The following is a 234,549-nucleotide window of genomic DNA, read 5'->3' as shown; positions in this document are numbered from 1 at the left end:
TAAAAAAACATTATTTGCATGCGAAACTCATTAGACCTAAATGGAGAATTGCTGATTTAATATCAAGGTATTATTAATACAGTGGAACCTCGTTAACTCGGATTAATCGGGACCGCGGCCGATCCGGATTATCGGAAATTTGGGTTAGCCGGAGAAAATGGTAAAAATTAATAAAATACGGTATACTTGACAAAGATATAAATAAAATACAGATAGTTGGCGTATTCCATGACGTTTTTTCCATCTACCAGCCAACCTTGACTCGCAATGAAATTTGGTTCACAATCAGGCAACATTGTATTCAGCTTGAGTGCTGATTTTTGAATAATTGGTCCAGACAATGGTAAACCACGTTCGCGTTCCGCATAAAACCACACATACAAAGCGTCGTCGAGAGTCGAGAGTCTCATTTTTAGGTTTATTAGCTTTGCACCGATTGTCCAAACTTTGCACCGATTGTTGTTATCATTTTGAAACAAAATTCTTGGATTTTGGTTCTATTTTTCTTCCAATCCGATACTGTAGATGTACCGACACCATATGATGATGAAATAGTTTTTAAAGATTCGCCTTTATCAATTCTACCTAATGCTTCTATTTTCTTTTCCATTGTCACTACAATATTTTTACGTTTTGTTGCCATTACGTGGACAAAAAAACACGCAAACACAAAATCTGAGTATATTTACGAACGATTACAGAACGGAAGCGAACAATACCACTGTACTACACACAATACGGTCTCAATAAATCGCAACGATGTTATGTTATTTTAACAGTGAAGACTAAGAACATTGTTTAAAAAATAATTTTTTAATAGTCTTTTTTAAACAATGCTAAGACAGTTTGAAATAAATAAGGGAATACTACAGGTGTCTGTTGTTTCCGATAACACGACAATGAACGTCGTGTGCCATGAGTCATTTTTACTAGCGTATATGTAGTTCAAATTACAAAAATACCCATTATCTCTCAAATATTATATTACATACATTTTTATTGGGCAGACTATTTTCGATCTCTGTTTGCTAAAGATAACGATAACGAACCACCAACACCTGAAGTGACAACAAACGAAGAAGTAAATATTGAAGAAGGAGAGGTAACGGAAGCATTAAGGAAAATAAAAATAAAAAATCACCAGGAGAGGACAGAATATCAAATGAACTCCTAAAGTATGGAGGACAAGACCTGACCAAATAATAAAAAATAATAGAACAAAACAGAATACCACAAGAATGGAGATCAAGCATCCTAATACCTCTCTTCAAAAAGGGAGAAAAATCGGACCCGGAGAATTACAGAGAAATTAATTTATTAAACATAACACTAAAATTAACGACCAAAGTGATAACAAACAAACTGAATAAAATTATAACATTAGCAGAAGAACAACAAGGTTTTAGGTCGGGAAGATCATGCACCGACGCTATATTTATAATGAGGCAGATTCAAGAAAAATCGTTAGAATACAACAAACCGACATACTTATGTTTCGTGGACCTTAAGAAGCCATTTGACAGGGTCAAATTAAAGGACGTTATCCATTTATTGTACGCAAGAGAGGTACCTCTATGAATAATTAAAGCGATCGAAAATATCTACCAGAACAACACAACAAAAGTAAAAGTAGATGAAGAACTAACTGATCCAATTGAAGCTGGCAATGGGATAAGACAGGGAGATTCCCTGAGTCATTTGTTGTTCAACCTGATCATGGACGAAATAATAAAAAAAGTAAGAACAAATAAAGGATACCAAATGGGAGAAAAACAACAATAATCTGCTATGCAGACGACGCAATACTAATCTCTCAAGGTGAAGATGATTTACAACGTATGCTTCACGAATTTAATATAACCGCTAGAAAATTTAATATGTTAATTTCCCCCAAAAAAGACTAAATGCATGGATATAACAGCAGTTCTAATAAGGTGTAAATTAGAGCTGGAGGGTCAAATAATAGAATAAGTCATGTAGTTTAAATATCTAGGCATCACACTATGCAGCTACAGAGCAAACAGAGCCGCAGGTTGCCTGAATGAAACAATATGGAGAAATAAAAACATCGGAAAAGAAGTGAAAGGCATAATTTACAAAACAGTCATCAGACCAATAATGACATACGCGACAGAAACACGACCTGATACAGAAAGGACAAAAAGAATGCTAGAAACAGCAGAGATGAAAACATTGCGAAAAATCGATTGTAAGACGCTGTGGGATAGAGCTAGAAGTGCAGATATACGACAGAAAGGACAAAAAGAGTGCTAGAAACAGCAGAGATAAAAACATTGCGAAAAATAGATGGTAAGACGCTGTGGGATAGAGCTAGAAGTGCAGATATACGAAGGAGACGCAAGGTGGACAACATTAATAGCTGGGTGAAAAGCAGAAGAGTAGAATGGAACGACCACATAAGCCGAATGACAGCAAATAGAGTAGTAAGGACGGCGAGAGACGGTTCCCCAATAGGAAGACGATCAGTGGGAAGACCACGAAAAAGATGGAATGACAACTTACTGGAGGCGCATTGAAAAACAGACAGAGTAATGTTTATATAAAAAAAGAAGAAGAAGAAGAAGACATTTTTATTGTTGAAATGTTTGTCTGATAAAAATCGGTCCGGGTTAGCCGGACTTCCGGGTTATCGGGGGCCAACTTTTCGGGGTTCCACTGTACCTTGATATTGAATCAATTATTTTCTATACAGGTTTGCCGATTTTCGCATGCAGAGAATGTTTTTCTGTTCTTCCGTGGAAAAACTAATTTGTTGGTTACGAGCTTTTGCATCTTAAGCGACGATATGCTTCTCTTTCCTTGGATCTTTCCCTGCGTATTCGGTTAGAGCAAATTGTATCTCTCTCCACGTTGATTATGTCTGAAATACTCCAGTTTTCTCGTTATGGATTTTTCTATTTATCCTTCTGACAACATCTTTCAACAAGCTTCCATTCCATCAAACAAAATCGAGGAAACGTGGCACCTCACGAACCTAACTTAGCTCCAACATTAAATCTCATACTCAGTTTGTTGTATGATCTAGCCTTTTCTATTCTATCCTTAAACTAATAATTTATGGAGTTAATCATCGTTCGAAGATATATGAATATTTGTGTCCACTTGTTCGCTAGTGGTTCCGTTTATTAAAAGATTCTCATTATTTATTTGAGTTTCCAATATTCTTATAAATTTTGTCTTCTTGACGTTCATTGATAGAGGGCATTGTTTTCAGTAATCCGCTATTCTGCACTTTTGGTCAGCAGTCTCTGAAGATCTTCAATATTTTTGGGAAACCTGGAAGTGTCATCTTCATATCTGATTTCGTTAATGGGAACTCCATTTACCTTTATTCCAGCTGTTTCGCCTTCAAGTGCTCTTTTCATGATCTCTTAAAAATTGCTACTAATTTTTGAAATAGTTACTAAAACGAATTGGCGACAATATGCATTCCTGTCTCACCCCACTTCTTATTTCATCTGACAGCTGTTTCTTTAACACGCGCTTTTGCTGAACTCTTTGCTTACAATATAAATTCGATATGGTCCACAGGTCATTGTAGTCTATTTTCTTAGGTTTCAGGAAATTCATTAATTGTTTAGTTCTGACTTTTAGTGGTAGCTTTAGCACATGAGACTTTAAGCTAATGGAGCGGTAATCGCCCCATTCTTTTTAGTTTTTCTTTTTGAGAGGCAAATACAGATCAACATTAACCAATCTTGGCAATTTTCCTGAGCTATAAATTTTATTCAAGGATGTCACTGAGCCATCAATATGTTTCTTCTCTATAATTGTTAGTATTTCTATAGAAAGCATTCCAGGTCCAGTATGTTCCCATTGTTTTTAATGCGAGTAATATTTCTTCTTTTATAATATCATGACCTATTTTATTTTAAAGTAAGTTCTATGTATTGAGTATCTCGCCATTCATTCATTCCTGGTTTGCGAACAAATGAGTTTTAAAATAAAACACAAGACAACGGTTTATCTTTTATTTTTTAAAAACAAACAGTTTAAAAAGCCAATCTTTGCAACCCTTTTGATCAAACTTCAGTCCATACATAATTCTTAACTTAATGTAATAAAACATTTTATACAATCAGAAAAATATAAAAATCTTGAGACCAAAAACTTATTCCTATTACTTGAACCAAAAATTAATAATTGAAATGATTAATAATTGATTAATAATTGATGGTTAATAGTAGACGATTAATAATTGATGGTATTACTGTATTGTGGAAAATTTTGGAAACAATACCTTATAACATTATTTAGTTTAAAAGTGGGCTGGAAGATCTAACAAATAGTAAGTTTTCGAAGCAAAAACAGACGTAATAATTATAATTATTCTCTGGTGGACTTAAGATATAGACAGTCACCAATCTGTCCATCTTGCCATGCCCCTACTGTATATCAGTGAACAATATTAAGTAAAGCAAGTTATTATCGGGTGTCCATTGTAGCAAAGAAAAATAATAATAAGTTCTTTCAAATACAACACAAAACCTCCAAGAGCCGCGAGACCTTGTTGTGGAGAGATTTTTCATGCTCGGTCTTGGTAGCTAATGTGGCTTTGATGGCTAATGATATAGTCTGTTCGCTAAACTCAGACGCAACTGGCTACATATTTTAGTCGATAATTTTTTTGTTTTTTGCCAATTTTGCAAAAATTGGCGAAATTACTAACTATTTAGTGATTATTAACTATTTAGTAATGATTTTTTGCCAATTTGACTAAAATTGGCAAAATTACCGACTAAAATATCTAGAAAGTTGCGTCTGAGTTTAGCGAACAGACTATATGAGGTTAGCACAACACATCATAAGAAAGCCTTAACCCGAAGTATTAGATTACATCTACAATAGAATATAATACAACAGAAATACAACAGAATAGAATAGAATAGAATAGAATAGAATAGAATAGAATAGAATAGAATAGAATAGAATAGAATAGAATAGAATAGAATAGAATAGAATAGAATAGAATAGAATAGAATAGAATAGAATAGAATAAAATAGAATAGAATAGAATAGAATAAAATAGAATAGAATAGAATAGAATAGAATAGAATAGAATAGAATAGAATAGAATAGAATAGAATAGAATAGAATAGAATAGAATAGAATAGAATAGAATAGAATAGAATAGAATAGAATAGAATAGAATAGAATAGAATAGAATAGAATAAAATAGAATATAATAGAATAGAATAGAATAGAATAGAATAGAATAGAATAGAATAGAATAGAATAGAATAGAAGAGAATAGAATAGAGTAGATATTAGATTAGAATAGAATAGAATAGAATAGAATAGAGTAGATATTAGAATGGAATAGAATAGAATAGAATAGAATAGAATAGAATAGAATAGAATAGAATAGAATAGAATAGAATAGAATAGAATAGAATAGAATAGAATAGAATAGAATAGAATAGAATAAAATAGAATAGAATAGAATAGAATAGAATAGAATAGAATAGAATAGAATAGAATAGAAAAGAATAGAATAGAATAGAATAGAATAGAATAGAATAGAATAGAATAGGATAGAATAGAATAGAAAAGAATAGAATAGAATGGAATATAATAGAGTAGAATAGAGTAGAATAGAATATAATAGAATAGAATAGAATAGAATAGAATAGAATAGAATAGAATAGAATATAATAGAATATAATAGAATATAATAGAATATAATAGAATATAATAGAATAGAATAGAATAGAATAGAATAGAATAGAATAGAATAGAATAGAATAGAATAGAATAGAATAGAATAGAATAGAATAGAATAGAATAGAATAGAATAGAATAGAATAGAATAGAATAGAATAGAATAGAATAGAATAGAATAGAATCGAATCGAATAGAATAGAATAGAATAGAATAGAATAGAATAGAATAGAATAGAATAGAATAGAATAGAATAGAATAGAATAGAATAGAATAGAATAGAATAGAATAGAATAGAATAGAATCTGATACAGAATAAAACAAAACATAATAGGTATTACATACAGAAATAGAAATTAATAGAACAGAAGAGAATGAATCTAAGAGAATAGAACACAATACATCAGAATGGACCAGAATAGAATAGAATATTGAATAGAACTTAGTAGTATTTTATTTGCGAATAAAATCACAATTTACATTATAACAAACGTTAATAAATTAAACAATTTTTTTTGTTGCGTGGTAAAAAATTCTTTCAATTTAATTTTATCTGACTCATTCACATTAGCAATTCAGACATATATTTTATTTATTTTAAAGTAGATGGCTTTAAAATGATATTGCGAAGATTTATGAGCTGGGTTCCTGGGACGACTTTATTGGAAGATAGTTCATTCAGAATATTAAGCTTCATAAACAAGAATATAAATAGCTTCAGAACAATATTAAACAGAATAAAATAGAATAGAATAAAATATAAAATCATAGAACAAAATAGAACAGAATAGAACAGAACAACTCAGAATAAAAAAATTATTATAACAGCATAATAGGTTAAAATGTTAACAGAAAAGAATAGAAGATAGAATGTAGTTTAAACAGAATTGTATATATTTGATTAAAAAAATCGTACCGATAAACCAAATAGAATGTGTTGAATTTTCTAATAAAAAAAATCTACCTACTTGCGTAACTCGTAAGTTCTTTTGCCAAAAATGGACTTACTATGAATAAATTTATTTCGATCGCTTTATAAGTTGAATGAGTAATACTAACAACACGATTAAATTTTACAACTTGCTCGTAGCAAGATTTTTACGCAAAAAACAGTAAAAGTATGAGGTTCGGGGTAATTTGCATGCAAAATTGTTTGTTGTTACGCGACCAGTTTTTATGTAAAAATTGCAGCAATTCGATATTTCTAGATTTCAACATGTAAGAAAGTTTACTTCTATATGGACTAAAAGAATTCATATAAAAGATTGAAACGCTGGCAATTTGCTGTTAAACGATGTTGAAAAAATAATAACACAGGGAAACAACAACAATAATAACAGCAATTTCGTTGTGTTAAATCTGTGACTTGATTTAACTAACGTTTGGCCTCTGAACCAAAAACCAAAAATCAAAAATAACCGCAGATTTTGTCCATTTTCGCTTATAGCTTTTTCTGGAGTATTGAGTCTGATGACATTCTTGCTTGATGCTGAAATAATAGTCAGCAATCATATATGTACATCTCATCTAGCTTGATACTATGCCCCCATGATCTTCAAATTTTTTATGGAATCGTTCACCCAATTCATCACTGACTGTATCAGACAAGGCGAAAATGGCGGGTTCGTTGGAAAAATATTCGCATAAGATTTTTTTGCATAATAACATTCGTGAGACATCCCAGAATAAGGTTCAAGAAGTAGCCCACGTGAAAAGTGGGCCACATTTTTTTTAACAATTTTTTTTTAATCAAATTGCAAAAAATCAATATTTTTGGCCCGGACAATTTTTTTGTTAGGTTTTTTGGATTATTCTGGGTAAAAAAGGTCTCTTAGAATTTTTCTCTAAAGTTGATAGTTTTCGAGTTATAAGCAATTTAAAATTGAAAAAAACGAAAAATGGCGATTTTCAAGGCTTAATAACTCGGTTAAAAGTTATTATTATGAAAGTCAGGAAGTGACTAAATCAAAGTTTAATGCCCCCTCTACAAGATCCCGAAGAAATGTTTGTCATTATTTTATTACTAAGCTGTTATTTTTAAGTAATAATATTGAGCGCCATGCACGTGGTAGCCGGCTGTAAATGCTGAGTGCGAGAGAGATGCCACTCCGGCAGTCCAATTTACGGCCGCCTACCACGTGCATGGCGCTCAATATTATTACTTAAAAATAACAATATTTATTCGAGATCTTGAAGGGGGGGGGGGGGGTGGGGGGCAATAAACTGTGATTTAGTCACTTTCTGAATTTCATAATAATAACTTTTAACCGAGTTATTAAGCCTTGAAAATCGGCATTTTTCGTTTCTTTCAATTTTAAATTGCTTATAACTCGAAAACGATCAACTTTAGAGAAAAATTATAAGAGACCTTTTTTATCCAGAATGGTCCAAAAAATCTATAAAGAATTGTGCGGGCCAAAAATACTGATTTTTGCAATTTGATTAAAAAATTGTTAAAAAAATTGGCCCACTTTCTACGTGGGCGACTTCTTGAATTTTATTCTGGGATATCTCACGAATGTAATTATGCAAAAAAATCTCATGGGAATATTTTTCCCAACGAACCCGCCGTTTTCGCCTTTTCTATATCAAGATTTTTCGGGAAATCAGTAAAGTCGCTATGTAAATAAATGCAGTTTGAAGTTTATGTTGTAACCTATAGCAATTTGAAATACTAGAATTGCTGGACAATTTTAGCGTAGTAATTTTTTGTTCGTATGATTTCAAGAAAATCTGTAATAATGTTTTTGCAAGCCAACAAAGTATTCTTTCCTATTTCTTCCATTGTCCAGGACGATCAAAAACACGGGCATTTACTTTTTAGAACGACAGGGTAGGAGTAGGAAGTTGAAATCCAAAATTAAATACTTGAAATAGTCTCTGTCAATTGGCAAAATTTAAACGAATTGTTTTGTCCGACCCATCTTTATATGTAGTGGTCTACGGAAGAAGCCGATCAAGTCGACACAAACGATCTATTTGTGCATGTGACATTACAACAAATCAATAATTCTCTTTATGTCTTCATATTTTGTTACTCAAATGAACTGAATGGCTTATCGGAATAGAACCAAATAAATTTGCATTATGAAGGAGAACACACTTTAAGCTCCACTTTGAGGTATCCATAATTAGTTGCCATTCAGTTGCATTACAGGCTGAAATTCTCAACTTTTCCAGTAAACCACGTCATATCCATTAACGTACATATCCATAATCACTTCAAAATTATTGTAGAATATAACATTTTCTTGATCGAAAATAAGTTACCTTAGCTTCCTTTTAAAGAAAGCTTCCCTCGCTCAGTTTTGATGCTAAGACTTCTTAATCTTTTTAGCTAGCCTCATATTTCGTAATAAATTATTCAAATTTTGCTGATCAAATCCTATCTATTTAAGTAGGTTGGTGCCAACCTATAGGGGGGCAATAGTGTTCCTATGAACCATGCTAGGTTTTAGGGACAGAGAAAGAACCTGACTTGATAGAGAAAAACCAATTAGAGTTTTGAAATGAGCATATCCGACCCGATTACCTATAAAACAACTCAAAATTGAAACCCAACAGAATTTTTTTCACAGTGTTCTCCAGTGAACCAATGCTAAATTACTCGACAATATTTTACTAGAATCTACTACAGTATTTTTGTTAACACTCTTTAAAAATTTCTTATCTAAGGTCTTTAATGCAGAGATTTGTTTCATTTTTACAAATTCATTTCTAGATATCTCTATTCTTTCTATTGTTTGATAATTATTCAGCTACTTTCTTCAACTATCAAAAAAGTATATTATTATCCATACTGTTATTAGCTTATGGGATGTACCAAATTTGCCTTTTGTACTTATTTATATGAACTTAAAAACAGGTAATATATAATAAGTTAAGGGCACACCAGAAGATTTTAACATTATTTTATAGTCTAAAATCACATTTTTTGAACGATAAGAAATATTTTAGTTCCGAATTGAATTTTAGAAAGAATATAATTTTACTTCAATCCCACCTCAAAATAAACTAGTAGTTGCAAAATTCCATTCCAATATAGAATTCGACCAACCCAATATTGCGATTCGCACCATTGTGATCTTATATTCAAGGTTTTTGAATGCTGGCGCCCACTAGTTAATTTCAAAATTACTTATGAAGTAAATTCAAATTCAATTATTACACCTAACAGTATTTAGGTCATGTTGGTTTTTAAATGTTATAAATTATGTTTTGCTGAGTTTTTGGTCTCAAGATAACTAGATTAGTTTTATTTACTTTTTATTTACAATGTTGTAAATAAAACACAGTTTTTACTCCTATTTTATTTTCAATTTTTTATTGCTTGTTAATATTAGGTTGGTATGGTTTATTTGTTAATAATAGTGAAAGGTAAGCTACAGGGTACATTTTTCAGTACAACTATTTCCAATAGAGAATCGCAATTGATGAAACTTACTTATTAACAATAATATTGAACAAAAAATGCAAGTATGGGACAAAAATCGTGACAAGTATATATTAAGGACTACGACTACAGTCACAAGATAAAAGAGAAATACCAGATGATGAAAAATGCGGACGAAGAGTGCGACAAGGCTGCGTCTTATCAGCGCTATTATTTAATCTGTATTCGGAGTCTATATTCAGAGCAGCATTAGGCAATGTGCAAGGTAAATCAAGTTTAACGGAACTAGCATAAACAGCATCAGGTATATTGGTGGTACCGTCCTAATAGCAAGCAAAGCAAAACAACTGCAAAGTATAATAAATTCGGTAATTCGGTAATTCGTCATAGCGAATTGTTTGGCTTAAATCCATATTTTGTTTCCAAAGCCATAATTCTAATATTTTCAAACCAATAGATATACATTTGTATGCCAATAGATAAAACAGAAACAGAACAAATAACTTTAATAAAAAATTTGGGAGTAAATATTAACAACACATGTACCAAAAAAAAAAGAAATTCTATCAAAAATCGGACAAGCGAGGACACTCATAAATATAAAAACATTTTTTTTTAAATCAGACCGAAGTTTGGAGTCCAGAATGTGTTAATCAGATATTTTGTTTCCTCTGTGTTATTCTATGGCTGTGAAAGTTAGATAATTGACTCCAAAACAGAAAAAAGAATAGATGCCTTTGAAATGAACATAATATTTAGTTGGATGCTGATAAGTTCATGGATACAAAATGCTACTAACGATGTGATAGTTGGGCGCCTAAGTAAACAATAAAAACTGCTAAGCATTATTAAAGAGATGAATATATAATTATAAGACACCAATATTTATGGCCATGGCTAAAGAATATGAGGAGATGATGATTTCACCGTCTATCCACAGGAATCATTCGGGGTCAATTTAGAAAAAAAAAATTGCCATTTTGATCGCCAGTCATCCAAAAATGATGCGCAATAAGAACAAAAAGATATCCGTGTATTAAAAAACAAAAAGTTAATAATCATTACAATTTACGACTTTAGACTAAAGCAGTAAAAAGTTATGGGAAACAATAAAAATTACCTTTTTTTAAAATTTATTTAAAAGATCGTAAAATACACTTTTTATTTATAGTTTTATTTTGAATTGTAATGCCATAAAAAATAAAAGTTTTCTTTTGTAGTTTACGTAAAAAACAAATTTTCATGTAATGTAAATTTCTAACAAGGTACCGTATTTCTAACATGATTATACGTATTCTAAGATCATTAATAAACATTGTCCTAGGTAAAATCTCCCACTCTGAGTTAGATTTTTTTATTGAACAATGAAGAAGTTAGTAAGACATACAATTAGTGTTGCCCAAATGCAAGACCAAGACGAGACTTAGAGAGTCTTGGTCTGGGTCTTGCACCAATACACCTGGTTTTGTTCTTGGTCTTGGTATTGCACTCCCGCTGTTGGTCTTCAGCAAGAGTCTTGCAAGTCTCGCAGTTACCCACTAGCAAATTGCTATTTATTAAACGTTACTTTAGATCTTCGAACAACGTAACAGTATAGGTACATTTTCAGCTTGACTTAACATACAAGGTGAGGCAGAAAACCTTCCTATTAGAAATATCTCGAGAACTAAAGACAACAGAATGATGAAGATTGGAATGAAGGGATTTTTAAGAGTGGTCTATTTAATTAAAATATTTTTATATATTTCCTACTTCAAGTTATACCGGAAGTTGCTTATAACTTCGTTTTTTAAAATGGGACACCCTGTATATTTTTACATTTCTGAATTCTCTTTCATATCTTCTTTCTAAAAGTATGTTTTGTAATGTTATATAGGGTAGTTTAAAGGATAATTATGTTTTCTTATTAATTTCGTAGCAACTTTCACACCCTGTAGAATTGTATCTATTTGACATCAAAAACTTTATTTATTTATGTTCAAATTATTTTTAATATAGTCTACTATTGTTAAAAATTATTAGTATGTATATCTAAATGTTGCATTTCATATACAGGGTTGGTCAAAACTCGGAATAAGTATTTTCTGAGTTTTCTTTAATGGAACACCCTGTATTTTAGTATTGTATTGAAATGATATTTTATGGTACTTTTTTATTTCCTAAGCATTCCCTATACCTAACTGCTTTAATTCACGCATCAATTCAGATATTAACATATGGGGCACAATTTGATGCAAGCATTATTCCGATATTAACATATGGGGTACAAACATGGACAATCACAAAAAAGAATATGAACATACTCAGAGTCACTCAACACGCGATGGAAAGAGCAATGCTTGGCATATCACTTAAGGACAGATAAACAAACACACGGATAAGACAGAAAACCAAAGTCACCGATGTGGTACAAAAATCATTAAAATTGAAATGGGAATACGCTGGACATGTAGCTAGGAGCGATCTAAACAAATGGCACAGAACAATTCTAACCTGGAAACAATACCACAGAATTATGTGACCATACCAACACAAAAGACCCAGAGGCAGATCTCCTAGGAGATGGACAGATGATCTGAAACGAACTGCCGGGAAAAAGTGGCTACAAGTAGCGTACAACAAAAAACAATGGAAAGAAAGACTTGAAGAGGCTTATGTTCAGATGTGGATGTGAATGGCTAGATGAAGAAGAAGAAGAAAGGACTGCTATAATTTGTGATTAATTGTTAATCGCGCCAAAAATGTTAACTACGTAGGAATTTTGATAGCTTAACCATTATTGGCAATTTTTAGGATCAGTCTAGATTAATATGTATCTATTTTCGAAAAATTATTTGCGATTGAATGTTCACGACCAACCTAATAAAATTTCACTTATGTTTTGTTTCATTTAATATTTGGCTTGAATCACCAATAACCCACAAACTAAAGTAGTTAGGTAAAGGGAATGCTTAAGAAATAAAAAGTACCATAATATATCATTTCATTACAATACTAAAATACAGGGTGTTCCATTTAAGAAAACTCATTCCGAATACTCATTCCGAATTTCAACCAACCCTTTATTCTAGAATTAAAAGTTTAGCTATACTAACAATTTTTAACAATAGTAGACTATATTAAAAATCATATGAACGTAAATAGAGTTTTTGATGTCAAACTACTACAATTCTACAGGGTGTGAATATTGCTATGAAATTAAGAAAAAAAATGTAATTCTCTTTTAAACTACCCTATATAACATTACAAAACCTTATATTTTAACAACAAAAACATCGAGGAGAATTTAAAAATGTAAAAATATACAGGGTGACCCATTCAAAAAACGAAGTTATAAGCAACATCCGGTTTAATCGGAAGTAGGAAAGAGATGAAAATACTTTCATTAAATAGATCACTTCGTGATCCCTTCGTTTCCATTTTTATGATTTTGTTACCTTTAGTGTTCGAGATATTTCTAACAGGACATTTATCTGCCGCACCCTGTAGACATAGTAAAAACCAACCAAATTAATAAATGTAACAACTCACATCGGGTGGGTTTTGAACCGACGATCTAAACCATCCCTGCCTGTACTCTCACTAACTGAGCTATCTACCATATCCCATGGGAGTCAGTCTGTTTCTTTAAACATTTTCATTTAATAACCTTATATTACATATGTGATAAAACATGGTCAAACACAAAAAAACCAAATAAATGACATAAACTTGACTGTATTAAAGAACATTCTCTGTCTGGAAAAGAAATTTGTTTGACCCGTTGATATAAAATTGCACACTCTGCAGAAAGTTTAAAAGTACGATGTTTAATCTTTATACGATGTGATATTTAGAATCCTACTACCTGATAAGGAAAAACAATTGAGTGTGTTGTATTATATTTTTTATCAACTTAGGCGACATATTATCTTTAAAAAGTTTCAATAGGATATTACTGTCGGCGTCACAACCACATCACAGATTGTTTTATGAAAGGACAGCTATTCTCAAAATCTAGACAATTAACATATTATAATTAATTTCAGAGTGAAGGCATCCGTCGCCGTCGTCTGCTAGGAAAGAATGTATTACAAAATATTTTATTTTTACATTGTAATAAGTTATTATGGCCTCTGAGTACGTGTCAAATAAATATGTCAAGTGTTCTTTTAATGAATAGTTTAATTCGCTATGTATGTTTATTGCATTGTTCACAATCCGCTTTTTTCTCATAGTCTCTAAGCATATACCCGAACTACTATATTCCCTAAAATGACACTCAATCCTAACTGCAAGACGCAAGAGTCTCGCAGGCTTAGTCTTGTACTTGCTCATGTCTTGCACGGTCAGTATTGGTCTTGGTCTTGCTAAAATAAAGCGGTCTTGGTCTTGGTTTTGGGCAACACTACATACAATGGTGGATGAAATAAAAGAGAATCGCGTCGAGCCTAGTAGGCCTACGGCTTGATTGACTATTCTGCTCCATCGGTTCTTGTTCATTGGTTTCATCCTACAACTTGTGACTTTGAGTCTTTTTAGATCGTCGTCTACATCCATTTCCCACCTTGTTCCGATACAATACTAATATAATCAAAGAAATTATAGAACGGAAACTGGAAGCAATAAGCGCAGAATATCCCAAAGAAATTGGTGCCGAGGACTAGAAACAGGATCAAGGGATTAAGGCGTACAAAATTCCTCAAATATTGAGAATGTCGGTGTTACAGTTTCTAGAAAGGTTTCTAGGATTTTTACTTGTTTTCTAGGTGTTCTAGGGTGTCTTGTTTCTGATATAAAACTTAAATTAGATGTATAGCCTTCATCACTAGCTCTATACATCTGTTAGGCCCCGGCATTTGTTCTCATTCGGTATTAGTTAGTATTCGGGTAGTGACAAAGTTCAAGGTTCCTTTTGAAGAATTTTCGCTCAAAACATCTGAGTTTTGTTTTCATTGCTTTTATGATCGTTTACGTCTCACACACAGACATAAGCTTGTGTCTAATTACTGTTTTATATAATACTGATTTTTGATCCATAGGATAAATACAGCTACACATACCCCCAACGTAAAATAAGTTTTATTTCATAGATTTATACGTATCACACCATCTCATTCATTCACTCACCTATAATTCATTAACAAAAGAAAATTCTGAAATGAACCGTTTTCTCCTATCTTCTCCTCTGAACTTTGAACACGACTTCCTCCACATGACATCATCCACCGCCACCTAACACCATCGGTGACATATCCTGAAACCAGTACCGCTGCACAAAACAAGTACAACGTCTTTAAGACACCTAACACAGGACTCGAACACAAATTACCGAAGAAGACACCCAACCCAACAACTATAATGATACATTGAGGATGTACTTTATCTTTGTCAATTGTAATGTAACTGCATATTCTTGCAGTATATCTGTCTATTCTCGTACTGTAACAGTATATTCTTACAATTTAATGTAATCTAATTTTATTTGTGTGAGTGAACTACGCTGTTTAGACTCGTAAATCTAAATAAAAAAATCCGGTTAAAAAAATACAACATGATACCACAAATGGCTTTAGACTGAAGTAAGTTTTAGTGCCTCTTAAAATTAAATAGGAGTAAATTTATGTTTCGAATAAAGACTAATATATCATTAAAATAAATCAACGTATTTAACGGTATGAATCAATCCAATCTATCTCATCCTATTAATATCAGCCTTAGTTGCATTTTTAGCCACTACTGATAAGAGAGGTAGATCCTGAATATCTTACTCTAAATTATACCAAAATCACATTCATTCTATGCCGACTTTGATTCTTCGTAATATATGTACAACGTTCTGACATCAGAACCAACATTATCTTTATCCTAAAACTAAGCTTAAACTAACTAACTTAAGGCTATTAGAGGTTCCTCTAGTTCTTTAGTTTTCAGTTTTTTCAGACTCTTTTGCATATGCTTCTTCTCTGGTTGAAGCAAAGCCAGTTTCCTTTTTGATTTTGACAGTTTTCTTTCGAGAACCGTTTCAGTAGTGGGATGCTCTAAATCGATAAGTGTCAAACTCTCGATAATATTTCTAGGTACGGGTCTTGTAACTACCTTTTCTTCTTTAGTATTATCTTCTTTATTGGTATCATTCTTTTTTGGAGCGTAGACAACAACATACTGTGAGTAGGATCTATCATTTGGTGTGTTAATATCTGCGAAATCTCTAAAGTTAGCAAATTGCTCTTGCTGATATGGTTTAGGATTTGACTGAGCTGCGTAATAATAAGCCGGTCTACCGTGGCCATTTTGGAAGAAGGAATCATAGTTGTTATAGTTGGAATTTTCGTCGTTGTCATTGTAAAAGGTTCCTCCGGGAATTACTCCAAAATTTCCGGATCCCAAAACAGAGGCGTATTCGTTCTTTGGTGCATTATAGTTGTAGTCATCCTTATAACCACTGAACCTGCCAAAAGAAAATGTATATTTAGTGTAATTAAAAAAATAGTTTACTATTTAATAAGATAATAAAAACATATTCGCCATAGCTTAAATATTGAGAATGTTTTAAGACTCTGACGGGAGTACTTTGGGAAAATTCTGGTGTATTCGTATGAATTAATTATTTTTTTGTAACAATTTTACAACAGGAAAATCTGAAGAAAAATTGATTTATCAAATACTCATTTTATATTTTATCTGAAGTGATCCCTTAGTATAACAGATCTGTTTGAGGATAATAGACAAGAACCGGAAGAAATCGATAGCGAAACGGGACCAGAGATCATAATGGAGGAAATCGAACAAGCAATACGAAACGCCAAAAACGGAAAAACTGTAGGTCTAGACGAAATACCTGCAGAATTACTGAAATGTCTAGACGATGAAACTCTACCTGTACTACTGGATCTGTTTAATGAAGTATATAAAACCGGAAAAATACCTCAGGAATGGTTGGTGTCCACCTTTGTAACAATACCTAAAACAATATATGGCAAAGATTGTTCAGACTATAGGACAATATCACTAATAAGCCATACCCTCAAAATATTTCTAAAGGTAATTCATGGAAGATTATACAGAAAGCTAGAAAATGATATGGATGATACCCAATTTGGGTTCCGCAAAGGACTTGGAACAAGAGAGGCATTGTTTGCATTTAATGTCCTCTCTCAAAGATGCTTAGATATGAACCTGGATATTTATTCCTGTTTCATCGACTTCGAAAAAGCGTTCGACAGAGTCCGACATACTAATAGAAAACTAATAGAATTATTCAAAAACAGAGATATAGACAGACGAGACTTACGAATTATCATCAATCTGTATTGGAATCAAAAGGCCAATATAAAGATAGACGAACAAGAGTCCCAGAATATTGATATAAAGAGAGGGGTAATACAGGGTTGTGTACCGTCGCCGCTACTGTTTAACGTGTACAGTGAAGCCATATTTCAGGAAGCGATAGCGGAACTAAGTGATAGAATCTCTATAAACGGAAGAACAGTAAATAACATAAGATTCGCTGATGACACCGTTATAATGGCAGACACCCTTGAGTCGCTACAAGAATTGTTAAATAGAATTAACGATTATTGCATTCGATATGGACTCAAAATAAACAAGAAAAAAACTAAATTTATGATTGTCTCAAAAACACAACATGGAAATGAAAGGTTAATACTAGAGCAAACCCAAATAGAAAAAGTAAAGACATACAAATATCTGGGAACCTGGGTTGATGACAAAAATGACCAAAGCAAAGAAATTAATGTCCGAATTGAAACTGCAAGGCAAGCATTTATAAAAATGAAGACACTGCTTACAAACAAAGACCTTCAGTTGCCTTTCAGATTGAGGGCTCTAAGATGCTACATATTTTCTATATTGGCAACATTCAACATTCTATATTGAAAAGGCAACATATAAGAAAAATAGTAGCGTTCGAAATGTGGTGTTGCAGAAGAATGTTGAAAATTCAATGGGTTCAAAGGATTACCAATGTTGAAGTGCTACGACGTTTAAATAAGGAGTTAGAAATTATGAGCAGTATAAAAACAAGAAAACTAGAATATTTGTGTCACATTACCAGAGGAGAGAAATATGAGCTGCTGAGAGTTATTATGCAAGGAAGGATCCAAGGAAAAAGAAGCATAGGAAGAAGACGCATCTCCTGGCTGAGGAACCTTAGAGAATGGTTTAACTGTAGTTCATTACAACTGTTCAGAGCAGCAGCCAACAAAGTGACCATAGCCATTATGATATCCAACCTCCGCTAGGAGATGGAACTTTAAGAAAGATCCCTTAGTAGATCCCTTTTTGTCTCCTTAGCAGATATTAGCTAAGGCAGTTAATATCTGCCTTAGCTAATATCAAAAACACCGCAACTGGGCTTGATGATATAACTTAAGTATTCCTAAAGCATTATTCTAACTATGGTCTCAATAAACTTATAAAATTATGCAATCTAAGCTGAAAATCACATAAATTTTCATTTTAATGGAGCAAGCCAATTCTTATTCTAATACTCAAGCCAAATCTGCCAACTATTTTACTACAAAATCAAAGTCCAACCTCTTTCACTAGAACTAATGTGTAAAATAATGAATAAAATGAATACTAAACGTGTTTTATGATATTTCGAAAAACACAAGATAACACAAAACAAAGAAACAATCTAGCTGTCAGAAACAGCGATCCACAAGAAATAATATTTTATTGCTTTAAACTCTTACCTCTAACGCAATTAATAGCAAGCAGAATGTAGTAGGTAAGTAGCATTTGATATAGAAGGCGCATTTATTGATACTTGATACCATCTCTAGAAACGCAATTCTTGACAAAATTCCGAAGTGAAAATCGGAACATGAATTAAATTTATTTTAAATTAAAATTGTGACTTATTCCCAATAAAAATTGTAAATAATACAAACGCGTTTATAAAAAACTTTTTAAAATCTAGAAATTTCTTGGTTTCTATCCACCTGGCAAATTTTCTGAAATAAAATTACTTCAGGGGTGCATGAAATTAAACCCTTAATCAACTTATTCACCTGTCCTAGTTTTTTCCGGAAAAAATGGCAATGATACGTAGATTGCGTATAGAACATATCCTTCCCTTTCTATACATGGCCATCTCATGACATAATTTTCAAATCAAAATGTCGGCATTGTAACACGACTATTCGAATCAGATATACTACCTTACTTATCGAATGTCCTAAACAAATCGATCAAGTCCTTCGAAAATAAGTCAACTGTAAAACTTCTTCTTCTTCTTTCTCGGAACTCCTTATGCCCCTCAAGGGTCCTTTGCTAAACTCTTTCATTTGTTGATGTGTTTTTCCTTTTTCCTGTCCAATTACCATAATCTGATCGATCTATCTTTTCCTATCTATCCTTTCTTTCTTATCTTTTTGATTCCATCACCTGCTTTGGTAGTCTTCCCTGGTCCCTTCTGTTAATGTGTCCATACCATTTTAATTTTGTTTTTTTGGATCTTGGTTATTATCGATTCTTGTTTCAGTTTTTGTCTAATATTTTCATTTCTTATTCTGTCCATTTTCGTTTTTCCTGCTATTTTTCTCAGCTGCTTCATCTCCGCTGCGTTTATTGTACTGTATATTTTTGCATTGTTTACACATGTCTCACTTGCATATATTAAAGTTGGTACAGAGATTGCGTTGTATACCTTCAGTTTTATTTCTTTATCTATTTCTTCCTTTCCAGATATTGTTTTATTTAGTGCATAGTAGAACTTATTTGCTTTTTTCGCTCTGTATGAGATTTGTTGATCTATCTTTCCGTCCTCTGATATTATTACTCCAAGGTATTCAAACGTCGAGACTGTTTCTATTATTTTGTTTTTGCACCTAAATATCGTTTGGTTTATTTCTTTCCTTTTCTTTTGGGTTACTATCATGGTCTTCGTTTTCTTTACATTTACGTCCATTTTCAAATTTTATATTTTTTCCAACCAGATATCGATTAATTTTTGCATTTTCTCTTTATCGTCTGCTATTATTACTAGGTCATCTGCATATAGTAATCCCTTCATTCTCACTGGTACTAAATTCCTATACCCTATTGTTGACTGTAATTGCCTTGACCTTCTTTTGCGCACTTCAATACTCTATCCATTATTAATATAAATAAAACTGGGCTGAGACTGTCCCCTTGTTTTATTCTTCATCTTAGGTTTATTATTGGCGATCTGTTTCCGTTTATTTGTACTTTAGCGAGTACGTTTCTATATGTACTTTTTACCACGCTTACTATCTTTTGAGTGAGGGATTTGCTGGTCTTCCATTACTGACCATATTACTTCTCTATTTATATAATCAAAAGCAGCTTTAATATCTATAACCGTAATATATAAGTCTTCTCCCATTTCGTTTTTCCTTTCAATTATAATTCTTAGTATGAATATATTATCTGTTGTTCCTCTTTCCTTCTTAAAAGCCGCTTGCTCTTCTTCTAGTTTTCCTTCCAGTTCTTTCCTGAGCTTCCGTTCTATTATCCCGGTATAGACTTTATATGCCACTGATGATAAGCATATAGTTATTACATTCCGCTTCATCTCCTTTCTTGTGTATTGATATCAATAAATTTTCTTTCTTCCCAGTCTTTCGGTATCGTTTCTGTTCTCCATGCTTTCCTCATTATTTCCAGTAGCCAAAGTTTGCCTCGTTCTCTTACGTACTTTATTACCTCCGGATCTATGTTATCGGCACCTCCCGCTTTTCCAATCTTTATTCTTGTCAATCCTTCTTCAATAACTTTGATATGAATTTCGTCTACTCAATTGTCCCTATCCTCTTCTCTTTCCTGCTGTACTCTCTCTTCATTTTGTGGGTTGCTTGAGTCGAATTTTTCTTTATAGTGCTTATTCCATATGATTAGTACGTCTTGTATGTTTGTTTTCAATTCATATCGCTCATTTCTAATTCCACTTATTTGTTTCTTTTTTGTTCGTTTCATGCTTCTTATTTTATTCCAAAATGGTTTATTATTCCCAAAATCATCGTTCAATTTTTCACCCAATTTTCTTCTTCAGCTTTCAGCTCTTCTTCTTCGCACCTTTTACTAGTTCTTTCACTATATTTCTCTGTCTTCTGTATTCGTCTCTGTCTTGCTCTTCATTTGTGTTTATGTATCGCTTCCACATTTCTTTTTTCTTTTTTACTGCTTGCTTTATTTACTTATTCCACCATCCAGTTCTTTTATTATTGTTCCCATTATTTCTTATTCCACATACTTGTTTTGCAGTGTTCCATAACGTGTCTCTAAATTTTTTCCATCTATCTTCCATATTCCATATTTCCTCATTGTTTTCACGCTGTTCCAGTATTTTATCTGTCTCTCTTTGGTATAACTTCCTCATTTCCATATTATTCACCTTATGTATTGCTATTCTTGTATATTGAGGACACTCTAATATTTCCATTAGTTTCATGTTTATCTCTGCTGTCACTAGTCTGTGTTGGGTACCGAGTACCGAGTTCGGCTTCGTTCTCTGTTTGTATATTTTGTATCGTCAGTTCAGCGTCACGTGGATATACTACGTAGTCAATTATGCTTTTCGCATTTCTTTCTTCTGCTACGTATGTATATTTTACAACTGTTAAACAAACATAAATATTGTATAACTGTAAACAAAATATAAATATTGTAAAATATTTTTTTAAACTTTGCTATGGTAAATTACTATGTACTCTGTAAACTGTATATTTAATGTAACTCATGCCAACAATTACATATGCCAGATAATCACTTTTAGAACTTGAAAGAATATGATTAAATACAATGGAGTATTGCAAATCTTATATTTAATATGTTTTTTTGCATCCCCAAAAGAAATGATTAAAGATTATAACGACACCCCCATCGAACAAGGTTGTAACTCAAGTTACATCTTTTTTTAGATTTCAACAGGCGAATTCAGCAAAAAATTGCGCACACGTCAATATAAACGACATAGTTTAATTCTCAATAGTTTGGCTAATAAGAAGTTGTATTTTAAGTTACGTATGCCATTTTACTCCATTTTAGCTTGAAGAAGGCAGTAACACTGGATACTCCCTATGTAAAATATTTACTTTCTTTATAATTGACGATCAACAAGGTTTTTAAATGAGTTACAACTTTGTTGCACGTATGTTTAATTTATAACGTATTCAAACATATGGTGCATCTCATAAGTCAAATTATCGAAATAAAAGTAAAAACGGATTTACGGAGTTTTTTTTTTCTTTTTGGTAGTTGCGGTGGACAAAATAAGTATCGAATATAAAGTTTAATATTAACATTACACATGTATTTTTAGAAATCGCACATTCACAAAACGAGGGTGATTCAATTCATGCCCTTATAGAAAAATAGAAAAAACATTGAGTCGTATATGCTCCACACCAATGGTTAACCATGATACGATATGCCAAAGCATCAGGCAAGCCTAAATCCGTAAATGAAATAAATCAGAAGCAAATTCTAAATTTTGACCCATTTAAGGGCACACATGTTAATTTTGAAGTAGATATTAATAGTAAAAGAGTAAAGTAATAAACTAAAATGGTTTAAAATTGAATATTTACAGATACGCAATAAAAATTCGAAAAATTTGAGATATTTTATACCATGATTTTTTCATAGTGATAGAAGTTGTGTTGAATATTATTGTTATTGTAAAATTTATAATTTCCAATTAAAATTGTGTAAACTGTGAGTTGATATTTTGTTCAAATATACCATAAAAACCAATTTTCTCCTAGCTATATTGCAAATAACTCAAAACATACAACCTTTTACTAGTTAAACGGTAAAAATAATTAACACGGAGAGTGTAAACTAGTTGTTAGGCATGTTACAACCTTTTCTACGAATACTCATGTTTAATCTCAAGGTTGTATCTCAATCAAACTCAAGATTCTCAATAGCTAATAAAATTACAAAGCATACATCGCACAGTAATCCCTTATTATTTATTATGTTACAAATATCATATACCATTAGTGTAAAAGGGTCTACTCATTTCGCTACAAATTTTTAAAAATTCTTGTTTTCGTTTTTTGCCTCTCCTGTAAAATCGCTAAAAATGAGTTACAACCTTAATCACTTTTAGAACTTGAAAGAATATGATTAAATACAATGGAGTATTGCAAATCTTAAATTTAATATGTTTTTTTGCATCCCCAAAAGAAACGATTATAGATTATAAAGTACGTCTGTAAATAATATGGTCAAATTCTAGTAAACCTAAATTTTGTTAAACAATTTTTTTTTAAATAAATTATAACAATCAGTTTTTTGGGCTCGGACAGTCTAATAGTAATTATTAAGAGCTATAATATAGCTGATATTATCACTGATGACGAAGTATATACTATAGGGAAACTATTATACATACAATGACAATAAACTAGAATATGAGTAATAGTTAATTGTGTATTAAAGTTTTGACATCTTGGTGTATGAATCTTTTCAAGCATATGAGCATGGGTAAGTTTTGCTATGGCCTATGCATAAACAGGCCAATGTCACCGGATTTCTCCTCAAGATCGGAAGAATATAAGTTTCAGGTTGCCGATTAATATTTTTGTTTGATTTAAAAGACCGGCTGTTTTACGTTTTTTATAGTTTGTAAGTTCTATTATTATTATTATTATTTAGCTTATGGTTATAAAGGATATATCGATATAAAACTTTCAGGAAGCTTTGAGGTATATAATATGTACTTAAAGGATGTCCCCGAAAATAGTGCGTTCCTTTAAGGTGTGGATATATTACACTATTTAGAACAAAAAAATCCTATAACATTTTTTTCTAAAGTTAACTGTTTCCAAGAAAAAAATTACATTGTTCTCCTTATAAGTGAACTTTTATTTCCATGAATTTAAATGACATGACAACGTGGCGTAGAAGGACTTGTTGTGACTGTTGAAAATTTAACCTAATGGAACCCCTTGTTTATTTACTACTTGAGGTGTGATTTTTGGGGTTGTTGACATCGGTAGTTACCTAACTGCCAAATAATTATTTCTTGCTTTAACAATGTGGCATTTCTGCTATTATCTGAATTAATTAAGGTTTTATAATTAGGGCTCGAAATTTTACATAAATTATAACTTTTACTTAAGTAACTATGGTTTAATTCCTAAAATGTAAATTCACCTAGGAAAAATTGTTTGTACATAACTACGTAATGATTTTCTGAAATCTATTGAAATATGGAATAATTTTAAACGTGGTATCCAGAAGATTTTTCACAGCTCTGGGGCTCCGTCGTGACGAAACAACATTTCACGTCGTGTTTGCAAAGGTATTTCAGGAAGTACCGGCAAAACATTTCACAAGAAATTTATAGGCCTCTCTTTTTAGTGTTTTGGGTAATTCATAAAATATTTCACACTTTACCCATTTTGTATTCTTTACAAAGTAATGGATATAAAATTTGTTTAATACCCAAAATACCTACTTGTTAAGAAACAAGAAATACCCGTTCTTTTGGTACAGAATAAAACTAGATGACCAATTATGCCAAATATTCAATGTCAATAACATCAAACAAACCAAATTCTTGGTTTGTTTAATGTGAGGGGACGACCACGGACAGGGTGAAAAAATGTAAACAGTAGACCCCTGCAGAAGGTTTGGTTGATATTTACATTATATTACCCACCAGATAAAACTACTGACCTACAAACTTACTATTGTGACTGTCTTTGAATTACACGTTGTTGCCAGACTTCAGTTTGCATATCAAAATGTATTTTCGTTTTTTTTGGTCAAACGACTGAATTTAGAAAAAAATGTTATAAGAGTTTTTTGCTCTACATTGTGCTTTCTACCTATACCTTTAAGGAACACAATATTTTCGAGGACACAATGTATACTGGTAAATACATTGTGGAAGAAAAGAAACGTTTCTCGTGTGTTAATTTTGATAATAGGGATAATTAGGGATAATAAGGTACAAGGGTAAGTAGACATTGAAATCATGTTGTATAATCTTGGGTTTTGCCAACATTTTTGTTTTTCATAGTTGAAAGACTGATCAGCTATGTTCAGTCAGTTATCTCTCCTAGGCCAAAATAGTTGGGTGATACACCCACACCATGAAAAAGGTTTTTTTTATGTGTTGGGAACGTTTACGTGGCCGTTATTCTGTTTGGGGGTTATACGGAGGACAAAACAAGTCAATAGAATACATGATTATACACTGTAATACAGATTAATATTGTCAAGATGCTCACGCATATGCCTCAACTAGTGTTTTTTTTCTAATTGACCATTAGCTCCGATGATGACGGTTTTGTCGAAAGCGCTTAGCTAAAGAAATAAATTACTTCTTACATACTTTGATATACGTACACTTTGATTACAATAGCCTTAGTGTCAAGCAAAATTATTCCTATAACCGGGAAACGATCATTGGAAGCTAGCAGAAACGCTTCGGAACCTCAAATTTCTATTCCTTAAGGCGGAATATTCTTTTCCGGGTATTCCAATAGCCGGGATCGACTGTACTATTTTTTTACTTCCTTTCTTTTTGTTTTTCGAATTGGCCTCATATCTTTAAAAACAAAGAAAATATACGGTTTTATTTTTTCATATGTGTTTTAACTGAAACAGTACTAAATTGACAATAAAAATTACAAGAAACAAAACTTTAAAAACAGAAAGACAAATAGCGTAAACAGTTTTGATCGACGATTATAAGAGTTATTTTTCGAGAATAGGTGAGCAGTACGCAAAGCGCAACATAAGAGAGACGAGCTTGTTTAATGGAGGCTCTGTGATGTTTTGGGGTGGAATTTCCTTGGCAGCAAGAACAGATTTGGTGTCTACGTGGAGGCTCTTTAAATAGCGAAAGGTACATTACAGAAATTTTATTTATTTGAACAATTTGTTCCTTTCGCGCCTTTTAAGAAAAAGTGGGAGAATGGAGCGCAGCGGGTAATGCGTTGTATTTCAAATTCCGTGGATGATTTTAAGAACTCAACAAGTCCTACACCTTTTGGATGATCTTGTGAACGGTTGACGTCATTATCTTCAGTCAAACGTTGCACGTGGACTTAGTGAGATCCGATTATTGAAAATCGCAAGAATTCTTTTAGTTTTTCTGCTCCAAAAATTACGACACTAAGTTCGTAAGTTTTATTAAGTGGCTTTGAGCTTACTATTGATTTAAATAATGTTGTTTTCCGTACATTTTGGTGCATCTGTTGGTTTATATGGTTTAGTAGTTTTTTTTTGTTTGTGACGACGTTTGTTATTTAAGACGTAAAGTGGGTAATAGTGCGCAAGAGTGCGCATGATCCTTCCACAAACAATGAAGTGGTAAATAATTAAGTTACCAATTTCCTTTCCAGAGGCCACAAAACTACACTGGAAAATCTATGATTCTTACATATACTAACGAAGATTTATTGAATCCTCTGTATCCAATCAGAAATGACGGCAAAAAAATAAGGGAAACGATAAGAGCTTACGACATTCAAGATCGACTTCAAGAAAAAGACGAACGGATTTAAGTACCTAAAGGAGATACAAATGTAGGCTGTTTGTTGATGGTGGAAGAACTATCATGGCCGTTTATTGCATGAGTGCTGGAGAAAATTATATTCCACTCATGTTGATCTATCACGAGTTAAACCAGAAATTAAAAGAAAATTTCGAACAATCGAAAAATCTTACAAGCTCACCATTGAAGATAAAATTGGAGAACGCCAAGGGAAAAAGATGATTAAGGGACGTGAATGTCAAGAGAAAGGAGGAACAGAAAGCAGCAAAAACGGCAACTGTTCAAAAATGATTTGTTTAAAAATCGCCAGATATCTCGCCGCAGACAGAAAAAAACTTGAAGGCATACAGAACAAGAAGAGAGTGCAAAAGGAGCTAGCACCTGAGTAGTCTGACGTAACAGACACTAATTTGTCAGAGATTATCGATGAAGACAAATTAAATGATATAAAATTAAGTTTCATTTCACCACCAGAAAACCAGCTGCATCTAGGGATATGTTCTATTTGCAGGAAAAAAGAAAAGAACAATATTTTAAAATTTTATAAAAACATTATTCAGTGCGCACCATTTACCAATCGGTGCGCATGATTACCCTTATGGATAAGGAATCGTGCGCAAAGGCACTTTTTTCGTTTTTTACTATTTTGCTTTAATACTTTTTATTTCTCTAAAACCTAGTTTAAATATTAAAAGTAGAATAATTAGAGCTTACGTAACATACTAGCCGTTATGACAGGTTTAAAGAAATTACAAAAGAATCGATTTCTGCTTAAGTGCGCACCATTCCCCCACTTTCCCTTATAGGAAATAATTACATCTTAATATATATAATAAGGCATGGCCTCCTCACGTTTCGCGTGTTGATACACAATATTTAAATGAGGTAAACATGTATTCAAATATTGTATTGGCCCCTCACAGTCCCGACATGAATCCTATTGATCACTTATGAGTGATTTGATGATTTCTGTGGTTTTCCACTCTGCGTTGAATAATTTTGGTTTTCAGAAAAAGTTTAGATCGTTTCTAAGTTATCTCTTTTTGTTTCGCGTCCATTAAATTTGCATGAGTTGGGACTAAATGCTCTCAGAGCTATAATTCCCCAAAGTTCGGGATATCAAGGGTATCGTTTAGAGTTTAGACAACACTTTTTCTCCTATGCCATGCAGCTCATAGACACCTTGGAATGTTCTAGTGATTCGCTGATTGATTATGCTATAAGTGTGGCACAATCATGCTCATAGAGCCTCGACACACCCAAATGTTAAGAAGTCGCAACCTATGTGATCTGCTATTTTAGTCTATTGGCCTATTTTAATATTGCATGTTTTAATTGTAAAAAATAATTTAATTGTAAAATTATATCATGACAGGAATTTTTTACAGAACAAAGTCAAAGTCATAACAATAATACTAACTTTGATTATTGGTATAATTATATTTAAAGACAAATAAATTGGGTTAGTCCAGAAAGCCACTGCGCATCCGCCAGGAAAAATATTCTGATTCGGATTTTTTGCACAGTCTTACTCGAAAGGGAATCCTTTTAACAAGTTTGCATGTTGCCGGGTCCAAAAGTAAGTTAAAAATTTTTGAAACGTTTTTTTTTTGTTTTTTTTTTCTAAAAGTACTTTTTTTACATCGAACAAAGTTTTTTTTTTAGGTTTTTTGGATCAAAAATTTAAAAATTGCGAAATCGGCCATTTTTAACCCTCATAAACTATGTGAAAAACTGAAAATTTAGATGTTGAAAAGGTATGCAGATATTCTTTAAACATCGAAGAAATCCCGAAGAGTTTTTTGCAATACAATATCGAAAACCCCTTTGTTTTTTAATTGCTAATCAAGAGGGCGCGACACTATTTTCAACCGTTGCGTTGCATGTATACGTAATATGCGTAAATACAGCGAAAAGATTGGACATAAATTATACCACACATTCTAGGGTCAAAAATAGTTCGATTGAACCTAACTTACCTTAGTACAAATGTGCTCATAAAAAAAGTTACAGCCCTTTGAAGTTACAAAATGAAAATCGATTGTTTTCAATATATCGAAAACTCTTAGAGATTTTTTATTGAAAATGGACATGTATCATTCTTATGGCAGGAACATCTTAAAACAAAATTATAGTGAAATTTGTTCACCCCATAAAAAATTTATGGGGATTTTGTTCCCTTAAACCCCCCCAAACTTTTGGGTACGTTCCAATTAATTCATTATTGTGGTACCATTAGTTAAACACAACGTTTTTAAAACTTTTTTGCTTCCTAGTATTTTTTCGATAAGCCAGTGTTTATCGAGATGCGGCTTCTTTTTCAATATATTTACGTAAAAATTTTATGGAGGTTTTGTTCCTTTAAACCCTCCAAATGTTTGTGTACGTTCCAATTAAACTATTATTGTGGTACCATTAGTTAAACACAGTGTTTTTAAGACTTTTGCCTCTTAGACTTTTTTTTATAAGTCACCTATTATCGAGATGTAGCTTCTTTTTCAAAATATACCTAAAAATGTAAATTATAAATAAATTTTCAGATTATTAACAGGTCTCTATAACCGTACTTAACCATATACAAATATGTAGTGGATTCGACAAATATTCAAAATATCTCGATAAACACTGACTTATCGAAAAAGTACTAAGAGGCAAAAAAGTTTTAGAAACATTGTGTTTAACTAATGGTGAAACAATAATAATTCAGTTGGAACGTACACAAAAGTTTGGGGGGGGGGTTTAAGGGAACAAAACCCCATAAAATTTTTATGGGGTGCACAAATTTCACTTTAATTCTTTTTTAGGATGTTGCTGCCATAAAAATGCCACATGTCCATTTTCAATAAAAAATCTCTGAGAGTTTTCGATATATGAAAAAAACTCGATTTTTATTTTGTAACTTCAAAGGGCTGTAACTTTTTTTGTGTGCACTATTGTATATAGGTAAGTGAGGTTCAATCAATCTATTTTTGACCCCAGAATCTGTGGTATAATTTATGACCAATCTTTTCGGGACACCCTGTATATGCGCGGAAAAATATTCTGATTCATTTTTGTTTCACCATCTTGCTTGAAAGGTTCCCTGTTAACAAATTTACAGGTTGCCAGAGTCAAAAATGGGTCAAAAAATCTTTAAAACAATTTTTTTTAAACTTCAAATTAATGTTTTCCCATTACATTTATTTATGTACATGCAATGGTTGAAAATAGTGTCGCACCCGCTTGATGAGCAATTAAAAAATAAAGGGGTTTTCGATATATTGCAAAAAGCTCTTCGGGATTTCATCAATCGATGCTTACAGAATATCTACGTACCTTAGTAACATTAAAATTTTCGGTTTTTCACATATTTTTTGAGGGTTAAAAATGGCCGATTTTGAAATTTTTACATTTTCAATCGCTTATATCTCGAAAACTATCACATTTAGGGAAAAGTCACTTGAGATCTTTTCTATTTGGAATGATCCAGAAAACCTAAAAAAAATTGTGCAGAGCAAAAAATTAGTTTTAGGAAAAAACAAAAAAAAGGCTAAAAAAAATTTTTGACTGCCTTTTGATCCTGGCAACAAAAAATTTGTTAAAAGGAAACCTTTTCAAGGAAGATGGTGAAACAAAATTAAATCAGAATATTTTTCCGCACATATATTTTCGTATATTACATATACATGCAACGGTTGAAAATAGTGTCGCGCCCGCTTGATTAGCAATTAAAAAACAAAGGGGTTTTCGATACTGTATTGCAAAAAACTCTTCGAAAATTCATCAACCGATGTTCAAAGAATATCTACGTACCTTAATAACATTGAAATTTTCAGTTTTTCATATAGTTTATGAGGGTTAAAAATGGCCGATTTAGCAATTTTTAAATTTTTAATCGCTTATATGTCAAAAACTATCAACTTTAGAGAAAAGTCACTAAAGACCTTTTCTGCTTGGAATGATCCAAAAAACCTAAAAAACTTTGTTCGATGTAAAAAAATAATTTTAGAAAAAAACAAAAAAAAAATTTTGATCCTGTTTTGGATCTGGCAACATGCAAATTTGTTATAAGGGGTCCATTTTGAGTAAGATTGTGCAAAAATTCCGAATCAGAATATTTTCCTAGCAGATGCGCAGTGGCTTTCTGGACCAGGTATTAAAAAAGGATTATAACAAGCAACCAATTACAAATTACCTTGCCGAATTATCGAAAGTATTTTGGTATGGTGTCCTCTGACTATAAGCTGCTTCCTGTTGATTATAATAGAATGGCCTGGAATGTCCTAGTGGTTGATTTTGGAATGGAGAAAATGACGGATAAAAGGAATTTTGACTCTCTGCTTTATTATCAGTGTCGTCGGAAAAGGCCTTATCACGACCATTTGATGTATCATGTAGATTTTTTATGTCAATATCGGGACTACCTGAAATAAAAATTAAATATTTATATAAACAACTTCCAATATAATTTATATCCTAGTTCTACTAATTTTTATATAGGGTGTCCCAAAATTAGCGGAACGGTCGAATAATTCACGAAATGAACGTCAGATAGAAAAAATGAAAAATACGTTTTTAATAATTTTCAAAAATCTAAGGAAGGACACCAATCACGACCCCCCACTCCACCCCCTAGAGGTGAGGTGGGGGTAGCTTTAAAATTTTAAATGGAAACCCCAACTTTTATTGCAGATTTTTATCCCTTATGTAAAAGTAAACAACTTTAATTCGAAACATTTTTTCGAATTTTTGATAGATGGCGCTATAATCGGAAAAAACTATTTATCGTGATAGCATAGGTAAATTGTAGAAACGGTCTAATATCTCGACAAATACATTTCGAAATGAAAAACCATAAAACACGTGTTTAATATTTTTCAATAACCTATCGAACGACACCAAACACGACCCCCCACTTTACACCCTGGATGTGGGGTGGGGATAACTCTAAAATCTTAAATAGGAACTCCCGTTTTTTATTGCAGTTTTGGATTCCTCATGAACGAGTAAGTAACATTTATTCGAAACATTTTTTAGAATTGTTGATAGATGGCGCTTATAAATTGTATTTTGCCGATTACAGCGCCATCTATCAATAATTCTAAAAAATGTTTCCAACGAATATTGCTTGTTTTTTTATAAGGAATCCAAATCTGCAATAAAAAATGGGGGTTCCTATTTAATATTTTAAAGTTACCCACCACTCCACCTATACGGGATGGGGTGGAGAGTCATGTTTGGTGTTGTTCGATAGGTTTTTGAAAAATATTAAACAAGTATTTTTTGATTTCTCATTTGGATGTGTATTTCTCGAGATATTATACCGTTTCTATAATTTATCTGTGGTATTACTATAAATCGTTTTTTCCGATTATAGCGCCATCTATCCACAATACGAAAAATGTCTTGAATCAAACTTCCATACTTTTCCGTAAGGAATCCAAATCTGCAATAAAAACTAGGAGTTTCCATTTAAGATTTTAAAGTGTTTGATGTCATTCGATAGATTTTTTAAAATTATTGAACACGTATTTTTCAGTTTTTCGATCGGATGTTCAGTTCGCGAAATATTCGACCGTTCCGCTACTTTTTGGACACTCTGTATATTGACGAGTTTTAGAGAAAAAATTAGTATGTATAAGCAAGAAATATTTTGTGATTGTATAAATTGCGTATTATATTTAATTTAAAGTTGATGTGATGAGCGCGGTAATAACCGGCTAAATATGGCAAACGATGGAAAACCTAATACATTGTGAAGTGAAAACAGATGAAACTAATACAGGTGAAAATTATCAGTAGTAATTGCACAAGAGCTCTAAAATTATTGAATTTTTCCCGAGTGTCACTTTGGCAGTTTTAATTTCACGAGCCGAAGGCGAGTGAAATTATGTCAAAGTGTCACGAGGGCAAAAATTCTATATTAATTTTAGAGTTCGAGTGCAATTTGTTGCGATTATTTCATGAATAAAACTGTTCAAAACCAAAATTTTATTGTAATTTATATATGTAAGTACCAATTAGTGAAATTAAACACACAGTTTTTATAAATATGTATTTGACAGTTGAAAGTCATCACTTTTATAATTTTTAAAACATTTGTCATTAATGTCACTGAATGTATTTTTTCGTAGCAACGAAGGGCATCTGACGTAATATGCTTAACGACGGGAGATTATCAAAAATTATCACCTTAATTTGCATGTCTGTAGCTTTCTATTGGTCAGAATCTCCTATGAATGAAATAATCGATATAAACGTAAAAATTAACGTTACGTTACATAGTTTCCCACCTTTAGACGTATCGGAGTACTATGACAACTGTCACTATGGCAGAAAAATTTTATAAAATACTCCTGTCACAGACGTCTTAATGTGGGAAACTATGTAATGTAATGTTAATTTATACGTTAATATGGACAATTTCCACCTCTATTTTATCTCTTTTTATTTTCACAATGTTTTCCATCCGGTAGACACCAATACTTTCTATTCTCTCTAGTTCCATTCCGTCTTATGGAGTATTGGGCGCTTTTGCGTTTTTTTACCGAAAGTATAAGATTGCTGACTATCCAGGTCAGCGGAAATAGGTACTTTCTATATTTTATTCTTCCGCAGTAGTCCGTGTATCTGCCGAGTGGCTGAACTTTCTTGACAATTCTGGAACTCAAACCTGCATTAAGCGGATGGGTACGTATTTTCGGCTGCAATGCTATTCAAATGGGGATTCATTTTTTTTGGAATCATGAGAAAACTAATAAGTATTTTTGAAAAATTTAAAAGCAGAATGAAAGATTACGTTATTGCCGAGGGCCAAAAGTCCCTGAAAACGTCTATAATGTTTATTTTAATAAGTTGTAGGGGTGAAAAACTAAGGGAAAATGTAATGTGATTTTAATTTTAAATATCTCATTCAAAGGAAACTTTTTATTTATTCTAAGGGACTTTCGGCCCTCGATAATAATTTAGTCTTTCATTATGCGGTTAAATTTTTTGAAGTTATATTTCTGTAGGCGCGATGGGGGTGAATTTTAATATGAAAATCCTTAGTGCCGGACGCAGGCGCGTTATACCTTTGCTCTGATTGGGTGTCAAATGAGATGTCAAAAATTATCCAATATGGCGGATGTAGCGCAGCTATTGTGGTTTGTTGTGGTTAAGTATGGCTGTTGTGTTTTAAATTTTGTGAGAAGGGAAACAACAGACAAAAGTTAGTTAATAGTTATACTGCCTTTTTAAATAGTTTTCGTATAAATTTTTGGACTTATTAACATAGTAAAGATGCCCGTTACATGCCAGGTGAGGAGTGTGGAAGCCCATCAAACAGAGAAGTGGAATTTTATTCTGTGACTGCGGTTTTCAATCATAAAATTACTGATAAAAAACAATTATCTCGGAGACGTAGAGATCTGTGGATAACATCAATTAAGCGGGACGATCTCATACAAAACTACAGAATCAAAGAGTCCAGTATATTTTATTGCTGGTAAGTGTTTTAAAAATATCTTATCAAATTTTGTTATGACATTTAAACATAACCCTCATATAGTCACATAATAATATTTTATATAAATCTACAGTCGGAAAAATGAAAGAATACCCATGAACGAACACATCAATCGCTTTACTAAAACAGCTTTAGTATTTTAATTCCACAAGAATCAAACTTATTTGATTAAACTAACAGAATAAGCAACTGTCAAAAAAATTTTAGAACGATTAGTTGCTATGTATATCTTTCCACTTTATTCAAATGTCTCGGTAGTTAAATTCTGCGTGGGGTGAGTTCAAAATAATCTAAACCTGATAGGCGCAGGTTCAATTCCCAATGCAAATTTTTATTGTTTTTTATTTTTTTTATACATTTTATGATTGTAAGTATATTTATTATATTTTTTTTTTCAGAAAATACGTATTTAGTTAAAATTTTCCCAACAATTGTTCGGAAATAATTTCTTTGGTTTCATTTTTCAATGTGTTTTATTCTTTTATTTTTTTAATTTTTCGTATTGTTTTAATAAAAATTTTTGGAAAGTAGTAAGTATTAAAATTAGTTTTAAATAAAATATAAATAAACTGTTATATTGATCTCGTTGAAATCATATAATAGAAGTATAACTTCTTACGTGCGTACAAATTACACACATTCTTTTTTAAAAACATTTATTAGTTTTTTCAGGATTTGAAAAAAATGCGACACCATGTCCGAGGTGATATTTTCCAAATCGAACATTCGCTATCTTTGTCATACAACGCACTGAATCAAATAGGATATGGATATGATGACAAGACAGTGACAGTTTTAAATATTTTAAATATTTGATATGGCATTGGGAATATTTTGAGTTGTTGATTAAATAATATTGATAATGTATTTGATAAATAATTGATTTAAGACGTGAACTTAATAAAAATTATTTATTGTTTATTAGGTATTTATGGAAGATCCAAGCAAAGAATATATCAGAATTATATTCTGTGATCCAAGTATTTTGTTGTTAAAGATGTTCAAAATAATTGTAAGCGTTCCATAGTAACAATATATTATTAAAAAATCACTTTAACACTTTTCCTCTTTTCTCGATGGAGCATTAGTTTTTGTTGTACATATAAATTATTACAATCACTGAATACATAGTTAGCGAAAATATTATCACATTTATTAACTGAATTAATATTTTGCAATTATACAAATAACAGTTATCCAAGAAAATTCAAAAGCCATCTCTTTAAAGTTAATGAGGACATTGTCAAGTAGAATGCCATTCTATAGTATAGTATAGTTGATCCAAAAGATGGCATAACCCAGACATCCAAAGTGAAAGTTATCCTTCAACACCAAATTGTTCTATATGGTCCACACAATGTCCAGAAAAAAGTCGCACCATTTTGAGCGTCGGGTTTGGGGGGGAGAGGGGGTAGAAATCGGCAAATTCGTAGTTTTTTAAGTTTTTCGCCAATATTTCTAAAACTATGCGGTTTAGCATGAACAGCCTTGTATACAAAATTGTTCTACATTAAATTTGAAATAAAAAAGGCCCTATGCATAATCTTTCTAAAATGAATGGTTCCAAAGTTACGGAGGTAGTATAGTATAACTGGTCCAAAAAAAAGGCCTAACCCAAACATCCAAAGTAAAAGTTTTCCTCCAACACCAAAATGTTCTATATAGTCCACATATTGTTCAGTAAAAAGTACCACCATTTTGAGCGTCCGGTTTGGGAGGGAGAGCTGGGAAGCCGGTAAATTAGTAGTTTTTTTACGTTTTTCGACAATATTTCTAAAATTGTGCTTTAGCGTAAACAATGTTATATACAAAAATGTTCTACATAAAATTTTAAACAAAAAATGTTCTATGCATAATTGTTATAAAAGCAACGGTTCCAAAGTTACGGAGGGTGAAAAGTCGAGGTTATCGATACTTTTTATATTTTTTGGGCAATATTTATGATAAAACTATAACAAAAACCCAGACATGCAAAGTGAAAGTTATCCTCCAACACCAAATTGTTCTATATGGTCCACATAATGTTCAGAAAAAAGTCACACCATTTTGAGCGCCGGGTTTGCGGGGGGAGAGGGGGAGAAATCGGTAAATATAAAAAGTATCGAAAACCTCCACTTTTCACCCTCCGTAACTCTGGAACCGTTGATTTTATAACAATTATGTATAGAACCTTTTTTGTTTTAAATTTTATGTAGAACATTTTTCTATAGACCATTCCTTACGCTAAAGCATAGTTTTAGAAATATTGACAAAAAACTTAAAAAAACTACTAATTTACCGACTTCTCCCCATCTCCCCCCCAAACCGGACGCTCAAAATGGTGTAACTTTTTACTGAACAATATGTGGACCATGTGGAACAATTTGGTGTTGAAGGAAAACTTTTACTTTGGATGTCTGTGTTAGGCCTTTTTTTGGACCAATTATACTATACTACCTCCGTAACTTTGACACCGTTCATTTTAGAAGGGTTATGCATAGGGCCTTTTTTATTTCAAATTTAGTGTAGAACAATTTTGTGTAGAGGCCTGTTCATGCTAAACCGCTTAGTTTTAGAAATATTGACGAAAAACGTAAGAAACTACGAATTTGCAGATTTCTCCCCCTTCTCCCCCCCCAAACCCGACGCTCAAAATGGTGTGACTTTTTTCTGAACATTATGTGGACCATATAGAACAATTTGGTGTTGGAGGATAACTTTCACGTTGGATGTCTGGGTTTGGGTCTAACTATACCATACTACTAGTAATGTTTACATATTCATACCAGTGTGAATTTTACTACACGTAATTTGCCGTGTAAAGACAGAAAAAGTAGGGATAGGCGTAAAATATTTGCGAATTATGTACCGATGGCCTTAGAAAGCCTTAAAATTAGTTTTTCCACCAATAGAGAGAACAACCCAGTACTTTTTGTCTGATTAAATATACAGGCAAGATGTCAGCAAAAATAGCCAAATACATAAAATGGAAAAGAATAACAACAGATTTTAGAACAAACAACAACTTAGAAAATATTAAGAACAACAAGAGTCAAAAGATAAAGCACATACTCAGTGGTTTATTCAAACTTACTTGTGGTGACTGCCTAAAGTTTTACACAGGTCCAATTGATGGAACCTTAAGCAAACGCATATCAGAACACAAAAGAGCTTTCAATAATATAAAAATAGACATTACGTATTCAATTCACCTTCTAGTTACTCTTTTAATGACCAATATCAAGTTCTCCATACTTTTAAGTGTATCCAGATATATTTACAGTTGTTATTAATAACGAACAACTGAATCATCCACCCTGAAAAAATTATGCTGCAGGTTTAAGGCCCACACCAGACGGGCCACTCTGCAGTGCTACTCTGTGGATCCACAAAGCAGCTTCCGATGATTTACCGTGAGTTCTTATGTGAAGTGGACTTCGCTCCCCAGACGAGCGACTGTGGCCAGCCACAGTTGCCGAGCCTCACTGCTTGTGGCGTCCACTAGTGGCAAACGCCATTCAGACGGACCACTTTTGTAGCTGCCGCAGATGTTTACGAGAATTTATAGGGTGAGCACCTAAAATGAATTTCGATTCGGAACGGTTTTTGATTGAAGTGCAAAACAGACCGGATATATGTGATACAAAAACCCGAGGGCATATTTATAGGGCATTCAAAGGAAAAGCGTGGGACGTCATCTTTAAATTATTTGTTTCTGATTTTAGCACCTCGATGCCAAAATTTCTGATTTTTTGCACAATAGACCTTTAGGTAGCCCTATCGAAAAGAATAAATCCCATAAGCAATGTTTTCTCTATTTATATTTACATTTTATTATACATTGGATGCATTTGAACTGAACAAAACAAATACGATTTTGTTTGTTTAATTATGTTAAATAGTGGGGTCCCATCCTAGGTCAGAAAAGGTTTTATTGTTTGTTGTTGAAAACAAAACGATAAGATGTCAGTTAAAAAGAAGTTGCAAGCTAACATGTTTTTCACTTTCACTCAGTTGTCAGGTTGTATCAAACTATTTTACGCCTGTAGGATACCAGATGTACTGGTTGATTTTTTATGTGCTTCTTTCTGTGATATAGCTGTTTTGTCTGGTTCTTCTTAATTCCATTTATTGAGTTTATTGGTATTTTTTCAAAAGCGTTGAAGTTTTATAAAAAATATTTAAAACTATGGACATTACAAACACTGACTTTGACGAACACACTTTTTAAAAGATTATTAGCCGGCAAGTTTTTAATGATTTGAACAAGCTTACTTTTTTTCTCACTTATTACTAAAGACCGGATTATATGTTTTTTGCATATCGATAACCATCAAAGATACAATCAAACGCTTCAGGATGTGGACGAATTATGATAATTAAAGGCGTTTGACACTAATTTAATTTTACATATTTAGAATATTTTCTGTTTTTTAACATATTTTGATGGTTTGAACATATTTTCGACCGTTTGACATATTTTTAACATATTTTGGCATATTTTTAACATATTTTGGAATATTTTGACATATTTTTGGCTGTAAACAGCTTGACACAGTTAACCATGTAACAATGGTTAGGTTTATAAATGATGCATTCATGAACTTTTTCCTTCCCGACATTGTTCCAGCTAACAAAATCTTGCTTATGGTTTCCGATGCTGCGTCATACATGGTCAAATCTGACCAACAACTAAAAGTTTTATATCCCAATTTAATTCATGTGACGTGTTTGGTGCATGGTTTAGACAGAGTGGCGGAAGAAATTCGAAATTCATTTCCTACATTTAATAGTTTAATTAGCAACGTGAAGAAAATATTTGTAAAATCGCCTTTAAGGATTCAGATATATAAAGAAAAATTACCAAATACTCCTTTGCCACCGGAGCCTATAATCACAAGTTAGGGAACATATTTAAAAGCTGCATGTTTTTATGCGGAACATTTTCTCCCTATAAAAGAACTAATTTTATGTTTTGAAGAAACAAATATTGGTGCGATTTCAAAATGCAAATCAAGTTTAGAAAACAGATCACTGCACAATGAGCTTTGTTTTATTAAATCGAATTATGAATTTGTTTATAAAACCATCCTCAATCTTGAAACTGAATAGTTTCCACTACAAGAGTCCCTTAATTTAATTCAGAAATGTAAGGAAAACGCTGAAGAAGTTTCTGGAAGAATTGGACAATCAATAAATAAAAAATGGATTGAAACTTTACAGAAAAATAGTGATTTAAAATTATTATTACAGGAAGCAAACCAAATTATTTGTGGCGATTTTGATGTCAATACCAATTTAAATGCGGAGATTGTTAATGTTTGCACCAATCACATCAGTTGATGTTGAACAAAGATTTTCAACATACAAATTACTACTAACGGATAGGCGGCATAATTTTACTATTGAAAATATTTAAAAGCATTTGATTGTGAATTGTTTTTATAAGAAGGAATAAAATGTAGAAACGTAAGTAATAGTAATAGGTACTAAATAGGTATACATTCGTATATTTAGGTTAATTTTGTCAATATATGTACTTACCATTATTTAATAAAACTTTTATACATTTTTTAATGCATATTTTCTTGTTACTTTAAAATGTTTTTCACATATTCCACATATTTGGAACATATTTTAAACTTTTAGGGAATATTTTCAACATATTTTACTCATATTTCAGACATATATATGCACTTACTTATTACAAATACTTATATTTGACTTACTTATTACATTAAACGCCGCTCCTTCCAGACGATTCACTTCGCAGCTTAGTCGCCGGCGCACAGTGTTCAAAATTGTTCAAAACGTGATCGAAACTAAATTTGTTTAAACTGTAAAAGTTATCTCGCTGAAAACTTAAAATATTTGAGGTATTATACCGTATAACGAGTATATATATACTAGTGGTCGTTTTTTTAGTTTTCATCCCTTCATTACGGGGTATTTTACTTAAAAAATATCGTTATACGGGGTGTTTCAGATGTCCAATCTTGGAGTTATAAATTCTAGACTCAAAATATTAGGATTTAACCCAAATCACTTAAATAAAATGTGGCTACTTATAGAGTTACAGGGTGTTTTATTTAAAAATTTAAAAAAAATTTTGCTCAGTGGTTTAAAACTTATCGACGTATCCATTTCATACTTGGCAAAAAGTGTAGGTGCTGTACACCCTATAAAATTATGTTAAACAAACGTTTCTGGCTATTACCAGAGGCGTAGATAGGGGACAGTGAATGGTTGACCCTTCCCAAATTCTACGCCACTGGCGGAAGTGCCATTTTAGCGCAATTTTTGGATTCTCCAATACTCTCTATGTAAATAACATACACTTTATTCGCAACGATAAACTCATTAGTTTTCGAGATATTTGAAGTTAAACATGTAACGGCAGATATTCGATTAATGTATTGTGCCGCTTAATTTTAAACTTCAAATATCTCTAAAATCAATGATTTTATCGTTAAGACTGTAGAGTATATTTTTCATTCATAATGAGAAAATCATTCGTTTTCAAGATACCTATTTGAAATTAAAAAATAAGCAGCACAATACATTAATCAAAATATCTGTGCCGTTACTTGTTTGAGTTCAAATATCTCGAAAACTAATAATTTTATCGTTAGGAGTGAGCAGTATGTTATTTACATAGAGAGTATATTCTCTATTGAGGAATAACACTACTTTATCAAAACTAAAATCTCTTTTCGTAACCCTAACAAATAACATGTGTTTGACATACTTGTAAACAATACGTACGAGTGCAATTATTAATTCAGACACATGCGCTCGGCGCTCGATGCAAACTTATGCGCATGTACTCAGTTGCGCACCTTTGCGCAGTTTGTCTTAAATATTTTTTTATTCCTTACATTGTAGTCTTTCATATAGTGAAGTATTTAATTTGGCACAAGATGGCACAATAAACGTAATAGGTTGTCAAACATTAATTTTATCAAAAATTGGATAGGTTTTTAGACAGCCGATTATATCAAAATGAAAATCAGCTTTCAGTGATGCTAACTATGCTATTTTAATCTTAAAAGTATGTACTTTTATCTCAGATAATTACTTTTATATTAGCTGTCCACATAAATGAAGTAATAATTAAAGTAAAAGGCAGCCTTTGAGGATTTAAATTTGATGTATAAAATTATATTGAATTTTGTACTTTTGATCATTAATACATCTGGCCATAACAAACATAAAAAATAAATTTTTGCTGAGAAGTTGCATCATGAGTAGTACAAACAAACCCCTTCATTTCGGGATTCTCAGATTTTTTTGTACTTACGATCACGTTTCCTTCAATTTTGAACACTGTGCGGGGTAGTAGTGCTGCACAGAGTAGTGCTGCAGAGTGGCCCGTCTGGTTTGGGCCTAAATGTGAGCCGTAATCGGAAGAAATAAAGCTGTATTCACAATAAAGGCTGATTTATGTTAGGACGAGGACGTGGAGGACACGGCCGTCTTACGAAGCACGTTGAAGAATCGTCTGATATGAAAAGCATTGGCTAGTTTATCATACAACGGAACGGGGCGACTCCGGGGACGTCCTATTACTGCCTGTATCGTGCATGCCCTGTTCTAACATAAATCAGCCTTAATGATGACGCGTTGATCGATGATAATAATTGCAAAAATTTCTATTTATATTTTACAACAATCTAATGGTAATTAATAAAAATTATTACTTAAGACTTTTTTATGTTATGCACTGGTTATTTTGATATAATCTAGCTTATTTTTAAATACCTGGTTCTTCGACTATGACGATGCATATTTTAAAGTTTAATTTCAAATAAAACGGATAATAATAAAATGTTTACCAAGTTTACTATAAATTGATCTAATTTAGGAAAAGTGAAAGTATATGAAATAAACAAAAATAGATATTACTGAATACAGTACAACATATGGGATATTATATTTAGATAAATAGATCTAGGGGCTCTTCAAAATCAGTGCGTTTTTTCATTTTTATTTGTCGATTTCATGTCAGTACACAATTGTTTTATTTTTATTTTTATTTAATTTTTACCACCTTTCTTAATCGATTTTTATTTTTCCTTCTGATGTCATTAATGCTAGTCTGGTGTTTAGTTAATATTATATTGCTTATTTCATTTCAGCTACTAAATTAGTCTTTATTTCTTTCTTATCCGTTTGATCCATAGGTCTGGATCCCGCATAAGAAAAAAAAGTTTATTAATAGCAAGCTGAAAATTTGTTAATAGCTTAATGATGTCTAGTCGGACAAACTTTGATATATGGGAAAACTGCAACAAAGGAAGTTTTGATGGTGGAACAGGTTAAAAATTTGGAACGTCAGACTACGAAAACGTTAGATGTATTTTGTCTGACAGAACTTCCAATTTATTTGTTGCCCTTTCATTAAACTCTCATGCAAAAATCAGACTGGTGTTTATCACCAACTGGGCATTTTAATGAGTGGAACACAAAGAACATGTCCAATGACAGGAATCTTGTTGGTTAGTAATAGCAGTCTGATTTTTGCATGAGAGTTTAATGAAAGGGTAACAAATCAATTGGAAGTTCTGTCCTACACAATACATCTGACGTTTTCGTAGTCTGACGTTCCAAATATTTAACCTGTTTCATAATTAAAACTTCCCCTAATCCAGTGTTCCCATATATCAAAGTTCCTGCATGTTCCAGCAAGTTCCAGCATGTTGTAGCATATATCCCTGTTTTCCCAACTATTCTTGGATTAATTCTGTCCATCATTTCAATATTTCACTTTATTGTGCCACTATATCTTCTTTTTTGTCTTTGTTCATAATTGTTTTTGGACTAAATTCATTTCTAGTCATAGATTTTTTTATATAGATTGATATTTTTTTTGGTTTAATTATTTGATATATCTACTGAAGATTTTTCTATATTTTTTTTTCTGTTTTCAATGTATTTTTTTCTTGACATTTTTTAGCATTCTACATAATATGTTTGGGAAAAAGGGCTTAAGTCATAAAATCAAAGTTTACAGGGGGAATACTTGAATGTTTCAAAAATTGTTATAAATCGCACATGTTACCTTTAACCAATTTAGTACAATAGTACCATTCAATGTACCATAATAAAATGATAATTATAGCAAGAAGACGATTTTCGTACTACTACTACTATCATTGTTTGATTTGCGTGTATAGATATAATGCTATGTGGAAATGCGATCAATGATTGTCCCCGTTTAGGATTTTGTCCTCTTCAGGGTTTGTGGTGAATGTATAATGTTGGCAGCAAAAGCAAACAGTCCGAAAAACACACTGGGGCAAGCGCCGTGTCCTGGTGTTTTTTGGATCCTGGGTTATGCCGGACGGTGGTGTCCAGAAGGCTAGAAGTCAGCAGAGAAGAAAGTTTGATGGATTATTGTTGGTTCCATAGACATTTATGTGTACTGTCCGTGCTTTGCTCTCGACCAGTCTCCCTAGAAACCATTGTACAACGACAGGCGAACCTGCGTCCCTCGTCGGCGGTCAGGAGGTGGCTTTGAGCGCGGCGTGGACAGTGTGCGTTCGAGTGGAGAAAATAGTTGCGGCTATTTTCTTGGGACGAACAGGTATAATTGTGCAATGAAGTTGGGAAACCGCAAAAAACCAACTTCTCCATGTTCGGGGTAGGGAAGAGGAGATGTTAAAGGTGGGTACGGAAGGCTAACGGGGTAGCCTCGAGGATGTTTTCGTATTCTACCGGGAGTTCGTCAATGCATGTTTGCAATAGAGCGGACGGTAAATGAATCTTTTTGTGTTTGGGCTTTCGGTAGAGTACGTGGCCGGAAGATGAACAGGAACATTTGAGAGTTTCTTGTGTGTCGGAGGGGGGATCGTTGATTACTTTGATTGTGAAGTTCCTGTTCAGAGAGTTTATTCTCTCGGTGATTTTGGGGATGTTTGAAATGTTATGGATTTCGTTTGAGGGATATCTCCAGTGCTCGTAGTTGCATACACGCAAGATTCTACGTTCCGCCCGCAACAACCTCTCTTGTTTTGCTCTTGAGCAAAGAGTGTAGAGACATGACTTGTATTCTATTACTGGTCGGATAAAGGTCTTGTAAGTGTGAATGAGAGTCTTCTTATGTGTCTTGCCAATTCGTCCAGAGAGAGGGTTGAGAAGTCTGGCCCTGTTCCTTACCCTATCTAAAGTTGCCTTTAGATCTGCGTCCCAGTTAAGAGTCCTGGTGAACAGTACTCCCAAATAGGTCGCAGTCGGGCTAACAACAAGCCTTTCTCCCAACAGTCTCAATGGATATTGGTCGTCTTCATTAATTATGATTCACAGAAGGGGCGCGAAACACAATTGTTGTTGTTTTGTTCGCGTTCAGCGTGACTCTACACTTACAACACCATTCTCCGACCCCGTCCAACAGAGCCTGGGCTCTTCTATGGATGAGTCTTGGGTTGTATCGAGAGGTTGTTGTGAGCAGAGCCGTATCGTCTGCGTACAGAAACAGCCGAGTGCCTGGGATATTTTGATTGGTGATATCGCTGTTGTAGATGATGTACAACAGCGGTGCTAGGACTGAACCCTGGGGAACTCCAGCTTGTGGAGTGAAAGGGGTGGATTTTTGATCGCTTATTTTCACTCTGACAGTTCGGTTGTGGAGGTATGAGAACGATTTTCGTAGATTTTTAATATTTTAAATGCACTTAAGACATATAGATCTTACTATTTACTGACTTAAGGCCTACTGACCGCAACTTTTCTATATCTATATTTTTGTGTATATACACATTGAAAGTGATAGTCGGAGAGATAGAAGCGGATTTTGTGCATGATAAGTAATATGGAAACACTATACGGGGATATGTTGAATTAGTTTTGTACATGAATTTCCCCAACGGGCTGAAACAAAGTGGGGCACGAGGGTAGTTATAAGGGGTCAAAGTCGCGGTTTTTATTATTTTTTTTTGTGATGCTCATGATCGAGATAGTGCACCAAAATTTGGGAATAGGTAGGTCATGACGTAACTATGTAAAATTTCCAGGGGCGGAACGCTGCGTGGCTGACAAAGGGGTGGGGGTAGGGGTGAATATAAAAATTATAAGGGGTTTTTCATGACGTTCGTGATTGAGATAGTGCGCCAAAATTTGGGAATAAGTAGACCATGACATAACTAAGTAAAATCTTCAGAGGCGGAAAACAGAGTGGGGGATGAGGGTGGTTATAAGGGGTCAAAGTCGCGGTGTTTATTATTTTTTTTGTGATGCTCATGATCGAGATCATCAAAATTTGGGAATAAGTGGGTTATGATGTAACTAAGTAAAATCTCCAGGGTCGGAAGGCTGCGTGGCCTACAAAAGGGTGGGGACAGGGGTGAATATAAAAATTATAAGGGATTGTTTGTGACGTTCGTGATCGAGACAGTGAACCAAAATTTGAGAGAGATCATGACGTAACTAAGCGAAATCTCCAGGGGCGCAAACCAGAGTAAGGGACGAGGGTAGTTATAAGGGGTCAAATTCGCGGTTTTTATTATTTTTTTTTGTGACGCTCATGATTAAGATAGTGCACAAAAATTTGGGAATAAATAGGTCATGACGCAACTAAGTAAAATCTCCAGGGGCGGAACGCTGCTTGGCCGACAAAGGGGTGGGGGTAGGAGTGAATATAAAAATTATAAGGAGTTTTTGTGACGTTCGTGATTGAGATAGTGCGCCAAAATTTGGGGGTAAGTAGATCATGGCGTAACTAAGCAAAATCTCCAGGGACGGAAACCAGAGTTGGCGATGAAGGTAGTTTTAAGGGGTCAAAGTCGCAGTTTGTATTATTTTTTTTGTGACGTATCGCCACTGGAGATTTTACTTAGTTATGTCATGGTCTACTTATTTTGCCTATACAACTAAAATAAAAAAGTGCTGTGCTAGAAAATAGACAACTATTTAATAAGTAATAAAAATATAACCAATGTCAATATTATTATTTATTAGTAGCCAAAACTTTTATTTTTCGGTGTATCCATAATATTTTTATAAAAACATTTACCTATTGATCAAAGAACCGAAAATAAACTAAGATCAGCAAGGCTTATGTCAAGACATATGCCTTCTAGATCATAGCAGTTATTCTCCAATATATGGTACAAGAGACGTAAATTGACTAAGTCTTATTGCCGTACCATTTTGGACAATCATGTTTGGGACCTTCATATCATCGTGAATAACTTTGAATTATAATGTGGTAGACTTAAACCATTGATACCAATAAAAAGAGCTGATTTTTTTGTCCAGAAGGCATCAAAAAATGTTTTTGCTCAATTCTGACTTAAGCCCTTTTTCCCAAATATCAGAGAATATATAATTGTTTTACTTTTGACCTAAACCGCGGATGTAATCGGCAGTATGCATTATTTGTTCTTTTTAGCGACTTTTTGTGTGATGCTTCAACACGTTTTCCACTCTTTCTTTATATCCTCATGGCTGTACCTGTTTTTATTCTTCTTTTTGAAGTTATACTTCTTTAGGCGCGATTGAGAGTGAATTTTTATTATCCTGGGCGCATGCGCACACAGACAGTATGTTATGAGTGGCTAAATCATTCAAGTTGTGTATGTATTTATGTATCAGCGCAAATAAGGTTTGAAAATAATATGTTAGTATTTTTAGTAAATATATTTGTTATAATTTTTGTGTCTTTGGATTTGTCTTCCTCGGGAGTAAGATAATAAGTATTAAACATTTTTATATTTTTATACTTCACTTATCTATTTGTCACCGTTGTTTGTAATTACGTCCGAGAAGTCGTGTATACAAAGCCCTGATGGGTTATTGGTAGAGCATTCGACTACAGATCGCGGAGGTCCCGGGTTTAAATCCGGACACGGACGACTCTTTTTTTCCTTTTTTTTATTTTGGTATTGTTTTAATAAAAAAATTTTGATAGTGGTAATATCAAAATTAGTTTATTAATTAAATAAAATACAAATAAACTGGTGTAAGTATATTTATTTCGTTGAAATCGTATAATAGAAGTATAACTTCTTACGTGCATATATAAAGTACACACTCATTCTTTTTTTATATTATGTTGATATTCTGCATTTGTACTGTTATCCCTTAAGAGGAAACAGTAGCGATCAACAGGTAGCGAAAACGCGTTCCAAGATTGCGGCTGTAATTTTGAATATTTTTTCGAGATATTTGGCACACGTATTCGTAATTTAATAAAGAATGGCGGTACAGAGCCCAATTTAAAAAATATATTAATATGTGGAAATTACTCTGTAATTAAATACAATATTAAAACAACGAGCCTGTACCGCTATTGAGAAGACCAAAAGAATACACTTTCTTCAAATAAACTTTTTTATCCGGTGCCTAGATTTTGTGTCATTTTGGAACTACTAAAATTTTTTATTTCATTAGTAGTTCCAAAATGACACAAAATCTAGGAATCGGATAAAAAAGTTTATTTGAAGAAAGTGTATTTTTTTGTTCTTCTTAATGGCGGTACAGGCTCGTTTTTTTAATATTGTATTTAATTACAGAGTAATTTCCACATATTAATATATTTTTCAAATTGGGCTCTGTACCGACATTCTTTATTATATTACGAATACGTGTGCCAAATATCTCGAAAAAATATTCAAAATTGGCTACCTGTTGATCGCTACTGTATCTTCTTAAATTATTTATTTGATATTTTTCCTGTTATGGTTTCTTTTAATTTTTAATATTTGAATTTCTGGTTCTAAGTTTTTATTATACTAGGTAGTAGTCCAAGTCTGCTGCTTATGTTTTATTATATGATTGGTGCCTAGAGTCAATTAAAGTTGGATCTATCGTGTTCTTGTGGTCCTCTTCTTCTACGGCACTACAGCCCAAATTGAGCCTTGGTCTCCTTTATTTTTCGCCTCCAACCTTGCCTGTCTGTGGCTGCTCTTCTCCATACACGGACTGCTTGTGGTCCTCTGCGATTTCCGTATTTATTCCGTTATGAATGGACCGAGTATTGGGACCGTGCAAGTTCGGCAAAGCGACCCCTATTTCTACGCTGTATACTAAAATTCGCACTTTTAATTATATTGGCCAATTATATTAGTCCTGGTTACTGGATAATTGTCAAGGCCATAGTCCAAAAAAATAATAAGAAGAAAAAATAAGATTCAGGTTATGTTATGAAAACGTCAACAATTGTATGTAGTAAATAAAATTAGCTATTAAAATGCAGTACTGCAAGCAAAATAAAATTGATTAAATTTACCTTTATATAATAATTGCATATCATATCAATATTGTGGAGCAATATATAATTTTTCTGCTTCATTGACAGAAGGTATGAAATATACGTCAATTTGACAATTTCAATTGACAATATGAATTATTTAAGATAGTTGCAATATTTCTCCGCGACTCGCGCAGGGTCGTTTCTCGTTTCCCCTTCCAAGTACTTGCACACCGCGAATACATTTCACTCTTTTTTAGGTGCCGTGTCCGTATTTAGACGTAGGCCATGATCGTGATCATGTTTACAATTTCCTGAAAACTTTTTCTATCGCGCGAAATAATTCTTCTACTGGGGAACTACACGACAGTCTCATATTATGCAGAGCCATGAAGATAATATCTTTTTGCCAATCCACATATTCACTTTTTCTTGTATTATCAAGCGAAACAGATGGTACTTAGGTCCTCTAATTACACATCCGAAGTGGGTATTCTGTTTTCTCCTCTTTCTGATGTTTATGAGCTTAAGTTCTGAATTCATCATTTGAAGAACATCATGATAACAAACAAATTGAATGAAACTATAACATTAGCAGAAGAACAACAAGGTTTTAGGTCGGGAAGGTCATGCACTGACACTATATTTATAATGAGGCAAGTTCAAGAAAAATCGTTGGAATACAACAAACCGGCATATTTATGTTTCGTGGACCTTAAGAAAGCATTTGACAGGGTCACATTAAAGGACGTTATCCACTTGTTATACTCGAGAGAGGTACCTCTGGGAATAATTAAAACGATAAAAAACATCTACCAGAACAACACAATAAAAGTAAAAGTGGAAGATGAACTAACTTACACAATTGAAGCGCAATTGGATAAGATAGGGGGATTCCTTGAGTACATTATTGTTCAACTTGACCATGGACGAAATAATAAAAAAAGTAAGAACTAAAAAAGGATACCAAATGGGAGAAAAACAACTTAAAATAATCTGCTATGCGGACGATGCAATACTAATCTCTCAAAGTGAAGATGATTTACAACGTATGCTGCACCAATTCAACATAATCGCCAGAAAATTTAACATTTTAATTTCCTCAAAAAAGACAAAATAAATGGTTATAGCAGCAGATCCAATAAGATGTAAATTGGAGCTGGAAAGTCAGATAGAACAAGTGATGGAGTTTAAATATCCAGGCATCACACTATCTAGCTACGGAAGGCTCGAAACAGAAGTGGAAGATCAAGTGAATAGAGCAAACAGAGCCGCAGGTTGCCTGAATGACACAATATGGAGAAATAAAAATATCGGAAAAGAAAGGAAAGGCAGAATTTACAAAACAGTCATCCGACCAATAATGACATACGCTGCAGAAACACGACCCGACACAGAGAGGACAAAAAGATGGCTCGAAACAGCGGAGATGAAAACCCTTCGAAAAATCGATGGTAAGACTCTATGGGACAGAGCTAGAAGTACAGATATACGACGGAGATGCAAGGTGACTAACATTAATAACTGAGTAAGAAACAGAATCATAGAATGAAATGATGACAACAAATAGGGTAGTCAGGACAGCGAGAGACGGTTCCCCAATAGGAAGACGATCAGTGGGAAGACCATGAAAACGATGGAACGACAACTTACTAGAGGCACATTAAAAAAACAGACAGTCATGTCTATACAAAAAGAAGAAGAAGAAGAAGACGAATATCGTAATTGGAGGTGTGCGAAAGCCACAATATTTTTAGGATCCGTGGATAGCATCACAATTGGAATGCTTCTAATTTGTTTAGAATTGTGGTTTTTAAAGTCCATATCTTACAACCATATAATAGTATCTACTACAAATAACATTTCAGGACCTTCTTGCGAATATTCTTTTACAGGTTTCTGTTACACTAAACTGGTTTTCAGGTCATAAAATTCTTACGTAGTATTTCGATCCTGATTATTATCCCTTCATCAGAGTCACAATTTACATTTAACCAGCTGCCGAGTTGTTTGAAATGGTTTACTCGTTCTATATCCTCTCCATCAAAGGCAAATAGACCTTGATGTATATTAATCATTCCATCTGCCATCCACTTTGACTCCTCAATCCATCAAGCCCATATTAAATTTTTTTAAAAATCAATCGTTTGGTCTTGAACATAGGCAAATAAAGTAATCAAAACACGGTATACGAGATTATTGTCCCGGAGTATATTTTCACCAAAATGTTTACCTTAGACTATATTACATAACTGAAGTCAAATGCCATGCAAATTAAAATGCCGATTTGGTAGATTTTTTTTGTCATATGGAAGAGAGCACTGTTACAGCAGAGTGAAAGTGAGATTGTATTTAAATATGACAAAAGTCTAATAAAGCGATCACTACCGTAATCTTTAATAACAATCTAATCAAAATATCGTACTTTCAAATGCCTCTCACAAATTTAGACCAAACGAAAGAAGATGCCAATTTTGACTAACATAGAAAAAAATATTTCCGGCGTTTCATGCTTATTACCGATTAGATTGTACTCCTATTATTAAAAGTATACGTAGGTACATTTTTGGTACGTGTATACATAAGTTATAATTGAGAGCTATTGTTAAAAGTTATGCAATGTAAAAATGTTTAATCTACTACGAGATGTTGAACAAATAGATCAAATTTAGTTGCCGGATTTGTCCGATTTCTGTTTGATTAAAAGTTGTTTTCTAAATAGATCACTAAAATTAAAATTTCTTAACAATTTGACATCAGTACATATACCAAGTGAGAATTTTCGGATATATACAAACTTTTTATTGAGTAGAAAATGTACTTGGAAAGAAATAAGGGAAGGGGAGATTTTTTGATGGGAAGTTGCAAATTATTCGAGCGAATAATACGTAAGAAGAACTTGACGAGTTTGTTTGTATATACTGCCGCAAGACATACTAAAACATTCCTTAAACCGTCCAAAATAAAAAATAATTGTGGATTACAAATCACATTTTAGACAATATCTGCTTCTTCTTCTTCCTCCTTTTTATAAACAATTCTATTTGTTCATTGGCGGCTTGATTCTTATATGGAAGGTTGTCACTACACCTTTTGCGCGGTCGTCCGATACTTCTTCTGCCGAATGGTGATTTATATCTTGATATTTTGACCATACGGTTCTCGTCCATTTTGCTTATGTAGTCTTGCATTCTTTTTTTTTCTTCGGTGTTTATTCGTTTATACACTGTACGTTACATTTTTTTCTAACGTGTTCGCTCCTCTTTCGTTCTCTCAGTGTATTTAATGTAATTCTTCTCAGTACTTTCATCTCTGCAGTTTTCTAGTCTTTGTGTTGTGGCTGTGTCGGGTCTTGTTTCTGATGCATATGTCATTATTGGTGTTACACTGGCTATATAAATGGTTCACTTCATCTCAGTGTTAATATATTTCCATATAGTGTTATCCTACTTGTCTATTTGCTGTTTGTACTTGATTTCTCACTTCTTTGTCTAGGTCTTCGTAGCTTGACAATGCAATTCCAAGGTATTTTATTTCCATTATTTGTTAAATACTGATACCATTAATTTCTATTTTACATCTGATTGGTCCTTTACTGATTACTATTGTTTTAGGCGTACCCCAACACCTTATTTCGCTTATAACTAAACTATACAAACACACTACTGGATCCGTTATAGTGCTTGGCACATTTTCAAACGAATTTCATCCAGAACTTGCTGTCAGACGGGGATGTATATAATCTCCACAAGTATTCAATATATATGGAGAGCATATCATGAGAAGAGCACTTACAGGATAGGAAAAGGGCATCTCAATAAATGGTCATAAAATAAACAACCTACGTTTCGCAGATGACACAGCCCTTCTTGCAAATAGGCAAGCAGAGCTAATTGATCTTATATGACTGGTTGAAAACGAAGTCCAATATTTGGTCTGCAATTAAACATATTAAAGGCAAAGATCATGATAGTGGATAGACTACATAACAATCATCCACACATAACTACAATTGATCGGTGTTGAGGTTGTGAGCTCATACTTATATCTGGGATCATTAATCACAAACACAGGGTCACTACAGGAAGAAATAAAACGTAGATGTGATCTAGCAAAAAGTCACCACAGCAAAAATGACCACAATATGGAAAGATTGTCAAATTTCAAGAGCGTTAAAGATGAGGTTGATCAACTTCTTAATATTCCCAATACTGACCTACGGATGTGAATCTTTGACCCTGAGGAATTTCGGAAAGAAGAAAGATAGACGTCACTGAAATGTTCTGTTGGAGACGAATGCTACGAATTCCTTGGACCGACCATAGAACAAATAATTCAATTTTAAGAGAACTAAAAGTTAGCCAACGACTCTCCACTAAAATCCATCTCCAACAATTAAAATACTTTGGACATATTATGAGAAAACATGAAAAGACTCATTATACAAGGAAAGGTGGAAGGCCGGAGATCACGAGGAAGATCCCCAACAAGATGAATCGATCAAATTACGGGAATATGCAAAAGACCTATGCATGAGTTAAAAGAAATGACCAGAGACAGAGATCTATGGAGACGGACAATACTCGACATCACGTCGACCAATACGCTCCCTCCGGGGGGTCAGGATTGAAGAGAGAGCTTGTTTTAGTTTTCTGAGGTGAAATTGTCATATTGAATCCTTTTGCTCGTATTGGACTCTTCACATTGGACTTTCAATATTGCGTCGTCTGCGTAACAGAGTATTTTTACTTCTTTGTTTCCCATTATTTATTTCCTTCCTTTGTTGACGCATTTGAAGATTTAATCCATGATAAAATCGAAGATCATTATAGGACTCAATGAGTCCACCTGTCTTATTCCGCTGCCTATTTCTATAGGTTCTGTAAGTTGTTTATCTGTTCTAACTTCCCTTCTGTTGTTTTGGTAGATATTTTCAATATTTTTTATGATATCTAGGGGGACTCCTCTGTTATACAGAACATGCATTAGATCGTTGAGTCCTAAACGCTGGGCTAATATACTCTAGTGCTAGTGGTTTCTCAGTAATTTGCTTTATGACGAATATTGTATCTGTACGCGATCCAGTACGAGAACTCTGTTATTCGTCTGCTAAACTTATCCTCCCATTCATTAGTTCTTGTGGAAGTTTAGTTGTAAGTTTTAGGGTAGTATTTAACAAGTTGATACCTCTATAGTTTTCTGGCCCTTTTTTATCTTCTTTTTTAAATAGTAGAATTAGTTCGCTCCATTCTTCCGGCATTTTATTGTATTTTATGATTTTCTTAATTAATGTTATTAATTTTTCTGTTATTGCTGCTCCACAATATTTCAGTAACTCGTTTGGTATTCCGTCTTTCCTGAAACTTTTCTGTACTTCAGATTTTCAAGACAAGTGTTTTTAGAACTTCCTGTGTACTTATATTAACATCTTCATTTGTGGTAATTTCTGGTATTTTTAGTTCTAGCTTTATTTGGTCTTCTTCTGCATAGAGATTTTTTAGATAATCAATTCATGTACCCTCTTTTGTGTTTTGGTTTTCAATAGTTCCTTAATCTTCGTTATTTATAAAGATAATAGATATATAAGGGGCTGTAGCCTCTTATAAATCGCCATATTTTGTATTTGCAGGCCATAAAAATCACGTTCCATCTTTTTCGAAAAACATTCCCAGAGAAATTGTAAGAGAAAAGAGAAATTGTAATGCAAAAATTGCTGCTTGAGTACCCAATGCATCCCTGAAGCCGAATTGTGTAGGGTAGGTATTTGTCATGTGTTCTTTATTCTTATCACATATTCTTTTATGTATAATTTAAAAAACGAAGATGGCTCACAAGTCTAATTGCTCGATAATACCTACTCACATTTTTTAGCATTATATTTTTTAAATACTGTTATTGAAATTGACCTAAACCACTGTTTTTCCCACTTTGGTATATATTGTTAAAACCGTAAGTATTTTACTGCGTCTTTTTCCATAATTTTTAAAGATTCTGCGTAGAAGTCGTCTAGCCCTGCGGCTTTTCACTCCTTAATGATATTTATAGCAGTTTCTACTTCCACTTCCATAATAGGTAATCCGGTATCATCATTTTTTTTTCGTGTTAGTGACACTCCTATTATCTTCAAATGTTGTTTAAGTTACAAATGAGATGCTTCAGATAAACATCTTTTCGTAAAGCATCATCATTTATAATTCATGAAATAATGCAATTTCAATTGTGAAATTATCAGCACCTACTCAAATATCTTCAGCATGTAATGTCTTTCATTAAAGAAATATTTTGTACGTTAGTGCATACCAAAACAAGCCTACGTTCTAGACGTGCGAACAATTCCGAGCACATAAATATTATGATGATTAAGAGAAAGTGATAATCCACAACGTCACGCTCAGTGTTGAATTCAGGTTTTAAATATTTATTGTTCATACTCACTATACTACCTCTTTTGCAAAAATTTCCATACTAATGCAGGTATCCAACATCGTGCACAAATATATTTTCATTCATTTATATTATTATAATTTAGTTTTAGAAATAAAAGGCAGATATTGAGGACTGTATATTCCTCCTTCTCAGTCGTTTCCTCATTGCTGAGTGTCGTCATTCCCTATAATACTGTAACAAAAATAAGAAAAACTTCTGTTGGAGTGAAGGTAAAAAGAAAGATATACTCCAACAGAAGTAAGGAAAAAAAAAGAAAGACTAGGTAGGTAACTAAATAGTTGTGGCTGAAAAGAAGAGAGTGGAATGGCTTCTAGGTTGAAGCCGAAGTAAGAAAAATAAAAAAATACTACTTTGCAGTAGTACTGAAGAAAGGGGGATTAGAAGGGATAGAAGTAGAAGTGGGAAGAGACAGAGGCAAACTGAATAGAGTTGGCTAGCAAGAGATGCAAGAAAACCACTTGACACTGGATGGATACGGCTCGTTTGCATGCCTGTCGAAGAACAGTAGCTCTATATAGATAGTAATGATGACTAAAAGGTGAACTAATAAAATAAGAATAATGTACTGAAGAGGAATGGAGATGAATAATTTCTAAAGACGAACAAGATAAATAAATCTAACATATCATGGGCGCCATGAAAATGATCTTCGATCATTCTCCCAGGTATCTTATACTGCTGTCAAATATTAAACATATCAAACCTGTAATAATGAACATAAAGGAATAATAAAATTAATGATATACAAAATAAATAAACATTTATTAAAATTAACTACCAGATTTTTAACAATCTCTGAGTTAAGCAAATTAAGTATAATGTGACTCTAAAATGACATAAGTTATACAAAAAGTTATATTTGAGATAACTACAATAATGTTATCTATTACAAAATTATATAAATACCTCTTACATATAGGGTGTAACTAACATGAGTCTTCTACCAAATGGTTATAGTACGCTTGCTACGTACAACTGAATTGAAACCGACGAAGATGAACATAATGCAAATAAATATATATAAATAAGCATGAGCCTCACTAAGGGAAAATACTAAATGAATTAAGCAAAGTTAAATATACAATGAATGAAATAGAAATGATGTTGAGATAAATACCGACGATGACCTAAATTATCCGAACAAATGGAATAAAGCGAATAACAATAAAATATTTGGGAAACAAGCAAGTAATATTACAAAATAAATTTACCCGAATTACATAAACCAATATCAAAGCAATAATAAAGTATTAAAAACCTAATTTTCTCTAGGCTTATTCCTGTGCACAATAAGTTACCGTAGATACAAAGTTTGGGAACCAAATACAATAATATACAAATATGTCATATTAAAAAAAAACCAGAGGTAAACTAAATCTGGAAAAAAATTAATTAATATAGTGCATTAAACCGAGAGTCTGAAATGTAAAAAAACCAATAGTTACTAAAACACACTAATTGTTCCCAAACGAATCCCAATGATTCCTAAAAAGATTGCGGTTGCATCCTAGAAAATGATGCACCAGGATGGTGCGACCCCATGACTCCTGTAGGCCCAGGTGCCAAGACGAAAACTGAGCTGGAACGCTCCCATAGCTTGCTCCCAATTAGACATACTCCCATGATGACTTGGCTGTGGCTGTCTCAGGGCTTCTCAAGATGTTATAAGGGCTATGACTTAGTATATTTCTTCCAAATGGCGAGTGATTCTGATTCCATTTGTGTTTTCCACTTATCTCCTTTCTCCAAAGCAACAATTGGTAATAATGACTTTTTACTTTAAAATTGAACAGGAGATGTTAAATATAAATAATTTAGTAGAAAATATCAACCCGCCATTTCTTTCAGACAGCCAGCAACCAAGTGACGAACGAGAGACGTTTCTCCGCCAAGGTGAACGTCAAATTCTCTCAGAACACGAAATAATTCTCGATAGGTGGAGTACGTTCCATCACCGAGGTATGATGTCACCTCAGTAGTCCTATACGAGAAATTAGAGAATTTAAATGAGAGACCGAGGGAAAATAATTATAATAATAATTAAAGAGCTAATTTTGGAACGTGACCGTTACAATACGAGCAACTATCTCTTTCCATCGGCTTCTGTCCTGAGCTTCCCTCATGGATTCAGAGAATGTTTTTCCACTGGTTTTCTGTACTTGATCCGTCCATCGAGTAGGTGAGCGACCTCTACTTCTGCGCCCTACAACATTTCCCGAAATTATAAGTCTCTCAAGATTATCATCACTTCTTCTTGCAATATAGCCGAAAAATTTTAAGACAGTGGAGAGGCAAATAGAGGAAAGTCGAGTCTGAATATTAAGCTCTTGGAGGATTGAGTGATTTGTACTGTGTTCCGTCCATGAGATCCGAAGCATTCTTCTCCAGCACCACATTTCAAAGGCATCAATCCTTTTTCTGTCGTCCGATTTCATTGTCCATGTTTCGGATCCGTAATTAAATATGGGAAAAATTAAGGCACGTACTAAACTCATTTTGGTGTTCTTCGACAAGGAGCGATCTCTCCAGATTTTCGATAATCGACTCACAGTGTTTTTGGCCATGCCTATTCTCCTACGTATTTCTGTTTCACACAAGATACTGTATTACTGATATAGGATCCTAGATAATTGAACTCGTTAACCACTTCAAACTGGTACAAGGCTCTTGTTGTCTGAAGTGAATTTGAATAACCTACTATCATAATTTTTGTTTTTTGTTTATTGATCTTGAGACCACATCTATTGCTCTCGCCTTCCACTAGCTTCAGCAGGCTGGACATTTCTTCTTCGGATGCAGTTATTAATGTTGTATCATCTGCATATCTATAAGATTTGAGATCTTCTTTCCTGCGATAGAAATACCGCCATTCCATTTGTCGAGTGCTTTTCTCGTTATATATTCCCCATAGAAATTAAAAAGACTTGGAGGTAAAATATATCCTTGTCGGCCTCCTCTACCTATTTAAAAAGGATCGGACATATGGTTTTCAGTTCATATTCTAGTTTCACTGTTCTCATATAGGCTTTTCACCAGAGCTGACAGATGATCAGCAACCCCATCTCTTTTAGAACTTTCCACAAAACTGTCCAGTTTACACAGTCAAATGCCTTCTGATAATCCAGAAAGCAGATGATCATCGGAATTTTGAATTCTCGTGCTTTCTCAATGAGTTCTCGCATATTAAGAATTTGCTCCTTGTGGCTTTACCCTTCACGAAGCCTGCCTGTTCTTGTGGTATTTGTCTACCCAGGTATGTCTGCATGTGACATTTGATGATTCTCAACAGAATTTAACTTGAGTGTGAAATTAGTGAAATGGTTCGGTAGTTACTACATCTTGTGGTCAAGCCTTTCTTATGAATGGGAGTAAATAGTGCGGTACACCAATCACTGGGCCATTTGCCGATTCTCCATACCTGATTGCACAGTCTCCACATTAATTGGAGTCCATGTTCACCCATGTTCTGTAAAAGTTCTGCCGTGATGTCATCGCAACCAGGTGATTTATTTCTTTTTAGGTGTTTTATGGCTTCATCGACTTCAGACCTTAGAATATCTGGTTCTAAGGTTGTTGTTGAGACTTGCAGTGCAGTTATATGATTAATGTTAGAGGTTTCAGTTTAATAGAGTTCTGTGCAGTATTTCTTCCAAGTCTCCAGAACCGCATCCATATCGCTTACCATATTACCTGTCTCATCCTCTATAGCGTAATTTCTAGGTTTGAATTCCCGAGCCAGTAACTTTACTTTCTGAAAGATATCTCTGGTTTGATTTCGATGTAAGTCGATTTCTACTTCCTGGCAAATGTTAGACACATATTTGTCTTTATCTTTCCGGCAATTTCTTTGGATTTCTCTTGATAAGCTTCAATAGTCGTTTAAATTAAAACTGCCAACTTTAAGTTGCCTTTTGTTCTATAATTTTCCATGTTTGGTCACTGATCCATGGTTTGCGACTGTTGTTTTTATGGGTTGGCGACTTTGCTTAGCTGTATCTAATATATATCTTTTAAAACCTCCCCGGAAAATCTCTATATCATCTATGGGGTAATACTTGTCTCAGTTATTACTGGGTTTATTCTTTCTTTGAAAGTTAAAAGTTCAGTCTCTGTAAACATGAGAGTTCTAGGAGTGGGCTTGTGTTTGTTTCTAAAACGTATTCGGAATACAGCTACAAGGAGTTGGTGGTCGCTGTCGACTGTATATTATTAAACCAGAATACAGCTCCAGGAAGACTTTTTTAAGAACGAGAGCTCCAGGAAGAAGATTTCGTCTGAGGTTTAGGAAGAAGACGAATTTGAATATACTGGCTTCATAAACTACGAAAATAGTTTATAGCTTGGGAGGTAGTGTCAAATTTGACCGGAGCATTTTAGCATGGCTGCTTTCTTTTTATTTAGTTAGGTATTCCAAAGCTTATTAACAAATAATTTGTCAGCTGGCCCAAAACCGGGGATTTTAGACAAGAAAAGGTAAAATATGAAACTTGATGGGAAAACGCTACAACTTATGTCAAATATTTATCTACGTGATTTACAATTCTTAATAGCCTTGCTGACTTCCCTCCTAGCTTTCACTCAGGCAATCCGGGTTCAAATTCTGGCGTTGAATTTTTTTTTATTTTTAAAATTGACATTTAAAAAAAATTGATTTACATTTACTCTGTGTGGAGTATGATGGGAACCATTCTCGTTGGAACTTTACCGCGTTGAGCAGATGGGACCTGAATTGTAAATTGTAGAATTCCCTCATCTTCCTTAGTCTCAGCATCCGTATGGCTTGCAAATTGTAGAAGCCTCGGAGGTATAACCAGAGAAGGTTCCCATTGTTTTCATTCCGGTGGGGTGTAGAATAGCATTATGTTGTTTTATATGCCATTAGAGTGAAAACTTAGTCTTTTTGACATTTTATTTTGAAAAATAATTATTTTTATAATAAGGGCGTTATTCAGCGGAATACTGGATTTATTGTGTTTTGATTGATTTGCACACTTTCAATAGCTATTTTCTATTGGATATATTGCGTTTGGAAGGAATTGGCTGTAACCACTGGAGATATTTCATGACACATGACAAAGCTATTTAGTAATAATTTAACTTATACCTATTATAGAGAACAGGGAAATATTTAGATTCCTATTAAAAAATGGGGATTGGTGATGGAAAAGTGAAAAATTAGGGTTGTATGTATCTTTTGGTTCTACATCATATTACATTAAGAAAAAACAGTTTGTCCAAAAAATAAAAAAATGTCGGGAGGGGGTGGGGAGGGCAACCCCCTTTTTCACTTAGATTGGTCGTACTAACTCAGGAAGCTTCAGGGGTTCATTTACAACAACTTTGCTTATTAAGGTTAATCATAATATTTATGATCAAATGCATAGTTCTATTTCATAAGTTCTATGCATAATTCTATAAAAGACATACAGATTTTTTATATTGTCTCGTATAAATAATACAAACGTGGTATTATAAAATAAATATTTTTCAAAATAAAATGTCAATTTTAAAAACAAAAAAAAGTTCAACGCCAGGATTTGCACCCGGATTGCTTGAGTGAAAGCAAGGAGAGAAGTCAGCAAGGCTATTAAGAGTTGTAAGCCACGTAGATAAACATTTGACATAAATTATAGCGTTTTTCCATCAAGTTTAGTATTTTACCTTTTTTTGTCTAAAATCCCCGGTTTTGGGCCAGCTGACACGTCATTTGTTAATAAGCTTTGGAATACCTAACTAAATAAAAAGAAAGCAGCCATGCTAAACTGCTCCGGTCAAATTTGACACTACCTCCCTGGCTATTACTACTACCGGACTGTTTAGGGCAGCAGTAAACAAAGTCAAAATAGTTAAGTTAATCAAAGTTTTAAAATTTTCAACCTAATACAAATATCAAAAATATTGAAAAATACTAAAAATATTCCTAAAAGATTTTTAATTGAAAATTTATTGGACCATTTTCTTGGTAACACCTCCATGGCTTCTAAAAATTGCAAGCCAGATGGATGCTGAAGCGAAGAAGACAAGAGGGAATTCATAAAACTTACAATTCACGACCCCATCTGTTCAGCTGGTAAATTCCAACAGAAAATGGACCTAGTTACACAAAGGAGTAAAACCAATATAAAATGAAATAAAAATGTATACCATTTTTATTCAGTTGCAATGCGAAGGCAAAACTGTCTTATTTTTCACTTAGAACATAGTATATGACAGGAAGATAGCCTATGCTGCCGTCTATTTAAAATGGGATAATCTGGAATTATAACAAGAAGAACTACATTCAACCAAACTTATATGGAATCATCTGATATTTTTCTAATCGTATATTTTTCATCCGTAACTTCCTCCTGCTTTATAGGCCTTGAACACGGCAACTCTTCTTCTTATCGTTTCAACTAAAAGATTTACACATATAGCTTCAAAAAGCTGTAGGTTTCAAATACATAGTGATTCAATATAAGTTTAGTTGAGTGTATTATTAATAGGGGTATACAAATACTAGCGTATGCAGATGACATATAATAGCAAAAAAAGACAGACCTGGTCCAATCGTTCACGGCATTGGAAGCGGCAGCAAAAAGAATAGAGCTATACGTTAATACTAGTAAAACAAAATATAAGAAGCTGACAAACAATAAGCAAGTAGCAAAATCCAAAGATCTAACGGATGGAACATATACACTCACCGGCTCAAATTTCTGCCACCCAAAATTTTTGATTAAGTTTGACAATTTATAACTGTATTATTTGTGCTCCGCTTTTGAAGATTCTTGCAGCAGTTTGTAGGTATATATGTATTGACATCGTTTGGTATTATTCCGATAACAAAAAAATTTGCTTGCATGGCATTATACAGGGGTGAATGGAAACATTGTATTTTCTCCTAATTTTAAAGAATTCTGTGGAAAATGGAAGAGCTGATTTTGTTTCATAGTCCTGTCATACTATTCCGGAGGCATCACTAAAATTTTGTTTTTTGAATTATCCGAATATCTCTTTTGTTGTAAGAGCTGCACCATTTTTTGTAAATAAAAACCCTGATTGACTCATAAAAATACACGTTGGATTGGTAAGATTAGAATGGCCTGCAAGCAGCCCAGATATCATTCCTATTGGGCATTTATGGGATGAATTAAAAAAAAGTTATTCGCCGACATCCTAATGCTTCAGAAAATTTGGTACAGTTATGGCTCTCGTAGAGGAATATCGGGCTATTCCCCAGACAAGGATAACACATCTTGATTCGATGCCAAACAGATTGCGAGCAGACGTTGCTGCAAGAGGTGGACATACCTGCTATTGAATTGTTTTGTTTTGTTGTTAATTATGTTTTGTTTTGTCAATTTTAGTGAGCTTGATAATTTTAATGAAATAAACCTTCAAAGCAAGTTTTTTTACAGGTCTTACAATAAAAGAGATATTCGGATCATTTTAAAAAATTAAACTTTAGTAATACCTCCAGGATAACACAAAAGGAGTATAAAACAAAATCATCCCTCCAATTTTTCCACAGAATTTTTGAAGTTATACTTCTTTACGCGCGATAGAGGGTGAATTTTAATAGGATTAAAACCTTTGATCCCGGCGCAGTCGCATTACAACTTTGTTCTGATTGGATGTTCAAATGACATGACAAAAATTATCCAATATGGCAAAACAAAAAAGTTTATAATTGTAGTGATTTTTAAATAGTTTTTAAAGCAACAGGTACGTAATAATTGTAAATGTATCATAGGTACCTACCAAAATACATAGTATGTAATATCATTTGAACTATCATTTGAACCTACCAAAATACATAGTATGTAATACTTTTATTTACATAATTTGATTACCATCAAAATTTCTATCAATATTCACCTAATATATTGTTTTCTTACTCTATGTTTTGTTGTATTTTTTCAATTCTAAATCATTTCAATTCAAAATCAAAATAATTTGATTTACATAATGCAAAAATGTCAAAAGTTTAATCCGTTTATTTAGTCGATCTTCGCACATAATGACACACTGTCTCCGTGGCGAAGCGTAAAATGCGAGTGAACCCCAATACAACGCCAATACCAGCCGCGCTGGTAAGTTGGTTCAAATCCCAATAGAAACTTTTATTTTTTTATTTTTTTTTATACATTTTATGATTGTAAGTATATTTATTACATAATTTTATTTTCAGAAAATACGTATTTAGTTAAAAAATTTTCCGACAATTAATGTTCAGAAATCATTTGTGGCATTTTTAATGTGTTTGTGTGTGTTTTATTCTTTTATTATTTTAATTTTTGGCACTGTTTTAATAAAAATGTTTGAGAAGTAGTAAGTATAAATTAGTTTTATATTTAAATAAAATATAAATAAAAAGTATATTAATTTCGTTTATAATTATATAATCATATAATAGAAGTATAACTTCTTACGTGCGTACAAAGTACACACACATTCTTTTTTTAAAATTAGGAGAAATTACAACGCTTCCATTAACCCCCGTATAATGCCATCTAAGCAAACATTTGTTGTTACCGGAATAATAACGAACGACACCAGTACATGTACCTACAAACTGATGTAAGAATCTTGAAAATCGGAGTACAAATAATAAAGTTATAGATTGTCAAACTTAATCAAAAATTTTGGGTGGCGAAATTTTGTGCCGGTGAGTGTACTTTGGAAAGGGTAAGAGAGTTCATATATATCTACGCTTACAAATGAATCAAGGTAATACAGTAACTGCAGAAATTATCCAACGTATCTAACAAATAGAGGTTAAGTACTATGGATGGGTCCCGGTGAATTCGTAACTATTTTAATCCCCCATCCTAATTACAGGCCAACTGGTAACTCTTGCGCGCAGGTAATTTTGCGGTAACCCATCAAGTACCGGTGAATTTTTAACTTACTTTTCTAAGTAATTACTAACGATGTTGATAATCTAATACCGGTATTCCAGGTATGTACCTGTATAAATTACCCTCTTTGAAGGTGGTGTAAAAGTTATTTATCATTTATGTATTATCTCTTGGACGAGTTACATGAGAAAGTCGAAATAAATTTTGTTAAAATGGCTGAAATACTTGTAGCAGATTTCGTAATGAGTGAACGTGGATAAAGTTAGGTGACAACTTCAATAATTATAATCGACTTATGATCCTTCTCAAATATGCTCGGAACATTAATAAAAAAATTGAAATATTAAAAATTTTTGAAAAACATCGATTTTTTTCTAATTTCATTGCTTATAACTTTAAAACGATTCATTTTGGAACAAAGTCGTAGTGAAATAAAATAAAGATAATTGAATTTTGTATGATACACGACTGGTTAAAAATGTCTTAAATTATTTGGTTGCATTTAGAACCTTCTTAATTCTATTATAAAATCCTTACAATATACTTAAATTGCCCACCAAATTTAATTAAAATGGACCTGATAGATTTTGCAGAATAATTTTGCAATCTAATTTTTTTTTAAAAAGTTCAAAATTTTTAAAATCTTTCTGAACAAAAAGTAGACCATTTAGAGGTTTGCTAATTTTTTTACATAGGGAGCGTTCAAGTATTACGTAACGCGATTTTTGAAGATTTTTGACCCCCTTCCCCCCTGCATAACGCACTGTAATGGGCGTTTAACTATTACGTAACGCAATTTTTTAAGATTTTTGACCCACCTCCCCAACCTGCGTTACGTAATACTTGAACGGTCCCGTATAAAGAGGGACTCTACCTATCCAATACACTTTACTTAATTAAAATCGGATTATCTAAGCGGCCTCAGCACTGTTTTAAAGTTATAAACAATTCTTTGGCTTATAAACAAATACAGTGAGGACGCTTGAGACGGAATATTTTTTCGAGAATGGGCAACTCTGGAGATAAATCCGAAACAGGTTGATTTTTCTTTTTTTTAATTATAAATTTTTTGGCATATATATCAAACTAATGTTGTTCTGAAGCTATTTCTGAAGCTAATAGTATTTTGTATTTTGACAACGAAACCCGATTTGGGCTTCGAAACGTTAATAAATTCATTTTTTTAGTAAAATTGTGGCTTATTTCCCATAAAAAATACGTAATTATATTAAACTAGTGACGTCATCCATCTGGGTATGATGACGTAATCCAGTGGTTCCCAACCTTTTATGTCTGGCGACCACCTTCTGATCTTTTTTCATATTCGCAACCCATCCCTCACCCATGATGATATATTGTACGCTACTCAGCTACTGTAAGAGCCACGCCGGGAACCACCTGAAATCTGCCCGCCACCCACTAGTGGGTCACGACCACAGCCCACCGGTTTGGAAACGCTGACGTAATCAATGATTTTTTAAATGAGAATAGGGGTCGTATGATAGCTCATTCGAAAGAATATGCAATTCCTATTATAAACCTAACAATTTCCTAATATAAACCTTAACATATAAATATTTATACAGGGTGCCCAAATTTTTTTAATTAAATTGAGACAAAAGAAGAATGTATGTATATAATTTATTTAATTCGAAATACATTTTACTGTTGTCCTAAAACAGAAAAAAAAAGTTTTATTTGATAAACAACTACTGTTTTTTACTTAATTCAATATTAGTTGCCACTCACCAGCTTCTTAGCAGTTTTAACATTTAATTTAAGCGAAAAGCAATGTTTATTTTTCAAATTCACATTTTTTTCTGTTTTCTGACTGCAGTAAAATGTATTTTGCATTATATAGATTACCGTCCTACATTATTTTTTTTTTGTCTTAATTAAATTGAATCAAAAAACTTATTTTTGGGCACCTTGTATAAATAATTATGTTATTGTTTATTATTATCAGTGAATACAAAATTGAATAGCCTTTCGAATGAGCTATCACACGGCCCCTATTCTCATTTAAAAAAATCATCGATTGCGTCATTACGCCCAGATGGATGACGTCACTAGTATGATATATCTATACCAAAAATTAGAATTAAAAAATAAAAATTGACCTATTTCGGGATTTATCTCCAGAGCCATTCTCCATAAAATGAATTTATTCCAACTCAAACGTCCTCACTGTATTTGCTTATAAGCCAAAAATTGTTTATAACTTTAAAACAGTGCTGAGGCCACTTAGATAATCCGATTTTAATTCTGTAAAGTGTATTAGTGTATGTAAAGAAAGTAGAAAAAAATCAATGTTTTTCGAAATATTTTAATTTTTTTAATAATGTTCCGGGCATATTTGAGAAGGAGCATAAGTAAATTATTATTATTGAAGTTGTCACCTAACTTCATCTGCAGAAATCCGAATGACACCTCGCACATCCGCAAATAGACGTTTTTTTACAGATCCGCCCTTGTCTATACATATAATATTGTTTCAATTATTTTATTAAGAGATTTAAATTTTTATTTTTTTATAGGTACTTATTAGTACCACATATTAGTAAAAACACATGTTTTTAAGCAAACCAAGAACCATTCGCTTACATAATAATGCTATATGCCCCGTGTTGGCTTAATCCGTTACTGTTCAAATTTATTTCTTACCTTTTAAATTAACTAACTGGTGTATTAGAATTAAACAATGGTTTCGAATTCACCTGTATAAGTTGTGAGTTGGGAGGGTCAGGTAGTAAAAAAGTTACGAATTGGCCGGTGTACATTTTGATTTGAAAAAGTTTGTCATTAAGAGTTACGAGTTGGCGCGTGTCCCTACGGATTAAAGAAACTTTAACATCAAACATAGTAACAAAAAGAACGAAAATATTTATATACAGAACTCTAATCAAGCACGTACTCACTGACGCGTCAGAAATGTGGAGGATGACAAAAAGTGATGAAGAATGTCTAGGCTGTTATGAACGTAAAATCCTCAAACATATTTATCAAGGCGTGCAGGAAGAAGGCTTGTGGCGTAGACGCTTTAATTTTGAGCATTTCCGCCTTTATAGTGAGGTTAGTGTTGGTAGATATATCACAATAAACAGACTGCGGTGGCTAAGCCACTTAGAGAGAATGAATGAGGTGGAGCCGCCGGAACAGATTTATAATCAAAGACCGGATGGAATGACGAGAAGAAGCAGGCCCAGAGCACGATTTGAGGACCAGGTGGAAGACGACTTACTAGTGTTAAGAGAACGAAATTGGAAAACCAAAGCGAAGGATAGGAAGAAATGTAAGCTGATTTTAGAACAGACAAAGAGTCATCCAATAACATCATTCTTTATCCTAAACTTACTACTATCTTAAACATACTAGCCTATACTTTCGTACCGAGGTACAGATCACAATTAAAGTGGCTATTTGACCAAGTACTATTAGATACACTAAATTACATGTTATTTTGTCTAAAAATATTTACTGTATAAGTCTAAAACTTGGCTTATGTTGGGCAATACGTGAACTATTATGCGCGTTATGTTTTTAGATAGAAAGAAACTCTTTGTGTAGACATGACTTTATCTGTTTTTTCAGTGTGCCTCCAGTAAGTTGTTATTGCATCGTTTTCGTAGTATGTATTTCCACTGATCGTCTTCTTATTGGGAAACCGTGGATCGCCTTCCTTACTATTTTATTTGTTATCATTCGGCTTATGTGGTTGTTCCATTCTACTCTTCTTTTTTTTTACCCATGTATTAATGTTGTCCACCTTGAATATCCCTTGCCATCTCCGTTCATGTCCACCTTGAATATCGTATATCTGCACTTCTAGCTCTAACTATAAATTTTTCGAAGGGTTTTTATCTCTGCTGTATCTAACTTAAAACTCTTTAATTTGACTTTAGAAATGGTATGGCCCAAAAGATGCATAGTTCGACTTGAATGTGCTAACTTAAAGATACATGAACATGTCATTGTATCCGGAGATTTACTTATATATTTTGTAGACTTTGAAAAGGCTTTAACATAAAAAGCTTGTAAATTTATTAAAAGACAAAAAAATTGACAGTCATGATATGAAAATTAGATCAATCTAATCTATGTTGGAATCAAAATGCCAAGGTAGGAGTTAAAAACCAGAATACCCGAGATATCAAAGCAGAGACAATTCCACCAGGATTGGGTGATATTTCCACTACTCTTCAATGTCTATAGTGAAACCGTATTTAAAGAAGCAATCTCAGGTTCAATTGGACGTACCTATATCTATTGATGAAGAAACTTTGAATATCCAATCTTACGTTTTGCAGATGATACAGTAATAATGATGGAAAGAAACAATTACACAGGTTTACAAAAAAAAACAGAAATTGTGGACTATTTGACGAAACCATATGACCAGGAGGTTTTTGGGGTCGCTGATCACGAATCCGGGGTCCATTGATCTCTATCACGCCAGGTAAAGGTCATTTTAAGGTAAAATCAAGATATATCGACAATCGCTCTGAAAAAGTATTATAGGGGGTTCCTGAGGAAGCTGACCACGAATCCGGGGTCCGCCGAACTCTCTCACGTCTAGCTCAAGGGTATTTCAAGGTCAAATCAAGATAAATCGACACAATCGCTCTGAAAAAGTATATTAGGCAGTTTTTGGGGTCGCTGATCAAGAATCCGGTGTCCGCTGTTCTCTATCACGTCAGGTAGTCACTTCAAGGTCAAATCAAGATAAATTGACAATCTCTCTGAAAAAGTATATTAGGGCTTTTTTGGGGTCGCTGATCACAAATCCGCGGTCCGCTGACCTCTCTCACGTATAGCTCAAGGTCACTTAAATGTCAAATCAAGATAAATGGACACAATCGTTCTGAAAATGTATATTAGGGTTTTTTTGAGGTCGCTGATCACAAAACTGATTTGACCTTGAAATGACTTTTATCTGAAGTGGTATAGCTCAACGGACCCTTTTTGTGATCAGCGACCCCAAAAACCCCCTAATTTAGTTTTTCAGAGCGATGGTGTCGATTTATCTTTATTTGACCTTGAAATGACCTTGAGCTAGACGTGAGAGAGGTCAGCGCACCCCGGATTCGCGATCAGCGACCTCAAACACCCCCTAATACACTTTTTCAGAGCGATTGTCTATTTATCTTGATTTGACCTTGAAATGACCTTTACCTGACGTGATAGAGATCAGCCGACCCCGGATTCTTGATCAGCGATCCCAAAAATCTCCTAGTCATATGGTTTTGTCAAATAGTCCACAATTTTTTTTTATAAACCTGTGGTATTTACAAAACGTAATGCAATACCTTAACGATTGCCGTCATGAATACGGACTGAAGATGATTTAAAAAAAAACTAAATGCATTATCATGACTAACTGATCAGATGCACATTGCACATGCACATTTCCAATTGATTATGGAAGATACTGTGAGAGTGTGGATACCTATAAACACTTATTATTAGGGGACGGATTTTATGCTAAACGCATATTGCTTGCATATTTCGCATATTTGAGAACTTTTCTAAATTTTGCATATTTTAAAGAAACATGCATATTACGTGTCTTTTTAAAAACACTTTCGTCCAAACAAAAAAATTTTAAAAGTCTTTAATTCAACACAAAATATTCTCCTGTACATGCTATCGTATCTTTTAGATAACTATCTGAAATCGGCTCATTCACTGTATTTTCTGTTTTTCTTTAGAAAACACCCGATCTTTATCTACACGGTGCGAATAGTACTGCTGTCGTAAAATGATTGTAGAATGTTAAAATGATGTTAAGGTTGGTTTACCGGGAAATCCGGATTTTATTTAATTTTATTACATTTAGTAGGTATAATTTTGGCGATTCTTTAAATGCCCTATTTTTAAGAGAATATTTACACATCTAACCATCGTTTTACGATTTTCTAACAGAAATTTAAATGTGATTTGAATCAGGTACCGTAAATTAGTAAAATTAGTCACCTTAGTCGGTCAATGCGAATGTTTAGTTTTTGTGTAAAAGTACATTCTACCCTGGTTTACTCCTGGATCAGAGCCTATCCTGAGTTTCTTTACACCAATGCAAAATTATTCTGCAAAGAATGTAGTAAAATGGTGAGTTTTAAGATTGCTTTCTTCCTCGCTTTTTCTTTTGATCTCTAGATCAGAGAAAATGTTTCCTCGTAAATAATTTGGAAAAACACATTTAATTATAATAATCGAAGATAAATATGTAGTCCTATTGTTGTTTTATTCTAAATAACTAGAGTAACTAGTAACTATTGATATCAGTTTTTGTAAAAAAAAATGAAAAAATTGCGTATATAAAAAATATTGTTTTAATAATATAATAACATTTATTAAACCCACTAGAATAGAACAGAAAATATGTGGTTTCTCGAAATGCGCATTTTTTGAATTTTTGTGCATATTTTGCGCATATTTCGTAATTTTTTACTGCATATGTATGCGCATATTTCATCAAAATTGATCGCATATAAATCCGTTCCCTACTTATTATGTAGTTCAGATCGAATGTACACCAAAATAAAGAAAATATTGAAATACCACGTGCATCATTTATTACAATTAAAAAGTTGCACACACAAAAAGTTACACACAAAATGTTGATGTGCAATAGGGGCACAACTCAAAATAAGGGTTGATTTTAAGAGGTCTGTGTTAAAATTAATTAAAGGCTACCTAACGCTCTCCTAAATGCACCAAAATTTATTTTTTTCAAAAATCCCAATCCATGGAGTACAAACAAATAAAACAATAATTATTGGCACTCAAACTTTAAACACCTGTTTTGAAAAATGTTGTTTAAACACCAGTTTTTGTGTTGTGCCATTATTGCATATCTCCGACCATAAGAGATTTCTTGTATCAGTCCATTTTTTATTTTTATAGAAAATACATGCCATGGGAGAGTTAAAATTTTGATGATTTTTTTTAATTAAACAAAATACAGAGAAAACTAAATAAAAAAACACTTTCTCTTTTAGCTGTATAATAGAGTACAATACCAACAAACGTGTTAAATTTGATCTTTATAATATATTTTTACGTTTTTGCACAATACGGAAATCATCTTAGACTAGAAATTTAACATCAGATTCCACTAGACATACATTTTGCATCTGATATTACATTAAAACACTCTTATAAAACCATAAGTAAGTGTCTATTGTGAAATGAGGAAGATTGGTTCATTACCGTAGACTGTAGACCAAGCATATGGCTCTATTGGTCAATTCGTTACATAAACAATTTTCCCTCTCTAAATAACTCAAAGGATTCGACTTATCTCAAGATTTCTGACCCCTTTAGTCATGGTCGTGGAGGTTTATCTAATAAAACAGTTAGGAAAATCAAGTATTGTATTCAAATGCAAGTACTATTGGATTAGATAATCGAATGATCGTAAATTTTGCTAACGGATGATTAGGAATCATTTGAAATTCTAATGTGTACATTGTGCTGATTCAATAAACGAACTTTCCAAATGATTGATGGTAGTATTCAATATTGATCTGCGTGCACGTTTATGGGTACATTGAACTTGAAATATTTTTTTTGTGTTGTTCGATCTTAAGATTTAATATTAGTATTAATGTGTTACAGAGTGAAACATGCCTTCTGTTTTTATATTATTTTTTATAAAAAAAAATATTTTATATACAGGGTGTTAGTAAATAAGGATGAAAAACTTTAAGGGGTAATTCTATATGAAAAAATATTGACAGTTTGCTCTATAAACTTATGTCCGCAAATGCTTCGTTTCCAAGATACGGGATGTTGAAATTTTTTTTAAACTGTGAATTTTTTTATTGCTTTAAGACCTTTTAAGCTATGAAAATTAAATTTGGTGGGTTTTAAGAAGTAGTTATTGCGCATTTTTGGCAAACAAATAACAATTTTATATTCATCATCGACGCGCCTACGGGTAATGGTCTGAATTTTTTTAAACAAAAAAAAGATAGTACGCCACTGAGATATTTAAAATTAAAAATTATTTTTGTATTCCGCGTTTAATTTATCATAAAGAACCTTTCTTCTCTTTTTTCATATGGTGCACCGTTTTTATACAAAAAAAAAATAAAAAATCTTCGCGCGTATTTTTCATTTCGTAATACATTATCAAGAACTGTCGAATATAATAATGCCACACTAGAACAATAACAGACAATATTTCCAAAAAGATTTTAACTACGTGCAAGGCTACAACAAATGTTCAAAATTACTTCCTTTAGAGGTGACAGAGTAATTTTATATTCACCATTGGCGCGCGTACGGTTAATGGCCCGAATTTTTCAAAGAAAAAAATAATATGCCACTAAGATATGTCAAATTAAAAACCATTTTTGAATTCTTCGTTCAATTTACGACAAAAAATCGTTTTCGTTTTTTTTTCATATGAGGCGCCGTTTTTATGCAAAAAAATAAAATATCTTAACGTTTACAAAGTATTTGAAGTAAGTTTCTATGCATATGGAATCTACCTCGAATAATTTGTAAGCGTTAAGATGTTTTATTTTTTATATTAAAAACTGCGCAGCATGTGAAAAAAGACAAAAATGATATTTTGTCGTAAATAAAACGAGGAATACAAAAATGATTTTTAATTTGACGTTTCTCAGTGGCATCCTATTTTGTTCTTTAAAAAATTCAAACTATTACCTGTACGAGCGCCAATGGTGAATATAAAATTATCTTGTCACCTTTAAAGGCGGTAGTTTTGAACATTTGTTGTAGCTATGCACCTAGTTAAAATCTTTTTAGTAATATTTTTTGTTATTGTTCTACTTTGGTATTTATATATTATACCTTATATTGGAGAGTTCTTGATAATGTATTAAGAAATGAAAAATACGCTGGAACATGTTTTATTTTTTTCGCAAAAAAACTGTGAACCATATGAAAAAAAAATACAAGAAAGGTTCTTTTTTGTAAATTAAACGTGGAATACAAAAATAATTTTTAATTTGAAATATCTCCGTCGCGTACCATTTTTTCTTTAAAAAAATTCAGATCATTACCCGTAGGCCCGCCAATGATAAATATAAAATTGTAATTTGTTTGCCAAAAAATGCATAATAACTACCTCTTAAAACTCACCCAATGTAATTTTCATATCTCAACCGGTCTTAGAGCAATAACAAAACTGGCAGTTTGAAATAAAAATTTCAACACCCTGTATCTCGGAAACAAAGCATTTAAGGGCATACGTTTATAGAGCAAACTGCCATTATTTTTTCATGTAAAATTATTCCTTAAAGTTTTTTATACTTATTTACTAACACCTTTTATACACCTACCTTGAATTTATTATTTCTCATCTCAACGTTAAAATTTATATTAATTTTTCTCAGTTTTCCCTTTTTAAAAAATGGCCGTTCCTTACTCTTATTCATCAAGAATTTCTGTTCATCGTGTCTTCTTCACCTAAACCTTCCTCTCTCAAGTCCTCTGCTACACAGACATCTTCTAGTCGATTTTTCTGTACCTCTCCTTCTATTCACTTCTTAAAACTCTATTCTTAGTCCCACTTAGTTTTCATTTCTACGTTTAACGTGCGATACCAAAACAATATATTTAAATTCTTTTACTAGTCCCAGTGTTTTTCCAAGCAATCCTTTGTCTCCAACCATTCAAATTCCTCCCAACCACTTATGTACTCTCTCCATATCTTTTACGAACCTTATATTCCTCTATAATTCGCGCATTTTGTTTTATCCCCTTTTTGTGGATGGGCACTATTATGTTTTCCTTCCACCTTGCTGGTATCCTTTCTTCTAACAATATTTGTGATATTAAGTGGTGGATTTGGCGATGTAGTGCGTCTCCACCATCTTTCAGAAGTTTTGCTGGTATCTCGTCCGTACCCGGCGCTTTGTGATTTTTCAGCTTATTTAACCCTTTTGAGTTTCTTCAAAAGAGGGACTTTCGACAAGCATGTCCGCTGTGATATAGATCTCCTCTTTGTGCTGTTCTTCCTGTATGATGTTTAGAAGGTCCCTGAAATACTCTTTCCATTCTTTTGTTGGTTCTTTATCGACGATTTATCATATGACCTTGATTGTCTCTCAGTGTATGGATATAATTGGTTCTATGTCCTCTTCTGGTTTGGGTCGATCTCTCTCCATAGCTTTATATTTTTGTTGTTCATAGTTTCTTTTCTTTGCGCGTATCATTTTTCTTGTTTCTTTTCGGCAGTCGTCGTATTCCTTTTTACTTTTGTCTGTTTGTACTTGTATCCATATCTTCCTTACTGTTTGTCTTTTTTTTTCAGCTGTTTCCGACATTCCTCGTCATACCATGTTTTTGCCCTCTTCTGCCTACTCCTTCCAAAGATCTTGTCGGCTGTTGTCTTGGTTATTATTTAGGCAGTCGTTTCCCACAGCTCTTATATATCATTGTAAACTGTTTCAGAGTTCAAGGTTTGTTCAAGTTGTTCTTTATGTTTCTGACGTTTCTCTGTATTCTGCATTTCGTCCATGTTCCATTGTAGGTTCATTGTTGTTTCGTTATATTTGTGGCTAGATATTCTGGATTTGAACTACGGCGCCTGTTTTTCAAATGTCAATTATATAATACACTGCGGTGCAAAAATATCGATCCACTTAAAATTTGGTAATTTTTGATGTTTCAAGTTTCCTAAACCTATTGTCCGATTTAAGTGATTTTTTACCACGTTATAGCCTTATTCATTGGCAATATCGCTGTAATAATATTGTTGCTAGACAGTCAAACTGTCATTGTATACCAGGTGTACGAATCAAACTGTGTTTTTTTCTCAAAGTTTGCATCACCCTGTGGACTATTCTGGCATGTATAAAATACTGAAACTAAAAGCCAACTATAGCCTCAGACTTTCTTAACATTTTGTCTTTCGATTCATTGGCTTATGTTGGATAATAAAAAAGTTAGGTACTTTAACAACTGACCATGTTCGTCATCAGTAGGGTGTTCTATAGTTATTTTCCTAACAAGTGCAGAAAGTCATTCTTTTCCGCACGCGACTGCAGTTTGCCGAACGACGCGAAGCGAGAGTTCGGCAAGCAGTCGAGTACGGAAAAGAGACTTTCTGCAAGAGTTAGGAACAATATTTTTTCTAAGAGTCTTTAAAAAATTACCAAATCTTAATCAATTAATTTAATCAATATGAAAATAAATACACAAATTAATTCTTTGACTAGGTTGTCAAAACCAAACTTTCAATATAATTAGTTAGCATGACGACAATCTTGGTTTCCATAACAATGATTCAAAACGACTGTTATTGTCTACCGATTTGACTTTCGAATATTATGTCAAAATAATTTTATTTCATCGAATTGTCGCGTTAATTTCATTAAAACAGGAACACAATAAGATATATTTGAAATAAATTAGTAAATAATATCTAAATATTAGTTTATTGCATGTATTATAATTACTTTAAGGCCATATTAACATATCTAAATTAACACGCGTGCGGAAAAGTAAAAACCGCATGCGGAAAAGTAACACGCGTGCGGAAAAGTAACACGCATGCGGAAAAGTGAAACTTTCTAAACTCAAATGCGTGCGCGAAAGTAGACATTTTTGCACGCTCGTAGAAAAAAATATTTTCGCAAAACTTTAAGGGATAATTGTACATGAGAAAAGGACAATTTGCTTTATAATCATATGTCCGCAAACGCTTCGTTTCCGAGATACGGGATGTTCAATTTTTTTTACAAAGGGATCATTTTAACTATTTATAATGGGAAATAAGCCACAATATTATTAAAAAATGATTTTTATTAACGTTTCGACGTAGAATTTTTATCATTTCAGAAAAATCACTTTTTAATAATATTGTGGCTTATTTCCCATTATAAATAGTTAAAATTGTAAAAATGCCACAAGAAAATAGCTTCAGAACAACTCTGATTATTTACTTATTGCTTTAAAACCAGTGGATATATGGAAATCAAATTTGATGGGTTTTAAGACGTAGTTATTGTACATTTTTTAACATACAATTAAGAATTTAATATTCACCATTGGCGCGCAAACGGGTATTATGACCAATAATATTACCCGTACGCCCGACAATGGTGAATATAAAATTCTTAATTGTATGTCAAAAAATGTGCAATAACTACGTCTTAAAACCCACCGAATTTGATTTGCATATCTCAACTGGTTTTAAAGCAATAAATAAATCGTCACTTGGTAAAAAAAATTGAACATCCCGTATTTCGGAAACGAAGCGTTTGCGGACGTATGATTATAAACCAAATTGTCATTATTTTCTCATGTAAAGTCACCCCTTAAAGTTTGTCGCACTTATTTAGAAACACCCTGTACTGATGACGAACATGGCCAGTTATTAAAGTACCTAACCTTTGTATTTTCCAATATAAGCGGGTGAATTAAAAAACAGAATGTTAAGAAAAACTATGGCTACAATTTTGTTTTAATTTCAGTGTTTTCCAAATGCTAGAATATTCCACGGGGTGTTGCGAACTTTGAGAAAAAAACACAGTTTGATTCGTACACCCGGTATACAATGACAGTTTGACTGTCTATCAACAATATTATTACATCGATATTATCAATGGATAAGGCTATAATGTGGTAAAAAATCACCTAAATCGGACAACAGGTTTAGGAAATTCAAAACATCAAACATGACCAAATATTTAGTCGATTGATTTTTTTCCACCGCAGTGTACTAAATTTGAATTATTTATATACAGGGTGAGTTTTTAGGGCGAGATTTGTCATTAAATCCGTTGTGGTAAAGAACATCCAAAAAAGATATTTAAAAAAAAATGTAGGCAGTGCTATTCTCCAGGCTCGGATAATTAGACGAATTCTAATTATCTTATTTATTAAGTTAACAGAAATCTTTTATAAATATTCGTATACGGGGTGAACTACATTACGACTTTGTCATATTTTTTAAATAGTTATAGATAATAATAATAGTCTCCCGTTTTATACCGCACGCGGCTTTGGGAGTATAGCAGGGTAGTTTGCTCTATCTAGGGCCTACGGTATACAAGGAAGGTAATGGGGCCAGTGCTACGCTTCAACCGCCTATTATTACCCCTGGTTTTACCCAAGGTACTCATTTTATTCAGGCTGAGTCGACCTGGGGCCTATAGACATTTTTAAAAATGTCTAGTTGTTCTTGCCGGCGGTAGGATTTGAACTCCTAGTGCGGCCGATATATGAAACAATTGCACATTTAATGATACAAGCATATAATTTGGACCACATATACTACACATATAAAGATTTAAATGTAGATATGAGGCCATTTCAGATTTTGCCTTTTACAAAAATGGCGGGCATTCAAAATGGCGGCTATACATATATGTTTAATAGTATCATGAGTTTTGAACGAAAAGCCCGATTTCAACCAAATTTGGTATATAGGTTCTCTTTTTGATTTATAAGATGGATGTGGTGAACCAGAAGAATCGGTTTACCAGAAGTTGTGTTTTTACTGGTTGTTTATGTAAAAATATGTTTTTTTTTTCAATTTTTTCCCTCTGTATATATTAATTTTTCAAAAAGATAATACCGCAATTGAAAAGAGCGTAAAAATATTTTGTAGAAAATTCCACACCTGTAATTTTGAACCAATCAAAATACGTTATTTTGACAGATCACCATGGCAACGGAGGTATTTTATCGGAAATTTTTTGCTCGTGGGGTACCCAACAGCGAATTATAGTGGAAATTTTTTGACGTTTACAATAACAGAAAATTTTTGACAGACTGGTTTTTATTTGTTTACATAATTTAGTTTTGATTCATTTTCTATCACTTGTAGTTACTCAAAACTTATGTAAAATTGAAGAATATACTATTTTCTATCTTGAAATGGTATTCCCATGCAACTACAATGAGTAGAAATTACGAATTTAAAAGCCTAAATAATTGCTGACAAAGCTATGGCGCGCTATTAATCTGTTCATGCAGCTTTGGATTTTCAAATGCAAATTTGGTGTGGAATTTTCTTACCGAATACCACGCGAAGTCAAATTAATATCCGGAAATTTTTTTTTGATTATGAATATTTTTAGAAAATTTCCCTCGTCTGCGACTCGGGAAATTTTCAAAATATTCATGATCTCAAAAAAATTTCCGGAAATAATTTGACCTCTAGTGGTATTACTAGTGAAAATATTTTGATCTTTTTAGTTATGTTAATTACCATTTAATAAATGCATAACGTATCTTCACATGTACCTATGTGTGGCAGATTCGTGCCAATATTATAAGAAATATTGTGCATTTAATGGTAGAAGGATATAATTTGGACCACATGTACTAAGCACATCAAGGTTCAAATTAAGATATAAGGCCATTTCAGATTCTAAATTTTACAAAAATGGCGGGCATTCAAAATGGCGACTATACATATGTGACTAATAGCACGATAACTTTTGAACGAAATTTCCGATTTTACCAAAATTTGGTATATATGTTCTTCTTTTGATGTGTAAGACCAAGGTCTTGAACCGGAAGAATCGATTTACCAGAAGTTGTTTTTTACCGATTTTTATGTAAAATCATGTTGTTTTTTACCAATTCTTTCACCCTATATATATTAATTTTTACAAAAAGTTAATACCGACGTTAAAAAGGGCGTAAAAGCATTTTTTAGGAAATATTTTGAACTCTTTAGTTATGTTAATTACCAATTAATAAATGCATAACGTATTTTCACATGTACATATTCACCCATGTGCAGCCGATTCGTGCAAATAATATAAGAATTATTGTGCATTTAATGATAAAATCATATAATTTGGACCACACACACTACACACACAAAGATTCAAATTTAGATATGAGGCCATCTCAGATTTTGTTTTTTTTTACAAAAATGGCGGGCATTCAAAATGAATCTGGCACATAGGTAATAGGTACATGTGAAGATACGTTATGCATTTATTAAATGGTAATTACCATAATTAAAAATTTCAAAATCTTTCCTAAAAAATATTTTTTTGCACGATTGATCATTTTTGACTGTTTACCTTGACAGATTTTACGTCAGTAGGTGACATTTATTAGCAACTCGACGGTAAGTAATCCAACTCGACGGTAAGTACTCCAACTGGACGGTAAGTAATTCACTTACCGTCGAGTTAAAAAATCTCTTAATTTTAATTTATTTTTTGAAAGAATAAAGAAAACTAACGAATTATTTATTAATATTGAAACTTATGGTACAATTTGTTAAATTATTAATGAAATGCCACTTGTTTGGGCTGTGGTTTCACTTCTAACAGAAACTCCTGCAGAATCGCATACATTAGTAGTATTACTAGTATTGCACAGTATTTTCTCGGCAAAATCTATTTTATTTTGAAGAGAATCTTCTACATAGCTTTCTGCCACTGTCGATGAACGCCAACCTCCATGACGCTTTAATCCGAGGACATCAACACCTTTATTAGCCAAAAGCGTTGCTGATGTCCTCCTGAACGAATGGCCAGTATAGTTCTCGGGATTAGGCAAATTTAAGAATTTGGCAATTTGAGAAGGCCAGCCCCCGATTGTCCCTTTCCCTATTACTTGAGCACAACATTTTCCTTTGGCGTATCTTAAGAACAAATGATTTGATTTTACTTGTAATGGACGAAGTTTTATATACTTTTGCAGAATTTCTAAATATGGAATTTTATCGTCTGGTTTATTAACGACTGTAAAAGTACGCTGGATGTTCGTTTTTGTATTGGGTACTTTTACAATTATTAAACCATCAGTTTGTTGGATGTCATTCATAGTAATATTATATAATTCTTCTCTTCTACAGGCACCAGATATTCCCAATATCATTGCGACCTACAAATTATGAAAAAATGTTCATTAGAGTATTTCTTTTACCTAAACAAGCTTACATTACCTTGTGAACTAGAAATTCTTCATCCGGTGCTTCCATCAAAAATTTTTCAAATTGCTCCCGTGTAAAAATGCTCGCTTTCTTAGGCCTATAGCCAACATTTTTTCTCTTCAAATACGCGATCAAAGTTGAAAACTTGGAAATATCAATGCCATCATAAAGAAAAACGGTGGATTTAATCATTGAATATTCTGCCCAGAGGCTTCCAGGAGCTTTCAACTGCATGTGTCTTTGAACGAAATATGCCAATAGAGTCTTTTCTTCGATTCTTAAATTCTTGCCTTCGCACCATTTTTTAAAACTTGGTAGGTATTTTGATAACGGATTTTGGATTTTTCGGGAATAATTGCGGAACACCCTTCTTCCCAAGCCCGTTCAATTTCTTCAAATTCACTTTCGCTCATATTTTAATTTATAATAATCAAAACTGTACTTAAAATTATTGACAACTAAATAAAAACTCAATTCTCCATTGTTGTTATGCACCCTAGTTACTACCTAACAACCAAAGTATCTATCTTGATAAAATGAATGACACTAGTCAATATGACGAAAATGTTCAATTTTATAATTTATAATGGTATCAATCGTGCAAAAAACGTTATAAGCATGTCAAACGTTAAGCGTAACCGATCTCAGACAATAATTGAAGTCGTCGCTCCGCTCCTCCTCCAAACAATTGTCTTCGATCGGTATAAAACCCTTACCGTTCTCCATACTTAATACACTATTACACTCTTTTCAATGGCGGTATTACCTTTTTGAAAAATTAATATATAAAGGGTGAAAAAATTGAAAAAAAACCAACATATTTTTACATAAGAAATAGTAAAAACACAACTTCTGGTAAGCCGATTCTTCCGGTTCAGGACTTCAATCTTATCCATAAAAAAAGAACCTGGATGCCAAATTTGGCTGAAATCGGACTTTTCGTTCAAAAGTTATCGTGCTATTAGTCACATATTGCCACCATTTTGAATGCTCGCCATTTTTGTAAAAGACAAAATCTGAGATGGTCTCATATCTAAATTTAAACTTTTGTATGTGTAGTATATGTGGTCCAAATTATATGCTTCTACTATTAAATTCACAATAATTCTTATAATATTTGCACGCATCTGCCACACATAGGTACATGTGCAGATACGTTATGCATTTATTAAATGGTAATTCACATAACTAAAAAGTTCAAAATATTTCCTAAAACATATTCTTACGCTCTTTTCAATGGTGGTATTACAATTTTGAAAAAATACTATATACAGGGTGAAAAAATTGGAAATATATTATTTACATAATATAAAATGGTTTTACATAAAAAACCAGGAAAACACAACTTCTAGTAAACCGATTCTTCCAGTTCACGACAACGATCTTGTAAATCACAAAAAGAACCTATATACCAAATTTGGTTAAAATCGGACTTTCCATTCAAAAGATATCGTGCTATTAGTCACATACGTATATTCGCCCATTTTGAATGACCGCCATTTTTGTAAAAGGCAAAATCTGAGATGGCCTCATATCTAAATTTGAACCTCTATATGTGCAGTATATTTGGACCAAATTATATGCTTGTATCATTAAATGTGCAATTCTTAATAATATTTGCACCAATCTGCCGCACTATCCGGACCACCGGCATGCGAGGCAAGCACGCTACCACCTGCGCTACGTCGGCCCTAAATAGGTATAGATACAATCCTATATTTTATTTTTTTCAAAATATAGAATTTATGATACTATTTCATTATTACGAAGCGAGGTCTATACCTAACTTTCATTGTCAGAGACATTTTTGGTTTTCTTAAATTTCAGAAATCCCTCAATTTTTTTAATTAGAAATAACTTAGTCTTGTGTATGTATTAAAATTATTCCTATTCAATAAATAACTAATATAAAACCGAAACCAAAACAGCATGCAGTATCTGTAACAATTTTTAGATTAATGTTATGTAAGTACAAAAAGTTATAAACAAAAATACTTGCAATCGCGCTCACTTCTGTCACGTAGATAGTCGCGCGTAGAGAAAAATCTCGCAATACAAATTTAAATACGAATTTAAAAAAAAATCTATTTTATAATATTTTATTTACTTGTTATATTAAAAATACCTATCTCTACAATTTTAAAGCTAATTGGTTCTCACCAAAGCCATAGATTCCACAAAAAAAAAATAAAAAAATAAAAAAAATAAAAAAAATACAAAAAATAAAAAAAATACTTACTTAAGCCGTCCTCTTGTACATTACGGTGTCGAGGTAAAAAAAAATAAAAAAAAAATATCCACGCATTACTATGATCCTCCTCGACGCACTTACGAGTGGAAAGCAATTTTGAAAAATTTTTCATCATGTTATCACGGAAAAAGATAAAATGTGAGATTTTTTCTCATGGCGCGGCTACTCTAGGGTTAAACACATTCTATTTTGCGGCTCAACAAACTTAATACTTTTTTTTATTTTTAAAGCTTTTACTTATATATTTATGCTACACTCTGTAGAAAACACATATATCCAGCTATTAGTAATCAAAATGTCAATCATTGATTGATTTAATAATTCGGTATTGATCTGAATTAATATTAAAAACAAGTTTTTGCCAAACCATTAGCACCTAAATGTTGCGGTTTTGTTCACCTTGACCATTATAAGGGGTCATTACTATTAAAACTGTTATTTTGTGAATGTTTGCCATGTGTTTCTCAAGAAATCCCATAAAACACAATAGCGTTTTTTTAATGGCATTCTGAATTAGTGGAAAAAGAAAAAATATAAATAAAGGTCAAACTCTTTTTAGTTAAAAGGATGCATCAGCACATAAATATAAATATTTTTATAAACAAGAAAGCTGTTCATAATATGATCTTTTTATACAAGAAACAAAACAACCACAAAACCTTTTGTTCAATTCTTTGTAAAAATCCAAATCTGTTTGTTTTTTTTTTATTTATAGTTGTTTTGAAATTCCACATTGGCTTATATTATAAAGATTACTTATTTTTGTATAAGGCAACAAAAAATGGTGGTTCCTCTTTAAGATTTCAAAATTGTCCCCAACCCCACCTCCAAGTGGTGGGGTTCAGACGTCGTGATTGATGTCATTCGATAGATTTTTGAAAAATATTGAACACGTGTTTTTCAGTTTTTTTTATCGGATGTAAATTTCGCGAACTATCAATTTTTGAATATTTTTATTGAACCTTTAAAAAGTAGCCTTTAGCAATTTTTTTAGGCCTCTAAGTAAATGTGAGCGTGAGATATGCCCCTCGAAAGGATCAAAAATATCCTCATTTTTACCTTTTATTTTAAGAGCCCAGTATACCCATCTTAGTGCACAAGATCTTATTATTCTTGATATAACGTCAACTTTTAATGAAGTGATTTGCAAAACCGCAAAAGATAAGTTTTATTTTATAGGTTAAGAAAAAGAAAATCAAACTTACAAAATTGTACGATTTTCAACTAATTGACAATTAGCAGCTGGCCATGTTCGTTATCAGTACAGGATGTTTCTAAATAAGTGCGACAAACTTTAAGGGTTAATTTTACATGAGAAAATAATGACAATTTGCTTTATAATCATAGGTTCGCAAACGGTTCGTTTCCGAGATACGAGATACGGGATGTTCAATGCTTTTTTTTTCAAACTGACGATTTATTTATTGCTTTAAAACCAGTATACAAATCAAATTTGGTGGATTTTAAGACGTGGTTATTGCACATTTTTTAACATACAATTAAAAATTGTATATTCACCATTGGCGTGCGTACGGGTAATATAATCGGTCATAATACCCGTTTACGCGCCAATGGTGAATAGTAAATTCTTAATTGTATGTCAAAAAATGTGCAATAACTACGTCTTAAAACCTACCAAATTTGATTTTTATATCTCAACTGGTTTTAAAGCAATAAATAAATCGTCAGTTTGAAAAAAAAAACATTGAACATCCCGTATCTCGTATCTCGGAAACGAACCGTTTGCGGACCTATGATTATAAAGCAAATTGTCATTATTTTCTCATGTAAAATTAACCCTTAAAGTTTGTCGCACTTATTTAGAAACATCCTGTACTGATAACGAACATGGCCAGCTGTTAAAGTACCCAACTTTTTTATTATCCAATATAAGCGAATGAATCGAAAGACAAAATGTTAATAAAACCTGAGGTTATAGTTAGGTTTTAATTTCAGTATTTTATAAATGGAATTTATGGAAAAACAACGGAGGAAGAACAACGTAGTAATGAATGGATTAACAATAGACACCTATGAACAAGGAGCAATAAAAGAGGCGATGCTGAATTTGTTCAAAGGACATATGGAAATTGAGGTCAAAATAAAAAATGCATACAAGTTGGGAACAAAAACCTGTCTGATTGAACTAGAAGACCAGGAAGACAAAATCAAAGTCATGAAGAATAAGTCCAAGCTAAAAAATTACAAGGAAGAAAAAATATATATCAACAATGACACCACAATGAGAGAAAGAGAAATACAAAAAACTATCCGGATGATCGCACGAGAGGAGAGAGATAAAGGTAATGAGGTAAAAATTGGTACAAATAAACTCTGGGTAAATAATGAAGAATGGAAATGGAATAATAAAGAAGATAAGATAGAAAAATCAAAAAACTAATAAAAAGCGCCAATGGACAAACGATAATAGAACAGGCAATGAACAAGGACACGAGTAGAAATAAATCAATATGCAACGATCAGGATAGAAACTTAAACTGTAAGAATGATGAGAAATGCTTACAAATACACAGAACAGCTGCAAACAACAAGATCAAAAGTATAGAAACAACTGCAACTGAAAAGACCAAATTACCCGAAGGATGGACAATAGGAACTTGGAACGTAAGAGGTCTCAACGGTAAGGAGACAGAACTTGCAGAAGAATTTGATAAGGCTCGAATAGACATACTAGGTATAACAGAGACAAAAATAAAGGGCAAGAGCACACAGTTTCTGGAAAATGGCCATTTTTTAATCCTCAGCGGAGTATCGCAATTAGAAAGAGCAAGTGAAGGGGTTGGTTGTTTAATTAATAAAAACTTGACTAGCAGCATTAAGGATTGGGAATGTATCACCGAAAGGATCCTGAAAATAAGGATGACAACCGATGAGAAGAAGCTACTGAACATATTTGTCATATACGGACCAAATGATACCGAAAGAGCGAAGACCAAGGACATTTTTTGGGAAAAGGCGACAGAGATTATAGACAGCGCAGAAGGGAACACAATAGTAATGGGAGATGTTAATGGTAGAGTAGGCATAAAAGACAACGACTCCTCGGATGTACTAGGGCAATATGGAGAACTAACAAGAAATAATAATGGAGAACGTATTATAGACTTTTGCAGAGAGAATGATCTTTTAATAATGAATTCGTTTTTTCAGCATAAAGATGTGCATAAATTCACCAGAGAAGTTAAAAGCAGTGGAGAAAGATCTATTATTGATTATGTATTGGTGAACAGATCTCTAAGACAATATATTAAAGATGTCAGAGTGCGAAGGGGAGCAGAAATATATAGCGACCATTACTTGGTAGTGTCCCGAACAAGTATAGGAAACGAACAAAAACTAACTCAAAGGAAACTGAAAAAAAGAGACAAAACCCCAAAAAATCTCACAAACGCAGCTATTAAGTCATATAAGCTAACAGATAAGAAAATAGCACAGAAATACAAAAACTATGTAAACAATAGTCTTCAAAAGCATTTAAACCAGAACTATGACTTAGAAGAAACTTGGCAAAAACTTAAAGAAGCACTCCTAGATGGAGGCAAGCAAGTCTGCAGAATGACTATAATTAATAAAAACAAGAAGTGCACAAATTGGTGGAGTAATGAAATAAAAGAAGAGGTCAAATTAAAAAAGTTAGCGTGGAAGAAATACCTAGGGAAGCAGAGCCCAGAAAGCTATCAAAAATATAAACAGCAGAGGGCAAAAGTAAAAGACATGGTTATGGAAGCGAAAAAGAAGAGCTGGGAGGACTTTGGCAATAAAATGGAGAAAGACTACCACACTAATCAAAAATTATTTTACAAAACCCTGAGAAGTCTAAGAGCAGAGAAGGTACAACAAACACCAAAACAAATTAAAAATGAAAATGGCCACATTCTCTGCGAGAACGAAAGAATCATAAACAGATGGAGAGAATATTTTGAAAACCTCTTGACCCAAGAAGACTCCAATAATAAATCAGATAACACCGAAGAAAATGCACTTGAAAACCAAAATCAAACCGAAATAACAACAGATGAAATAAAAGAAATAATATGTAAGCTTAAAAGAGGAAAGGCAGCTGGCTATGATAAGATATCCGCGGAAATGCTAAAAAATATGGGAGAAAATGGAAATGAAATGCTCAGAAAAGTTTGCAATAAAGCATGGAATGAGAGTAAGGTCCCAAAAGACTGGGAAGTGGGGATTATTTTACCCATTTTCAAAAAAGGAGACAGACGAGACTGCAGTAATTATAGAGGTATAACCCTCCTGAGTATTCCTTCCAAAGTCTACGAACGAGTACTAGAGAAAAAATTATTACAAGAAGTGGACCACAAACTGGAACAGTCACAAAGCGGATTCAGGAAGGGAAGAAGCATTCATGACCATATTTTCACACTCAAGCAGCTAATACAAAATACGCGAAATACAAGCACAGAACTACACCAAGCTTTTATAGATCTAGAAAAAGCATTTGACAGAACACCAAGGATAGAACAGGGAAGTAGACACTAAACTCAGAAAAGCTATTATGAGCCTATACAAAAACACAAGAAATAGAGTAAGAATAGATAATATGGAATCGGACGAGTTTATAGTTAATGATGGCTTAAGACAAGGAGGTGTACTAGGCCCCATCTTGTTCAATATTGTTCTAGATGATGTAATGAAGGAAACCAGAGAAGAAACATCGAAAATATATGTTGGACATAGAAATCTCGAAATGATACAGATAGCAGAATGTGCATTTGCAGATGATCTCGTTGTGTTTGGAAGAGATGAGGCCGCACTACAGAGAAACCTCCAAATATGGAGGGATAAACTTGAAAAACGTAATCTGAGGATTAACGAAAGTAAAACTAAAGTCATGATATGTGGGAAAACAGATAAACGTACAAAAATTAAAATCAATAACGACACCCTAGAACAAGTTGAAACTTTCAAATACCTGCGAGTTCAAATAGAGAGTAGGGGTGCACACGATACTGAGATAAACAACAGAATAGCAAGCGCAGCCCGCATATACCATGCAATTAAGAGCACATTTCTATCGAAAAAAGAAGTATCCCAAAAAGCCAAGATAACAATCTACAACACAGTTTTCGTACCTATCCTAACATTTGGATGTGAAAGCTGGACGCTCACCACCAGACTAAAGAAGAAACTGCAAAGCATGGAAATGAAGTATTTAAGAAGAGTACTAGGTGTGACCAGGATGGACAGGATACGGAATGAGGAAATAAGAGAACGCCTTAAAGTCCAACCAATAGAGAAGAAAATCGAAGCAGCCCAATTAAGATGGTACGGCCACATAGTTAGGATGGATAAAGGAAGGCCAGTAAAACAAGTTTGGGAAGCGAGAAGAAACCTGAAAAGACCGAGGGGCAGGCCCATGAAGACCTGGGACGATGAAATCGCTGCCATCCTAGACAAAAGAGGAGTCACTAAAGAACAAGCGAAGAAAATGGCAAGAAATAAGAAGGATTTGAGGAAGTTTGTGTACGAAGCATAAAAACAGACTATATTTTAGACTTTATGCCCAACACCTTAGGGTAGAAGGGTTATCGATTATATATATATATATATATATATATATATATATATATATATATATATATATATATATATATATATATATATATATATATATATATATATATATATATATATATATATATATATATATATACATATATATATATATATATATATATATATATATATATATATATATATATATATATATATATATATATATATATATATATAAGGAAAGATAAAAAGCATAAAAGATAAAAATGGAAAAGTATCAGAAAACGATGAAGAGTATAAAGAAATTTGGACTAACTATTTTAAAGAATTATTAACAGAACAACAAGATCAAGACCTAAATGAAAACAGAGGAGAAGAGACAATGATGTTAGGAAACCAGCTACAAATACCAACAAAAGAGGAAGTTGAGGAAATTATTAATAGCAGCCGTAATGGTAAAGCCTCAGGATCGGACTGTATCAATATGGAGCTTATAAAATATGGTGGTGAAGAATTAAAAGATAGATTATACAATTTAATAAAAGATATATGGGACGAAGAAAAAATGCCGGAAGAATGGTACAAAGGACAAATTATCACGATTCATAAAAAAGGAGATCAACAGATGTGTAAAAACTACAGAGGACTGACGCTATTAAACACAGCATATAAAATCATGTCCGCCTTAATACAACGAAGACTGACCGAAGCTACCACGAATATCATAGGACACTATCAATGCGGATTTGTTAAGGGAAAGTCTACAACAGATGCCATACATACAGTTAAACAAATTATGGAAAAAGCTCATGGATATAAAATAGAAATTGAACTGCTTTTTATAGATTTTCGACAAGCATTTGATACAATAAATAGATCAAAACTAATGGTAGCTCTGAAAGAAATGGGAATACAACATAAATTAAGAAGATTAATACAAATGACAATGAGTAGAACTGTAGTTAGTATAAAAACTCAAGTAGGCGACACAGAAGAATTTGTCATCAATAAAGGGGTGAGACAAGGAGATTCATTATCAGCAACTCTGTTTAATCTTGCCCTAGAATACGTCGTCAGGAAGATCAACAAAGGCACCCTCCGAACGAGAGAAGGACAAATAATAGCATACGCTGATGATATTGTGCTAATAACAAAAAATAGAAAAACAATGGAACGAATGTTAAACGAAATGGTAACAGAAGGAAAAGTAATGGTATTAAAAATAAACCAAGAGAAAACCAAAATAATGAGATTTGACAAAAACTTTGAAAACAGAAAGGTTAGAGTAGGAGAATACACTTTTGAAGAAGTCGAAAAATTTAAATATTTAGGAATATTAATAACAAACAATGGAGAAAGAGAAACCGAAATCAAAGAAAGGATTATTACAGCAAATAAGAGCTTCCATGCAAATAAAAAATTACTTAAAAATAAGTTATTGAGTAAGAAATCAAAAATGAAAGTATACAAAACAATAATTCGACCGACGATGATGTATGCAGCCGAAACTCTTAGCATGACAAAAAAACAAGAGGAAAACCTTAGAATACAAGAAAGAAAAATACTAAGAGCAATATTAGGACCAATAAAAATAAATGACAATGAATTTAGACAAAGAACGAACCTTGAGTTACTGGAAGAAATTGAGGAGGATATAGTATGTAAAATAAAACAGCAAAGAGCAAAATGGCTAGGACACATATGGAGATCCGGATCAACTACGACGATATACTCAATATTGGAATGGACACCAGCTGGCAAAAGAAGACGTGGAAGACCAAGATCTACATGGTTACAAGAAGTAGTAAGTGATCTCAACAATGCGGGCATACGACATTGGAAAGGGAAAACCAGAGACAGGAAAGAGTGGAGAAAAATAACAGAGAAAATTAAATAACGAACATGAGGACTGATCTACCTCAAAACATAGATCTAGAGAGCGTAAGCGGCGTAACCCCTAAAGGGGTGTTTAGCCACTATATATATATATATATATATATATATATATATATATATATATATATATATATATATATATATATATATATATATATATATATATATATATATTTTATAAATTCTAGAATAATCCACAGGGTGATGCGAACTTTGAGAAAAAAACACAGTTTGATTCGTACACCCGGTATACCATGACAGTTTGACTGTCTAGCAACAATATTATGACAGCGATATTTTCAATGAATAAGGCTATAACGTGGTAAAAAAACCTTAAATAGGACAACAGGTTTAGGAAATTCGAAACATCAAAAATGTGTTTACGTCAGCTCTTTTGTAGCTGGAATATTGTATGCGCCACTCATTTTTACGGCGTTTAGCGGTTTTTTATTCTTGTATAACATAGGTACTACTGTATTTAAATATATTTTAACTTCCTACCTCTATATTAGTATTCAAGCAGATATCTTAATATTACTGCAAAAAATACTAAAAAACAAAATTTAATTTGCATGTTTGTTAAAAAAAGCTATTTAATATTCAGTTTCATAATCCCGAACCGGCAATGTCAGAAGCAAATTATTTATTCTGAACTTGCAATCAGTCCACTATTACTTTCTTCTGTCACGAAAAGTATTATTGAAACGAACTGTTTCCAAGGTTTTATCAAGTATGAAAGTAAGATAAGGAACTTTCTTTGTTAATAAAAAAAAAATTAAGTAAAAAATAATACTGATGTTATTTATATTTCTTAAATTATAAAAATATAATCGAGACTTTAATTAATTAGCGAGATTTAATAAAAATAAAGTTAAATTGGTTCATGAATACAACAGTGGCGGCTCGTGGCTTTAGGGACAAGGTCGGCAAGGTTTTTGTCTCCTCAGATAGGTATACCATCTAATTGAAAGGCTTCAATCATCATAGAAGATTTTTGATTTTTGGTTTTTGTTTTTTTTTATTTATTTTTTTTTTGTTTTTTTTTGTTCAGACTGTCTCCAATTTGGATAGAGGCTACTTGATTGTAATATAAGTATTTCAGCAGTCTTATATCGTAGTGGTCAAGTCCTGCTGCCTGCAGGCAATCGAAAAGTGTATCATGTTGTACTCGGTCGAATGCCTTCTCGAAGACGATGAAACAAACATAAACGTTCTTTCGGAATTCACAACTTTTTTATAATAGAACGCGCATACAAAATAGTGCTTCTCTAATTCCTAGACCATTTCTAAATCCAAATTGCTTATTACCCATTCTAGTTTCGCACAGAAGGAATACACGGTTTTCTATAATACGTAAAAGTATCTTAAGTGTGTGACTCATCAAACTGATTAGTCTAAAATCGCTGTATTTGGTGGGCCTGGTTTTCTTTGGTTATGTTATAAACAGTGACTCCAACCAATCATCTGGTATTTTTCCTTCGTTGTAAATTTTGTTAAAGAAAGTAGTCAAGTAGGTAATGTTTTCCTCATCTAAAAGTTTAAGTAGCTCAACAGTGATTTGATCTGGTCCAGGTGCTTTATCGTTTTTGGATTTTTGTGTTGCTTTTATGACTTCTGACTTCAGTATACTGGGACCTCTGTCTAATTGGTTGTCACAGGTAGTATTTGGAGCATTTTCTCGAGAAGCATCGTCAAAAAGGTCACTGATGTGTCTCTCCCATTCCTTGCACTGTTGTTCGTGATCACAAATTTTCCGTCTGCGGTTTTAAGTACGTGAGCATTTTTCTGTTTTCTAATTCCGGAGGTATATTTATAGTCCAGTCGGGTTAGACGAATAACAGGCCTAACCTTGCATTAGGAGCTGCCCCAAATTTTATTTTTCTAATCTTTAGGGAGGGTCAATATTAGTCCAAATTTAAAATGTCGACTGAATTCCACCGTTGCGTTAGCCGCCAGCTTGATTTTAGACGAGAACCGTTTTTGCTCAATATCTCCGCCATTTTCAATTTTTTGACAAAAAGTGTAGAAACTAAAATTGTTGGAAATGCGATTTTCTATAATTTTATTTATTATAATTTTCTTCGTGTGGTCGATATTTTCCGAGTTATGAGGGGAAAATAGTGACAGTTGGAGCATAATTATTGTATTATTGAATTATCTCGTTTATTGTTAGTTTTACAACAGATATGTACCTATAGAAAAATGAAGAGAATTAAATTCTAAATAATTTTGATTTCTATCATTTTTTTGCTAAAATTAATATTTTTAAGGTAGTACGTATGCGTTAATGGCGCGAGCTTAAGACCGGATTGATTTTATGGCAAATGTTTTTGTTCAATATAATATAATTTCCTACAATTTCTTTTTAACAATTTTTTTCATGCGGTTGATATTTTCCGAGTTACATGGGAAAATAGTAAAAAGTGGTGGGGGGAGCATAATTATTGAATTGAATTTTGTTTGCGAGCTGCCCCAAATTTTATAATTCTATCCTTTAGGAGAGATCAATAGTAGTGTAAATTTAAAATCTCGACTGAATTCCGCGGTTGCATTAGCCGCCATATTGATTTTAAATGAGAACTGTTGTTGCTTAATATCTCCGCCATTTTCAACTTTTACACATAAATAGTGTGAAAGAAAATTGTTGGAAATGCAATTTCCTACAATTTCTTTGGCACAATTTTTTTATACGATCAATATTCTCCGAGTTAAGGGGGACAATAATGGAAGCGGAGGGGAAGCATAATTATTGAATTGTCTCATTTATTATTAACTTTGCGACATAATTGTACATAAACAAAAATAAAGAGAATTATATTTTATACAATTTTTGAAACTTCCAATGAAACATCAACCAAACTAAGTATATAAAAGGCATAAAAAGACATTATATGCATGAAGTTCACTTAATTTTATTAACTAGCGGGTTTTATTGGTTGAATTTGTCTGTCGATATTTTAAGTTTTATGTCAGCTAAATTATCGTGATGTTTCAACATTTTTTTTTTTTTTCATTTTGGACCCTGTTGAGGGGAATTTTCCTATTTCCCCCCCTTGTAGACCCGCCCCTGGTTCTCTCGAAAAATTGTAGTAAATCGTAATTGCAACAATTTCAGTTCTTACACTTTTTGTCGAAAAGTTGAAAATTGCGGAGATATTGAACAAAAACAATTGCTACAAAATCAATCAGGTCTTACGCTCGCACATTTACCACATACGTACTACCTTAAATATTGATTTTATCAAAAAAATGAACGGCACCAAAATTGTACAAAATTTAATTCGCTTCATTTTTGTATAGGTATATATTTGTTGTAAAACTAGTAATAAACTAGAAAATTTAATAATTCAATAATTATGCTACAACTGTTACTATTTTCCCCTCGTAACTCGGAAAATATCGACCGCACGAAAAAAATTATAATAAATTAAATTATAGAAAATCACATTTTCAACAATTTCAGTTTCTACACTTTTTGTCAAAAAATTGAAAATGGCGGAGATATTGAGCAAAAACGGTTCTCGTTTAAAATCAAGATAACGGCTAACGCAACGGTGGAATTCAGTCGAGATTTTAAATTTATACTAATATTGACCCTCCCTAAAGATTAGATAAATAAAATTTGGGGCAGCTCCAAATGCAAGGTCAAATGCTATCCCGACTGGGCTATTAGGTTTTTTGTGGAGGTTGAAATTGTCATGCTTTTTTTGGAGGTCTTCTATTTCTTTACATGGATTCTCGAGCCAGGATTCTTTGGCCTGTTTAATTTTTCTTTTTATTAGTTTGTTGATTTCACGGTATTTGATAATATTTCTATTTTTGTATTATCGTCGAAATTCCATCAGGTCTAGAATTTATTGGTTCATCCAGTCATTTTTTGTCAACATTGTAAGTGTTTGATTCCCTTACGTCATCTAAAATCGAGTTTTGAATATCGTACCAACATTCGTTAATAGTTCTGTTTTCGTTTGGTATATTTGATATTCTGTGCATTTTACTATTTATCTGCTGTGATATGTTTTCGCGAGTTTGGGTGTTTTTAAGGGGGTCGAGATATATCTTACTAGGCTTGGTTGGCTTTGTTAGTATATTTTATATACTTTTTAGAAATAGTTTTTGGCTTTGTTAGTATATTTTATATACTTTTTAGAAATAGTTTTTTATAATAGTCTTATTTTCGATAAAAATTTAAACCATATTTTTAAAGCAACAATTTAGTTGCCCTTCCGGCTATATTTTTTTATTTAAGATGTCTTTTTAAATAATTATATATCTAATTGTGATAGATTATCTGCCAAAAATGGAAATTTGTTATACCAGTCATAGGTCAAAATGTCAGTTTCACAGATGTATATTAAGAGTATTTTTTCATATTTTTTTTGTGTTGTAATAAATTAACCATAATCTGTCTATCCTTTTTTATACTCATTATAAAATAAGTAATTTTTTATTGATTTACGACACGTTACTGTTATTTTATATTATTATGTATAATATGCAATAAAACTTTATTACTTATGTAGATTTATAACATAAGTGAGATATCAGGTTTTCGGTAAAAAATAATTCGATTCTATTGTCTCAAACTCTATATTTCGCTAATGGTTATCGGCTTCTTCAGGAGCGCACTAAAATTTTTATTATTAACAAATTAATAATTAACAAGCTGAATATGCGAGCATTATCATAACGAAAACTTTGTTTGTTTACGTATGTAAATTCATAATATGGAAAATTGCTATTATGAAAAGTTGTTTAAAATTAAAAACTATGTTTTAATGTACAATTATTATATTCTTCTAATTTAAATATTGTGAACTATCAAGGTATTATTGAGCTAAATTCATATTTTTTGACATACCTCGAATAAAATTGATAAAATATGATATACTATGGTTGCACCGGCGCCCATATAAAAATTTTCAGGGGGGAACCAGACGTGAAAATGTTGCACATTATATTTTGTATACTTTGGATATCCATATATAGTTTAAAGCACCCGAAAAGCTAGACACGGCCCCCCTGCCTATTGGTATGGGCGCCCATGTATGGTTGCATCTTAGATATTAGACCATGCAGATATTTTTATGAAAAATAACTTTTTTTGTAAAATTCATAATAAAAATAAATGAAAATGATGTTACTTTATCTCTTACTAACTTTATCTCTCCAAACGAAGAAATAAGGAATACCATACGTAGATTAAAAAACAGAAAGGCCCCAGGACCCGATGGGATACCAAATGAGCTCCTAAAATACGAAGAAAAAAACTTAATCGAGAACATAGAGATCCTCTTTCAAGAAATAATATGTAGCCAGCCTGTACCAGACCAGTAGAGGACGAGTATAACAATACTTATACACAAGAGAGGAAACAGAAAACACCCTAGCAGCTACCTTACCATCAGCTTGCTAAGCACAACTCTTAAACTTTTAACAAAAATACTTGCTAATAAAATAAATGAAGAATACACAATTAGTTAGGATCAACAAGGTTTTCGGAAAAAAAGGTCCACAATAGACGCCATATTCATAACTAGACAAATTGCTGAGAAAGCACTGGAATTTAATAAACCTAAATTTATGTGCTTTATAGATCTAACTAAGGCCTTCGCTTGTGTAGAATTGGAAGATGTGCTAAGATTGCTAAAGGAGAAAAATCAGCCAAACAAGATGATAAGGATAATTAAAGACTTTAATACGAAGAACAAAACCAGAATAAAAGTCGAGAATTAACTAACATCGAAAGTAGAAATCAACTCGGGAATCAGACAAGAGGATAGCTTGAGCATATTGCTTTTTAATTTAGTAATGGACAAAATAACAGAAAACATTAAAGGTACTGGAAAAGGATATTCTTCTTCTTTCTCATAATCCTTAGTGCCCTTCAGGGCGTCGGATTGGAAAAGGATATAAGATGGCAGAAAAACAAATACAAATCCTCTGTTATGCTGATGACTCAATCCTAATCTCCGATAACGAGGATAACCTACAGTGAATAGCACAAACTTTCAATACAGTGGCGAAGAACTACAACATGAATATATCAACAGCTATGACAAAATCCGTGGTAGTGTCAAGGGAACCCATAAGATGCAAATTAATAATTAACAACGAACAAATTGAACAAGTCTCGAGACTCCGACATCTGGGAGTCAAAATATGTAGTTATGGAGATGTTAAAGAGAGAGTCCGAAAGCAAGCAAATAAAGCCAATTACGTGTCAGGATCTCTGAGAAATGTCATCTGGAGAAGCAAAGATATGAGGCTGGAAGGGAAAGTACGCATATACAAATTATGTGTAAGACCGATGATGACGTACGCGATTGAAACAAGAGGTGACACTGCAGAAACCAAGAAGATACTGAGAACATCAGAAATGAGAACGTTGAGGTCAATAACTGGGAAAAGACTGAGAGACAGAATACCGAACGACAGAATAAGAAATATCTGTAACATACAAGATATAGTACGGTGGGGAAGACAGAGACGACGAGAGTGGAATCAGCATGTGACGAGAATTGACAGCGAGAAAATAGCTCGTATAGCCAGGGAATCGAAGCCAACAGGCAAGAGACCAATAGGAAGGCCCTTTAAAAGGTGGCGAGATAGCTGGCAGTCAACATCACAGCTACGAACACAAGCTCAAAATCGGTTAAGAACAGGCCAAGAGGCCGAGTATAAGAAGAAGAAGAAGAAGAAGAAGAAGAAGAAGAAGAAGATGTAGAAAAAGGAGAAAAAGAAGAAGAAGAAGAAGATGAAGAAGAAGAAGAAGAAGAAGATGCATTTTAATTGCCATGATGATACCCACCATCTGAAGGCAGATAGCGCATGAAAAATTTCAGTATAATTTAATTTTAATTGACAAATTAGTTTCATATATACAGGGTGTTCAACTTCTGTGACAAAGTCCAATATATCTTACGAGGAAAACGAAAAGCCCTAGATACAAAGTTTACTACTTTTTAAACAATTAGAATAATTGAAATAAAAATATAATAAACAATATTTTAAATCCAAGACTTTTCGTTAATAAACTGCTTTCTGGCTGCATCCCATATCTCCGGATTTTACAATATATAATCACATAGAGACGACGAAATAGGAGAAAGCAAATAGAGGACACTTAGGCCACGCATTTACCTTCTCTTCGTCTAGGAAAAGGACCGAAAGACAGTTTCTAAATACTCACAAATTGAGTAAAAATGAAAAAGATAAAAAAGGGTTCAAGGCAGGTTTTGTTTATATTCGATTCAGAGTCGGACTACCATCTCCATATAGTAACTATTTCAGCATCCTTATGCATCATCAGTGAAGATTATGCAGTCACAACTCTGAAGGGAATACAAACATTCTGCCTCTTTTAAAGCAAACCATCGCGATGCGATGAACCCGCCTTTTGAGACGCAATACAGCGACATCTCTCGTATTACGAGGAAAACGAAAAGCCCTAGATACAAAGTTTACTACTTTTTAAACAATTCGAATAATTGAAATAAAAATATAATAAACAATATTTTAAATCCAAGACTTTTCGTTAATAAACTGCTTTCTGGCTGCATCCCATATCTCCGGATTTTACAATATATAATCACATAGAGACGACGAAATAGGAGAAAGCAAAAAGAGGACACTTAGGCCACGCATTTACCTTCTCTTCGTCTAGGAAAAGGACCGAAAGACAGTTTCTAAATACTCACAAATTGAGTAAAAATGAAAAAGATAAAAAAGGGTTCAAAGCAGGTTTTGTTTATATTCGATTCAGAGTCGGACTACCATCTCCATATAGTAACTATTTCAGCATCCTTATGCATCATCAGTGAAGATTATGCAGTCACAACTCTGAAGGGAATACAAACATTCTGCCTCTTTTAAAGCAAACCATCGCGATGCGATGAACCCGCCTTTTGAGACGCAATACAGCGACATCTCTCGTATTACGAGGAAAACGAAAAGCCCTAGATACAAAGTTTACTACTTTTTAAACAATTAGAATAATTGAAATAAAAATAATAAACAATATTTTAAATCCAAGACTTTTCGTTAATAAACTGCTTTCTGGCTGCATCCCATATCTCCGGATTTTACAATATATAATCACATAGAGACGACGAAATAGGAGAAAGCAAATAGAGGACACTTAGTCCACGCATTTACCTTCTCTTCGTCTAGGAAAAGGACCGAAAGACAGTTTCTAAATACTCACAAATTGAGTAAAAATGAAAAAGATAAAAAAGGGTTCAAGGCAAGTTTTGTTTATATTCGATTCAGAGCCGGAATAATCTTCACTGATGATGCATAAGGATGCTGAAATAGTTACTATATCGAGATGGTAGTCCGACTCTGAATCGAATATAAACAAAACCTGCCTTGAACCCTTTTTTATCTTTTTCATTTTTACTCAATTTGTGAGTATTTAGAAACTGTCTTTCGGTCCTTTTCCTAGACGAAGAGAAGGTAAATGCGTGGCCTAAGTGTCCTCTATTTGCTTTCTCCTATTTCGTCGTCTCTCTGTGATTATATATTGTAAAATCCGGAGATATGGGATGCAGCCAGAAAGCAGTTTATTAACGAAAAGTCTTGGATTTAAAATATTGTTTATTATATTTTTATTTCAATTATTCTAATTGTTTAAAAAGTAGTAAACTTTGTATCTAGGGCTTTTCGTTTTCCTCGTAATACGAGAGATGTCGCTGTATTGCGTCTCAAAAGGCGGGTTCATCGCATCGCGATGGTTTGCTTTAAAAGAGGCAGAATGTTTGTATTCCCTTCAGAGTTGTGACTGCATAATCTTCACTGATGATGCATAAGGATGCTGAAATAGTTACTATATGGAGATGGTAGTCCGACTCTGAATCGAATATAAACAAAACCTGCCTTGAACCCTTTTTTATCTTTTTCATTTTTACTCAATTTGTGAGTATTTAGAAACTGTCTTTCGGTCCTTTTCCTAGACGAAGAGAAGGTAAATGCGTGGCCTAAGTGTCCTCTATTTGCTTTCTCCTATTTCGTCGTCTCTATGTGATTATATATTGTAAAATCCGGAGATATGGGATGCAGCCAGAAAGCAGTTTATTAACGAAAAGTCTTGGATTTAAAATATTGTTTATTATATTTTTATTTCAATTATTCTAATTGTTTAAAAAGTAGTAAACTTTGTATCTAGGGCTTTTCGTTTTCCTCGTAATACGAGAGATGTCGCTGTATTGCGTCTCAAAAGGCGGGTTCATCGCATCGCGATGGTTTGCTTTAAAAGAGGCAGAATGTTTGTATTCCCTTCAGAGTTGTGACTGCATAATCTTCACTGATGATGCATAAGGATGCTGAAATAGTTACTATATGGAGATGGTAGTCCGACTCTGAATCGAATATAAACAAAACCTGCCTTGAACCCTTTTTTATCCAATATATCTGTTATTATACAATGTATGAAAAAAAGTGGTTAATAAAAGTTATAGACACCTTTAATGTACACATTTTAAAATTAGTGAGAAATATACAGGGTCCTCCATAGCACGGTGCCAAACCAAAGTTATGTTTTTTTTTAATTGGAACACCCTCTATTTTATTCGAAATCTGGTTTGATCGACCTGTATGTTTCTAACGGTGTAATATAAACTTATTTTTTTAATGCTTTTGACTGTCAATATTACAGTAGTTTTGCAGCAATGTACAATTATTTTATAACTAACAAATTTTATACAGGGTAAGTCAAAATGTAAATACAAGATTTTTTTCATAATTTTAAATGGAACACCCTGTATTTTATATTATTATCGAAAAGTTCTATCACTATACTTACATATCTTTTAAATATTCTCTATACCTAAAGTTATTAATTTTCGAGATATTTTAGTTTTATTGTTAATAACAACATGTATAACTTAATAATTAATAACAATACTTTAGTTTATTAAAATTTATTAAAAAAACTAAATTAAATAAAAAAAATTTTCAACGTACTTCTTATGTTATAAAAGGTGTTCAAAATGACTTCCCATAACGTCTACACAAGCCTGGAGAAAAGTTTCGGAAGACCTACTGATGTTTGTAAGCTTTTGTTGTGTGACACTTTGAAAGGAGTTTTGAATCCTTATTTTCATATCGTCAACTATTTTGGAGGTGTCCTATACACTACGTCTTTAATATAACCCGAGAAAAAGAAGTAAACTTCGTTTAATTCTGGTGATCTGGGTGGCCAGTGAACTGGCCCATCTCTTCCTATCCATCTTTCAGGAAATAGTTCATCGAGTTCACCGTTGACAAGTGCATTGTGGTGAGCAGGGGCTCCGTCGTGAAGGTACCACATATGTTGGCGGATGTTTAATGGTACATTTTCAAGTTGGATAGGTAAATGATTCAGTAGAAAATTTAAATAAACCTCATCATTTACTGATTCCTTAAAGAAAAAAGGACCTATAACGAAATTGCCTATGATTTAACCCCAAACATTTAAGGACCATCTCGTTTGACTATGTGTCTGAGCACAGTACGGATTGGTTGTGAAATAATAATGAAAATTGTGTTTGTTTACGCTACCATTTTTGTGTAATCTTGCCTCGTCTCCAAAAAGAACAAACTCAAAAAAATCTCTCTGTATAACTATTTGCTGTTGTGACCATTGACAAAATTGTACTCTTCGTTCGAAATCATCCCCAAGAAGTTCCTGATGTAGTTGTATATAATATGGGTGCATGTTGTTTTTCTTAAGTATGTTTTGGATAGATCCATAACTTATATTTTGCTCTCTTGTAATATTTTGAATAATTGTATGAGGATTTTCTGTAACAGGCAGCAAAACATTTAATTCATTTTCATCCGTACTAATGATTTTTGTTTTTTCCTTTGCTCCATAAACAGAACCAGTACGATTAAACCTGTCTAATAAGTTGTCAAATGCTCTCTTATTTGGTTTATGACGCTATGGACACCGTTCTTTATAAATTCTTGTGGCAACAAATGAGTTTTTGAAACACTCTCCTAAAATCCATATCATTTCTGTCATTTCTTCGCGACTAAAATTCATTATTAGGTGATAATTATAACAATATTGCAAACAATTATAATCAATAACAAAAATAAAAACGTACAGATAATTAAAATCTTACATGTGATAATTCTTGTGTCAATTATTTCAAAGCCACCTTAAACAAGAACTTGCAGAAATTTATAGTTCCCATTTCTTCGCGGAAAATTAATACAATTTTGTTAGTAAATATGAAATTGTTGTTATTGTATAGAATTTACCATAAACTTGGAGAAAAAATGAAATGCAGTCTAATTTTAATTATCATTAACAAACTCATTGGAGGTTTCTAATATTAAGGGTAATTAATTTACTGTAATAAACGTATCTCTATGAGTTATCAACAATAAAACTAAAATATCTCGAAAACTAATAACTTTAGGTGTAGGGAATATTTAAAAGATATGCAAGTATAATGAAGGAACTTTTCGATGGTAATATAAAATACAGGGTTTTCCATTTAAAAATTTGAAGAAAATCTTTGATTTGCATTTTGACTTACCCTGTATACAATTTGTGTAGTGATAAAAAAATTGTACGTTGTTGCAAAACTACTTTAATATTCACAGTCAACAGCAGTAAAAAAATAAGTTTATATTATACTGTTATCATCATACAGGGCGATCAAATCAGTATGTTTTTTTGATAAAAGTGCTCATAAATTTGAAACACTCAGTATAACCCTAGACAAGTGTTATATCTTTTTAATCAGAAAAACGTAGAGAAACCAGTGTGTTCCATTTAAAAAAACATAACTTTGGTTTGGCACCGTGTTATGGAGGACTCTGTATATTTCTCACTAATTTTAAAATGTGTACATTAAAGGTGTCTATAACTTTTTTTCATATATTTTATAATAACAGATATATTGGACTTGATCACAGAAGTCACAGAAGAGAAGAGAGTCACAGAAGTTGATCACCCTGTATTGGTGAATTTTAAATAGTTAAACATGTTAATTGTTTTGCCAAAAAAGTATTTTAAGTTGCGGATAATTTGTGGTGAAAACGAATGCAATAGTCGTTTTGAAATATATCCGTTTTAATCCTTGATATGTTCGTATGTCACGGATTACACGGAATAAATCAAGACGGACGCTGCATTTGCAACACCCTACATTTTATAATTGTTAGATATTTCGCTGCCTAAACACAGTAATCCGCCTTTTTATTTAGCAAGAGACAATTTTATTCCCTCGTGTCTGCTACTAACTAACCGCAAAACGCAAGAATGGTTAAAAATGCACAATGTTCACGTCGAATCAACAATTTCTTCGCTCTATTTTGAAGCAACCGCACCATAATCTAGACTAGACCGTTTTTATGTTGTTACGTCAGGTTCACTAAAATTGTAAAACTTGGTGCATATACTTCGTAACGTATAATTGAACCGTTGTTACATTGTGTGGCGAAGTGTTTCTGTGTTTACAACAGTGGCGAAGAACTACAACATGAAAATATCAGCAGCTAAGACAAACTCCGTGGTAGTGTCAAGTGAAGCCATAAGGTGCCAATTAATAATTAACAACGAACTAATTGAACAAGTCTCGAGATTCCAACATCTGGGAGTCAAAATATGTAGTTATGGAGATGTTAAAGAGAGAGTCCGAAAGCAAGCAAATAAAGCCAATTACGTGTCAGGATCTCTGAGAAATATCATCTGGAGAAGCAAAGATACGAGGCTGGAAGGGAAAGTACGCATATACAAATCATGTGTAAGACCGATGATGACGTACGCGATAGAAACAAGATGTGACACAGCAGAAACCAAGAGGATACTAAGAACGTCAGAAATGAGAACGTTGAGGTCAATAACTGGGAAAACACTGAGAGACAGAATACCGCGGAACGACAGAATAAGAAATATCTATAACATACAAGATATAGTATGGTGGGGAAGACAGAGACAACGAGAGTGGAATCAGCATGTGACGAGAATCGACGGCGAGAAAATAGCTCGTATAACCAGGGATTCGAAGCCAACAGGCAAGAGACCAATAGGAAGACCCTTTAAAAGGTGGCGACATAGCTGGCAGTTAACATGACAGCTACGAATGCAAGCTCAAAATCGGTTAAGAACAGGCCAAAAGGCCCAATATAAGAAGAAGAAGAAGAAGATGCATTTCAATTGCCATGATGATACCTATCGTCTGAAAGCAGATAGCGCATGAAAAATCTTACTATAATTTAATTTTAATTGACAAATTATTAGTTTCATATTACCTATTGCTAAGTTTGCTACAGCAAATACTAAGCGCCTCCAGACAAGAACGGTGGAGCGAGATATTAAGTAAAATGGATATGACGCACAATAGTAAGCAGGCTTGGAATATGATCAAAAAACTTAATGGTGATCCCACAGAGATGAAAGAGCTATGTGCAATAACGCCAAATCAGATAGCCCACCAACTGCTTCTGAATGGCAAAGCAAACCATCGTTGCAAAACGCCAAAGATCATAAGAACTCAAGACTAGGAAACAACTCTCTTGCGAAACCCATTTACCATCGAAGAGCTCAAAAATGGTATTGACTGTATGAAAAATGGAAAATCACCTGGGTGGACGAAATCCTAACAGAGCAGATAAAACACTTCGGGGAAAAGCGAGACAATGGGTACCCGATATATTTAACATCTGTCACTCTACCTACCAGATTCCAAAACTGTGGGGTAAATAAAAAGTAGTAGCCCTTCTGAAACCTGGGAAAGACCCTGAACTACTGGGTAGCTACCGTCCGATATCTCTGCTATGTCATTTGTATAAATTGTATGAACGCCTCATTTTGAACCGCATCCAGGAAAAATTAGATGCAAAATTAATCCCATAACAAGCAGGCTTCAGACCAGGTAAATCATGCACAGGCCAAGTGGTGAACCTAACAGAGTACATAGAGGAGGGATTTGAACAGAAAGAGATAGTGGGAGTAGCCTTGATAGACCTCACAGCAGCCTATGATACTATAAACCACAGAACCTTGCTAACTAAGATCTATAACACTGTGCTTGACTATGACCTGGTGAATATCATTAGATCACTATTGTGTAATAGACGCTTCTACGTGGTGCTAAATGGAAAGAAGAGCAGATGGAGAACCCAAAAAATGGCCTACCTCAAGGAAGCGTTCTGGCGCCGTCTCTATTTAACATCTACACCAACGACCAACCAATGCACCCGCAGACTGAAAGTTTTGTTTACGCTGACGACCTTGGTATCGCCGTAAAGGGGAAAACACTCACACAAGTGGAGTCGACAATGGAAGAGGCATTAAATATGATGTCAACTTACTACAAACAAAACTCATTAAAACCAAACCCTACACAAACCCAAGTATGTGCATTCCATCTCAACAACCATCTGGCGCATGTTAAACTGAATGTTTCTTGGGAGGGACAACGCTTGGAACATACTGATAGGCCCAAATATCTTGGAGTGATACTAGACCGGTCACTAACGTATAAATTCCACTGTCGGAGCACAAGACAAAAGGTCTCTACGAGAAACAACCTTCTCCGGAAACTTGTAGGGAGCAAGTGGGGTGCAAACCATCAGGTCTTAAAGTCAACAGCTCAGGCCTTGTGTTTCTCAACAGGGTAATATGCTTGTCCCGTTTGGGGTAGATCTAGACACGCTCAACCAGTCACCATGGCGTTAAATGAAACATCTAGAATAATGACCGGTTGCATGAAGCCTACCCCTCTACCCCTACTGTACCGGGCAGCTGGATTCGCATCACCAGACGACCGTAGATGCGCCTCACAATATGTGGAGAAGTTCAGGCAAACTTTCGATGAAAGGCACCAACTATACGGGTTTGACGAACCGCTAGGAACTAGCCGACTTAAATCAAGGAAAAGGCTTATGAGAAATGTCAGCGTCAAACGACCTAATGGAATGAACCTGGACTGGAGAACCTGGTGGACACTCAACCGCATACGCAGAGGTGCTGCCCCTGTAAAACAGAACCTCATTAAATGGGGCATCAAGACAGATAACGACGCACTTTGTGAATGTGGGGAAATACAGAACGTGGAGCACCTGAGAGTATGCACCACAGTGCACCCTCGATGATTTATGGCTCGCAAATACAAAGGGTATAGACGTGGCCGATATTGGGCAGAAAAACTGTAGTCGGATCCAGACACGAAAAAGTAAAATAAGTTTCAAATCGTTAAATATGTTAATTATTTTAAAAAAAAAAATATTTTAGGTTGCGGATAATTTGTGGTGAAAACGAATGCAATAGTCGTTTTGAGATAGATCCGTTTTAATCCTTGATATGTTCGTATGTCACGGATTACACGGAATAATTCAAGAAGGACGCTGCATTTGCAACACCCTACATTTTATAATTGTTAGATATTTCGCTACCTAAACACAGTAATCCGCCTTTTTATTTAGCAACAGACAATTTTATTCCCTCGTGTCTGCTACTAACTAACCGCAAAATGCAAGAATGGTTAAAAATGCACAATGTTCACGTCGAATCAACAATTTCTTCGCTCTATTTGAAGCAACCGCACCATAATCTAGACCGTTTTTATGTTGTTACGTCAGGTTCACTAAAATTGTAAAACTTGGTGCATATACTTCGTAACGTATAATTGAACCGTTGTTACATTCTGTTGACGTTATTTATTAACTGTGCAATAATTTAGTGCATCGCAAGGACAGATACGTATTTAGAAATTTAGCAATTTTACAATTTTCACTTGCAACTTGAATATCCGTGTACTCGTTGTGGCACAGGCATAACATTTCCTAATATCTTTCTATTTCCTACTTCTTTTTAAGGTTAAGTGCATTTCTGCGTAGGCGTCCATTGTACATTCTCTTAGCAGTTGAGATGTTACAGAGTCAGGATTAAACTATTCTGTTTTTAGCAGCATTGAGAAGTATTTCGTAGCTGTGGATTCCCATTCATTGGCAAACATTACGCAGCTATGAAATCTATTTGGGTCATTCATCATCCAGCCTCAAAAGTCCACTGCTGAACATAGGCCTCCTCCCCTCGTTTCCAACCCCATCTATCCTGCGCCGCCCTCGTCCAGTTTTTATTTACCTTTCTTAAGTCGTCAGTCCATCTTGTAGGCGGTCGACCGACGCTTCTCTTGTCTTCTCTTGGCCTCCATTCCAATAACCTCTTCGTCCATCGCCCATCTGTCATTCTGGCTACGTGTCCTGCCCATCTCCACTTCAACCTGGCTATCCTCTCGATGACGTCAGTCACCTTTGTTCTTCTCCTGATTTCTTCGTTTCTGATTTTGTCTCGCAGAGTTATTCCTAACATTGACCGCTCCATTCTTCTCTGCGTGACTCTTAGTTTGGTAGCCGAGGCTTTAGTTAAGGTAAGTGTTTCTGATCCGTACGTCAAGACTGGGAGGACGCACTGATCGAATACCTTTCTCTTTAGACATGTGGGTAACTCACTTTTAAAAGTTTCTCTCAGTTTTCCAAATGCTGCCCACCCAAGACCGATTCTTCTCTTCAGCTCATGAGTCTGGTTATCCCTGCCAATCGTAATTTCATGTCCCAGGTATTTATATCTATCTACGAGTTCTATTTCCTTCCCACCAATACTGATGTTCTGGTTGGGTACCAAATTTGTCATTATTTTTGTTTTTGAGATGTTTATATTTAAACCAACATTTTCTGTAGCTACAACGAGTTCTTGTACCATCTCTCTTGCCATACCTAGATCCTCAGCTACTATGACTATATCATCGGCGAAACGTAAGTTGTTTAGGTATTCTCCATCTATTTTTATTCCCTTTGTCATCCAATCCAAACTCTTGAAAGCATGTTCTAAGACCGTATTAAAAAGTTTAGGTGACATTGGGTCTCCTTGTCTAACCCCCCGTTCTATTTTTATGCGATTACTGTTAGTATGTAAGTTGACAGTGGTTGTTGCCTGTAAGTATATTTTGTGTAATAATTTTGTATACCTATAATCTAGCCTGCATTCTTTAAGCGCCTGTAATATTTTGCTAAGTTCAACTGTATCAAAGGCTTTATGAAAATCGATAAAAACTAGAACTAGGGGTTTATTGTATTCCACTACTTTCTCTATCAGGGTTTTTATACTTTGTAGATGGTCATTTGTTCCGTAATTTTTTCGGAATCCTGCCTGTTCTCTTGGTTGATAAGTCTCTAACTTTCTTTCCATTCTCTTAACTATTATTCGCGTAAATAACTTATATAAATGGCTGAGGAGGCTAATCGGTCTGTAATTCTCTAAATTGGCTTTGTCTCCTGCTTTGTGTAATAGAATCATAGTAGCGTTGTTCCAGTCTGTTGGAATATTGGCGTTGTGAAGGCAGATATTGAAAAGTTGTTTAATTTTTTCAAGTAGTATATTTCCTCCAATTTTTAGTGCTTCTGATACTATTCCATCTTCACCTGGGGTTCGATTATTTTTCATTTTCTTCAGAGCCTCTTTGATTTCTGATTTTGTTATATCGGGCATTAAATCCGATCCTTGATTTAATACTCCAGTTTTTACTGTAATTGGAGGTTGCGCATTGTCATCTTTTTTTCTTGATTTGTATAACTCTGTGTAGAACTCTTCGACTATTGTTAATATTTCATCTCTGTTTGTAGTTTCTTTTCCAGTTCTGTTTCTTAGTTTGTTGATTTCTATTTTTCCTTTTTGTACGCTTACGTTCTTCAAAACTTTCATGTTCTTATTTTGCTCTATTGCTTGTTTTGTTTTTTCTACATTGTAGTTTCTTATGTCTTTTCTTATTGACTTTGTGATAGTCTTATTTATTTGATTTAGCGCTTCTTTGCTGGAACTTGTATCTCCTTTCATCTGTCGTCTTAGTTCTATAAGGGTTTTAGTAGGTTGACTTAGTTTTTCATCTTTTTGGTTTGTTGGACAGTATTTAGTTTGAGCCTGTTGTATTGTGGTGATTATTTGCTTGTTCAGTATATTAATGTCTGTTGTTGTTGTATCTTTCAATGTATCATTAATATATTTTTCGAACTCCTGAATATTAGTTGGTTTTACCCATTTCTTTGGGTGTTTCTTATTTATCATTTTGAGTCTTTCCTTTTCGATCGATATCGTTATTTTAGCTCTTACTAACCTGTGATCACTGCTTGTGCTGAACTGGTTTAACACATTTACGTCTTTAAATAATTCTTTTTTATTTGTTAAGAAATAGTCGATTTCGTTCCTTGTTTTTCCATCTGGACTTTCCCAGGTCCATCTTCTGTGTTTTTTCTTTTTAAAGAAGCTGTTCATTTGATAGAGATTGTTTTCCAAAAGAAAAGTTAACAGTTGTTTGCCTCTATCATTTCTGCCTTCGCTTCCAAAACTTCCCAATATTATTTCAGAGGGGTCTTCCTTGGTACCTATTTTGGCGTTGAAATCACCGCCTATTATTAAGAAGTGGCCAGGATTTTCCTTGATTGCACAGGATATTTGGTCGTAGAATATTTGGACTTCTTCATCTGAATGGCCTGTAGTAGGTGCGTATACTTGAATGAACTTTAGGATATATCTGGTGCTCATTTTGATGTTTAAGTAGACCACCCTTGTTGATATTTGGTTTATTGACACAATTCTGTTCGCAATTCTTTTGTGAACAAAGAAGCCGACTCCTCCGACTGTCGATTCCTCTTCTCCTTTGTAGTACCACAGATGGCCTGATGGGAGTGAGATAAGATTCTCTCCTTTTTTTCTAACTTCGCTGATACCCACAATATCCCAATTCACTTTTGAAAGTTCTTCCTCCATTTCTTCGAACCTTTCTTCGGTAGAGAGCGACCGAGCATTATATGTGGCGATGTTGAGGTTTATATTTTTGACGCACTTTGAATAGGGTTGGTTTACACTGGTCGGGTTTGTGGCATTTAAACACCGTGCTTGCCTTGCATGTTGGTGAGTATTCATATTTATTCCCACGAGTAGCTGGGGATCGTTGTCGATTCCTGTAGAGCCCCGCGTACAGGAACAAGGCTAATTTTCAATGGGATTTCGCCCGGTGTCCCAAGAGCATCGTTAGCGGCCACGTGACGTGCGACCATTCAGTTTTTAGCACGATAGCTTCCACCTTAACTTACGGATTTTTTGCATCTGGTTTTCTCCATATTTTGTTGGGTAAGATGGGGAGGGAAAAAGGTGTATATGGGAAGAATCTGTGGTAGAAAGAAATATAGTGACCCGTCTGCCTTCGGAAACCTAATCGCCATTCGGGGTCGGAAAAAAACAAGAGTTAGCCAAGAGAGGCTGATAGAAAAGATTAAAGACATTTCACTCAAGACAAGTTGAAGAAGAGTAAAATGTGAAGGCCCTTATGATCCGCCAGGTGCGTTTCATAAGCGTATGAGTATTGGTACGCTTTGTGTTCCCGCTCATACTTCGGGGTGTTGACTACAGACTGTATGGCTCGTCCAGCATGCCATAGCATGGAGGATAAGGTTCACGTAATTTTTACAATGTAGACACCCTAAACTCCATGGTCTGACACATTTGGGTCATAGAGACCTTTAACTCTCTATCTTTCCTTCGAGCACCCAGTGGCTGAAAAGTATACCGGTCTCCTCGTAATATGTATGTATTCTCCTAAGTAAGCAATCTTCTTGATCTTTACGTTATAAAAAAGTTCCCTATCCTGGTAGCCCGCTATTCTGAATACTTCCTCATTAGTCCTGTCACCAGGGAGGGGGGGGGGTACAACGGCCTCCTTTATTCAGATGGACTTAACAATTTTTTTTATGTATTTTGACTCGTAGAACACGAATTTTTTGGGTAACAGTTGATCCGGATGTCGATTAGATTGTTATAAACAAAGAACTTGAGGAATTAAATAACAGCTGTTTGCAAATCAAAACATTTTTTTGTATTTTTTTAATCATTCCAAGCAAAAAATGTTCTTTCAAGTTTTTTCGTAGGATGCATAGTTTTCAAAATAAACGCGGTTGAACTTTCAAAAGATCGAAAAAGTGCAATTTTTGAACCCGAATAACTTTTGAATAAAAAATAAAATAGCAACTCTGCTTGCCGCATTTGAAAGTTCAAGTCAAATTTTATCGGTTTTGATTATTTGCATTGCTAAAAATTTATTTTTATATTGTTAAACAAAGCCATAAACAAATGATGTTTCCCGTGCCTAATACATGGGTTTTAATGCATTCTACGTAGAAATAGCCTCGCTTGCACTTGTACCTACTCTACATACTCGTTCGATTTTAAATGGGAGATCATTGAAAACATCACTCAGGCACTATGTGTTTATAACTTTGTTTAACAATAAAAAAATACATTTTTAACAATGAAAATAATCAAAACCGATATAATTTGAATTGAACTTTCAAATGCGGTAAGCAGAATTGCTATTTTATTTTTTAATCAAAAGTTATTCGGGTTCAAAAATTGCAATTTTTCGATTTTTTGAAAGTTTAACCGCATTTATCTCGAAAACTATGCATCCCACGAAAAAACTTGTAAGAACATTTTTTGCTTATAATAACCCAAAACATACAAAAAAAATGTTTTATTTTGCGAGAAATCGCTGTCATGTAATTCCTCAAGTTCTTTGTTTATAAGAATCTTATCGACGCGAGATCCGGATCAACTAAAAATGCGTGTTCTACGGGTTAAAATACTTAAAAAATCTTGGGTATGTCCATCTGAATAAAGAAGTCCGTTGTACTTCCCCCCCCCTCGCTACAGGACTACATTTTTGACTCTGTCCCTCTATGATATTCTAAGCATCCGGTGCAGGTGCCATATTTCAAACACTTTAAGTTTGTTAACGCAGCTGGCGTTTAATATCCCTACTTCCATACCATACAAGAGAACAGGCCAAGGGCAACATTTTAGCATCTTGTATCTCAGGTTGAAATCCAACATGCGATCAGTCAAAAATTTAGGAAGCTTCAAAAAAGAAATTCTGGCTATGTTTCAGTTTCGGGGTACCAACTCTCGTTTAGTAGACAACCCAAGTATTTAAACTGCCTGATTTGTTCGATATCTTCTCCAGCTATATAGATGGGAAATGCCTACCAGTTATAACCTAAAATTCGGATTTTTATTTATTAGCAATAATCAGTTTCTCAGGTTGTCTTTTTAACCTGGTCATAACCGGTTTTTTCTCTTTTAAGTAACATCCAGTGAAAGATCGGATAAGTTACCTCTAGAAAAAATAATATATTTCAAAAATCTGGGTATCTCCATCTATTTATCCATGACTTTTTTCTAGAGCTTGTCTTCACAGAGTTGATCTCTTCTAAAAGTATAAAAAAAATTGTTAAAACGTTTCGATTATGCTGCACGTCCCACCTAAAATCAATTTTCACCTAGCTCACAATTGTAAACTCAATATACCTGCTGTACGTAATTATTTTGCTGGTCTAAAAACAGTGATTAGTATATCCACATACCCTATGGATAGAGGTCTTCGAAATTCGCAAACAGTAGTAAAACCACATACCATATTCCTACAAATTTTCTGGATCCAAAAACAGTGTTTAATAAAATAAAACCTTGTACTTGTTTGCGAATTCCAGAAATCCAAAAAAAAAATTAAAGCTGAAATAATTCCATTTATGCTACAGCTACAAAAATTTTTGGAATGGTAATGCGTTGTTTATGGTAATACTATACGGGAATATGAGAGATAAAAACAATATAATTATGTATATGCTGATGACTTTTAGTACTAGACGCCCGCCGTATCACAATAAAAGGCGCAAGCAAAATACTCTTATAAGATTTGATACTTCTCATAAATACTTCAGTAACTGGAGGCTTATTACAAATACGAATACAGCGGAGGTTGTCTGTTTTCATCCGAATAACCAGCAAGCAAGTAAAGTATATTTTAAAAACAACATGCTACGTTTTAACCCATGCCCGAAATATCTGGGTATCATAATGGATAGAAGGATATTATGCAAAAAACTCGTAGAATACACTGGCGCCAAAATAAATTCCCGAAATTACATCATCCACAAATTATGCGGAACATCTTGGGAAGCAAATGCTACTACTCTCAGAACATCAACTCTAAGTCTGATCTACTCAATTGTCCAATACTACACTCCGGTGTGGCTAAACAGCAGCCATGTAACCAAGATTAACACCAAACTAAATCAAGCCATGAGGATTATCAGCACAATCTCCACTCCACTCTATAGCTCATACTCCGTTGCTCCCTGTGTTAAGTCATATTGCACCTCCAGACATCTGTAGACAAGAGAATCTCCTGATGGATTATAAAAACACAATTTCAAATTCCCAGCTTCCGATACATATAGATGGTTCAGATATCACACTGAAGCGGCTTAAATCTAGATCGCACCCGCTTTTTACAAGATAACTGCATGAGGAAGATTTCAGCTCCCACGTAATATATAAAGAATGCAGGAAAACCGTAGCCCCACCAGAGTTAGCACTAATCCCAATTAAATCCTACTAGGTGTGGAATTAACCTGCTTTGAACATTCATAGAACATACCATGGGCTGTTCCGTGAATTAGTGTTCAAACGGGACCGAGCCAGGTACAATTATGTGACAACGTCGAACCCCACCAAACCATCGAGTATATGGTAATGGAATGTCCCATGACTGCATATTCTGGTGGCATTATATTATTTGCCTTATCATTAGGCCCACTAGTGAGTCTTCCTGAATTACAAAATACAAGATATCAGTAACAAGACTGTTCTGCAGCTATAGATAATCCCATAAGTCACCAGCTCCATCAATACGAGGACTGGCTCAGATATTGGGATGTTTTAGATGAGTTACAAAATATATTAGAAAAATATAAAGTGTTTTTTTGTGTGTACCTACACAAATTTTAATAATACCCATAAAGTGTTTTAAAAATGTCTTCCCTGGCCACGACTAGACTTTAAAATTGTCTTTTTATTTGATCCTTCAAACCATCTTAAACAAAAACAACTATATACAAAGTAACTTTTAAAAAATCACCTGGACAAAATCAATTTTAACTATTAGAAGGTAAAGAAGAAAATTTGGCTACACACATAAAAAACCCTTCTATATTTTCTCAACATATTTTGTAACTCATCTAAAACTTTCCAATATCTGAGCTAGTCTGCTTATTGATGAAGCTGGTGATATATGGGACCATCTATAGCCGTAGAAGAGTATTGTTACTATTGTCTTGTAGTTTGTAATTCAGGAAGGCTATGTATTGGGACTGGTGATAAGCCAAATAATGTCAGCCTTGAAACCCCACATTTTTTAACATCAATAAAATACACACTCAAAGACTGCGAGTATTGACTTCATTTACATCCAATAGTATAATGGACTCGCACTGGCGATCTTTTCATCATATATGATTTGATGTGTAGTTGTTTTTCTATATATTTATAATTGTATATGTAATGTGTTGTTATAATAATCATTTATAGTTACATAAGCAGAGGCCCAGGCCGAAGGAGAACAACCTGGCTCCAAAATCGCCGAGAGTGGTATCAAGAGACTACCGCCAATCTGTTTAAAGCTGCCGTAAACAAAGATATTATTGCCACTATGATCGCCAACGTTCGATAATCGGACAGGGTACTGAAAGAAGAAGATAGTTATATTGTCCATGTAAGCCATACGTAAAATAAATAAATCAATTTGATCAAGAATGTAATAAGAGGGTCGGTGAGAAAAGTAGAACAATGACAATAACACCACACGATTTCAACTTACTTATAACAATAAATCAATATTTACCAATATAAATCCAAACATAAATTATATCACTCTGTAACTTTCTAAAGATTACTTCCTCCAACAATTTTGGACATCAGTAAGTTTCATCTTCTTACCGATATCGATTCTTGACAGTAAATATTACTCACGCATCAGTTAACAAACCAACTAAACTTAAATCAAATTACATAATAAGATATTTCTTTCGAGATTTTTAATAAATAATTCATGAAAGACAATTTTTACGGTAAATCATGTTGTCGTGCGTAAATTTTACTGAAAGTACAAAGCTTGTTTATGATTGCTTATGTCTGAGAAGAAGAAGCTCACCAAAAACGGTGCCAATAATAAACAAAGCTTATGTAATCTAATCGTGGCTTATAAAAGCTATAGTAGATATTTATTATAATTTATAATTTTTTTCTAGTCGTGTTAATTTTTTTTATATAAGCTTCTGGTGGTGCTATTTTAATATGATTGGTGGTGAAAACAGAAGCCGTTTAACCCTTATCCGGGCAAGGTGAGCCCGGCGGGCCCGAGACTCCAATTCTTTTATCATAAACTGATAAAAAAAATTTATTGAATTTTATGCATCACTGAATTTGTTGAGAAGTGTGTTTCCTTCAACATAGTGATGAGCTATTTAAAATATTCATTATCATTTTTGAAATTATTGCGTCGAAAGAATTTTGTCACGTAAAGGGGCAATACAGGCCTATCGGGCCCTACTTGTATTTATACCTAAAGTCTAAATCTTTGTTACAGCAGTTAATCTGGCAGTCAGGTAATATTTTTGTGGATTATGTAAAAGACTTTTATGATTTCGGAAATCTAATAATAAAGTCTAAACGTGCAACAAACAATTTAAACATCTCTTTTATGTGAACATCAAAGAGATGCTTACAATACCTATGTGTTATATCTATTCTAAATGATTTGTAAAAACTGATAATGATTGTTGGAATGTAATAGTATTTTTAGGTAGGTACCTATACATATTTTGAAATAAATAATGCATCTGCTATCAGTCGTTTGATACCGATGTTAGTGTCGACAACTACTAAGCCAGTAAAATTATATTGAATTACAGTGAAAGTCGATAGTGCGAAAAAAATATCCCGAAAACTATGATCAGCTGTAGAACTGCAAGATATTGCTAATCATTTATGGGATTCCGATGGTGAAGAATCTCCTGAAGTAGTTGGCGTTAAAAGTGACTCTGAAATTGAAGATCATCTTTCGGAAGCAAGTGAAGAGGATGATCAGCAAGTAGTATTGAGTGATAATGAAGAAGAATGTGTAGCTACCAGTTCCCAGATTTCAGAGTGTGTATTTTTTGAAACTAAGGATGGAACTAACTGGAAGAGTCAACCACAACCGACAGGACGTATGCAATCCTGCGACATAATAAAAAGCAAAATCCACAAAGTAATGTTAGCCCCTGGTCAAAGTGTGGATGATCCTGTTGATTCCTTTTGTTTGTTTGTGGACGAAAAAATTGTGAACGAAATAGTGAAGTGTACAAATAAAGAAGCCGAAAAAGTCCAGGGGATAGAGAACTGGACATATTGCGACTCCACAGAGATATATGCCTTTATTGGACTCCTACTAACTGCAGGGCACTTGAGTGTCAACAATCATAATGTAGATATACTTTGGAGTAAGTTTTATGGCACTACTATATTTTCTCTTTTATACTCTTTTCTCAGAAGGGTTTTCACACAACAATGAAAGGCAACAACACCGTAATATTTTTCCAGGGTATGCATAAATACCAATCCCTCTTTTGAAATAAAATGGCCTATTAGATTTACAAAAGATTTTATTTATTTATTAATTAAGTCTTCTTGGGCTTCAAATCTTTAATACTTGTAAATAAATATCTTTTCTACAAAAGTTTTTTTGCATTTCATTATTTTGTGAAAATCTTTCAGGTAGATCGCACCCTCGAGGTAGACCGCATAGGTACTATAGAAGCTCCTTTTTTTAATCTAGAGGATTTAAATTTAACTTTAATAAAAAATCAAAAATGAATATTAGATAAAATATATGGGTAAATATGAATAGTACATTAAAGAACAATGATGGGCCCAACGGACCTGAGTTGCAGAGTTAGGTAAGTAAAATGTGTTGCCCGGATAAGGGTTAAGCCATGGATGTTAAAACATTCATGTTTAATTTCACATTTTACTTCTATGTTCCTATGACGGATAAATTGTAAAGGGTTTTTACCCACATATTTTTTACTTTGGTGGTTAGCATGTTAGATTCACGTAAACACTGATAATGATCGGTCATCCGATCGAAAACTAGTTCTGTTCTGTGATATAGCCCTTTATAGGGATTTTAACAAATATACCTTTTATAAAGGATATTATAGAAGATATCATAGCAGATTATTTTAAGTTGTTTTTCTCCCATTTGGTATCCTTTTTTAGTTCTTACGTCCATGATCAGGTTGAATAATAAACGACTCAATGAGTCCCCCTGTCTTGTCCCTTTGCCGGCTTTAATTGGGTCAGTTAGTTCATCTTCCACTTTTACTTTTATTGTGTTGTTCTGGTAGATGTTCTCTATCGTTTTAATTATTCCCAGAGGTACCTCTCTCGAGTATAACAAGTGGATAACGCCCTTTAATGTGACCCTGTCAAATGCTTTCTTAAGGTCCACGAAACATAAATAAGCCGGTTTGTTGTATTCCAACGATTTCGCTTGAACTTGCCTCATTATAAATATAGCGTCAGTGCATGACCTTCCCGACCTAAAACCTTGTTGTTCTTCTGCTAATGTTATAATTTCATTCAATTTGTTTGTTATCACTTTTGTTGTTAATTTTAATGTTGTGTTTAATAAGTTAATCCCTCTGTAATTCTCCGGGTCTGATTTGTCTCCTTTTTGGAAGACAGGTATTAGGATGCTTGATCTCCATTCTTGTGGTATTCTGTTTTGTTCTATTATTTTTTGTATTAGTTTTAATAGTTGTTTAGTTAGATCTTGTCCTCCGTACTTTAGGAGTTCGTTCGACATTCTGTCCTCTCCTGGAGATTTTCTATTTTTTTATTTTCTTAATGCTTCCTTTACCTCTCCCTCCTCGATGTTTATTTCTTCGTTTGTCGTAACTTCAGGTGTTGGTGGTTCATTGTCGTCGCCTTTAGCAAATAGAGATCGGAAGTAGTCTGCTCATGTTTCCTTCTTAATGTGTTTCGCTTTTATTAATTCGCTCATCTCCTTTCTTTGCCCTCTGATCATTCTCCATACTTCTTTTTGTGTTCCGTAGAAGTCGTGTTCCATCTGTTTTGAGAAACTCTGCCAGTGCTCCATTTTTATTTGTCTCACTAAAGTGTTCGTTTCGTTTCTGATTCGTTTGTAGTGATTGTATGCCTGTTGTGTTTGTTTTGTTCTGTATTGTAAAAAGGCTTTCTTCTTTTCTTCGCATTTTATCTTAACTTCCTCTCTAAACCACGGGGTTTTCTTCTTTAATACGTGAGTATTCGTTACTTTTCTCTCTCCAAGTGATTCTGTTGCAGCGTCGATTATGTTATTTTTGAGTTTTTGCCAGCTTTCATCTATGTTATCGTTTTCTAATATTCCATTCTCAGCAATCTTCTCTGATATTCTTTTCCTGTATAAGTATTCCGTGCATTCCGTATGTAGTCCTTCGACTTTGATTTTTGTTTGTGTTGGTGCTGCCCTCTTAGGTGTGAAATATTTCATAATGATTCCTATTTTACATAATACTAGGCTATGGTCGCTACCTACATCTGCTGAGTTGAGGCATCTTACGTCGATTATTTTTGATGGATGTATATCTCTGTTGGTTACAACATAATCTATCATAGATATTTGTCCACGGGTGTTATTGAATGTATATTTGTGTTGGTCTTTGTGGTCAAAAAATGTGTTGTTTATTCTAAGTTCGTTATTTGTGCAGAAGTTTATCATCAGTTCTCCATTTTCGTTTTTAATATTTTCATTGTGTTTTTGCTTAATTCCGGGTATTACTTGGTTACCTATTCGAGCGTTAAAATCTCCCAGTATTATCATCTTCTCTCTAACTTGATCTACTACTTGTTGTAATTCGTCATAAAAGATGTACCTTGTTGTTTGAGGTTTGTTATTTTCTTATGACACACCTGATATCAGTAAAATAATAAGAATAGCAGAAGAAGGAACCTTACACATCATTGTCTGCACCAGAAGAAGAAGAAGAAAAAGTTTAAGACCGAAACGTTATAGCAAATGTTAATGTCAAGATGTCCCTCTTTATTACGTAGAGAAAATATGTAAAAACATGAGTTGTTACCGACAATATTTTGAATAATTTTATGTGGATATTAGTTTCACAAATACATTACTTTATTAATGAAAAGTTTGATTTAAAAAGTTTCACCTACATGATTAAACAAATGATCAATAAGGCAGTTATATAACATTTCCGTTTAATTAGTAACAAAAGCAGAGAGGAGTTTGTCATTAGATACCACAGTACAAAAAGAGAAAGTAATATTTTAAGTAAATAAGAAGATGGTCATTAAAACAAAACTGCTCACAGAACAATAAAGAATTGAGTTCGCAAATACGTTTTTTGTACAGATAATATTTTTAGTAAATTATAAGGTAATAATATTACTGAATTTTTTATATCATAAAGTGTCACACATTTGTTTAATACACAACAATATTGTGATATCACCTCTCATCTTTTTGAGCTTACGTACAGCCATCAATCTCTATCTCTCCATGCTTCTTCATATAAGATGCGGTCTTTAATATTCCTCTACGCCTTCTCTCCAGGTTCCTTTGGGTCTTTCACATTTTTGCCATCCTGACGGTATCCAATTTAACAGATCCTTGTGTTGTTCTTGACCGTACCATATAAGTTGTTTTGTCCTAATATCGTCTATAATTGTGTGATCTAATTTCATTATTTCTTTTATAAGGTCATTGATTCTCTCTGATAAGGACAGACACAAATGGAGACAAAAAGGGGATGCCTAGTGCCTACGTGCTAAACTGGATAACATGTGCTACATAGATAGATAAAGATAGATAGAAAATTATTGGTTATACGTTCTATCCTGGACTTTCCTGCGGATCTTCGCCAAAAGTCCATTTCTGTGGCTTTTAACATTTCGTGGGTATACTGGTAAAATCCACTAACATCCACTACATTAAGTGGACTTAGTTGATTCTTATTTATACAAAAGGTACATTCAGTGACAGGAAAAATCAACTAACTTCATCTTTTTCTCAGTTTTCATGAATAAAACAATGTTTTGAGTTAGTGGAGTTTCCCAGTACGCCCACGATTTGCTCTGTACTAGTTTTTATTTGTCAGGCTTCACTGGCATAAGCTATAATACTGTGGATTATGGTGTTACATATTTGTTGTTTGTTTTATTGACTTTCGAAATCACCTGATCCCAATGGACCCCGTTTAGAATCGATAATGCTCTCCTACCCTGTATGTTTCTGGACCATATTGCATTGTCCAGGGTGTGATCATTAGTAATATGTAAGCCTAGATATTCACAGTTTTCACAAGACCTGATTTGTTCTCTATTTGTTAAAATTAGGTCCTGTTTTACCCTTGGTATACTCGTAGTGTCTATTTTATTTTTCCTCTAGTCTTCTTCTAGTTCCCATTTACTCTATTCTTCTATGAGTGTCCTTGTCATGTATTTCAAATCGTGCTGGTACACATCGCTATCTGATCGTATGCGAAGCACAGTGTGTATATTAGGTTTCCTTATCGTTGAGCGGAGTGCCCATTCGTTTGAGACTGTATTTCTTATTCTTAGTCAAACCTGTATATTATTAAAGTTCTACAATTACAAAATAAAAATGTATACCATTTTTATTCAGTTGCAATGCTAAGGAAAAACAATTACACAAAACTAAAACGGCGGGATCGTTGGGAAAAATATTCCCATCAGATTTTTTTGCATAATCACATTCGTGAGACATCCCAGAATAAGGTTCAAGAAGTCGCCCACGTGAAAAGGGGTCCAATTTTTTTGAAAAATTTTTTTTAATCAAATTGCAAAAAATCAATATTTTTGGCCCAGACATTTTTTTAGGTTTTTTGGACTATTCTGGACAAAAAAGGTCTCTTATAATTTTTCTGTAAAGTTGTTAGCTTTCGAGTTATAAGCAATTTAAAATTGAAAAAAAAAACGAAAAATGGCGATTTTCAAGGCTTTTGGTTAAAAGTTATTTTTATGAATGTCAGAAAGTGACTAGATCAAAGTTTAAAGTGCCCCTACAAGATCCTGAAGAAATTTTTGTCATTATTGTATTACCGAGCTGTTATTTTTAAGTAATAATAATGAGCGCCATACAAGTGTTAGGCGGTCCTAAATGCTGAGTGCGAGAGAGATACCATTCCGCCAGTGCAGTTGTGCATCTTATTCGCACTCACATTTACAGCCGTGGCAATACGATCTAACCGCTGATTGTTATTAATTAAAAATAACAGCTTAGTAATAAATTAATTAAACCCAGGATCATGTAGGAGGGGGCTTAAGGTTTTGATTTAGTCATTTTCTGACTTTCATAATAATAATTTTTAACTGAGTTATTAAGTCTTAAAAATGGCCATTTTCGCGTTTTTCAAATTTTTAATTGCTTATAACTCGAAAACGATCAACTTTAGAAAAAAATTATGAGACCTTTTTTGTCCAGAATGGTTCAAAAAATCTAAAAAAAATTGTCCGGGCCAAATATATTGACTTTTGTAATTTGATTAAAAAAATTGTTAAAAAAAATTTGGACCACTTTTCACGTGGGCGACTTCTTGAACCTTATTCTGGGATGTCTCACGAATGTGATTATGCAAAAAAATCTGATGGGACTTTCCCATAGTGCGGCAGATTCGTGCAAATATTATAAGAATTGCACATTTAATGAAACAAGCATATAATTTGGTCCACATATACTGCACATACAAAGGTTCAAATTTATATATGAGGCCATCTCAGATTTTGCCTTTTACAAAAATGGCGGTCATTCAAAATAGGCGACTATACATATGTGACTAATAGCACGATATCTTTTGAATGAAAAGTCTAATTTTAGCCAAATTTGGCACCCAGGTTCTTTTTGTGATGAACAAGATCGAGGTCTTGAACCGGAAGAGTCGGATTACCAGAAGTTGTGTTTTTACTCAAGTATATTCAAATGGGAAATAAGCCACAATTTTACCTAAAAATGATTTTATTTTAACGTTTCGACGTTATTTTGTATTTTGACAACGACACCCGACTTGGGCGTCGAAACGTTAAAATAAAATCATTTTTAGGTAAAATTGTGGCTTATTTTCAATTTGATTATACTTGATTATAAAAATGCCACAAGAAAATAGATTCAGAACAACATTGTGTTTTTACTGTTTTTTATGTAAAAATATGTTGTTTTTTTTTATTCTTTCACCTTGTATATATTAATTTTTCAAAAAGGTAATACCGCCATTGAAAATAGTGTAAAAATATTTTTAGGAAAGATCTTGAACTTTTTAGTTATGTTAATTACCATTTAATGCATAACCTATCTTCACATGTACCTATGTGCGGCAGATTCATTTTGAATGCCCGCCATTTTTGTAAAAGACAAAATCTGAGAATTTGAATCTTTGTATGTGTAGTATGTGTGGTCCAAATTATATGCTTTTACCATTAAGTGCAAAATAATTCTTATATTATTGGCACGAATCAGCCGCACAAAGGGTTCAAAATATTCCCTAAAAACTATTTTTAAGCTCTTTTCAACGCCGGTATTTACTTTTTAAAAAAGTAATATATGCAGGGTGAAAGAATTTGTAAAAAAAACATGTTTTTACATAAAAATCAGGAAAAACATAACTTCTCGTAAATCGATTCTTCCGTTTCAAGATCTTGGTCTTACAAATCAAAGAAGAATTTATATACCAAATTTGGTTGAAATTGGGCTTTTCGTTCAAAAGTTATCGTGCTATAAGTCACATAAGTATAGTCGCCATTTTTAATGCCTGCCATTTTTGTAAAACGTAAAATCTGAGATGGCCTTATATCTAAATTTGAACCATGATGTGTGTAGTATATGTGGTCCAAATTATATGCTTCTACCATTAAATGCACAATAATACTTATAATATTTGCCCGAATCTGCCACATATACATAAGTACATGTGAAGATACGTTATGCATTTATTAAATGGTAATTAACATAACTAAAAAGTTCAAAATATTTTCTACAAAATATTTTTACACTCTTTTCAATTGCGATATTACCTTTTTGAAAAATTAATATATACAGAGGGAAAAAATTGATAAAAAAAAACATACTTTTACATAAACAACCAGGAAAAAACACAACTTCCGGTAAACCGATTCTTCTGGTTCACCACATCCATCTTGTAAAACAAAAAAAGAACCTATATACCCAATTTTGTTGAAATCGGACTTTTCGTTCAAAAGTTATCGTGCTATTAGTCATATATGTATAGTCGCCATTTTGAATGCTCGCCATTTTTGTAAAAGAAAAAATCTGAGATGGCCTCATATCTCAATTTGAACCTTTATATGTGTAGTATATGTGATCAAATTTATATGCTTGTATCAATAAATGTGCAATTGTTTCACATATCGGCCGCACTACCAACGATCCCGCCGTTTTCGTCTTGTCTAAATCTTATTTTTCACTTAGAATAGGGAGCGCACTCCAGCACTCTGAATCGACGATTTTCGACTCTTATTGGAGTCATCATCGGAGAGGCTTATTTCTCTCCATTCATCTGGCTTGCAAATTTTCGAAGCCATGAAAGTATTACCAGGGAAATGGACCAATAAGTTTTCAATTTAAAAATCTTTTAGTAATATTTTTAATATTTTTCAATATTATTAATGTTGCAGTGAGGATTGAAAATTTTACCTTTCTTCAACTACCTTTATGATGTTTATTCTGTTAACATAGCTTAATTCTAAAGCTTCCGTGAGTCGTTTAATAGACGACAGTATGCTTTTTTTAGGTCAACTCATGTTAAGTGTAGGTACTTTTTGGTTCTTAGCGGTTTTTTTCTGTTCACCCGGTGATTTTCACAGTTCTCTTTATGTTTTAAGTTTATGTATTGTTCCTGAATTCCATATTTTCTTAGCTCAAAAGGTAGGTATGTCACCAATGCCAGGAGGTTTTCCGTTCTTCTACTTCTTGCAGTTTTCCGTACATTAGTATCGTCTATGTTTTCAGCATTTATAAATATATCTCTGGTTTAATTTAGTAGATTTTTGAAGTTTTTTTCCATTTTAATGTTGTTATTGGTGACATGATGTGCCTCCCTTTTTCTTTCCGTATATTATTTATTACTTTCCAGCCATCGTTATTTATTTTGCCACTTATGTGTTTATCTTGTTGCAATTTAACAACTTTCGTTTTTAAATATTTTAGGTAGTTTTGCTTATTACTATTGATTTCAGTTTTTATTTTCTGATCCTACCAATCCTTTGTTTCCTTTGTTTTTATCTGCTTCGGATAGCTTAATATGCTGCTGTGTGTATACAATTATTTGTATCTTTTTATTGTTGTTCTTCTATTGAGTTGTTTGTCGAAGTAGTTTCTGCTATATAGTTTGCCACCTAACCTATTTTTGCACAGTCTTCTTACTCTGTTATGTTCCAAGCTGTTTAGATCCTTTCCGTGCTTTCTTTTGTTATTTTGTTTTAATTCTAGGCCATATTTTCCGTTTTTACATCTAGGCCATATTTTCCGTTACACTAGACAGTTATACTAGCAGGATACCTTGTCCTATTCTGCGTATCGTTACTTAACTTAAACCTCCCTTTCTTCATGCATACCATTTTTTTGACAAAAAATATTCATCCACGTTTTGTGACACTGGCATAAATTGCCAGATGATATCTTTTTTCTGTATATAATGCTTGTATATATTTGCATAGTAATATTTCATTGATCTCCGCTTTATTATATTTAGATTATACGTTTTAACAATACTTCGATTGTTGATTTAAGAAGAGGTTATATAAACTGTTAAATAATAGGTCTAGGATTTCTTTGAACCGAAGATAACTATAAGTGTCTCTTTAAATAAGTACACACGATTCTTCATCGCCTTCAGACATATTTGAAAAACTTTCTTTATCAATACTTATACTTATTTTTGGTGATTTCGTAATTTAGTTAGATCTGCCTATTGTAGAAAATGTTAAGTAATATTCTTATTATTTATCTAAAGGCAATAAACCAGATTAAAAATATATTAGTGTATTGAAATTTTTGACGAATTATGATGAAATAGTATTTGCTCTGACAGTAGGTCATATTATAGTTTTTTATTTGGGATTAAAACTTTAACTTTACTTTTGATGATAATTTAACAACATTGCGAAATGTAAATATATAAATGACAATCCTGTCAGTTTTCCGTGTGTATAATATAATAACATATAGTAAGTATCAACAAGACTTTCCAAAAACTAAGCAGATCCGCGGTAGAATGGTTTAAGACGGACACGACCCAATAGCTTGGTGCCCAAGCGCTCCCAGCGCTCCCCATATCCTGGTGATAGATTCCCAGATAGCTTTCTTTAAATCGCTAGTTTGCTTCTTGCTTATTTTACTAGAGATAAAAAGCTGATAGATAAGTCTCTAGAATATAACAAGCCATTTTAAGACTGATATTCGTGGACTACGAGAAAGCGTTCGATAACATAAGCCAGCAGAAAATGCTAAAAGCATTGAAAGAATGCCGAACAGACCATCGCTATACTGACCTAATAAATATAGTATAATATTTACCTAAATGCCACAGCTAGTACAAGACTATCTGAACAGGAAACAAATAAGCCTGCCTTAGAGCGAGTAGTACGAAAAGGAGACAACGTCTGTCCAAAGTTATTGACAACGGTTTTAGAACACACTTGTAACAAGGCAGATCACGTACTGCAGTCGATTGTATGGATGATGCAATTATTATAATGTTGGAAAAATTATATCACCCTTACTTGGAGTTCGGACTAAAGATTAACATGAACAAGGCACAAATAAGGACTTGTGCTAAATCGTAATATTGCTGTTTAAGGAAGGGATATTGAGCAAACTGCATCGTATAAGGTCTTAGAATACGAAATTGAGTTGGGCAAATTTTCGTGACTCAGATGGCTATGGAGCACAAGATGTTTAGAGATGGCAAAGAAATATCGATATATTAAATATACCTGGTACAAGAGGGCAAGCTGTCTGAACCATCATAAAAATATTTCAATTTTAATATTTCTTACGTAGGAACCTTCATTATTTTTCAATTCTTCATAATTCTGTGTTTGATAATAATTGTATTGTATTTACAAAACTCAAGATTACTGGTGTTGGATGTTTTTATTTAACATTTTATTATCTTAACATCTTAACAGTTATTATGACATAACTGAAATGACAGTTCCACAGGAAGTTAAAATTTTCCTGTTAGTTTTGTGAAATTTATTGTAAAGCTTGTTAAATTACGAACAATAAAAACAGTCTTTCCCACTGTGGTAAATAATCTGTTAAAATGAAAATAAACTTGATGTAATAGGTAGAATGTTTGCAATGAAAGTGATAGACAAACCACATTACACGTTCGCCCGAAAACTTGAGAAACGTTATTAAACCCTCTTGTGTGAACACCTAGGATTTAGAGAAGCAATTTTATGTTGATTTTTAGTTATCGATTTTATTCGAATGTTTGGTAGTTTTTGAGAGTTCGAATAAAATCGATAATTTAAAATCAACATAAAATTGCTTTTCTAAACCCTATGTGTTCACACAAGAGGGCTTAATAACGTTTCTCAAGTTTTCGATCTAACGTGTAATGTGGTTTGCCTATCACTTTCATTGCAAACATTCTAACTATTACATCAAGTTTATTTTCAGTAGTAATAACCCAAGGACATTGATAATTGTTCGAAAAAATTTTATAACAGATTTCGAAAGCTTGTTGCTTTGAAACAGACCGACGCCGTAGGCGGAGGTCTGTTGCATGTAAGCAACAAGCTTGAGAAAGTTGTTAAAAAATTTTTGAGCATTTATCAATGTTCGAGGGTTATTCGGATAGAAAATCTTTTGCTGGTTATGAAAAAAAATACAGAGCAGAAACAATTTATTTTAATGTGCAATTAACAAATGAAAAATTAGAAAAATTTAATGAAGATCCAGACATCTTTTGAATGGGTCAATAATAACTTTCATTTCCTTATAATACTTTTCTTGTAAAAGCTTACTTGTTAGGTTCCACATGTTTTTGACAGTAGCTTCTTTAAACTCTGTACCATCTTTTCTTCTCATGTTCACAGCCCAATCCTTTAAAATCGACGCCAATTCTTCCACCGTCCGATTTCCATCTAATTCATATTTTCTATCATTGCAAAAGTCCATAAACGCTTTCCATACAAATTTTTTACTGTAAACAGTATTCTTTGGTATATTTGATTCGATAATTTCATTAATATTCTCATCAGTATTACAACGAAATCGTGACATTTTGAAATATTGAATATTGGAAATGTCAAAATCGAAATGAAACGAAATGTAGGTATCCATAGCTACATGATTGAGTGAAAACAGCCCATGGGATCTGTTTTCAGTATAATGTTGGTTTTATTGGTTGTATTCAATCAGATGACCACAAATTAATTGATTTCATTGGATTTCTAATTGAGCAAAAATTTTCATTTTAACAGATTATTTACCACAGTGGGAGTGACTGTTTTTATTGTTCGTAATTTAACAAGTTTTACAATAAATTTCACAAAACTAACAGATAAATTTTAACTTCCTGTGGAACTGTCATTGCTGTCATGTCATCCTTCAGAATTTCCGCTATCAGAGAATCAGAGCCACTTGCTACCATAAAGTCATGATGGGAACAAGTCAGATTCGAGCTTAATGGTACCTAGAGCATGAAACATTGGATATTTTAAACATCCATGTTTAATTTCACATTTTATTTCTGATCCTATGATGGATTAATTGTAAAGGATTTTTAACCAAATATTTTTTACTTTGGTGGTTAGCATGTTAGACTCACGTGAGTATAACCTATAGCTTTTAAAATGGTAGTCAAAATTTTAAATACTTTGCAATATTTTATCAGGTTATACACATTTTAGGCAAACACTGATGATGATCGGTCAACCGATTGAAAACTAGTTCTGTTCTGTGATGTAGCACTGTATAGGGATTTTAACAAATATACCTTTTATAAAGGATTTTATGGTTTTTGTAATAAATGGTATACAGCCAACTACAGGAAAATTTTTTTCTTCGTGGATTTTTATAATATATTTGTGAATTGTCAATAAGAATAAGTCAGATAATAGTTATTTATGTACCAAGTCAGTAAAGTTACTCTTTATCGAACGCGTCTAATAAGCGATGCGAATAACAGACGAGTTCGACAAAGAGTCTTTACTGACGTGGTGCATACAAATTTTTATCGCTAACAATTTGATATTGGTTTTTAACACTTACTTACAATTTACAATTTAAGAACGTTTTTAAATTTTAGATGTAATAAAAATTGTATGACAGTAATGACAGATGACTTTTGCATGATGGCCGCTTTCGATTTTTAATCGATAGTTATCAATATTGAATAATTACTAAATCGGTAAAATTTTGATTTATTTTGTAGGAATATAATAATTACAAAATACTACGGAATTTCACTTTTTGACATAAATTTAATTAACAATGTCGTAAATTTTTTACAATATTTTTACTAATTAAAGTATATAAATTGTAAGTTAACTCAAATAAATAATCGATTACTGCCATCGACCACTTACATTCAATCTCGATTAATCACGGCAGGTAAAGTAAAACTATTCTTTCAGTACAATAAAGTGTTACTTTACTGCCGCAAATGAGGGCAAATGAGTACAATAATGAATTACTTTAGTGACAGTTGGCGATAAGATTAAATTATTAGAGATTTTTTTATTAAGTAACAAAAACAAAATGTGTTTAATTTGATAATGTTCTGTATTTTGATAACGATTTCAGTAAAAATTGAAACATTAAATTTAAGTTTTTCAAACGTAAATTATGGCTTATTCCCTACAAAAATAGTAAGTTGCATGAGATGCCACGAGAACATAGCTTCACAGCATTTATTTTTTATATTATTTAATTACACAATAATATATCGATATATTCCATATATCGTGTGAGACCTATTTCCAGCAGTAGACGAGTAGAGGTTGATGATGAGGATAAATTTTTAAATGGCAATTTTATCGATTTATTCTGTTTCTATAGTCTAGTCTCTAGTCTATTTCTTTTGTGACTTGTGCAAATATACTTTATAGTCCAAGTAATGAAGCTTAAAATAGTACAAAACCTCGCAATTTTTACAGAATGGATCGATTTGCTTGAAAATTTGAGAATAAGTAGTAGATAGTCCAAGGATCAAAATCTATGTGAGGCCGAAAGGCGCCTTTTTCCATGGGGGTGGTTGCCACCCCATCTCGGGGGTGACAATTTTTTATTATATTTAGACCGCAAAAGTTGGTAAAAACATTTCTAAGCAAAAAACGTTCTATACATTTTTTTTATAAAATCAATACTTTTCCATTTATTCGCTATTGAAAGTGTTATTTTTATATCGAAAAAATCAATGTTTTTAATTAGTTTTCTGCTAATAACTCAAAAAGTTTCCGTTTTATCAAAACAACGTTGCTTAATCAAAATGTACCTTTTGAAAAAATAAACAAATCTGGTATTTTCAATTTTTTTAAAACCAATAGTAATCGAGCTATACTTTTTTATGTTAGCTCTTCTTCGTCAAATGCTAAATATTGTAGATTCAAAGTCAAACGACGGGAAAACTATGCATTTTCGAGGATAACTCGTTAAAACTAGTTTAAAGTATTTAAAGACATCTATCTCTAGAAATTAAAAAAATGTCTCTAGCTCAAAAATTAAGTAACTTATAATAAAAAGAATGTCAGTCCCTATTATTTTCAGCAAAAAATTTATCGGAAACAACCCCCTTATCACCAGCCTGATTAACATTTGTCATTGACCCTATTTGGCCTTCTTTATTTATGTATTATTAATTGGTTCTAGAAGTTTGACCGGCTCAAAATTATTAGTTTTTAATAAAATGAATTTAAAAGCGAATAATTAAATTTTTGTAGTTTGGTAAAAAATGCTTTTTATCGGAATAGAAAGATTAGCATCAGAGGTACGAAAAAATGTTTAAATATGAAATTGTAGTCTATTCCATTTCCAAGAACAGGGTTTTCAAAAATATTTCCTACGGCAAAAATTGTCGGAGTCATTGACAATTAAATCTTGTAATACCATGCAAAAACCACCTTTACCAACCCTTTCAAAGTCACCTCTTTTTAAGACTGAGGATTTTAAAAAGATTTAATATTAATAGCCTTATAGATCTCATAAAAATATATAAGATTTTTTATCACCAAACAGTCTATGACAAAAAATTAAAAAGCTACGGTTAAAAAATCAATATTTTTGTTTGAAAAAAAAAAAGAGAAATCCAATTGGAAGTATAATGATGTAAGTTAGCAGTGTTTTTAGTCATTGTCCGTATTCATTCTTCTTTATTTACGTATTATTAATAGATTCTAGACGTCTGACTGGCTTATAATGATTAGTTTTTAAAAAACTAGAGTTAAAACGAATAACGAATTTTTTGTAGTTTGGTAAAAAATTCCATTTTCTTCAGAATAGAAAGATTAGCATCAGAGATACGAAAAAATGATTCAATATGAAATTGTAGATTATTTAATTTCCAAGAACTTGGTTTGAAAAATTTTTTTCTGCAGCACAAATTGAGTGAATTGTAAACGAATATCTATACCAAAAAACATTGATTTCTTAGATATAAAATTAACACTTTCGATAGCGAATAAATAGAAAACTATTAATTTTATCAAAAAAATGTATAAAATATTTTTTGCTTAGAATGAGTGTTTTTATCAACTTTTGCGGTCAAAATATAATAAAAAATTTCCATCCCCGAGATGGGGTGGCAACCACCCCCATGGTAAAAGCGCCTTTCGGCATCATATAGATTTTGATCCTTGTTCTATCCACTACTTATTCTCAAATTTTCAAGCAAATCGATCCATTCTGTAAAAATTGAGAGGTGAAAAGTTTCAGTTCCTAGACTATTACTAGAAATATGCTATTTACTGGATAGCGTAACATTAAAAAATAATAGTACTTTTACAATAACTATATATTTAACACTTTTAATGAAGAAACGAAGTAAGAATGTTGCAAAATTTTGGGTCATATTATCAAGGTGAAAATGACACTATTATTAAAATCTTTTATTTCCTAACACATTTCAATATGCAAAAAAATAATTAGTATTCAGACAAATTCCTTGATCACGTTTGCTACTAAAAACACCCGGCTAGATCTTAATATAAAAGGTGATTTGCTCTGATTAATATGCAAATAAATATGCAAGAGCAACCTATTGCCCACGAATATTATTTCCTAAGATTACTTAATTTTGTCTTTGTTAACTTCTTAACTAAAACAAAGGGATAACGTGAAGCATGTGAAAGTGAACTATTAGAAAGCAATAATGTTATTTGTAGATATACAATTTTCCTGCGAATGTATACAGCATGTCTTACAATATTTACGATCTTGAGATAAAAGAAAATAAATAGAGATAAAAATCATACAAGAAAATGTTATACTTCGTTTGAAAATTTATACATATTAGTACAGCTTTTATACAGTATGGTGCAAATGAAAGGAATAAATTCGTTATTTCGTAAACCAGTGAATTTAATTTTTATTTTTAAATTGTGATGTTTTGGCATATACAGTGTGTCAGTTTTAAAACTTACAATGGCTATATCTCACGAACAAAAGCTGAAAACGAAAAATGTTTGAAACCGTTTTTAGGATAGTAAGGGGGAACTAAAATGACATGAAAGAGAACTCACCCCTATCAACCCCCTAGGCCCCACCCACCACAACCAAAAAAGTTTAAATCGCAAACCCCTACTTGTAATGCATCATTGAAAAGGCTATAAAAAATGCTATCCAATGGTATAAATAATAATTATACAGGGTGAAGCAATAATTGTGAAACTTTGGCTTAAATGAAAAATTTAATGAGGTTTTGTTGAACTACAAATTTGATAAAAATGTCAATTAAGTAAATGTTCAAAGTGGGTTCCGTTGTTTTGTAAACAATAATACAGTCTATTTTCAAATTCTGCACGAAATTTGACAAATGTTTTTCTAGTAATAGGGCGACATGCTTGAGTAATTATTTCTCACAATTTCCCAAGTGACGCAAGTTAAGTTTTATAAACAACTGATTTAAGGCAAAAATGGCAAATTAAGTTTTAATAACCAAAAAAAAATACGAGCGGACACTTACCATTTAAAATAATAGTCCGGGAGATAGCATTACAAATACAAAATCATAGTAAGCCAGCTGATATTAACACCCTGTATAATTATTTTTTTACTATTGGATAGTACTTTTTATAGTAGGATAGTATATTACTTTTTTCTATGGGCTTACCCTAAATCAGTTGTTTATAAAACTCAACTTGCTTCACTTGGGGAATTGCGAGAAAGAATTACTCAAGCATGTCGCCCTATTACTAGAACATTTGTTAATTTCGTGCAGAATTTGAAAATAGGCTGTATTATTGTTTACCAAACAACGGAATTCACATTAATATTTACTTAATTGACATTTTTAATAAATTTGTAATTCAACAAAACCTTATTAAATTTTTCATTTAAGCCAAAGTTTCACAATTATTGCTTCACCCTGTATAATTATTATTTATACCACTGAATAGCATTTTTTATAGCCTTTTCAATGATGTATCACAAGTAGGGGTTTGCAATTTAAACTTTTTTGGTTGTGATGGGTGGGGCCTAGGGGGTTGATGGGGGTGAGTTCTCTTTCATGTCATTTTAGTTCCCCCTTACTATCCTAGAAACGGTTTCAGGCATTTTTCGATATCAGCTTTTGTTCGTGAGATATAGCCATTGTAAATTTTAAAATTGGCACACTGTATATATATAATATACCAGAGACGTCATCCATCTGGACGTGATGATTTAATCGACGATTTTTTAAAATGAGATTAGGGGTCGTTGGCTAGTTCATTTAAAAGGTTATTCAATTTTCTAGTCAGCAATGTAAACATTAACATTATTAACTAAAAGTAAAGATGATTCAATAATGATGATGCCTCATTTAAGTTACAATTAATATTAGTACTTATACAGGGCGGCTAGAAATTTTCTTGAAATAAATTAATTAAAAAGAAGAAGATTGCATGTGATTTATTTAATTTGAAATATATCTTACTGCTGACAGAAAACAGAAAAGAAAATTTTATTTGACAAATATACATTGGTTTTCGCTTACCTAAATTAAATGTTCAGACTTCCAAGAAGCAAAGATGGCTCTAACATTGAATTTAACGAAAATCAGTGTTTATTTCTCGAATAAAAATGTGTTTTTCCGTTTCCTCACAGTAATAAAATGTATGTTGTAATAAATAAATTACTTGGGTGTTCTAAGTTACATCCTACATTCCTCTTTTTGTGGCAATTAATTTAATTTAAAAATTTTTTGGACCCTCTGTATAAATATTTATTTAAATGTTTATATTACTGAATAGAGAATTGAAAATCCTTTCAAGTGGGCTAGCATAGAACCCAGGTCCGTAAACTTAGCCCGAAAAAGTCGGGAAAAAAATGTGATCGATGCCATTCGATTGTCAATTGATTGTCCACGTTTGTCCACCATGTTATTTCGTTAGTCCACCCATCAATTTTATTTATAAACAAATATTTTTTTTCGGGCTAACTTCAGAAAACCACAAACTTTCGAAAATTTAAAAAAACTCTTGCTACCTATATTGTTTGTCCATGTTTGTCCACCACATAATTTTTTTGTCCACGCACTTTTTTAAAATATTTTTTTTATATATAAATATATTGCTTACGGATAATAGGACAGTGCCGCCGAAAAAGTACTTCAGACATTAGAATGAATGTTTATGCGGGAGCAGAATCTCAACTACCCACTTTTCCACACCCTAGCAGCGTTTGTCCAACCCCTTAAAGTGCAAAACAACCCCCTTGAAGACTTTAATTTATTTTTTTTAATTCTCAACCCCGGCCAAATTCACGTCCGCTTAAAAACGCATTTAAACGTTATTTCAGGTTCAGAATCCCAACTACCCGTTTATCCACTCCTTCGTCGCGTTTGACCAACCTCTTAAAGTGCGAAACGACCCCCTGGAGATTGTAATTTTTTTTTTTTATTCTCAATTCGGGCTAACTTCACGTCCGCCTAAATACGTATTTAAACGTTAATTCTGAGACAGAGTCCCAACTACACGTTTGTCCACCCCTTAAAGTGCGAAACGACCCCCCCGCAAGTTGTAATTTGTTTTTATTTCTCAATTCGGGCTAACTTCACGTCCGCTTAAAAACACATTTACATGTTATTTCAGGTTCAGAATCACAACTATCCTTTTGTCCACTCCTTCGCAGCGTTTGTCCAACCCCTTAAAGTGCTTAACCACCCCTTGTTAATTGTAATTATTTTTTTTATTTCTTAATTCGGGCTAACTTCACGTCCGCTTAAATGCGTATTTAAACGTAAATTCAGGTTCAGAATCCCAACTATCCGTTTGTCCACTCCTTCGCAGCGTTTGTCCAACCCCTTAAAGTGCGAAACTACCCTCCTGCAGATTGTAATTATTTTTTTATTTCTTAATTCGGACTAACTTCACGTCCGCTTTAATGCGTATTTAAACGTTAATTCGGGTGCACAATCACAACTACCCGTTGGTCCAACCCCTTAAAGTGCAAAACCACCCCTTGTTAATTGTAATTATTTTTTGTATTTCTTAATTCGGACTAACGGCTATCTTTACGTCCGCTTGAATGCGTATTTCTACGTTAATTGTTTACTTCCAACATTTTTTATTAAGTCCAACTGTAAGGGGTTGGATAAACGCTGCGAAGGGGTGGACAAACGGGTAGTTGTGATTCTGCCACCGAATTAACGTTCAAATACGCATTTAACCGGACGTGAAGTTAGCCCAAATAAAGAAATAAAAAAATAATTACAATTTTCAGGGGGTCGTTTCGTACTTTAAGCGGTTGGACAAATGCTGTGAAGGTGTAGACAAACGTGTAGTTGGGATTCTGCCCCCGAATTAACGTTAAAATACGCATTTACGCGGACGTGAAGGTAGTACGAATTAAGAAATAAAAAAAATAATTATGTACAATTAACAAGGGGTGGTTTCACACTTTAAGGGGTTGGACAAACGCTCTGAAGGGTTGGACAAACGGCTAGTTGTGATTCTGCACGCGAATTAACGTTAAAATAGGCATTTAAGCGGACGTGAATTTAGCCCGAATTAAGAAACAAAAAAAAATAATTACTATTAACAAGGGGTAGTTTCGCACTTTAAGGGGTTGGACAAACGGGTAGTTGGGATTCTGAACGTGAAATAATGTTTAAATGGATTTTAAGCGGACATGAATTTGTCCCGGGTTGAGAATTAAAAAAAATAAATTAAATTCTTCAAGTGGGTTTTTTGCACTTTAAGGGGTTGGACAAACGCTGCGAGGGTGTTGGCAAATGGGTAGTTGAGATTCTGCTCCCGCATAAACATTCATTCTAATGTCTGAAGTACTTTTTAGGCGGTACTGTCCTATTATCCCTAAGCAATATATTATATATAACAAAAAATTATTTTAAAAATATCAGTGGGTGGACAAAAAAAAATATGTGGTGGACAAACATGGACAAACGATGGACAAACAATATAGCAAGAGTTTTTTAAATTTTCGAAAATTTGTGGATTTGTGAAATTAGCCCGAAAAAAATTTTTGTTTATAAAAAAAAATTGATGAGTGGACTAACGAAATAACATGGTGGACAAACGTGGACAATCAATGGACAATCGAATGGCATCAATCACTTTTTTTCCCGACTATTTCGGGCTAAGTTCACGGACCTATACCACCCATATTCTCATTTAATAAAATCATCGATTACTGATGACGTCACTCTTATGATATATATATGCCAAAATATAATATAAAAGTCGACCTATTTCAGTATTTTTCCTTGAAGTCGCCACTTTACGAAATAACAAATTTATTCCTCTCATTTGCACAAAAAATCCGCCATTTTTCTTTTCGTATTTGAAAGCGATATAAAAAATTCAGTCCATTCAGACAAACCTTTGCTAAAATAAAACATTTCAGCGAAAACCGCATATTTCTATCTTGAGCCGTTTAGAAGTTATAGGTAGTTAAAATGGGGGAAAATATAAGTAGACACCCGATATTGTACATAATACTGTAATTAGTATACTGTTTTACCGTTTTTGCTCCAAAGTTTTAAGAACCGCTTGGATTGACATGAAATTTGGTATACGCATAGGGAGAATAATATGTTAGGGAACATAATACATATTATGTACTTTTTTAGAGGCTACATTTTTGTTAAGAATGATTTTTTCGATAAATTACTTACTTTTGAGTTATTTGCAAAAAATCGGTTAAAAACGTGCTTTTTTGTTGTTGAAAATAAACATATTTATTCGCAAATAACTCGAAAAATATTAACTAAGTGAAAAAATGCTATAGAACAGAAGTTGCTTAGAATTAGTCAGTTTATCCATTTCCGGACATATTTTGACCGTATATTTTTTCACCCCAGGAAAGGGGTGAAACTCACCCCCAGGGAAAAAGCACACATCGGCACAATATCACTTTTCTTTTCTGATATTAGCTTTAGGAGGGAAAATTTGCCTTAGGGGAACTTCCAATGAAAAATAAAAAAAAAATTTGTAGTGCAGTAGCCATGAGCTTTCCTTGTGTCCATTTTTAGAAAAGCTAAATAAAAATATGTTAATATAACACAAATAAAGAATTTAGGAAGAAAAAACAGTGCATATGAATTATTAATATCTTCATTAATATTAAGGTTAAGAAAAAACAACAATAAATTAGTCAGATTCGTTTCCTTTAAACCCTATCTCAAATCTAAGACAAACTTAGAGCTTAAACTCTTATCACAAAAACATTCATTAATATTTATATTTATTAACTGACCACCAAACATCATTTAGCTATTTTTTTAATTATTATTGTTTTAATTATTGTCATAGATAAGTACACCTACAATTGCCACTACCGCCTAATCTCGATCAAATTTCATTGAAACAAAATAAAAAAAAAACGATTGATATCGAACCGTAAACTGGCTGTCCTTCGTTTCATTTAAGACACCAACGTATAAAGGAAATCAGTATCTAGCATTTCTTCTACATTACTAACCTGTAACCATAAATGAGATCTACACAGAATGTAGCTTACTATGAGGTTACAATTTCTGAAGTGGAACGTTCGTTAAAATTCCAAAAAAAATGAAAAAGGATCAATACTAAATATTGCAAAATATTTATATCCCTTTTAAAGGTGTTCAGATTGCTTTATATTCAACGAAAAATAGTTAGGTTTCAAAGACAGGAATATGAAAAAACTACAAGGTATTTCGAGTGTAACCTCAAAACTTTTTGCGGCTGATTCGTCATTAAATTTTAAAAGAAAAAATATGATAAATATGTGTGCCAAGTTTTCTCCTGATTTATAAATCTAGAGGGTTACGGGTTACATATAGAGAGTTATACGAGTATACAGCGTGGTTTATGTATAGAGAGAAGAAGTACCCTAACAACACAAAACATTCCAGGAATGTACTATCAAAGTTCTATTATTGTTTGAATGTCCTGTCCATAAATCTAGAGGGTTACGGGTTACATATAGAGAGTTATACGAGTATACAGCGTGGTTTATGTATAGAGAGAAGAAGTACCCTAACAACACAAAACATTCCAGGAATGTACTACCAAAGTTCTATTATTGTTTGAATGTCCTGGACATTCAAGGAACATTCGGTCAACATCTGATTAAATTATTGGTGGAATGTTACCTACCACAAGACATTCTATGAACATACTACCAATGTCCTATATTTTAAGAGAGGTCATTTACTGTTCAATTTGCGTTCATTTTCAAATTTGCGTTCATCTTCAAATTTGCCGCACGTGTATCTATGTATTAACATTAGGCAATCCAAACCACGTAACTTCTGGTTGACATACAGAAAGTTACACAGGTTATGTTTGTAATATCTATTTTTCATTGTTTATCGTCGTATTTTGTCTATTGTGGATTCATTTGGATTTTTTGCTGTATTTTGTGAACTTTTTAAACTTTACCACAATGCAAAGTGATTATTTAAGGAAATTATTATTGGAATCTGGAATGTTGGAGAAAGGTAGGGGAAACAATTTTTATTTACTTTACTGTTCGTTTTTCCCCTGATATTTATCAATATTGATGAATTTTGCAAGCAATAACATTATTTCTTTAATTGTTTTAGATATTTATTGAAGATGAAAATAATTGGGGATTTAGATCCATATACAATTCAGTCAGAATTAAATTTTACAGTAAAGTGCATTCCACCAAATTACTATTATAGTATAGATATTTATACATATCTGGTGGCATCCCAGTTACTACTCTAAGCAGCAGATGAAAGCATACAAAAGCCTTCAGGCACATAAATATTTTACAGCTGGATTTGTTTTTAAAATTGGAGTAAAGTTGGAAGTCATGAGAAACAACTTCATAAGTACCGATAAGAATATTGAGGAAATCCAGCTCCTCGATACTACTGGGCAAACTAGAAGATTGAAGAGAACAAATCCTTTTGAAGTAGTTTGAGTGATAGGTGATAGTGAAAAGCAGATCATAGTGCTTGTGTGCCTATGTAAGTATGTTAGAATAGTGCACGACCTTGTTAGATTAGATAAGAGACGCTATGAGAGATAGGAGCTATGGGGTAATCTCTTCATTTTAAGGAACAGTAGTAATTTAGGTTAATTTAAAATTGCTCATTGGTCAGTTATGACCCGATTGTAATTGTTATGTACAGTTCAATACAATTAATCATCATCGTAGTAATGATTATGAAAAAAAAAATATATGACAAGATTTATTTTGTGCAATAAAAATGTTTATATTTATCAAGGATGAATTATTTGGTATGGCCACATATATTTCTGGTATATCGTCGGTGATGTGACAATACCTCCTATCTGCTTTTTCATGAATTTTGTTGGAGACGAAAAACCATTTTTAGGGTCATCTCCCCTTTTCACATGTAAATTTTGACATGTTTTGTAGTAGATAGTTGAATTTACTACAAAACATGTCAAAAAATATCATATGAGAATATTGGAGGTGACTGTAAAAAAAGTTTTTAGTCTCCCTTACAAAACTCATGAAAAACCAAATCGGAGGTATTGTGTCACATCAGCGACTATATCCAAAGAATGTATAAAAAATATACTGTGAATGTCCAAAGAACATTCGTAGACAATCATGCAATGTTTCAACAAGACATACAAGGAATGTTTAAAATGCTGACAGAGGACTTTACTGGGACATTTAGGGGACATGCTTGTGCTTTTGGGGACATTTCCAGGAATGTTTTCAATATCCCGTGTGTACATTCTAGGAACATACATGGAATGTTTGGTGTTATTAGGGCACGATTAGGAGTTCCGTTACTTGATGTAGTATTGGTAGACCAATGGGTAGATATGCATAATTGCCTTTACACTGTATAAAATGCACCCAAAAGTGCATAAACATGTTAAAATTAGTATACGAAGGGTCAGATTTTGTTAATCGTGGGTTTTTTGGGGTCGCTGAACATGAGTACGTCATCAGAATCGACCTCTGGAGCACCTGGTTCCCAGTATCACTGCAGAGTTACGTCATCTTCTGGAGTTTCGAGGGTTTTCGGTACTAAATTGATGAAATCATACTACTCTGGGGATTTTGGGGTTGCTGAATACGAGTATGACATCAGAATCGACCCTCGGAAGATCTAGTGCCCAGGGTGACTGCTATCCTGGTCCCGGACACATGCCTTAGCAGTAACGCTGGGTACTAGCTGCTCCGGTAATCGGTTCTTGCACTCAACGAAAAAGGTACGTAATATTAATAAAAATGTTAATTCAGACATCAAAAGAAATACTTAAAATTTGTCCAATTTTGGATTTATTGGAACAACAAAGCGATGTTGATCAATTCATTATTTTCGTTACTTGATCCAATGTATTACGTTTATTGAATGGAAGAACATCCCTTTATTAATATTACGAACACTGTTCACAGAGGCAACGAACACTATTCATTGAAACAACAACGTCGTTAATTGACCGACGAAGACTATTCGTTGTGTCAATAACAGTGTTATTTCTCGTAACGTATTTCGTTTATTTCTACAATTATTTCCGTTTATTCTTACAATTAATTCCGTTCATTCCCAAAATGATTACGGTTATTCTTACAAGCTCTATTCATCCCTACAATCAGTTTCGTTCATTCCTCCTATGAACGTATTTTATATTGATAATTACTGAATGCATTAGCTTAATGTATGATATTAATTGATTAATAATAATTTTGCAAATTAATACCCCTTTTTGTCCTAAACCTAATGGACTTTACACTGTGTGATTTCTCATATGATTTCACTTATACAGTGCGCTGGAAAAAGGGTTGCCCCCTTATTAACTTATTTATTTTTATCACATAAGCAAAACGCTTGGACATTTCGACTTTTAATATAATCAAAGTATATTATAACATCAATGTTTCGAACTTTACGCGATCCCTCTTCAGGTGACAGCAACGACTTTGGTTTGTTTTTAAGGGAAGGTACATCATGTGACAGCTCATTGAAAAGCGTTTGAAATAGTGATTCCAAAAATGTATAACACTTTAATCCTTTTGGAGAGAGCAGGTGCAAAATTCCGATCGAATTCTATTTAAACACATTTTTTTTTTGGAATCCTGAGAAAACTAATAAGTATTTTTAAAAAATTTAAACGCAGAATAAAAGATTACATTATTGCCGAGGGTTGAAAGTCGCTTACAATAAACTGAAATTATAGAAAAAAGACTAAGTTTTCACTCTAATGGCATATAAAACAACGTAATGTTACTTTACACCCCACCAGACTGAAAACAATGGGAACCTTCTCTGGTTACACCTCCGAGGCTTCTACAATTTGCAAGCCATACGGATGCTGAGACTAAGGAAGATGAGGGAATTTTACAATTTATAATTCACGTCCCATCTGCTCAGCTCGATAAAGTTCCAACGAGAATAGTTCCCTTCGTACTCCAATCAGAGTAAACACGTAAATCAAAAATGAATAACCATTTTCAATTTCGTTGCAAAACGAAAATACAGCCTCATCATATTCTAGTCCAATCAGAGAGTGCAGCAAGCACCTCTACCGGCTTCAAAACTTATTAGTCTCTCATCAGGAGGCACATATGCTGCTCTCTCTGATATTTGAAATTAAAAATCATACTAAATTTTCTTTTTTCACCCTTGTGACTTATTAAAATGATCATTATAGAACTTCTCAGGGACTTCAGACCCTCGATAATACTGTAATATTTTATTCTGCGTTTAGATTTTTCAGAAATACTAATTAGTTTTCCCAGGATTCGAAAAAAATGAATACGATAATAGACACACGAAAATTTCCTTCCAGTACGGACTACACTTGGAAACGAAATGAAATTATTCGGCACTTCGGCAGCGGTAACAGCATTGTTTAACAAAGAACGATATATATTTGGATATATTTAAGGCCGCTGCTTCCTGCGTTTCTTTTAATTTTTCTCTGAAAGCGGCCTGTTAATGACCAGTAGTATTGCAAGTAATTGTGGCTACTCCACATTTTTATTTGTGAACTCTGAACAGTCACTGATTTCTGAGTCCTCTTGTAAGCCACTCCCTTTGGCCCCGTGTCCATTGTATTTCCATAAATTTGTACGAAATGCTGCCATGTACGGCAGTGCGCTCATACTGTGTCAATATTATACCACCTTGAAGTTCACCACCTTGGTCTATGAGGTTTTCTCTTAATTTCGTGATCGTATTGTATAATGTAGATTGTACCTACGTAAGATTTTTTGTTACCTTAAATATGCCTATAATCTCTTTTCCCATTCTAATTCTTGCAGAATTTTCTTTTGTTATTACTTTTTTTTACGGAAATACTACTAGTAAATATATCTAATTTACCTATAGAAAATAAGATAATTCATTCACTCCTGAAACCTGCTTTGTATTCGGCTTGTTTCTTTGATCGATATTTCTACTAAAATGACATTTCCCATAAATATCTTAGCAGATCTATTATTTAAAAGATATATTATCATAACTAAATTTTTATTGTTAAAATATTTTATTACTAATAGTATGCCTTATTTATATATTTCTAGTCGAATTTTATGGATCCGTCTGGTTTTAAGTTCAAATTAAATATTTATTGGCTATTTTTCATAAAAAAAGATTATTACAAAACCCCGCATTGTACTCCATTCACTCACTATAAAATATTGCAAAACCTCCGAATTTTAAACAACCGCTTGTATTGACATGCAGTTTGGCATACATATAGCAAACATGTAAAAGAAAAAAGTGAGTTAAAGTAAGAAAAAACATGCGTTCAAAATAAGTCCGAAATTGGATAAAGCGACTAATTCTAAGCAACTTTTGTTCTATTAAGTTTTTAAATCGCTAACTAACTTTTGTGAGTTATTTGCAAGTGAATATGTTTATTTTTCAACAAAAAAACGCGTTTTTAGACAATTTTTCGTAAATAACTCAAAAAGTATCTAAGTATTTTATCGAGAACCTAAGTATTCTTAGCAAAAATATAGCTTACAAAAAAGTGAAAAAAATAGTGTATGTGGAGTCTGGAGACCCAATAGAAGCTGAGTTGTAGCTAATGAAAACTCAGTTCTTATTCGTCAAATTCCAAATCAAATATTTTTATTTAAACTTGAAATAACCAACAAATGAAGCACTTTTCGGGGAAAGCCCATTATAACTTTTTTAAAATGTTTAGAAAAGCTTTATTTTTGTATTTTAAGTTTCTAACATTCAAATTAAGTACGTAATATTCAAATTGTAAGTTACGGTCAAAATATCTTTTATTTTTTCTTAAAAAAATCGTGAAAATTATCCCCTAATTAGCATCTCAAATGAAATCGATACCGCTTCACAAGTTTTTTAATTATGTATTGGTTACGCTTTTATAATCTGTAAGTTTCATCGGTTCAAAATGCTTATTTTTGAAAAGGCTGTATTTAAAAGGGCTTGAACGAGTCACTAATCACGATATGGTGGTACGTGGTTACTGAACTGCTCTGGTGATGGAGTCGACTATCAGGAATACACTATATTCTCATAACTTCTTTATTTGGTTAAACTAATACCGTATAAATGTATTCAGTTGATAGGTGACATTATTCTGCTCTAACGGCAGCAACCTCTCAAACCTAACTAACTAATTCGACTGACCCACTAATGACTCAAATCTGATCGTGTTCCCATATTTATCAAATACTTCGTTTTGTAAATATGTTTGTATATATTCTCGTTAGTGTGTCAAAATGAATAATCACAACCTTGTTGAGTAAGCAAAACGTGTACTTTAACTAAGGTGTTCTACTTTGCAATTATTATAACAAATATGCGTAATATTTATTGTTTTATAAATAAATATCTAACGAATACTTTAAGGTAATTTAAGGATTTCTAAAATATCTAAATAATGAGATAAATCCCATTATATCATCCCCCTTAGAAAAGAAAATTTTCTGAGCCATGTACCGTGCTTCCTTTTTCCTCCCCGAAGAGAAGAAAATTTTCTTACTATCATCATCAACTGATCAACTGACTACGTTATATGTATAGATTTGTACAAATTTTTACAAAAAAAAGTATATAAACAAAATTTACAAATATATACAATTTATTTCACTAATTATCAAACATCGTCTATTCTTAGTTATTTCTTTCCTTATGACTCGCGAAAATCTATACTCAGAAATTGTATTTTATACTTTAATTTCAGTGGTTTAAAAAAAAAATTACAACTCCTACATTTGAACTTACTTGTTAATTCTATTTCTTTATTAGACCTTTAAGACAAATCTTTTGATGTTCTCAAGTTTTACATATTTTTCTATTAGAAATTATCTCTTTTTTCTTCTTCTTTTTCTTCTTCTTGTCTGGTACTTCACAATAATTACATATTTCTTCATTTTCTTTATACTTAGTACTTTCTTCATAGTGTACTATTAAACATAAATCTTCTTCTTCATAGTTCTTCATTATATCATTTATAATTTACTTTATATTTCATATATATCTTCCTTCGTATATTTGTATTATTTTCATAATTCTTCATTTATATCTATCATTTACTTCATAAATTCGTCATTTTCTAACCCTTACCCACTCGATGGGTAGTTTTTCGCAACTTTATATCCTTGCATTTGCTTCCGGTCCTTTTGCACGTCGTTAGTCGTGAGAAGGTTAGTTCCAAAAAGACAAAATTGATAGTTGTGCGCTTAAATAAATCTTCTACATCTTGCATCCCTAACTTCCTGTCTGATCTGATATACTCAGTCTAGGTGAGATCCAGTTAGTTTCAAAACACGAAATGGGTATGCTAATATCTTCTAATTTTCATTTTGTACCATTTCCTTGACAAGAGTTGGTTTTTATTGTCTAAATTGTCTTTAATTGTATTTTATTATAAAATATTTATACTAAAATTCGACCGATATTTAAAAAATTAAAAAAAAAAGTCGGTATCAAAAAAAAATTCAGCATTCAATTATGAAAAAAAATCGAAAGAAAGTGTTAATAAAAATAGACCATATTCTGTTAAAAATATCATGAAAATCTCCTACTAATGAAAATCTCCTGAAATATCATGAAAATCTCCTATACATAAAGAAAATTTCAGCTTCCTCCAACAATTGCTGAGTAATTAATATTAAGTCTGGACGTCCATTAAAATATTTACATAAAAACTACTAATGAGAAAAACCTACAAGAGCTAAATAGTTAATCTAATTTTTTTTACTAGCTAAATAGAAGTTCAGTTTCTTCACGCGAATAGTCACTTTTACGTCACAAAAATAATCTCTATTTCTTTAATTGAAATACAGTCTTACATGACCTCATTCGAATAAAGTAAGTATATCGTCTATATTATATAAATTTAAAGTTATTTTATATATTATACTAATAATTATGTTACTTGAAGCCGTACAAAGTATTCTTCTTAAATAGTACTTTTTAGTGTAGGTACTGTAACTTTTTGTACTGTAGGTACAAAATTCTCTTCAATTCTATTTTTCCATAACTTTTGACATTAATCTTCTTCAAATTATCCTTAATACTTGTCTTTCTCTAGGGCAACTTTTTAAGTCTTAATATTTAATCTTCTTTTGTCTTTTTCCTCAAATGGGATTTTCTTTTCCTTTAATATAACTCCGTTACTTCAGTGTATTTATATAACTTGTTTTGTTTTTATTTTTCTTCTTATATCAGTTCATCATAATTTCTTAACTGACTTTCTTTTCGTCACAAATCATTGTATAAAAATAATTCACTCTCTCACGAGGAAATTCGTTTAATCAATAAAAATTCCATATGCCATTATGGTAGTAGTTGTGGTCTTTATCACGAGGACGAATTTTATTAGTCCTGTGTACGTGGAATAATAATACTCCTTGTATATAAAAAAAATTATTTCTTTTCCATAGTCATTTTTAATTTTTCCTTTTTAGGATATGTTTCTTTGTCTTGTCCTGTAAAATTCTTTGCATTTACGTGCATTTCTCAACAAAAATTTCCATTGATTGAGACATTTCCGTCTCCAATATAAGTCCTTTATGCTGGATTTTCCAATTTCTCCATCATCTTAAAATACTTTCTTTTATCTTTCCTTATTTATAAACATATTGTTCGAATACTAATTATCTTATATTTTCAGGTTAATTTTATTTATCATAATAAACTTTCTTCGTAAAAATTTGTCGATTTAGCGAATTCCTATGTAGTTCATTCGTTTCAATTTTCAATGTCAAACACGTCATATCATCATAATATTATACTCGTTTAAAAATAGTAAATACTGTTATAAACAAAATAACTTCCTTATGCAAAAAGTGCAGAAAAAGCAGAAATACATCAATCAAAATAAACTTATTTACGTACTCGTATGGTTAAAAATAATTATATTATTTCTTACCATATAAAATATAAGAATTGTTATATTTCTATTAAAATAAAACTATCGATTAAGATTATCTATATATGATATGTAATTCTCAAAAAAATCTTCTAAATTAGTGAAATAATTCTAAAACTTAATAATATACGAAAAAAAATTTACTTAATTTAATTATATTAAAGCGAAAATTAATAATTCTAGTTCTTCTAAAAGGATTATATTTATATTATATTAATAAAAAAATTCATATCTGTGAGACTGTATATGCAACTTAAAAAAATAGCTAAAAGTTACTCACGATTAGGTACACATTTGTCCACTAGGCATTGTCCATTTCTTTCCATTTGTCCTCTTGACGTTTGGGCGTGGTCCCAAGTCTCCAAACCTTCGTCCATGTCGACGTCTACCATTTGGACTCCCTTGTCGTTGGTCTCTCCAGCTCCATATAGTCTCCATTCCATCTAACGATACCAATTAGTATGGGGATTGGTACTTTACCCCAAATTTTCTTCGTTTCCTCCAGTTTTTTGCCATATTTGTTCCTGTTGTCTACTGCCTCAGAAGTCCAGTCCGTCTCTCAGGTCGCCATATGGTGGTAACTGGATATTTAATCTTCTTTATTTGGTTAAACTAATACCGTATAAATGTATTCAGTTGATAGGTGACATTATTCTGCTCTAACGGCAGCAACCTCTCAAACCTAACTAACTAATTCGACTGACCCACTAATGACTCAAATCTGATCGTGTTCCCATATTTATCAAATACTTCGTTTTGTAAATATGTTTGTATATATTCTCGTTAGTGTGTCAAAATGAATAATCACAACCTTGTTGAGTAAGCAAAACGTGGACTTTAACTAAGGTGTTCTACTTTGCAATTATTATAACAAATATGCGTAATATTTATTGTTTTATAAATAAATATCTAACGAATACTTTAAGGTAATTTAAGGATTTCTAAAATATCTAAATAATGAGATAAATCCCATTATAACGAGTGTATGCAAAGTTTAAATAGCCATACTTCAACCAATTTTGGTCCTACAGGAAAACAAAACAATCTGAAATATTCATAAAAGCAAAACGTACGTTATTTTACTCAAAAATTTTTGGTATCACTAACAGTTTTTAAATTATTTAAAAAAAAAGAATTTTTCTCAAAATTAAAAAAATAATTTACAACAAATTTTTTCAAAAATGAGCACTTTGACCCGATGAAACTTACATACAGTAGGAAAAATGAAAGAATACCCATGAACGAACATATAAAACACTCTGTATTTTCCTGTCACGGTGTCACACAAAAAATTGGCCAGCGCAAGTACATGTAATAATTATTGTTACATGTACTTACACTGGACAATTTTCTTTGTGACACGGTGACAGGAAAATACAGCGTGTTTTATATGTTCGTTCATGGGTATTCTTTCATTTTTCCGACTGTATCATGTAAAGAATGCATAAGTAAAGTAACTTGTGAAGCAGTAGGCATTAATTTTAGTTGGGGTGCTAATTATTAAGGGGTGATTTTTACTAATTTTTACCAAAAGAAAAGAGATCAACTTTATTTTGAGTATAACTTTCCCACTTATTTTTGATGCTTGAAACTTTTTTAAAAACAAAAATAAAGCTTTTTTAAACACTTTAAAAACATTCTGATGGGTTTTTCCCAAAAAGTGCAGTTTTTGGTTATGTCACGTGAAAATATTCCATTTGAAACTTGACGAATAAGAACCTAGTTTTCATTAGTTACAATTTTGCTTAACTGGATCTACAGAATTCGTATACCGTGTGTCAATTTTAAAACTTACAATGGCTATATCTCACGAACAAAAGCTGATATCGAAAAATGCTTGAAACCGTTTCTAGGATAGTAAGGGGGAACTAAAATGACATAAAAGAGAACTCACCCCCATCAACCCCCTAAGCCCCACCCATCACAACCAAAAAAGTTTAAATTGCAAACCCCAACTAGTGATACATCATTGAAATGGCTATAAAAAATGCTGTTCAATGGTATAAATAATAATTATACAGGGTGAAGCAATAATTGTGAAACTTTGGTTTAAATGAAAAATTTAATAAAGTTTTGTTAAATTACAAATTTTTAAAAATGTCAATTAAGTAAATATTTAATGTGAATTCCGTTGTTTGGTAAACAATAATACAGCCTATTTTCAAATTCTGCACGAAATTTAGCAAATGTTCTAGTAATAGGGCGACATGCTTGAGTAATTCTTTCTCGCAATTCCCCAAGTGAAGCAAGTTGAGTTTTATAAACAACTGATTTAGAGTAACCCCATAGAAAAAAGTAATATACTTTCCTACTATAAAAAGTACTATTCAATGGTATAAATAATAATTATACAGGGTGTTAATATCAGCTGGCTTACTATGACTTTTGTATTTGTAATGCTATCTCCCGGACTATTATTTTAAATGGTAAGTGTCCGCTCGTACTTTTTTTTGTTAGTTAAAACTTAATTTGCCATTTTTGCCTTAAATCAGTTTTTATAAAACTTAACTTCCGTCACTTGGGAAATTGCGAGAAATAATTACTCAAGCATGTCGCCCTATTACTAGAAAAACATTTGTCAAATTTCGTGCAGAATTTGAAAATAGACTGTATTATTGTTTACAAAACAACGGAACCCACTTTGAACATTTACTTAATTGACATTTTTATCAAATTTGTAGTTCAACAAAACCTCATTAAATTTTTCATTAAGCCAAAGTTTCACAATTATTGCTTCACCCTGTATAATTATTATTTATACCATTGGATAGCATTTTTTATAGCCTTTTTAATGATGTATCACAAGTAGGGGTTTGCAATTTAAACTTTTTTGGTTGTGGTGGGTGGGGCCTAGGGGGTTGATGGGGGTGAGTTCTCATTCATGTCATTTTAGTGCCCCTTTACTATCCTAGAAACGGTTTCAAGCATTTTTCGTTTTCAGCTTTTGTTCGTGAGATATAGCCATTGTAAGTTTTAAAATTGACACACTGTATACTCGTACATCATTGCGAAATGCACATACAATCGTTGAAAAATGAACAACTTCACTCGCAAATAACCCGAAAAATGTCGACTTAGTGAAATACTTTATAGAATAAAAGTGACTTAGAATAAGTCAGTTTATTACGGACTTATTTCGAACATATATTTTTTCACATCCGACAAGGTCTGAAATTCACCCCCAAGGCAATAGCACACATAGGTACAATATCCCTTTTTTTCTTTGACATGTTAGCTATGTGTATGCCAAATTTCATGTCAATCCTACCGGTTCGTGAAAATTTGCAGCAAAACCATGAGTAAGTGGACTATTGAATATTTTTCAGAATTTAAAATAATCATATGCAATAAACTCACCTTCACTCTTAACAAACATATCTTTATGTAACATCGCGAAGTTTACAAGAAACAGTAAAACATATCACTCTTGTAAACACAAAAAATACCTAACAAGTACTTGGTAATTATAATTGATATCTCTGGTCTGTATGCATCCATTCTAAGAGGGTCAAGGAGTTATAAGAAGTCACTGAAGCTTCTGTTAACAATGGTGATTGCACGGTAGATTAACTTCGTGTGGATGTCACTCTTTAAATAGCAGAAAATATATAAAAATTCTATGAAGATAATAAACCACAAAATGTATCTGAGAGAATATAAATATGATTGGTTTTCTGGTAAAATAAATATTTTGTATTTATATAGTTCTTTTCAGGCTTTTGACAAAGTGTGGCACGATGGATTACATATATCATAAAATGAGATGCTACTTCATCATCATCATCATCTTCATCAATGGCGCTACAACTCTTCGTGAGTCTTTGCTGCTTTTACTATTGCCTTCCATGATTGTCGGTCCTGTGCCATTAATTCCCATTGTCGCACTCCCATTTTCTCTAGATCTTCTTTGACTGCATCTTTCCACCTTTTTCTAGGCCGCCCTATAGGGCCCCTCTTCCATCTGGCCTTTCCCAGAACACATTGTTTATAAGGCGATTGTCGTTACTGCGTATCACATTCCCTGCACATCTGAGTTTATTGTCCTTTATATATCTGACTAGATTTTCTTTTCCGAATAGAGACTCTAGCTAGTTATTGTATCTGCGCCTCCATTCGTTTGTCACGCTGTCCCTGCTTATCATAGATGCTAATTCAAGAAGAGAACTAGAAATAAAATCAAATGGAGTACTTGAAAATATAAATGAATGGATGAAAAAAGTTAAACTAACTATATCAGAAAAAAAACAACATATAGCCTTATAAAAGGAAGACTTGAAAGAAATCCAAGTATACAAATAAGGGGGAAGGCAATTAAAAGAACAAAAATAGCTAGATATCTTGGTATCATAATCGATGAACCAAGACTCTTTACAAACCATATCAATAGCGTCTGTGAGAAGGCAGCGAAAGTCATGCATTGCATTGCAAGCCTAGCACAAAGGGAATATAGAATTCCGTTCCAGCATATGCGCGTATACCTGAGTACGATACTTGCCTCAATTGTAGGGTACGGTGCAAGTGTATGGGCACACAGACTAACAAATAATACAAATATTAAAAAACTTAATAAAGCACAAAGAGGTTTCCTTGTTAGAATGACAGGAGCCTTCAGTACTACAGCAACATCAGCTTTAACAGTCTTGAGTGGTGTAATGCCCATGCACTTGGAAGCACAAAAACGTGCATGTAGATATTGGCAAAGAAAAGAAAATTATGAAAAAATAATACAATTAATGGGAATAGAAATCAGAAGAAAAAGAGAATTAGAAGAAATATTAAATAGAAAATGGCAAAACGAATGGGATAATTCCCCTAAAGCAAGACGTTTCTATAATTTCATTCCAAATTTAAATAATATACCAAATTATTTTAACCAAAAAAAAAAGGATTAATACATTTTCTTAAAGGGCACAGTCCGTATCCTACATACCTACATAGATTTAACTTAAAAGAGAATGAATATTGTGAATATGGAGAAATAGGCACACCAGAACACATAGTATTTAATTGCGAAAGACAAACAAATACACAAGAACTACAAAGAATGAGAAGAGACCTTGTTGGCATAAATATAGAAAATATAATACAAAATGAAGAATTATTTAATACACTAAACAATTTAGCGGACATAATATCGAAGAAACAATTAGAATTATATAATATTAGACGAAGAAGAAATTAAGTAAATAATATCCAACCTCTATAAATTTGAATAAGAAATTATACAGAAAAAAAATTAAAATTACATATAAAAATATAAAATAAAATATTGGAATAATTAAATAAATATTTATATAATAAAAAATTAAAAATTAATATCAAATATAAAATAAAATAAATAAAAAATCAAAAAATTATTAATAAAAAAAAATTAAACTAAAAACCTGAAATTTTAAAACACAATGGTCTGAGGCTCACCGAAATACCATTAAGAATATCATAAAGTCGATTAGATCTGCACTTAAATTATTCGTGACTATTTTTAGATGAATAGTGCTGGCATTTTTCATCTGAAAATGAGAACTGGGACAACGGGAGCACTTCCATAAAAATTATATGTTCAACAAAAAAATTAATAATTTACCTTTTGTTTATTAGTTTTTGTTTATTTGTTATTATTTGTTCATTAGAAGTGTTTATTAGAATTGTTTACAATTTGTAGTTTTCATAATTAGTAGTAGATTAGGGCTATTGTTAATTAGTCAAATATAGAAAATTCTTAAAGTAATAATAATGTAAAGATAAACTACTGTAATCCCATCAGGAAACGACCTGGATTAGTCACAAGAGGCCAGGTCATTTGTATAGTACTATGAATAAATAAATCTCTGCAACGGTCATATATCATTCGAAGGATTTTACGTTCCCACAACAGCAATTTATTTACTTCTCTTTTTGTTAGCGTCCATGTTTCGCTTCCATACGTCACTGCTCGTCGTAATATGGTCTTATATATCTGGATTTTTGCACCTCGTGAAAGAAGTTTTGACTTCATTAGATGTTGCATTGCAAAGAAAGATCTGTTTCCTGTCATTATTCTCGTTTCAACTTCTTGCTTAAATTTGTTGTCTTTAATTTGTGATTTTTGCTCCTAGATATTTAAATTATTTAACCACTTCGAAGTTGTGATCGTTTATAGAAATGTTTTGCCTTATTCGCCGTCGTTCTTGTTTTGAGATGACCATGTATTTTGTTTTGTCTTCATTGATTTTAAGACCGATGTTTAATGCAGCTTCTTCAAAGCTCGAGAAAATATACTTAATTTTTAATGTTGATTGTGCTACTGCGTCTACGTCATCGGCAAAGGCGAGTATGATTTTTGCTCCTCGAGCAGTTATGTCTGGTTTGATTTTGTGATATATTTTCCGCATGACATTCTAAGGCCAGGTTAAACAACAATGGGTACAACGGATCTTCCTGTCTCAGTCCAGAATTTACGCAGAAAGCATTTGATATTTTTCCCCCTATTCTAACTTGTACCGGGTGTCCCAATAAGAATGGCTCTCGGCCATATCTCAGGAACCGTTTATAGCAGAGCTTTGAAATAAAAAATTTTATAACAAAAGTTACCTCAGGAAAAGCCTGGAAATTATTTTCATAATTGTGGGTCCACCGCTAGAGGGCGTAATTGAATATCAAAAATAAAAAAATCTAAATTTTACAAAATTTTGCTAATGAAGGGGCACTGGAAATCCGATTATTGTATTCTTCATCAAATTCTGCGCATATTTGATTTAACAAGTTTAACTCTACCTTTGCAAATAAGAGGTGGGGGTGAGTGGGAACCTTGTTATGAAAAAATGGCTTTAAGTCCGGTTCTGCTAAATCAAATTTTGAAAACTGGGTCTTGTTGAAGACAGATCTTTTTCTTCAATGTAAGCGTGATAATTTTGAACCATCCTAATAAGTAATAAGCCAGCTGGGAGGCGTTATTTAATTTTTTTCAGAAATATAGTTTTCTTTGGAAAATATTAAATACAAGTATGCATTTTTAATCATACTTTATAAAATTAGATTAAATTAGCAATAGAATAGCGAAAACCGCATGTCGATACCTTTTTTCTATCTCAAGATATCTCGAGAAACGTGTAAATTTTATACATAACTGTTACTATCACCGGTAAACTAAGTTAATGAAAAGTAGTGTGCTGTGGAAAAAAACAAAATAACATTTTCCAGATGTCAACGTATAAAAATATAATTAATTAAACAACAATATAAAGAGAAACAATACTATTAAAATTAAATATAACACAGAACAAAAAGAACTACTTAGTGACGACCTAAATATTCAAATTGTTGCCCATCATACACTTCTCTAGAATACATTATCCAGAGAATACTAAACGTCATTCAAAGCATATCGAGAGCAGAAATTGAGACTGCTGTTCAATCTACTCTTGAAAGAGTAAATGTTTGCAACGAAAATGATGGGCAAAAATTTGAACGTTTATGCCATCACTAAATAGTTGTTTTTATTTCTTTGTAATAGGGCTTTCCAACGCTTCTCATTTGTTTCGAGCCTCTGTCATATGCCGTATAATCCGTGTATAATATTAATATACGAGATATGAACGAGGCTCGAAACAAATGAGAAGCGTTGAAAAGACCTAATATACGTTGACAGCTGGAAAATGTTTCTTTGTTATTTCCATAGCACACTACTTTTAATGAATTTCGTTTACCGGTGACAGTAACAGTTATGTTTTTAAATTTACACGTTTTGTAAGATATCTCGAGATAGAAAAAAGGTATTAACATGCGGTTTTCGCTATTCTGTTGCTAATTTTGTCTAATTTTGTAATATGGTATTAAAAATGCATGTTTATATTTAATATTTTCCAAGGAACACTAGATTTCTGAAAAAAATTAAATAACGCCTTCTAGCTGGCATATTACTCAGTAAGTTGGTTCGAAATCATAACTTTTACATTGACGAAAAAGATCTGTCTTCAATAAGACCAAGTTTGCAAAATTTGATTAAGCAGAACCGGACTCACAGCCAGTTTTTCATAACAAGGTTCCCACTCACCCCCACCTCTTATTTCCAAAGGTAGACCTAAACTTGTCAAATCAAATGTGCGTAGAATTTTATGAAGAATACGACGATCGGATTTCCAGTGCCCCTTCATTAGGAAAATTTTCTAAAATTTAGATTTTTTAATTTTTGATATTCAATTACGCCCTCTAGCGTTGGTCCCACAATTATGAAAATAATTTCCAGGCTTTTCCTGAGGCAACTTTTGTTATAAAATTTTTTATTTCAAAGCTCTACTATAAACGGTTCCTGAGATATGGCCGAGAGCCATTCTTATTGGGACACCCGGTACAAAGGAGTTATTTACACACATTTGTGTTACCGCAGCTAGTTTCTTGGGTACGCCGAGCTCGATCATTGCCTTCCATAATGTTGCACGACTAATTGAATCATAAGCCTGTTTGAAGTCTATAAAAATCTGGATGCACGTCCTGATTATATTCCCAATACTTTTCAAGCATTTGTCTTATTGTAAATATTTGATCAATAGTCGATCTGCCAGGCCTAAAACCACACTGGTAGTTACCAACTATTTCCTTGGCGTATGGTACTAATCTTTTTAATAATATCGAAGCCAATATTTAATACTTAGTGTTGACTAGTGAGATTCCTCTGTAATTCATGCATTATTCCTTTTTTCCTTTCTTGTGTATGGGTACAATAATACTACCACACCGTTCTTCCGGCATTATTTCTTGTTGCCAGGCCTTTTCTATTAATTGATGGATTTTACTTGTGAGTTCATGACCGTCTGTTTTAATTAGCTCGGCATCAATATTGTCCAGACCAGGGGATTTATCGTTTTTAAGCGTTTTTATGGCATGCGTAATTTCTTCCATGCTTGGTGGGGGTATTTCTAATTCGGCCGTTTGATACTCATGTTCTCCGTTGTTTCCACCATTTTCATTGTTTTCATCAGTGAAATTTTGGATATTCACGAGCTCTTCAAAATATTCAGCCCATCTTTCTATTATTTTGTTTTCGGCAGCCAGCATTTCTCCATTTTTATCTCTTACGAAGTTGGTTGTCTTTATATACGTTGGTATACTCTATTGAAGAAATTAACATCTGGACCAAGCGATGTCGTATTAAATTGAATGAAACAAAATCTGTTCATGTCAATTTTACTAACAAAAGAGAACAACATACCGCAGTCAGTATAAATAGAAAGTAATTACCGTATGAAAATGCGGCAAAATATTTGTGTATGATATTTGATTCAAAGCTACACTGGAAAGCGCATATTAAGAAAAGAAAGAAAGACAGAAATATGTACTGGTTGATGAGAATAAACTATACTCCTTCTTCTTCTTCTTCTTCTTCTTGGTTGGATAACATCCTTGCTCGCTGCGGTTCGAAACAATTCTATTGAGGTTTTCTTAAACCATGTTCGCAAATTTCACAGCCATGATATTCTCCTTCTGCCGGGTCCTCGCTTACCTACACTCTACCTTGCAATATGGACTGCAGCAGGAAGTAAAGGAGCTGCTTTCTCATAAATTGTCCCAGATACTGCAATTTTATGCGTTTGATGGTAAACATAATCAATTTTCCTTCCTTCATTCTTCCTATTAGGCAATCTTTCTACTTACAACAAATTGTTATTGTATATACAAGTCGTAAAACCAATATGTACATATCGGATACAGCTATGGGGTTGTACAAAAAAAAACTAACATCCAAATTATACAAAGATATCAGAATAAAGTGTTAAAAGTAGGATCGTCAACGCTCCTTGGTACTTCAGAAACTGTGATCCTGATCGAAACTTCCAAATGGATACGGTTAGCCAGATAATAAGTAAGTTTACCGAGAGTCATAAACAAAGGCTTTCCCAGCATGTGAATTCCGAGGCCATCAAACTCCTCGACAACGCCAATCAGATAAGAAGTCTTAAGAAAACGAAGCCGTTGAAGTTAATACGATAAGTTAAAAGTGCAATAAGTGAAAAGCAGAGCAAAATGTGGCTAAAATGTACACGTTAGTTAGTAGTGCTATTATGTATTAGAGCTTAAGGACTATTGGTGAATATGACCTTAGATAAGCTTTTTATAATATTTTGTAGATAGAACTGACTTGATTATTGATAGTATTAAATGATCAGATAGCAATATTCTTCATAAGATTCCTGCTGGAATAAATAAAAAAAATTGTTTCTTTTCACGATTTGCTAAAATGTTTCAGTTAATTTTGCAAACAAATGTCATTAAGAGAGTTACATAATATAATAATGTTTTGATAAATAACATTTTATGAAACTGATATAATGCTCACAAAATTGTAGCGAAATCTTATTCCTCAGGGAATATTAAAACTTAGACAAAAATTCTAAACAACTAAGGAAAATCTCTGTGGTTGGCTGTATAGACCAGGGCGCATCTGTAAAAATATTAGTACATTTGGACGTTGAGAGGTGACTCAAATGTTTTTGCAGAAATTGCTTGAAAATAACTCAAATAATAATATTTGAATTATCCTCCCTCTCAAAAATTTCCGGCACATTGTTTAAATAATCAAAATGTCAAAAAATGAAGGAAAAATTCGATTTTTTTCTTCGTTTTTTGATTATAGCTTTAAAAGTGTTCATTTCCGAGAAAAGTTGTACTGACATAAAAGTTGCATAATTAAATTTACTATAATATAAAATTTGCTAAAGATTTCAAAAGTAGTCATCCTTGTTGAAAAATAGCAATAATTGCGAAAAAAACCATACAAAAACAAGTATTAGCATTTTACGTTTTTCAACCATTTGTGCTACACCTAGGACCTTCATATTTCACCCCAAAAAACTTTATGATATAGTAAAACAAAACTGTAAATTTCATTAAGATCGGTTATATAGATCTTGCAAAATAAATTTTGAAATACAGCTTTCGCAAAAAAAATTCATTTTTTCAAAATGTTACAGGACTGAAAATAAAGCAGATAGCAATTTGAAATTTTTTTTTTTCGTGTAGGAGTGTACCGTTCCTTTCATTTGCAATTTGCAAAATTAAAATCGATTAGCTACCACGACGTCAGGATTTTTTTTAAATAAACATTAATTATATTGGTGCTACGCGCAGGAGAGCGGATAGTTTGCTCTGATTGGGCATTCCAATGACCTTTGATAATGATTGATACATTTTAATTTTTATTACATTTCGATATAAATAAATAAATTTGTTTATTGCAAAATAACAACACATACTCTATCCTTTGAAATAACACTTTTTTTAGCAAAAATTTTCTTTGTTCATATATCTTAACTTAGAGAATAAAAGTTTATTATTTTTAACCATTATGCAATTGTTTAAACAATATATCACAAACAATAATAAAATTAGTTTGATTTTTGTGGAATTAAAATATTAAAATACAACAAAATATAGAGTAAGAAAATAATATATTAGATAAAGATTGGAAGAAATTTTGGTGGAAATCAACTTGTGGGAATCGAACACCGCTGTCCTGCGCGTAGCACCAAAAATGAATGTTTATTTAAAAAATTTCCTGACGCCGTGGTAATTAATCGATTTTAATTTTGCAAATTGCAAATGAAAGGTACAGTACACTTCTATAAGCAAAAAAAGTTCAACTTGCTCTCTGCTTTATTTTTAGTCCCACAATATTAAAAAAAATGATGTTTTTTGCGAAAGCTGGATTTCAAAATTTATTTTGCAAAATCTATTAATCCGATCGTAATGAAATTTATTTACAGTGTTGTTTTACTATATCATAAAGTTTTTCTGGGTAAAATATGAAGATCCTAAGTGTAGCACAAATGGTTGAAAAACGTAAAATGCGAATACTTGTTTTTGTATGTTTTTCTATACCAATTCTATATTGTAGGAAATCTTATTACGCAACTTTTATGTCAGTACACGTTTTCTCAGAAATGAATAGTTTTAAAGTTATAATCAAAAAACCAATAAAAAAATCGAATTTTTCCTTCATATTTTGATATTATGATTATTTAAACAATGTTCCGGACCATTTTGAGTGGGAGGATAACTCACGTATTATTATTTGAGTTATTTTCAAGCAATTTCTGCAAAAAAATTTGAGTCACCTCTCAACGTCCATCTCAAAACAGATGCGCCCTGGACTAGTAGAGGTATACCACAGTTTAAAAAACACTTACAATGAAGTAAAAACAAACTTCCGATGTATGATGGTACATATCTATTATAAAATTTAACTTATCCAAAAGGAATAATTTTTTTCAAGACGTTTTAAATCCTTGCAGACGATCATCATTTAAAAATATCTTTGTAGTAGTAATGTAGTTGTAAAAATATCAGTAAAAAAAAGTAGTTGAAATTAGTCACATATCAAAGTTTAACAACCCTTTGATTACATGTTCCAAATATTAAATTTTAAAAATATTGTGACACGAGGTCGATATTGTAGGATTTCACTTTAAGGGAACATACAGATCTATGCTAGAAAAAAGGGACATATCCTCCGGTTGATACCAGGCAACTAACTAGATCGGTAAGTAAAAATTAGTAACAATTAACAAGGCCTTTAAGAGAGGTGAATTATTTGATCGCAGATTAAATTTGAAATGAAAATACATAATACTTTGTTAATGATTTGTTTAACTCAAGGGCCAAATTTGTTACTAGACGTACGAAATATCTTAAAAAATACTTAAGAAAAAATTTACTTTTTACGTGGAATGTATATTATAAAATGGTTAATCTTCCAACACCTTATTAAAGATTAAAGCTCAGCAAAAGATTATTAGGTATATGCATGTATCTAATAATAATTTTCCCCATTTAAACCGCCAGCACGTCTTTGGGATTATAGCAGGTTAATCCTTTGGGCCTATGGTACACACGGAAGGTGACAGGACCAATACTACGCTTCAACTGCCTATTCCTACCCCTGGTTTTACCCAAGGTACTCAGGCTGTATGCCGTATCTATATCAATATACTAAGCTAATATACAACATCTATAAAAACGCCACAATGGTAGTAAAGCTGCACGTGAATACCAATCCCGTATGAATTGGCCGAGGCTTTACAATTGCTAATTGTCACCTTTAAAATGCTTGATTGAAGGGAGAAAGGTTTATATATAGATGAACAAAATCTTACAAACTTCATCTAAACTACAGAAAATATTTCTGAAGCATTCCTATTTATATAAGGGCACAAAACAATGATTCGTGAAGTGTTTTCATTTAACACTACCAAAATAGATGACACACTGATAAGCTAAAGCTAACGTGACCATGACCATATATTCTGCCAGTCTCTAAGGTTGTGTTTAATCATATTTGCACATGTCATATTTGCACATCGCAAAATACAGAAACTATGTAATTAATTAGTACCGGCACTCTCAATTTCCTGATTGTGCAATCGCAGGAAAAGTCAATTTAAAGCACTATGATATAATGCATAATGTAAACATATTATTGTCTTTATTGTACTGTGGCTTTAAGTATTTAATTTTAGTGGTACTGAAAACAAAACATAAAAGTTTTATTAGCATAACGAGTTCATAGAACCTCATAATGTGATATTGGTTGCTGCAAAACAAATAAATGAAGAGACTGGAAAAAATATTGATTCGCACAACTAATACTTGCAAAATAAATTTGTTTTTCAGAGACATGCGATAAAAATAAAAATAAAAAATAATTGGTAAAATTTGGTATATTCTAATATAAATAAACCTACCTTTTGCAAAGGATTTCACTTAATTTTTTTGTGATTAAGAGTATACATCTAGCCTACTACAGTAAATTCTTATTTCCTTGTGATTTTTTTTAAAATAGAAATTTACTAAAATTAAATCCGAAAATACATGTAAATTATTACTTCTTATAACACAAAGATACGAGAAAATAATTCAATAATTAAGCATTTTGATTTGTCTTTAGATATCTACAAAAATATGGTGCATCATTTTAACATATCACATTCTATTTTTTTCGTTTACTTTTGAATGTAGTTAATATTATCATAAATATCATCTTTTCTCCATAACTAGAAACAGTTATATATTTTATGACCATTATTTTCGTGACAATTTTTAATTATCTTTTTAAACTGTAAAATTGGGTAGAGTTATATTAGTTCTAAGGAAATTATCAGCTGGTTTATAATATTTGTTCTCGGGTTTCCTTATTCTGAACTCAGTTTAATATTTTTGTCGTCATTGCATAAAGCTACAAATTTTGTTTTCTATTTTTTTATAGCGTACGAGAAAAATTAGGGATATTTAAAATATTTTGTAAAATATTTTATATTTTAAAATACGTGTTGTGTTATGGCTAAAGTATACAGTTCGTTTTATCCTCACACAACACTGTCGTTTAAGCATCACAAGTAGCACCAAACGGTTTCATTAAGGGCCAGTTGTTCGAACGTTAATCAACAATGATCACTATCAAATATTTAATTACTGTCACCAAAACTGTCAATGTCAACTTTTATTGGGTTGCTGAAAACATAATTGATTATAATTATGAGATTAGTTAATCAATTAACATAACAATTATTAACATAAATGATTAAGTAATTTCATAATTGTAATCAATTATGTTTTCAGCAACCCAAGTGACAGTAATTAAATATTTGATAATGATCATTGTTGATTAGCGTTCGAACAACCGGCCCTAAGTGTTTTAAGGACGTTTTAAAACTGTAGAATAATACTAAAATTAAAACCATTTGGTTTTTAAGTAAACCTTAAGGTTGTAATAAACCCGCTTTTAGTATAAAAAGGCCCACACTGAAGGAGGTCAATAAAATCAAAAATAAAAACCTTCTTAAAATTTTGTTTTCTTAAGCAACTGGTTTTAAAGCTGCCGTGAAGGTACTTTAAAACCATGTTAAAAGATACGTTAAGTGCATACAGTTTTAAAGCAAACTTAAAAACGGTTCTTAAATGGAAACTTTCAAAGACAATTTTTACTATAAACATAAACTCTAAATTAAAATGATCCTTTAAAACCATATACTCCATATAGGCCAACAAATTTTTACATGTTATGATAGGTAGGTACGTATTTATAACCATAAAATAATAAAAATTACTTGCGCACCGAACTTTATTGATAATGTTAACAAAAATACGTCTAAATAACTCATGCGCCCTAAAATTTCTTACTTTTTCTGACTTTAAAATACAGTCAAACCCGCTTATTAGAATACCTCTTAAATTAATATCCCGGTTTAAGGAATAGAGACTTGAAGTACCGAAACGTTTCTACTAGCGACCAATGATCCGTTATTAGAATATCCCGGTTATAGGAATAATTTTGATTGGCACGAAGGCTATTCCAATAAGCGGGTTCGACTGTAATAAAAAAAAATTATATCCGAAAAGTATTAATTTGAAAGAAAAATAATTGTATCTACAATTAAAATGCTTTAATGTTAAAATAAATCGAATGTATATCTTTAAGTCGCTTATTTATAATTTTTATAGCCCTATATTGTAATCTTTCATGGCCTCGGCATCTCTAGAAAGCAATATGGCCGAAAACAAAATAAAATTATTTAGTCTATCGACAGAGAATTGTTAAGATCAAATGGTTGTATTTTATATCTTGCCAAGAACATATTATATCCTACACAAAACCAAGGTTGCCTTGGAATTCAAACCGTGTAGTTTTGATGCAGCTGTCAATAATGCAACTCGGTTTTAATGTGAATCTAACCTAAAATCGAGGCGTCATAGTGCTGTATATGTTGTATTCTTTGAAAAATATGCCGCAATGACCAGTTTGTTTATATTTTAGTTACTTACCACTTGTTTCTTCCATACTAGCTGTATGTAAATTACATTTGAGATAAAAATATCATGTTTATCTCAAATGTATTTTTTTTTGCAACAGTATAAGTTAGAAAATAATGAAGTGACAGTAATTCTACGGGTAGCCTATGAAAGAAGAAGATTTATTCATTTTGGCAAAATCATCTAGGCATCATCATTTGGCAATCTACGTACGCAGATTTTTCGGCTTAACAAGTCTTCGCCTTCCTTGTCCCCGTTATCTTTTTACTTTTCCCTGTAAGATTAGTTGCAGCAGTCCATACCTCTCGATGTTTCTCATGATGTTACCGAGGTATTCGATTTTGGCTGTTTTTATTGTGGTTAATAGCCTCTTTTTATAGCTCTTGCTATAAATTTCCTTGAAATTTTTATTCATTAAATTTGTCACACACGAAGAGCTATACCTATACTACAATATACTACAATATAATACAGTGCGTCCATAAAGTAACGCATAAATTCATTATTTCGTAAACCGGCGACTTTAAGGAAAAATTCCGAAACAGGTCGATTTTTATTTTTAATTTCCGATTTTTTGGCATATCTATCATGCTAGTGACGTCATCCGTCTGGGCGTGATGACGTAATCGATGATTTTTTTAAATGAGAATAGGGGTCATGTGATAGCTCATTTAAAAGGGTATTAAATTATCTATTCCATAATATAAACATTAACATAATTAGTTATACAAGGTGTTCAAAAAACATTTTATTAATTAAAATAATTGAGACAAAAAGAAAAATGTATGTAATTTATCTAATTCAAAATACCTTTTAATGTTGTCAGAAAACATGAAAAAATGTTTATTTGACAAATAGATATTGTTTTTCGCTTAAATTCAATGTTAAAGCTTCCACCCACGTGCCTCTTGCCAGTTTGAATATTTCGTTTAAGCGACAATCAATGTTTATTTGTGAAATAAATTTTTTTTTCTATTTTCTGACAGTAGTAAACCGCATTTTGAATTAAATAAATTACATACATTCTTCTTTTTGTCTCAATTATTTTAATTAAAAAAATGTTTTTTGGACACCCTGTATAAATAATTATGTTAATGTTTACACTAGTGAATAGAGAATTGAATACCCTTTCAAATGAGCTATCACATGACCCCTATTCTCTTTTTAAAAAATTATCGATTACGTCATCACGCCCAGACGGATGACGTCACTAATATGATATATATTCCAGAAAATCGTAATTTAAAAATAAATATTTCGGGATTTTCCTTGAAGTCGCCGGTTTACGAAATAACGAATTTATGCGTTACTTTATGGACGCACTGTATATTATTTAACATAATAATCTATTCCATCTCATATCGCTCACTATAGTAATGGGTAAACCTGCATACACGGAGCCATAATATATCTATATTATCGCTCCGTGTATGCAGGCTCACTTATTACTAGGGTGAGCTACATGAGATGTAAAATGAGATATAATATATTATATTATAGTATAGCTCCCCGTGAGTTACAAGCTTTACTCCATTTTATCCCCGATTTATCGTTTATCCTTTGTACTGCCATTAAGTCTAGTTTATAGTTTTCATATCTATTTACTCTTGTTTTTCTTCTTAATGTGACTATCTGTCCTGAGGTTCTTTAACCAGGATGTTTTCCTTCCTGGATCCCGCTTTCCAAATATTTTTCCTTGCAGGATGGCTTGTAAGATAGCATATCTGGATTCATTTCGCATAATGTGTCCAAAGTATTACAACTTTCGAGATTTGATGGTGGTTAGTACTTCTCGGTTCTTCCCCATTGTTCCAAGGACCTCCTCATTTGTGACCCGATCAGGTACCCTCGTTAGTTTACTTAAATTACCTTCGTTGCATGTGCATCAAAAATAACAACAAACAATGATAAACATAGTAAGTTGTGGCGTAAAAATTAAATTATTATATAAAACAAACTTTAATTGTTGGGGTTACGGTAATTGCATATATAGGGTGAGGCAGATAAAGGGCCTATTAGAAATATCTCGAGAACTAAAGTAAAGAAAATTATGAAAATTGGAATGTAGGGGTTTTGAGGTGTGAGCTATTTAATGAAAATATTTTGGTCTCTTTGCTACTTCCGGTTATACCGGAAGTTGATTGTAACTTCGTTTTTTTAAATGGGACACCCTATATATTTTTGCGTTTTTAGATTCTCCTAGATTTCTTATTTTTTAAAATATAAGGTTTTGTAATATTTTACAGGGTAGATTAAAAGATAATTACGTTTATTTATTAATTTCGTAGCAAAATTCACACCCTGTAGAATTGTAGTAGTTTTACATCAAAATCCCTTTATATGTTCAAATGATTTTTAATATGGTCTACTATTGTTACCAATTATTAGTATAGCTAAATTTTGAATTTTAGTATACAGGGTGGGTCGAAACTCGGAATGTGTATTTTCTGAGTTTTCTTAAATGGAACACACTATATTTCAGTATTGTAATGAAATGGTATTTTATGGTACTTTTTTATTTCTTAAGCATTCCCTATACCCAACTGCTTTAATTTGTGCTTAATTGTTAATCGCACCAACAATCTTAACTACGTAGATATTTTGATAGCTCAACCATTATTGGCAATTTTAAGTATCAGTTTCGATTAGTATTTATTCATTTCCGAAAAATTATTTGTGATTGAATATTTTTACGACCAACCTAATAAAATTTCAGGTATTTTGTGTTGCAATTAATGTTTGGCTTGAATCACCAATAACTCACAAATTGAAGCAGTTAGGTATAGGGATTGCTTAAGAAATTAAAAAGTATCCTAAAATAACATTTTATTACAATACTAAAATACAGGGTGTTCCATTTAAGGAAACTCAGAAAATACTCATTCTGAGTTTCGACCAACCCTGTATACAAAAAGGAAAAATTTAAGTATACCAATAATTCTTAACATAGTAAACTATATTAAAAATCATTTGAACATAAACAGAGTTTATTATGTCAAACTACTACAATTCTACAGGGTGTGAATTTTGCTACGAAATTAATAAAAAACGTAATTATCTTTTAACCTACCCTGTATAATATTACAAAAACTTATATTTTAAGAAAGAAGAAATCAAGGAGAATCCAAAAATGTAAAAATATACAGGGTGTTCCATTTAAAAAAACGAAGTTACAACCAACTTCCGGTATAACCGGAAGTAGCAAACAGACCAAAATATTTTCATTAAATAGTTCACACCTCAAAACGCCTGTATTACGATTTGCGTAATTTTCTTACCTTGAGTTCTCGAGATATTTCTAATAGGCCCTTTATCTGTCTCACCCTGTATAGTCCTGTCGCCAGGGGGGGGGTACAACGGCCTCCTTTATTCATATGGACTTACTTAAGTTTTTTTTATGTATTTTGACCCGTAGAATACGAATTTTTTGGGTAACAGGTGATCCGGATGTCGATAAGATTGTCATAGACAAAGAACTTGACGAATTATATAACAGCGATTTCTCGCAAAACAAAACATTTTTTTGTATTCTTTGGGTCATTCTAAGAAAAAAATGTTCCTACAAGTTTTTTCGTAGGATGCATGGTTTTCGAGATAACCGCGGTTGAACTTTCAAAAAATCGAAAAATTGCAATTTTTGAACCCAAATAACTTTTGATTAAAAAATAAAATAGCAATTCTGCTTACCGCATTTGAAAGTTCAAGTCAAATTATATCGGTGTTGATTCTTTGCATTGCTAAAAATTTATTTTTTTATTGTTAAACAAAGCTAAAAACACATAGTGTTTCCCGTGCCTAATACATGCGTTTTAACGTATGCTACGTAGAAATTGCCTCGCTTGCACTTGTAGCTACTCTACCTACTCGTTCGATTTTAAATGAGAAATCATTGAAAACATCACTCACGCACTAGGTGATTATAGCTTTGCGCAACAATAAAAAAATAAATTTTTAGCAATGCAAATAATTAAAACCGATATAATTTGACTTGAACTTTCAAATGCGGTAAGCAGAATTGCTATTTTATTTTTTAATCAAAAGATATTCGGGTTCAAAAATTGCAATTTTTCGATTTTTTGAAAGTTTTACCGTGTTTATTTCGAAAACTATGCATCCTACGAAAAAACTTGTCCGAACATTTTTTGCTTAGAATGACCCAAAAAATACAAAATATGTTTTGTTTTGCGAGAAATCGCTGTTATGTAATTCCTCAAGTTCTTTGTCTATAACAATCTTATCGACATCCGGATTAACTGTTACCCAAAAAATTCGTATTCTACGGGTCAAAATACATAAAAAAACTTGGGTAAGTCTACCTGCTTAACCCTGTTTGGAGATCTGGAGAATATACTACAAGTACAAAGATCCGAATATTCCAGTCAAATGTTATGTCTGTTCTACTCTATGGATGTGAAACCTGGAAAGTGACAAAATACCTTACAGACAAATTGCAGGTCTTTGTTAACAAATGTCTACGAAGAATTGTTCGTATTTTCTGGCCAAACACCATCAGAAACGAAGATCTGCTACACCTGACCCAACAAAAGAGGGTAGAAAATGAAATAAAATACAGAAAGTGGGGGTGGATAGGTCACACACTCCGAAAAGATAGTTCCAGTATTGCAAAAAATGCCCTAGAGTGGAATCCCCAAGGAAAGAGAAAAAGAGGTCGCCCAGCACAAACTTGGAGAAGATCCATCATGGACGAGATAAGAAGTCAAGGAAAGTCTTGGAATGAGGTGAAGGCCCTAGCGCAAAATAGAACCCGATGGCGCGTTTTCACTGAAGCTCTATGCTCCACTTTAGGAGTTTAAGAACATTATATATATATATATATATATATATATATATATATATATATATATATATATATATATATATATATATATAAGTATATCTGAATATAGGAGGTCGTTGTACCCCCCCTGGCGACAGGACTAATACTAAAATTTTATTTGCTACTGGTGTTTCTAATTTTCCAATTTTTAACGATTTAATAAACAATATGTTACTTCACTAATTATAACAGACTGCCGATTTCCTTGTTTGCACTAAAATGAAGTCAATCTAATGCACCATGATGTAATGCATCAGGCAAAATTATTATTGTTTTTCATGCTGTTATGAGAATAAGTAATTCATTTTGAGTGTATTAAAAGCATAATGTATATAAACATATAAAAAGTATTATTCACTTAAGAGCTCACAGTAGCTTTTATTATCAATTATAACGTTACGAAACAAATAAGGCAAAAAACTACAATGTAAATATTGTGGGTGTGTTTGTGGAAATAGATTTTAAAGAGAATATTATTGAACTAAACAAATTAATGTATTTACAAAATGGTTTTTGGATAAATAGATAAACAAGATATGAAAATTACAGAGAAAAAAGTCTGCATTATAAGTGTTACTTATGGTTTACAAAATAAAATCCACCAGACAGCAATAACAACAATATATGCTAAAAGTTATTCAGTTACATAGATCATCCAAGGACAATATAAGATCCAACAAGAAGTAGACCAGGGAAGTTACGATTTTCCAAAAACACCCTGTATAAAGACTGCAGGTATCTAACAACTTCTTCTGATAAATTTGGTAATAACAATACAAGAATAAAAACCGCTAAACGCCGTAAACATGAGTGGCTCCTACAATATTCCAGCTACAAAAGATCTGACATGAGTATTACGTGCCGCGAAAATGTATTTTCATTTTGATGCAAAACAAAATTATAGTTTTATTTTTAAAGATTTTTCCATAATATTTGCTCAATTTGAAGTAAAACGCGCCACAAAAGAGTAACTTTGATACAGTTTGAATTTTGAAACCATTTTGTGACGCGTTTATTTCAAATTTAGCAAATATTATGGAAAAATATTTTAAAATAAAACTAGAATTTTGTTTTGCATCAAAATGAAAATACGTTTTTGCGCCACGTAATATTCATATCAGACCTTTTCTAGCTGGAATTTTGTATGCGCCACTCATTTTTACGGCGTTTAGCGGTTTTTTATTCTTGTCAGGAGTTTTTCAAAGTTATGTATTTATAAATTAAATGTATGAAGTTGAATGCAATGTTTCTCGATTACACGTTAAGCTTTTTTAGATTTTTTTTCTATTCGAAATAGATTGAAAAAAAATTGGTATGGCCGGTAAATAAACTCGGATTGCCCGTTACTAGATCAAATTTAGCATCCTAACCACTACAACTACATAAACCATTTCGGGAATAATCTTTAACTGGATTATGATTTGTAGCTTAATAACTTCTAAACGGCTTAACCGGTTTTGATCACTAAACATGAGTTTGAAACGTAGTGACAAGTAGTATCTGATGAATCTAAGGTCAAGTATAATAACTGAAGCTGTTACAGGAATTATTGAGCTTGAAAAACCGTTTTTCCCATAGATAATAGATTTGATCATATTTTGAAGCCTATAACTTAAATAATTAGAATTTTCCCGGATATGAGATATAGACCGTTAGATTCGTCTATATTCCTTCTACAAACTTTCAATTATTGACGCAATTCGCAGGTTGAAATTTTGAGTAATTGTCGAAAACAAAAATTTTCAAAGTTTACTTTTTCAGTTTTTCGGCTATACTGAGCTATATGTATGTCTGATCCTGAAGACTTACACAACATTTGAAAGCTTAAGACAACACTATTGCTTTGGTGTATTTGCGGTTCTCCTTTCTCTTCTTGAATCGAATATATATGCCTCAAAAATATGACCTTTTGTACCTACCAAGTCCTATAGCTGGCTTATGGGTGGTCCAAAGTCACAAACTACACAGGTTCTGAATCGGCCCTCACCCGCTCTTGGACACATGGACCAAAATGGATGGTTGACATATTAGTGGGTGATTCTTTTCGTGAACTTTAAGATAGGAGTTGGCCCAATTTTCAATTCAGTGTGGGTGTGCGCCACTGGCGAGAACTGCTGTTCTCTGGTAATGTAATAAACAAAATATGCAAAAGATTAAACGTAATTTTTATACGTATAAACAATATATAACAACTTAGCTAACAAACATCTGTCTCAAAAAACTCGTATAAGAATGTATAGAACATTGATAGTCCCCATTCTCACATATGGATCAGAGGCATGGACGCTAACTAAAATAGATGAATCCGCTCTATCGATTTTTGAAAGAAAGGTGCTACGCAAGATATTCGGAGCGGTCTGTAAGAACGGAACATGGAGGCGTAGATATAACTATGAACTGCAGAATATCTACTATCATAGTTTGGTGGAAGAGATAGTTTGTATAATCACAATAATTAAGCGAAACCGCCTGCAGTGAACAGGACATGTAGCCCGGGCCCGTGAATCGAACATGATAAAAAATTCTAACAGCGCAACCCGTGAAAATGAGAAGACGGGGTAGACCAATGCTGAGGTGGATGGAGAACTTGTAGCACCAAGATGATTAATTATAAAACAATATGTAAACAATGTAAGACCGCGATTTGATTTTAAATATTAAAGGTGAAGACAATAACTTATATTGAAAAGTGACACAATTTTACCGAACAAGTATTGAAAATCCTTTAAAATGAGAGCTTGTAGAGTTATTTTAAATTATTTCAAAAAGCTTCTCAGGTCTATTTTTTAAAAATTAGTAATACCTTTTCTAAAAATACACAAAAAACTTTATTTTTCGTGAAAAAGGGCACAATATTACAAATATGTACCTATAAAAATTTGTGTTAATGTTTCACTTAATATTTATTGCAAAATTGAAGTTGTTAATCCCAGAAAGCTTTTGTCAACAACGTTATTATGCAATTGTTCGGTCAACACGATTTCTGAAAGAACTAAATTGAAGATAGGCGTATATTATAAAATCAAATTATTTCACGATTAAAAAGTTTATGCTAAATATTTTAAAATAGGTTTAGAAAAGTCCTGCCATTTTAAGCTTATAATCATTTGATTAATTTAATTTATCGGTAATTTTTTCTTGAAATGTTGATATTTTTATACGAATTAAAAAAACACAATGTCTACACCTCTTAGAAACCGAGTTGCTCTTTTCTTCAAAAATTCTGAAATTCTGAATTCATAACTTCCAAATTTACAAAAGTCGCAATATCTTTGGTGGTTATCAACAAAAATTGATTTATTAATTTGGGGTACCTTACTGCGAAGATTATAAAAATGTAATTAATTAATTTGTTCACTGTTTATTTAACCCAGCAATTTATTTAAATAATTTAAAATAAATATTAACATACATTTAAATGCTCCCAAAAATGTTGAAGCTTTCCGATTCTTTGAATCAAAATTGAGGTCATGAAAAATATTTTAATTAAAAAAAAATTAAGGTATGTAGGTAAGTACGTATTTTTTGGCAAACTTCTACATCTTCTAGAACTATTGTGTATTTTTTTTCGTTCGAATTTTTGCCACATAAACTCAACCAGTGGCGTACCTAGGGTACGCCACTATAAGGGGTTAACCCCCACAAACAATACCAAAAATTTCGGTGCCTAACCCCCCGGGAGAAAAATTTTAGGTGCGCTACTGAACTCAACTGTATGTCAATGAAGAACTATTTTTCACAATTTTTTTCTATCGTGTTGGGCATTTTTTTAATGAAAATACACTCTTGAAAAAACTGTATTTTTCGGTAATTTTTTTTATTTTATTTTAAGCACATAACCTTATTTAAATGTAGCAAATATCGATTTTTAGTCCTCTCTCCTTAAAAATAGTAAAAAAAGTTCGAAATCACATTACAATAATATTTCTAGTCTTCGTTTGATACTTACTACAATTTCATTTCATTAAGAAAAAATAAAAAGAGGGCTAATATGAAATTACATAATTAATCCCTAATATGTTTTAAATGATAATCACCAGTTGAATAAGAACGACGCGGAACAGAAATCGTTATTTGTCGAATTTAGATGCTTATAATATAAAAAAAATCACCCAAAAATACAATTTTTCCAATTTTGAGTTTCGGTCTGAAAATGGCCAACATGGCCCAGATATTAGAAAAAACTAAAAAAATAGATAAAAAATAGTTCTTAATTTTTGTCATGTGCTAAAAACATGGAAAAAATATCAAAAAATTGGGTCTGTTGTGTTTTAAGCGTGTTTGGTTTGAAAATGGCAAACCCAAAGCGGCTATTAGAAATAATAGCCGCAAAAATTGGTTTTATCAAGTTTTTAGGATATTCCGGAAAGGAAATGGAAAATATATTTTCCCTCCATTCAAAAAAAATGCAAAAAATACACGAAATATAATGATACAGTAGTTTGCCAAAAATTATCTACAGAACCTAAAAATTCTTTCAGAAAAATTTAAATATTTTTTCTGAGCTTTCTTTTTTTTTCTAATTAATTCTGAGCTCAATTTTGAACCAAAAAATCTGAAAAATTCAGAGTGCTTTTGGGCATAAGAATTTATGTTTTTGTATTTTTTTAGATTTTTTAACATAAAGGATCGCTCATGAAAATTGTTTTCGAAATAACACATTTCTTGTGATAGGAGACCCTTGCCCCATTTTCAATAAGATTTGTTAATAAATCGTAAAGTCATTTATTGATGGAATCAAAAATATTCTGAAGTTAGGAAAAAAGGAAAAATAGAAAATAAAAAGAACAATATTTAAAAGTAATTGAAAATAGAACTCGAAGTGCAAGTGCAATGGAATGTAGAAAATATTACATTTCGTAGATAAAATTAATATTTATACAGAAAGATGTAGTTACGAAAACCAAAATAATATACAGGGTGTAAGAAAAATACAGGTCATAAATTTAATCACATATTCTGGGACCAGAAGTAGTTTCATTAACCTAACTTACCTTTAGTACAAATGTGCACATAAAAAAAGTTACAACCCTTTGAAGTTGAAAGAAGAAAATGAAAATCGATTTTTTCCAATATATCGAAAACTATTGAGATTCTTTATTGAAAATTGACATGTGGCATTCATATGGCAGTAGCATCTTAAGAAAATATTATAGTGAAATTTGGATAACCCATAAAAATTTTATGGGGGTTTTGTTCTTTTAAACCTCTCAAACTTTTGTGTACGTTCCAATTAAATTATTATTGTAGTACCATTAGTTAAACACAGTGTTTGTTAAACTTTTTTGCCTCCTAGTACTTTTTCGAAAAGTCAGTTTTTATCGAGATATTTTGAATATTTGTCAAATCCATCACATATTATGTATATGGATAAGTACGATTATGGAGACTTTGTAATAATATGAAAATTTATACAGAGTGTCCCGAAAAGATTGTTCATAAATTATACTACAGATTCTGGGGTCAAAAATAGGATGATTGACCTCACTTACCTATATACAATAGTGCACGCAAAAAAAGTTACAGCCCTTTGAACTTACAAAATGAAAATCGATTTTTTTTCATATATCGAAAACTCTTAGAGATTTTTTATTGAAAATGGACATGTGGCATTCTTATGGGAGGATCATCTTAAAAAAACAACAGTGAAATTTGTACACCATATAAAAATTTTATGGGGTTTTGTTCCATTAAACCCCCCCAAACTTTTGTGTACGTGTTAATTGAATTATTATTGTGGTACCATTAGTTAAACTCAATATTTTTAAAACTTTTTTGCCTCTTAGTAGTTTTTCGATAAGCCAGTTTTTATCGAGATGTGGCTTCTTATTTAGTATGTTTAATACAAATTTTATGGGGGTTTCGTTCCTTTAACCCCCAAATTTTTGTGTACGTTCCAATTAAACTTTTATTGTTATACCATTAGGTAAACACAGTATTTTTAAAACTTTTTTGCCTTTTAGTATTATTTTTTCATATTATTAAAATGTAAATTATAAATTTTTCATATTTATAATGATCAGGTCTCTATAATCGTACTTAACCATATACAAATATGTGGTGGATTTGACAAATATTCAAAATATCTCGATAAAAACTGGCTTTTCGAGAAAATACTAAGAGGTAAAAATTTTTAAAACAGTATGTTTAACTAATAGTACTAGAATAATAATTTAATAGTAATTTTCACAAAAGATGAGGAGGGTTTAAGGGAACAAAACCCCCATAAAATTTTTATGGGGTGCACAAATTTCACTATAATTTTTTTTTCAAAATTCTCCTACCATAATAATGCGACTTGTCCATTTTCAATAAAAAATCTCTAATAGTTTTCGGTATATTGGAAAAAATCGATTTTAATTTTGTAACTTCAAATAGCTGTAACTTTTTTGTATGAATATTGGTACTAAGGTAAGTTAGGTTCAATCGAACTATTTTTGGTCCCAGAATCTGTGATAAATATAATTTACGACCAATCTTTTCGGACCCTGTATATTTCGGTATACATATTTTGAACCATATTAAAAAAGAAGCGACATCTCGATAAAGGGTGCCTTTTCGAAAAAATACAAAGAGGCAAAAAACTTTTAAAAACACTCTATTTAACTAATGGTACCGCAGTAATATTTTAATTGGAAGGTACACAAACATTTGGTGGGTTTAAAAGAACAAAACACCCATACAATTTTTACGTAAACATATTAAAAAATAAGCCTCAACTCGATAAAAACTGCCTCATCGAAAAAAATACTAAGAGGCAAAAAAATTTTAAGAATGTTGAATTTAACTAATGGTACCACAATAATGATTTAATCGAAATGTACACAAAAGTTGGGGGGGTTTTAGGGAACAAAACCCCCATAAAACTTTTATGGGGTGCACGAATTTCACTATAATTATTTGTCTTTAAGATTCTACTGCCATAACAATGCCACATGTCCATTTTCAATAAAAAATCTGTAATAGTTTTCGATATATGTATTCGAAAATATTTATTTTCATTTTGTAACTTCAAAGGGCTGTAACTTTTTTATGTGCATATTTGTACGAAGGTAAGTTAGGTTCATTCGAACTATTTTTGGTCCCAGAATATGTGATTTAATTGCTGAGCTTTATTTTTGTTACACCCTGTATATTATACTTAGCGTTACCAGGTGTCCCGATTTGCGCGGGACGTCCCGATTTTCAGGGGTCTGGGGACGCGTACCGATTTGTACCTGATCGGGACACTAAATGTCCCGATTTTCACCCACGGAAACCAATTTCAGGAGGACTTGCAGTGAATTTTATAACTATGTTATAAAAACAAGGCTCTCCTAAAAGCGGCAAAATCGAATGAAAAATATAATTTTAATAAAAAATAAATAATTTACTTCGACGATTTTTTTTTGTAATTTCGTCTGATTATTATTATTATGCAGTATGTATTAAATACAGACTATAGAAACACCTTGTAGTCCAGTAAATGAACAAGAAATACGGCGATACCGTGTAATTTTCAGGATCAACTCCGAATTGCATGAAAATTTGGACGGCTTGTGCCGTTGGTTCCTTTTACTCGGGGAATGACGGTCACCCTAGTTCGGGGTGAAAAACCGCGCGTTGAAAATAAGTCCGGAGATGGATAAATTGACTAATTCTAAGAAATTTTAGTTCTATAGAATTTTAATTTAGTTAATACTTTTCGAGTTATTTACGATTGAAAATGTGTATTTTTCGACAAAAAAAATCACGTTTTTAGGTGATTTTCACAAATAACTCAAAAAGTAAGTATTTGACCGAAAAAAATATTCTTAGCAAAAATGTAGCATATTTAAAAAAAATGAAAAAAATTGTGAACTCGGTAAAGTCTATAGACCTAACAAAAGCAAAGTTGTAGCTCATGAAAAATACGTTCTTATTCGTCAAATTCCAAATCAAATATTTCAACGTGAAATAACCAAGAAATGAAGCACTTTTCGGAAAAAACCAATTAAAACTTTTTTAATAAAACTTTATTTTTATGTTTTAAAAAAGTTTCTAGCATCAAAACTAAGCGAGTTATGTTCAAAATCAAGTTGACTCTTTTTTTTTGGTAAAAAAATCGTGAAAATCTCTCCCAACTTAGCACCCTAAATGAAATTAATCGTTACCGCTTTACAATTTACAATATACTTTACTTATGTATTTTTTACATGATTGAAAGGGCCTGAACGAGTCACTAATCATGATATATGCAAAATATAAACAGCCATATTTTAACCAATTTTTGTCTTACAGAAAAACAAAATGAATTTATGATATTTATAAAAGCAAAACCCACCTACTTTTTTCTTCTTGAGATTTTTAGTATGCCTAATACTTTTTAAGTTATTTTGAAAAAAGAGCATTTTCCAATATTTTAGGAAAATCTTTTTTTACTATAAAACTAATTTTTTTCAAAACTAAGCACTCCCAACCGGTAAACCTTACAGATAGTATAAACAATACAGATATAAAGTAAATGGTAAAGCGGTAACGATTCATTTTATTTACGGTGCTAAATAGGGGGAGATTTTCACGATTTTTTTTACCAAAAAAAAAAGAGCCAACTTTATTTTGAGCGTAACTCGCTTAGCTTTATTGCTAGAGACTTTTATATAAAACAAAATTAAAGATTTTTTTAAACTTTAAAAATTTTTTATAGGTTTTGCCCGAAAATTGCTTAATTTTTTGGTTATTTCAAGTTGAAAAATTCGATTTAGAATTTGACGAATAAGAACGTATTTTTGATGTGCTACAACTTTGCTTTTACTGGTTTTCCATAAAATTACTCTAGGTTTTCCTTTTTTTTCCATAAAATTACTCGAAAAGTATTGACTTAGTTTAAAAATTATATAGAACAAAAGTTTTTAGAGTTAGTCTGTTGATCCATTTTGGGACTTACTTTAAACACGCGTTTTTTTACACCCTGGAGAAGGGGTAACTGTAACTGTCACCCCCCAAGTAAAAGCAACCAACGTTACAAGTTCAACTTTGAAGTAGACAGTAAGTAGAACCTAAAATCAGATTTTTATGCAATTCGGAGTTGACTCTGAAAATGACACTCCAAAACGGTCATTTACTGGGCTATTGTTGTTTATTTTTCCCGATCTACAACCCTAAATCCCGATTTGGTTTTGCTTATGTACCGATTAAAAACAAATCGGACCTGGCAACACTAATTATACTACATCAATAATTTGTTTCCATATTTATATTCCTACTGTCATCAAGTAAAAACCACTAGGAGAATCTTCTGAAAGATATTAAATCCTGCCTTTAAAATCACTCTAATACTGTTTTTTACCAAATACTAAGCTACCCCAATAAAAGAGCCCAAAATCCAAAGTATAAAAAAATTACTTACCAGTTTTACTTTCTTCCGCAGAAAATCCCAAAGAGATTGTCGCAATGAGAACGGTGATTATCGGAAGCAGCCTCCACATGTTCACGAGCACTTTCTTCGGACCGAAAACAATTAAAATAATATCCAAAGAACACGTTACAAGACACGGTGCAGACTGACGGAAACACGGCCACTTTCTACCATTCAACCACGAGGTATACCGCGATATATACTGATACGAGTGCAGTTCACGTTGTTGAGCCAGTGGTGTCGCCACCCAAGAAGAACGAAACGTTGGTAGGCCAGCGTCGGGGATAAGTACATAGTAAATGTTAGCATTACAAGATATTGGTATATGGTGACCTAAGACCTACGACATTACTGCACTGTCAAATTTTTGTACAAAACTTAAATTCATTATACTCTCGATCGTCGAAAGCTTTATACTCAGTCTTCTCTTTTTTTGTTTACCTAATACCTTCGATATTTTATATAAAATTATTCTTCTGCTGTCAGTGCACATACATTTCGGATGTTGGCGAACATCATGGCAATATGTACTTTGTGTAATGCTGCTCTGAAATGATTTGTGGTTGTTGTGTTGAACCACATTTGTATGTATATTTCTACGTATATGTAGGTCTCTTTCCTGGTCCACGTTTTTCATCTAGTTTTTCCTGTAAATTAGTTGCAGCAGTCCATATCTCTTGTTGTTTCTCATGATGTGATCGAGGATTCGATTTTGGCTGTTTTTATTGTGGTTAACAGCTCTTTTTCTTTTTATTTACTGTTTCTTTTTATATCCCTAATAAAACACCCTGATTAGTAACGTAGTCGGTATAAAGTAAAAATAAACGTAGAAACTAGTAGTCCAAGTCATGAGCTTAAAATAGGACAAAACATCGCAATTTTTACAGAAAGGATCGATTTCTTTGAAAATTTGAGAATAAGTAGTGGATAGTCCAAGGATCAGAATTTATATGATGCTAAAAGGCGCTTTTACCATGGAGGTGGTTGCCACCCGCCACCCCATCTCGGGGTGGAAATTTTTTATTATATTTTGACGGCAAAAGTTAGTAAAAACATTCATTATAAGCAGAAAACGTCCCATACATTTTTTTGATAAAGTTGATAAAACCCATATCGATGTTTGGCTATTTTATATATCTTTGCTTCGCCTGATACCAGGGAAGGCGAAGCAAAGATATATAAAATAGCCAAACAGAGAGCAAATATAGCAAGAGATTTTAATCAGATTAGATGTATCCGAGATGAAAATAATAAAATACTAATTCACGAAAAGGATGTCAAAAAGAGATGGAGAAAGTATTTTGACAGTTTATTAAATGAAGAATTTGACAGACAGCCTGTGGAGTTGACGCAGACAGTAACAGCAATGGTTACCAGAATAACAAACGAGGAAGTGGCTCAAGCGCTTCAAAAAATAAAGAAAGGAAAAGCAGTCGGACCAGATGATATTCCTGGGGAAGTATGGAGAGCATTAGGAGAGACAGGAATAAGTTGGCTAGCAGGTCTATTTAATAGAATTATGGAAGTTGGACAAATGCCAGACAAATGGAGAAGCAGTATATTAGTATCTGTCTACAAAAACAAGGGAGATATACAACAATGCGCAAACCACATGGCTATAAAACTACTTAGCCACACCATGAAAATATGGGAGAGAGTAATTGATAGACGGATACGTGAAGAAACCGAAATATCCGATAATCAATTTGGCTTTATGCAGGGCAGATCAACAACAGATGCAATTTTCATTGTAAGGCAACTGATGGAAAAATACAGGAATAAAGAGACCAACGCTCATATGGTATTCATTGATCTTGAGAAAGCATATCATAGAGTTCCTCGAGAGATTCTGTGGTGGGCACTGCATAAGAAAGGAGTCCCTGGCGAATATGTAAAGATTGTGAGAGATATGTATGAGGGAGTAACGACTAGTGTTAGAACAGGTGTGGGAGAGACTGATAAATTTCAGGTGAAAGTAGGGTTGCACCAAGGCTGGTGCTTAGTCCTTATTTATTCTCATTAGTTTTGGACCAGATAACAGCGAAACTACAGGGTAGTATTCCATGATGCCTACACCGAGAGAACAATTTCTTTTCTCCTAAAACACCGATTTCTTTGAGCAATATTTCTTAAAAGTTAACATATCCTATTAACTTAAACATACCGGTTCACATATAAAGAAACGAGTTTTTTAAACACAACTCAATAATTTCTTACAGATAATGTCTTCAATACCAAGAAATGCATTAATGGTTACATTTAATTTTCTTATCCTAAAGCTACAAATATTTTGCAGTATAAGAAATATAATGTTAAGTTAATCCATATTTATATTTGTGAACAAGAAATTTTCTTGCAATCAAATAAATACTTTAAACCACAAGAAATAATTCTTCAGAAATGCCCTCTATAGTAATTGTGGTTATAAAAATAAAAACATTGTCAGTAATGCTGAAATGTTACTGTCAAAGAGATTTTCTTCCACAAAAGAATTGCGCAGATTAACTATTTATGATTTAGTCGTCAGTGTTTGTCAAGATGGCGTGATATGTTCATGTTCATATAGATGCATGTTGGATTTATTGGTGTATAAAAATTAACGGATATTTTGAAGGTACGTACATATATAGGTATTAAATAAAAGTAAATTGAGTAAATGTAATAATAATATTGTTGCGTATCCGAATGGTTAAAAAAGAAACATAATAGTATCTTTATATGCTTTTTAGGTATAATGATGGACGACTCTGAAATAAAGGAGCTTATTATTCTAACTGGGAAATATGCCACAATTTAAAGCTGGGACAGAATGATATAATCTATAGCTTCAGAACAATATTAAGAAAGGAGTTATTAACCAACTGCGGGGCCTTCCAGAAATGGTAGAACTTCATACATGTAAGTACCTTTTTAAAAATGTGTATACTTATGTATCAACTATAATAGGTTTCTTGAATGTAGCGTCTTCTATAAAAATATACAATACAACGCTATATCAAACATGGCGGGTGCAACGCTGAGGATTTTTTCTGTTAATTTATTTGAGATGAAGAAATCAGTTAGTCTAAAAGAAATATATGTTTATGGTTAAGAAATGTTATTGCCGAAAACTGTGAATTAGTTAATATGTATTAAATGACTTAGATGTAAACCAATAATACTTTCCCGTAATAAAATTTCTTAATGATTAGGTATGCTGTCTCTTTTAGATTATAAAAATTAAGAAAATTACATATTATTATGTCTGCTTCAATGTTTTACATTGGTTGTGTATTTTCCCTCTTGTTTTAGATAAACAATGTTTATTGTGTGACTTAATATTATACAGATAAATAATTAATATTTCATTAATAAAAAGAAAAAAATAAACAAAGATGTGTAGGTTAAATAATGCCATGTTTGAACTAAATATGATTGATTATTATTAGTATTAATAGTTCTTATGTGGGGCCGTGCATTTGTTTTTTTTTTTTTGTATTTCCTAAATTTGTCAAAATAAATATCTATATCTTTATAAAAAAAATTTTATTAATGTAAGTTTACTATTTCTACATAACGATTTTGTTTTAGTGAATTGCTGATATACAAAGTGCTATTAACAAAAGAAGGAAAATTTGAGGAAGTTGGATTTGCCTCTCCATCCTTTTATTGTTGTGTAGAAGCCAGTGGTTTAAGAGTGGAGAAAATATTTGTATGTAATAATAACGTTTTATATCTTGTTTTATTAATAAATAATGATTTTACCTTAACACAATGATTTATTTCGCCGTATGTAATATCACTTTATTTTCAAGAAATATTAACTTAACTCTAAATATACGTTTATCTCTGCGAAATATATTTCTTAACATTAAATAAATTAATTATTAATAGTAAAATAATAATATTCCTTACTAAGAAATATTATTGCTTAGAAAGAATAGTTTTCTAATGTGTAGAAAAAATATTTTTATGACTAATAAAATTAATTAACATCAAGTGTAATTTCTTTCTGATAAATGGCTTTGAAGTTTGCCAGAAAGTGATAGTTCAATCATGTTTAAGATATATTTCTTTGGCTATAGTAGAATTTATTTGAAATATTTTAGAAAATTATATCTTGCATACAAAGATATATTTCTTAGGCAATATGCCAAGTCGATCTTTCTTAAATATTAATAAAGTTTCTTTATGCCAAGAATTTTTTTCTCTCGGTGTAATGTATGCTGATGATGTAGTGTTAATAGGTAATAGTGAAAGATACTTAGAATAAAAACTGGAACAGTGGAGACAAGCTCTGGAGGAAAAGGTTTAAATCTTAGTAGAACAAAAACGGAGTATTTGGAATGTTCATTTAAAGATGGAGTTACTACAAATAAAATGGTATCTTTGGATGGTGAAATGATTGTGAAAAGCAATGGTTTTAAGTAGCTAGGATCGGTATTACAGATTAATGGAGAAATAGATGGAGATGCATTTAGTAGAATTAGGGCTGGATGGATGAAGTGGAAAAAAGCGAGTGGTGTGTTGTGTGACAGAAAAATTCCAACAAAGCTGAAGGGAAAATTCTATAAAACAGCCATTAGACCGGCTATGATGCACGGAACTGAATGTTGGGCAGTGAAGAAGAAAGAGGAACAACGAATGCATGTGGCGGAAATGAGAATGCTTAGATGGATGAGTGGAGTGACAAAGAAGGATAAAATTAGAAATGAGTATATTAGGGGAAGTCTAGGTGTGGCACCAATTGATGCCAAAATGAGAGAGCATATGTTAAGATGGTTTGGTCATGTTCAACGTCGAGAGGTTAATCACCCAATACGAAGAATAGCTGAAGGGCAGATTCCTGGAAGGAGTAGGAGAGGAAGACCAAAGAAGACCTGGGGGGAGACGATAAGGCAGGACATGTTGGTAAAGGGGATAAAAGTTTGATCGGCTTAGAATAATTAGTTTAAAAAAATGGAGTTAAAAGTGCATAACGAGTTTTTGAAGTTTGGTCAAAAATTTTCCCTTTTCTTGCATTGAGAATAGAAAGATTAGCATCAGAGATATATGAAATTCTAGCCTGTCTAATTTTCAAGAACGTGGTTTGCAAAAATTTTTCTACGACAAAAATTGAGTAAGCTATTGACAATTAAATCTTGTAATAAGGAGTAAACTTGTAAACTTGTAAAACTTTTGTGTCAGGATTTTAAAAGAATTTAATATTAATTGCCTTATAGACCTTGCAAAAAGCTGCAAAATTCTTTTCTACCAAACTTTTTAAGATAAAAAATAAAAAAGTAACGGTATTTTTTTGAAAAAAAGGAGAAATCCAATTGGAAGCATGATACTGTAAGTTGGCAGTGTTTATAGTCATTGCTCTTATTCATTTTTCTTTATTTATGTATTATTAATAGATTCTAGAAGTTTGACTGGCTTAGAATGATTAGTTCTTAAAAAACGGAAGTTTAAAGCGAATAACGAATTTGTGTAATTTGGTAAAAAATGCCATTCTCTTCAGAATAGAAAGATTAGCATCAGAGATACGAAAAAATGTTTCAATATGAAATTTTAGGTTATTTAATTCCCAAGAACTAGGTTTGAAAGAACTTTTTCTACGGCAAAAATTAAGTGAATGGTAAACGAAGACCACAGGGAAAGAACTTGATAAGTCCAATTTTTGACATTTGTAATACCAATTTGTAGCTTTAATTACATAGTTTCGAAGAGTAGCACAATCCAGAGTAATAACTTGATAAGTCAAAAGATATACTTAAGTGTTAAAAAAAACACTGTACAGGAAAAGAACTTGACATGTCCATTCCAAACAGGGGAAAACGTTGATAAGTCCATGTAATTAATCTGGTAATCTGAGGAAATGGTTCTCCACAACAACAACTAATATATTTAAAGCATCAGTTAATAAAATAATTATAGTCAGAATGATCGCCAATATTCGAAACAAATAGGCACTAAAAGAAGAAGAATTAATATGCAATATATATTTAAAAAAAAACTAAAATGTAAACCAACCGCCAATATATCAATTTTTTTTCTTTTTATTAATGATTAATAATTGTAAGATGCATTTTAATGTTTTAAAATCATAATCACATTTTTAATGTTTTAAACTTTAAAATGTTCTGAACAAAACCAAAAATGTGACTTATCAAGTTATTTTTCTGTTGTCTTCAAATTAGTATACATTCGAAAAAAATTGATTTTTTAGATATAGAACTAACACTTTCGACAGCGAATAAATTGAAAACTATTAATTTTATCAAAATAATGTATAAAACGTTTTATGCTTAAATGTTTTTATTAACTTTTGCGGTCAAAATATAATCAAAAATGTCCACCCCCGAGATGGGGTGGCAACCACCCGCATGGTAGAAGCGCCTTTCGACATCATATTATATATTTTGATCCTTGGACTATCCACTACTTATTCTTAAATTTTTAAGCCAATCGATCCATTCGCGATATATTGTTGTGATTGAATATAAACTGAAACAACTTGATCGTTACAATAAATTGATGCAATCCGATAGAAACTCCAGTTGCGATAAATCGCCGCGATGTACCGTTTATACACAACGATAAATTGAAAAAACTCGATCGATATCGATAAATTGCTGCGCTGTGTCTAAACGCTGCCTTTTACAGGGCACGGTCTCATTTTGCAAGCCAAGAAATAAAATTGTATGCAGTGTTCATAAAATTTACATTTCTGTAGAACTTTTAAATTTCTTTTGGATTTTTTAGCCTTGCTATGCTTTATACCTGATTTTCTTCAAATTACCTCTTTTTTTTTCTACTGTATAATCTTTTTCCTTCTTTTTTTAGGACTCGGTATTCCTCCTTTGTTTTGTTTTGTGCATCCTATTTAATTTGTCTTTAGCTATGCTCTATTTTTTCTAAGCTCTATGTTTCTACGCAACGTTTCAATGCGCAGATTATCGACATTACTTCTGATTTTGTCATTTTAGGTGGTATATTTTTCCTCTGATCTTTGCCATTACATGAAAGTATTCACTATCTATACATTTATCAGGATGTGATCTATCTGGTTTCTATCAGTTAACGGTTTCTTTGTCAGGGGTTTCCATGTGACTTTATATCTCATTTTATGGGGAAATCTTGTTCGTCCTACTATCCTCCTTATAAATTGTATTTAACACCATTCTCCCTATTGACATTTTATTTTTTTATAAACTTGTGGATCCTGAGAATTGAGGTTTTTTTTCTATTCTATTCTATCATGGTTTTGGATATAGTTAAGTTTATTAGTCTCAATACTTTATCGCTTGACTCTTCTACACCAGGGAAATAAGGCAAAAATATACCATGTTCAGGACACTTGAGCAGCCAGGTTTGCAAATGAGTTTTTTTGGGTACTATATGCCTAAGACATTATAAATACAAAAATGCCCGTCACAGCTCGGAGGAGAAATTTAGTTATTAACAAAGAAGGCTCAAAAATGGGAGTTTTTTCGTTTAAATCGCTGCAGGTAAAAATAGGGTAATTAAATATCTTATTTATAATATTTTTCTTTTAGTAAATGAGACAAGATTTAAAATAGCGCTTTTTGAATTTTGGTCTGATTATTTGTTGCTTCGGATATTGCAAAATAAAACTAAAATTTCGAAAATAAAAAATTTGCTATAACTTTTGCAAAAATGAATTTAAGACTTTCTTATTGCACGAACAGTTGAGTCAAAAAGTCCACACAATGCACAAGAAATTTTAAGATGATTCATCAATTAGTTTAAATTTTATTCAATTTGTTTATCCCAAAGAAATTATCCTTTTTTTTTTCGAAATATTATTGTTCAGAAAATAATAATGATATAGCAATTCTGTGGAAACAACATGAAATAAGAATAGTCTTATTTTCGACACATTTAAAAAAAATCATTAAAAAGTCATTTGTACCACTCCGAAAACATTTTACTAAAATAGAGTCATTTTTGGCTTATAAACAAATTGAATAACTTTGTTAATATTGACTGTACACTAAAACTACAATGGGATTTGAAAATCTGGTATTTTTATACGAATTTTCAAGGAACAACTTTTCGCTTAGGTTAATTGAGTTCAAAGTTAGCCACTATTTTTTATTTAATTGACGGCTACTTTGTTTATAACAATTAAGCAACCTAGCTAGAGCTATTTTGAAGTTGAAGGTATATAGTTTATGTGTAAAAGTTTGAGAAAACTTTGAACCTAAATAGAGAGGTTAATAAAGTTTTAAAATTGGCGTCCTAACGGAATGGTTTCGTGGTCGGTGGAGGGGAATTATTAAAATCCGTGCACTCAAAAATGAAACTGATTCTTTAAACATATGGTGCAATTAATATCGCCGGAGCTTGTTAATGGATTTTGATCATAATTTTTTTAATTTGTATGGTCTCGTAGTTTTATAGAGTACCGTATGTACACACATCCCCACCTAACATTACAAAATGTTAGGGGGAACACCGCTTGTCACTCAGGGATATGAAAAATAGATTACGACCGATTCTAAGACCTACCGAATATACATATATCATTTCATAAGAATCGGTCAAGCGGTCTCGGAGGAGTATGGAATCTAACACTGTGACAGGAGAAATTTATAGATGTAAATATGTATATGGCTATTAACAAATAGGGGTTGGTGATAGAAGACTGAAAATTAAGAGTTGTATGTATTTTTTAATTCTATATCATATAAACTTAAGGTAGACAATTTTGCCAAAAAAAAAAATAAAAAAAATATCAGGGGCAGTCCCCCTTATAACGTATTGGCATAAAAAATTGATTAAAACCTATTCTTCGTCCCATAGGATATACGTGTAAAATTTCATAAAAATCGGCCAAGCAGTTTCGGACTAGTATGGTAACTAACACTGTTACAGGAGAATTTGATGTATATAGTCCGTCCGCTATAACTTTTCCCATGCGGTACGATTCATTTTCAATCAAATTAAGTCAAAACAGAAAGTGAAACGTACGCCGATGTGTGTAGTATATAGTATACAGTATACAAAATGTATATACACATCGACGTTCGTTTCAATTTATGTTTTGACTTAATTTGATTGAAAATGAATCGTAGCGCATGGGAAAAGTTATAGAGGACGGACTATATAGAAGTAACTGTGAATTAAATAATAAAAGTGGCTAACTTTGACCATAATTAACCTAAGCAAAAAGTTTTTTCTGAAAATTCTTGTAAAAATACCAGCTTTTGAAATCATAAAGTAGATTTACTCTATGGTCAATATTAACAAATCTATTAAAATTAATTATAAGCCAATAATGACTTTATTTTACTAAACTGTTTTCGAAGTGATTAAAACCAATTTTTAATGATTTTTTTTAATACTTTGAACAATAACTATTATTCTGGCATGTGGTTTCAACAGAATTGCTATATCATTATTCTTTTCTGAACAGTAACATTGCGAAAAAAAGCTCTTTGGGATAAACAAATTGAATAAAATTTAAACTAATTGACGAATAGTCTTAAAATTTTTTGTGCATTATATGGAATATTTGACTCAACTTTTCATGCAATATGAAAGTTTTAAGGCCATTTTCGCAAAAGTTATAGCCCATTTTTTGTTTTTGAAATTTTAGTTTTATTTTGCAATTTCGGAAGCAAGAAATGATCGGACTAAAAATTCAAAAATGCCATTTTAAACCTTGGCTCATCTACTAAAAGAAGAATATTATAAATAACATATTTAATTACCCTATTATTACCTGTAGCGATTTAAAGGAAAAAACTGCCATTTTTGACCCTTATTTGTTAATAACTAAGTTTCTCGTCCGAACTCTGACGGGCATTTTTGTATTTATAATGTATTAAGTATATAGTACCCACAAAATCCATTTGCAACCTGGCTGCTCAAGTGTCCCGACAAAAACCTTATTTCTCTGGACTATTCGTGTATGCTCTCACGTTCTATAGTAGGCTGGACAAATTTTTCTTTGCCAGTTTTTACACTAGGGTCCCCAGGACTTATTTTCATGTCAGGAGGTGAACTTTGATCATATTCTTTGTATAAGGTGTCGTAGAATTCATCTTTTTCGTCTACTGGCCTGTATTATTCTAATGTTAATTTCTTGGTAATTTATTTTTTCTCAATTGAATATGGTTAATAGATATTTGTATTCATTAACAGACTCTATTCCGTTGTTGTTATCTAGTACAAGATTTGCTGTTCCAATATCCCTATGTTATTTTTTGTTGTTAAATATTATTTCACTTTTCTGATATTATTCGATTAACTTTACCATGTTGTAACTTCATTATCGTTGGCTATAACGATCTGATCGTCAGAAAATTGTAATGTATATAGGGAGGTCTATCATACAATGGTACCGTAAAGTGAGGCTACTTTGTGGCACTTTTTTAGGTTTTGTGATGCTATAGTACATACATTTTCGGTTTATTATAATTTTAAAAATACCTTCAGAAAGCTCAATCTTTCCTCTACATATGTTCAGTGACAACTAGAATGCGCTATATGTTATAGAAATCAAGAAAATGTCAACAAAAGTTGTCACAATGTAGCCCCATGGGTGGGGGTTTCTTTGTGACACGTAAGTTTTTCTGCGGTATTTATATGGAATTCTAACTGTGACACAAAGAAACATCCGTACATTTTTTACAGACATATTTTAATGTTAAATGGAGGTAACAGATTGTGTTAAAATATAAATTTACTTTGGTTGAAATATCTTCTAAAAATTCTTCTTTAAAAGTCAAAGTTTTCACTCCAACCTAAAATCACCTGTTTTGACGATGATCAAATCAGCTGTGGCATGACGAGGGAAGTTGCACTAAGAATTTTGGTTCTTGTTCCCTAGATAGTGCACATAGTCTACTATTAAAATAAAACATTTTAATTATTCCAGCATTTCTAATGGCTCGGCCAAGTTAATAAGTTAAACTTTAGAGGCCACTGTCACAAAGTAACCATATGTGTCACAAAGTAGCCTCACTTTATGGTACTTTTCAAATATAATCCTTTGCTATATTACATTTTAAATAATGTTGAAGAAATGTAGCAATACTAAAGAGCAAATCCAGGTGATAAGAGGCTGTCTATTTTATTTTGAGATGTCGACCCAATATATCAGTTTTGCAGCGGCTTTATAAGCAGGTGATTTATATTGGTATCTCAAAGTACTTTTCAAAGGTTGTTTATTGGCGCTGTATCGTAGGCTTTTTGCTGATCAATAAAATTTATGTATACTTCTTGATTTTTGGCTCTTCCTGTCTATGATCTGATGAAGTGATCAAATAAAACACATTATCAGTACAGGAACTGCCATTACTGAATCCACTTTGCTGTTCCTCCTGGTAATTAAAGTATTATTCTTCTGTAAAGTCCCTTAATATGAAGACCAGGGCGCATCAGTAAAAATATTAGTACATTTGGACGTTAAGAGGTGACTCATATTTTTTTACAGAAATTGCTTGAAAGTAACTCATATAATAATATTTAAGTTATCCTCCCACTCACAAAGGTCCGATACATCGTTTAAATAATCAAAATGTTAAAAAAATGAAGGAAAAATTCGATTTTTTTCTTCGTTTTTTGATTATAACTTTAAAAGTATTCATTTTAGAGCAAAGTTGTACTATTGTAATAGTTGCGTAATTAAATTTCCTACAATATAGGATTCGTCAAAAATTTAAAAAATTGTCACTATTGTTGCAAAATAGCAATAATTGCGAAAAGACGATAAAAAACAAGTATTCGCATTTTACGTGTTTCAACCATTAATGCTACACATAGGACCTTCATATTTTACCCAGAAAAACTCTATGATATAAGAACACAATACTGTGAATTTCATTAAGATCGGTTCAATAGATTTTGCAAAATCAATTTTGCAATCCAGCTTTCGCAAAAAAAATCATTTTTTCAAAATGTTGCAGGACTGAAAATAAAGCAGACAGCAAGTTGAATTTTTTTTGCATATAGAAGAACACTGTACCTTTTATTTGCAATTTGCAAAATTAAAATCGGTTAATTACTACGGCGTCAGGAATTTTTTTAAATAAACATTATTTTTTGGTGCTACGCGCAGGACAGGATAGTTTGCTCTGATTGGGCATTCCAATGACCTTTGATAATTATTGATAAATTTTAATTTTTAGTATATTTCGATATAAATGAATAAATTTGTTTATTGCAAAATAAAAACGCATACTCTGCTCTTTGAAATAAACTTTTTTTTGCAAAAACTTTCTTTGTTCATATATTTTAAGTTAGAGAATAAAAGTTTATTATTTTTAAACATATGCAATTGTTTAAACAATATTTCACAAACAATAATCAAATTAGTTTGATTTTTGTGGAATTAAAATATTAAAATACAACAAAATATAAAGTAAGAAAATAATATATTAAATAATGATTGGAAGAAATTTTGGTGGTAATCAACTTGTGTGAATCGAACACCGCTGTCCTGCGCGTAGCACCAAAAATTAATGTTTATTTAAAAAAAATCCTGACGCCGTGGTAGTTAATGGATTTTAATTTTAAAAATTTTAAATGAAAGGTACAGTTAGTCCTGTCGCCAGGGGGGGTACAACGGCCTCGTTAATTCAGATGGACTTACTCAAGTTTTTTTTATGTATTTTGACCCGTAGAACACGAATTTTTTGGGTAACAGTTGATCCGGATGTCGATAAGATTGTTATAGACCAAGAACTTGAGAAATCAAATAACAGCGATTTTTGGCAAAACAAAACAATATTTTGTATTTTTTGGGCCATTTTAAGTAAAAAATATTTCTACAAGTTTTTTCGTAGGATGCACAGTTTTCGAGATAAACGCGGTTGAACTTTAAAAAAATCGAAAAATTGCAATTTTTGAACCCGAATAACTTTTGATTAAAAAATAAAATAGCAAGTCTGCTTACCGCATTTGAAAGTTTAAGTCAAATTATATCGGTTTTGATTATTTGCATTGGTAAAAATTTATTTTTTTATTGTTTAACAAAGCTATAAACACGTAGGGTTTCCCGTGCTTTTACATGCGTTTTAACGCATGTAACGTAGAAATAGTCTTGATTGCACTAGTACCTATTCTACCTACTCGTTCGATTTTAAATGAGAAATCATAGAAACATCACTCACGCACTAGTTGTTTGTAGCTTTGTTTAACAGTAACACAATAAATTTTTAGCAATGCAAATAATCAAAACCGACATAATTTGACTTGAACTTTCAAAGGCGCTAAGCAGAATTGCTGTTTTACTTTTTAATCAAAAGTTATTCGGGTTTAAAAATTGCAGTTTTTCGATTTTTTGAAAGTTCAACCGCGTTTATCTCGAAAACTGTGCATCCTACTAAAAAACTTGTAGAAATATTTTTTGCTTAAAATGACCCAAAAAATACAAAATATTGTTTTGTTTTGCCAAAAATCGCTGTTATTTGATTCCTCAAGTTCTTGGTCTATAACAATCTTATCGACATCCGGATCAACTGTTACCCAAAAAATTCGTGTTCTACGGGTCAAAATACATAAAAAAAACTTGGGTAAGTCCATCTGAATTAACGAGGCCGTTGTACCCCCCCTGGCGACAGGACTAAGTATTCTTCTAACGTAAAAAAATTTCATCTTGCTAGGTGCTTTATTTTCAGTCATGCAATATTTTGAAAAAATGAATTTTTTTTGCGAAAGCTGGATTTCAAAATTTATTTTGCAAAATCTATTAAACCGATCTTAATTAAATTTACAGTGTTGTTTTGTTATATCATAAAGTTTTTCTGGGTAAAATATGAAGGTCCTAAGTATAGCACAAATGGTTGAAAAACGTAAAATGCAAATACTTGTTTTTTTATGGTTCTTTCACAATTATTGCTATTTTGCAACAAAAGTGACAATTTTTAACATTTGTAGCCAATCCTATGTTGTAGAAAATTTAATTACCCAACTTTTATGTTGGTACAACTTTTTTTGGAAGTGAATACTTTAAAAGTTATAATCAAAAAACGAAGAAAATTATCGAGTTTTTCCTTAATTTTTTGACATTTTGATTATTTAAACAATGTTCCGGACATTTTTGAGTGGGAGGATAACTCAATTATTATTATAGGAGTTAATTCCAAGACATTTCTGCAAAAAAATATGAGTCTTCTCTCAACGTCCATCTCAAAATAGATGCGTCCTGGACTAATGCTCTTATATAAGCTAGTAAGTGTACTAGCTACTGACATGCTTGTGACTTTCTTAGAAACTTTTTTGTACATTGAGGACATGTGTATCCCATTTTCTATTGACTGATAACGAGATATCTCTTTATACACAAATTATAAATAATTGTGATCAAACTGTTTTGCCTCAAGACCACTTGTTTTGTTATCTTTTGATGACATTACGGTATTTCTTTGAATATTTTCGGTCATGCCCACTTCTTCGCTGTGTATGTAGATCTGTTCTTCGAGTGTAATCTTAGATTCTTCTCTTTCTTCAGAAAAAAGAAGAAGACTAAACTTATTTTTCTTTATTTTTATGTAGACATGACTCTGTCTGTTTTTCAATGTGCCTCCCGAAGTTGTCGTTCCATCGTTTTCGTGGTCTTCCCACTGATCGTGTTCGTATTGGGGAACCGTCTCTCGCCGTCTTTACTAATCTACTAGGGATGGCGGTTGTTGACAAAACACCGGTTTTTGGTTATACCGGTTTTTTTACTCACGGTTTACCCTGACGGTTATATCCGGTCAAAAAACCGGTTATTTCAAAAACTGGTGTTCGGTTTTTTTAATCAAAAGCCAGTGCCCATTATTTTACAATATTACATTTATATGCACTTTAAGTCGGAATGGGACGTTTCGATGCCGCCGGTTCATCGCCGGCCGTTTCGATGCCGCCGGTTCATCGCCAGTCCATTTCATCGCCGTCATATCTCGCATTTCCTAGAATTCCTAATTAATACTAAAAATAACTAATAATTGTAACTGTCGAAAATTCGGAAATATATCAGATAGCGATTAATTGACTGGCGATGAATCGGCCGGTATCGGCATCGAACTGGCGGCATCGAAACGGCGGCGATGAAACGTCCTAGACCCCTTTAAGTTGCTATACTCCATTACAATCGGTAACTAGCAATATTATCGTTAATGATACTATTGAAAAAATACATGAATACCAAGATAATAAACCGATACATTTATAGACGGTTCGCAATGGCCATTAGCAGGACATAATCTGAATTCATTTCTCATAATGTGTTCGAAATATTGTAGTTTTCGAGATTTGAAGGTGGTTCCGGTTATTCTACATTCTTCTGAGGACTTACTCATTAACGACTTGTCCACGTAACATAAGTCCACGTTTTGCGAGAGTAGCAAAAAGAAATATTTTGAGATATAGCAACACCTCAAATGCTTATAATTTTCTGTACATATTCAAGATCCACGATTAAACACCGTAAAAGATTACAGAAAAACGTAGCATCGCCGCATTGTAATTTTCATTCTTGAAGGAGGTCCTCATCCGGTTGAATGTGGATCTAGCTTTCCTGATAGCGCTCTTATATCCTGGTTGTTATTCATTCGTTATGGTGCCGAGATAGCTGTATTTTATCACTCTGTCTTCTGTAATTTGATTGACGTAGATTGGACCTTCTGATACTTTTTCTTGATAATTCTCCTAAGCTGTGTGCTCTAGATTTACAATAATCTCCAATTTTGGCACACTGATGAAAATATTGTCGACCTATACTAGTCAAATCTGTGCTTATCGTCCAGGCAATACTAGGCTTGAAGAATAATATACATATTATTATGTTCTAGTTGTCTAAGTGATAGGATGCTTTTATATCAGCTTATAGACATTTGTCTTTAAATATATAAAGGTGGATTAATGTATATGAACCTCATAATATATAAAAAAAAACTTTCCCTTTTTTTCTCTAAATTAATTATTTTTTCCAGAGGTAACTTATCAGATTTTTCACCATTTATTACTTCAAAAAGAAAAAACCGGTCATAACCGGGACAAAAAAAAACAACTGGAAAAACCGATTATTGCGAAGTAAAGAAACCGGTTTTAGGTTATAACCGGTTAGACGAAGCAACGAAGCATTAAACCTAGGAATTTTGTGCAGTAAGATGAATCGTCATGCAACTTTTTGCATTCGATTAGAGAGAGTGTCAGGCAATTTTGTGAACTAAATTCATCTAGGACAAAAATTTTTGTGCATAAGAAAATGCATTTTAAAAGTGCACGTTTTGGGGATCGCTGAGCACGAATTTCATATCGGCGATGGTCTCCAAGGTACCTGCTGCCCACGTTGGAACTCGGCGCCTAGAGTTTTATGTTATAATCATTAAAAATCAGTCAATATCCATTACTCGGGGGGTTTTTGGGGTCTCCGGCCACGAATTTAATGTTGGCGATGGTCTCCAAGATACCTGGTGCCCAGGGTGGAACTCGTCGCCTGGAGTTTTATGTTATAATCATTCAAAATCGGTCAATAACCATTCCTCTGAGGGTTTCGGGGGTCGCTGATCAAGAATTTCATGTGGTCGATGGTTTCCAAGGTACCTGGTGCCAGGGTGGAGCTCGTCGTCTGGAGTATTACGTTATAATTATTCCAAATCATTTAAAACCATTAAGCGGGGGTTTTGGGGGTCGCTGAGCACGGATTTCATGACGGCGATAGTCTCCTGGGTACCAGGTGACCAGAGTGGAACTCGTCGCCTGGAGTTTTGTTTTAGAATCATTCAAAATCAGTCAATAACCATCACTCTGAGGATTTTGGGGTCGCTGAACAAGAATTTCATGTGTTCGATGGTCTCCAAGGTACCTGATGCCCAGAGTGGAACTCGTCGTCTGGAGTTTTATGTTATAATTGTTACAAATCATTTAAACCATTACTCGGGGAGTTTTGGGGGTCACAGAATGAATTTCATGACGGTGATGGTCTCCAAGATACCTGGTACCCAGGGTGGAACTCGTAGCCTGGAGTTTTACGATATGGTCATACAAACTCAGTCAATAACCATCACTATGAAGGGTTTAGGGTTCGCTGAGCACCAATTTTATGTTGGCGATGGTCTTCAAGGTACCTGGAGCCCAGAGTGGATCTCGTCGTCTGGAGTTTTATGTTATAATTATTACAAATCATTTAAGACCATTATTCGGGGAGTTTTGGGGGTCGCTGAGCACCAATTTCATATTGGCGATGGTCTTCAAGGTACCTGGAGCCCAGGGTGGAACTTATCATCTTGAGTTTTATGTTATAATCATTCAAAATCAGTCAATAACTATTACTCTGAAGGTTTTAGGGGCCGCTGAGCACGAATTTCATGTCGGCGATGGTCCCCAAGGTACATGGTGCCCAGAATGGAACTCGTCTGGAGTTTTATGTCATAATCATTCAAAATCAGTTAATATCCATTACTCGGGGGGTTTTGGGAGTTGCTAAGCACGAATTTCATGACGGCGATGGTCTTCGAGGAACATGGTGCCCTGGAGACCATCGCCGTCATGAAATTCGTGCTCAGCGACCCCCAAAACCCTTTCTTCTACTCCTTTGTTTCTTACCCAATCCTTGATGTTCTTTACTTTACATACCAGTCGTATATCTGTACTTCCAGCTCTGTGACATAGTGTCTTACCATCAATTTTTCTAAGGGTTTTCATAGACTTTTCCTATTTCTAGCATTCTTTTTGTCCTCTCCGTATCAGGTAGTGTTTCTGTCGCATATGTCATTATCGGTATGATGACTCTTTTGTAAATGTTGTCCTTTATTTCTTTCCCGATATGTTATTTTTCTATACAGAGTGTCCCAAAAGTCTGGAGATGGTCAATTATCTCGTAAATTGCTAGTCATAATTGTACAAAATTTGAGGTACACCTATTTTAGGATACGGAGAATCCATATTTGATATTTGCAATGTTGCCAGATTTTCACTTTGTCTTATATTATTAGTAACTTTATTTTTTCAAATTCATCATCCTGTATAGTCAGTCAATATTAGAATCTCCTATTCAATGCGAGTTCAACCATATATATGTAACACTACTATTTTATGTAGTCTGGAAGTTCTTAAAAACATAAAACAACGCCGAAGTCTGGCAACGCCTAATTTTCTCAAGAAATTTTTTGACACTAATCATTTTCAACTACATTAAAACGTAACAATTGATAGATTACAACATTTTTAGCATAATGGTTACTTTATCAAGTGTTCAAAATGTGCTCCATTTGTGAGTTGACAGTACCCTAATCGATGGTAGAATGCGTCTACCACATTTATCCATGATTGTCTAGAAATTATTCGAGATTCATGGATAAGTCGTTGCCTTAGCTCTGCAAAAGCTGCTGGTTTAGTTTTGTAAACTGAATTTTTCAAGTATCCTCAATAAAAATAATCTTTAGGATTGAAATCAGGTGAACTTGGAGGCCATTTAATGCTACCTGGTCTACCAATCCATCTTCCGGAAAATATGTCATCTAAATAACGCTGAACATTTACACCAAAATCAGCTGGAGCTCCATCTTGCTGAAACGATATCTGATTAAAATTGGCCCCAAACAAGTTTCTCATTGTAGGTACAATTTCAATTCTAACTAACATTTCGTAACTATCTGATGTTATATTTCCTTCGATAAAAATGGCCTAATTGACTGAGTACCTATTATACCTGACGATAAATTTAATTTTTGTGGTCTTTGAGTATGGTTTTCACGCATCCAGTGTACCTTAAATTGTGTCGATTTTTACTTCCACACATTGTTAAGGTTGCTTTATTGGAAAAATAAATTCTGTTAACGTAATTTTCATCATTTTCAATCGTATCCATCATTACCTCAGTAAACTGTAATCTACGATCGAAGTCATCTTCACTTAATTCTTGTAATTAGTTAATTTTGTATGGTTTAAATGTATTCTTACGTAATACACGTAAGCCTGAAGAACGACCTACATCATGTATTTGTGCAACCCTGCATGAGGATGTATGTGGATCTTCAACAAAACTTTGCATTATATCTAAAGTTTTGTTGTCATTCATAACTATCTTCGGTCTACCTGATCGGTATCTATCTTTTACTTCTCCAGATTCCTCAAATCGCTTTACAGTTTTTTGTACCGTCGGCGTCGTCTTATGAATAGGAGAATGGTTTGGGAAAATATCATTGAACAATTTGGCTACTTCACACTAAGATATTTTTCTGTCACCGTACCCTCTCATCATTAGAATAATAATTCGTTCTTTTTCGTTAGCCATTTTAGAGATCCAATTTATCTTGCAGAACTATTCAAAACACAACTACTGTCAGTTTTAGTTAATAATGTAAATGGTGAACAAATGTCAAAATCACAGCATTCTACATTGAAATATTTAAATATATCAAAATCTAAATATTTTCCACTGTTTTCTGTATTTAAGACCTTCCAGACTACATAAAATCATAAGTGTTACATATGGTTGAACTCGAATTGAATAGAGATTCCAATAATTACTGAATATAGAGGGTGATGAATTTGAAAAACCAAAGTTCCTAATAATATAAGAGAAACGGCAAATCTGGCAACATTGCAAATATTAAATATGGAATCTCCGTATCCCAAAATAGGTGCATCTCAAATTTTGTACAATTAATTATGACTAGCAATTTACAAGAGAATTGGCCGTTTCTAGACTTTTGGGCCACTCTGTATATTGTTTCATTCAGGCAACCTGCGGATCTGTTTACTGATGATGTGTAATGCCTAGATATTTAAACTGCACCACTGATTATATTATCTGGCCCAAGTTGTTTGTAATAATGTGTTATCTAGTGTCTTTCTGTGGTTGTTCCATTTCTTTCTGTGGTTGTTCCATTTCTTTCTGTTGTTGATGACTTCATAAATATCCGTGCTTCTATGTGGACGTGTGTTCATCCCATATTTATTCTTCTCCGCTGTAACTCTTCTTCTGACACCGTTTTTCTTTTCGGTTTATTCAATATAAAATACTATACAAAGTAATTCGTTACTGTATACAAATATAATTTATCGTGTCTAATAATAGTTATTTATGATATAAGTGTTAAAGTACACGTTTAAGGCACGCATGTGAAAGTTTGCAGAATGAGCGAAAGCGAGTTCTGCAATTCACATGAGTGCCTTAAAAATGTACTTTTTAACACGCATATCATACAATATTTTTTCTACAAACGTAATTACAGGACAATATCTACAAAAACTTTTACTTGAACTTGACATTCCAATTTTATATTTTTTTGACATTACATCAAAATTGCATATACGGTCAATACGAACTGCAGTGCCTTAAAAATATTTTAAAGCACTAGTGCCTTAAAGTAGCATTTTTAACGCTCGTATGGAGTGCTAAAAATTGCATTTTTAACACGGTTGTAGAAAAAAAAATTTAACGTTTGCAATAAAAAACCGTAAATTAATTATCGTACACAGGGAACTGATTTGTGTCATATACTCTGTATTTAAAAACTGTCATAAGTATAATATTGATTTATATAAGATTATTTCCTTATAAGGTTTGTTCCTATTAGCAATGATTTATTATTCATAAATTCAAATGACGTGTATTTGTGGCAAATATTTCTTCTAATTTGTTACTTTCCTCTTTTTACCTTATTTACATATCGGCAATGGCCAAGAATTATCTAATTGAAAAAGATGAGGCTAATCCCATCTTAAAATTAATTATACAAGTATTATATTTTCTACCCATTATTTAATACTTCAATTGGTTGTATAATATTTATTCAGTGCTAGTCAAAAGTCCGTACCCCCCCTCTTATCTTTTGAACGGTTTTACCTATAATAGTGAAATTTGGATGGAGGAAATTAACTGACGTAAGCTTCTTAACTAGTTATGACAGGTGACGTAATAGTGACAGATGACGTTACAGAGCCACTGTGACCGATAATTTTAAATGGGACCTTATGGCAAGTGATACCTCGTTTGAAAGGTATTCAAAATACCTACTCAGCCATACTAATTTTTTTGTGTTTAAGTTGATTTTGATTTTGGTGAATAAATTAAATAAATATAATATTGTAGCTTCGCATTTAATTAATAAAAATTCAAATGTACACCTATGGTTTTTTTGTCAAGAAAGTTGACGTTTTTCGATTCTCTAGTAGTTTTTACGTCAACGTCAACCTTTTTGACAAGTAATCATAGGCGGAATTTTGAATTTTGAATTAATTAAATGAAACTACAATTTTATATTTATTTCATTAATTCGTCAAAATTAGCTTAAACTTAAACAATATTAGTATGACTGAATAGGTATTTTCAATACCTTTCAAACGAGGTGTCACTTGCCATAAGGTCCCATTTAAAATTATCTGTCACAGTGGCGCTGTAAAGTCATCTGTCACTATTACGTCACCTGTCATGACTAGTTAAGAAACTTACGTCCGTTTATTTCCTATCTCCAAATTTCACTATTATAGGTATAACCGTTCAAAAGATACGAGGGGGGGTACGGACTTTTGACTAGCACTGTATACACAACAGTTATTGAAAATTTTATGTTTTAAACTTAACTGTTTTTCTATAGTTATAAAATAGATTCACTTTACAAAAATATTTTTATAATTATAATGGTAGGGGAAATGTGCAGTCACTCGAGCGCTTTGGGGACCTATTGGGTTGTGAAGAGTAGGTCCTGAAACCAAAAAAAGTTAAGTAAAATTTTTCATTTTAGTGGGGACTTGTCCATTTTTAATTTAATTTTCCTTTTCCAACAATCGTTTTTGTATATTATAGCGCTATCTATCCATAATTCGAAAAAATGTCTCGAATAAAAGTTACATATTTTTACGTAAGGAATCGAAATCTGCAATAAAAAATGGGGCTCCCATTTAAGATTTTAAAGTAACCCCAACCCACTTCTTTGGGGGGGGGGTCGTGTTTGGTATCATTCGACAGATTTTTGAAAAATATTGGGTACGTATTTTTTAGTTTTTAGATTTGTCATTCACTTCGTGAAATATTCGCTTTTTTCTTGTGAAACTTTTGCATCTCCTTAACTTACCTTATCTTAATCTGACGATTTCGAGTTTTTCTAAGGATGGATTTTTTTTGGCTTCCTCCTAACGAACTCCCCTGCATTAAGAGGCAATATATGGTAGAAGTACATTTTCAGGGTACAAAGTTTCTCCCCATGTAATAATCTGACACGCTCGAGTAACTGCAAAAATCCCCGCTTAGGTTCCCCTACCATAAAAAAATTGTAATCACTTTAACGTTTTAATGGTTTTTTACTTATATTGGTTTCAGTGGAAAAGAAACTATTAATTTATAGAGTACGTCCCGAAATAACTTCTAAAATTCCTAATTCTGTTTCTGGTACAGTTTGGAAAAATTACAAATGTCGATTTTTATTTTTAAATTATTGTAAGCTTCATCATCTATAATTTTTTATCTTTGTGAAAGGTATGACCAGGTATACCTGGGCAGAGAGCTAAACAGTCAGCTAGACCACTCAAAAGAAATTAGAAGACGCATTGAAATAGCAAGATCTGGCTTCATGAACATGCATAAAATGCTCTGTAACCCCAAACTGTCAGTCACAATAAGATTGAGAACACTCAAGTGTTATGTGTGGTCTCATTACTATATGGCTGTGAGACCTGTACATTAAAACAGTATGACGTCAACAAACTGAATTCATTCGAAATGTGGATGTTCCGCCGAATGCTAAGAATAAGCTGGACCAGCAAAACTACAAATGAAGAAGTACTGAAATAATAAACACACGTCCTCATCTGGTCAATACAATCAAAATTAGAAAGACGTCATATCTAGGACACATAATGCGCCATAGGGAATTTGAGCAGCTTCAGGTAATATTAGAAGGCAAAATGGAAGGTAAAAGGGTTATAGGAAGAAAGAAGAAATCCTGGCTCCGAAACATCAGAGATTGGACCCACACAACAGGGAATGACTTAATTCATCAAGCCCAGAACAGAGAGAAATTTGCCATATTGATTGGCAACCTGAATGAAGAAAGCACTGAGAAGGTATGACTGTTTTTTTAACCCGGGAACAGTCGCGCTCACTTCTGTCACGTTAGCAGTCGCGTTAGATTGCATCTAACAGTACGAATATAAATTCGAATTTACAACAAATTTTTATTTTATAGTATTTTTGTTTACTTGTTATGTTAGAAGTATTATTTCTAACAATTATTAATGCTAATTATTGGTTCTCACCAAAGCCATAAATTCCACAAAAAGAAGAAGAAAAAAAAATTAAAAAAAATAAACCTACGCATTACTACACCCTTCCTCGAGGCACTTACGAGTGGAAAATTATGTTGCAAAATTTTTCATCGAGTTATCACGAAAAAGGGTAAAATGTTAGATTTTTTCTAACGGCGCGACTGATCCCGGTTTAAGAAGATACATTATACGATTTAATTAAAGAAATAAATACGTTTTTTAGAGGCAAATTCAACAATACAGGGTTTAGCTAAGCATCCCTAATGAGTTTTTAAAATATTTGAAGGAATATGTTAAAACCTTTATCCAAAGACTCTTGCTTCTCGTATTTTACATCGAATTACTGTTTGTATACTTTTATAAAGCTTTTTATTGATTTTTGCTAGTCGCCCTTGTTCCATCAAGCCGAATATGTGTTCTGTCATTCAAGCCTTCTTTGTACCTTTAAGCTGCCTTTCAAATAGCTTTATAGCCTTGGTATTACATCGATTACCAGCAAAATTGTTGCTGGTTAAGTATCCATTGCCTACCGATTTCTCCATAACCTCACGGCTATGTCTCCACTGAGGCAAAATTGCATTTTAAAGGTTAAATAGTAGACGAGATAGATTGCGTTCTTCTTTTAACCTTTTAGTTAAAATATTACTTCTAACAACATGGTGTTAACACGAATAAAGTCTGTGTTGATTCTGTATACACATCCATACTTAATACTTTTATAATATCAACTATAGTCTGCTCAATTAGATTTGCGTCTGATATCTGAAACACATTTCACTAAACAATCTTTTATAAAGTTTAGAGTATACAGTTAATTAGGTACTTTAACGAATTTAGAGGATACAGGGTATACCACAATATCATACATCCTAACAATGCAGCAAAATTAAGCAGCAGAATAAAAATAAAAGATAACATTCAGCATTATGAGGAACTAAAATATGAAACAGAACACATACAAGCAACTACAGTATGTTTCAAACTCAGAATTCATTTCGAAAATAAATTAAGTATTCTATTAAAAAAACAACGTGTAGAATATGAACAGTTTCGGACAAGATATATCATTGGAGGTGACTTTATTTCAAAGCAGACTCAATGGAGATCAAGATTGATAACTAAAGGAAAACTGATACTCTCAGTCATAAAAGAAGAGAAATGTGGGATATTTCTCTTTTGTTATGACTAAACATGTAATATTTGGGATATGAATTAAGATTATTCACCCATAATACTTACTGTGAGATTAATCCAACACTAAAAAATTAATTACATAAAAGACTGGGATAGAATTGAATACCGTTACAAAAACCTGAACAATTAGATAAGTAAAAAGAGCTGTTTTATCAAAAAATACAAAAATCAGCATGAGAAAGCGCTCCTACTCTAAGATCAAAAGTAAAAGAAAACGAGAAAAAAGCAAGGAAAGAGAAACGAAAACTAATTAGGAGATGGTAATACACCAGATCTCTTTATTGTAAAACAAATTTAAACAATTCTAGTCAAAAACTTAAAAGAGACATTCAAAACGTAAAAACGGGTCAATCAGATCTTATCTAAGAGTTGACGGATGATAGCGGCACCAAGTTCTCGATCCATTAGACTGAAGGCTGGGCTAGAAACAATAAGAAAAGTCAGAGAGATTGGCCACATATTAAGACAATACGTTGAAACTGTATGAAGACTAAATTAATGATCAAATATCGTTAGAACCTAATCATACAAAAATGAGAATCAGACCAACATCTCCGAAAGAAATAGGAAAAGACAACATAAATCCAAAGAAAACATTAGGATATGACTTAATCACTAGGAAATTACCAAAAAACTTGCCTCGTAAAGCCGTAGTAAAATTGATCAATCTGTGCTTAATACTGCATTTCTGTTGAGATATATGTCCCCAATTTATGGAAAATTGCCGTGGTTATAATATCAAAACCAAGGAAATCACCAAAATAAGTCTCCTCATATTAGACAATATAACTTTTACCAGTGATGTGGAACCTGTTTGAGAAACTCCTGCTAAAATGACTGAAACCAACAATAGAAGAGAACCAAGTGATTCCAAAACACCAATTTTGCTTCAGAAATAAACATCCTAACATTATTCAGGTAAACATAATTATCAGTAGTAATTGCACAAGAGCTCTAAAATTATCGAATTTTTACAGTTTTAATTGCACGACCCGAAGGGGAGTGAAATTATGTCAAAGTGGCACGAGGGAAACAATTCGATAATAATTTTAGAGATCGAGTGCAAATTACTGCGATTATTTCATGAATAAAACTGTTCAAAACCAAAATTTTATTGTAATTTATTTATGTACGTACAAATTAGAACAATTAAACACACAGTTGTTATAAATATTTGACGGTTGAAAGTCATCACTTTTATAACTTTTAAAACATTAACTGTGATTAATGTCACTGAATGTATTTTTTCGTAGCAACGAAGGGCATCTGACGTAATATACTTGACGACGGATATTATCAAAAATTATCGGGTATAATAATCACAAGAGAGTGAGAATAAATTGAAAATAATGCGACAGTTTTCGAAAATTGGTTGTCTGGCAATAGACACGAGAGCCCGCAGGGCTCGAGTGGCTATTGCCCAATGACAACAAATTTGAGTAAAAATGAAGCATTATTTTCTTATTTATTCTTATTGTCGTGTGATATTCGTAAGATTATTTGTTTAATACCTATATTATGGATATTTTCTTAAATGTGACAGTTGTCAAAACTAGGAAACTGGTTTCCATTAAACAGAAACAATCTACTTAAAAAATTCGATGGGTAATTTTCTACAGTAGATAATTCTCAGTATAATTTTAATCTGATTGGACAGAAATAAACACGTGATCAAATATCTTACTATACGGTTGGAAGTTAAAATATTTAAAAAATAATCACTTAAATTTTTATTTCTGTATCTTTCTATTGGTCAGAATATGTACAATATTTTTAGACGTAAGTAAGGATTCTAAGTCAAAAATCACAATTTATAGTATTCTTATGCTGTTATGTCTAAAAAAAATTCAGAAATTTTTAAGTTGCTTATGCTTTTTTGAAAGATTTTTTCAGAATTAAGCAAGAAGTCGTGTACTCAAACCTAAAAGAGATCAAAGCAGGAGTCCCGCAAGGAAGCATATTAGATCCAATTCTCTACCTTACATTTCTTCTACCTTTGTTATAGGGACCTATACATACCATATAATAAAACCAGAAAATGTTATTCTAGCTACCTTTGCTCTCCTAGCAGTAAGTTATAGCAGAGAAGAAGCAGCTAAATAATCTAAGTAAATTCACGTTATTTTTACAAATAAAAAATCATAAACATTCCAATTAGAATAAATAATACCATATGCCTGTTCCGCAAAATACTTTACACTCAGATATCACACTTCATGCAGCACTTCGCTTGAAGTCCATATTATATTAATAAGAAAAGGGAGGAACTAGGTATTTGCTACAAGAAAATGTATAGGCTGATGGAAAAAACTTATAGTATTGTTCATACATAACAAACAACTGTTGTACAAACACATATTGAGAACAGTATGGACATGTAGTTGCCAAACTATGACTGCCCCTTGGTACATCAGTACTCGACAAGGACCTTTAAATAGATGTAAATAAAGATATCAAGAACATGAAAGATCATCCAGCTCCTCGATAATACTGGGTTAGACAGAAAATTCAAAATAAGAAAACCATTCCACCGTTGGAGTGTGAAGTGTTACCTAGTGTAAAAGCAGAGCAGGGTTCTGTTCTGAGTTGGATTTTAGCTACAGTGCATAGTTGTTAGATGAAATTAGAGGACACCATAAGTTTAAGATATTACAATTTAAGTATCTTTTAGTAATTTAATTCAAAGAAGAATTGACAATTAGTCTACCACTGTGACCAGATTTCAGCGGTATTTTCTTTGTTTTCCTTTTCATTTTACTGCCAGGAACAATTTCTGTTATTTCTGATAGTAAATAACATGAAAATACCCAAGGAAAGTAGCTTTAGAACAAAATCACACACAGAAGTTCAGTCATCTACTCTAAACAAGTTTTTATTTACTTTTTTGTCATTGCGTTCAATGACGATTATTCACCATTCAAACTCACAGTTCTTTAACGTTCCTCGTAAAACTTAAGTAACATGTTCCTTGCTAATTGTTTAGATTGTGCGAGTTCATCTACCTACAATACGCATTTGCAACAAATAGACAGTTCTAATAATAAACCATTTGCGTTTGAATTATCTGCATCGACATCACTAACAGCACTTTAATTAATGTGCATCGTATTTGTTCACGACTGTTAAACAATCGATATAAATTACTAAGAGAAATTGAAATTACGTAGACAACGAAGTGTGGGAAATCCTTAATGCTTATATTTATATTCATGGGCAAATCTATATAAAAGAATATCATTAAGTACTGCGACCAGATAACGAAAAGACAAAATCAACCACCAAAAATGTCAAGGTAGGTCATCTTCATCAGTTGGCGCTACAGCCCTTCATGAGCCTTGGACTGCCTTAACAATTTCACTTTCCAAAGGGAAACATATACTCAGGCCTAGGCCGGGCCGAAAATTTTTTTTAAATTTTTCTACATGGCTAGTTGCCAAAAGTTGGAACTAGTATTTATATAATCCTATACCAAATTTAGGCCGGTTTAAAAAATAATTAACCGGGCCCCCTGGCCCTTAAAAAATGTTTTTTTGCGAATTTTTCTTTTAATTTTTCAACAAGGCTAGTTGCTTAAAGTTGGAACTATTATTATTTATATAAATCCTATACCAAATTTGGCCCGGTTTAAAAAGCCCCTCGGCCCCCCGGTCCTTAGAGAATTTTTATTTTGTCAAAAAAATCCTTGTGGTTATTAAAAAAACCTTTAGTGTCAACGACAGGAAAAAATACTTAAGCTTCCTTAGACTTCTAAATCTACTGATTTGAAAAGTTTATCCAATAGAACCGCTGCAAAAATTGCAAATGCCATTTTAGAAGATATAAACTTAATTTTCAAAGATAATATAGCGCTGATTATCGACAAAATAAAATCCGGAGATGAGTTAAGAAAGCAGACGGCAACTCCAACATGAGAATAAAAATATAAACAAGTCAATTGAAGGGCTACACTTCAATGAAAGAAAATATCAAACCATGGTCTTCGAAAATGCGAGGCGAATCATGAAAACTGCATATCATAAATATAGCTTTAATGATTGAAGGACCCGGTAGTTTATATTTTGGGTACTTAGCTCTTAGCCAGACCCGTGTCATAGATATTGCCGAAGGAATATTAGACTACTTAAAAAGCCATGATATAGATCTAAACAAATTGAGTGTTATGGGATGTGATGGTACAAATGTCAATCGTTTCGGAAGGTGTAATCATTCGGATAATAGAAACGCGAGTAAATAAACCATTACGGAGGGGTGTATGCTCGTTGCACGCTAATGAACTTCCCTTGCGATATTTGCAGCAAAACTAGATGACCACACAAAAGGTCCCTACTTATATTCTGAGCCGATTGGATATTTTCTTCCGAATTGAGAAAAGATGCCTGTTATTAAAAGATAAAGGCAGTTTTTGTTTATATTCGATTCAGAGGTGGACCACTATCTCCATATAGCTATTTCAGCATTCTCATGCCTCCTCAGTGAAGCTATGTTATTAAATTTAAACCTATAGAAGCTGTCCTGCCTCTTGTGAATGAAAATTATGTAAGTTCAGATCAACAGTATTTGTTCAAACTATCTAAAGCAATTAGATGGAATATGTTCTCAAAGTTTGGAAGAGAGAAGTCCAGAGTCCAGTTAAGATGACACAAACACGATGGTTCACGGCAGCTAACCGCATTCTTAAGGTTTATTTAGCTACAACTGATTCTTGTGAAAACTTAAAGATTTTAGCTGAGTTTGTAATAAAAGTATATTCTCGTATGAGGTTTGAGATAAAAACACAGCCAAGATTGGAATAAGGTGCCAGGCATCTATGGAAATTATTACAGGTCTCGAGAGATTTTCCGAAGAATGTCTCATCACTTACCAATAAAGTTATTTAAGACAATGCTTATTTTACAAACCCGAAAATCATTTAAGTTGTATGTTAACAGATTCATCGTATTAGAGATTTGCTGTCAGAAAAATTTTAAAATGTAGGAAAGCTGGCATAAAAATTGCATTTTCATAGTATCCCAAATCTCTAAATCAGTTTCGATGCAGAAGATTACATAGATCTCATAGACTAGAGGAATAGTACTGTAACAGATCCTCCTGTAACACAGCATTTGGCCGACGAGGAATTGACCATTCCAGGTCACGTGACTTTCGACACCGTTGTTGAGGGGCAAAAATTGTGTTTTTGGTGTTATTTTTGCTATTTTCTCGCTTTATTATAAAAAATCTGTGGCTTTAACTACAAAAATTTCAAATATTGGGTATAGAACACCCTCGTAGGGGATGCAAAAACCCGGTATAATCAGAAAATCAGTTTTCTTGGCCCATATCGTCGTTCTGTTTACAGTGTATTGTGATTATAATGATTTAAAACATTTCAGTCTTTAATGCGGCTGCTATTATTAAAAAAACTTACTTTATCTCTTTTACCTTTACTGGAACACTTTCAAACTGAACAAAACGCTGGTAATTTAATCATATTCTTAAATTAAACAATGGTTTTCTACACTTAACCTAGTTTGTTTACAATATTTTGCCCATCAGTCGCTGTCAAATGACGTCACCCTGGAATGGTCTATTGTGGGATATGGTGAAACAAGTTCCAAAGTTCAATAAAAGTGAGTCATCAATAAAAGTGTGTGAAGAATCTAGAGATGGTTACATACGAGCTAAATTTGATGCCACAAAGAATTTGCTGATATTTGAAATTAAACGTTAATACTGCAGTAGTTCTGGTTCAAGTAGTGAGTAAGTAAAAATGTCGAGGAAAGGAGGGTGGGCGGATGGAACTCACCGTGCAGCTACCTTATCGTGGTGAGTTGTGGTTGTGGGTTAAATGAATATACGAAGTAATGCATAATATTTCAATGTAAAGAATCTTTCGTACCCAATATTGATTCAAGCAAAGAGCTGCACAAGTCGCAGCACATAAATCGTAAATAAATATGCATTGTTTACCCACCTTTTATATTTTTAGTCCCGGGGGCCGGTTAATTTTTTTTAGATCGTGAAGAAAATTTTTTAACTAGATAGTAGCAATAATATTAATATTTTAGACACTAGCCCGCCTCCAAAATAAAGCAAAAAAAAATAAATTTCTTTTAGGCCCCTGGGGCCCGGTCAAAAATAATTTAATTCGGCCTATATTTGGTTCACAGTATTAGGACTACCATATACAACTTTTTTTATTAGTCCGTTTAAAATTTCCCAAAAAATTTTTTGACCTTTTTCGGCCCGGCCTCTATCACGTTCAACGATTTGTTAATATTTCAAGAATATCTACTCTTGATCAACATTTGATTCATGTGTGTATGTATTAGTGAAAAGCAATGTTTATTTGATAAATGCACGTTGTCTTTCGCTTAAATTGAAAATAATGGGTGTGTACTTTGTACGCACGTAAGAAGTTATACTTCTATTATATGATTTCAACGAAATTAATATACTTTAAACAGTTTATTAATATTTTATTTTATTTAAATATTAAACTAATTTTAATACTTACTACTTTTCAAAAATTTTTATTAAAACTGTACCAAAAATTAAAAAAGTAAAAGAATAAAACACACACAAACACATTGAAAAATGCCACAAATTTTTAACTAAATACGTATTTTCTGAAAACAAATTATATAATAAATATACTTACAATCATAAAATGTATAAAAAAAAACAAAAAAAATAAGAGTTTCTATTGGGGTTCGAACCCGCTTATGTTTGCGCAGTTAGTATTGGAATTCATTCATCTTACACTTCTACCCACGGAGACACCTGCATCATGTGGGAAGATCGACGAACTAAACGGTTTAAACTTTTGACAGATCTAAATTTAACCAAATTATTTTGATTTTTGTAGAATATTGAAATATTAAAATACAAGAAAACATAGAGTAAGAAAACAATATATTAGGTGAATATTGACAGAAATTTTGATGGTAATCAAATTATGTAAATCAAAGCATTACATTAATTTTCCAAATATAGTTAGGTACCTATGTAATTTTATTAGGATACTGTCGGTGTGCGCATGCGCCAGGGAATGTAAAAATTCACCCTCGTGCCTAAAGAAATATAACTTCAAAAAATATCCAAACTTCCATCCGCCTGCCTCTGAGCAGTAATTAAAACAATGACAACAATATTGTTAAATATTGTGGATCATTTCTAGAATTACACTACGAATATACAATCTAATTATATTATTTAAAGCTTGTAAATATTGCGAGAGAATGCAATATTTATGTCATCAAAATCTACTCTTCATTAACCAAATCCCTTTTTCGCCAAAACTGCAAATATTGGATCTTTTCCCAGAATCAAGTGGTGTTTCCCCAAACACCACTTGATTTTTTTCCTATGAAGTTAATTAATTAAAGTTTACTTCGATCAATCACAAAATTAATAAGATTTAAAAACATAATTAGATCGGATATTCGTTACAAAACTTCAGAAATGATCCAAAACGTGTAAGAAGATTGTCATTCTTGGTTTAGTTACTACTAAGGGCAGGAGGGAGGCATATTAACCATTTTGTTTAGGCCAAAAAAATTTAATTAGTCAACTAAAAATGTTTGTGTTTTATATCAGTAATAAGATGTAGTTTGTTTAAACAAATTACATACATAAAATAAAAAAATCAATAGCTTTTTGGCCACACTGTATGTGTGACCGATTTCACTAATTTTTAGTTATTTTTAATAAACTTTCGGTCATATAAAATGCTTAAACGGAAATGAGTTCCAAACTGGAACTAAAGATTCAAGCTCGACTTTTCAATACAATTAATTGATACTATGTCACATATGTACTATTTGATAATGTCATATAATATGTACTATTTCTGCGATTATAATATGGCACAAGTATACGTTTGTTCTCATCTTGTTAAGGCACGTCTAATAATATATCCCCTATACTGTTTCCGTGACTTTAAAACAATACTTCCGGTTGCATTTCTAAAACCGGAAGTCCTAGGTCAAATTTCTCACCTTTAGTACCATCCTTGGATTATATAAGCTTTCATTCAACACCTCATTTGTCATTCTACCTGGTATAATGATCGAGGAGTTGTGTTTACGGATGGACATACGGACGGACGGACGGACGGACAGACGGACGTCGATAATTCAACGTTTTCACATTTTTTCAAAATTGGGTGAAAACAATAGTTGATTGACCAGCAGGAATTATACTGAAAAAAGATTGTTTGGGGATAATGCTTTCATTTTAAAAATATGACATATAATATTTTATGGTTTTGACATGTCGACTGTTTTTAAATTTACAAAAAACTTATTTTTACCCATCAACTGATTAAAATCTTAAAATATAAATCTTATTTTATTTTACGTAGCATCTTCACTTTTTCCTTTGTGAATATTTTTAAAGCATTAACCTTTCGGTAAAACCAAACCGTCTGCAATTATTTATGGTTTTTTAATTTAAAACTTTTCATCTTGTGTCAAACTGCGGTTGACCAATTCTCCTTACAGGTCCATAAAATAATAAATTAGCTATAAAACGTGTAAGTTAATTTAATGGTCATACCAGGCTTGAGTCGTTTAATTCGGTGGATCATCTTTCAAAGAATCATTTTTATTTGTGTCTTATGGGCTGAAAAAAAAAACAATTAAGAAAATCAATCAGAATATTTTTTTACATTATATGTATATATACAGGCTGCCACTTAGAACAAAAACTGGAACAGTGAAGACAAGCTCTGGAGAATGAAGTTTAAAAGTTAGTAGGAAAGAACAGATTATTTGGAAAGTTTATTTAAATATGGAGTTACTACAAATAAAATGGTATTTGCGGATGAAGGGTGAAATAGATGGACATGCATGCAGTAGAATTAGGATTGGATGGATGAAGTGAAAGGAAGCGAGTGGTGTGTTATGTGACAAAAATTTCACGAAGGTGAATTTTGGGCAGTTCAAAAAAGAAGAGCAAAGAATCCATGTGCCGGAAATTAGAATGCTTAGATGGATTAGTGGAGTGACAAAGAAGGATAAGATCATGAATGAGTATGTAGGGGTCGAATGAAGTATAAGGGTAGCACCAATGGTTGCCAAAATCCGAAAGCATAGGTTAAGATGGTTTGGTCATGTTTACTCTCGAGACCTCAGTCACCCAATAAGAAGAATTTTTGAACAGCAGGTTCCTGGAAGGAGTAGGAGAGGTAGACCAAGGAAGACCTGGAGAAACCCTCAGGAAGAGCATATCGCTAAAGGTGAATAATATTGATATCACACAAGATAGAAACATGAATTCATGGAATTTGGGAAGCCGGCCTTCCCCGCATAGGAATACAGGCAAAGAGAATAATGATGATAATGAAGATAATATACAGAGTGCGCCAAACCTCTGGTTTTCTTTGATTACGCCTAAACTATGGGTATACAAAAAAAAAGAATGTGTGTGTACTTTGTACGCACGTAAGAAGATATTCTTCTATTATATAGGTAATTTAAACGAAGTAAATATACTTAACAGGTTATTTGTATTTTATTTAAAAATTAAACTAACTTCCTTATCTACCACTTTCAAAATGTTTTTATTAAAATAACGAAAAATAAAAAAAAGTATGAATCGTCCAGGATTAGAACCCGCGACCCTCCGTGTGCTTCCGTTCTCTGTCCCACCGCTCTGCCAACTACGCCATCGAGCCACTTGAATTGTTTTCGGATATAATTACACAACACGGCGACAAACTGTAAAAATGTTATGCCTACATATTTTATTATTTTACTACAGGGAAACACAAATCCAAAAACACAAGAATTATAATAAATAATACATTTCCTAAAACCACTAATATATTCTTTAATGACGTATTTGCACGGTTACAGATACATACATACATACATATCTTGAAAGATTAGCAATGAACTACATACTGTCAAAACTACATACTGTCAGTGTGCGCAGGCGCGTGGTTCATGTACAAATTTACCCTCAATCGATTCGCCGCTAAAGAAGAAAATCTTCAAAAAGTTTTTAACAAAACTAATGTATGTCAAAGGCGTCTATAATTTAAAATTATAGTCGATTAAACAGGGTCTTTCGGAAAAACGGAATGAACCAAACTTTTGTTTTTTTAATGGAACACCCTAATATTTAATTATTTTTGAATATATTTGTTAAAATTATGAAGAGTTTAAAGTTACTAATGTTCGAAATATTCACACTTTTGCTGAGAAAAATGGTAATATTCAACGGGCTGCGGATTAGGTTTTCAAAGTAACAAACATGTAAATGTTGTTCTGAAGCTATTTCCTTGTGGCATTTTTATGATTAACTTTATTTAGATGGGAAATAAGCCACAATTAAATTGAAATAATAATTTTATTAACGTTTCGACGCCCAAATCGGGCGTCGTTGTCAAAATAAAAAATACTGCTAAACTAAACAAAAATGTTGTTGCTAAGTAAAAAAATTCTTCTAATTTATTTAATCTGACCCATTTATATTGGCAATTCAGACGTATATTATACATTTTAAAGTAGAAGACTTTAAAATGATATCGCCAATATTTATGAGTTGCGTTCCTGGGACGACTTTACTAAAAGATAGTTCATTCGATTAAATGAAATGAATCCCAACTCAAGAATATCCGTCACAAAAAGTCATAGCATGTGATCTGTCTTTAAAAAGACAACCAAATGCAACGATGACAGTTATACTGTTATAGTTATGGTTACCCATACTGAAAGAGGAAGTCAATAGAAAGAAAATACCACGATTAGTAAGTCAATGACACATCGAGTTAGTACATATTTTATATTTTAGTATTACTTATTGTATATCTATGTATTATTAATATTATTTATAATTTAAACATATTAAAGTCAGAATGTGTTATTAATTAGTTTTTGAAGGTAACTTAAATGTAAGACCAAATACTTACGATGTCGGGATAGTATCACGAGGTTTCTTCCTGGTTTTCCCTCGTGATTTACTATGGAATCTCTAACGCGAGAATTTTACTGTCATCGTTGCATTTGGTTGACTTTTTAAAGTCAGATCACATGCTATGATTTTTTTGTGACGGATATTCTTGAGTTGGGATTGATTTCATGTAATCGAATGAACTATCTTTTAGTAAAGTCGTCCCAGGAACGCAACATATAAATATTGGCGATATTATTTTAAAGTCTTCTACTTTAAAATGTATAATATACGTCTGAATTGCCAATATAAATGAGTCAGATTATATAAATTATTAGAAGAATTTTTTTACTTAGGAACAACATTTTTGTTTAATTTAGTAGTATTTTGTATTATGACAACGGCACCCGATTTGGGCGTCGAAACGTTAATAAAATTGTTTTTTTAATTTAATTGTGGCTTATTTCCCATCTAAATAGTTAAACATGTAAATGACATGATGTAGTTATTCTAATGTAGTGACATTTTTAAATAATTTAATATCTTTGAAATCAAAGAAAACCAGACGTTTGGCGCACCCTATATATCGCGCGGAAACCTATGAACCAACTTAGAATTATTATAGTTTTATTTATAATATAAATATTGGTTTTTAATTTATGAAGGAGAAAATGATAATAATATAGTAGGCCTGGATCCCGCGTACCAAAAAAGTTAACTAAGCAAGCTGAAAATTTGTTAATAGCTTACCAGTGTCTAGTCGGAAAAACTTTGATCTACCGGAACACTGGAACAGGAGAAGTTTTAATTCTAGGACAGCATATGGGTTTCTAACGTCAGATTACGAAAACGTCCCATGTATTTTTTCGGACAGAACTTCCAATTGATTTATTACCCTTTCCTTAAACTCTCATGGAAAAGTCAGACTGCTACTTACCACCAATATAATGCCTGCCATTTGAGATTTTCTATGTGTCAGACTTATTAAAATGCCCAACATACTTGTCGGGCAAACATTTTGTCGTTTATAAAGTTTGCTATTGAATAAACTTCAAAACAACCTGTTATTTTGTACAATCATAAACTTGTCAGGACGACATGTTACACAATTAAAATCACGTTCCACAATTAAAAGTTTCCCTGTTCCAGTGTTCCTATACATCAAAGTTTGTCCGACTAGAAACCGTTAAGCTATTAACAAATTTTCAGCTTGCTATTAATCAACTTTTTTTTGTTGATTAATAGCAAGCTGAGATTTGTGATAATAATCTGCTTGCCGGATGAAATATTTTATTTATTAAATTTCATACATAGACAACAATATTTCTAGCATGCGAAAAAAAAAGGGGTGCCGAAAGAGTTGAAATCAAAATTTCAAATACATTTTTTACAGTATGGTTAAATTATTTTATTTTTAAATTAAAAAGGCATATTCAGTACAATTCATAGATTACTCAAGAAAAAATTCAAGGAAAAATACTGAAAAATAAGCCAACGATGGCAAATTTTTAAAAGACACCTCAAAATATAATGAATTTTGCGGCGGAAATTAGAACACTCATCATTGGATTATGGTAAACAAAAAATTCAAACAGATTTTATTAGCTCATGAGTTTTTCGAGGTAAAGTTGTCGAGCTTTTTAGTTTTATCGACTTTTTTTGATATCACTCAGAAATCAAAACAACGATTTTTTTTGCAAAAATGGGTGAAAAATAACATATTTTTATTGTTAAACAAAAATAAGCCTACAACAAAAAATATCTCCACAGAGTTAACTCAATGAATGTCCAAAGAAAATATATACAAAATTCCAGAAGGGTTGGTCAAGTAGTTTTTGAGTTACAATGTCTACAGCCTTTAAAAAAAGAAGTTTTGAGGAAAACGCGTTTAAAGTATTGTCAACTTTTATTTTCAATTTCTTTTTTGTCTTTCAAATCGTAAAATAATGCAAACCGGAATATTTTTTGAATAGCGGAGTAATTTACAAGAGAAAATGAGAACAGCTGATGACCGTTGTTCAGTACGTTCAAGCGTGCTGGCGCGAACCTGCTGCAAAGCGAGTCGAAGATAGGGCAAATCAACACTATCTCACTACCTCCCTACCTTCGACTCGCTTTGCAGATCGCGCTTGAGCGTAGTGAGAAATGGTCAACAGCTGTTCTTATTTTGTTTTGTAAATTACTTCGCGATTCAAAAACATACTCCGGTGTGCATCACGTTACGATTTGACAGACAAAAAAGAAATTGAAAATAAAAGTTGACAGACAATACTTTAAACGCGCTTTTCCCAAAACTGCTTTTTTCAAAAGCTATAGACATTGTAACTCAAAAACTACTTGACCAGCTCACCTGGAACTTTGTATATATTCTTTAGACATTCCTTGAGGTAACGCTGTCGAGATATTTTTGTTTAACAATAATAAATATGTTGATTTTCACCCTTTTTGAAAAAAAAATTCTTTGTTTTGACTTCTGAGTGATATCAAAAAGTCAAAATCAAATAAAACTGATGCCCACCGCAAAATTCATTATATTTCGAAGTTTCTTTTAAAAATTTGCCACCGTTGGCTTATTTTTCAGTATTTTTCCTTTGATTTTTTCTTGATTTATAAATTGTAGTGAATATTCATATTTAATTTAAAAATAAAATAATTCTATCATACTTAAAAAAAAATGTTTTTGAAATATTGATTTCAACCCCTTTGCTTCAACCACGAAAGGATAGCTATGACACGATTTTGATAGGCAACCCATGCTAGAAATATTTGTCCATGTATGAAATTTAATAAAAAAAATTTTCATCCATCAAGCAGATGGGTACAAGATTCGGACTAAGTAAAGTTATGTTTATTTAAAAGTCCTGTTTAGTATTAAAATGACACTTACCAATTGACAAATCAGTTTCAATTGTAGCGATATTCTTGCATTTGTTTTTTATGTTAATGAGCTAATTAGTAACGGATAGTAAAAATGAATTTTTACTATGTAATTTTCTGCTTTCATTTTGAACACATCCTACATTTACCGTTCACTTAGTAACACTTAGAAATAAATAAACTGTATTGTTTTCTTTTACTAATTAGTTTATATGGTATGGTTTTTTGAAACAAAAAGGTTTGTATATGTTGTTTAATAATCTAAAATTAATTTTTAAAAGGACCTTTAAAGAAAAAGTAGCCAATTTTTTACCAATATATAAACATGGTAAATGCTCATGTACCTAATATTGGAAAATTATTTTTCTCGCGGAGATGATAAAAAACTGGAACTAAGAACGGGATGGTTTAAAAAATGGGACTCAGTTTTTGAGCAAGATTGGACGCGGACAAAAAATTTATATGTTACGGATTCCAGTAGACTATGATGCGTGGATGAAAAATCTAAGACAATATTAATAGAAAAAATTTAAACAAAAAATGTATTAGATGCCACTTTGTTTTTAATCCAATTTTGCAGATTTCAAAAGTATCGATCGGCCTTTCAAATCTTTCCACATTGCAACTTCTAAGATCTTTTGTATATTCCCTATATCTATGTATATTCAGTACAAGAGATCCATGTGTCTAAGAAAGCCTATGATCCATAATATATAAGAGTTATTTTTTATCCAGTCAAGCTCTAAAAAGACCTGGATTAGGTACTTGCCGCGTTGGTGAACAATAGAAGAATATACATTTTGTCTGTCCACGTTGCCCATTTTACAGAGATAATACCTGAGTTAGCAATGTCTGGTAAGAATAGCCGTGAGTACTCTGAAATTGGTCTTTGCGTATTTATGCGGAGAGATTCGAAGCAAGTAATAACCTTTTTGGTTGCCCTTGGCCTGCAATTTATTTTGGGTAGGCTCATATAAGTTTTTTTCCATTTTCAGACATCTCCACCTCCACCTCAGAATGAGTATGGTTTGATAAAAAGAGTATTTACTCCTTCTTTAGCAAGACTATCAACAGCCTCATTACCAACAAACCTTTTATGTACTGGCACCCCAACACCTCCTCCAAGATATAAAATTACTTTATTGTGCGATACAATTTTTTTAATATGCTGTTATCAATTTATACAGGGTGACGCAGATAACTGGCCTATTAGAAATATCTCGAGAACTAAAGGCAACAGAATTATGAAAATTGGAATACAGGGGTTTTGAAGGATGATCTATTAAATGAAAATATTTTCATCTCTTTGCAACTTCCGGTTATATCGGAAGTTGCTTATAACTTCGTTTTTTTAATGGGACACCCTGTATATTTTTACATTTTTGGATTCTCTTCGATGTTTTCTTTTCTAAAATATGAGGATTTATAATGTTATACAGGGTATTTTAAAAGATAATTACGTTTTTTTATTAATTTCGTAGCAATATTCACACCCTGTAGAATTGTAGTAGTTTGACAACTAAAACTCTACTTACGTTCAAATGATTTTTAATATAGTCTACTATTGTTAAGAACCATTAGTATAGCTAAATTTTTAATTTTAGTATACAGGGTTGGTCCAAACTCGGAATGAGTATTTTCTGAGTTTTCTTAAATGGAACACCCTGTATTTTAGTATTGTAATAAAATAATATTTTATGATACTTTTTTATTTCTTAAGCATTCCCTATATCTAACTGCTTTAATTTGTGCTTAATTGTTAGTCGCACCAACAATCTTAACTACGTAGGTATTTTGATAGCTTTTGATTACCATTATTGGTAATTTTAAGGATCAGTATGGATTAATATGTATTTATTTCTGAAAAATTATTTGTGATTAAATATTTTCACGGCCAACCTAATAAAATTTTACGTATTTTTTGTTGCAATTATTGTTTAGCTTGAATCACCAATAACTCACAAATTAAAGCAGTTAGGTATAGGGAATACTTATAAAATAAAAAAGTACTAAGAAATATCATTTCATTACAATACTAAAATACAGGGTGTTCTATTTAAGAAAACTCATAAATTATTCATTTTGAGTTTCGACCAACCCTGTATACTAAAATTTCAAAATTAGCTATACTAATGATTCTTAACAATAATAGACTATATTAAAAATCACTTGAACGTAAGCACAGTTTTTAATGTCAAACTATTACAATTCTACAGGGTGTGAATATTGCTACCTCGTTTATATAAAAACGTAAATATCTTTTAAAATACCCTGTATAATATTAAAAAATCTCATATTTTAAGAAAGAATATATTGAGGAGAATCCAGAAATGTAAAAATATAGAGGGTGTCCCATTTAAAAAAAAACTAAGTTATAAGCAACTTCCAAAATATTTTCATTTAATAGATCATCCATCAAAACCCCTTTATTCCAATTTTCATGATTCTGTTGCCTTTAGCTCTCAAGATATTTCTAATAGGCCACTTATCTGCCTCACCCTATATATAAGTTGAAGGCTTCATAACTTTCAGTGTTGGTTACCTGAGGTAATAAATATTTTAGAGGAATTATTACTTTTTCAAACACTCATGAACACAGAAATTAATTTACTAGAATTTCCTCTTGAAATATTGTAAATGTTTTTCTCAGGGCTATTAACACAACATTGATTAGATCTGATAAGATAAGAAAATTGTAATACACAGCATTAATAAATAAGTGGATACTAAACAGAAAAAAATAATGAAGTAATCTGATAAGTAGAATGTAGGAGACCAGATTAGTAAAGTAGCTAGAGATAAGTCACCAAAACTAAAAGAAGTTTTGGCCGATCGCGCCAAAGATGAAGTGATAATCTTTGATAAAAGTATTTGTTTCGCTACGTAGATGAAACCAAGTGGAAAAGAACTAATAAATTTATTAAATTTGATAAATCCACTAAATGTTTAAATGCACTAAACCACGAATATACAGAACAACAAATAAAGTATATTTTTATACGTTTTAGACAAACTTTAATTTATTGAACAGAAAATAAGGAATAGAAGCCAAGATATTTCTCCCGTGAAAAGGAAAAACCTAGTAACTGAGTTTTGATAACTTTTCAGGAAACGAAAAGAAAGAAAAGTATATCGCCGTTTAATAGAATTATATTATTTTTTGTTTTTTTTTTCGTTCAGTGGATTTCAAGTGTATGTCCCTGTAACTGTAACTTAGTTTTTTCCAAATATTTGCAGTTTTTTTAATTCTATGTCACTTACTATTTTTGAAATGCAAAGAAATATTGATTTTGCTGCGGAAAAAGCTAGTATGCTTACTTAGTTCCTAATTCATACTATTTTTGCCAAGGAAAAAACTAGTAGGTACTATATTACACTTGCTAATATGATACTTTATGATTGCTTTAAAACTATGTAAAATCAAGTAGTTAGGTACATTTTGGTTTTTAAAAATAAAAAGTAGGTAAAGTTATAATTTTTACATATATTTTATTAGAAAAATTACAAAAAGTTTTTGAATTCAACATTTAATTACATAAAACAAACAAAAATAATAAAAACTAAACTCGATTATTTAGTAAATCATTTGATGTTTCAGAAACAGGTAGTTTCTCCCAAAAGAATCTTTTTTGGCTTAGCATTGCAGGAAGAAGCTCTGTAATTATTTTTTGTTTTTTTTGAACATTTACACCCCTATCTTCAGTTTTGCTCTCAGGCATTTCCAGATTAAATTTAGGTTTTAAAAAGTCAAAATTAATAAATTCGTTTTCAGTATGACTTTTCTTATAAAACATTTGTCTTGACCCTTTTCTAAATTGTACTACTTTAATCACGTTAAGTTTTGGGAAATTTTCATCTTTTTTTGTTCTTTGTTTTACACCGTCTTTAAAGCGATAAAAATCATCATGTTTCATTAGTAAGGTTTTATTTTTTCTAGAGGCTTTTAATATTAGCTCATTTAAGTCGTTCATTTCATAAATGTTGGATCTCTTTTTCCATAGCTTGCCAATGTTTCCGTGGACACTGTCGGCTCTCATAAAAGAGTGCCCAGCTTCAAAGTATTTTAAAGTAATACTGTTTGGACCCCAGTTAGAATTGACAATTACCACAAATGACGTAAATAATTTCCAGTTTTTATTTTGGGCACTGCAGTTGTCACACCAAAATTCGTAGTGCTCTACGTTAACTGAGGATCTTTGAATAAGCCCGCAATATGCTGATGCCACATCTTCCGCCGAGCGACCACTTATAGCTTCATGCCACAAAACGCAAATATTTTCTTCATCTTTTGTTAACGAAGCAAAAGTTTCATTGAACACAACTAATTTACTAACAAAGACAGATTTTTTTAAAGATAACTTTGGAAGTAGTAACACTTTTTGCATATCCGCGCAATAAACTTTAAATGAGTCTGGATAGTCGTGCTGTCTGTCATTATCATACGCTTTTCTGGCAGCAATATATGCCATATGGTGATCATTAAACGTATTACATTGATCACAAGTCTCTGGAATTGTACATATTTTTTTGTGCTCTTTTTGATGTACGCAAATGTCACACTCATCTTGATTTGGTTGATCAAATCCAATGTTAAGTGAATTAAATTCAGTTCTATATCTGTCATAAGATATTTTTTCATGAGTTTCACAAAAATGTTTCCACATATCAGTAATAGATAGCTCTTGAGATAAATATCTTCTATTGGGAGCATGTTGCAATTTATAGTGTGATATTTGCGGATTATAAGATTCAATATGGTTTCTTATTAGAATGGGATCCTTCTTGTTAGATGGAACAGACGAGCCTCGTTTATCCTTAACCAGTTCTAACCCCATAGATTGTTTATATCTGTTTTTGAAGTCCGTTATCATACCATCAGTTTTCATTCCATGTGTATGTAAATACATTTGCTTACACACATTCATTTCAATACCATCATCCTTGAGCAACGAGTATGTAAGGACGTGTTGACGTTTATTTTCACTATCTACTTTTCTTCTCTTAATACCCCCAATCTTTATACTGGCATTAAAATATTGACTTCTCTCGCCAAAACTCATTTTCCAAAATGACTGGCAAATATTTTGTCTTCTTTCTTCTGATAAAAATTCTCTACATTTTTTTTTACAATTACATGGTTCTAATAACTGATATTTTTCTAGATGCCTCTCAATTTGCTCTTTCGCTGTTCTTGCTCTTTTTTTTCTGTTTTTCTCGTATCCTTCATCGGTTTTATCACTGATTTGTGCTTCTATAAAAAACGTAGATATTAGTTAATTCATGTGAAACACAAAATACAAAGCATTTTTACCTGGCAGAGTTTCCTGGTTTATATCTTTCAATTGTTTATCTACTAAACCTTCATTTTCCATAACAGTGCCAACTACACTTTTTTCATTTTCAGTTTGAAAAAATTTTGCTATTCTCCTTTTTTTCTTTGTCTCATAACTTATTTCTTCAGATTCTTGTGGGTCATAACTAGGGTCTAAATCTGAGTCATCGTCAACTGTGTCATCTAAAAAGTATAAGTTTGGTCTAATTGTTTATAATAATTAATATTTTATTTAGTAACCTTTATTATGCTGACAAACGTCTATAACATCAACCGATTTTTCTTTGTGACATTCATTATTAACATCCGTATCATTTTGACTACCATCCTTTGTTCCATCAATTAATGGTAGCGGTTTTAATTCGGTATAAACTTTTGTGTTTTCTTCCTTCCTAATATCTCTTACTAAACATATTGGTTGAATATCATAAAAATGGTTTTCATTAGTAGAGGGGTTATCATTATCACTAAAAATAAAAAAATAAAAATCAAAAATGCTAGCGACAAACGTCCATATTATTATTATCATTGTAATAATACTCCAAACCAAAAGCTTTTGAGTTCGAAGGCTCTTCTGAATAAACTGTTATGCTTAGTTTATTTGATTTTTGTTTATAAATTACTCTAAAAATAATGATTATACACATATTTTAACTTCTGAAGTTTAGAATTAAAAATTGCTACATTTGCTATAAATACACAATGTGTTTAAGAAATACTTTTTAGTATACGAATATGAGCAAGATAATTAAAATAATTTCCACGAAACATAGTCAATAGAAAAATGTTTTGGTAATTGAATATCCACTGCACACAAATATAACGATTTTTGTTACATAAGTAATGGTAACCTAAATATTTATTAACAATCAGCTGACATGCGAATTTTCTAAATATCAACTAAATTAATTTGTTGTAACCTATCACCTTTTACAGTAATAAATAAGTCGGTTCATATTATTTTTTGTTTCAAGAAATGTTGATTTATTCAGAATATGTTAATTTTATAATCAGAAGTCCGTATAAATAAATCTAGAAACCTACTTTTGATTTTGTAAGCCGTCCATCATCAGGTTATCAACCAAATAATCGTCTTTCACAGTATCTTGTATCGATTTCAAACAATCTTGACCAAAGGACGCAAGTTCACTATACCTATAACAAAAAGAATGCATTCGTTACAGCATTTCTTTTGAATTATCTACCATTTTACTGATTGTTTGTTTTTTGAAAATCAAACAAACAAAATTGTACTTTGTTTGTAATGTAAAAACTAATACTCACCGCTTTTCAAGATCACCCACTTCCTGAACACAAACTACTTTATTTTCCTTAGCCAAAGCCATTATAATGTTTTTTCTTTTAGACATAGTTTTCAAAACTTTATATAATTAGATTAAAACAAATTCACCACCAGACGAGTATATGTAGGTATACACAGTTGAGACTGGCTCGACAGACTGAATAATTTAACGAAGTGCATTGGAAGAACATAGTAAAAGATCCTTCGTTTTCGCGCCAAAGCGGAATTAAATTGGAAATACCTAGCATACACACTTTAAAATAATTCGCCGAGTTTAAATGACCGGAAAAAATATGGATATATCTAGTAAATGACTTTGCTAGTTTTTTGTTTAGAAATATGACGTTTTTGTCTTTCGGCTTAAAAATGGTAAGGTATGTTATTAGGAACTTCCAATTTAAAAAAAATATTTATATATACACTTTTCAAAGGAAATATTTAGTAAAAGCCTTTGTTATATTTTTCCTTCTGAAATAAGTAGAAATGTATCGTTCACTGTATAAGTTGCTATGTTTATTCTAAAAAAATAACAAGATGCTAGGTTTTTCCAACCAAATTTATTGAAATTACCATTTTGCTAGGATTTTCCATCTGAAATAACTTTCTTAAAAATGCAAGTATTTACAAGTTTTAAGTACCAGTCGATAAAGAGCTTCATGGGGTTTCACACAATTGATACTAAGCATAAACCTAGTAAGTCACTTTACTAGGTTTTTCCTTTTCACGGGAGATTTGTAGTATGGTATAACTAGACCCAAACAAAGACATCCAAAGTGAAAGTTACCCTCCAACACCAAATTGTTCTATATGGTCCATACAATGTTCAGAAAAAAGTCACACCATTTTGAGCGTCGGGTTGGGGGGGAGAGGGGGAGAAATCGGTAAATTCGTAGTTTTTTGGGTTCTTCGTCAATATTTCTAAAACTATGCGGTTTAGCATGGACAACCTTCTATACAAAAATGTTCTACATTAAATTAGAAATAAAAAAGGTCAAATGCATAATCCTTTTAAAATGAACGGTTCCAAAGTTACAGAGGTAGTATTGTATAATTGGTCCAAAAAAAGGCCTAACCCAGACATCAAAAATAAAAGTTTTCCTCCCACACCAAATTGTTCTATATGGTCCACATATGGTTCAGTAAAAAGTTAAACCATTTTGAGCGTCCGGTTTGGAGGGGAGATGGGGGAGAAGTCGGTAAATTAGTAGTTTTTTTAAGTTTTTCGTCAATATTTTTAAAACTGTGCTTCACCGTAAACAATTTTCTATACAAAAATGTTCTACATAAAATTTAAAAAAAAAAGGCCCTATACATAATTATTATAAAGTCAACGATTCCAGAGTTACGGAGGGTAAAATTGGAGGTTTTCGATACTTTTTATATTTTTTGGGCAATTTCCAACTGATTTTCTTTAACAAGATTGGGTTTCATAAACCAGATTTGCCACTTCAGTGGCCGATGGTGTGTTAATGATAAGCCCTTGAAGAAACGTCAACCTCACCACCCAAAATCATCATCAATTTCCCAAAAAAATATAAAAAGTATCGAAAACCTACATTTTCACCCTCCGTAACTCTGGAACCGTTGACTTTATAACAATTATGTATAGAACCTTTTTTGTTTTAAATTTTATGTAGAACATTGTTGTATAGAATATTGTTTACGGTAAATCATAGTTTTGGAAATATTGACGAAAAACGTAAAAAAAACTACTAATTTACCGACTTCTCCCCCATCTCCCCCCAAACCGGACGCTCAAAATGGTGTAACTTTTTACTGAACCATATGTGGACCATCTAGAACAATTTGGTGTCAGAGGAAAACTTTTATTTTTGATGTCTGGGTTAGGCCTTTTTTGGACCAATTATAAAATACTACCTCTGTAACTTTGGAACCGTTCATTTTAGAAGGAATATGCATTGGACCTTTTTTATTTAAAATTTAATGTAGAACATTTTTGTATAGAAGGTTGATCATGCTAAGCCGCATAGTTTTAGAAATATTGACGAAAAACGCAAAAACTACGAATTTACCGATTTCCCCCCCCCCCCTCCCCAAACCCGACGCTTAAAATGGTGTGACTTTTTTCTGAACATTATGTGGACCATATATATAACAATTTGGTGTTGGAGGAGAACTTTCACTTTGGATGTCTGGGTTATGCCATCTTTTGGATCAATCTTATCATACTATTGGTAGTTTGATAGATAATATCCTTCAATTCCTTAGCTAAACTTGACGTGTTTGGAAAAACACGTATGGATAAAAACAATTGGGCCATGTTAAACAAAAAGCAACCAACCCTCAATTTGTAAATTAAGAGAAAATTACCTTTTTATGTTTTTCTAAATATTTAATTTTCCGTCGTATTTTTTTAAACGATAACTTCACTAATCAATAGTTTAATTTTAGAGCAATTTTATCATATTAGTATCAAAATTATCCTAATAAATTTTTACAAAAAAAAAATAGCCATATTGAGAGTTGGTTTTTTTTTGCTCTTGGAAATATATCTAATAAAATGCAATCTGCAAAATCCAACCAACCCACAAAATCCATGAATAAAACCGAATAATTTCAGTCAACTCAGTAATACTATACAGTAGAATTTCTACTATTAAACATAATATCAATACAAATAAAAAATATGCGATAATCAGTCAAAACAACAAACCATAATATTTAAAAAGTAAGATAAACATAGCCTTAATCCTAAAACTTACCATTTTCTGCAATTTCGCGAGCCGCTTTAATTATTTTAACAGTTCTTGATTTAAACATATTTTTCGCATTAAAGATTCAAAGATTTCTTCATAATATAATAGATATAACACAACAAATATTTTAATATTTAAGCACGAACTAATATTGGTCAGTAGTAGTCAGTACCTATACGCAAAAACAAAAAGATGCAACATTCCAGGAACCGTAATCGGCATAACAATATCAACCCACTTGGCTGGTACTTTTCGACAGTGCAATGTAATAATATGTTCAGTCCAGTGATACACACAAACAATCCAAGTGGGTTGGTTGTCTTATGCGAAATCAGTGAACTATTATTAAACAGAAATAATTTGGAATAGTATTTTTCATGGTTTAATATTTAGAATGGCTTGGTTGCTTTTTACACAATGTAGAATACACATTTTTAAATCGATATGTGACATTATCTTGTTTTCCTCAAAAATGTGGGTTGGTTGCTTTTTGCATAACAAGGCCCAATTATAGATGTCCATTGATCAAAAACATAATCGTTTGACAACTTCACAGCAGTGATTGAACCTTATGAAGCGCAATGTGTCGTATTTTTGATATTAGTTGATAACAGTTGATAATGTAGTGGATCTAAGTTATATTATAACTTAGATCCACTACACATCAGAGAACAAAATGAACGCAACGTAGTCGACTGAAGCCGGCAAAATTACTTCTGAGCGGACAAGACTCGATAAATGGCTCGATAAGCTCATGCCTAATATATCTTGGAACTGCAAAGGCATACTTTGAATTGAATATCTTGAAAGCGGTAAAACTGAAACAAAAACTCAGTGAAGAACGGTTCCAAAAGCATAGGAAAAAAGTCTCATCCAACTTATTCTTCTGATTTGGCCCCTTTCTATTTTTATGTACCCCAAAATTTGAAGTTATGGTTTATAAATAAATGATTCTCCAACGATAATAATTGACGAAACAATCACCTATTTTGCAATATTGTCAAAATCGTATTATTTAGATGGTATAAAAAAATTGTCACACGTGTACAGCTATTTACCAGGCTGATCACTAACTGACTTAATAGAGCGATCAAGTAAAATTAGAATACATGTAAATCAAAATGTAATTCCGTACAGGTTGTAATAAATTTTTTATCAAAGTTTAGGTCAAAACAAAATATATTTTCAAGAAAGTATATGATTCATATGAGGGGATCATTGTTTCAATAATTAAAAATGGTTATTTTTTGCTCAAAATTTACTTTTTTAACTTCTGCGGTAATCCATGTTTTTATTAAGTTATTTACATTTTTTTTGCAAAGCTGAAGAAACAATATTTTATATAAGACTTACTAAATTAAATTTGACCCTTAATTTATTTAAATAATTATAAATCAAAATTGAATAAACAAATTTCCAAAAAAAATATTATTTGTATTATAAATAAGCACTATAAAACATTTTGTTTTGCAGAAAATTTGCGCTATGGTACCAGTATAAATTGAAAAAAAAATAGTTGATAAATATTGAGCAGTTTATGAGATATTTAATTTGTTTATAAAAAATTACCATTCGGTAAGTGCCAGTGGCACTTGCCACCATACAGTCAACATGTGAACAAGTCAATCTAGAGCTCAGATGGTACCTAGAGGATATTACGTGGAATATTTTGAACATCCATGTTTAAGTTCACATATTTTATATATGTTTTCATGACGGATCAATTTTGAAGGATTTTTACCCATATGTTTTTGTAATATTGTTTTTTGGTCGTTAGCATGTTAGATCACGTAAGCACTGATGATGATTGGTCATCCAATCGAAAACTAGTTTTGTGGTGTAGCCCTTTAAAAGGATTTTAGTCGTTCTTTATAATATATGGTATACAGCCAACTACATGAAAACTTTTTCCTTGTGGATTTTTATTTTTATTAATTTTTGAAATTACCCCTGCGTTTAAATATGTCCAATATTATGAGAGTCTTCGACACCTAAGCTAAATTAATGGTATACCTACATAATCAGTAAGCGTGAATCTTAAGAAGTAATTCATTATTTAATATTTCTTTCCTAGATCTCAAAAGATAGAAATATTATTTAACAAAAATTTCAACCTTGACTACAATATTACTGAAAGTAAAAATCCTTTATGCATTGCTGGACATACAATTATGTGGTTACATTAAAAATTTACGTATTTCTAAAGTAAAAAGAAATCTAAGTGTTAATCGTTAATTGAAATATATAACTTTAGAAACTACAGGATATTGTAGTTGGTAATAATCAACCCAGTAATTAAAATAGTCTAAGTAACGGGGAAATAGGTGTTTTGTAAAAACAGAATGTTTTGTAAAAAAAATTTTGCAAATATGATTAAAATATAGTAATTTGTATTCTTTCTAAAAGAGATGTAAGAGAGGTGTTTTCCTCTCTAAATCGAAGACCAAGAGTTAGGCAGAATATAACTATTAATGACCAGAACTTCGAAGTAGTAAAAAAAATGTGTTTAAATACCTGGGGGGTTATTACAGAGGACAACCACGTAGAAAAGGGACCCTAGTATGGATAGTTGCTGATAATAGACCATTTTACTTCTTATTTTATTATAGCATATAAGATGCTGAAAAGCAAATATAAATTAAGACTGTACATGTAAATTATTCGCCCAGTTGTTAAAGTTTGTTTAGCAGAAAATGGTTGACTTCAATTAGTGCGGTCGTAAATATTAAATTTATCTGACTTGGCCCATTGCTAAGACCGGTCCGGAGCGATAAGCGAACGAGGTAGACAGAGTTGGTCTTTTGACAATTAATACTGACTAGACGGTACTCCTATAATAAAGCAAAGGATCCACAAAATTTTTACCTGAAATATGTAAATGAAACATATTTAAATTTTACCTGATACCGGGCTTTTTATACTATTATCGGTTAAACCAGGATGTTTTAATTGAAGTCAACCATTTACTGCTAAACAAACTTTGGAAGCGAAACATGGACTTTGCGTCAGCGGGAAATGAATAAGCTGCTGGTTCTTGAAAGGAAGGTTCTCGGAATGATATTTGGCCCTCAAAGAAAAGAAGTGACAGAATAGTGGAGAAAGCGCCTTAATGCTGAATTGGTGAATATATGGTACTAAAAATATTATCAGATATATAAAAGCTAAATGGATAATGTGGGTAGGTCATGTGGTAAGGTCAGAAAAAGATAGAAGTATTATGTTAAAGTCGATTTATCTAGAATTAGAATACAACAGTGCAACATGGAAGCGCAAGGTCGTTGAAGATAGAGGTCTATAATAGAAGAGCCTTAGTTGTAAAGCCAGTCAAGAAGAAGAATATGTATTATACTTTGAAGTATAATTGATGGTTTTTATATTTTTACATTTTACGAGGGAACATTTTTACATTTACAAGAACTACAAACGAAATCACTAAATGTTAAAGCAGAAGAAAAGAAACTGAAATTGTGGGGACATATGATCAGAATGAACAAAACTAGACAGGTGAAGAAGATATGGGAAGCGAGAAAAATAGGAAAAAACCGTAGTGGACGACCAAGAAAAAAATGGAACAATAGCATAAACGAGATTCTCAAAGAAAGGGGGAAGACATGGAATGAGGCGAAGGAACTAGCCAGAGACAGAAAAGAGTGTATGTATGTATGTAATTTTACAGAGCTGTAACTTTTCTTATGTGCAGATTTTTAAACTAAGGTATTTTAGGTTACATCGAACTATTTTTGGTCCCAGGATATGTGATGTAATTTATGACCTTCCTTTTTGTTATAACCCATGGCAGTGGCGTAGCCAGGAATTGGCTTTGGGGGGGGGCACCGGGGGTCCACCCCCGGAAAATGTTTGAAAATTAGACCTTGAAATAGGCGTTTGGGACTCATTTAAGCATCAAAATCTTAGGTTACAAATAACTTTATTATAGTTTTCAATTCCTCTCGAAAAGGAAAAATCAACGACATTTGATTTTGTTGATTAAAACTTTAGGAAAGATGTAAAGTTGTATGTTAATGATCCTTGAGTCATAATTTGATTGATGCTCTGTCATACTGTATACTCTACCACTTTCTTATTGAAAAATACTCATATTTTAACAGAACAAAACCCATAAATATTACAAGTAATGTTCATAGAAAGGTTTCAAAACTCAATACAATCTTTTATCCGTTCATAACATTTATTATGTGCACAAAATTAGCAAGTTTACTTTCAATACAATCCTGAATTGGTAATACATATGAAGATGTGCCCTACTAATGGAACTGCAACCTTCTTGGAGTTCTTGTGTATTGGCAGATGATTTCTTCTGTCTTCACTTGCAAATCTCGATGTATGTATGGATAAGAGTGCAAGGGAAGTGACCTTTCTTCACCTATTGAATTTCTTAAATAGGTCTTCGGTCTTTTCAGTGTTGAAAATGATCTGGAAATTTAAAAAAAGCTGGAATCTTTTGAACTTTAAAGTGAGGTAATGAGTAATATTACTGACAAGCTATCTAGTATTATTAAAAATTGTTACAACTTCAATAAATTACAATGAAGAAAACATATTACTAGAACAACTAAAAAGAACGATATTAACTATTTATAGTTCAAAGTAAACTCAACAAAGTTTATAGGAAATATTGTATAATAATTTACCTTTCAACTGATGCTGTTGTGACAGGGAGGACTGCCAATATACCAAGCAGAAACTTCATGTTAGGAAAAGCATCACCTTCGTCCTTCAAAGCCTTTAGCACTGAAGTAGCAGTTTTAGGCGTAACCTGGGCAATCTTCCAGTGGCTTTTCCATAACTCCCACTCCGCATTCAAGATGTCCCGGTTTGTGTGGACCAAATCGGATTGGTAAAAATCCAAGGCAGGCTCCAGATCAGTGAACTGCCTTTGTTGGATATTGCAAGGAAGTACACTGTCTAGGCCAATTAACACATCTTTGTGGCTGGTGAATCTTTCGGTCAGTGAAGATGATATTTTGTCAATATACGGGTAAAATATAGATCTCCTGTAATACTCCTCTGGGTTGTTGGCTTCTACGTTCGATCTAAATCTTTTGTGCCTACGACTCTCGGGATTTTTGGTTTGATACCAAGTTTCTCTCCCATATCTTCAGCTCTTCTATACAGTTGTAAGAACTCTTTGTCGCCTTCTTTTCTCATTTATACAATGTTTAAAATTTTATAAATTTAGGGGGGGCCGGCCCCCTTGGGCCCCTTCCCTGGCTAAGCCACTGACCCATGGGTAAATCCAAGCCAAGTGGTCCAAAGGTGGTTGCTTGACTATTTTCAATATTTTTTATTTTTCTACCTTTTAAACTTCAGTGTATAGAGATTACATAATTGCATCCATTTTAGTTTTAAGAAATTTAGTTTGCCGATGACGGCCATTTTTGTTAAAGCGTGTCGATCATTTTCACGGAAAACATGGCTTCGCTCTTTAGCCAATATTTTTACTGAGGTTTGTCTTAGAACAATAAATCAAAAACCAAACTTTTTAGGCAAGTATCCTCTAAAAAAATTGCCTGTAACATTATTTAATTTCAAACTACCCTTAAGGGCTTAAATAAACCTCAAAATTTGAAAAGGTAAACTGATAAAATTCCATTTTCAGCATTTTTTTAACATCATAAGACAAGCCGATAATGGTTTGTAATTTTTTTTCTGGAAAAGACGTACATACTTTAAATAAAAAAAGTTTGAGCTTTGAGACTTCAGTAAATATTTTCAAAAAAAAAATCTCAAAAATGTAATTTTTTGAAAAATCTCAAAATTTGACCTCTAATTTGGCTGAATGTTAGCCTCTAGCAAGTAGAATAAGAAGTAAAAATTTGGAGTTGCAGATTTACGTCATATAGGAGTTACAGGCCAGAAAAAATGGTCAAAAATCAAAATGGTCAAAATTTTAGCGTTTGCAGGCAGGGTAATTAAAATTCAAATAAACTGTCTAATGAAATAAAAATTAATATATTTTCACCAGATTTCACAATAAATTCAAATTTATACAGGGTGGGCCAAAGAAAAGGGTCCACCTCGGTATTTGGCAATAGTTACCTATTAGATTTTAAGGAAATGCTGAAGTAGGTCCATTTTTATTTTTATTATATTGTAACTTTTTGGGACATATTTCATACTATGTGACGTCATCCATCAGAGCGTAATGACGTAATCGATGATTTTTTTAAATTTGAATAGGTGTCTTGTGGCCACTAAAAATATATTGTACTGCTATCAGAAAATACAAAAAATGTTTATTTCACAAATAAACATTTCTTTTCGATTAAATTAAATCACAAACAGCCTCCCACCTAACTCTTGACAGTTTGAACATTTAATTTAAGCGAAAAGCAATGTTTATTTGCTAAATAATATTTTGCCAAATATTTTTTTCTATTTTATGACAGCAATAAAATGTATTTTGAGTTAAATAAATTACACTCTTCTTGTTGTGTTAATTAATTTAATTCAAACATTATTCTTGGCCACCCTGTATAAATAATTATATTATTGTTTATACTACTAAACAGAGAATTGAACACTCTTTCAAATGAGATAACATACGACCCCTATTCCCATTAAAAAATCATCGATTACATCATCACGCCCAGATGGATGACGTCACTGACGATGACACGTCATAGAGACGTATGAAATATATATAAAAAATTGTAATTTAAAAATAAAAATCGAGCTGTTTCGGCATTCCCTTAAAATATAATAACTTCCAAATATCAAAGTGAACTCTTTCCTTTGACCCACCCTGTATAAATTTGTATTTATTGTGAAATCTGAGGTAACTCAGATAAATCCTATATGAGGTAAGCCTGCAACTCCAAATTTTTACTCCTTATTTTACTTGCTAGGGGCTAAGATTCAGCCAAATTTCAAATTTTTTCATCCGTGCCCATCGGAGATATAAGGGGTAAAATTTTGAGATTTTCCAAAAAATTACATTTTTGAGATTTTTTTTTGAAAAAATTTACTTAAGTCTCAAAGCTCAAACTTGTTTTACTTAAAGTATGTACGTATATCTTTTGCAGAAAAAAAATTACAAACCATTATCGGCTTGCCTTATGCTGTTACAAAAATGCTAAAAATGGAATTTTATCAGTTTACCTTTTCAAATTTTGAGGTTCATTTGAGGCCTTAAGGGTAGTTTGAAATTAAATAATGCTATAGGCCTTTTTTTAGAGCATAGTTTTTTAAAAAGTTTGGTTTTTGATTTATTGTTCTAGGGCAAACCTCAGTGAAAATATTGGCTAAAGAGCGAAGCCATGTTTTCCGTAAAAATCATCGATACGATTTAACAAAAATGGCTGTCATCGGCAAACTATTTTTTTTTAAATGAAATAAATGGAATTCTGTAGTCTCTATAGACTGAAGTTTAGAAGGCAGAAAAATAAAAAATATTAAAAATAGTCAAGCAACCAACAATTTATATTGGACCACTTGGCATGGATTGACCCCCATATATTGTTTCACATTACCCCTACCGCATCCAATAAAATATACGACACCTATTAGAAAGGATGTGAGGAGCTCTTATGATCTGTAATATAGTGTCGCAATCAACATCCAAATGTGTAATCGCGGAAAAGCAGTAAGCACCATATCATCTGCATTTTTATATCTTCATTACTACGTGAAAAAATGTCATGAAATAAATGGAAAGTATCTATTTTGACATTACTGCGTCTATAAGAAATGAAACAAATGGCAAACATGTATGCATATTTTTTGTTTAGAGAAATAAAAAAATATGCAAATTGTTGAAATTTATCTAACTTAGAGTAATAGTAATTATGCATAAAAATATTGCTGATAATAAAAACATACAAATAAAAATGCGAAATTTATCTCAAAGTAACAAGTATTATAAGTTATAATATTATGTTTATATGAGATTATTTGACTCGGTAAGTCAACAAAAACTCTTACATTGCTCAGCCAAATATTAGGCGAGGCAACGAAGCAACCCTGTTGAGCTACCTCCCCCCACTTGCAAAAATTAAAAAACAAATAGCGCTGATTTATGAGCCATTTATGAGCTTTCATATTCCGCAAATTAAAATTTTTGAGCTCGTTACACTGAGAAGGAATTTAATATTTTAGTGGAGGACTGAGTCAGCCCCTAGCTATTTATGAGCTCTCGAAGTGATATAGTTTCGATTTTTGAGCTCATCCCCTTCACCCCAAAACAACCCTTTAATTGATTTAACTAAGAGAAAAATGTTGAGAAAATTAAAAATATATCGTATCGCGGATATAATATGTATAACTTATATACTCTAAGAATAAACTCTTAAATCACGCGCATTTCGATTATTGAGCTAAAACCCCTTCGCAAGGAAACCACCCCATCTTCCCGGCTGAAGAGAGAGTTGTTTTTAAAATGAATTAAATTAATTATTTGGAGACTAAATACTGAAGGTAAAAATCAACTATTACCTTAAATTTCGGTGAACCTTCATCGATTTTCACGAAAATTGGTGAGTGGTTAGAGAATACTTCAAGAAACAAAGATGACATGGTGGCACCTTGCGCCTTTACCCTGAGGGTGGATACCACCCCTTCTCGGGAGTGAAAATTATTTTATTAAATATAAATCCACAAATCCATAGAAACACAAATTATAAGCAAAATTTGTTATATAAAGTTGTTAAAATAAATCAATACTTTTTGAGTTATTAAAGAGCAAATATTTTAATTTTCGTGAAAAAAATGCATGCTTTAAAGCGATTTTTCATAAATAACTCTAAAAATTGTATGTTTTTATAACATACCTATATTTACTAAATACTTAGAAATACCTATCAAATGAGCTCCAGAAAAAATTGATATCATCAAAATTTATACTCCAAAAATGTTTCCAAAAAAATGTTATTGTGTTTTTTTTTTAATAACTCTGTTAATTTTTATATCAGGCACATCCAATTATTTGATAGGTAATTTCAAGAGCTATGAAACTATATTACATTTAATCTTCCAAATACCTACTTTATTTTTAGGGTAATAGGTTAAAGGGCTTCAGTTACATTGTTCTCGCAGTAAAATGTTTAAACGTTTCTATCTTGGTTATTTTGATTCATACAGAAATAAAAAGACAAGTAAAATCTTTGCTAATAAAAAAAACTCAAATTTCGTTATCTAGCATTTTTTTACGTGTATCTAGTATTGTTGGAGTTATTATCAAAAGAAAATAATTTACGAAAATTTGAAAAATTTTTAATTTCCATATAAATATATTTTTTTAAGATATGCATTCTAAATCGGTCAAAATGTTTAAGGTCATTACTTATGCTAAAGTAAAGAAAGTCTTATAGGGATTACTAAAGATGTTAATTTTTTTGGAGGTGGCCTACGTTTTATTTTTCACTTTTTCCTAAAAAATTCGAAAGGTACATCGAAATTTAAGGTAATAATTGATTTTTACCTTCAGTGACTGTACTATACAAAAGTAATTGCAATTTAATGATCTAAATGCGCGTATTTTGGGAGCTCATAAATTATCAAACGATATGTAGTCGGCAAATAGTTAATTTAATTCATTTTAAAAGCAACTCTCTCTTAAGCCGGGAAGATGGGGTGGTTTTCTTGCGAAGGTCTTGTAGCTTAATAATTGAAATGCACGTGATTTAAGAGTTTATTCGTAGAGTATATAAGCTATACGAATTATATCCGCAATACGATATATTATTAATTTTCTCAGCATTTTTCTTTTAGTTAAATCAATTAAAGGGTTGTTTGGGGCTGAAGGGGATGAGCTCAAAAATCGAAACTATATCACTTCAAGAGCTCATAAATAGCTTGTAATTCTGCGGCAAAGATCGATTCAATATCCCTATTTTTAAGTAGGTGGGGGTGGCTCAGCCGCCCCCCCCCCACTAAAATATTAAATTCCTGCTCAGTGTCATCATTATTCTCTTTGCCTTATCCCTATGCGGGGTCGGCTTCCCTAATTGCATTTCTCCACACAATTCTATCTTGGGCCATATCAATGTTAATCCCCTTTATCAACATGTCCTTCCTTATCGTCTCCCCCCAGGTCTTCTTTGGTTTTCCTCTCCTACTCCTTCCAGGAATCTGCACTTCAGCTATTCTTCGTATTGGGTGGTTAACGTCTCGACGTTGAACATGACCAAACCATCTTAACCTATGCTCTCTCATTTTGGCATCAATTGGTGCCACACCTAGACTTCCCCTAATATACTCATTTCTAATTTTATCCTTCTTTGTCACTCCACTCATCCATCTAAGCATTCTCATTTCCGCCACATGCATTCGCTGTTCCTCTTTCTTTTTCACTTCCCAACATTCAGTTCCGTACATCACAGCTGGTCTTATGGCTGTTTAATAGAATTCTACTGCATGCATTTTCATCTATTTCTCCATTACTCTGTAATACCGATCCTAGGTACTTAAAACTATTGCTTTTTGCAATCATTTCACCATCCAAAGATACCATTTTATTTGTAGTAGCTCCATCTTTAAATGAACATTCCAAATACTCTGTTTTTGTCCTACTAAGTTTTAAACCTTTTTCCAAGAGAGCTTGTCTCCACTGTTCCAGTTTTTGTTCTAAGTCTCTTTCACTATTTCCTACTAACACATCATCAGCATACATTAAGCACCATGGAATGTTACCTTGTATTTTCGCTGTTATCTGGTCCAAAACTAATGAGAATAAATACGGACTAAGCACAGAACCTTGATGCAATCCTACTTTCACATGAAATTTATCAGTCTCTCCCACACCTGTCCTAACACTAGTCGTTACTCCCTCATACATATCCCTCACAATCTTTACATATTCACCAGGGACTCCTTTCTTATTGATTGCCCACCACAGAATCTCTCGAGGAACTCTATCATATGCTTTCTCAAGATCAATTAATACCATATGAGCGTTTGTTTCTTTACTCCTGTATTTTTCCATCAACTGCCTTATAATGAAAATTGCATCTGTTTTTGATCTACCCTGCATAAAGCCAAATTGATTCTCGGATATTTCGGTCTCTTCACGTATCCGTCTATCAATTACTCTTTCCCATATTTTCATGGTGTGGCTAAGCAGTTTTATAGCCCTGTAGTTTGTACATTGTTGTATATCTCCCTTGTTTTTGTAAACAGGTACCAGTATACTGCTTCTCCATTCGTCTGGCATTTGTCCAACTACCATAATTCTATTAAATAGACCTACTAGCCACCTTGTTCCTGTCTCTCCCAATGCTCTCCATACTTCCCCAGGAATATCATCTGGTGCTACCGCTTTTCCTTTCTTTATTTTTTGAAGGGCTTGAGCCACTTCCTCGTTGGTTATTTTGGTGACCATTGCTGCTACTGTCTCCGTTGACTCTACAGGCTGTCTGTCAAATTCTTCATGTAATAAGCTGTCAATAAAATTCCTGCTCAGTGTAACGAGCTCAAAATTAATTAATTGATTTGCGGAATATGAATGTTCATAAATAGCTCATAAAACAGCGCTTTTTGTTTTTTAATTTTTGCAAGTGGGGGGGGGGGGCAGCTCAACACGGGTAACGAAGCATTCTACCTAGGAACTGTGTGCAGTAAGATGAATCGTCCTGCAATTTTTTACATTAGATTAGGGAGAGTGTCAGCAAATTTTGTAAACTAAATTGATCTCCGGGAGATGAAGACGGCATTTTGGACATAAGATAAAATGCATTTTCAATGTGCATCTTAAAGAGATAGACAACGAAAAATTTAGAACTTGGGAGATATTGACGGAAATGAGTTCAATTTTTATACTTGGGAGTTTTGGGGTTAACTGAACACGAATCTCATGTCGGCGATGGTGTCTAAGGTACCTGGTGACCAGGGTGGAACTTGTCGCCTGGAGTTTTATGTAATAATCATTCAAAATCAGTAAATAACCATTATTCGGGGAATTTTGGTTATTTTGCTTCTAAAATGGAATTGGGAATAATAAATGAGCAGTAGGCAATAAAGACAGTGGAATTCCCTTCGGTATACAATGCGTACCAGAATAACGGCAGAGCACCCAGCAGATGGAGTAACTATAAAGATAATTGATGGAAACTAGATAAAAACGACACAAGATAGAGCAAATATAGGGAGGCCTACGTTCAACAATGGACAATTTGGGATGTTTACATAATGTAGATACTTGTACTTACAGAAAGATAAGTAAAAGAGTAAAGGGCTTTGCTTAGTCATTTTTAAGCACATTTTAAGAAATGAAGGATTCACAAACGAGCATTTGCGGCACAACTTATTAAAGAATATCATAGTTTCCTGTGACAAAAGTTTCATCTCCCTCTTCCTCTCGGTCTTGCTTTCTTCCAGCTGTCCGTCTACCTTTTAGATTTTTTGATGATTATTGGTTTCTATCGTATCAAAAATGACTTTGTTGCATTTCTCATGTAAGTATACTAATTTCGTGCGTGAGAGAAATTAATTGGCTTATAGGTCGAAAATCCCGACTCTCAATAAATTGAGAACAAACTGCTCATTTATAAAACAGTCATCAAACCTATATGGACGTACGGTATAGAACTATGGAGTTGTGCCAGCAAATTAAATACAAAAATTATCCAAAGAACTCAATCAAAAATTCTACGCACCATCGCAAATGCCCCATGATTTCCAACCAAACCCTTCATAGAGACCTAAACATCCCGTTAGTCAGCACAGTAATTCAAGAAAGAGCCAACAGACACCACGAGAAATTGGAATCTTCGCTGAAACTGAGGTGAAACTGCTGGGTGATGTACCTCATAACGCCATATTAGTGTACAATACTATAATAGTTGATATAAGTTATTGTACTTGTTATCAAATTAACTCATAGAATATGTAATTCTGATTGTTAAAAAATGCTTACAAAAAAATGTACGTGTATCACCAATTTTACATATATTTCGTATTTATTAATTTCTTTCGCTTATCATACCACTCGCTATCACTTTCAAATTATATCATCTTCATCGATCTGTTATCTTTTTTGAATAAATATGAACCACCAGTATGACGAACCACCAGTATTAAAGTTCACGTGAA

General features: G+C 32.5%; 1 protein-coding gene across 1 annotated transcript; it reads right to left on the bottom strand.

The window, feature by feature from the left end:
• Positions 1–8,400: 8,400 nt before the first annotated feature.
• LOC114327326 (epsin) lies at positions 8,401–174,194 on the bottom strand. The gene is made up of 3 exons (XM_028275914.2): positions 174,003–174,194; positions 30,736–30,964; positions 8,401–16,505 (listed from the first exon to the last, which is right to left on the bottom strand). The coding sequence occupies exons 1-3, from the start codon at positions 174,079–174,081 to the stop codon at positions 15,944–15,946; spliced, it is 870 nt and encodes a 289-aa protein (XP_028131715.1). The 5' UTR covers positions 174,082–174,194; the 3' UTR covers positions 8,401–15,943.
• Between the last annotated feature and the right edge of the window lie 60,355 nt (positions 174,195–234,549).

The sequence above is a fragment of the Diabrotica virgifera genome, chromosome 7 (assembly GCF_917563875.1).
Source record: "Diabrotica virgifera virgifera chromosome 7, PGI_DIABVI_V3a".
In the NCBI taxonomy this organism is placed as follows: domain Eukaryota; kingdom Metazoa; phylum Arthropoda; class Insecta; order Coleoptera; family Chrysomelidae; genus Diabrotica; species Diabrotica virgifera.
The sequence above is the reverse complement of the archived record's forward strand: the minus strand, read 5'-3'. Positions and strand labels throughout refer to the sequence as shown.

Excerpts from the sequence above, each read along its gene's own strand:
- LOC114327326 (XM_028275914.2), bottom strand. The coding sequence starts at position 174,081 with ATGTGGAGGCTGCTTCCGATAATCACCGTTCTCATTGCGACAATCTCT. Across the intron at positions 30,965-174,002 it reads TGCGGAAGAAAGTAAAACTG|GTAGTCCCGATATTGACATA; the intron begins GTAAGTAATTTT and ends TTTTTATTTCAG. Across the intron at positions 16,506-30,735 it reads ACTTTCGATAATTCGGCAAG|GTTCAGTGGTTATAAGGATG; the intron begins GTAATTTGTAAT and ends TTCTTTTGGCAG.